Source organism: Canis lupus, chromosome 5 (genome assembly GCF_011100685.1).
Source record: "Canis lupus familiaris isolate Mischka breed German Shepherd chromosome 5, alternate assembly UU_Cfam_GSD_1.0, whole genome shotgun sequence".
NCBI classification, from domain to species: domain Eukaryota; kingdom Metazoa; phylum Chordata; class Mammalia; order Carnivora; family Canidae; genus Canis; species Canis lupus.
In genome coordinates, this window is record NC_049226.1 from 31463226 (window position 1) to 31705243 (window position 242018).

General features: G+C 48.9%; 9 protein-coding genes across 28 annotated transcripts; 6 read left to right on the top strand and 3 right to left on the bottom strand.

Annotated features, from left to right (window-relative positions):
* Window positions 1–4587: 4587 nt before the first annotated feature.
* NLRP1 (NLR family pyrin domain containing 1) lies at window positions 4588–44748 on the top strand. Of its 8 annotated transcripts, XR_005359433.1 has the most exons (18): window positions 4612–6011; window positions 6317–6643; window positions 7229–7393; window positions 9643–9852; window positions 19447–21079; window positions 22089–22259; window positions 28559–28729; window positions 29267–29437; window positions 30833–30922; window positions 32215–32303; window positions 32861–33023; window positions 34304–34527; window positions 37563–37825; window positions 37938–38063; window positions 39627–39768; window positions 40758–40802; window positions 41209–41690; window positions 44309–44748. XR_005359433.1 is itself a non-coding variant. In XM_038536459.1 (17 exons), exons 2-17 carry the CDS (start codon window positions 6361–6363, stop codon window positions 41559–41561), a joined length of 4296 nt encoding a protein of 1431 aa, XP_038392387.1. In that variant the 5' UTR covers window positions 4611–6011; window positions 6317–6360; the 3' UTR covers window positions 41562–44742. The 8 variants fall into 8 exon arrangements, 7 of the variants coding, with proteins under 7 accessions (XP_038392391.1, XP_038392392.1, XP_038392390.1 ...); XM_038536459.1 differs by having other exon boundaries at window positions 4611–6011; window positions 19450–21079; window positions 41209–44742; XM_038536460.1 differs by having other exon boundaries at window positions 4611–6011; window positions 9646–9852; window positions 41209–44742.
* A 5291-nt stretch (window positions 44749–50039) lies between these two features.
* Window positions 50040–51436, top strand: LOC100688504 (atherin). The gene is made up of 2 exons (XM_038535521.1): window positions 50040–50893; window positions 50977–51436. The coding sequence occupies exon 1, from the start codon at window positions 50040–50042 to the stop codon at window positions 50397–50399; it is 360 nt and encodes a 119-aa protein (XP_038391449.1). The 3' UTR covers window positions 50400–50893; window positions 50977–51436.
* A 5098-nt stretch (window positions 51437–56534) lies between these two features.
* Window positions 56535–61791, bottom strand: MIS12 (MIS12 kinetochore complex component). Of its 2 annotated transcripts, none has more exons than XM_038536470.1 (2): window positions 61635–61791; window positions 56535–58233 (listed from the first exon to the last, which is right to left on the bottom strand). In XM_038536470.1, the coding sequence occupies exon 2, from the start codon at window positions 58191–58193 to the stop codon at window positions 57573–57575; it is 621 nt and encodes a 206-aa protein (XP_038392398.1). In that variant the 5' UTR covers window positions 58194–58233; window positions 61635–61791; the 3' UTR covers window positions 56535–57572. The 2 variants fall into 2 exon arrangements, with proteins under 2 accessions (XP_038392398.1, XP_038392397.1); XM_038536469.1 differs by lacking the exon at window positions 61635–61791 and adding an exon at window positions 61355–61512.
* Window positions 61792–62058: 267 nt separating this feature from the next.
* Window positions 62059–73263, top strand: DERL2 (derlin 2). 4 transcript variants are annotated; one of them, XM_038536465.1, is made up of 8 exons: window positions 62059–62215; window positions 62889–62954; window positions 65102–65175; window positions 66284–66377; window positions 67512–67707; window positions 67969–68059; window positions 69790–69954; window positions 72748–73263. In XM_038536465.1, exons 1-8 carry the CDS (start codon window positions 62123–62125, stop codon window positions 72851–72853), a joined length of 885 nt encoding a protein of 294 aa, XP_038392393.1. In that variant the 5' UTR covers window positions 62059–62122; the 3' UTR covers window positions 72854–73263. The 4 variants fall into 4 exon arrangements, with proteins under 4 accessions (XP_038392393.1, XP_038392394.1, XP_038392395.1 ...); XM_038536466.1 differs by having other exon boundaries at window positions 62892–62954; XM_038536467.1 differs by lacking the exon at window positions 69790–69954.
* A 5480-nt stretch (window positions 73264–78743) lies between these two features.
* On the top strand, window positions 78744–93761 carry DHX33 (DEAH-box helicase 33). Its single transcript, XM_038536471.1, has 12 exons — window positions 78744–79034; window positions 80954–81114; window positions 81689–81916; window positions 82078–82248; window positions 84870–85055; window positions 85678–85789; window positions 86610–86769; window positions 86862–86950; window positions 87768–87895; window positions 88193–88396; window positions 90128–90214; window positions 90965–93761. Exons 1-12 carry the CDS (start codon window positions 78782–78784, stop codon window positions 91271–91273), a joined length of 2088 nt encoding a protein of 695 aa, XP_038392399.1. The 5' UTR covers window positions 78744–78781; the 3' UTR covers window positions 91274–93761.
* Window positions 93762–96983: 3222 nt separating this feature from the next.
* Window positions 96984–101993, top strand: C1QBP (complement C1q binding protein). Its single transcript, XM_038536482.1, has 6 exons — window positions 96984–97278; window positions 97839–97989; window positions 99981–100074; window positions 101179–101274; window positions 101397–101519; window positions 101604–101993. Exons 1-6 carry the CDS (start codon window positions 97068–97070, stop codon window positions 101751–101753), a joined length of 825 nt encoding a protein of 274 aa, XP_038392410.1. The 5' UTR covers window positions 96984–97067; the 3' UTR covers window positions 101754–101993.
* A 62-nt stretch (window positions 101994–102055) lies between these two features.
* Window positions 102056–108426, bottom strand: RPAIN (RPA interacting protein). 6 transcript variants are annotated; one of them, XR_005359437.1, is made up of 8 exons: window positions 108029–108425; window positions 107345–107515; window positions 106124–106184; window positions 104881–104992; window positions 104663–104726; window positions 103690–103830; window positions 102839–102982; window positions 102056–102173 (listed from the first exon to the last, which is right to left on the bottom strand). XR_005359437.1 is itself a non-coding variant. In XM_038536481.1 (7 exons), exons 1-7 carry the CDS (start codon window positions 108290–108292, stop codon window positions 102144–102146), a joined length of 843 nt encoding a protein of 280 aa, XP_038392409.1. In that variant the 5' UTR covers window positions 108293–108422; the 3' UTR covers window positions 102056–102143. The 6 variants fall into 6 exon arrangements, 4 of the variants coding, with proteins under 4 accessions (XP_038392409.1, XP_038392406.1, XP_038392408.1 ...); XR_005359436.1 differs by having other exon boundaries at window positions 102839–103830; window positions 108029–108426; XM_038536481.1 differs by lacking the exon at window positions 102839–102982 and having other exon boundaries at window positions 108029–108422.
* Window positions 108427–108538: 112 nt separating this feature from the next.
* On the top strand, window positions 108539–132049 carry NUP88 (nucleoporin 88). 2 transcript variants are annotated; one of them, XM_038536475.1, is made up of 18 exons: window positions 108539–108855; window positions 111997–112166; window positions 113093–113218; window positions 116573–116659; window positions 118579–118755; window positions 121467–121653; window positions 121848–121995; window positions 124165–124263; window positions 125976–126056; window positions 128795–128885; window positions 130010–130111; window positions 130435–130593; window positions 130723–130848; window positions 130929–130994; window positions 131081–131161; window positions 131245–131371; window positions 131490–131608; window positions 131861–132049. In XM_038536475.1, the coding sequence occupies exons 1-18, from the start codon at window positions 108565–108567 to the stop codon at window positions 131922–131924; spliced, it is 2301 nt and encodes a 766-aa protein (XP_038392403.1). In that variant the 5' UTR covers window positions 108539–108564; the 3' UTR covers window positions 131925–132049. The 2 variants fall into 2 exon arrangements, with proteins under 2 accessions (XP_038392403.1, XP_038392404.1); XM_038536476.1 differs by lacking the exon at window positions 125976–126056 and having other exon boundaries at window positions 108540–108855.
* Window positions 132050–133157: 1108 nt separating this feature from the next.
* On the bottom strand, window positions 133158–234739 carry RABEP1 (rabaptin, RAB GTPase binding effector protein 1). 3 transcript variants are annotated; one of them, XM_038536474.1, is made up of 18 exons: window positions 234514–234739; window positions 196375–196503; window positions 176469–176672; window positions 174297–174457; window positions 169991–170110; window positions 164997–165132; window positions 161373–161551; window positions 158751–158882; window positions 153500–153967; window positions 152046–152150; window positions 150518–150634; window positions 144246–144344; window positions 140753–140893; window positions 137764–137953; window positions 137180–137235; window positions 135463–135561; window positions 134605–134721; window positions 133158–134061 (listed from the first exon to the last, which is right to left on the bottom strand). In XM_038536474.1, the coding sequence occupies exons 1-18, from the start codon at window positions 234545–234547 to the stop codon at window positions 133960–133962; spliced, it is 2589 nt and encodes an 862-aa protein (XP_038392402.1). In that variant the 5' UTR covers window positions 234548–234739; the 3' UTR covers window positions 133158–133959. The 3 variants fall into 3 exon arrangements, with proteins under 3 accessions (XP_038392402.1, XP_038392400.1, XP_038392401.1); XM_038536472.1 differs by lacking the exon at window positions 234514–234739 and adding an exon at window positions 233857–233917; XM_038536473.1 differs by lacking the exon at window positions 196375–196503 and having other exon boundaries at window positions 234514–234562.
* Between the last annotated feature and the right edge of the window lie 7279 nt (window positions 234740–242018).

The following is a 242018-nucleotide window of genomic DNA, read 5'->3' on the forward strand; positions in this document are numbered from 1 at the left end:
TCCCCTGGGGGCATTTGGGATGAAGGTGGGAGGGAAAGGGACTTTCACTCTATCTATTTCTACACTTCCATTTGTGATCCTAATAAAGGAAACAGTGAAATAGTTTAAAAGTCACGTGTCATTGGATGATAGGATTGATTGTTTCAACGTTAAATGTTCCGAATTTTATCATTGTCCCCCAGTCATGTAAGAAAATGTCCTCGCTCTCAGCAGACATTCACCTAAGTCCTCAGAGGTAAAAGGGCATAACATCCACAGTTCATTCTCGAACAGTCAACAGAAAATTGAAATAAGAAATAGGGCAGCCCGGGTGGCTCAGAGGTTCAGCGCCGCCTTCAGCTCAGGGCATGATCCTGGAGACCCAGGATCAAGTCCCACGTCAGGCTCCCTGCATGGGGCCTGCTTCTCCCTCTGCCTGTGTCTCTGCCTCTCTCTCTCTCTCTAATTAATTAATTAATTTTAAAAAAAGAAAAGAAGAGTAATGCCTGGGTGGCTCCAGAGTTGAGTGTCTGCCTTCGGCTCAGGGCATGATCCCGGGGTCCTGGGAGATTTTGTGAGATTTTATTTATTTATTCATGACAGACATGAGAGAGAGAGAGAGGCAGAGACACAGGCAGAGGGAGAAGTGATGAATCCACTTGTTCCCCGAAGGGTATTTTTGGCTCTTGGAAGGCTGTGGTGGGCATCTCTCTGCCAAGTTCACAGGGATTAAAGCAGACAGTGGAAGGATGCGCGTGTCCCCAACGCCCCCTCCGGTCACACGGGGGAGGACGGGAAGGGGGAGGCAGGTGGCTGGACAGACAAGGTTTTGTAGACTTTATATTTTATTTTTTCCTTCGGGGCTGGAACCTCCAACCTGAGCCCTCAGGTACCCCTGGACGAGATCACGTTCTTCATGAGAGATTTCAGCTCTGGGTCTTTGGTGCACAGTGTCCCCCAGCCTGGAACACTCGAACTCGGGGGGAGGGGAGGGAGAACCTTTCGGGCACATGGCTGGGATCCCTTGCTGGGTCCACTGGATGGACCACACTGACCACCCAGGGAGGAGGTGGATGCCAGGTGGAGCTGGGGCTGGGGGGACCTGGGGGAAGCCTGCTGTCTTCCTGGGTGGGAGCAGAAGCCACACTGCACCCCCCAGAGATGAGGGGACTGGGGGGACCTGGGGGCGGGGGGAAGCTGCATCAGAAGGACACAAGCCAGAGCCCCCGCCGGCCAGCTGGGAGGGGAGCGCCCAGGGGACCCTGACCCCTGAGCTCAGAGAGCAACGCAATAGCCGCGGGGACCCTCTGCCCGGGTCATTACTGTCCCGTGTCCCCAATCCTTCAGGGGAGCCCAGCCCCTTGTACGGATGGACAGACAGACGACACAGACAGATGGAGTCCAAGGCCAGGAAAGCAACAGGCAGTAGTGGGATGAGGTCAGAGGGAAAACTGAGGGACAGATGTCTCCACCCCCAGGAGGCCGCACCTGACAGCTCTCAGATGGAGCGGCAAGAGAGCAATTTTTTAAAAAATATTTTACTTATTTATCCGAGAGAGAAAAAGAGAGAGAGACTACGAGCAGGGGGAGGGGCAGACAGAGATGCAGAGGAAGATGCAGGCTCCCTATGGGGAGCCAGATGTGGGACTCGACCCCAGGACCCCGGGGTCATAACCTAAGCCCAAGGCAGACGATTCACCACGGAGCCCCCTCAGGGCCCCCAGGAGGGCAACCTTAAGAAGGCCTGATTTCCAGAAGTTACCGCGGTGCAGATTCAAGTCAGACTAATTTGAACATAAAAAGCCCTGGACCCTGGTGGGACAGCCTGGGGATTATCCGCCCACGTTGGCCTTTCATAGGAACTAGCATTATTTGAATAAAATAAAAATAAATAAAATGAAATTGAAAGTGTCTAATGTGCTCCTAAGAGGCCCTGATGCCAGGAGCAAAGACAGCACCAGAAATGGAACTAAATGCCGAGATTCAATCGGAGAAGGACAAACATTATATGGTCTCATTCATTTGGGGAATATAAATAATAGTGAAAGGCAATAGAAGGGAAGGGAGAAGAAATGGGTAGGAAATATCAGAAAGGGAGACAGAACATGAGAGACTCCTAACTCTGGGAAACGATCTAGGGGTGGTGGAAAGGGAGGAGGGCGGGGGGGTGGGGGTGAGTGGGTGACGGGCACTGAGGGGAGCACTTGACGGGATGAGCACTGGGTGTTATTCTGTATGTTGGCAAATTGAACACCAATAAAAAATAAATTTATTATTAAAAATAAAGAAAAAAATAAGTGCCGAGATTCAGAGGCGTGCCTTGGGGTCCTCCGGGCGGGAAGTGGGATGCGGGATGGGCTCGGATTTGAGGCATGGACAGTGCTTGGGTGCCATCTGGTGGCCATAGGACAGATGGATGAGGAGCAAGGTGGGCGCTGATCTGTGAGCATCAGCCCACTGGCCCCAGGAAGTGGGGGTGTCAGGAAGCCAACAAGCACACCTTTGGGGCCAGGTGGGGACACATACAGCAGCTCAGGGGTCTGGGGGAGTGAGGGGTGCAGCCCCATAGGATGGGAGAAAACAGGGGCAGCCCGGGTGGCTCAGTGGTTTAATGCCGCCTTCAGCCCAGGGTGTGATCCTGGAGTCCCGGGATCGAGTCCCACATCAGGCTCCCTGCATGGAGCCTGCTTCTCCCTCTGCCTGTGTCTATGCCTCTTCCTCTCTCTGTGTCTCTCATGAATAAATAAATAAAATCTTTAAAAAAAAAAAAGATGGGAGAAAACAAGCCTCTGCCATGGGGAAGGGGGGGATGGAAATCATCCCAAGAGGATAAGAGAGCCGGTGCAAAGGCCTTGGGATAAGAGCATTGTCCGTGTGTTCAAGGAACAGAGAGGAGGCCATAGGGGACAGAGTTAAGAGAGGAAGTCCGAGAGGCATCAGGGACAAGATCATACGGGGCCCCATGAGCCACTGGAGGGACTTGGGCTTTCACTCCAAGAGAAATGGGAAGTGTCGCAAGGGTTTGAGCAGAGATGTGACGTGGCCTAGTTTGTGTTTTAAGTGGGTAATAGTGCCTGCCAGACGGACAGGAAACAGGTGAGGGACAATGTCAGAGTTTGGGGGCATATAGGAGGACGCCACACTGTGACAGCACGGGGAAGCGAGCACAGCTGGCAGAGTGGGGAGCTTGGGAGCCACCCTAGGGCTGGGCCGGGCATCCAGGGCAGCCAGTCCCCCACCCCCCACCTCCCAGCAGCCATCAGAGAATCCAGGTTCCCACAGGGAGGCTCCCTCCCCTTGGGGGGGGCGGGTGATGGGTAGAAGGAAGCGCACCTGCTCCAGGTGAGTCGTGCTCCCTCGGGGTCTGGACGGGATCAGGGCCAATTTGATGGCTTTTATTCAGTATAAAGCTGCGTCACCTCTGGGGCCACCTCTGGGCCTCTATCCCAGGAGACAGGAGCCATACCCCAGGGTGCTGGCTGCAGGGTCCTTCAAGGACGATATAGTGACAAAGATGAGCATGGTGTGCAACAAACACATTGTGTACAGCTCACGTAGTCACATGTGCAGGGCTGTGTCTGTCTGTCTGTGTCTGTCACAGAGCGTCCTGGGGAATGTGGTGGGCTCTGTAGTGACCAAAGTCATCCTGGTGAAACCAAACTCCTACAACACTGGTGCCATTAAAACTAAAGCCACATGGGTATGCCTGGGTGGCTCCATGGTTGAGTGTCTGCTTTGGGCTCAGGGCTTGACCCTGGGGTCCTGGGATCAAGTCCCACATCAGGCTCCCCACAGGTAGCCTGCTTCTCCCTCTGCCTGTGTCTCTGCCTCTCTCTGTCTCTGTGTCTCTCATGAATAAATAAATAAAATCTTTAAAAAAAAAAGTCAAAGCAGGAGAGGTTTCATGGAAGAGGTGCCACTCCGGTATTGGCCCTCAAGAAATGAGTAGGATTTCGGCAGGTGCAATCTTACAAACGGGGACGGGGGTGGAGAGGTCCACAGACCGTAAGCACCTGCAAAATCTCCAAGAGCTCCGCGTGCCGCATCCCTGTGCACACCCATCCTCGCTCAGTCTCATATCCTACAAGTTGATGTTACTACACCTGTCGTACAGATGCTGACACCTGAAGGCCAGCAAGGTAAGTGACTCAGCCAAGATGACAGAACCTCAAAGGGCAGAGCCAACCTGGTTGCGAAGCCCGTGCTTCCCCATCTGACCTCTGACCTGGAAGTTACTGCCCTAGAGGAAGGAAGGGCCTGGACCGGGGTGTCCGGACAGCTGGCCCCCTGCCCTGGCCAAGCCACTGCCGCACCGGGTGATATAAGCAGGTCCCCTTGCTTCTCTGGGCCTCTGCGTGCCCCCTACTTCCCATGTCCCATCCCAGCCACCGACAGGCCTGACGTTAAAGGATTAGTCCAGGACGCGCACACCCCAAGTCTGAGAGCCTCAGGGCACCAACACTGACACGCGGGCTCGCACCCCAACCCAGACACCCAGGAGAAGAAGGGGCAAGGCAGCAGGCAGCCACAGAGGTCTCTGGGCTTGCGTGCACTTGGGGGGCATACATCTCTGCTCCTGTCCTACTCTATCAGCTTCTCTCTCCCTCTCTCCCTCTCTCCCTCTCTCCCTCTCTCTCTCTGCATGGCCTTCGCCTGCAAGAACCGAGGTCTCCCTTATCACCCAGGATCCGAGCAGCTCCCCTTGTGATTAATCAAAAAGTAAACATTTGGGGTTTGCCCTAAAATGTGAATATCTAGGGACCCAGCTCCTAAAGCCCTCAGGATCCCAGTCTGTGTGCTAACAACATGGCAGGTGGCAGCCCCGCCACCCAGACCCCAGAGCTGCAGGGTTGGGGGTGCTGCTCACCCAAACACAAAGGCAGGATCTCCAGGCAGAGGGACCCAGGGAAAGCAGAACCCCAAGGCCAACATCTGAATCAATCGCACATATGAAATAGAAGAAGAGCCACAAAACCCCTAAATACTGGGGGTTCTGAGTTTCCGTTTTGGTGGGCATGTGGGGTGGTCTCGGGGGGGGCTGAGCTGCGCCAACCCTGAGCAGTTCGTGTCAGAAGTGAATGGAGTGGCAGGACGCCGTGCTGGGGACGGGATCCGGAGAGTCTGTCATGGGTGTCCCTCTGCACACCTTCCCTTCCACTGTCCAGCACCTCAGGGTCCCCCACCCAGGGGCTCAATCCCGCCAATCTAGCAGCCAAGTGAGGCTCAGAGGAGGGAAGGGGCTGCCGGAGGACACGCTGTGCAGGGAGCCTCCTGCAATCAAGGCATCTCCAGAAACGGTTATGCAACAGGTGATGGGCGGGTGAATGTCGCTGCCCCAGCACCCCCTGACTCCTGCCAGTTGGACAAAAGAGGAAGACAGCCTGTGCCCGAGTCCCCTGAGGACTGGCTCCGGGGCGATGGGGAAGCGAGGGAACCCTTCCGCTCTCGGGCAGGAAGCCAAGGGCCCGGACAGCAGGCAGCCCCCCAACCTCCCGGGCAGGGAAAGCACACCCAGGCGCCTCCAGGAGAGGGCAGGGGCTGGGAATGCACACCTGGCTGCTCCTGGGACAGGGCAGGGGCCGGGAGGGCTTGGGTACAGCCTTTCAGTCAGGAGTTGCCCTGGTGACATGGTGGCTCACGGGGCCCCACCCATCCTAAATGCCCCCCACGCCACCCCCAGGCTGACATCCACCTGCCCCAGAGCCCACGCCCTGGGGCAAGTAGCCACCAGCTCCAGCTGGTGGTACCAGCTCCATGCCACCAGCTCCAGCTCCGGTGACAGGCTCGTGGGGGGCGCTGGGTGTCCCGTGGGCCTAAGCCCCCACTGCGGAGGTGGCCCCGCCCCTGGCCCGGCACACCCAGCCCAGTTTCCTCTGGGTGACTCAGCGTGTGATGCTCGCTGCGCCAAGGCAGATCTGTCGGTGTCCCACCACCCAGAGGGGCCCCAAGAGGCCAAGTCGTGCTCGGCCCGGAGCTCAGTCCACTCCTCAGTACTACCGGGGCTCAGGCGAGGACCCCAGGAGCACAGAAGGGTGAGTGTCGGGCACATCCCGGTCCCCCACCTGTGCTCCCCTCTGCTCTCCTGGCCGCCGCCCTGCGCACCCTGCCGTACCTCTTCTGTGTCTCCTGGGCCCTCTGGGCTCCTCCTTCTGGGGGCCTCTCCTCCCACACTCCTTGGCTCCCCGCACCTGCACAACGGGGCTCTGAGCACTGAACAGGAGTTCACCAGGCACAGAGGAATGATCCCAGGGAGAGCCTTGGACTAGTCAGGGGATGGGCAGAGGGGGAAGACATGCTGGCCTCTGCCCGCCTGACACCCCTCTGCACCTGCCACCAGCCTCACCTCCGTGGACGTCGTGGAGGGCCCCCAGCAGGGTGGAGATGGCCTGCAGAGTCCAGTGGCAGCTGGCCTGGTACCTGGAGATGATGGGGAAAGAGGAGCTAAAGGAGTTCCAGCTTCGGCTGCTGGAACAGCAGTTCTGGGGGGACCCTCCCCACGCCCTGCGGGCCCAGCTGGGGAAGGCACGCGGCTTGGAGGTGGCCTCGCGCCTGGTGGCCCAGTATGGGGAGCAGCAGGCCTGGGTGCTGGCCCTCCGCACTTGGGAGGAAATGGGCCTGAGCCGGCTCTGCGCCCAGTCCCGGGCAGAGGCAGGCTTGATGTCAGGTGAGTACAAACACCCCCCTGTCCACTGGCCATCTCCCGGCCCCCTACCTCCTAGGGACCCCCACCCCTGAACCCCCTGTTAAGCCTTCCTCTGGGCAGAGACTCGGGACCCCTCTCCTAGCCAGGTATGTTTCCAGGCTGCTGTGTGGTCCCTATGGCACCTGGAGAGAAAGGGCTGGTGTCCAGAAGGGCGGGGGTGGGATAAGCCCCCAGCTCCCCGGGGAGCACCTGCCCCACCTGGGACATAAGCTCCTGGCTCTCAGGGCACCTTCCTGGCCTGGGTTGTAAGCCCCCAGCTCCCAGGTACACCTGCCCCACCTGCATTGTAAGCGCAGACTCAGGATTCAGGGGCAGCAGGCACCAGCCCAGCACTTCCCCATCGGACAAGCCCCTCAGGCCTCTCTGCCTCTGTTTCTGCATCCGTGAAACGGGAGTGTGAGAGCCGTCTCTGTGGACTGTGAGAGCGCTAATGAGATAATGCGCATGAGACCCTTAGCACAGAGCCCGATGCCTCATGAGTCTCCATAAACACAGTCCCGGCCCCTCCCGGTGACAAACCCTGCCACCCGCATCTGCCTCCCGCAGCCGCACACCCCCTATCCCCCGGCTCCCCGATGGCACCCAGCATGCAGTCCCCAAACTCACCTATCTCCACTGAGGTGCTGAGGTTCATCCAGGACCCAAGGACAAGGAATTCGGGACAGCCACTGCCACCACTGCTGCCGAACACATCTGGACACATGTGGAATGGTAAGCCTGGCTGTGCCAACCCGGGCACCCCTACGGGTCCCTCCCCCAAGTAAGCGTGTGGCTGCATGGGGCTCTCAGTGGACGACAGAGGAAGGAAAAGGATGGGGGAGCCAGGCTGGGACAGTGGAAGCAGAAGGCCTACAAATGATCTTCTGAGAGGTTCCAGTGTTGAGTGACATCCCATCCCAAGTGAGAGATGGGGACCCACGACCCAGGCAAGGTGAGCAGCTAGTCTTACCCCGCCGGGTGTCACATGGGACATGGCCCTTGCTCAGGCAGAGCTAAGCTGGATATCCTGGTGGACTCCCAGGATCCCTGGGGTCAGAGTGGTCTAGAAAGTTCCAAGGTGGACTCTGCTCCCCAGATGCACCCCGTGGGGAGGGCAGGCGCATTCCTCAGCCCCACGTAGTTCCCTCTCCCAACTTCTCTTATTTCAGCTTCCACCATCCTGAGTCACCCAGGCCAAAGCACTCTTATTTTTTTTTTTAAGATTTATTTTGAGAGAGGGGGTGGGGTGGCAGGGAGGAGCAGAAGAAGAGAATCCCAAGCAGATACCCTCTTCCCGCCCCCGTCCCCCGGCCTGAGCACAGAGGCCGTCAAGGGCTTCGATCTAACAACCCTGAGCTGAAATCAAGAGCCTGACACTCAACCCCTGGCACCACCACCCCAGGCACTCCCACCCAGGCCTAGATCTTAACCACACCCTGCCTCTTCCTCTTCTCTTCCCAGTCCCAAGTGGCTGCCTCGGGCTGGTGCACGCTCACCCATGCAGATGAGGCTGGAACCTAGAACCAGCCGTTCCTGCCACCACCCTGGGGAAGTCCCCACTGCTAATCTCGTAGCTCTTCTGCTCTCCCCCCTTTGCCTCTACACCCCCAAGCTCCAGCTCCACTGCCCTCATTCCCCCTGACCTCATCTGCTTGGTGTGTGATGAAGCAAGTCGCTTCTTCCCCCTCCCCAGCCTATGTCTCACCTTCCCGCCCAAGCCCTTGAGCATGCAGCGCAGCCCTGCTGATGTGCTATTGCAAAGAGGGTCCAACTGGTCCCATCTCACCGAACAAAGGCCCCATGGTGTCCCCGCCAGCACCCCATCCCCTGCGATCCCACACAGTGCCATGTCCCCCTGGCTCAATCCTGTGATGACCGCAACTCAGGGCAGTTCTGCTCGGCGGCCCCAACTAGCTGGTGCCAGGCTTAGATGCCACCTGGTAAGCACCTATCCATCCTGGGAAGGAGGCGCTGACCCCACCGGGAGGCTTATCAGAATCTCTCTGCCCAGGGCAGGCTGGGTGGCTCAGTGGTTTAGCGCCACCTTCAGCCCAGGATGTGATCCTGGGCCTGGGATTGAGTCCAGCATCGGGCTCCCTGCATGGAGCCTGCTTCTCTCTCTGCCTGTGTGTCTGCCTCTCTTTCGCTCTGTGTCTCTCATGAATAAATAAATAAAAAAAAAAAAAGAATCTCTCTGCCTAATAATAGATGTTCTCACCCGAAGGACGTTTCAGAGCAGCGAGTAAGACAATAAAATTGTCTGTATCTTTAGGACTCTTTTTGGCAATAGTATTATCTAGATAGAATTCACTCATTTAAAGGGTACAACCCAGTGGTGTATCGTATAGACAGAGTTGTGCTACCCTTGGCAGCATCAATGTTAGAACGTTGTCACCGTCCTCTAAAGAAACAACACCTGGGGCACCTGGGTCGCTCAGCGGTTGAGCATCTGCCTTCAGCTCAGGTTGTGACCCTGGATCCTGGGATCGAGTCCCATATCAGGCTCCCCGCATGGAGCCTGCTTCTCCCTCTGCCTGTGTCTCTGCCCCTCTGTCTCTCAGTCTCTCATGAATAAATACATAAAATCTTAAAAAAAAAAAAAGAAAAAACAGCACCTTACAGTATTTTAAATCCAGGATTCCTGGGCAGCCCCGGTGGCTCAGCGGTTTAGCGCCGCCTTCAGCCCAGGGTGTGATCCTGGAAACCTGGAATCGAGTCCCACGTCGGGCTCCCTGCATGGAGCCTGCTTCTCCCTCTGTCTGTGTCTCTGCCTCTGTGTGTGTGTGTGTGTGTGTGTGTGTGTGTGTGTCATGAAGAAATAATTTTTTAAAAAAATTTTTAAATTTTAATTTTATTTTTTAAAAAATCTAAAAAAATAAATAAATCCGGGATTCCCAACACCCATCCCAAAGGTTTGCAGTGAGAGTTCAGAGCAGATGGATGCTTGGCATACAGCACTGTCCTTCCCATCCTTCCCCCAGAAGACCCTTCCTCGTGCAAGTACCAAGAAGGCCTTCCAGACTCCCCAGAGTTTCAAGGTTCACCACACCAGGAGTCACCCAGTGCCCCCATGCCCACGGCAGTGCTAGGGGGCTGGGAGGCCCCACCTCAGCCCAGCCCAGTGCCCGGGAAGCAGGAGGCGCCCAAGGCTGGGTGGCCCGTGGCTGGAACATCTGGAAACCACAACCCAGGTGAGGCCTTGTGGAGCTCCTGGAGAGGGGTGAACGGTGCCGAGGTGCGGGCCGGGTGGGTGGGCTGAGGATGGCGGTCATGAGTCCATCCAAAATGTGCTCCTGGCTTCCCTCCATCGGGCTGAGCTGCTGCTTCTCAGTGGCCCCTGGAAATTACGGTGCAGGTGTTACCTCATACAGGATACAAATCAGGCTCTGTACCCAGTGCTCCCCTTACACACTCGCTCAGATGTCACAGACCTCACTGCTGGGGAGAAATGTCTCCACCCCCTCATTGCACAGGTGAAAGAAACAGATCTCAAACAGGTAAGACGGCACAGTTTCTGGAGGCAGGGAACTCTCTGATGCCGCAGTCCTCACCTTTAACCTCCACATCACATGCCCTCTGCTGTCTGGGTGAGGAGGACAGTCCTGAGTCCTCACAGGCTCACTGATGCCACCCAGGATCTTAGCCACCGCCAACCTGTCCCATTAGAGCTGACCCCAATGTCAAGGGATGTGCACCCTTGACACCTGAGGCATGGTAGGTTGAAAGGGTACTTTCCGAATCCGGGTAGAAGTAAACTTGTGGGGCTTGGTCCTGAAATGTGTCTGGCCAAAGCTCAAAGCGATGGACTGAATTAAGTCGTTACACCACATCTGTCCAGAAAAGGAAGGAAGGGAGGGAGGGAGGAAGGGAAGGAGGAGGGAGGAAGCAAGGAAGGGAGGGAGGAGAGAGGGAGAAAGCGGGGAAAGAAGAAAGGAAGGAAGGACGGGCTTTTTACATAGAACATTTTACAGAAACGTACATGTGTAATAACCTTAAAATGAAGCAAGTATGAAAGCCACAAAGACTAATTATCTGCAAACCATTAACTATTCATTGATTTTGGGCTCCCGAGCCACCAGGGCAGAAAGGGAAATGTAATAGGGTCACATAATACTTGTTGCTCAAAAAAAAAAAAAAAAAATCAAGAGAAACAGAAGTTTCCCCCTGATTCTAAAGTCCCGATGTTTCCCAGCTTCCTTAGGGTGTGATCGGCTAATAGACTGGGATTCAAAGTGTCCCCAGTGATGATTCGACAGACTTGCACGTTGTGAAATGATCAGCACAGTCCAGGTCACTAGCACATCCATCAGTTCACATACCCATGTGCGTGCATATGCATGTGCGGCCCACGGTGAGAACCCATAAGGCCTGCTCTCTCCACAAACCTCCAACGTGCAGCACACTGGGAGTAACTGTATGGTCACCAAGCTGTACACTAGGCCCTCAGGACTTAGTCACCTCCTAACTGAAGGTTTGTCCCCGTTCCCCGTACCCCTAGCCCCTGGCCTCCAGCATTCCACTCTCCTCCGCTTCTATATGTTAGACTTCTGGGTTTCTTTCTTTTTCTTTTTCTTTTTCTTTTTCTTTTTCTTTTTCTTTTCCTTTTTTTTTCTTTTTCTTTTTTTAACATCCCACACTGAAATGATCCTATATACTTCTCTTTCTCTGTCTGCCCTATGTTACTTAGCATCATACCCACCCACCCCCCAAGCTCATCCATGTTATCACAAATGGCAGAATTTCCTTCTTTTCCATGACTGAGTTCCCTGTACATATATGTGCCCCATTTCCTCTGTCCATGTAGCCGCCGGAGGACACACCAAGGCTGTTCCCATGTCTTGCCTATTGTGACGAATGCTGCAGTGAGTGTGCGGGTGCAAGACATCTTCAGGACAATCGATTCTTTGTTTCTTTGTAAATACCCAGAGGTGGAATTCCTGGGTCCTATGGTAGTTCTTTTTTTTTTTTTTTGAGGAAATTCTACACTGTGGTCCTCCTTCCCACCAACAGCACGCGACGGTTCCCTTTTCTCCACCTCCTCGCTGACATTTGTTATCTCTTGTGTTTGGTTTTTGTTTTTTTATTTTTATTTTTTTTTAAACTTTTTTTTTTTTAATTTTTATTTATTTATGATAGTCACAGAGAGAGAGAGAGAGAGGCGCAGAGACACAGGCAGAGGGAGAAGCAGGCTCCATGCACCGGGAGCCTGATGTGGGATTCGATCCCGGGTCTCCAGGATCGCGCCCTGGGCCAAAGGCAGGCGCCAAACCGCTGCGCCACCTAGGGATCCCGGTTTTTGTTTTTTTAAACCACTTGTGCTTTTGACGACAGCCTCCCAGACAGGAGTGAGGTGCTATTTCATACACATTTCCCTGGCGATGAGTGATGTTGAGAACCTCTTCGTGTACCCTTTGGCCATTTGCACATCCCCTTTGGGAAAAAATGTCTATTCGTCTCCTTTGCTCATTTTTAATCAGACTATTTAGGTTGTTTTGTGGTTAGGTTTGCAATTTTGTTGTTGGGTTGTATGCGTTCTTCATATATGTCTTATATCAATCCCTTACCTGATATGTGGTTTACAAATATTTTCCTCCATTCTATAGGTTGCCTTTTCATTTTATTGATCATTTCCTTTGCAGTCCAGAAGCATTCGGATTCGATGTGCTCCCACTTTTGTATTTTTGCTTCTGTTTCTTGTACTTTTGGTGTTATATCCCAAAAAAATTATTATCAAGGACCTTTTCCTCTATATTTTCTTCTAGGAGTTTTATGGCTTCAGAACTTACATTTAGGTTCTGAATCCATTTTGTGCTAATTTCTGTGAGTGCTGTAAGGTAGGAGTTCAGTTTCACTCTTTTGCACATAGATATGCAGTTTTCCAACATCATGTATTGAAGAGATGATCTTCTCCTCGTTGAATATCTCGGCTCCCTTGTCAAATATCATTAACCATATATGTGTGGGTTTATTTCTGGGCCTTCAGTTCTGTTGCATTGATCTATGTGTCTCTTTTTTTTAAGATTTTTTATTTATTTATTCATGAGAGACACACGGGGGAGGGGGCGGGGGCACACATACAATCAGAGAGAGAAGCAGGCTCCATGCAGGGAGCCTGACACGGGACTCGATCCCCGGTCTCCAGGATCAAGCTCTGAGCTGAAGGCAGTGCTAAACCCCTGAGCCACCTGGGCTACCTTTATGCCAGTACCATACCTTTTTAATGACTGCAGCTTTGTAATAGTGTTTGAAATCAGGAAGTGTGATGGCTCCCAGCTTTGTTCTTTTTTCTCAAGATTGCTTTGGCTGTGAGGTTTCTGTGATTTTGTAAGAATTTTAGGACTGCATTTTTTTCATGTGTATGAAAAATGCCATTGGAATTTTGATGGGGATACCACTGAATCTGTAGATTGCTTTGGGTCATATGGACTTTTTAACAATATTAATTCCTCCAATCCAGGAATGCAGAATATCCTTCCACTTATTTGTGTCTTTAACACAAATAAGGATTGGCTTTAATTCTTTAAATATTTTGTAGAATTCATCAGGGGAGACATCCAGTCCTGGGTGCTCTTTGTCGGAGGATGCTTATTTACTGATTCAATCCCCTTACTGGTTACAGGTCTGTTCCATTTTCGTAATTCTTCGTGATTCAGTCTTGGAGGTTGTATGTTTCTAGGGATTTATCCTTTTTTTTTCTAGTTTTCCACTTTGTTGGCATATGATGACTCACAGCAACCTCGTGACCCTTTGTCTCCTCACTTTCAACTGTAATGACTCCCCTTTCTGGTTGTGTTTGAGTCTTTTCTCCTTTTTACGTTCTTAGTCTAGCTAAATGTTTGTCTATATTGTTTATCTTTTTAAAAAAAAATTACTTCTTAAGGGCAGCCCGGGTGGCTCAGCAGTTTAGCGCCACCTTCAGCCCAGGGCCTGATCCTGAGAACGGGATTGAGTCCCATGTCAGAATCCCTGCATGGGGCCTGCTTCTCCCTCTGCCTGTGTCTCTGCCTCTCTCTCTCTCTCTTTCTCTGTGTCTCTCATGAATAAATAAATAAAATCTTTTTTAAAAATTACTTCTTAGTTTGGTTTGTCTTTTGTTTCTCTAGCCTCTCTCATTTATTTCTGCTCTGATCTTTGTTATTTCCCTCCTTCTGCTAATTTTGGGCCTAGTTTACTTTCTCTAGTTCCTTGCAGTGTAAAGTTAGACTGTTTATTCGAAGTCTTTCATTCTTCTTAACGTAGGCATACATCACTATAAACTTTCCTCATAGACTTCCGTTTGCTGCAGACCTCTTGACCTCTAATTCTGCCCCTGAGGATATGTTTTGGTATGCTGTATTTGGACTTTCATTTTTCTCAAGATACTTTTTTATTTCCCCTTTAATTTGTTTTTTTAACCCATTGATCATTTGAGAAGGTTGTTTAGTTTCTGCTTATTTGTATATTTTCCCAGTTTCCTCCTTTTAGTGATTCCTAATTTCATATCACTCTGGTTGGAAAAAATACTTGATATAATTTCAGTTTCTCAAATGTGTTGAGACTTGTTTTATGATCTGTCCTGGAGAATGACCTATGTGCATTTGAGAAAAACATGCATTCTGCTGCTATTGGCTGGAGGGTCCTTTAGGTCTAATACACATGTTCTATTTGGTCTAATGTATGGTTCAAGTCCAGTATTTCCTTAATGATGTTCTGTCTGGATCACCTCTCCTTGTTGAAAGTGGGGTATTAGAAGTCCCCTGCTATTATTGTGCTGCTATCTATTCCTGCCTACGGATCTTTTAATATTTGCTTTGATAAATTTAGGTGTTATAACAACTTGATGAATTATTATATAATGATATTCTTTTCCTCTTATTGCACTTTTTTAAAAAAAGATTTTATTTATTTATTCGAGAAAGAGAGAGGCAGAGACACAAGAAGAGAGAGAGAAGCAGGCAGAGGGAGAAGCCAGTTCCATGCAGGAAGCCTGATGTGGGACTCAATCCCGGGTCTCCAGGATCACACCCTGGGCTGAAGGTGGCACTAAACCTCTGAGCCACCCTGGCTGCCCTCTTATTGCACTTTCTGATGTAAAGTCTATTCTGTCTAATATAAGTATAGCTACTCCTGCTCTATTTTAGTTTCCATTTGCTTGGAATATCTTTTTCCATCCCTTCACTGTAGCCTAAGTGTGTCCTGAAAGCTGAAATGAGTCTCTTTTAGACAGTATGTAGTTGGGTCTTGTTTTGGTTTTTGTCAGGTTTGTTTGTTTTGTTTTGTTTTGTTTTTTTGTATTTTAATCTATTCAGACACTCTATGTCTCTTGATTGGAGAATTTAATCCATATATATTTAAAGTAATTATTGATAGGTAAGGATTCACTGTTACCATCCTGTTTATTGTTTTCTGGCTATTTTTGCCATTCTTTTATTCTATTCTTATTCTCTTGCTGTCTTCCTTTGTGATCTGATGGTTTTCCATAGAGGTATGCTTTGATTCCTTTCTCTTCATCCTTTGTGTATCTACAATAGGTTTTTGCTTTGTGGCTACCATGAGGCTTACATAAAACATCCTATAGATTTAGCAATCTATTTTAAGATGATAACAACATAATTATGATCACATACAAAATTCTACCATTTAACTTCCATACATGCACACACACATTTTATATTCTTGATGTCATAATTTGCATCTTTTTATATTGTGTACCCATTAACAAATTATTTTAACTAGTTATTTTTAATACTTTTGTCTTTTAGCTTTATACTGGATTTCAGTGATTTACACATCACCATTACAGTATTAAGAGCATTCTGAATCTCACTCTACACTTGCCTTCACCAGTGAGTTATAGTTTCATGTATCTTCATGTTCACTAGTGGTTATGAGTTTTTGTTTGTCTAGGAAAATACCTCACTTTCATTTCTGAAGAACTGCTTTGCCAGGTCAAGTACTTTTGGTTGGCAGTCTTCTCTCAGGGCTTTGAATGATACATCAGCCCACTCTGTCCTGGCCTGCAAAGTTTTTGCTGAGACATCTGCTGACAGCATTATGGTAGTTCCTGGTATAGAGGAGTCTGTTTTCTTGCTGCTTTCAAAATTCTATCTCTGGGCTTTTTGTTGTTACTTTGTTTTTTGTTTTGAGGTTGTTTTTTTTTGTTTGTTTTTTGGTTTTTTGCAGTTTTATTATATGTATAAGTGAAATCCTCTTTGGGTTGAATATGTATGGGGACCTATGAGCCTCATGGACCTGGATGTACCTGGATGTCCATATCTTTCCCCAGCCATGGGAAATTTTTAGTCACTATTTCTTTGATAAGCTTTCTGTCCCTTTCCCTTTCTCTTCTCCTTCTGGGACTCCCATTATGCAAATATTACTTTACTCGGTAGTGTTCCATAATTCACATAGGCTTTCTTCACTCTTTTTTATGCTTTATTCTTCATCCTTTTCTGATGGGATGGTCACAAATGACCTGCCTCCAAGTTTACAGGGTCTTCTCTGCCTCCTTAGGCTTGATCACATGTATTATTGATGCTCTCCATTGCATGTTTATTTTTTCATTTCATTCATTGTATTCTTCAGCTCCAGAATTTCTACTTGTTTCTTTTTTATGATTTCTATCTCTCTGTTGAACATCTTTTGTTCACATGTCATTTTCCTAGTTTCACTGAATTGTCTCCCTGTGTTTCAACATAGCTTTCTGAGCTTCCTTGAAATAATTATTTTGAATTCTTTGTCTGACAATTCACAGATCTCCATTGGTGGAGGGTGGTGATTGCTGGAAAAGTATTGTGTTCCTCTGGGATGTCATGTTTCCTTATCATCTCATGTTTCTTGCAGCTTGGTGTTGATATCTGTGCATTTGATGAAGCTTTCACCTCATCCAGACTTTATGGACTGATTTTGGTGGGGAAAGGCCTCATCTGTGGGTGGAAGTGAAGGCACAGACTGGGTAGAGGTCACAGTTCTGGTTCCAGAAAGGCTCTAGTGATTTCCATATAGTTTCATCATGTGAGGTCAGTGTCAGTGAAGATGGAAGTGGTCCTTGACAGCCAAGGCTGCTGGGGACCTCCTGACATCTTATTCTTCCCCTGTGGATACCATGGGCAAGAGGATCCCATTTGGCACTGGTTCCAGCTTGGAGGCACCCTCATGGTGGCGTTCTGATGCACAGTCACGTACAAAGTAACAACAGAGCTGGAGTTCAAAGCATGAATGCACACAGAGCATTCACAGCTCTGGGGTCCCAGCCTTGTATAGACTTGGGGAGGCTAGCCCCCTCGGTTCCAGAACAACGTACCAATAGCACTTTCGGGAAGGGGGGCTCAGCATTATCTCTCTCCTACCCCTCATCCCTGCCCAGAGGAGTCCATTGTGGCAATGGCTGTTAGGTTACCTCCATGGCAGAAGCCTCTGGCATCCAATATATAGCAGGCCACTGAAGTCCACACCTACAAACACTATGGGGTCCTCTTGCAGAGAGTCCACAGTAAGATCACTGAGGTCTTCAGCTGCAAAGGCTGCTGGTTCCTCCCTAGAGCAGACCCCTAGGCACCACAATGGCACCTGTTGTATGGCTGATATTTGTCATCCTCACCCTTCTTCATTGTCCCTACCCTTCCCCAGATGTCTATGCGAGGCTGATCGCCCCAGTAATCCTTTTATTTTGTGGTTATCCTTTTTCTGCACTGTGTTGCTGTAGGTTCTTAACTGAGTTATTGGGCCCACCTGAAGCTATTTGCATTCACGAATAGGTAGCTATCTAATTGTTTTGTGTGTGGTGGGATACAAATACTCCTACTCCCCATCCTGCTAATGTCAGTTCCCCCCAATTCTAAATTATAAATGACTGCCTTAGCTGGGAAACATGAATAAAATAATATCCCAACAACAGTCCAATAGCAAGTGCAAAACCTACACGGTGTTCCTTTTGAATACAAAGAGTAAAAGTAGGCAAGGTTTTTTGTGTACAAGAGAAAACAGTAATATTTTAGGCTTTTGGGGACACACAGGTCCTACGGCAACTCTTTCACTCTCCATCGTAGCCTCAAAGAAGACATAAACAATATCTAATCCAGTAGGCATGGCTGTGATGCCATGAAACTATATGGACACTAAATTCTGAATTTTATTAAATTTTCACATGCAGTGAGAAGTTCTTTTTATTTTTTTCACCTGTTTAAAAATGTTAGCAACCATTCTTAGGTTGTAGGTTTTACAGCAGGTGTCCAGCTGGATTTGGCTGGTGTTTGCTAACCCCCATCCAAGTGTATTGTTAGAGGTACTGGTGGTAGAGGGAGGATTTTTAGCATATAACTGAATAAAGAGGGTTTAGGTCTGTGACACGCTAACAGATCCACGGGATGTTCTGGAAAACATGGCACCAAGAAAAAACTAAGCCCTCTCTAGGGAACTCAGGCAGATGCAGGGCCCTGAGTGGGGCAACCCATAGCCAGGACCCAGAGTGGCCACACTGATGCTCCTAGAAGATTGTCAAATTTCCAGAAATGTTCTCACAAGTGACAATAAAAACAGGTCTATAGGTTATGACTTCAGGGATGGGAGTGACCCTTACCTCTGAAGTCAATCTATGCCTTTAACACCCAATGCAAATGCATTGGGTACAAATGCCTTGCGTGTTAAAGGCCTGGATTGGCCACATGTCCTACTGTCCCCCCAGATTCTTCTCAGAACACTGACAAAGGTAGGAAAAATGCCCTCAACTCTGGAAGCCCTGCAGGTTTCCCAAAATGAGCTGAGCCTCAGGACCCAAAGGAGTCACTTGTATCATCTCTAAAAGTTGCCAAAGGAGAGAAGTGAGAAGCGCCTGGTATATTCTGAGGGGAAGAAGGACATGGGGGTTTAACAATTATTCCAGGTAGAATCTAAGAGAGGATCCTGAGGCCCCTTCCTGGGGGACATGTCAGCCCCTCACAGCTCACAAAACACCTTCCCGTCTGTCTCAGGCCAGTTCCCTAAGAGGTGGACCCTGAGTGGGGGTGTGAGTACAAGTGGTTAACTGGGAAAGATACTCCCCAAAAGCAATAGTAGGAGAGAGAAGAAGTGAAACAGAGAAGGAAAGAAGCCAAAGCAACCTGCTGTTTGGGGAATGTGACCCTGGGAGGAACTGAGATTTGATGTTGCTGGGAACTATGCAGGACCGTGTAGAACACACCTCAGAGTTCTCTCTCCTGGGGGCAGGGTACCGCCACCTGCTGTTGGTCCAGGGCTCCTCCTGGAGCACTGACCCCTCCAGCATTCCTAGCCTGCCCCAACCAAGGGCTGGGAGACAGCCACAGGTGCAGCCAGAAGGACATCCTTGGCCTGGGCCTCGGGGGTAGGAGCTGAAGGTACTGTCAGCAGCCAACGTTATCTCCTTCTGTCCTCTGTGACCTCCTGCAAGGACATGTCACGACCCCCAGTTTACAGGTAAGGAAACTGAGGCCCAATGGGGCAAATGGCTTAGCCCACAGGCTTCAGGAGAACAGAGTTGTGTGTGTTTCATTCCTTCTTTACTCTCAGCCTCCGGAGCAGCACCTGGCACAGAGTAAGCCTTTGATGAATATTTACGGTGTGAAGGAAAGTCACCAGGGGATGTGATTTGGTCAGGTCAGGGCAAGCTAGGGTTTCCTTCCTGTAGCCCATGTTCCAACCACTATATAGGTGAGAACATGCCAGCATCGGCAGCCAGCACAGCACAGTGGCTTGGAGGGGATGCCCAGAGCAGATGCTGAGTGGATTAATGAGTGAGCTCAGGGGCAGATCTGTTCCATATCTTTATGTCCCATCTTTCCCTCCCTTAGCAGGAATCACAGAAAGGTATCAGCACCAGAGGAGAAAGAAGCCGTACCCCACATGGTCGTGGGAAGACAAGGACCTGCACCAGATATTCATACAGCTGCTGCTTCTGCATCAGCCTTACCCTAGAGGCCACGAGTCCTTAACCAAGGGAAGATGGCACCATGGGGCAGAGAAGCAAGGACATTTGATTGAGGTCGAAGACCTATTTGGCCCAGGCCTAGGTGCCCAGGAAGAGCCCCAAACAGTCATACTGCACGGGGTTGCAGGCATCGGGAAGTCAACACTGGCCAGGCAGATAAGGACGGCGTGGAAGGAAGGCCAGCTCTACAAGGACCGCTTCCGACATGTCTTCTACTTCAACTGCAGAGAGCTGGCCCGGTCCGAGACCATGAGCCTCACTGAGCTCATCACCAAGGCCCAGGCCGGCCCTGTACTTCCCGCTGAACAGATCCTGTCTCAGCCAGGGCGGCTGCTCTTCATCCTCGATGATTTGGATGAGCCAAGATGGGTCTTAGGGGAGCAGGAGTCAGAGCTGCATTCGTCCTGGAGCAAGCAGCGGCCGGTGCACGCACTGCTGGGCAGCTTGCTGGGCAAAACTGTGCTTCCCGAGGTGTCCCTGCTGGTTACAGTGCGGACCACAGCTCTGCGGAGGCTTGTTCCCTCTGTGGGGCAGCTATGTTGGGTGGAGGTCCTGGGGTTCTCCGAGTCCGGCAGGAGGGAGTACTTCTACAAGTATTTCAAGAACAAAAGCCAAGCCACCCAAGCCTTCAGCTTGGTTGAGTTAAACCCAACGCTGTTAACCATGTGCCTCGTGCCCTTGGTGTCCTGGCTGCTGTGCACCTGCCTGAAGAAGCAGATGCAGCGAGGAGAGGAGCTCTCACTGGGTTCATCCCAGACCACCACGGCCCTCTGGCTATACTACCTCTCCCAGGCTCTCCCAGCCCAACTCCTTGGGGCGCAGCTGAGGGGCTTCTGCTCCCTGGCCGCTGAGGGCTTCTGGCAGGGAACGAACCTGCTCAGCAGGAGGGACCTCAGGAAGCACGGGTTCAATGAGGCCACCATCTCCACTTTCTTAAAGACAGGCATCCTCCGAAAGCATCCCTCCCCTCTGAACTACCACCTGGCTCACCGCTGTCTCCAGGAGTTCTTTGCAGCCGTGTCCTGCGTGCTGGGGGGTGAGGATGGCGGAAGCCCTCACCCCGACAGCATCAGAGGGGCAGAGAAACTGCTAGAGGTGTATGAGGGACATGACCTGTTTGGGGCCCCAACCACGCATTTCCTCTTTGGCCTTCTGAGTGAGCAAGGGGAGCGAGAGATGGAGGCGGTGTTCCAGTGCAAGCTGCCCCGGGAGAGGAAGCGGGACCTGCTGCGCTGGGCTGAGGCGGGGCTCTGGCCTCGGCTCTCCGCACCTCAGCCATGCTCTCTGCACTTGCTCCACTGCCTGTACGAGATTCAGGACGAGGACTTGCTGACACGGGCCATGGCCCATTTCCATGGAAGGAGCATGTGTGTCCAAACTGGCGTGGAGTTCCTGGTGTGCACTTTCTGCTTTAAATTCTGCTCCCACGTGAAAAGGCTTCAACTGAATGAGAGCCGGTGGGATGGACAAGCATGGAGGCCCTCCAGTGTGGCTCTGTGAGTCCCCCACACCACTCCGCCAGACCCATGGCGAGGTCCCCCTCACCCCCATGTGGGGCGCTGCAGCCGCTCCCACTCAGCCTGGCGCCAGGGACCAAAGAACCCAAGTCGCCAGTGGCTTCACCAAATCTGAGCCCCGTTCCCTGTCCACCTGAGAACCTCTGCAGCTTCTTGCCTGTCTCTTTGACAACTGCCATCTTCTCACCTGAGCACCTTCCTTCCCACCCCCCATGCTGGTCTGAGGTCCCCTCCACCCAGCCAGCTTGTCTCTGTTTCTCTCTCTCATGGAGAATCTACTCGCTCAGCTGCTTCAGGCAACCCTTTGGTGGCTGTTGACAAAGGCATTGGCCCTGAGACGTCCCCCTACCCCCGTCCCCTGAGAATGTGTATGCCTGAAAGAGAGTCTCTATCTTCCCCCCTGAAAAACTGGCTTGCTTCTTTTTGCCAATGATGCACTATCACTCAGCCTGAGTCCCACCCTGTTTGAGATGATGGAGCAGATACTTTTTTTAAAAAAAGATTTTATTTATTTATTCATGAGAGACACACAGAGAGAGGCAGAGACACAGGCAGAGGGAGATGCAGGCAGGGAGCCCAATGCAGGACTCGATCTCAGGACCCTGGGATCACGCCCTGAGCCAAAGGCAGAAGCTTCATCAACAGAGATCCCGGGTGCCCCCAGTTTTTCGGCTGTGTTTGATTCTTTGGCAGAGCTGAACTATACTGTATATTTTATTTTTTATATTTTATTTTTTAAGTAATCTCTACCCCTGACATGGGGCTCAAACCCATGTCCCCCAGATCGAGTCACACGCTCCACCTACTGAGTCAACCAGGTGCCCAAGTTGTTATATCAATGCTGTCTTCCTGTGTGATGAGGAAGCCCAGCACAACCTCATTCTGAATGACCACATGGTCGATACTCCATGGGGAAGGCGCCGTGACTGCTTTAACCATTTCTCTATTCCCAGGCATTAGATTGTTTTTCCCTCTCCCCCTCCCCCAGGTTCAGCTGGGTCCCAGTCACAGATGCCTGCTGGCAGGCTCTCTTTTCCACTCTCCGGGCCTCTGGAAGCCTGAAGGAGCTGGACCTGAGTGGAAATCACCTGAGCCACCCCGCAGTTCAGAGTCTTTGTAAAGTCCTGAAATTCCCTTGCTGCCACTTGGAGACTGTGCGGTGAGTCTGTCCTGGGGTCTGCTCTGAAGCAGGGATGGGCAGGAGGAGACCTGAGGTGGAAGCTGACCGCACTTTTGGCACTTCTATTCCACATTGTACCAGAGGGTCCATCCAGGACAAAGAGAAAGGGAAAGGGAAAAGGAAAGGGAAAGGGAAGGAAAGGAATAAGAAAAGGAAAAATGAAAGGAAGAACGAGAAAAGAAAAAAAAGAAAAGGAAAGGTAAGGTAAGGAAAAAAAAGAAAAGAAAAGGGAAAAAGGAAAAGAAAAAGAAATAAAAGATTCCCCGACTAGAAAGGAAGAGATAAAACTAGTTATTTGAAGATAGCATAATCTTATGTATAGAAAATTGTAAGGAATCCACAGAAATAGCTATGAGAACTAATGAACAAATTCACCAAGATTTTAGGATAAAAGTCAATTGTGCTTCTGCACACTAGCAATGAGCAATCAAAAAAAAAAGAAATGAAGAAAACAACTCTTCTTTACAATAGCATCAAAAAGAATAAAAACATTTAGAAATAAATTTAACAAAAGAAGGGCAAGGCTTACATACCAAAAACTGTAAAACATGATGAAAAGAAATTAAATGAAAGCTTCACTAATGGGAGGAAATCCCATGTTCATGAATGGGAAAAAAAATGAATATCCTTATGTGGCGACACTCACCCAACCGCTGTACAGATTCAACTCGACCCAGATCAAAATCATACCTGCCTTTCTTGTGGAAGGGGTCGAGCTGATCCTAAAATTCATATGCAAGGATAAGCTTGCACATTGAGCATTGGGAGATCCCCCCAACGTGTAATGCTCAGGAAAAGAAAAGCCAACAGAGAAGACTGAGAAGAAGCGGCCAGGGAGGTGAGAAGAACACCAGGAGGGCGTGCTCCGTGGTGGTGCCTAAGAGGACAGAGGGCTCCAAGGACAGTGTGGCCAGCAGGGATCGCTGCTGCAGGGAAGCCAAGTAAAACAAGGGGTGAAAACTGTCCACCGTTGGATTCTGGACTTGAGATAGGGAAGTCATGATGGATGATCTTAGCAGGAGCAGCTTTTGCGATGTGAGGGGAGCCAGCGTCCAGAGTGAGCCATTCCAGTCTAAGCAGAAGCAGAGGCAGAAAATGAGACTCAATATCAAGACTTGGGTGATAAAGAGGAGGGAAGAGTTAAAGCAGAGGGAAACGTGGGACCAGCTGACAATGCATGTGTGTGACCACTGGCCTGCATTTAAGAAGGGAAAGACCTGAATGTGAAATTCGACCATGAAAGGTACAGAAGGAGAATAGTAAGTGATGGCGTCAGGGAAGTAGAGGGATCACTGGCCTTAGAGGGGAAGGAGTGCTTCCTCTACCATAGGAGGGAGGGAGGCAGGGTCGGGACAGAGGGAGGGAGGCATGCAGGTTGGACAATGGGATGCTGCAGGGTCCCCATCTGATAGCCCCGTCTTTCTCTGTGACATAGGCATGGAGTTGGGTGCTGAGCATGTGGAGGTTCAGGGAAGGTAGCGTTCTGAAGTGGACCTTGTGAAGTGGGGGGTTCCGCCCACCAGGCATCGATGAGGCCCGTGATAGTGCGATTCCTAGCGGCCGCCACCTGCCCTGTCCCTCAGGCAGGGACTGGGTGTTAGGTTCAGGGTTGGGGGCTGGGGGGAGGCAGAAAAATGGTGGAGCTTGGGGTTAGCCAGAAGGATGCGGTGGAAGGTCGTGTTTAGGATGTTGATGATGACGGCCATGGAATCCAAACTAGATCCCCAGGGGAGCAAAGAAAAGGCAGCAGTAAGAGACGGAGCAGAAGTGGAGCCAACAGATTAAGAAGGCAAATCCAGCTTCGTATGACCTCCTTGTGACCTCCTGTGTCCCCTCCCAAAACCACTGCGACAAGAGCTGCCCAGGTCTGGCAGGAAAGACTTTTGAAAGAGATTCAGGAATCCTGGCCTCTACCTCTGACCTCTTGCCCTGGTGGAAAGATAGCTGTCCTCATCAGACAGCCTCATGAGGGTGTAGGCCTTCATCACCTCCATGTCCTATGGGCCTTCAGGAAAGAACCTATGAGCATGGCACAGCAGGAACAAGCATTTCTGTTTCCCCGGTGACCAGAGCTGAAGACAAGTCCTGAGAAAGGGATCCACACAGTGCAGCTCGAATGGCGGGTCTTTGGAGACAGGTGAAGCCACAGGAGAGACACGTTTGTTGATGCCGAGATGGGTCGCCAAAGCAGAGATGCAACTGGCGGAAATGGGTGTGCCCACGAGTGGGAGTTGGGACACGCCAGGCGAGGAAATGTCAGTCTAGGAGGGTGTGGCTGGTGGGAGGTGGCCGTCTGCAAAGGCGACCTTCAGGTATGAGATGCAATGGGCGTAACATGTGGGGACCTGTGCCAGCTGGACCCCTGGCTTTCTCGGACCACGGTCTGTATGGTTTGGGGTTGGGAGCAGACGGGGAAGGCAGAGATTGCCCAGGAAGATGTAACTAAGGGCCAAGGGCACACACAAAGCTGCCAGGTAGTGAGACATGTCCCTGATGCAGGGGACCTCAGACTCCAGGCCAGGCAAGGAAGTCCAGGGAAAAACTAGGAGGGGAAATCAGATCCTGTGGACATCAAGAGAGATGGGGATTTTAGCCTGGGGAGGGGGCACCACCTTGAGCCTCCTCCCTCCTCGTCAGAGCCTTCCCATCGGGGGGGAGGAGCAAGATGGCGGAGGAGTAGGGTCTCCAAATCACCTGTCTCCACCAAACTACCTAGAAAACCTTCAAATTATCCTGAAAATCTATGAATTCGGCCTGAGATTCAAAGAGAGACCAGCTGGAATGCTACAGTGAGAAGAGTTCGCGCTTCTATCAAGGTAGGAAGACGGGGAAAAAGAAGTAAAGAAACAAAGGCCTCCAAGGGGGAGGGGCCCCGCGAGGAGCCGGGCTGAGGCCGGGGCGAGTGTCCCCAGGACAGGAGAGCCCCGTCCCGGAGACGCAGGAGCTGCACCGACCTTCCCGGGGGAAAGGGGCTCGCGGGGAGTTGGAGCAGGACCCAGGAGGGCGAGGATGCCCTCGGGCTCCCGGGGACAGTAACAGCAACTGCGCGCCCAGGAGAGTGCGCCGAGCTCCCTAAGGGCTGCAGCGCGCACGGCGGGACCCGGCGGGACCCGGAGCAGCTGAAGGGGCTCGGGCGGCGGCTCCGCGGAGGGGGCTGCGCGGCCCCGGGAGCAGCTCGGAGGGGCTCGGGCAGAGGAAGAGGCTCCGTGCGGAGGGGGCTGCGCGGTTCCAGGAGCAGCTCGGAGGGGCTCGGGCAGAAGAAGAGGCTCCGTGCGGTGGGGGCTGCGCGGTTCCAGGAGCAGCTCGGAGGGGCTCGGGCGGCAGCTCCGCGGAGGGGGTTGCGCGGCCCGGGAGCGCGAATCCAACAGCGCAGGCTCCGGAGCACAGGGCGCCGGGACACAGCCCAGGATCCCGCCTCCCCCGGGACAGGCAGAGGCCGGGAGGGCCCAGGACAGCAAGGACGCTCCTGCCCCAGCTGAGCAGATCAGCGGCCCCGCCCCGGAGCCTCCAGGCCCTGCAGACGGAGTTCCTGCCGGAGCTGAATCCAGGTTTCCAGAGCTGCCCCGCCACTGGGGCTGTTCCTCCTGCGGCCTCACGGGGTAAACAACCCCCACTGAGCCCTGCACCAGGCAGGGGCGGAGCAGCTCCCCCAACTGCTCACACCTGAAAATCAGCACAACAGGCCCCTCCCCCAGAACACCAGCTAGACTGACTGACAACTTCCAGGAGAAGCCAAGGGACTTAAAGTACACAGAATCAGAAGATACTCCCCGGTGGTTCTTTTTTTGTTTGTTTGTTTTTGTTTTTGTTTTTGTTTTTGTTTTTGTTTTGTTTTGCTTTTTGATTTGTTTCCTTCCCCCACCCCCTTTTTTTCTCCTTTCTTTTTCTTTCTCTTTTTCTTCTTTTTTTTTTTTTTTTTTTTTTTTTTTTTTTTTTTTTCTTTTTTTTTTTTTTTTTTCTTCCCTTTTTTTTTTCTCTTTCTCTTTTCTTTCCTTCTTTCTCTCCTCTCTTTTTCTCTTTTTCCCAATACAACTTGCTTTTGGCCACTCTGCACTGAGCAAAATGACTAGAAGGAAAACCTCACCTCAAAAGAAAGAATCAGAAACAGTCCTCTCTCCCACAGAGTTACAAAATCTGGATTACAATTCAATGTCAGAAAGCCAATTCAGAAGCACTATTATACAGCTACTGGTGGCTCTAGAAAAAAGTATAAAGGACTCAAGAGACTTCATGACTGCAGAATTTAGAGCTAATCAGGCAGAAATTAAAAACCAATTGAATGAGATGCAATCCAAACTAGAAGTCCTAACGACGAGGGTTAACGAGGTGGAAGAACGAGTGAGTGACCTAGAAGACAAGTTGACAGCAAAGAGGGAAACTGAGGAAAAAAGAGACAAACAATTAAAAGACCATGAAGATAGATTAAGGGAAATAAACGACAGCCTGAGGAAGAAAAACCTACGTTTAATTGGGGTTCCCGAGGGCGCCGAAAGGGACAGAGGGCCAGAATATGTATTTGAACAAATTCTAGCTGAAAACTTTCCTAATCTGGGAAGGGAAACAGGCATTCAGATCCAGGAAATAGAGAGATCCCCCCCTAAAATCAATAAAAACCGTTCAACACCTCGACATTTAATTGTGAAGCTTGCAAATTCCAAAGATAAGGAGAAGATCCTTAAAGCAGCAAGAGACAAGAAATCCCTGACTTTTATGGGGAGGAGTATTAGGGTAACAGCAGACCTCTCCACAGAGACCTGGCAGGCCAGAAAGGGCTGGCAGGATATATTCAGGGTCCTAAATGAAAAGAACATGCAACCAAGAATACTTTATCCAGCAAGGCTCTCATTCAAAATGGAAGGAGAGATAAAGAGCTTCCAAGACAGGCAGCAACTAAAAGAATATGTGACCTCCAAACCAGCTCTGCAAGAAATTTTAAGGGGGCCTCTTAAAATTCCCCTTTAAGAAGAAGTTCAGTGGAACAGTCCACAAAAACAAAGACTGAATAGATATCATGATGACACTAAACTCATATCTCTCAATAGTAACTCTGAATGTGAACGGGCTTAATGACCCCATCAAAAGGCGCAGGGTTTCAGACTGGATAAAAAAGCAGGACCCATCTATTTGCTGTCTACAGAGCCTTCCCATCACATCCCATGCCCCCTCCCTGCAGGCACCTGTCATGTGTACAGCCCTAGCTCTATACCCCACCCTGACACTCTCCTCTGGGGAATCCCAGAGGCTCCTCAAGCTCAGCCCTTTCCAAAATCAACTCTCTTCCCTAAGCAGAGAAAACCTGCCCCACCTGCTCAGGACCAGCTAATCAGTTTGCAGGATCCAATACAAAATGAAAACGCAGTGTCCCCAGCTCCAACATCAGGGGGGGGAAAGTGCCATTAAAGGTACTTGGATATAAAGCCTGTTTTCCTCTTCCACAAGCCCCACTCTCATGGTGTTTCCCATGTACTGTGTGATGCCAGAGTCCTTCCCACACACAGAGGTACAAGCAGGTGCGTGCACACCATCCCGCAGGCCAGCGTGCCCGCACAGCCCACCAGATGCCAGGTTTCTCCTCCCACCAGCTGCCAGACTCGTGCCCCAAAGGCGGTAGAAAGATAAAGGCAGACATCACCCCTGCCTGGTGATGGGAGACCCTTCCCCTCCGCCCAGCCGAGGACCACCACCCTGACTTGAAGCAGATGAGAGGACCCACCCCCACCCCTGCAAGGGCATTGCCAGGATGCACTAGGTATCCGGAGCAGTCCCCACTAGATCACCCAGCATGCCGCGAGGCCCCCAGCCCGGGGCATGGATGGCTGTCACCATGACTTCTTCCAAGGTGTCCAACCTGGATCCTCAGCATGTCCGATCCAGGCGCCACGGGGACAAGGGTCCATGAGCAGAGAGAAGAAGGCTAGGTGGGACCGCATGGCTTCAGGGGCAGAGAAGTGGGTGGCTGAGGGCTGAGCGCCTACTGTGTGCCAGACACCATCCTGGGCACTCAGGACAATGGCCAGGAACAGAAATGGGCACAGGTCCTTGCTCAGGGAGCTTACACTCTGGAAGCGGGGGGGGGGGGGGGGGGGGGGGGGGGGGGGGGGGGCCAGGAAGCCGGCTACTGGCCTGGGAGGGCCGTGCAGGTTAGTAGAGACGGTGCTCACGCGAGACCTCACCGAGGTGAGACGCAAGGCAGGTGGGAGACGAGCCTCCGGCCGTCAGCCGAGACAAGAGGCCGGTCCCAGGCGTGTGTGGCATGGGCGGGTGTGTGTCTCCCACAGGTTGGCCGGCTGCGGCCTGACGGCGGACAGCTGCAGCGACCTGGCCTCTGCGCTGAGTGCCAGCCCGGCCCTGGCGGAGCTGGAGCTGAGTTTCAACTTGCTCCTGGACGCTGGAGCCCAGCATCTGAGCAGGGGGCTGAGGCAGCCGGCCTGCAGGCTCCGCCGGCTGCTGTGATTGTCCTCACTGACAGTTTGTGGGGGGAGGGGAGTGGAAGGGAGGCGGGCGGGGTTGCCGCCCCAGGACGCAGGGCTGACAGAAGCCAGGGGCCCGGGTACAGACCAGGACAGACCCTCCATTCCCACGGAAGCCGCCTCTCTCCCCTGCACTTCCTTGTGTTGGAGGTTCACGTCTGTCCTCCTGCCTTGGAGGCACCCTCAAGGCTGCACCCCCAGAGCTCCCAGGTCAGCTGGCTCTGGGCACCCCTCAAGCACCGTGCGGTCGGCGGGGAGACCCAGGTGGACAAGGGGGCCGGAGGGACCCCAGGGGACAAAGGGAGGCTGCCTCTCCCTCCTGCATGGCTCCACGGCTGCAGGCGGAATTTTAAAATCTCTCAGGTTCCTGCAAGGCAGGAGAGCCCTTAGGCCCCTCGGCTGTCACCCCAGAACCTCCAAAGGGCTCCAGGGGCTAGAAAGGGAAACCAGCCCGCAGTCACCCCGATGGGAGGCTGCTGGGGCTGCTGACGGGGGCCTGGGGCGCCTTTCCTGCAGGCTGGCTGGCTGCAGCCTCACCTCCCGCTGCTGCGGGGCCCTGGCCTCCGCGCTCAGCACCAGCCCCCTCCTCACGGAACTAGACCTGCAGCAGAACGAGCTGGGCGACGTCGGCGTGCGGCTGCTGTGCGGAGGCCTTGGGCACCCCACCTGCCAGCTCACGCTGCTGTGGTAAGGCTCATGGGACCTGGCGGTAGAGGCGGGGGGACAGAGCCCCGCAGGGTGGCCATGACGATGGAGCCGGGAGGTGGACAGGGGCAGGCAAAGGGCCCCAAGAATGTAGGTCACCTGGGCTCCTCGCCAGCCCCACCATCCACTCAGGCCATGGGCCTGGGTGCAAGTGTTCAGCGGAGACTCAGGTGTCTCCACATGTGTAATGGGCCCTGGCGTCCACCCTGCCAGCTGCACGGAGCACAACGCAGGTCAGAACTCAGACATATGGGGACACAGTCGGACAGGATGACGTGATGACCCAGAGTGTGGCGGGCACGCGCAGGGGGACCTGCAGGCCACTTCTCTGTCAGCCAGGGGAGCCCCCAGCGGGCCCAGCCGGGAGGGCAGGGGACAGAGCAAGAAGACACGGGCCCTGCCCTCCTGACTCACACTCCGCTGGGAACGAGGGGGATGCTCGTCATGCAGACACACAAATATACATTTCTTTTTTTTTTAAGATTGTATTTATTTATTCATGAGAGATACAGAGAGAGAGGCAGAGATAACAGGCAGAGGGAGAAGCAGGCTCCCTGTGGGGAGCCCAATGTGGGACTCAATCCCAGGACCAGGATCACTCCCTGAGCCCAAGGCAGACACTCAACTGCTGAGCCACCAGGCGTCCCAACAAATACACATTTCTGAGCTCCCCCGGGGGCTGGGGGCCAGGAAGGGAAAGCCAAGGTCCTCTGAGTATGTAGGATGGGGGGGGGGGGGCAGGCAGGGGTGGTGTAGCCTCGGGGGCCCGGCCCAGGCAGGACAGACACAGAGCAGACGGGGTATGCAGGGTAGAGGCAGTGGGCCACCCTCCCTCCCGCCCTGACGCCTGCACAATTGTCCTGGAGCAGCCGTTCCAAGGCTGCTCTCTCCTGCCTCTTTGCTCCATGGCCTGAAAACACATCCATGGCTCTTTCTGTCTACACCCCTCCCTGTGGCCCTGGCTGGGCTCAGGGGACCAGGGGCTCCAGGACCCACATGCCCTGACCCCAGTCAGCTCCAGCCGGCCCTCGGAGGCATCTATGCAGCCTGGGATCTCAGACCTAGGGAGAGTAGGCCAGACACAGGGGGCTGGACGCTGGGGCGCTAGACAGTGTGCAAGGGGCCGTCCCCAAGCTGACACTGACCCTTCATGACCCGGGGGCTGTTGCCTCCACCCCTGGCCCCCTCCCCACGTAGGGGTCTCCTGCACGTGGGAGGGCTTCCCGGGCTCGGTCTCTGCCAGGGGGAGGGACTCGTGTCCCTGCTCTGCAGCTACTTGTCACATCTTGGCCCTCGAGAGCATTGCAGGATCCTGTGCACCACCACCACCACCACCACCGCCACCCCAGGAGAACCAGGCTTCCTCTGTGTTTGTAGGCTGGACCAGACCCAGTTAAGTGAGGAGATGACACAGATGCTGAGGGCCCTGCAGGAGGAGAAGCCTCAGCTGTTCGTCTGCAGCAAATGGTAAGAAGGACCGGGAGTGGGGGACACAGAGCCTCGTCAGGCTGACCCAAGCCCAAGAAGGCATGTTTGAGGCCCCCCCAGAGCCAATAAACAGGGAAAGAGCCGGGGTAGAGGCAGACAGACCCAGGAAGATGCCAGGAAGGCTCAACCCTTCTGGCGGATGACCAGGGGGACGAACACAGCAGAGGCACCGGGAAAGTGGTGGGACTGGGAATGAGGAACAGTGACCACAAGGGAGAGGCAAAGACAAGGAGCAAGAGGCTTCGGACCAGACCAGCCCTGGGCGGGCGGATGTGCAAGCAGACAGGCAGGTGGACAGGCAGGCCCAGTCAGAGTCCATCCTCCCCGCAGGGAACCCACCATGTTGCCCCCTACCCAGGTGTGGGGCCCGTGGGGCCTGACTGTGCATCAGTGGGTTCTTGGCTGCCGCACTCACCCACAGTGGACAGAAAAGGGCGTGAGGCCAGGCAGACGCTCCCGCAGACCCACCATGTGTGAGGCACATCACAGAGAGCCGCAGGGAGCTGCAGGGAGCTGGCCCCAAGTGCACCAAAAGCTTGCCCCAAGTCACCCGCCAGCCCGGGAAGCTGTACCTAGGGCCAGAGTGAGCATGTTCCAGAGCTGGCTGGACCCTGTCCAAAGGAGCACAGCTGAGCCCTGAGAAATGGGGGGTTGGGTGGGGGCATGCTGCGCTGAGAAGGGGCAGATTCCAGGCAGAGGTAGAGGCTCGGAGCTTAGCTCCTCTGAGGAACAGCCGAGGCCAGGTGTTGGGACCAGCCCCAGCATCACCTGGAACCTCGTTAGAAATGCAGATTCTCAGGTCCCCTCCGGACCTGCTGAATCAGAATCTCTGGGCCAGGAAGGGGGTGGGGGTGTCCAGGAATGTGTGTCTGACAAGCAAGCTCCAGGTAAATTTTACCCGAGAGGGTGAGTGAGCAAGAGGTGGGCACAGTGAAGCCTTTACCCCAGAAACGATGGATGACATTGAGCGGGGACTCGAGTGGCTGCTATGCCAGGACAGGGGGGAAAGGATACAAAGAAGGTGGTTTTTGGAGGGAATGACAAGTGACCAGTCGGCTCCTGTTGGGGGTCTGGGGGGAGTCAGGATGACACCCCAGCTCTGGCTTGGATGGCTAAGCCGGTGGGTCATTCCCAGGGCAGGGACCTACTGCAGAACCTGGACTCGGGCCACGGATTCAAACCGGGACAAGGGAAGTTTAAGCAAGGGTGACACAGAGACAGCCCCAGCTTCCTATGAAATCTCAAGGAGAGTGAATGCTTCTGTGTCTTAGGAAGCCAAGGGCGACCGTCCCCACCGAGGGCCTGAGTCGGGGAGAGACAAGTGGCACGTCCTCACTCAAGCAGCAGAGACAAGGATCAGGTACTGTGAAGGGTCCAGGCCAGGAGTATCACAAAGGGGAAGGGTCCCAGGGAAGCTCCATCCCCCTGGCTCTGGGGTGGAACAGGGCGGGCTCCCCCCAGAGAACCTTCCACTCTGAGAATTTAACAAGATTTCTATCTCCCTCTGTCCCAGCCTGGGGTCTGGGCTGCTTCTCTGCAAACATGCATAGCATGGCTCAGACTCGGAACCAGGGCCCAGCCCCCCAAGGCCCACACCAGGCTTCAGAGGCCTGAGAGTCACCCCTCCATCCCTGCCCATCCATCTTTTGAGTCATGTTCTGCCCACAAGCTGCCTACCTGCAGCATGTTGGGGAAAGCAGGACTTCTGGATGAGTGGGCAGGGGCAGGGACTGGAGAGAGGCAGGGTCAGGAGCACGGCGGGGGGAGGGCAGGGGCAGGGGCAGGACGGAAGTCCAACGCTGTGGCCCAGGCCAGGCAGCCCAGCCTTGGGAGGTCCCTGCCATGGTGTATCCACAGGGGACCAGAAACTCCCAGATAGGGAATCTGGAGCTGACTCCTGTTCTGCCCCATTTCCAGAGAGAAGCTGCCCTCAGGTAGGCCAGGTGCAGCTGGGTCGCCCACCCTCTCCTGCTGCCCCGTGGGACCTGAACACAGAGCCTCTGAGGATCGGGGATGGCTTCTGGGGCCCCCTGGGGCCTGTGGCTCCCGAGTGGCTGGCCGAGGATGGAAGCCTCTACAGGTGAGGAATGGGGGTGCCCTGCTGTCCCCAGCGGCTCTCCCAGGTCCCCATCCTCACATCTGTTCCCCACCCCCGCTCCCCACACCCGGACAGCGCCACACCCAGCACTCTGGGCTCCATCCCTGTCCAAGCCGGCAGGTGCAGCCACGGCCTAGATGCTGAGCCAGCGCTCGTATTACAGACAAGGAGGTCTTACCATGAGAACTTCCAGCCACGAGCTAACACGGTGTCCAAGCAAGTTCCGGGTACTCCTCACCCAGCTTCCACAGCCATTTTGCTAGATTTATTCTGTTTTCCCATCTTCTGTTGTTAGAGCATTTTCTTTATTTTTTTAAAAGATTTTATTTATTCATTCATGAAACACACAGAGAGAGGCAGAGACACAGGCCGAGGGAGAAGCAGGCTCCCTGCGGGGAGCATGATGCAGACCTCAATCCCAGGACCCCGGGGTCACGCCTTTTGTTCGATGAGCACAGTAACCATCAGCAGGTGTGATGTTTATCACAGTCTCTCAGATCAGCTCACACCCAGCGTGTGTTCAGATGCACTCGCCGGTCCGAGAAACGTCCGTACAGGTGATGTGTCCCAGTCGTACAATCTGTCGTCGCTCAGATCCCACTCCCGTCCCGCCATCTGCACACCCCGTGCAGCCCGGGCACCTGTGGTCAAGCCCACCATTGCCTCCACAGCATATGGCCCTTCACCCAACACCAGCACACACCTCACCTCAGCTGAGACACCGGTCCTACCCTGCCTCTGTGGACGCTGACTGCTCGCAACCCCAGGACTCTCCGTGTGGGGACCTTTAGGAAAGTCGCTCAAGACCCCTGCAGAACTGTTTTTGTCCCCAAGGCTGTGTCATTCATCTTATTGGTAGATTGTCACCAGTTACTGGCAAATGGGCCGTTACAAAAAAGAGCACCTGCCGGGTTCATGGCCGTCACTGTGGTGGTCGCATCACCACCACCACCACCACCACCACCACCACCACCACCCCTGGTGTGTGGGAAGTCCGCGCAGGTCCCTCAGCGCTCACACTGCTGACATGGGTGTGATGCTCATCCGGGTTTACAGAGCAGAACGCTGTGATTGGGGCAGCTCAGGGACGTGCCCGGGGAGCCACAGGCTGAGGGCCGAGGAGGCAGGGCTCAAACCCAGGTCCTTCTGACCCTGACAGCTGGGCTGTGGCCACTCGACCCAACCCACCACCCTACACAGGTTCTGGCATCCTGAAGGTGCTCGGTGAGTTTGCATAGGGTAATATCCTGTCCACCCCACAGGGTTCACCTGCCTGTGGCCGGCTCCTACCACTGGCCCGACACAGGCCTCCGTTTTGAGGTGAGAGGACCAGCAACCATTGACATTGAATTCTGCGTCTGGGACCAGCACCTGCCCAGGGCCGGCCTATGGCACAGCTGGATGGTGGCGGGGCCTCTGTTTGACATCAAGGCTGAGCCAGGGGCCGTGGCTACTGTGTGCCTCCCTCACTTCGTGGACCTGCAAGGTGAGTAGGAGGGAGGGCCGGGGCCAGGGAGGGTGGTGATGATGGGCCTGGATGGGGCTTGCATGGCCCCCTCCTGGGGGAGAAGCACGTGGCTTCCTCAGAAAGGTTGAGACGGTTGCAGTAGGCAAGCACCGTGCTCTGGGCGCTTCTTTTGTGAAGCATTTTTGTCTCCCAGCCTCATAATTCTTTGTGCCTGAGTTCCTTGAGTGTTCCCCCAAGTAGAAAGCGTTGTCCTCAATGACAGTAATAATTGGCATCTATTAAGGGCTCTTCCCCCAGATTGGGTCACTCATGGTCCCATGCAAGAAATAGGCCCTACGCTCAGGGGAGGTTTTTGAAGAGACCACCAAGACAGAGCTACCTACAAAGTGAGGTCAAATGAACCAACAGGGACATTGGAGTTCCCAAGGACCAGCACCAGGCAGGGGGGCAGGACCGTCCCTATGGGCAGGATGAGGGCTTCCCTGTAGGAAACGTCATAAAGGGTAGCATACCTTTCCTGCCCCATCTCACCTCTGAAGACTTCCAACCCATAAAGCCCCAGGAACTCCGAGCTCACAGTCAGACATGTCCCACGTGTCCAGGTGACGCCACAGATGAAAAGCAATGGAAACCACCGGGAACCCGAATCAGCTCCATGAAGACTTCAGATGTCGATATCTCTAGACACAGAACCATCAAATAAGCATGTTTTCTACACTCAAAGAAGGAGTCCTTAAATGAGCAGGAAGCGAGATGCCATGGAAAAAGGATAAATCGATTAAAAACAAACAAAAGCTTGGAAAACATTTAAAAATGTGGGAAAGTAAAAGAAGATTCAGTGACATGGAAGAGGCTGTGAGAAGGCCGGACTCTCATCTGACCAGAATCCAGAAGAAGAGGGAGGACAGGACGGAGAAGGTGCAGTGTTCCAAGACAGAATTGCCGAGAAATTTCTACAGAGTCACTGAAAGGTGTGACTTTGCTCTCAGGATGAAAAAAATCCCAAGAATCCAAAGCAGGAGAGAGAGGAAAAAGTAAATAAATAAATCTGGACTCATGATAGTGACATTGCAGGAAACAGAACCCTACGAGAAGGAAGGCCGTGGCAGCCGCCAGAAGGACAAACAGCCAACAAGGCAGGGCCATTAGGCTGACCTCTGATTTCTGAACGGCAGCCCTGAGAGGCAGAGGCAGTGGGCAGGGTTGCCAACCTTCCCACGTAACAACTGCAACACAGAAAAATCATTTTTTTAAAGATTTTATTTATTTATTCATGAGAGACACAGAGAGAAGCAGAGACACAGGCAGAGGGAGAAGCAGGCTTCCTGTGGGGCGCCCGACGCAGGACCCGATCCCAGGACCCTGGGGTCACGCCCTGAGCCAAAGGCAGATGCTCAACTGCTGAGCCACGCAGGCATCCTGTGTCTGCTGATTTAATGAGCAAGTCAGAAGAACCTGATACCGTTCCCCATGTCAGATCTTGACTCATTTCATCAAGATCGATGATTTGATGAACAGTGTGTGTTGCAGCTTATACGAGGGAAACACTCTCAGGATACATATGGAGTAGTTAGATCATGAAGGAGGACATGTTTTTCATGTTCCATTCATATATTGGTTGATAGATTCATTTACAGCACTGTCGCAATAGTTAAATAGGTAAATGTGTCAATATACTTTAGACTTTAAGTATGCACATTAAAGCATTAGGATCATCGATCAAACAACATATATGTAAGAAGAATCATTTATAAACTAGGAGCAAGAAAAAGATGGAAAGAAAAATGGAATCAGGTGCCTGGATCGCTCCATCAGTGGAGCATCTGTCTTTGGCTCAGGTCATGATCTCAGAGTCCTGGGGTGGAGCCCCACGTCAGGCTCCCTGCTCAATGGGGCGTCTGCTTCTCCCTCTCCTTCTACCCCTGCTTCTGAGTGTGCTCTCTCTGTCAAATGAGTAAATAAAATCTTTAAAGAATAATAATAAAGAGTGGAGTCCCTGAGCCCTGATCGTGTTTCTGAAACGCCCCTACCCTCGACAGCTGGCTCTGAACGTCTCCCATGAGGCTAGGCACAGGAAGCTCCTCCGCCCAGGATCTTCTCTGCAGCTCCCTTTCTCTCCTTCAGCACAAGGGCACCATCCATCTGTGGGAAAGGAACGTAAAGGATAGTTGTCGAGCAGCTGATAGGTTCAATAAAAGATTAAGCAATATGTCTAGAAGAAGAAGAAGAGGAGGAGGAGGAGGAGAGGAAGGAGGAGGAGAGGAAGAAGGAGGAGGAGAGGAAGGAGGAGGAGAAGAAGAAGGAGATGGAGGAAGAGGGGAAAAGAAAAAGAGGAGGAGACGAAGAAAAGGAGGAGAAGGATAGGAAGGAGAAGAAGAAAAGGGAGGGGAAGGAGATGGAGGAGGAGCAGCAACAGCAGGAGGAAAAGGAGGAGCAGGAAACAGTGAGCAAAGGATGCTGGTGAGCCAGCCCCCAGGATGGCACCCAGAAGGACACAGAAGGGTGTTTGCTGCACATGCAGCCCCGCAGGGTCCTCCTGCCACCGCGGCCACCTGCTCTGGGGACCCCCCCGCTCCCGCAGCTGGACAGTCCCTGTGCCTTCATCTGCCGCCACCAGGTCAAGGTCCAGGTGGACGAGTCTGGGGAGCGGGGCTGTGTTGGGGCTGCAGAGTTGGGCAGCTTCCAGAGTCGTCCTGAGAGGGAGGCCCCACTTGCCACCACCAAGGCCCCCACAATGGTGGAGGAGGAGGCACCCCCAGAAAGGAGGGTGCACAGCACAGCGGGTCACCCCGGCTCCCCGCTGCTTGTTCTCCCACCAGCCTGCCAGCTGGTGAAGGGCAGTGGGGAGGAGGGGCCTCGGCCTGCTGCGGGCTCCGCTCAGGTTGGGGGTGGCTACGGATCACCCAGCCTTCAAAGGCCCCAGGCCCCGGGCAGGACCCCCATCTCCACCACCAGGCAGGCCACTGGGCTTCTTTCCTGGACACCCGCAGCCCCAGCCTGACCCCAACCCCACGAGGACACTAAATCACTGTCTCGGATCCGCCCCTTGACAGGTAGCAGCGTGGACACCTCCCTGTTCTACGCGGCCCACTTAAAAGATGAGGGGATGCTGGTGGAGACGCCAGCCAGGGTGGAGGCAGACCACGTAGTCCTGGAGAACCCCAGCTTCTCCCCCATAGGAGTCCTGCTGAGGACCATCCACGCCGCCCTGCGCTTCCTCCCCGTCACCTCTGTTGTGCTGCTGTACCATCACCTGAGGCCCGGGGAAGTCGCCTTCCACCTATACCTCATCCCCAGTGACTACTCCATCCGCAAGGTGGCCCGGGCCAGGGTGGGCTGTGGGCAAACGTGAGGTCAGCCGGGGACAGGGTGGGCCTCAGGAGCAGGAGCCGAGGCAGGTGGGTAATCTGTGGCTTCGTGCCCCGCAGGCCATAGATAATGAAGAGAAAAAGTTCCAGTTTGTGCAGATACACAAGCCGCCCCCACTGGCCTCGCTCTACATGGGCTCCCGCTACACTGTGTCTGGCTCAGAGAAGCTAGAGATAATCCCCAAGGTGAGCAGGGTCAGAGGTCCCACCCGGGAACACCCATATGGCATGTCCAGGAGCTCTTGGTGGTGCAGGGTGTGCTGGGGCCAGGCAGACAGCCAGCAGGAGTTGGGGTGAGCGTGGAGCAGGTGAGTTGGGCGAAGGGGCAGGTGTGGGATGGGGGCGATGCTGGCATGTGACCTGGGGCACCAAAGGGTGTCCAAGCGTCAGGTCCAAACTGCCTGCATCTGGACAGCCCGGGTGTGGTCCTGGTAACTGCGAGAAGACATGTGCCACTGGGAACCATGGGGCCCCTCAAGAGGAGGGTTACACAGAACAAGTGCTGGGATTTGGACGTTGACTCGATATTTCGGGGGGAGGGAGGCCAAAGGAAATAGCAGTGCTCTCCAGAGGTGGGGGTCGCTCTAGCCGGAAGTCAGCAAACCCATGTTGGGGTGGCACCACCCCATGTGCAGCAAGGACAGAGCCAGAATAAGGAGGGCAGGAGACGGGTGATGTCAGGGCCTGGATGGTCATCCGCGGTACCCAGATTTTCCACTGCCCAGATTTTGCCACTTGGGCCACAGTGTCTGCTGAATGGCAGCTGGTGTATAGCCGGACCAGGACCAGTCTTTCCTCCTCCCGTGGCCGGACGAGTCTTTGAAGCCTCCGTGTGACAGTGACAGGGGGGAACAGGTGTCCAGTCTGAGGTGGGGGAGTGATATGTACATTGAGTTAAGAGACAGGAGTCTGAGGATGGATTTTCCCGCCGGGTTGGGTGTAAACAGGGTGAGAGATGGACCCGGTCACCTGAGTGGCCGGTCATCGGCCCCGTTGGCCCCTGTGCAGTTTGGTGCAGTGACAAGCTCTTAGCGGGTCTCACACATGGCCATTCAAGATTGGATTTACTCTCAGAGGGACTGTCCTGGCTGCTGGGCAGGAGTGGACAGTGGGTGGACAAGAGTGGAAACAGCGGAAGGCTAGGCAGGAGCTCACAGCAGCCCGACTTGGGAGGCAGCAGTTGCAGCAGGACAGCTGTCTACAGATTTGGGATTCGCTTCAGAGATGGAGCCAGTAGGACCCAGCGTGTGGTGGAGAGAGGATGGGGTTGAGGATGATGCCTACATCTGGAAATCGTGGGGCCTGAGCGCCATTTACTGAGCTTGGGAAACGTAGGGCACGGCCAGTGTGCACTGGACTGGTTCGAGTGGGCCTGAGAGCGGGTCACGGTTGGGACCCCAGACTTACTGCTGGCGGGGTGAGGGTCAGAGGTCCAAGTGGGGGCGATGGAGAGAGGGGGTCCAATTTAGGATGTGCACATAGTACATCTTGGAGTGAGTCCTGACTCATCCAGGGGTGCCCGGCATCCAGACTTGCAGGGAAATTAGGAAAACAGCAGCGGCTGGAGGTGGCAATTAATCTCAGGGCAGGCAATGGTGGGAGTGTCCCCGTGGGGCTGAGTGGGGGCCAGGAAGGCATCGGAAGGTTGGGGGAGAGACCACAGGACGAGCTTTCTCTCTCTCTCTCTCTCTCTCTCTCTCTCTTTCTCTCTCTCTCTCTCTCTCTCTCTCTCTCTCTCTCTCTCTCCAGGAGCTGGAGCTCTGCTACCGCAGCCCCAAGGAACCCCAGCTCTTCTCTGAGTTCTACGTCAGCCACTTGGGGTCGGGGATCAGGCTGCAAGTGAGAGACAAAAAGGATGACACAGTGGTGTGGGAAGCCCTGGTGAAACCAGGTAAAGCCAAGTCCGGGGGGACTCAGAGGGAGGACGGGGAGATTCAGAGACGTGTGCACGTGGGTCTGTGTCATCATAAATGATGGGAGGAGATGGGCCAGGCCTTTTCTAGTCGTGCAACAGCCAGTGAAGGAGCAGGATTTGAACCTGAGTTAATCAGACCGCCAGCTGCACACACCACAGGGGCTCCATGCTGTCCTTGAATTGGGTGTTGACAGGCATGGACCTTCCGCAGAGTTTCTCAAGAATTACAACAAACTAAGGGCCCCCTGGGGGCTCCATCAGTCAGTGCCGCATCTGCCTCAGGCTCAGGTCATGACCTCGGGGTCTTGGAATCGAGCCCACATCAAGCTCCCTGCTCAGTGTCCCCATCTGCTCCTCCGTCCCCCTTTGCCACTCCCCATACCCGTGCTCGCTCTGCCTCAGATAAATTAATAAAATATTTTTTAAAAGGAAGAAGGTGGGGATCCCTCAGTGGCTCAGCGTTTTGGCGCCTGCCTTTGGCCCAGGGCGTGATCCTGGAGTCCCAGGATGGAGTCTCACGTTGGGCTCCCTGCATGGAGCCTGCTTCTCCCTCTGCCTGTGTCTCTGCTTCTCTTTCTCTCTCTCTGTCTCTCATGAATAAATAAATAAAATCTTTTTTAAAAAAATAAAAATAAAAAGAGGAAGGAAAAGGTCAAGGCAACTGTCTCCGATAGTTGAAGTTCTCTCGTTGGGGAGGTGGTTAGTCGCAGCCTGGACTACATAAACCACACGTTCTGGGGTCTGAATGTCTCCATCTCTATGATTACAGCCTCAGTTTCCCCACATGCACGAGGAAGGGACTCCCCCAGGCAATGTCTAGGGGCCCCTGCAGTCCTTGTTCCAGCTCATGGACAGACCCCATCCACAGCTTGTCTTGAGGACGAAAGCATCTCAGAAGTAGGTGAGGTTCCAACAAGCAACAGCCCGCACTGTCACTGACGCTCCTCTGTCTCTGCCATCCCCAGGGGATCTCCGGCCTGTGGCTTCTCTGGCTCCTCCAGCCCCCGCAGGTCAGTGATGGGCAGGCCTCAGGCGCCGGGGCAGTCCTGGGTGCCCCGTGCATCCTGGAGGGGGCTGGGGAGAGAGAGGAAGGGACCTGAGCCTTCATCCCCCACCGGGATCAGGCCTCAGGGGGATGCAGTGTGCCCCAGGGCATAGACCCTCCTCTTTCCCTTACTCTTGCCCAGGGGGGGATCCTCCTGCACAGATGTAGAGGCCAAGAGACAGCCTCGGAGGCCACCGTCTTGGGCCCCACCCAGCCCCAGCCCCAGCCTGGTGCTTGGCCTGATGCTGGCAGGAGGGATGCAGAGGAGGGAGTGAAGAGAGCTGGCGGGGGGTGGGGGGGTGGCAGTCAGAGGCAGGGGCCACTGTGGGGGCCCTTCTGGGTCCACGGCCAGCCTCGCCCTTTCCCCACAGATGCCCCGGCCTGGCTGCACTTCGTGGACCGGCATCGGGAGCAACTGGTGGCTCGGGTGACGTCGGTGGATCCTGTGCTGGACATGCTGCATGGGCAGGTGTTGAGCGAGGAGCAGTACGAGAGGGTGCGGGCCGAGGCCACGACCCCCAGCCAGATGCGGAAGCTGTTCAGTTTCAGCAGGTCGTGGGACCGGGCCTGCAAGGACCAGGTGTACCAGGCTCTGAAGGAGGCCCACCCTCACCTCATCATGGAACTCTGGGAGAAGTGGGGCGGCAACAGTGGCAAGCAGGCGCCTCCTGGCCAGCCCAGCAGCTGCATCTCCAGCACCTGCCATGAGGCCTGGCTCTGCTGACCACTCGTAGGGGCCTCGGCATCTCCATCTGGACACAAGCACATGTCCGAGCACCCTCCGGCTCCGAAGTCTTGGGGCTCCAGCGATGCCCCCGCCCAGGGGGCACCACACAAGGCTCAGCTTTCCCAGGTGGGCTGTCGAGGCGCCACACTACATCTCAGGGAATATCCATCTGCAGCTGGCAGGACTTCTGCGGACCTTGCAGGAGCCTGAGCTGAGAGCCCGGGGTGGCAGGTGCCGCAGCCCAGCCTGGAGCTGTCCCGGGGCCGCTCGGATGCAAGGAGGGGCAAGGGGGCCCTGCGGCTGGTGAGGGTGGGCTCCCGGGGGGAATCGGGGCCAGAAAGAGATTCATTTTTCACTTGAGCCTGTGGGGCTGGGTTTTTGCGTGAACCCAAACTGTGCTCCGTAGTTTCTGAAGGCAAGATGGGCTGCTGGAGCTGGGAGGGGGCAGAGAAGGATGCCACAGGGGAAACGGGGTCTGGACCCCACTTAGACGTCTCCTCCAGCACAAATGGACTCCCTCACCTTTTGCCCGCACTGAGCACCCCTGCCTTGCACTCCCGTGGCACCTGGTGCCCCTCATTCCCCTCAGAGCACTCAGCACGTGGCTTCATACATCCTGCTCCATTGCTGGCCTCCCCGCACCAGACAGGAAACTCTCCAAGAGCGGGAGCCACGTGTGAACTCATCAGTTGACTTCAGAGCCTCGCACAGTGCCTGGCACGCAGGCGAGCATGAAGTGAAGCTTTGTTAGTAGGCACTTGGTAAAGGAACCCTCCCCGGGCACATCCCTCAGCTCCCATCCTGGCCAGTGCACATCCATAGGAACACAGGGCCGCCCTCGGGATGGTCCCCAAGTCGACAAGCCACCCCCACAGTCCCAGGGTGCCAGCAATCTTAGAACAGAACCTGCTGGTGTTAACAGATTTACACCAACATCCTTCTCATCGCAGGGGAGCCAGCTCTGCCCAAGATCAGGAAGCATGAGCTGATTGTAACCCCCACGATGGTCATCCTGCTCCCTCGGAGTCACTTCTCCCCCCCACTCACTCCGGCCCACTCCCCTTGACATCACCCTCTGCCTCGCAGCCCCAGGGATACTCTTCTTGGGCATTCCTGACTCTGAGGTTAAGACAAGATCACCAATGCACAGGCTCCAGCCGGTGCCCTGCATGTGCTAAGACAGGAACATTACGCCTTCCCTTCCTGGGGCCCCATAAACGCTCCCCCTTGCCCACTAACACAGCTCACCCAGCTCCTTGCTGCAGTGACGTGGCTCTCTGACCCCTGCTCGGCTGGGGCCTAAATTCGCACTGTCAGAACACCCCCAAACCTATTATTTGGGACCGCGGGCATTTGCATGTCATGAAACTACATCGTTCCACATGGGGACCACAGGCAGCGAGCTGGGTAGATGGGGTGTCTCAGACTGAGAAGTACATGGGGGGCGTTGGGACTGTAAACTGAATTAGGGGACAGCTCACAGGGGCCACACAGGGCACTGCTGGGGTCTCACAGGAAGACAAGGAAAAGCTACTGGGGAGGCAGGAGGAAGCTAGATCTTGGGAAAAAAAGATGGGGGAGGGAGCACAAAAGGAAGGTCCTCGGGTATTACTAGGTCAGTGGAAGGTGGAGAAAAGCCAGCTGCAACGACTCTTGACTCTCGACTCTCGGATCAGAGCCTCAAAGTGAATAGCCAGTGCCCTCTGTGCCCTAGAGTTTCCCAGTAGCCTTTGCTCCCAGGGGCCCATCTCTCCATTGAGAACAAGCTGTAGTCTGACCAGGGCAGGGAGCCTCTGTCTTTGCTCAAAGGCTGTCAGCCCTCCCTACCTGGGAGCTTCACTCTCAGGACTGCGAAAAGACACCAAGAACCATTAATGTGCCAAGAAAAGAAGCTTTACTGTCCCTGGTCCACCGGGATGACCTCCGTCCAGCCCACTCGATGCCAAGTGTATACAAACCTAGTAACACCCACAAAGCCTCTGGCATCCATTCACAGTCCCCCAGCACAGTGAATTCATACCATCCCACCCCATCCCCAGAGGCAAAACCCATGACTGTATTCCCACTACTTCCTCTGGCGGCCACCAAGACCTATACCCCCAAGGTCTAGCAGAACGCAAGTGCCAGACATTAGATGGACATTTGCTGAATTCACACAAGGAATGAATTCTCAAGGAAGGATGCCTTTTTTTTTCTTTTTAAGATTTTACTTATTCATGGGACAGGTAGAGACACAGGCATGCGTGTGGGACTTTGGGGACTTAGGAGCCCCTCAGTGGCTTTTCTTAAGGAATCACTACCTCAGGACTTCTGGAAGGCAGGCAATACTCGTCCCGATGATGAGAGCAATACAGACTCCCTTGCTCTGGTCCAGGCCCTAATCCTGGAACCAGGGAAGGAAGGGGTCCCAGGGAGAACCCGTGGTCCCCTGTACTGTGGTGAGCCCCAGCCAGGAGGGCGGTTTGGAGAAGGAGCCAGGGAGCAGGGAAATGCCCGGATGGGAGCATGACAGGAGGGCACTTGATGGGAAGAGATGGCATTAGGCAGGCGTCCTTGGCTCTGTCCCTGGTTTCCTAGCAACAGCCGTGGAGCAGGTGGTTGCTAGGCAACTTGGGGCCACCCAGACAGCTGGTGGAGATCCTCCGTCTGCGTGGGCATGGATCAGAACAGCACAGGGCAGCATCAGTGCCAAGAGTGGCCCCTTGGCCCATTACTTGTATTCTCTTGTGTGTTGATTGCTTTAGTTGCACAGAGAACAAGTAACATGAAGTCTGGAAAAACAAGGGGGAGACCATCGCTGTCCCAACGATGCAGGAATGATCACCTTTACCTCTCCAGTTCTGGCCCATCTCTGCAGGAATACATTCCACCCCGTGGCCGTCCCTGCACACGTGGTTTTGAATCCTGCCTTTCTGGCTCGGAATCAGATCAGCTCGAGGACTTGTCAAGAGTCTTCAGGGGACTTCTGTGTGGAGACCATGCACGGTCCCATGGGAGGGGCTGGGGCAGATCCATCATTTAATTCATCAGGTCCTCCTCTTGTTCCCAAGCTGACCTGGCTTCCCACAATTTTCTGCCGTGGTGAGCACTACTGCAGTGCGCACCCTGTTATAGAGAACCTTCCTTTACTCTTAGATCCTTGTCTCTAAATCAGTAATAAAGGGGCGAGATGATCCTATCAGGACATGAATGTCCGCATGACTTTCTCCATCTTGCTGGGCTGCTTCCCTCAGGGGCAGTACCAGCATTCTCAGCACCAAACGGACTGATCTCACCTCACCTGCTACCCATCTATTAAGTCCTTTGCTTGTAAATGGGGAGACACCTTGAAGAGAAAGAGTTGTGCCCAAAGTCGCATGGCCAGCAGCAAGGCTAGTGCTAGGTCGGGGGCCTCACCCCAGCCCAGAGCATGACGGAGGTCTGGAACATCCTGTGCTCCTAAGTTGCCACCAGCTACTTCTGAAGCCATCCACTGGCCATAGAGTGGTGCTTGTGTCTCCCAAACACTCGGAGAGTGTGTTTGCGTTGACAATCTACCATGACAGGAAAGATAGGATGCGGGGGGGTGGGGCGGGCACCTGGGGAGCTCCGTTGGTAAAGCACCTGCCTCGGGCTCAGGTCCTGATCTCAAGGTCTTGGGGTCGAGCCCCACATCAGGCTCCCGGCTCCACAAGGGAGCCTGCTTCTCCCTCTCCCTCTCCCCCTGCTCATGCTCTGTCTTTCTCAAATAAATAAATAGAATATTTTTAAAAAGAGAAAGAGAAAGGAAAGTACTTAAAAAGTCCCAGTCTGAAGGAGAGGATGGGGATCCCTGGGTGGCGCAGCAGTTTAGCGCCTGCCTTTGGATCAGGGCGTGATCCTGGAGACCTGGGATCGAATCCCACGTCGGGCTCCCGGTGCATGGAGCCTGCTTCTCCCTCTGCCTGTGTCTCTGCCTCTCTCTCTCTCTCTCTGTGACTATCATAAATAAATTTTTAAAAAAATTAAAAAAAGAAAAAAGAAGGAGAGGATGATATTCAGGGGTCCTGGTCTTTGCCCCCAGGAAATCCCTTGCCCGGGCTCTGGAGCTGTCATTGGCCAGTCTGAGAAATATTCAAAATAACCCATTGCACAGTGGACGTGTCTTTGGGGTGGGGCTTTGGATCCAGGGCCTCACATCTCACGTGGTTGTTGGGTGCTCATGGTCACCCACAGGCAATGAAAGGGACGGATGAGGGTTAAGTGCTGTGGCCAGGAAGCCCACCAACTCCATCCTCACTCCCCAGCCAGGCCCAAGCAGAGGCATGGGGGGCTCTGTCCCCTTCACGTCGGCCCTTCCCGCTGGCTATGTGGTCCACGCAGTAAGGCCCCGCTGAGCAGTGGGGAGCACAAGGCTCAGGAAGAGACCTGGCAGAGAATCTTGGTCACTGAGTACCCCTCCCCGGGCCATGGACAGGGCATGTGCAGGGCCAGCGTCATGGGCAAGTGACCAGAGCACTTGCATGTGCCCCCCACCTCCCCTTGAGGCTTTGTGCCTGGTGATCACCATCTTGAAATCCTTAGTCATTTTATCCCTGACTTTGTGTTTGTGAGTGAAGCCCAAGGGTCAGCAGAGCACGTGAGCAATCGGGGGTAGGGAACAGGGAGGCCTCGAGCCTCAGCTCGCATAGGGTCCTGCAGCCCTAGACGGGTTCTTGGCCGCCAAACACAGCCTGGGCTTCTCGGCCCCTGCTTAGCAACCCCACTACCCCCCGCCATCCGTAGGAGCCGGGGTTGGGCACAGCCCCTGGGTCACCTTAGGGCAGGCCACAGCGGTCCCCGCCATACTCAGGTGAAAGCACCCAGGAACATTCAGCAGGTGACAGCCTCTCCCCCACTCCTGATCCCAGGACCCTCCCTCCCACCTTGCAGTGTCCACAATACAGCATGAGATGTCAGGTGGGAGCCCATGAGAGGAGGAGATGTCTGGTTTGATTTCTGGGTCCCCAGCCAGGGCCCCGAGCTGCGGTCACAGTCCGCAAGAGGGAGAATCCCGGCTTAGACGCAGGTGCACTTAGCACCCGCCATTTCCAGGACCACAAACATCTGTGGCCCAATTTCTGGGGTTCCTGGAAGGCCCCCTCCTCATCCCACCCTGTCCCCCACATCCCACTCTTCACATCCTAGGTTCCCCCTCAACCTCCCCTCCCCACTACCCCATACTCCTCACCACCCTACACAACCCTACATTCCCCATCCACAGGCCCTCACCCCGCGCTTTGTCCACCCCAGGCTCCCCTGCTCCCTGTGCACCCTCCACTCAGAGCATTCCTCCACCCTGACCACCCCTCACCCCACCGTCTCGGGCTCCCCTCCTACCCTGCATTCCCCTCTGCCCTATATTCCCCCAACCCTATAGTCTCCCCACCCAGTGCTCTCTCCACCCAGCACACCCCCCACCCCTTGCACCCTCCATGCGCCACATCCCCCCAGCTTGGAGGGCAGGCCCGGGAGTGGGAGGTGGGCCCCTGGGAGTGGGAAGAGTGGGTACAGGTACAGCCTGAGTGTGGGAGGCAGCTGTCAGGCAGGTGTGCAAGAAGTGCAAGCTCCTAGCAGGAACCCATAGGCAGACCCTGGACAAGCTCCTTGACCTCCTCAAGACTCAGTTTCCCCATTTGCACCCTGGAGAAAATACCAGTGATTAAGCCCCAGGGTGGCAGAAGCTAAGCACCCCATCTCTGTGGAAAGGTCCCAGCTCCTGGCAGGGTCAGTGCGGGCACCAGTACGAGTATCCGCACCCACATCCTGGGACTCCCCACGGGGTGGAAGCCGTCACCAACACGGGCATGTGACTGTGGGTGGGACAGACACAGACTCCTGATTCCTGAGTCCATTTTCTGCAGGTGGGTTCCCCGAAGTGGACGGAGGACACCGACCCTCTCAGCCCCAGGGCGGAGACTCCTGGAAGAGATGTGCTCTCCCCGCTGCAAGAGGGGTAGGTGCTCCAGGCCTGTCCCACAGGCAGCCTTTGGTCCACTCAGGGCCTTCGGCCAGTCATGGCTCTGGGCCCAGGGCTCTGGAGGGTTTTCCTGGAACACTCTGGCTCAAAGCAGAGAGTGAGGCTGCAGCTTGGAACCTTCTGGTACGTGCCTCTCAGGGCTCCCTGGCCCGGGACAGACTTCGTTATCTCATCTCATCTTGAGACCAGCTGGAAAGACGCCAGACTGACTGAGGCACAGAAGTGGCATCACCATTTCTACCATCACCCAATTTCTGTGCTTGGAACCTTGAGACCACCAAGTGGCCCACTGGAGAACTAAGTCACCTGACCCACGGCTTGCCCACCTCCAGACTGGGCATGAGGTCATCCCAGATCACCCAGCCTCTAGCCAACCTGCCAGCCAGACAAATGACAAAAGCCTGTAGAGATCAGCTGAATCAACTCAATCTGGAAGAAGCTCCCAACCGACCCACAGAATTGTGAATAAACTCTGTGGGTTTTGTTTTGTTTTGTTTTGCCCATCTGGTATCTGAGAAATGATAACACAGTATAGTTTTGTTTTATTTTTGTTTTTAAACAATGGCCTTACTAAGGTGTAATACGCATATCATGACAGTCATCCACAGTGAGTGGACACATTGATGAATTTTAGAAAATTAGAGAGCTGTGCAACTCTCACCACCATCAGGGTTTAGAACATCTCCATCACTCTAAAAAGTTGCCCCTGTCTGCAGTTTCTCATCTCCCCACCTCCCTCTCCAGCCTGGGCAACCATCCATCTGCTTACTGTCTCTGTAAATAAATGTGTCTCTTCTGGACATTTCCTGTAAGTGGGATCATACAGCCTGTGGTCTTGTGCACCTGGCTTTTCTCCACTTGGGGTAAGGTTTTTGAGGTTCATCCACGATGCTGCATTTATCAGTAGCTCACTTCCTTTCATTGCATAATATAATCTGATTGCACGAATAAGCCACATGTTGATTATTCTTTTACTAGGTAATGAACATTTGCATAGTTTCCAGTTTGGGGCTATTCCCAATAACGCTGCTATGAGCATTCACCAATGAGTCTCTATCTTCCTGTGAAAGCCTTTCATTTCTCATAGGTAGATGCCTGGGAGAGGAATTCCTGATATGGCAGGTGTATGTTTTTATGAACCCGCCAACCCATGTTTCCAAAGACACTGCACCTCTTTACATTCCCAGCGACAGCACTGGAGGATGGCAGGTTCTCCACCTCTAGCAGACTAGAAGCTTCATGAGCTGCAGTCTCTGGCTGTGAGATAGAAGTCTGTTGGAGCAGCCATTCAACCCTTGCATTCCTCATTCAACAAATACTATCTGAGCACCTGCCACTGTGTAGTAGGCTCTGGCCCTGCAAGAAATCCCTGGCACCTCCAGGAGATGGAGAGAGAGAGAGAGAGCACCCTGAGGACATTGCTTCTGCACCCTTGTCCTGGACTCCCCTGGGTCTTTTCCTTAGAGGAGGCCATGAGTACCTTGATGACAGTCTGAGTTGGGTCTTTGGCAACCGGCAACTGGCAGGCCTGCCAGCATACCTCTCCAACTCCTTGGGACCCAGAAAGTCTCAGTGGCTGTTCTCACATTGCACAGGGCAACACCAGCCTGTCTTGGAACCTCCTGGAACCTCAGCGCGCAGCTACCAGGGGAAGCCAGAGAAGGGCCCGGGGAATGATGCCCAGAGAGGCCTGGGTAGGGGCTGCGGAGAAAGTACCTGTTGCTAATCAAACGTGATTAGCTGGGATTCGGCACTTGGGTTGAGGAGGGCGAGGGAAAGCCCAGCCCGGGATGGGCAGATACAGTAATCGCAGGAGGGAAAGATGGTGAGGAAGAAGAAAATGCACCATCTACCTCTGGGCCTTGGGATAGTGGGAGCCTTGGTTTCGTGCCTATTCTTGCCTACGGGGCTTCTAACTTTCAAGTTTTCTCAAAGATTATGGATTCGGTTTTTTACGTATTATATTTTATTTTATTTTTAAAGATTTTATTTATTTATTCATGAGAGACACACAGAGAGGCAGAGACATAGGCAGAGCGAGAAGCAGGCTCCATGCAGGAAGCCCGATGTGGGACTTGATCCTGGAATCCAGGGATCATGCCCTGAGCCAAAGGCAGATGCTCAACTGATGAGCCACCCAGGCGTCCCTACGTATTATATTTTAGACTGAAAAATAAAAGCAAAAACCAGAAAGACCTGTAATAAATATATCTTTTAAAAGGACATATCAATCCCCGGGGAAGCTCCGCACGCCTCTGCGCTCCCGGTGGTCCCCGCCTCAGCTCCCACCTCTGCGCGGACTCCCCTCCTGGTCCCGCCCCCGCCGGTTGCCATGGGAACAGGCCGCGGGCCGCGGCGCGGGTCTCCGGCGCGGGCGGGGGCGGGGAGGAGCCGGGGGAGGCGCGCGCCGAGCGGTCCCCGCCCCTCCCGGGCAGAGCCGCCGCGCAGTCCGGCCGCCGCCCACCGCGCTCCGCAGGCGACCCCCGCGCTCCGCGCCCATGGCCGCCCCGCTCTTCCCGCGCCAGCCCTGGGCCCCCGCGCCGACCCGCCCGGACCCCGCCGTCGACCCCGGGGGCCTGTTCGACGAGCCCCCCCCGGAGGAGCCCCTCGCGGCCCGCGCGCCCAGGGCGGCGGCGGGCAGGAGGGCGGGTCGGCGCGCCGGCGGGAGGGCGCAGGGGGCCCGCACGGGGCAACCCCCCAAGGCCGCGGCGCGCCCCCCGCCCCAGGAGGAGGCGCCCCCCCGGGACGAGGGCTGCTACCTCGACCATTTCCCGCACCTCTCCATCTTTATCTACGCGGCCATCGCCTTCTCGATCACCTCCTGCATCTTCACCTACATCCACCTGCAGCTGGCCTGAGGGCCCGGGGGCCCGGGGCTGGGGCGGGGGGCGAGGAGGGAGCCCGCGGGCTCGGCCTGGGTGTGCGGAGCGCGCTGCACACCCTCCATCTAGCTTCTGCTGCTTGCTTCTTTTGTCCTGTGCTTGTCACTACCTTTGTGTCACTGCGCATCTGGAGGCGCGTCCGAGGCAGCTGCCAGGAATGAAATAAGAGTGTTTGCGCCTGAGATTCGGGGAGGGGGCCGTCACCCCTGACGTCTAGAGGAGCGGGGTGCGGCTGACGACTGATCGTGTCCGTGGACCCTACACTTCAGGAGGTGGGAGCGCGCGCAGAGAGCCCAACCTTCGGTTTCTTAAGGGCCGAGCTGGCGGAAGGGCCCCCGCGGGAGGGTCGGCGCCCTGGTCTGCGCCCTGTGATGCTACATCGCCCCCGGAGCACTGGCCGGGTCCCACGCCCTCCCCCCGGGACTGGCAGACCTGAGGGCGCCGCGGACGCCGCCGGAGCACAGGACACAGTGAGTGGCATCGTCGGGGTGGCTCGTCCTCGCCCGTCCCCGGGGCTGGAGCTGAGCCCGACTCTGCGTTTCTCCTGCTTTAGGCTGTGCTGCGGCTGCGGAGCAGGGAGGAGAGCCACAGCGGGAGGGGCCGTCCTGGCAGGAGGCCACATTGTCGTCGGGTCCTGGACGGCGTGGGACCTGCGACTGCAGGCCTCCTCCGGACACGGGGCCATCTCTGGGCGCTGCGCGGGATGAGACTCTGGGGCCCTGGCTGGGGTGCGCGGGAGGGTGTTCCTTCTGCATCTTTGGCGGCTTCTGGGGCAATGGGACCCAGGACGAAGGGCGTGGGGTATCTGTTATTGGCAAGAATTCCTGCTGGAGAACTACCCGACCCATAGGAGTGGTCATCTCAGACCCAAGAGGCCTAACACCGAAACCCCCTCACCTGGCGTCTCCTTTTACTCCTGAATGTTAAATGTCATCAATCCAGTGCGCTACCACCTTACCTGGAAATGTTTGTCTTACCTCTAATGAAATAAATCCCTTTTGCAGCCTCCTGTATACGGAGTTCTCACTTAATTTAGAGCCCTGCAGGGGCTTGCCAAGCTTCCTGGTCTGCTGGGTTTCACCCCATAATTCTCACAGCATCCCTACCCTCCCTCCTAAACACTTGTCCCATGATCAGCCTCAGGTGCAGCCTCCCCCTCCACTAACTGAGTATGCAGGCCTCTAGGGCACCCTTCTCCATATCTGATTCCCAGGATGCATCAAAGTCCGGTTCTGTCCCCTCACATCAGGTCTGAGAGGTCCCTTGTGGCTTTATCTGCTGCTCCTCAGATTTCTTCCCCCATTGCTTCCATTATCAAGACACGTCTTGATACAGTACAGTACAGTCCCCCCACTAAGCTCTAGGATTTGCCCCTATTCACCCAGATTCTGTCTTTATAAGCTCGGTAAATTCCAGCATCAGAGACTTGTCACTCCCCAGTTCTGTGATTCCATGATCCCACATCACCGCAGCCCCACTATCTTGCTTGCCCTTCTGCACTTCGTTGCAGTACTACAAACCCGATGCCCTTGTTCCCCAATGTCAGCCTGTGCTTTACACCCATAGTTTACTACAATGATGCCCCCAACAACTAGTGGCTCTATTCCCCAAAATTAAGTCTCCAAGGTACCTGCAATATGTACCTTCCCACGTTTCAGTCTTGGATATAGGATCTCTCCTACCTACTTCTAATATTTGACTAATAATCACTGAGTCCCCATACATAGCTCTGTGTTCTCCAAACGGTTCCATTGTTTCCCATTCACACATCCCCCAGAATACCCATTATACGGTCCTTCAGTGACTACTCAGGATATGACCCCCCAGTAATCTCCCCTCCACTAATCCCCTGAGAGTAGATTCTCCCTGCCATTCCTAAAGCCAGAGTCCCCTGTTCCTCAACATATGCCCCCACTCCCTACCCCAAATTCCAATATCTGGTTCCCATGACTATTGTTAACTAGATTATCTTGCCTCTATAATCTGAACATAGGCTCCAATATTCTCCCTAAAAGTCCAGTCTCATTTGATCCCCTTATTTCAGGATTCCTTGTGTGTTCCCCCCAAACTCTGAAGATCACTGCCTGATAGGGGGCTCCAGTCTTCCCTAACGTTCACCCCATCATGGTTGACCTCAGTATTAAGCTCCTCCCACCCCCAGAATGAATTGCTTTCTTCCCATACGCCCATGTTCTCCCGTTAGCCTTAATTTTCTCCATACCCTAAAATTCTTGAAACATCTGAAATCTCCCAGATCTCCTTGAAATTCCTGATTCCACTGGGCTCCAGGACTTGGCCCTTATTTTCTAACCAATATTAAAATTCTTGTACTGTTACACCATCCATGTGTACCTTCAGCATCTTTTCCTCTTACATAGTTTAAATATCCCGTGATAGAGGTTCCTGGGTGGCTCAGATGGTCAGGCATCTGTCTTTGGCTCAAGTCATGATATCAGGGTCCTGGGATTGAGTCCCACACTGGGCTCCCTGCTCAGTGGGGAGTCTGCTTCTCCCCCTCCCTTTGTTCATTCTCTCAAATAAATAAATATCTAAATATCTAAATATACATACAGCCTCTCCACTCAAGTGCTAATGGACATCTTTTCAGGGTTCAACCATAAAAACAAATAGGCCCATTTTGGGGGTCAATTTGCCATGTTGCTCAAAAATCAAATCCTAAAGAGGGTCTTACTGACCTGGCTAGGATCATGTGCCCACCTTTGGCTGGAAGGCGGAAGGGATAACTTAAGATACGATGCAATAGGAAAGAAAGTTTTCCAAAGGAAAGCTGGAGTCACCAAAACCATGGAGGGTGGGCAGGCAAAAATAACTAGGCATCCTGTAAAGTGACTCTTAGCAGATCACAAATGATGGCGGGAAAGACAACTTTTGGGGGAAACTTTTCCCATTATGTATTGAGCTGTCAGGGGTCAGCAGGTATATGGGGGCAGTGAACAGTGGTTTCTGGATACCATGGCATAGTTCGGAAGTCTACGTTGGGGGACACAGTTGGAATCTAGCCGTGTGGAACAGTGGAATCTCAAACTGGAAGAATGAATGGATCCATTTTTTAAAAGATTTTATTTATTTGAGAGAGAGAGAAAGAGCGCACAAGCATGGGGAGGGATGAACAGTGGGGAGGAGCAGAGGGAGAGGAAGAAGCAGCTCTGCACTGAGCAGGGAGCCCGACACGGGGCTCCATCCCAGGACCCCCAGATCACGACCCAAGCCGAAGGCAGATAGATGCTCCACTGACTGAGCCAGCCAGGCGCCCCTAGAGCACATACTCATTATTTTTACCAACATTGCTGAGATATAATTCACATAACACAGAACTCATTCATTTACTATATCCACAGAGTTGCACAGCCATCACCATCATCAATATTGGGATATTTCATTACCCTGAAAAGAAACCCTTCACCCCTTACCCATCTCCTTCCAACTCCAGCCCCGCTCCCATCCCTGGGCTGCCACTAATCCACTTCCTGTCTCTGGATTTGTCCCATCTGCACGTTTCCCATACGTGGAATCATACAGTACATGAGTGCGTGGCCCTTTGTGACCAGCTCCTTTCACTTACTACATTTCCGAGGTTCACCTGTCACAGCATGTAGTAGCTTCAGTTGTACTGCTGAAGTGTCCCATTGCATGGATATACCACATTTCATGTATCCATCCATTTGTTTGGTTCATTTGGGTTTTTTCTGCTCTATGGCTACTATGAATAATGCTGCCGTGAACATTCACATACAATCTTGTGTGCACGGACTGAGTGCAGAAGAATCTCTTACACAGTAGTCCCCTAGAATCCTGTTTGTTTCTAGAAGGTTGGTAGTCACAGGAGTGCTGATGATACTGACTCTATACGGGCCCTCTGTCTCGTTCACGTTCATGCCATGACCTGTCTTGGGGCTATATGTTTCAGGTCCCTTGGAGATTAACACACCTGCACTAGAAATGCCCACCCAGGCCAGGATGGGGGCAGGTGGGTTTCAACCTCCCTTGAATCTGTTAGCAATAAGAGTCCTTCCCTTGCCGATGCAGCAACGGTGCCACGAGATCCAGTTCAAGGCTAGCTGTCAACGGGGTGGATGCCAGTCCTCTGAGTTGCATGTGAACCTCTGATGTCATACCACTGCCCTCTGCGCATCCCCTCGCTCTGTAAACATCTATGGACCGGGGACCGGACTTGGTGGAGTGTAACTGCTGGGTGGCCGACCTCTCTCATCCTGTGGCAGGAAGTTGCCCTAAACTGCGTTAACTGTGTGGCTGTTTCCTGGTCTCAAAGTGCCTTCTCAGACTGGGGAACACTCTAGTCCCTTCCCCACCTTCTAACTACATTGATATTGGCTCTTTACTTTTTGGAAACGCCATGCCCAGCAGTCTGCCTACCAGTGGCCTGCACTACAGCAGCAGGATGGGGGCACAGGGAGGGGAATATACACGCCTGAGTCTGGGGAATCCAAGGTTGGTATTACAAAGTCAAAGGCTCTGACCCCGAGGTGAGGAGAAAACTGGTGAGGCCGATGCTGGAGGGAATGGCACCTTGAGGCAGCGTGGATAACCAAGAGATTATTATCCAGACTTCTCATTTTTTGTGGGAGGAATTTAATTATTAGAGGATGACAGGGTCAAGTAGATTAATCTGTTCCTGTGGAGACACCCCCATGACAAACAGTATCAATATCCACCAGTTACCAAGCACTCACTCAACATGAGATGAACTCCTGAGTTTTTGTTTTGTTTTTTTTTTTTTAAGCTGGGTGTGGAGCCTGATGCAGGGCTCAAACTCACGACCCTGAGATCAAGACATAAGCTGGAATCCGGAGTCGAACGCATAACCACCTGAGCCCCCAGGCATCCCTGAACTCCTTGAGCTCTAGACGCTGTGGACTTTATCCTCCTGTCCAGATCACGTCCGTATTTTAAGTGCTCTCAGACAAATCGTATTATTATTATTGCATCTGTGAGGCCAAGCAGGTGTCAGCTGTTTCCTAGGCAAGCGGCCCACCTCCTCGTGTGTATGAATACTCTAATATCTGGGTTTAATCAGGTCTATGAGTAAACATGTCACAAACCTAGGCACTCAAAAGAACAGAAATGCATTCTCCCCTGCTCTGGAGGCCAGAAATCCAAAACAAGGGTGTCACACACCCCCACCCCACAAGTGCCTTGCAGGAAAGGTCTTTGCTTCTTCCAGCTGGTGGTGGCTGCTGGCGCCCCCAGGCGCATGACCCCGTCACTCCCACCGGCCTCTAGGATTATACTAGGTCCTCCTCTTCCATCTCAGATCTCTTGCTTTTTTCTAGTGAAAACACTGGTCACTGGATTTAGGGCCCACCCAGATAGTTCACAAGACTCCCCTTATCTCTACATCCTGAACATAATTATTCTTTTCCCAGATAAGGAACAATGACAGGTTCCAGGAATCAGGACATGGATGTATCTTTGGGGGAATCACCATTTAACGCTCTATACTAGATTTATTTTTTAAGATTTATTTATTTTATGGAGAGTATGCATGCACACACGTGTGAGCAGGGAGGGGGCAGAGGGAGAGAGAATCTCCAAGGAGACTCTCCATCGAGTGCGGATCCTGACTCAGGGCTCGATCCCACAACCCTGAGATCATGACCTGAGCTGAAACCAAGAGCTCAACACTCAACTGACTGAGCCACCCAGAGGCCCCTCTATACTAGGAAATGTTAAATAAGCTACAAACATGGCGCCTGGCTGGCTCAGTTGATGGAGTATGTGATATTTTTAAGATTTTCTTTATTTTATTTATTTATTCATGAGAGACACACAGAGAAAGGCAGAGACACAGGCAGAGGGAGAAGTAGGCTCCCTCCAGGAGCCCAATGCGGGACTAGATCCCAGGACCCCAGGATCACGCCCTGAGCCGAAGGCAGATGCTCAACCACTGAGCCACCCAGGCATCCTGGAATATACAACTCTTGATCTCAGGGTCATGAGTTCAAGCCCCACCTTGGGCGTAGAGATTACTTAAAATAATAACAGCAGATTGAAAACGAAAGCCTTTACAATATATATATCTCACGTACAGGATTGGAAAAAAAGACTCTTTGATAATAAACAGATTCCAGGTGAATACAGGCATCTTAAATCTATGAATATTTAATTCCAAGTATTAATGCCCTGAGCTACTCTTCTACATAAAGGAGAAACTCGAAATCCTGTTCTTTTGGAAGACATGGAAAGTAAGCAACACTGTAGGAGCAGCTACTGCTATTCTGCTCTTTTTATGGGTGATATAACACTTCACATGGATTAATTTCAGAAGAAAATATTAGATTCCACTAAATCCAAGCACGAGGCAGCTAAAATTTCCCACTGTGGGCACTAAATATTTGATGCGTAGGAGTATGAATAAGTAAGTTAAAAATATTAGGGACAAGGCAAAACTAAAGTATGGGAGGAAAATGACATAAATACCTAGTGGTCAGTTCAGATACTTTGCTCCCGGCTGTTCTAGGCTTGTCCCTCCACTCCAGCTACACTTGCCTCTTCTGTGTCCATGGTCTTCCCCAACCAGGCTCCCACAGAGCAAACAGCTCCACATCTCCAACACCATGATCACAGAAAGCATTTATTTTAGGAACGAAAACAACTTCTCTCTTTACTAAGGATCACACAGGTGGTGTTTCTCTATTTGCTTCTTCCCATCGGCTAATTTGCTGTGTAAGGCAATTCGTGGACGAGAGCAGGCCACAGGTGCCAGCACCCATCCAGCCATGCAGTGGCTGGTTCCTAATGAAGCTGCCCACTTAACCTTTTTCTCATTTGTTCGCATCCAAAGAATAAGTCAGAAGGATCAAGGTTACAAGGAGCCCCTGATCAAGGAACTGCTTTTACAGATCTCTCTGCAGTCCTGGTGCCCGGTGACATGCTGCTGGACCAGGAACCCCTTCCCACCTGTGAGAGGTCTCTAGGGAACATGGGCTCCAAGGATTAGTTCAAGGTAGTGTAGATGCCCTAGCAGAGTGGGGCCAGACAGAGGGAAGTGCGGAGTACAAGAAAGAGCCAATAAATGAAATCCCATAAGACATTCAGTTCACCAGAATATCATTCACATCAATCCCTTCCTATTCTACTTTCTGACAGGTTCCTGTCACTACTTAGAAATTACAGTATTTTCATTCTCTTGCCTTCCCGTTCCACAGTGTCCCTAATAGTCTGTAGTTTTCTGGAGTTCTGGACCATGAACACCAGGCTTTCCCTAAAATCACTAGTCCCGTGATCTCGGCCAGCATTTTCGAGTTCATCAAACAAAACAAGTGTCTGCTTAAGTTGGGCCTGCATAATTTTTTGTTCCTCTAATTCTGCGAGAAGGGCCTGCTTAGTGCCTAATTCAGTCTTATACTTCTCCTGTAACTGTTCAATTTCCTCCTGGAGGAGCCGGAACTCTTCCTCACTACAAGGATGCAGCTCCTGGGGTTTGTCTTCCGGAAGCAAAATGTTTGGGGGAATGCGCAGAATCAACTGTAAAAACAGCTGCTCCATTTTGCCAAAAAGGTTATCGAAACGTCCCTTCATGAAGCCGAGGAATTTCTCTGTGCATTTACGAACCTGGACGGGGCTGATCTCACAGCCTGGGAGGTCACCTAGCTTTTTCAGAATGACCTGTTCGACGGCCTGCATCACTTCAAACAGGTAGTCTTGAAATGCAATGTAGATTCTCAGCATGCAGGTTTGCGGTGTGAAGCCGAAGAACTGGGCCTCGTAGGTCATCGGATCCACAGACATCTTGGCTTATTTTGTTTGGTTAATTCTGACTATGAAAAATCTGCAAACGTAAAGAAAGAAAAAAATTCATTTGGATAAGAAATCAGCTGATGAAAGCGACAATTCCTATATTGCAAAGAGCCAGGAAGCCAGCAAACAAAACCCAAGGCACATGTGTTCCCCAATGCCTGACACTCCCTGCAGCCCTGCTCGTCCCATAGGCAACAAACCCCTGGCTCTCTGGCGCTTTCCCTCACCTCTCATCAGACAGGGCTCTGGCCCAGGGCTCAGACTCCTGAACTGCTACAGTCCCAGATGACTTTCATGGCATTTGGACTCAAGCAACACCCAAGAGACTAGGTTTCTGGAGTTTCAGCGGCCTTTGTCTCCACTCTTCTGGCCACCGTGGCTACTGCTAGTTGCAACCTCTCCCCAGGTGCTCCTACTTTTTGACCACAACCTCATATGCTCTTCTTCCACCTTAGCCGTCAGGACTCTCAGCCCTGGGATCCTCTTCCTTATAGTCCCTCCCGCTTCACTTCCTTCCCTTCCCACCAGGCTCCCTGATCCCACACTCCAACCACACTAACACCAACGTCCTGTGCTCCTTATCCTTCCCACCTCACCGCCTGAAAAAGCCCCAATGGCAGGCTGAGTAAGTTTCCTGTCAGCTTTACAACCATGACCTGTTTTTTCAAGCATCATCATCTAGAAAGATGGCACTCTGATCCCTCCTTGACACTGCAGGACCTTAACCAAGGCACCCTTTTCTGAGCTGTACCAATACGCTTATCCTAGAAATAAGAGATGGTCCATTATTCCTTCAGATAAAGACAATTAGCTAAAAACAAATGGCTATCTCAGTCACCAGGTGAATTTAGGATAATCTTTATGAAAGAACTTAAAGTAAATGGTTCAGTCAAATCTTACGGGATGGCAGAATTTGTACGTATGTGATAGCTAACAACTAGGTGTAACTGCTTGGCTATGAAAATAGGGTCGAATTCCTTCCTGTCCTTTTCATCTCATCCACAGGTGACCTCCGATGCCCTGCCATCTGGACATGCATACTCAGTAATAAAACTGCTTTCTTTTCCATGTCTTAGAAAAGGATTCTGTGGTTGGCAGGATCTTCATTCCCTCCCACTCCCTTGTGCCTACCTTCAGGATCAAGCTCAAACTCTGTCAACATGGCTTACAAGTGCCTTCATCATCTGACCTTTACCAACCAGTCTCCCTGTTCAAGGACCGCAGGTGGGCGTCACTGAGTTGATACTTCCCATTTCACGGCACTATTTTAGGTACCTTTCTTATTCTCCCATCTTTTATCTCCCATACAAACCCACTCTGGCATTTTAATAGGTATCTTTTCAATCCAAATTTAATTCATTCCAGATATGTTGTAGACATTCTTAAAAACAGCTTTGTATGTAGCTGTTTATACTTGTATGTTTGTAATCCCTACACTGCTCCTGACATACTCCCTCAACTTTATCATACACACACACACACACACACACACACACACGCCACACTCGGCATGTCTTCTTGTGACGGACACCTAGTTTGCTCTTAGCACTTCCTACCAGAAATAGCGTCACGAACACTCTCCCATGTCTCCTCAGAGACATACATGCATGTTATTTACAGAGGCAAGTAACTGCTGGGCCGTGCAGCTGATTCATAACGTGATTTTACCAAATACTGTGAAATGTTCTCTAGAACACCTGGGGGGAGGAGGCAGGTTAGGCTGACACTCCCCCTGGCAGCATATGAAAATTTCTTATGTCTTCACTAATACTGGACATTCAATATTCTAATTTTTGCTAATCTGATAGGTGTAAATTTGTTTTAGGGTGTTGCTTTTTGAAAACCAAAACTGGGGCGCCTGGGTGGCTCCATCCGTTAGGCGTCCAACTCTTCACTTTGGCTCAGTCATGATCTCAGGGTTGTGAGACTGAGCTCCGAGTTAGGCTCCATACCCAGTGGATTTTCTCTCTTCCTCTGTCCCTCCCTGTAAACCCTCTGTGCATTCATGCTCTCTCTTAAAAATAAAATTAAGTTATGAGAACTTATTTATAAAAAAATAAAGAAAACCACAGCCAACTAGCCCACACACAGGCTGGACACAGAGGGCTGAAACCACACTCTCCTGTCCCACCTAACATACTGTGGACATCGGCCTGACTTTATCACTCTGGGAGACCAGAGTACTTTCATTGTCCAAAGGGATCAACTCTTCCACGGAAAGCATGGATGATGTGCATGGACCCTGAGATTCAGAAACCCCTGCCTCAATTGTTTCTACCAATCCTGGACTGTGAGTGCAGGACTCCCACCCAGCCCTTATGGAGCCCTATATGGAGAGCTCCACTTCAATCCACACTTGCAATTCTCAACCTCCCCTCTTGCCCTTGTCCCTTGGAGAGCCTGCCAAAGCTCCTGGAGGTGTCCTCTACTGGGACAAGGAATACATTCAGAACGGATTTACCAATGGGTTGTGCAGGTGATATTTGGGGAGTGGGAAGAACTTTTTCTAAATTTACTTTTTAAGTAAACTCTACACCCAGCATGGGATTCTAACACCCCCCCCGCCCCCCAGGCAAAGCTATTTCAACATGGATCTCTCTGATTACAGGGAAGGTCCAGCACCTCTCCCTCCAGCCAAGTATCTGCTCTCCCCAGCCCTCTGCTTGCATCTTTCCTAGTCCACCACCCTACCTGATGGTCACTCCCTGTTCCAAAGATCCTCAGTGCGTCCTAATAACCGAGCGAACGAAGCCTGACACTCTCCACCTTGCCTGCGGGGACGAGCTACCTTCCTTCCGGGTGACGGTTCTTGCTCCCTCAAGGACAGACGCTGTGAGGAGCACCCGCACCTGCACCTCCGAGGGCCCCTGGCAGCCCAGCCGCTCTCGACTCCCCCCAGCGCAACCCCCCGCCCTCCGAGCAGGACCTCCCCCTCGAAGGGCCTTCCCCTCGCCAGCAGGCCTCCGCCAGCGCCCCCGCACCTGGGCCTACCTTCCCTGCCAGGCCTCCCCACCATCGTTCCTCCGCCAGCGACTCTCCCCCAGGACCCCCACATACCGAGGCCTCCCCGCCAGCGCCCCCTGACCCGGGCCTTCTTCCCCAGGAGGGCCACCCCTGCCTGCGCCCCCGACCTGCCCCCCCACTCCCCATACCTAGGATTCCCCATCAGGGCCCCCCTCCAGGACAGGTACGCCATCTCCCCGCGACGCCGACCGGGTTCTTCTTCGGGACCCCCACCTCAGCCACGCCTCGCGGAGGCCACTTCCGGCGCGGCGCCAGCTCCCGTCGGGCCCCGCGGCCCCGCGCCAGCCAGGAGCTCGGCGAAGGCGGCGCGCGGCCCGCACGGCGGGCGCCCGGCGACGGTGCCGAGCGCGGCCGCTTCTGTCGCCTCCCCCCTGCCCCGAGAAGGAGATGCGGCTCCGCGGCCCTTACCCGAGCGGGCGCGAGGGCGACGACACCAACCGCGCACCGGCTTCCCGCCACCGCCTTTAAACCAGCGCCTGCAGCTGCGGAGAGGCGGGGCCGCTGGCTTCCCGGATGCCGACCGAATCCGGCCCCAGCGAACGAGGGCCCGGGCGGGACGGCATCGTGCTCCTGATTGGCCGGTCGCGCGCGGCCGCCTCGCTGGGCGACGCCGAAGGGGCCGGGCGGGAAAGCCAGCTGTGGCCGGCGGGGATTGGCCAAGGGCGGGGGACTGACACGCCTCTCCCTGACGTTGTGGGCTGGTGGGTGGGGCGGCCGGGCGGGGCCCCGCGGAGGCGCAACTCGTGATTGGTCGGCGCGCTTTGCCGAGGGCTCCGGCGATTGGCGGCTGGCCGTCTGCGCGGCGCTGATTGGGCGACAGCCCGCTCTGGTCCCGCCCCGCCGCCGGGGCTGACTGGCGGAAGGGGAAGTGGGGGGGGCCGGCGGCGGTGGGGAAGATGGCGTACCAGAGCCTCCGGCTGGAGTACCTGCAGATCCCGCCGGTCAGCCGCGCCTACACCACCGCCTGCGTCCTCACCACCGCCGCTGTGGTGAGCAGCTGCAGCGCCAGCTTCTGTCTGTCCGCGCTACAGACCTCGGGAGGCGGGGGTTGGAGCCTCGGAGGAGCTCCCGAGGGGTTGGTCCCAGGAGTGGGTGGAGGCGTCCGGGGCTGGCTCTGGAGGGGTTCCGGGTGGCCTGTCCAGCGAGCCGGCGAGGGAGTGTTGCCCCAGGACGAGGTGCAGGGTCAGGGCTGCAGGCGGGTGTCCGAGAGAGAAGGGTGGACCTGGAGCAGGTCGGAGCTGCGGGCGAGGGGCAAGTGGTCCTGGGGGGCGGGGGGGGGGGGCTTAGGGAGGCTGGAAGCTGCCGGGAGGGCAGAGCCTGGGGGGACGCCGTGGGGGAGCTCCCGGTGAGCTGTGTGGCTTGGCCCAGCCGCTCCAGGCGGCGCCTAGGTGATGGGCAGCTGCCCCCGGGTCCAGGGCAGCCCCACCAGCCCGCCCTGCCCTCAGGTCAACCCCAGCTATCGCCACAGGAGACAGTTTGATTTCTTTGTTAGGTAGCGGGGTGCAGGGAGTGGTCGCGTTTGTACAGGACTCTGTACCGATCCCCTCCTCCCGCCTAAGAGGAAAGCCTCAGAGGGCTTGGCAGGAGTGAGACGGGGACGTGGTGGGACTTGTTTCTTGCTGTACTCGCTTTAAGCAGCTTTTTTTTTTTTTTTTTTTCCAGCAGTTGGAATTGATCACCCCTTTCCAATTGTACTTCAATCCTGAGTTAATCTTTAAACACTTCCAAGTAAGTGGTCGTCACAGCCACGTTTCACGTGCCAGTGGTTAAACTTGGTTGGTTTGAGGGTTGTTTTTTTTTATACTTGTTGATAGCAGATCCTCCGCCTTCTTGTCAAAACAAGAATCCAGTGGGAATATTTGATTGTGAGTCTTGATGTGGGGCTGGGAGGGTGGTAATAAAGCCGTGGTTCTCCATCCTGATTGGGTTTCAGAGTCACCTAGGGACTGTTTAAGACATTCTCAGGTTCCTCATGTACCCAAATTGCAATCACCAAAGGTGATTTTTATTTGTAAAGTGCATGGTTTTGATTTGATGTGTCCAGTTCCTATATTTAGAAATTACTGCTTCAGGAATGCCTGGGAGGCTCAGGAACTTGAGCATCTGCCTTCAGCTCAGGTCATGATCCCAGGGTTTAGGATCAAGCCCCGCATCAGGCTCTACACTCAGTGGGGAGTCTGGTTCTCCCTCTCCCTCTGCTGCTCCCTCTGCTTGTGCTCTGTCTCTCAAATAAATAAATAAAATCTTAAATAAAAAAAAAGAAACAGTAAATTACAGATTCAGAGTTAATATTGCAGTTTGAGAGGAGACTGACCAGCCCAGGGAGAGTCTGAGGGTCCCTGTGTTGCCCACTCACCACCTCGGTGTTATCTCCACGGCCCACTACAGAAACTCAACTCAGTGCTTTTATTTTTTTTTAAGATGTATTTATTGATTTTATGATAGATTGAGAGAGAGGCAGAGACACAGGAGGAGGGAGAAGCAGGCTCCATGCCGGGAGCCCGACGTGGGTCTTGATCCCAGGACTCCAGGATCACACCCTGGGCCAAAGGCAGGCGCCAAACCACTGAGCCACCCAGGGATCCCCTGCTAGTGCTTTTAAATTGATCCACCTTCCAGGGATCAGATGATAATAACAAAAGACCCAAAGACTGACTTCAACAATATGCCGGTTTGTGAGAACCCAGTAGGAGACTGTCCTCTCCTGTAGTTAGAACGCTAAAGGAGAAATGTCTTATGATCAGGTGGCCTGTAGCTGGCGTGGGACAAGGACCCAAGAGTCTGTCCTTTTCCTCTACACTTCCCTCTGCCTCAAGTGTGTGTCATTCACTTCACACCCTCTGAGCTCCAACTTTTGTGTAGCTTCACAGAGTCCCCCTCCTTGTGTCCCTCAGGGTATCTGCAAACACTGCTTTAGAGTATCTCTCGCTGTGTGCTTGCACTCATTTATACACTTGTCTCCGTGCTATGCTGGTAACTCTAATCCTGGCCTCAGTTAGTGCATAGAACTGAATTATTTCAATCTTGTTCCCAATTCTGAAGAATTGAGTGATGCACAGAGAAGTCCTGCAGACTCTCGTCACTGCCTTTCTCCTTCACTACTCACCTGGCCTTGGCTAGGCGCTGTGGCTCTTCCAGGCCTTGCTTCCTGTTAACTTACTTGGTTCCATTTTGCCTGAGGTTAAACTCAGTGACACCAAGCATTCGCATTTGGAGCTGGGAGTTCCAGGTCTGGGTTCAGAGTCTCCTAGTTCAAGTTCCCCAGGGCAAGCCATTTGCAAGCTCTCCAAGTGTCTTGGGTTCTTCCTGTGGGACATGAGGATGGAAGTACCAGCCTGGGTCTCACAGGGTTATTAAGGTCACTCCAGAGCATAGACCATGGTGAAACATTGTAAAATGTGGAGCTCTGTCCCCTTGTGAGTAGTTGTTTTATCGTGGGTGTGGATGTGTTGGGTAGGGAAACCTATACCGGGGTTTCCAACGTGACAAAAGGAGTCCTTGTATCTGCCAGTTAGACTAATTATTAGAGCATTAGATCTTTACTTGCAGGGAGTCGGCTCTTTATTTAGACTAGAACTTGGTTTTTTTGTTTTTTGTTTTTTTAAAGACAACGACAGTTTCAAAGTGTCTGTCCCATTATCCTTATTAGAAATTTTAGGAGCTGAGTGCTATCTTTCAGACTTCCAACTAGAAGTAGCACAAAAATCCAGGGTCAGATCGAGTGTGCCCTGCTTTTTGGTTCAGATTATACAATCACTTATTCATGGCCTTACAACCATTGCGACCCTAGGATATGTCCTCTGTCTTCCTGTGGCAATGTATCCTGGTGTATTTTACCTAATCTCTCTTTCTCTTGATTTTTTGTCTTTTAACAGATATGGAGGCTAATCACCAATTTCTTATTTTTTGGTCCAGTTGGATTCAATTTTTTATTTAACATGATTTTTCTGTATCCTTTATTAAGTGGGGGTTAGCATCAAAACTTGAGGTTTACGTAGGGAATACAATATAAGGTAAAGCTATCGATGCTGCTGTGTTTGTTACTCTCTTAACTGTGACTTCTGGGTACAGGCTCTGTGGGACACAGAGGAGTTGGTCAGAAAGTAGTATTTTAAAGGCATTCTGTTGGTCCCTACTTGTTCTAATGGGAGCTATCCAACCACAGAGTGATTACCTTTCTGCCCATAAGTCACTTACAAATTAGATCAAGGGAGAGGAAAAGTGGGTTAGTTGAGGCCTATTTACAAAATAACATCAGCAGGTGCCTGAATACGGTGATAAGCCCCAGAGCCTGGGTACAGGCATGAGGAGGGGGTTCACAAGGAACGGAGAACACGAGATATCCTTAGATCTTGGTTGCCAGTTCTGCTGGCTGGAAAGATGGTGCCCGACAGGCCACATGCCAGTTGTTGAAAGAGGGAATGAGATATACTCTGGTCAGGGGATGATTGGGGCCTCCAAACAGGACATTTGTCCTCCACCTGACCCTCTGGAGTGATAGAGGAGTTACGGCTCAGCTTGAGGGGGTGGGGGGGGCTTTGTTGGGGTTGCAGGACCCCTGCCCTAGGATGGAGTCCATGGGTCCCATGTGATACGTCATCCTGGTAAGTTTCTCAGAGTGAAGTATTTTCATCATGCTGCATCCTTGTTGGCCAAGGTACAGAAGTGCCAAGTCACACGAGGCTTCTTGCCGGGCGTGTCTTCCAAGTCAGGTTGTGAAAAAGCATGGGTGGTACAGGTCACGTGGGGCTGAGCGTGGGAAAGACGACCCATGTTTGGAAAGGTTTCCTGAGTAGCTGCAAGCTTGTGTGTGCAGCGTCAGGCTCCTTCCCCAGCCAGGAGTGCTTTGTGCCATGGGCGGAGCCAGTCAGAGCTAGTCTTTGCCTTGCCCAAGGTGCCTGGTGGAAGGGAAGTAACTATACTCCCCGTGAACATGCCGAGGACGTGAAGGCTTGGCCTGGTCCAGCTGACACAGAGTCCAGGTGCAGCTCAGCAACACGTTAACTTTACTGTCTTCCTGATTGTGTGCTTAATGTTTTCTTAACTCGGCACTTAAGGTACCGCTACTGTCGAATGCTAGAAGAAGGCTCTTTCCGAGGTCGGACAGCAGACTTTGTATTTATGTTCCTTTTTGGTGGATTCTTAATGACTGTATCCTTCAACAAGTAGAGTGAATACAGGAAAACTTGCCAAATGCCCTGTGTCCTCCTACAGCTCTCCACCTGCCTTCCACGGCCCACTAGATAAGCTGAGCAGATACAGGTGGATTCCACACCATAGCTGCAGGCACTGTGGCTCTTTTACTTTCTGGGATGGCGTTCTGAGCCTCAAGCTGGGCCTCGCTGGGCCAGGAGCCTTTGTACCGAGAGCAAGTCAGAAGCAGTGTTAGCCCACGGGGGTCACCGTTTTACTACTTTAGGTTTATGACTGTCGATGTGCGTACGTTCTTTTTTTTATTTTTTTTTAAGATTTTTTTATTTATTTATCTATAGAGACACAGAGAGAGAAAGAGAGAGGCAGAGACACAGGCAGAGGGAGAAGCAAGCTCCATGCAGAGAGCCTGACATGGGACTCGATCCTGGGTCTCCAGGATCACGCCCTGGGCTGCAGGTGGCGCTAAACTGCTGCGCCACAGGGGCTGCCCACGTTCTTTTTTTTTTAGAGAGAGAGTTTGTCATGGGGGGAGGAGAGAGAATCTCAAGCAGGCTGCACGCCCAACACAGAGCCCAACGTGGGGCTGGATCCCACAACCGAGATCATGGCCTGAGTCAAAACTGAGTCGGACGCTTAACACACTGCGCCACCCAGGCGTGCCCCTCCCAATGTGTGCTTTCGAACAAAGTTGGCAAGACATTTATTCAGTCATTATCAAAACTGATAAATTAGTATTTTTAACTATTGTCATGGGTGTAACAGCCTTGAACACAGTCCGTTCTGGGACAGTTTCTCCAGCTATCTTCACTCACCTCTTAAAGGTGCTAATGGTGAGTGAAACTTAACATAATTATTGACTGAGGAATTCCAATATTTCCCAAATAGTCAAGAACTTTGTGGAAATGGTATTAACTGGAAGCAGCTATGGTCCAGATGTGCTGGCCCACACAGATTTTTGCCTGGTTGCTCTGGGTAATTATTTTCAGGCTTTCCCCCCCCCCCCTCTCAGATTAACTAGCTCGGGACTGCCCTACCTCAGACCTATGTTAGAGCCCAGCCCCCCCCCCCATCTTGCTCCGCCTTCCCTCTCACACTACTGAGGTTGATACTTTCCTTAATGCCATCTGCTAGCTTTTTGGTTTGTTTGTGAGCTTAGTTTTCCTGGGACAGGCCTTTACAATAATGCTTGTCTACGTATGGAGCCGAAGGAACCCGTATGTCCGCATGAACTTTTTTGGCCTTCTCAATTTCCAGGCGCCCTTTCTGCCCTGGGTGCTCATGGGCTTTTCCTTGTTGCTGGGGAACTCCATCATCGTGGACCTCTTGGGTAAGAACCTCATCGTGACTTTTTCTATTTGTTTTTACGTGTGAACTAGTCACCGCCGTTTTTCATGTCTGGCACTCACATACAGCTGTTCTGGGATTGTTTGATGGTTGCATGCTCAAAGATTACAATACCAGTTTTTAAATTGATTTTTAATAACCATAGTGACATTTCTTCCTAAATACACAGAATTTATGTTGGTAGATCCACTAGTAATCAAAATTTTCATCCTGCCCCTCATTCTTTATTTTTGGGCAACTCTAGGCATCGCAGTTGGACACATATATTTTTTCTTGGAAGATGTATTTCCCAATCAGCCTGGTGGAATAAGAATCCTGAAAACACCATCTATTTTGTGAGTATTGGACGCCAGGCTGCATTTTCCTTGCAGATAGCATGGGACAGGGTCTGTGTCTGCGTCTCCGTGGGGCTGCCGTAGGTCCTGGCACATGTGGTTCAGCTCTGTCAGTATTTGCAGATTGAACCATGGGCTGCAGTTGAGGAGCATTTGGGTTGGGTCAGAGCAGATGGTGCCAGGGTTGTGCAGGAGTGAGCTTAGGGTGTCCTGGGGATGACGTGGCATGCTGCCCGATGACCACCAGCCCCTCCTGCCCCAGGGAGGAGTCTGCTGGTTTCCACGTGAGCCACTGCCCAAGCTTACAGCACAACTGACACCAAGGAAGTTTCCAGTGGTGGGATTTCTGGCCTTCCAGGGAGTAGGAGAAGCAGGGCTCAGCAGTGAGGCGGACTAGAACCAGGTGTAGGGTACCCACTGACCAGCTGTGTGACTTTGAGAAAGTCTGTCTTCATCACGCACTGCGCATTCCGCATTCCTGAGAGTGAAGCTTTGACTTCTTTCTACCCCAGGACACTGTGTCCTTGAGACAGGGTCCATGGGAGGAGTCAAGCATGAGTTTTTATTATACAGGGTTGGGTGTGGAAGAGTCCAGCAAAACAAAGACCACTGAGCAGGAACACTGCCTCTCATTGTTGACCTTTTGATGCATATTCTTTCGTCTTACTGTATGTGTGCTTTTAAAAAATGTTCTTTTGTAACCATCTTTTCAATATGTCATAATCATTTTTCCATCCTAGAAGTAGGATTGCTGTTTTGGTTATTGACGAATCTCCATCGGAATGGATGCTTAGGTTTATGGTTCGACTGGCCACATAGAGTGGCTGTTTCCCCGCAGCCTTGTCAGACATGGGAGGGATTATTTACTTTTTCCTGGTTGACAGCTGTGAGGTGCTGTCTGGTTTTTATGACTTTTTTTTTTTTTTAATAGTTTCAGACTTACAGAAAATTACAAACCATTCAAAGGACTTTTTCCTCATAAGTGTTTGAAAGTAAGTTGTCGATCTAATTTCACCACCACCACCACCACCACCACCACCACCACCACCCCCCCGTTGTGTATTTTCCCTGAAGAAGGACATTTCCCTACGTAGTCAAAATCAGGAAAAACAGGACTCCTCAGACCGAAGCCTCTCCTGGCACTTGTCCCAGTCGGTGTCTCACGGGACAAGAGTCCAGCTCAGACTCAGGTGTCGCATTTCTTTGTCACACCTCTTTGGGCCCTGCCAGTTTGGAGCAGCTCCTAAGTCTTTCCTGGACTCTGACAGTGACGTGTTTGACGGTTGTCATCCCCTCCCATAGAAGGGCCCGAAGATCTGGGTTTGTCTAGTGCTCCCTCACATTTAGGTCTCACGTGTTCGACAGGAGCATCAGAGAGGTGACCCGTGTCCTCCCTGCAGTGCTGACGGGTCTGTGGGTCTGCGTGTGCTGGATCCGTCAGACTGGCTGTCATGGCTCTGACGACTGGATTAAGGTCCATCATAAAGCTCCTTTTGTTCCTTTTGTGATGCTCTGTGGGAAGGCACCTTGAGATGGTCAGTAGCCTTTCTTGATCGCATTCCCGTCCTTTATGTCTACATGAGCGGCAATCCCTTGTCATTGTTGCTTTGATGCTCCTGCCCCAGGTTTGGCCAATGAGAACCCCTTCAAACTGGCTTCTAATTACTTTTCAACGTGTCCCCATCATTCTGTCTCTTCTTTAAGTAATTGATTATTTTCTGGCCAGACAGGATCTCCCAGGCTCCTCCTCTCCCTGATGCTGTTTCTGCAAGGTACTCTGGTTCCTTCCTAGTGGGGAGTGGTGCCTGGAAGTCAAGATGCGGGCACTGGGTGTGCTCATTGCTTGCGGAGTTACCGGACCGTGAACAGAGCGAGGGAAGTCTGCGTGCCTGTGGGTGTGTTTACATCTGCATTTGCATATCTGTGTTTTTTAAAAGCATGAGGTTCCTGACATCCCCAGCTCTAGGATGAGTCTATATGAATCTAGGTGTTTTTTCTTACTGTATTTTTTTCTCCAGTGTTTTATTATTGAAAATATCCAAACTCACAGAAAGTGGAAAAAATTATACAGTGATATCATTTACCCACCACAGATTCTGTGGTTATATTTTACTATTCTTGCCTTTTATACATCTCTCCATGCCTCTGTCCATCTTTCCATTCCAGTATCCTTAATTCTTTAAGTACTTGAGTGTGTATGTCACTGACTACACACTTTTTCTTTTTTTCCATACAAGAGAGTACACCTCTTAAGTGTGTTAACTAACGGGTTTTCATAAATGCACAAGCCTGTGTGACCCAAACTCCTATCAGGATGGAGTGTTGCATTACCCAGAAGGTTCTCTCCGTCAGTCTGTCAGTCCTTGCCCCATCCCCCAAGAAGCAATCACCAGGCTGATCTTGTAGCTCTGCTAGCTTCACGCGTGGAGTCCTCCAGGATGTGTGGGTAAACCCCTAGGTGTAAGGCCTCTTCCATTCACCGTCAGGGGATCAAGATTCATCCACATCGTGGCTCACAGCAGGGATCTGTTCCCCTTTCTACAGAGTAGCGTTTCACCAGGTGAATACTCCACCTCCTTTTCTACAGTTCCTTAATTCTCACTGGCAGGGAGGAACCTGATCTCCGTTGTCATTACTATCTTCACCTATTTAGTGAACCCCGAACATAGCCCGTCTTATTACTGCGCCCCCATCCCCCATGCGGATGCCTTCTTGTCCTGCTCTGCCTCACACCCACCAGGGTTGGCTGCCCTCTGATGGGGAGTGCCTGCTTGAGCCTACTCAGGCTTTGACACGCGGCACCAGGCCCCTCCACATGTGTGCGCCCTACACTGGGATGCCCCCCCCCAGCCCCATCCTGCCCTGGAGCCACCATGGCTCACTTCCTTGCACACCCACCCACTTTATTTTGTCCTGTTTGAGTTTGGAAAGTAGAAGCAATCTGGGTTTTGAACATGCTTTCTTTTAATTATTACTAAAGCAAACGTTTTCATGTTTTATTGGCCTTTTGGATTTCCTTTTTGAATTGCCTTTTCAGCCCTGTATTTTTCTACTGGGGTATGTTTGCTTTCATTGTTAGTTTTGTGAGAATTAAGGGAGCTCATGTTGAAGTATAGGTGCTGTTTCAGACCCCATGATAAAGTAGAAGTTTTCAGCTAATTTTGTCAGCTTCAGGCAAGTGTAATTAGAAATACGAATGCCCAGAGTGGATGCTGTTTTAATGGTCAATTCTCTTTTTTTTTTTTAAGATTTTATTTATTCATGAGAGACACAGAGAGGCAGAGACACAGGCAGAGGAAGAAGCAGGCTCCCAGCAGGGAGCCTGATGCGGGACTCGATCCCAGGACCCTAGGGTTACGACCTGAGCCGAAGGCAGATGCTCAACTGCTAAGTCACCCAGGTGTCTCTAATAATCAGTTCTCTAAGGAGAACTTGAATGGCCCTATAAAGGGATTTTTTTTTTTTTTTTCATGAGAGGCACACAGAGAGAGGCAGAGACAACAGGGAGAGGGAGAAGCAGGCTCCATGCAGGGAGCCCAACGTGGGAATCGATCCCAGGTCCTATAAGGGGATTTTAAAAGTCTTTTGGACACTATCTTTTTCTATGATCTGTGTAATTTTTCTTGGAATGACTTGTGAACTTTTTAAAATTTCACTTGTGATAAAATATACATAACGTGCGCAGCCCGGGTGGCTCAGTGGTTTAGCACCACCTTCAGCCCAGGGCCTGCCTGATCCTGGAGACCCAGGATTGAGTCCCACGTCAGGCTCCCTACGTGGAGCCTGCTTCTCCCTCTGCCTGTGTCTCAGCCTGTTTCTCTCTCTGTGTCTCTCATGAATAAATAAATAAAATCTTTAAAAAAAGAAATACATAACGTAAACGAGCAGTTCCGTGGCAGTAAGTACTCTCAGTGTGTGCTTGTGCCACCGCCATCCATCTTTATAATGCTTGATGCAGCAGAAGTGAAACTGAGCTGAGTAACACCCCATCCCCAGCCCTTGGCAGGGGCAGTGCTTCTCTCTCTCTCTCTCTCTCTCTCTCTCTCTCTCTCTCTCTCTCTCTCTGTCTCTGTCTCGGTTCCTCATACACGAGGAATCACATTCTATTTGTCCTCCTAGGTCTGGCTTGTTTCACTCAACACAGCGTCCTCAGGGCTCATCCACATCCGAGCAGGTGTCAGAACCTCCTTCCTTTGTGAGGCTGACTACTATCCTATTGTGTGGATGGACCATCTCGGTGATCCGTCTGTCAGTGGGTACTGGGTGGTACCTTGGTTATGGGGAGACATTTGTGATATTTAGTGTGAATCAGGTTACAGAACAAATGTGTTATCTAACTTTCATAAAATTACATATATAAAAGTTCTGGAAGAATGATGACAGCATTAACAGGGATTATTCCTGAAGATTTAGGATGTTTGTATGTATTTTCTGTTTTCTCTGCAACTAATATGTGTTGCTTTCATAATAAAAAGAAAAAAAAAACAAGAGATAAGAGTTAATATAAACATGAAATTATTTTTTTTTTAATATGAAATTATTATGACTTATCTGCACAGCGTGATGACTGTTTCCTTGGTGGGCAGCTATAGTGTCTGTCGTCAGAGGCCTGAGGGAAGTCTCTGGCCTTGCAGCACAGGACCCGGGGTGATTCTGGGCCTAAGTGATCTCTGTTCCCTGTCTTTCAGGAAGGCTATTTTTGATACACCAGACGAGGATCCAAATTACAATCCACTACCTGAAGAGCGGCCAGGAGGCTTTGCCTGGGGTGAGGGCCAGCGCCTCGGTGGTTAAAGCAACAGTGCCAATAATGAGACCCAGCTGGGAAGGACTCAGTGACATGCCCTTTGGGATTCTTTTATCCTTTGTGTTGCAAAAGTGCGGACACTTTTGACGGCTTGGCAGGTTTTAACTCCAGAAGCACTTTATGGAATGGTACACTAATGGATCCAGAAGACACTTGGAGCAGCCGGCCAGTGGCTCCTCACTACCCTGGCAGTGAAGGTATAATCTCTCCAAGCCAAACCACTGGAGAAACAAGTACCCTGCTGCCTCTGGCGAACAAGTACAGGAGTGCTTGAGTTCTGGGGTGTAAGGCAGAGCTTTCTCTTCCTCTTCTTCTTTGATAGACGAGGCCATGGTGTAAATGGAAGTTTCAGAGAGGACAAAATAAAACTGAATTCCATCTCTCTCTTCTCACTGAATCAAAGCTTTTGTGTGTGATCTTTTAAATGACAACAGTGTGTTCTAGTTAGCTGCCGTGTAGGCCTGGGCCAGCCTGCTCTTCCCGGGGCCACCTCAGCTTTCGACGGGATCGTGTTTCAAGACTGGAAGTATGTGGCTGCTGCGCCGTGGCTGTGCACACGTCTTACCCATGCAGCAAGCCAGCTCCAGTAGGAGGAAGATCAGTTGGTGCTGTCCAGATACTTTGTTCTCCGTCTGGGTTTGGCAAAACGTCCAGTTGTTGGATGACTGGGAAACGGGGGTATAGGGTGGTACTTGCGGCAGCAGGAGTTGCAGCTACCGGAGGGCTGGCTCCGGGCTCATGTGGCATCTTCCCGATTCTGCCTGTATTCCTCCATTAAGAAATATCCAGGAAAAAACATGCCATGGCCAGCCACCCTTTGGGAAAATGGCAGATAGATCTCTTTTAGATCTGGGATGTTGACTCTGGAGCCAGATGAACAGGTACCAGTTAGGAATACCCGGGCCTTGGGCTGGTTGACTTTGGTCATTTTGCTGAATGAAAAGCCAAGCAGCTTTTCAGAGCCAAGCACCTGGTTTACCTTCACAACCAGGTAAAAATTAGGGTCCAGAGGAGTAGACACTTAATGCCTGTGATTCGATAAAGACCCATCCAGAATTATTAATTTCTCTGGGCCTCTGCAGGTTTGCACTCACACTAAGTAGTTCAGAGAACCCACGGGATGAAGATGTCCACCCATAGGGAAGAGATGGTTGCAGATGGTTCTAGCAAATAGGACGTAGACATGGACCATTTCCCCAGGAGTGGCAGCCTGGGTAAGTGGTAGCTAGCACTCTTCCATAATGAGCTTTCCCTCAGCAAGATGAACTTGAGAAAAAAAAAAAAAGATGAACTTGAGGTTTAGGGTAAATGTAATTGACACCCTAAGTGGGGATTTTTCAGGTGGTGTAGTGAGGGGGAAAGTATTTTAATGTCTTCTCATGGCACATGCATTAGTGATGAAAGGTAGTACGGACAGTGGACATGCTGCTGGTCGGTAACCGAACATGGCTATTACAATTTTACAGAATGTGGTTTAATGGGACGGCTTTTTTCCTAAGCAATGAAAAAAAAAAAAAAAAACTTTTAACATGCCAATCTGAGGATGTACGATCCTTACAGGATTCTTTTATTTTGTCACGTCCTGGCTCTGTTCAAGAAAGCTTGAGTTGAATTAAAAGTGTCTTGAAAATTACTTAGGGTTTAGAGGGATCCCTGGGTGGCGCAGCGGTTTGGCGCCTGCCTTTGGCCCAGGGCGCGATCCTGGAGACCCGGGATCGAATCCCACGTCGGGCTCCCGGTGCATGGAGCCTGCTTCTCCCTCTGCCTGTGTCTCTGCCTCCCTCTCTCTCTCTCTCTCTCTCTCTCTCTCTGACTATCATAAATAAAAAAAAAAAAATTACTTAGGGTCTAGAAATAGGTTTCTCTGTTGTTTTTGTTTGTTTTTAATATTTATTCATGAGAGACACAGAAAGAGAGAGAGGCAGAGACACAGGTAGAGGGAGAAGCAGGCTCCATACAGGGAGCCCGACGTGGGACTCGATCCCGGGTCTCCAGGATCAGGCCCTGGTGCTTCAGGTGGCGCCATACCGCTGAGCCACCTGGGCTGCCCTCTATGTTTTTGTTCTTTTTTTCTTATAAATTTATTTTTTATTGGTGTTCAATTTGCCAACATATAGAATAACACCCAGTGCTCATCCCGTCAAGTGCCCACCTCAGTGCCCGTCACCCAGTCACCCCAACCCCCCGCCCACCTCCCCTTCCACCACCCCTAGTTTGTTTCCCAGAGTTAGGAGTCTTTCATGTTCTGTCTCCCTTTCTGATATTTCCCACTCATTTTTCTCCTTTCCCCTTTATTCCCTTTCACTATTTTTTAAAGTAGGGAACAGGGGCAGCCCCGGTGGCTCAGTCGTTCAGCTGATGCGCGCTCTGAGGATGTGGGTCCCGGTGCTGCGCTGCATCGGGGTGGAGTTGTTGTAGAAATGCAGTGTGCACTCCTGAGGGAAAGACGGACGTGCCCCTCACATCTCCCCAAGAGACAGATTTTCTGCACATTATCGTGTGTTTCTTCTGTTCACTTCTCCCTTCCACCTGCTTTTCTTCTGTCACTCCCTGTGTCCCGTTGCCTTTCATGTGCCGGGTGTGGTCTGTCCAAGAGCAGAGCGCCCATGCCCTTGGCAGCGACGCCCTCGCTCTGTCTGGGGCCCCCCAAGTTGTTGGGTGAGGGGCTCCCTGGGGTTGTCATGTCTCCCAGACAGACAGCCAACTTGCACAGGTAAGTGCCGTCTGTATTCTCGGTGCTGTAGGACATCCCCTAAGCTACTCACGTATTTTAGGAGTTTGCATTAACGTAGTGGAACTTGCCCCAAACTAGCCCCTTCTCTGCTCAGACATCTGCACTGACTTCGCAGCCCCCAGGGCACACTGTCTCCCTCTGAACCTTGCCCCCACATCTAGCAGGGACGGGAGTCTCTTCGAGGCCTGGCTCCTCAAGAAGTCTTGACTCCTAGGCCTACATCATGGTCTTTCTTTAGATCCCGGTAAAGCTTCCAGTCTGTACGATGTACTCTTACAGCAAATCATAAATCGTTGGTACCGCCCCTCGCTGGTCCATGTGTTAGTCTCGCCTCCCTCATGAGAATGTAAGCCCCAGAAGGGCAGGGTCCACGTCTTTCAGTCTTGTGTCCACCACCAAGCCTGGCACACTGCTTGGCACCTGGGTGCTGAATAAATATGTTGTTTATTGGGATCCCTGGGTGGCTCAGCGGTTTGGCGCCTGCCTTCGGCTCAGGGCGTGATCCTGGAGTCCCTGGATCGAGTCCCACATCGGGCTCCCTGCATGGAGCCTGCTCCTCCCTCTGCCTGGGTCTCTGCTTCTCTCTCTCTCTCTCTCTCTCTCTCTCTCTCTCTCTCATGAATGAATAAATAAAATCTTTAAAAAAAAATGTTGTTTATTGACCAGACTATTCCCTGGTATTTTCAATTATACAGGGATTAACGTATGTGCATGCCAACCTGTACCTAGTGGGTGAGGCCTGGCATTGTCTGGAAGTGGCATGGAACAAAAGTGAGCCTGATAAAGGGTAGCGGTGTGGTGGGCCAGCCAGACAGCTGGCCAGCAACACCAGCAGCTGGTGTGGGCATCATAAGAACAGACGGTCCCTGGAGCAGTTAAAAAAAAAAAAAAAAACGAAATGTGTCTGACAAGTTGCCTCTTGGAAGAAGAGCCTTGACATTCTTTGGATGGTTATGTTATGATCGGCTGTGTGTGGAAGCCACTTAACCACAAGGGACTTCCTTTGGAGGGACAGCAGACTTCAGACTCCTGTGGGGGGTGGGTGATGTGCATGACACTGGCTAGCTTGGGCCTTCCCTGCAACTCCTCTTTCCACCTAGCTGTGAGGCTGCACCTACTGGGGAGGAGCCGGGGCCTTGGGCCAAAGACTGTGGATGAGTTCCCTACACATGTGATTTATTTTGCCTGCACCATTTACAAAATTTGAGCCAATACTGAAGGTTGACAGATATCACATGAAAATCGTTTGAGGCTTTTCTTGAAGAAAAAAAAAGGCAAGATCTGGCAATGCCAGGCCTGCAGGGCAGCTATTCCTAGAGGTGACTGGCCAGTGGCTGTTTCTAGAGATGGGGCACGTGCTCCGTCAAGGCGGGCCTTCACTCACTCACGTTCCCTGCCTGGACTCTCGCAATCACTAGGCGCATGGGTTACCTCTGTGACGTTCTACCTCCGTGACGTCCGTCTGGAAGGGACGCTAGGAGAAAGGACGGTTGTCCCTCTGTTACATACTCAAGGTCCAGAATTCGAGAGTTAACGTTTAGTTTTCGCTGTGATGTGAATGTTTACGCCTCCCCCAAACTCCTGTGTCGATCCTAAGGCTGATGTGATGGTATTAGGAAGTGGGGGCCTGCGGGAGCGGCCCAGCTGGTGGGATTAACGCCTTACCAAGCTGCTCCAGAGAAACCCCTAGTCTCTGCCTTCCTGTGAAGACACAGCAGCAGGCAGCAGCAAGGGAAGGGGGTCCTCACCCTGGGGCAGCTGTGCTGGTGTTGCCCAGCCCCGGGATTGTGAGCAGTGGACGTCCGATGTGTGCAAGCCACTCAGCCTGGGGTATCTTCTGTTACAGCAGCCTGAACACTGAAACAGTGACTTTGCTTTCAGTTTTGGGGTTAGCCTTTTTGGTGTGTGTATGTGTGTGTGGGGGTGCCTTCCTAAAGTAACATTTCGCGGTAGTTAGTGTAATTTTGCCAATTCTGAACATACATGCACACCTGTGCTATTAATACAGCATGCACGTTCCCAGCCCCCTTGACCCCTCCACTGTCAGCAGCTCCACTGTCAGCAGCTCCAGGAACATCATCTCTTCCCTGGAGGAAATGGGAAGAAGGATTTTTAACAGGCTTACAGACAGGATGAGTTTCCTGGAGATGTACTTAAGAGGATGCCTCCGGTCCTTCAAGGGCCTTGAAGCATCTGATGAATTCTCTGGAAATCACACTTCCTGCCACTGTTTCCACCCTGAGCCAGCAGCTGAGAGCTCTGGATGCAGAAGGGAGAGGATCTGCTGGTTTCATCCTATCTTCCCTGCTGGAGTCTTGAATCTTTTCATTATGCGTGATGGGGTCCAGCAGCCCAGCTGCACTGAAGAGTTCTGTCTGGGAGAAGGGAAGGAAAGAAACTGGGGAAGGAACGGAGGATCGAGAGGAGGAGGGAGCTGGGAGTGGGCGCTGGGGAGGAAGCTGGAGGAGGAGCCACGGGGGGAGCTGGCGGAGAAGCTGGGGAGGGAGCTGGGGGAAGAACACAGGAGGGGCCTGGGGAGAGTGCTGGGGGGGGAGCTGAGGGGGAGCTGGAGGGGCTGTGGAGGGTCCGAAGGGATGAGCTGGGGGAGGAGGGCGAACGACAGTCACCCCCACCCCGCCCCCTGCCGGTGGGACCCGCGCTGCGCCGGCCGCCCGCCCGCACGGCAGCTGCTCGCCACTACCCTCGCCCCGCTGGCCTCCACGAGTGTCCGAGGCTGGTTCTCCAGGCTCCGTCAGCACCTACCCTGGAGAGGGTTAAGTGATGCACTGTGTGCGCGTCGCCCACCGATTCTACAAGAGTGCTGTCCTTGCAGAGCAGGAATTACTCTGGGCGAGAAGGGGACACGCGTGCTTACAGTGAGGACACCGTGTTATGAGGACAGAAAACCGGTCAGGAAGGTCGTCATTAGCGCCGTGGGGGTCGTGCGGAACCCTCCACCCCGCCCCTCACCGTCGTCGCTCCGAGCCTCTTCTCGGTAGTACCTTGGGCCCCGCTCTTCCGGTCCCCACACGGGCATGCTGGGAGTCGTAGTCCTCTGCTGAGGCAGCCGCGGCCGTCGTGATGTCATGGGCGGGCGCCGCGGCGCGCGGCAGGAAGCGGCAAACACGCGCCGGCCGTCGGCTGCCGGGGCGCTGGCCTCCTGTGGCGGCGGCCGCCCGACATGCCCGAGGAGGCTGGCTTCCCGCCGGCCAAGAGGTTCCGGCCCGGCTGCGGGCCCCCGGGGGGGCGCGTGCTGATGTTGCTGACCGCGGGCGGCGGCAGCGGGGGCCGGAGGCAGCAGCCGGCCCTGGCCCAGCCCGCCGCCAGCCCGTACCCCGAGGCGGTGGAGCGGCAGCGCCGGAGCCTGCCCATCTTCCCGGCGCGGGGGCAGCTGCTGGCCCAGCTCCGCAACCTGGACAGCGCCGTCCTCATCGGTGAGTGGGCGCGCCGCGTCCTCTGCCCGGACCGCCACCTCAGCCCGCCGCCCCCAGCCCCGCAGCCGCGGTACCGGGGGGACAAAGGGCTCGGGAGGGAGGGGAGCCGCCCGGAGGTGTGAACCCGGCGGGTCCCACGCGAATCAAGAGGCAGGCTTAGGGGTCGGGGGCTCGATCTGCATCCAGCCGGGGGTTGGGTGGGACGAACTCGGGAAGGGGTCAGGTGCGGGAGGGACGGGCTGGCGGGGGCGGGGGAGGGGTTCAGAGAAGAAGGAGACCCAGGAGGGCGCAGATAGTGGAGTAGAGTCGCAGGGAGAAGGAAGAGTGAACAGGTGCAGTAGTGAGGCCCCATCCAGAAACTTAAGTAGTGTGTGTGTCGTCCCCGCCCCCCCCCCCCCCCCCGTGGGTGTGAGGCCCTGGGTGTTGGTGCCTAGGTCCTCCTTGTGGAGCCCACTGAGCGCCTCCACAGAGCTTGGGGGAAGTAGGAGGTGAGGGAAGGAAGGTGGTGAGAGCAGGCTCCTGCAGGGGGGAAACGGAAGGAGGTTGAGGAGTTTGCAGGTGCTCCCTGGTTGAGGAGGAAGAGCTCAGGAGAGACCGAGGCTGGAATACAGCACAGATTGGGGGACACTTGGAAACGGGGTAGATGGGAGCTGGCCTGAAGGAGGAGGGACATCCTGGAGGCTAGGGCTGGCCAAAGGAGGTGAGCGTGGGTGTGGCTAGGGAGAAGTTTGTAGGGGAGGGAGAGGGAGAGGGCATTTGAGGACTTCACATCTGTGGAATAGGTGCAGGACATCTGAGAATGGGAGTCACAGGGCCTCAGGCCCTTGGGGGAGGATGGGACAGGGCCAGGCTGCAGAACCTGCAGACCACAGGATGGGTGGTTGTGCTGGCGTCCAGGTGCACTGACTGCGCCACAGACTCACTCTTCATCTGCATGATGGGCTATGCTGCTTTAGCAATGCCCAGTAGTCTGGTGTAGGAGCAGGAGATGGACAGGAAGACATGGATCCACACGTGGGGCTTTCTCAGGTGGACTCAGCAGGACTGCAGCAGAATCATCACATTCTCAGTCTGTGATTCTTGGCTGGGTCAGGGAGGATGAGCAGAGAGAGAAATGCAAGAATAATGAGATTTAGGACTCTAAGGTCAGAGAAGCTTAGTGGTAGCCCAAGGGGAAGGATATCCAGGTTTGCTGAGTTCTTTGTTCTACTTAGGGACAGGTAGAGGAAGCCAGCAGGTGGGAAACCATACTGGGTGCTAACTGTATGCAGGATGTTCAAGTTCACAGAAGGGATGGACCTTCCCTGCCCCACCCTGGGGTGGAGGTGGGGGGCTGTGGTCATGCAGACAGTTTAAGGTGGATGGACGAGGGACCAGGAACGCTCCAGGGAGAGAGCTGGAGTCTGACATCCTGTAGGGTGTGCTGGACAGACCCGGCAATGGTAGATGTGTCCCAAAACGTGGGCCAGGGGAGGTCGGAAGGGAAGAGCAGCATCTGGGGCCATGTGAGTAGGCGCCTTCCCATCTCATTTATTCTCTGGAGAAGTAACCATTTTATGTAACAGTTGTATTTCCTTGGTTACCTATTATTGAACATTTATTTTGTTTCCAGTTGTTTGCTTCCTAGAACAAAGTGGAGAAACAGTCTCTGAAGCTACATCTCTAATTATTTCCTCAGAACCAATTCCTGTACCTGGAATTGTGGGTGGAGGGTATAAACATTTTAAAGATGTTTCTGATACGATTTGGCCTCCTGAGAAGCAACTCCAGTGATACTTCCCCAGGACACTTCTCCAGCTGTACCTGAGTCCCGTTTTCCTGGGATTTTATCAACTTGGAGTATTTTCTTCTACTTTTCCTCCTGATTTTGGTGAATTGGTATTAATTTGCACGTAAGTGAGACATGTTTCCTTTATCAGGAGAAACGGGCTCCGGGAAGACGACGCAGCTCCCACAGTACCTCTATGAAGGGGGGATTGGCCGCCAGGGCGTCATAGCCGTGACCCAGCCTCGCCGAGTGGCTGCCATCTCTCTGGCCACTCGAGTCTCTGATGAGAAGAGAACAGAGCTCGGGAAGCTGGTACCTCACCGCCCCCTGTGCTGACAGTCCACCCTCTCATCTGCATGGTGCTTTCTAGAGCAGCGCTCCCCAACGGAGGGAGGCTGTCTCACCCCGGTCACTTAGGCCCATCTGAGTCTTACCCGTTTCCTCAGATATCAGATGTCTGTGCCATTTGCTTTGCTTTCAGTCTGTTGGAAAGTTGGACAAATTAGGTGTTTCCCTCAAGCATCCTTAAGGCTCCAGTAACCTGTGTTCAGTCAGATCCATAAATCCATCTAGGAAATCACAGACACATCTCTAGCATACGCAGCTCTGTGTGTTCATGTGTTTCATGTTGAAACATCTCAGACATCCTATGTGCTCGTAGCTTCACTTTAACTTACTAAGTAGCTGAGGCAGGAGCCTAGGTCTTAATTCTCCACAAGGCTTACAATCGTTGCAGTTCCCAGGCCATGTCCACTGCCTGTGTGCACCCAAGGGAGCAGGGCTGGGCGGTGCTGGCTCATACCCGAGAGGGCACAAGTGCTCACACAGCGCTGGTTTCCTGGTGGGGCTTGCCCGGTGCTGACTGAACAAGGGGTTCCTCACACAGGTGGGCTACACGGTGCGCTTCGATGACGTCAGCTCAGAAGACACCAGGATCAAGTTCCTGACGGACGGCATGCTGCTGCGAGAGGCAATCTCCGACTCGTTGCTGCGGAAGTACAGCTGCATCATTCTGGATGAAGCCCACGAACGGACTGTGCACACCGACGTGCTCTTTGGAGTGGTGAAAGCTGCCCAGAGGAGGAGAAAGGAGCTGCGGAAACTGCCCCTCAAGGTAGCTATGGCCTGTGTCCCTTCCCCTGCCTGGTGTGGTGCCCACTCTGCCTCCGGACAGGCCATGCCTGGGCCTCACCATCTGCCCTGGGGGCTGGGGAGGGACCTGGAAACGCAGGCCCCATCTGGCTCTCCCACCATCTTCCTCTGGCCCGTCCGCAGGTGATTGTAATGTCCGCTACGATGGATGTGGACCTGTTCTCTCAGTATTTCAACGGAGCGTCCGTCCTCTATCTGGAGGGTCGACAGCATCCCATCCAGGTGTTTTACACCAAACAGCCTCAGCAGGATTACTTGCATGCCGCTCTCGTCTCCGTCTTCCAGATCCACCAGGTACGAGCTGGGCGCCGGTGGCCGCAGAGGCCTGGCTGACCTCGCGGTGGGTGGCGCGTTCAGCCTTGAGAAGACAAGCTGCTGACCCAAGTGCCCGGTGAGCTGTGCCATGGATATGAGGTGGTGGGTCTGGCTTTTTATTTTTTATGGCATCTCTCAGTATCTCTAAGAAGAAAAGTAATTTAGCTCTGAGCAGTGTCATGTCTCAGCTGAGCCAGGAGACCTTACGTCAGCACAGACAGCGTCTGGTCGTAAATCCCGGCAGGAACCCACATGGTGCCGCCCCCGAGCAAGCCTTGTGAGGTGCTGTGTCCTCTGCGCTTTGCTCCCGTTTAAGAAAGTTGGCCTTGACCCAATACCGAGTATCGTTTAGAGTTTTTGGCTTTTTAAGAAAAACTGAATTAGGGAAACATTTCAAAATCTTTTCTCATTGTACTAAATGTTTACTTAAAAGTTTGACTGATTAAATCCCATTTTTTTTGACCTTATAAAATGGACTATGTGTACCTTCTGGTTAACTTTCTGAAGAAATTCAGAGGCAAGTTTTTAAGATGTCATTTGTATTTTAATCTAAGTGGTAAGTGCATAAAGTTTAAAAAAGCAAGTAGTTGGTTCTATAAGGATGATAAAAACCAGTGATTGGGGCACCTGGGCAACTGAGTCAGTTAAGCATCCGACTCTTGATTTCAGCTCAGGCTCAAGACATCGAGCCCCACGGGCTGCCTGCTCAGCGGGGAGCCTGCTTCTCCCTGTCCCTCTGCCCCCCAGCCCCTGCTTGCTCTCACACGTTCTCTGTCTCTGTCTCTGTCTCTCTCTCAAATAAATAAATACATCTTTAAAACCCCAACAGCCGCTTTTACTTCCATGTTCCCGATCCCGTTGTTTACGGTGACGTTGTTCACTGTCCTAGCTGCTTTCTCTGGACTCTAGTGTTTCCAGCGTCACCTCCCAGCACTGCTGGTCTTGGGCAGTGTCTGTTCCTGCTGCGGCAGGTGGGGGTTGACACTTACCTCCCTCTGGCCTCTCAACATAGACGTATATCATGGTTCCGAGGCCCAGATCAGTACTGCAGCCTTAAAACCCAACGTTGCCAGCACAGTCCATCCCAGTGCCTCGTGCCTTGTACGACATGGCTGCACGAGTTTCCTGCGTGCCCGTTGCTAGCTTTCTCCCAAGTGCCAACACCTACCATCTGCCAATCATGAATATTTTTCATGTGTTTAATCACACTCCCCTTTTCCCTGGAGCAACTCATGCTGCCTTCTGCTCAAGGCAGGTGGCCTCTAGGCCTCTGTGCCCTGTCTGGACTCTTCCTGTTGGCCTTGCTTCTAGGTAGAATCTCATTCCGCCTCCCATGTCCTCCCAGCCTCCCACCGGTGGGGTGGAGGACGGCAGCGGGGGTTGGCCACGCCACCCTTGGGTTCCCCCTCCCCTGACCCACCCATGCCTCACTAGAGTCGTCTCCGACGGGCCTGTGTCTTGTTTCCTTAGGCCCTCCAGACCACGCCCAGGCTGGAGTACCCTCTGCCTGGTCCTTCACTCCTCACCTCTCCTCTCTCAAAACGGGTCCAAACTTCCAATCCCTTTTCTCATCTGCTGCCTCTGTTGCTCTGGGCTTAGCACTCCACTGCCATTTAGATGGAGGCAAGTGCTCGCTCTCGCGGCACGTAATGCCAAATGCAGGAAGGGCTTCACCTGCCAGAAGCAGACGAGGTCAGGATGGTTCCTGAGTGATGGCTCTGAGGAGTGTGACTGACGAGGTTCTGACTGTTGTAGATTTTTCCAGCTATGTGTGCTCGTGAACGCATGTGCATGCGTATTTACACATAGACACATGCACGTGTGTGTTTATTAACATTAAACGTCATTTGTAGTTGTCTTGTCACTCAACCCCTTGGCCAATGAAGATAATGTGAACAGACCACAAGGAAGGGTAGGTGTGCAAGTATGTCGTTAATGCTGGGGTGTTCCTCAGCTTGCAAACAGCAAGAGCCCAGTTAGTTTCAGGGTCTAAGCACTGGGGTCAACGCAGCAGGTTTTTTTTTTAATTTACTTATTTGAGAGAGAGAGCATGCAGGGGAAGGGGCAGGGGGCAGGAGAGTCTCCAGCCGATATGGGGCTTAATCCCATGGCCTTGAGACTGTGACCTGAGCCAAAATCAAGAGTCAGCTGCCTACCAACTGAGCCCCCCCAGGGCATGATTTTGGGGTATGTGCCAGTGCTTTAATGGATCGTTTCATGAGGCCTCTTCTTCCATTGTGACCACTCCTTCCTATTCCCACGGGCCACGGTCTCCCCAGCTGGCTTCTGTCCCACTGGTTCCATCTTTCCAGATGTCTAAAGAGGGAGAAGGGAGCTTTGTGCAGATTTTATTTGCTTGGTTTGCTTTCATGGTATTATTCTCGTTGCAAAAGCAGTCTGGTGGTCTTCCTTCAATGTTTCCTTAATTTGCTTTTAAACTGGCTGGCTAACTCCCTCAAGTGCCAGCCCTGAGCACCGTCAGCGAGGGCTTTCTCCCCGGGGGAGACACCTCTTTTAGGCCCATTTACCTCTCTGCCGTTAAGAAAATAACTTCAGGAGGCTTCAACAGTGACTAGTAATGCCATGCTTCCCTTCTCTAGGAGGCCCCGTCTTCTCAGGACATCCTGGTGTTCCTCACTGGGCAGGAGGAGATCGAAGCCGTGAGCAAGACCTGCCGGGATATTGCTAAGCACCTCCCAGATGGCTGCCCCTCCATGCTGGTCCTTCCCCTGTATGCCTCTCTGCCCTATGCCCAGCAGCTCCGCGTCTTCCAGGGGGCCCCCAAGGTGAGCATGCCCCTGTCCCCGGGCACCTGTGGGCGGGATGCTCAAGTACCAGGTGCAGTAGCCGAAAAACTGTAGGAATAGAAGACACAGTCCCAGACAGAGCTCCCTGCCTTGGTGAGAACAGGGTGGGGGAATGGTTGGGGGTGGGGTCGGGTGGGCAGAAGCAGTAGGTGGAAGGTGTCTGGCACCGACCCACCATGTTCGCCCCCCACACCATGTCTCATGTGCGTGGGCCATCCAGGCACCGTGTATACACCGTGGGCTCATCGCCTTGCCCTCTAGAGAACCAGCAAGGTGGGTGACGGTCCCATCTTCCCATCTTGTAAACACAAAGGCCCTGAGAGGAGAAACAACAGTGCTCAGGGAGTGCCCGGCAGGGCTGGGGGTCCTGCCCACACCTGTCTGTTTCCTGCTTCTCATCACTTCAGCATAAGCCTTCAAGACGGTAACCTCCCCCCGCCAGCCACCCGATGTTAATTACCCCCGTCAGTATTAGGAGCTCTAATAATGAGGTCATCGTTTCTTGATCGCAAGTGGGTTGTGGAAATGCACTGTGAGGAATATGTTCTGAGGTTTCTGAATCGCATGTGTCCTATGGTTTTTGGCTTCTCTCTCTTACCAGGGCTGTCGGAAAGTGATCATTGCGACCAACATTGCTGAGACCTCCATAACCATTACGGGAATAAAATACGTAGTTGACACAGGCATGGTCAAAGCAAAGAAGTATAACCCTGGTGAGAATCTAGCCACGAGTGTTTCTTCTCCGGGCGGCGAGCCCCAAAGCCTCTCCCAGTGAGCTCTTCCTTCTCTGACTGGCGGAGACTGACCAGGGGCTGGGGTGGAGTATGGGCAGTGGGAGCAAGGCTGAGGCAGCATGGGACGGGGCCCATTCACCATCCTAAGAACAGGGGCCGGGCCTGGCCGGAGGCCTAAGGGCCCATCAACAGCCAGGAGAGGGGCTGCGTAGCCAGGGACACCTGGCTCTCACCACAGTGAGAGCTTTCTAGATGTGGAGGTGCAGGTGTCCAGGAAACTTCCCTGGGCTGGGGCAAGGCCCGCTGATCCCTGAGGTAGCGTGTGGAAGGCCCTGTTCACCTGCACCTGGCCCAGAGCGCACCTTCACCCAGGACACCCCTGGGAGCAGTGCCGTCATACCATCTCCCTCCTGGAGCAGAGCCAGGGGTGCAGTGTAGGCACTGGGGCCAGGACCTTGAGGGGCAGCCAGCCTGGCTTCCTGAACACCAGGTGTTGGCACTGAAGAGCCCCATGGCCTGGGCAGCCCTTGGCCCTGGGCAGAGCGGTGTGGCTGTGGCCCTGCAGTCTCTGTGGGACCTGCGGCTGTTCTCCTGGCCCCAGCTGTCAGCAAGCAGGCTTCCTGGCATCCCAGCAACACCACTCACTCTGTCTCAGCCCTGGCCACTGGTTTTGTGCCTTCCAATTCAGCCCCGAGGTTTCTGGGCTCCTGGGTTGCAGGAAGGATCACTGCATTGTCCACGCCGTGGAAACCGCTAGTTCATAGTGCTGAAGTGCTCACACAGTCCCTTCTCCCTGCAGACAGCGGCCTGGAGGTGCTGGCCGTACAGCGTGTGTCCAAGACACAGGCATGGCAGCGTGCAGGCCGGGCTGGCCGGGAGGACAGTGGCATCTGTTACCGGCTCTACACAGAGAACGAGTTTGAGAAGTTTGAGAAGATGACGGTGCCAGAGATCCAGAGGTAGGCCTGTGGTGCCCTGAGATGCTCTCGCTCCCCGTGCCTGGGCTGGAGGATGAGAAGCAGGTGCACAGCCACGTCTCTGCTCCTCTCAGGTGTAACCTGGCCAGTGTGCTGCTGCAGCTCCTTGCGATGAAAGTCCCCAACGTGCTCACCTTCGACTTCATGTCCAAGCCCTCTCCAGGTAGGCAGCATCTCCAGTGGAGCAGTGGGGGCCTGGGTGGATAAGGACCAACAAAGGGTTGGGCTCCCCAGAAAGCATTTGGGGATCTCCTGTCTGGTTCCCTGGTGTGTGACCTCAGCTGGCGGAGGGGCGCCTGAGAGCCCCGAGGGTGGATTCTGTGGCCAGAGCTGCTGGTGTCCCTCCCAGTCAGCCGGGCGGCCCCTCCTGGACTGGTTGCCAGTCCCCAATCCTCTGCAGCAGCCCAAGTGCAGGGCACGTGCAGTCTGGTTTGTGGGCCAGTGATTCTTCCAGGACCTTCCTTCTGTTCAGCCCATTTCGTACGGTTCATATGTGTTGATGCCCGTCCTTACCCAATGCTGTTCCCATCTGAATAAACCAAGCTCAGACGTCCCTTTGCCGACGGAGACCGTGCACCTTGCTCTTTCCCCCCGATGTATCTTGCACATTGTTTTCTCTCATCATGTATCTATTCTGTCCTCAGAAATACTGCTTTATTCTTTAGTGGGTGATGCATGGATGTGGTCGAGAGTGAGAAAGTGAAGGAGCGAAACAGGAAACGTTTCTCAGCAGGGGCTTCCGAGGGCCAGATTCCAGGTCCCCGCAGGGCCACAAGCGCGTCTGTGCATGGGTTTCTCACGTGTGATGTAGGCTGGTCATAGGCCATTGCCCTAGCTGGTGACAGCCCTGGCAGCTCTGCTCTGGGGACCGTGGTTTGACGCAGAGCCACCTGCTCCCTGAAGCTCAGGACCAGTTGTGACTCCCCCCCCCCCCCCCCTCCGCCTCGGGTTTTTTGCTCCTCACAACTCTGTTTCTGTAGATCACATGCAGGCAGCTGTGGCCCAGCTAGACCTGTTAGGTGCTCTTGAACGGAAGGACAACCAGCTCACTCTGACTCCCATTGGAAGGAAGATGGCAGCTTTCCCTTTAGAGCCCAAATTTGCCAAAGTAAGTCATCCGTCCCCTTGGTGTCCCCTCTGTCCCTGCATGGCCCACTGTCCCTAGGGCCTCCGCTCCACTGGAGGAACCGGCGCCCCTACCATGTGTCCGATACAGACTCAGGCTCTTGCTAAGTGTGAACCCTCCCCATGGGGAATGCAGGAGCGCGGGCGCTGTCGGGTCCTAGAGAACAGGATGCGAACACGACCCGAGTGGCCATCCAAGACCACACAAGCAGGACAGGCAGGGGCTGTGCTTAGAAGCCAGGAGAGAGGCTGGCGCCCACATTTGCATTCCCATCTGCAGACCATCCTCCTGTCCCCGAAGTTCCACTGCACTGAGGAGATCCTGACCATCGTCTCCCTACTATCTGTGGACAGCGTGCTGTACAACCCTCCCTCCCGGAGGGACGAAGTGCAGGCCATGCGGAAGAAGTTCCTGTCCAGTGAGGGGGACCACATCACGCTGCTCAACATCTACCGCACCTTCAAGAGCCTTGGTGGGGATAAGGTACTTTGCTCTCCTTCCCTCTCTGTGGCGCCTCCTCCCCACCTGAGCACAGGTCTGAGCACTTGTCTCCCTTGTGGTAGACAAGAGGGTGCAGAGGCATCAGTGGACAGCAGCCACTTGTGTTCCACTTGTCCTCAGTGGGGCAGAGGCCCTCGAGTTGGTGGCCGAGCTTCTCAGCTACAAGATGAGCTTTTTCCACCTGCCCTGGCCTTTCTTCATAGTCATGTTTGCTTAAGTGATGATTCCGTTCCCCAGACCCGGATGGAAAGGGCATCTAGGATGCCCTGCTGTCTGATAGCAGAGCTTCTGGGAAACCCCAAACCCCTCGTCCACCAAAGCAGCATGAAGTGAACAAGCAGTTCTCATTAGTTCATGGGGAAATTTTTTTTTTGCGTTCCCAGACCCCAAACATAACTTCTCTTAGGTTTTTCTGATACCTTAGGTCACGTGTTCCTAAGAATTCCACAAAATAGATGCAGTTGCAGCCTAGCTGCTCCCCCGTGGTGGCTTGATGCGGGAAGGTCGAGAGTGGCTCCGAGGTCTGGGCAGCTCCAGGGAAGAGGCCTGGCCACCTTTTGTGGGGATCACAGCAGAACACACAATGAATGCTGCTTGTGCTTTTTCTCCTTTACCATAAAAGCAAAAATCTCGCTGTGCTCATTGCCATGAGCAAAATAACGTAAGTCCTATCTCCAAATGAGGTGGCCTGACACACGTGTACGTTTCTTTGGTTCATCCATAAACCCACACGTGGGCCTGTGTGCGCTTCAGTGGCATATTGTGATACAGTCCGTTCTCAAAAAAAGCCACTACAGTCTCATGGTTGTAAACGTTCTGCTTTATTTGCCTGAATTTATTTTTAAGGAAACAGAATGCTGTTGTACATACAGCAAAAACCCTGACCTGCCGGTTCTTGGGCCTCCCCTTGCGTGTGGCCTTTGTCCTGAGGTTGGCCTGCGGGCACCTGACGACCGTTGTGGCACCATTACCATGACCCGAGAGCGCGGTGTTTTCCGGAACATGTGCTCGGAGGGGAGCGTTGGTTGGTGTGGGGCCAGTACCCGCCACTCGCCACCCGCCACCGGCAGCCCTGCCATTTCCCATCCCCCACCCCAGCGGTGGAGAAGCCGTCCCACTCCAGTGGTCCCGCCCGCCCCACTGGCCCCTGGACAACCATGTGCCACGTTGCTGGAGATGAAACCCTCTGGCGTCTGTTACCCTCAACTGCTTTGCCATGAGCCCCCAGGCCGAGCACCCTTGCAGACCTTTGTGGGACATTCATGCTGCGCCATGTCGGTCATGTGCTCACGGCCTTGTCCGTTTTCCTGCCAAGTTGTCAGACGCGTAGGAGGGATCCATGTACCCTGGGGGCAGTTGTACCCCCATGTACCCGCATCTGTAGCTTTTCCCTGGTGACTTCACATAAGGGAATTTGTTCTACAGTTTCATATTTAAGCACCGGTCCTGCCCAGCAGGGGGCTAGACCTCAACCCTGACCCCCAGGGTTGCGCTCCCCCAGTGAGCCAGCACCCTCCCTGCATGAGGGAATGTTCCTCTTGGAAGAGGGTATTTCCGGTTTCCCCTTATAGTGCATGCTTTCTGGGAGAAAGCGGTTTTCCTGTATTTATTTCTGGCCACTGAAGTTCCCTCTCGGGATTCAGCTGCTGTCACGGTGACGTCACTCATCTGCAGAAGTGATGGCATGGTGAGAGCGGATTTTCTCCTGCACAGGACTGGTGCAGAGAGAATTTCGTCAACAGCAGGAACATGATGCTGGCGGCTGAAGTCAGGGCGCAGCTAAGGGACATCTGCCTGAAGGTACCTGCCCCCTGGAGTCTCCGCACCACCTCGCAGGCCTCGCCCCAGGTCCCCCTCTCTCCCTAGGGCTCTGGGCTATTTCCACTTCATAGACATGAAGTTCAGACAAATTACCAGGAACTCAGGTAGTTTGAACCGCAGCCAGAGGGCAAGGAGCTGGCGGCCTGCAAGGAGAGGCCCCCAGTGAGCTGCAGGCCTTGCTGGCTCCCCAGAGGTGGTGAGAGCAGAGCAGAGGGTCCCCATCAGGCGGGGACTAGCACGTTACCAAGAAAAAACCCCAGGAGCCATCTTAAAGGGAAAAGTGAGGGTAGAGATGTTTCTTGGGGAGACTGAGGACCCGACAGGAGCCAGGGCCTCTCCGGCCGCTCTCTGCAGGCCCTTCTTGCTCCCACCTCCTCTTGGAGGGATTGCTTCCCCCCATTCTCTCCCCTGGGGGAGCCGCAGAAAGTGGTCAGTTTCCTGAGTTCCACTCCAGCTCCCCGAGGAGGGGTCAAGCAGGCGCCCAACGTCTCCTCGGGGCTTGAGGAGGCTGACTCAGACCTGGGCTGAGGGGCCTTGAGTGGGATAGGGCTGGGTTGGGGCTCAAGGAGGACTGGGGACTGGCACCCCAGAATCAAAAGGTGAATTTGGCTGTGGTGGGAGAGAGCGGAAAGGCCCCACCCCCTGGGCCAGGCTGGCCATCCCCCTCCTCTTGCCCCCCCCCCCCCGCTGGGCCACTTGCTTCTTCTGACAGAGCTTCTTCCTGTGCAGATGTCCATGCCCATGGTGTCCTGCCGTGGGGATGTGGAGAGCATCCGCCGCTGCTTGGCGCACAGCCTGTTCATGAGCGCGGCCGAGCTGCAGCCCGATGGCACATACACCACCACGGACAGCCGCCAGCCCGTGGCCATCCACCCCTCGTCCGCGCTCTTCCACTGCAGGCCGGCCTGCGTCGTGTACACCGAGCTGCTCCACACCAGCAAGTGCTACATGCGGGACCTCTGCGTGGTGGCTGCCGAGTGGCTGTACGAGGCCGCCCCCGACTACTTTCGGAGGAAGCTGAGGGCCACCCGGGACTGAGTGGCCTGACTGTGGGCCTGGAAGTGTCTTTGCTTCCCACCCTTAGGGTTAGTGGGTGGAATCTGCTTTGCGGGGCAACTCTGGGGATGCTCCTGTTCACCCCCTCCCCTTCCCCAGCAGCCCCTCTCCTGCCCAGGGCGTAGCAGTAGCAGTACCTGCTGGGGCATGGACACACCCGGAGTCCAGGGTGCCATGCGGCCACACCGGCTGTGCCCTGATTCTCCGTGAGACCCCGAGGCCTTGGGATGGGGGTATTTCCTGGGAGGGGCCCTAGGCGGTTGCGAGGCTCAGGTGTCATCCTTGGATTTGCCCTCACGTCTGTGCAAGTGCTGTGGTCTCTTCCCTCTTGAACTTCACACCCTGGGGGGCCGACCTCCTTACCATGTTCGTCTCCAACGTGGGGGGGACAGTGGAGGAGCGCCTCTGTGGCCCACCCCCAACTGGGCTTTCGGGGCATGTGCGTGTTTCCGGGAATGTTGACTTATAGCTCCCAGATCAGGTCCAGTATAGATGTGGGAAACTGACCTTGTGGCCGTGGCCACTGGCTGCTTTTCTCTCCAGCCGGGCACTAGAGGCCCTGGCAGTAGAACTGGGCACGAGGGGCACGAGGTGGACCCCGCCTCTCCTGGCTATTGGGGCTGCTAGAGGGGGGAGAGGTGAAGGGCCTGTGACCCAGCCTCACCTGGGGCCCCACTCACCTCACCTGGCAGTTCCACCTGCCCCATCTCTTGGGGCTGTGCTCTTGTGTCTCATTTGTTGTCTCTACTCTCCTCCCAGAGGCCAGGGAGGGAAGGGGGACTGGGCGGCAGCTCTGCTCCTTCCTGCCTGTGCTCACCCCCACCCCTGCCCCAGTTCCCACCTGTCAGGCAGTCCCACAGTCACTTCCTGGCGTCGTGTTCGGAGGAGGAAAGACACAGCAAAGTTTCCTCTTCACTATTTAATCACCAAAAGCAAGTTCTCTTTTCCCAAGATTGCTTTGCCCTCAAAGAAGCTGGTTTTTCATTGGGCTTCACGAGTCTGAAGGCAGATATGCAGTATTTCCATCATTTCTTGCAAAGTGCACCATGTGGTTTCTGAGCCAGGGCCACACTACCTGACACACTCCGCCAAGCCCGCTGGCCTCACCTAGGCACGAGCCTCACCTGGACGCAGGCCCATGTCGGAGGTGTCCAGCTGGCGCTCCAACCTCCAGCATCCAGCCAGGGCAAGGGCAGGCTGGGCACGGGACACCCCATTGTACCGACTTCTCCGACCTCGCTGGCCCTTAGACCACCTGTTCCTTACAGTTGCTGACTCTGACGAGTTTTTCAGAAAATTTTATAAGTGTATTTTTCTCATTTCTTAATAGAGGCCTAGGATGTTCAGCCTGACGGGGAGTGGGGGGAACTATTGTATTTTAATGTGATTCATGCTGGTTAATGGGAGAGGACTGTTCGCTTGTTCCTGGAGGGAGTGCCAAGCAGGTGGGCGCCGTTCAGACTGCGCTTATCCTGCTTCAGGACCTGTTCCAGCAGGGCTTCAGGCTGAATCATTTCCAGAGAGTTTTAATGTTTCTCTACAGAAATATGTTGGTTGCTGGAACATTCTGGCAGAGTTTTGATACAGTAGTTTTTTTATTGGGTTTTTAAACAAGGTAATTTTTAACCTAGCTGCTCAGGGATTGAATCAGATTGGAAAACCCATTCTGACTACATATTACTACAAAGAAATACCCGGCGGTTTGGAGCTGCGGGGGACACATTTCCTAACAACGATGACGATGCAGCGCCACCCACAAGCTCGTGTCATTAGCTGGGCCAGACCTCTGAGGTGAGACACAACCACCTCCTTTCCAGCCTGTTGCATCTCTGGATGAATCACCAGCTCCCCGAGCAGCTCCTGGAGGTGGATGCCCTCCCGGCAACAGGGTCACTGCAAGGCATGGCTCACTGGCACCCTGGCCCTGATCAAGACCTTACGTGATGCGGCATCTCTGCTGCATGTGGAGTGGTCCCTTTCTGCTCTGACATGCAGTACTGGGCCAGTCTGTCCGTGTCACACTGCCATCCAGAGGGGTGGACCGGCCGGGCGTGCTGTGGGGTCCTCTAGCCTACCAGGATATGCTGCACCTGTGGGGAAGCAAGGGTTTTACTGCAGTTTGGTTAGAGTATTATAACTCGCAGGAGAAAACCCCATCTTTGTTCAGGTTGACTTTTTTTTTTTTTTTTTTTTAAGATTTTATTTATTCATGAGAGACAGAGACCCAGGCAGAGGGAGAAGCAGGCTCCCTGTAGGGAGCCCGATGCGGGACTCGATACCAGGACCCCAGGATCATGCCCTAATCCAAAGGCAGACGCTCAACCACTGAGCCCCCACAGGTGCCTCAGGTTGATGTTTTATTCTGAGAGTCTGTTCTTGATCAGACAGCTCTACAGTGACAGCAGCTCTTGTATATAATCCTCCAGTTTGCACATGACTGTCATCCATTAAAAGTGAATCTTGTTCATGACGTGTGTGACTCTTGGGTCTCTTTTGTCTGCTGTTTAGAATATACTTCAGAATTAGTCTTTGCCACCCATTCGGGAACATATTTTTTTTCCTTTTTAAACTTTTATTTTTTTATTTAAATTGAATTTGCCAAGATACAACACTCAGAGCTCATCCCATCAAGTGCCCTCCTTAGTGCCTGTCACCTAGTTACCTATCCCCCCACTCACCACCCCTCCAGCAACCCTTTGGGTTTTTTTCCCAGAGTTAGGAGTCTCTCATGATTTGTGTCTCTAATTTTTCCCACTCAGTTACTCTCCTTTCCCTTAGAGTCCCTTTCACTATGTCGTATATTCCACATATAAGTGAAACCATATGATAATCATCTTTCTTCCACTGACTTACTTCATTCAGCATGGTACCCACCAGTTCCATCCATGTCGAAGTAAATGGTAGGTATTCGTCCTTTCTGATGGCTGATTCATATTACATTGTGTGTATATATATCTTCTTTATCCATCATCTGTCGAAGGACAATGTGGCTCCTGCCAGTCTGGCTATTATGGACATTGCTGCTGTGAACACGGGTCCAGGTGCCCCTTCAGATCACTACACCAGTATCTTTGGGATAAATGCCCAGTAGTGCAATGGCTAGATCATAGGGTAGCTGTATTTTTAACTTGAGGACGCTCCACACTGTTCTCCAGAGCGGCTGCACCAGCTTGCAGCCACCACCAGCTTCCCACCCACAGGACAGGAGGGCCCCATGTCTCTGCAACCTCACCAACATCTGATGTTTCCTGTCTTGTTCATTTTTAGCCATTCTGACAGGTGTGAGGGAGAGATCTCATCATGGTTTTGATCTGTATTTCCCTGGTGATGAGTGAGGAACATTATTTCACATGCTTTTTCACCATGTGTAGGGGGAAGACCTACTTTACTGATACGGAGTATGGGGCCCTTGGGCTCTCTGAGCAGCAGAACCTGACCAGGTGGGCGGGAGTGCAGGCCAGGCCTTACTGGGGCTGATGCACCAGCCCACAGGAGGGAGGACAGAGTCCTCGGGTTGACTCCCAGGGGAGAGGTCAGGGTGGGAAAGGGTGCCTGTTAACAGGGAGGCGGGAGGTCTTAGCGCCTGTGCACTTACAGGTCACTCCTCTTCAGGTGTTGCAAGTCTACTTAGCACCTTAGATGTCTGCTCCCCCCTCCTCGCGGGGGGGTGATTTCCAGTGTTAGAATAAGGGAGAAAGTAATTGAAAGGCCCACACTGGGGTCCATCTGGCGCAGACCCGTTTGGCCTTGGCACATCTTGGTAGCCAGGATTCTCCCTCCACCTTCCTGCAAATATGCCAGAGGCATCGAGTTTTAGCTTTGTGGTTTCCTTCTCTTTTCTTACTTTTTTTTTTTTTTTTTTTAAGATTCTATTTATTTGACAGCACAAGCAGAGGGAGAGGCAGACTCCCTGCTGAGCAGGGAGCCCGACTAGGGACTTGATCCCAGGACCCCGGGATAACGACCTGAGCCAAAGGCAGACGGTTAGCCCACCGAATCCCCCAGGCGCCCCTGTGTTTTCTCTCCCACAGAGGAAGAATGCCTCATGGGGGCAGCCAGGGGATGCTGGGTTCCACAGGTGGGTTTGGGGGATCAAGTGCAGTCCCTGCTCGGGCTCCATACCTTCCATATCCTATAGGTTTTGAACCTAAATCTGACACAAGCCACGGCTCTGTCACTGAAGTAACATGAGCTGCTCTGGGTGGGTCACAGGTGGAGACTGATGGGGGAAATGGGCAGAAGGCAGTGTAGATACCATTACATGTCCTCATAACCTGCAGCCCTCGGACAGGTACTGGGGGAGGCAGAGGGTGAGTTTCCTCTGGGAAGCCCTCGACTCTGAGTTTGACAACAGCCAGGCCTCAGGTTTCCAGAGTCTTCTTCAGTGTATGAAAATCCTCTTAAAAAAAATTTTTTTTAAAAGATTTTATTTATTCATGAGAGACAGAGACACAGAGGGAGAAGCAGACTCCCTGCGGGGAGCCCTATGTAAGACTCAATCCAAGGACCCCAGGATCACACCCTGAGCCACAGGCAGACACTCAACCACTGAGCCACCCAGGTGCCCCTATCCTCTTAAATCTTCCCTAACCCTTACTTCCCCAAGCCCTGGAGTGGCTGCATGCCTTCTGCCCCAGGCTCCTGGCCCTGGGCTAAATGAAACCACCACTTAGCTCCAAGATGCCCAGGACCCAACCAAACCACACGGAGACATTCCAAATAACTCCACCAGAGACGACCCCAGGGGCAGCCCCACACAGGAAACTAAAGGATTTGCAGCAAAGGAGGAGGAAGGAAATAACTTCCAAAGCCGTGACTGTCAAGCAGAGGCGAGCAGGTTATTAAGGGTGAGGGATGAATATCCAGGGAGAGCAGCTGTGTTCCCTGCGCAGGGGCGTCCATCAGGTTGCTCAGGTACAAGGTTGAAAACACCTTTACCTGCGCCCTGTCAGGGCAATGAGGCCCCTGCTCCCCCCGGGGGAGACCTTAACCTTGTGAGGGTGGGGCCAGGGGAAGGGGCGATTAGCGCCTCCCCCCCCCCTCCCCCGGGCCACGGGCTGGGGTCTTGGGCTCATCTCCGATGGGAACACCCGCCTTGCTCTTGGACCAGCCCTGGGACTTGTACCGCGAGGTTGAAGTCTGGGATGCGGTTCGGCCGCCCACGTAGTTCTGCATTCCCTTTTATTCCTTAAAATCCGTAACGACTAAGGCTTTTGCATCTGCGATTCTGACACCGCCTTAGGAGGTTCTTCGAGGAGCTGCTAGGAGTAGGGTGTGGGTGCCAAGAACAGCTGGAGGCCCCAAGTGACCTCTCCGGGGCCTTAAGAGCTCTCTTTTTCTGGGCCCCTCCCTCCTCCTCCCAGCTTCCTGGTCCCAGAACAATGCAAAGTCTTGGGAACTGGGTGCACGCTGGTGGGGGGGAGGGGCACACGCTGGGGGCCGTGTGTGTGCGCGTGCCGGGGCTGTGCATGCTGGGGAGGTGCACACAGGTGGTGTGCACGCCGGGGTGGTGTCCACGCTTGGTAAGGGTGGCGGGAATTCAGAGGGCCGGCCCCGGAGCGGAGCTACCCTCGGGGCTCGGGGTCCCGCGGGGAGACCCGGCGCCGGCGGCCCCGCTGACCTCGGCGGCCCCAGCAGAGGGCGCTGCCAGCCCGACGCCCCGGGCCGGCACTGCACAGGCGCGGAAGCGCTCCCGGGGAGGAGCGGGACTTCCGGCGGCGCGCGAGCCGGGATCCGGGCCTGGTTCGTCCTTCGCGCCCGCACGTGCGTTGCCGCGATGCTACCGCTGCTGCGCCGAGTGCCCCGCGCCCTGGGCTCGGCGGTCGCCGGGCTCCGCGCCGCCCCCGCCCTGCCGCCTCCGACCCTGCTGCGGCCCGCGCCCCGGCCGTGCGTGCGGCCCTTCGGGCTCCTCCCTGTGCGCGCGGGCCTCCTGCGCTCCCGCGGGCCCTGCGGCTGCGGCTGCGGCTGCGGCGGGCTGCACACCCAGGGTGAGGCTGGGGCGCGGCGGGGGCGGTGGTCCGGGGAGCCGCGGCCAGGGGGGCGGGGGCCCAAGGCCCCAAACTCACGACCCCCTGCAGTGGACGACTCCAGGTTAATCCCACGTGGCTTGAGGTTTCCTGCCTTAATCCCGAGAGTGGTGGCTCCCTGGCTGGCGGTGATGCTTCTAAACCCCGGCAGCCGGCTCTATCCTGAGCCTCGGAGGTGGATTCGGGGAGGCGGCTGGTCAGAGTTAAAAGCAGGGGAGGTCGTGTGTGGTCTGGGGCGGGTAACGGGAATCGCCTGGCTTCGCTGTGAAATGCGGTGATGGGCTCGTTGCTGGAAGTCATTTTTCCAGAATTGAGCTCAGCCTCCTGCCACGGGTGTCCAGCCCGTTTCCAGGTTGGGAACCGAGGCCCCGTGGGTCTGACTCCGTGCCCAGAGCCTCCGTAACAGCACAAGCATCAGAATCGGTCGAGGCCAGGTTTCCCACAGCAATCACCCCAAGTCGTTTGTTGGTTTAAGACTGACTGGTTTTTCTTTTTCTGTATCTTATGGGTTTTCATTGCAGGGGACAAAGCTTTCGTCGAGTTCCTGAATGATGAGATTAAGGAGGAAAAGAAAATACAGAAGCACAAGTCCCTCCCCAAAATGTCTGGGGGCTGGGAGCTAGACATGAATGGGACGGAGGCCAAGTTAGTGCGGAAAGTAGCTGGAGAAAAGTAAGTGTGGGCTGCAGGGGGTCCCTCTGACCCGGCGCAGCCTCCCCGATCTTCCAGGGATGCCTTAGAGCAGGTCCCCGGACACATGATTTCCAGGTGCCTCATTCACTGCACGCAGATTGGCTGAGCGTGGATTTATTAAGGAAGGAAGGATGTCCTGGTAAGGAAGGCCCTGCCTGACCCAGGCACGCATATCAGAAAGTCTTCTTAAGATTTCATTTACTATTATTATAATTTTTTAAGATTTTATTTATGCATGAGAGACATAGAGAGAGGCAGAGACACAGGCAGAGGGAGAAGCAGCCTCCATGCAGGGAGCCCAACATGGGACTTGATCCCAGGTCCCCAGGATCCCCTCCGGCTGAAGGTGGCGCTAAACTGCTGAGCCACCAGGGCTGCCCTATTTTTGAGAGAGAGAGCACGCACATGGGCAGAGGGAGAAGCAGGCTCTCCTCCTGAGCAGGGTGCCCTATGGGAGCTGGAGCTCGACCCCAGGACCCTGGGATCACCACCAGAGCCAACCCCAGACCCTTCACCAACCAAGCCACAGAGGTGCCCCCGACTGAGATTTGTGCAGTTCTGACGGATTGGGTGCCGCCTCTGCAGTGCAGGGTTCTGGCCGAGGGAAACCCGGCCCTCCCCCTGACATTTGACGTTTACAGTGGGGAGAACCAGCCTGTGGCCCCCATGTGCGTGGATGAAGCCACATGTGCTTAGTGTCCCCGTTAGAAAGGTACAGAACTTTCCATTTGCTTCACCTCTTCACCATCCCTTTTTTGAGTAAAGTTCTGAGATGTTGTGAACTGGGATCTGATTCTTTCTTTGCCTTTATTTGCCATGTTTTTTTTTCCTGCATAACTTCCCCTAAACCATTTTCTGAGGGTAACGTGTAGCCAGTGGAGTAAATATAATGTTCTAGTGAATAGAGCGGCACCTCTGTGCCCAGGTGCTCAGTGTGGTCAGCACCGCGGCACATTAGATAGGTTTTGTAGCTGAATGTGACACCAGCATCCCTGTACGGGAGCAACTCCAAGCACACCGGCAGGGGGGTCCCGAGTACACCCACGGAGTGGGGGAGCTGGCACCTACCTGCGCTGGGCACTCAGACTCGGAGCACAATTTGTCAGGGGAGGGTTCTGTAGCGGAAGACTGTCATGAGGTGGGTGTTTCCAGGCTGCTTCCTCACGATATGGAACTTCCCACAAGTATTTTAAAGAATGGATTTAGGGGGGGCGGGGGCTCAGTGGTTGAGCATCTGTCTTTGGCTCAGGTCGTGATCTCAGGGTCCTGGGATCGAGTTCCAGGTCGGGCTTTCTACTCAGCAGGGTATCTGCTTCTCCCTCTGCCCCTCCCACTGTTCGTGCTCTCTCAAATAAATATATTTTTAAAAACAGCTCTGGCAGCTGTGTTGACGGGGAGCCCCCTCCCCGGGGCCTATCCTGGCCCTCTCATAGCAGCACCCTTGTGTGCCTCTCTTCCCCTGTCCCTCTGGGCAGATCTCATGGAGTAAAGTTCTTACGAGAGGCTACCTGCTGTCCCAGCACCCTCTGCTGCTCACTGCCACCGAATGGCTGGTGGCCAGGAGCCCTGGGTTGGCAGGGTGGGGGGGCAGTTAGTAACCCACTGCGTCTGCACGTGGCGGAGACAAGGAGATAAAGTGGGGCCTGTGGGTTTATTTTTTATTTTTTTTTTAAGATTTTATTTATTTATTCATGAGAATACACAGAGAGGAGAGAGAGAAGCAGAGACACAGGCAGAGGGAGAAGCAGGCTCCATGCAGGGAGCCCAATGTGGGACTCGATCCCAGGTCTCCAGGATCACACCCAGGGCTGCAGACAGCACCAAACCACTGAACCACCAGGGCTGCCCGGCCTGTGGGTTTAAATCTGGCAGCCCTGGAAACATGGTTTCCGCCCCATGTGTAAGTGCAACTGTAGCAGCGCCGCCTCTGCTGGACAGAGCCACAGCCCTGACCTCTCTTCCACTGGCAGGATCACCGTCACTTTCAACATCAACAACAGCATCCCGCCGACGTTTGAGGGGGAGGAGGAGCCGGCCCAGGGGCAGAAGGCGGATGAGCAGGAGGTGAGTAGGCACTGGCCCAGGCCTTAGAGAAGCTGCAGTGTCCTCATGCCTCTGCCATCAGAGGGTGTGGACAGCCAGGGACCACCGTCCTTGGCCCTACTTACCGAGCGCTGTTTCCGCCGGCTTTGGCACCAGAACCTTGGCCCCCGAGGCTTGGGCCTTACACCTGGGCCTGCGTTCGCAGTGGAGGGAACCGAGCCCGTCTTAGGCCTTTCTGTGACTGGGAGAGGTTTGGTTTCAGGAGTCTCACCTGAAGTGTTTCCACATGTCCCACGTGGGCAGGGGGCCACAGCGGGGGCTTCAGAGACTAACGTCCGAGTCCTTGGCAGGGTTGGGCTGCTGGCCATCCTGGCTGCACATGTGTCAGGAGGCCGTGTGCCCGGTGCTGAGTCCAGGTTGAGGCCGAGCTCGGAGAGGTCAGCTCAGTGTTGGAGGGAGGGCTGCTCTGATCCTTTAGCCTGTAGGATGGCCAGGTAGGAGGTGCACTGGCCTGGGTCCCAGGCTGTGACAGGAAGAGCCCGAAATGGCCAGTGGGAGACAGGTTGGAGGTCAGGGCCGGCTTTGCAGTGTGGACAGGAAAATGGGCCCCAGGGGAGAGGAAGTCCTTTAGCCTGGCTGGGTCCAGAGTTCACGTTTCCTCACTGTAAACCTAGCACGTTCTGTGAACAAGTAGGGGCCAGGAGAAGTGAAACCCTGGGGTGTGTGGTCTCCGCTGTCAGACCTAGTTCAGGACCTGGGAAGGGCTAGCTGGAAGTGAGCCCAGTCTCCCCGACGTGTGGGTATGTGCTGTTAACGCTGGGGAAGATTCTAGACTCCTGGTGGAGGAGCATTATCATCTAAGAGTTTATTTATTTTTAAAGGTTTTATTTATTTATTCATGAGAGAACAGAGAGAGGCAGAGACACAGGCAGAGGGAGAAGCAGGCTCCATGCAGGGTCTCCAGGATCACGCCCTGGGCTGAAGTCAGTGCTAAACCGCTGAGCCACCCGGGCTGCCCTCATCTAAGAGTTTAGAAGTGGTAATGACCATCCTGGCGGTGGTGTTGTTGGGCCCCTGAACCGTGAGCCCGCTGGCGGGTCCTGATGCGTCCTTGCTTTTCCCCAGCCTGAACTGACATCCACTCCCAACTTCGTGGTGGAAGTCATCAAGGATGGTGGCAAGAGGGCTCTGGTACTGGACTGTCACTACCCGGAAGACGAGGTACGTGGGAAGGGCGGCGCCCCTGGGGACAAGGAGGCCAGTGGGGCTGACATCTGCATGTCAAGCTGTAGGACCTGTCTTGTCTTCGGCAATGCCTCACTCCCCGCAAATCCTCTCCTTAGGTGGGGCAAGAGGAGGAGGATGAGAGTGACATCTTCTCCATCAGGGAGGTGAGCTTCCAGGCCGTGGGCGAGTCGGAGTGGAAGGACACGAATTACACGCTCAACACCGACTCCCTGGACTGGGTGAGTGGCGGGGAGGAGAAGGAGGGCGGGCTCCTGCCTGGCAGGGACACCCCAGGACCAGGAGGACGTGCTTTCTGTCCCCAGGCCCTGTATGACCACCTGATGGACTTCCTGGCCGACCGGGGGGTGGATAACACCTTTGCGGATGAGCTGGTGGAGCTCAGCACAGCCCTGGAGCACCAAGAATACATCACTTTCCTTGAGGATCTCAAAGGTTTTGTCAAGAGCCAGTAGAGCAGCCTGACGCTGAGCGGGGACAGATGGCGGGCCCTGGCCAGGGAAGGAGCCCGCAGTGAAGCAGGACGTGTCCCTGGAGATGGCTTTCTTCCTGATATCATGCAGAATAATTCAGATTTAAATTATTTCCTTTGCCCTCTTAACTACTCTTCATTTACTGCTTCTGTACGACTCTCCCACTCCTAGATTTTTGTATAACACAATAACGGACAATAAAACTGGTTTATCTTCTCCCAAGTGCTTGGACTTCCCTGTTCCTTCTGTTTCCACCTGACAACAGCACACTCAGAGCACAGAAAGACGTTTGACACATTTTAATACAAAATAAGTTACAAATGAGAGGCTGGTATTTACAAGGCAGTCACCCCAGCACTGCAGAGTCTGGCTCTAGTGGATTACCGCCCACGTGTCACAAGCCTGGATGGAAACAGAAGAGTTCAGGCTGCACACATCATCTCCAAGGTTCGAGTATGCAGTCCGCAGTGACCTGTATGTCGCGTTCAGGCATCATCACTGCCAACCTCCCTCCCGCAGCCCCAGACAGCGGCCTGGGCCCAGCAGCTGCGTGTGCGCCTCGGGCAAAGATGGGAGGGGCGGGATCCTGACAAGGGACTCCTTGGGCCCAGGGCGGGCAGCCAGGAGGATGCAAGCTTATGATGGCTGATGGCTCTCTTGGCCCCGCATGGACGTGAGGCTCCTTCAGCTGAGACCAGGATGTGGCCTGTGCCCCAGGGGCGTCCACACCACTCCTGCCCCTGCAGCAGACTCAGAACTCATGGCCCCTCCCAGCACGCCTAGGATGACAACCTTGGTCTTCCCAAGCTCCTGCCTCAGCTCTGCTGCTGCCCCCTCCCACAGCGGTCTCCCGGATCCCCTGGAGCCAGCGCTGCCAATCACAGTGCCTCCACAGGGCTTCCCTCTGCTAGGCCCAGGGGCCCAGACCCCAGAAACCCCATGGGCTTCCACTCCCTGCGGCAGCCAGCTTGTCCCTCAACCATGAGGCAGAGGCCATAGCTGCCTGTCCTGGGCTCTTCAACAGCCCGACCTCCACTCACATCTCCAACCTCCAATACACGACGGACCTGCTCATGTGCCAGGGCCAGGAGGACGAAGCTGTGAGCTTGCCCTTGAGGACAAAAGGCACGGCAGGTCACTTGGCGGTGTCACAGGGACGGCATCAGGCACGGCAGGGGCCCAAGCAGGCGTGAGGAGTCAGGCTTCAGCGTCTAGGGCACAACTGCACTCAAGCATTTGTGCAAACTGACCCCGAGCCATGTGGATGGAGCCGAAGGCTCAAGCGGCCCAGAATGGAGGTGGCGTAGACACCTGCCCACAGAGGGTCCACTGGGGGTACCGGGTGGTGGGAGCACAGGAGCACCAGCCTGTCACGTAACCTTCACCCACCACCTCCTTGCACCCTGGGGGAAGGCAGGGTCCTCCACTGAGGCACATGGTCCAGCAGCAGATGGCAGAGGGCACCACCCCTGCCCCACGGGAGTGGGCTGTGTCCCCAGCAGTGGGGCCCACATCCTGAGCCACCTCAGGCCGCCACCTGGGAGCCCGCGGCACTCGGGTGACCCTGCTGCCTCCCGCCCCACCACCCACCCTTGGGGAGCTGTGGGCCCGGCGTCCTCAGTGACCTGATGCTGTCCTGCATCCTCCTGCCAAACTGGCTCCAGGACGGCCCATCTGGGTCTCGGGGGTGTGACACCCGAGTCGGAGCACAGCCCTGCCCCCAGGGGTCCCCATGTCCTGCCCTCCAGGTGACGGCCACCTCTGAGCTCAAGCACATTACCTCCACATCCCTAAGCAAAACTCCTTAGAGAATAAACTGCATTTTTAAATCTCTGCCTGTTTCTGAGCATGATTTCCGCCAACGTGGGAATGAAGCCACGACTGAGTGGCCCCTACACTGGATCCCAGGGGGACTCACCACGCAGCTCATGAGGAGACTGGAATTTTCTTCTGTCCCATCTGTGACCAAAAACTCAGGCGTGTGGGGACAGTGTGTGCTGTGCTCATTCACGCTGCGCTCCAAGCAGCCACGAAGCGTCTGCTCAGTCAGTTCTGGAGACTGCAAGAGAAGCATGAGACGGCCACCTGATCCCAGTCGCCTCCCAGGTACAGCCTGAGAACCCCGATTCCCCACACCCCTGTGGGGGACCAGGAGGGCACGGGGCCACCGGGCTTGCTGACGCCCTGGCACCTCTGCCTCTGGGAGCTGGCAACCTGGGCCATTCCATATATGTTCTGGGCCCCAATCAAGGAAGAGGGAAAAAAAACAGTGTTTTTGTTTTTTTGTTTTTTTTTAAACAATAGGAAATGGAATGTTTAGGAAACACTCAAAAAGAGAAACTGTATAAAAAAAAAAGCTGTTGAGTTACATGAAAGATAGAGAGGGCAAAATCCTGGATGTGCACTTAGCTTCCGGGCACACTTTCCAGAAACAGCCCTGGGAACACAGGCCAGGCCTTCTCAGAGGAGCTGGTGGGAAGGACTCCGTGCTCCTGGGGCCTGGCAGACATCGGCACGTCTGAGCCCTGCTGTGAGCGGTTCCTTTTCCCCACTTTCCACCTGAAGCCAGCCAGCAAACCTCCAGCCCCATCATGGCGGTGAAGAGGCACCTTCCGTATTTCACGGCCCCTGAAGCCTACTCTCTGAACACGGTTGTGTCCTCAGGTGCACAGAACGCTTGCAAAAGGCCCGGTACCATGTTCCTGGGGCTCACGGGCCCCGGCACACCCATCAGTGGGGGGCCAAGGGCCAGGCCAGCGGGGATGTGGGCACCACAGCCGGTTCCAGCTCCCCGGGGGCCTGACTGTGCTGCCAGGAGGAGCACCATTGGCTCCAGCAGGGTGGCAAGGGTTCAGGAAAGCAGATTCGTGCGGAAGGAGGGGAACACTCACCTGGGAAGAGAGGTAGAGGCCACACGGACACATGGCCACGCCACCTGATACCCTCAGATTGTACCTGGAAGCAGAGTGGGGATCACAGAGCACTGGGGCCAGCATACCAGACCCCAAACCTTTCCAAATGACCCATTTTCCGGGGGAGGTGCCACTCACCTTGGAGTGTGTGTGTGTGTGTGGGGGGTCCCAGAATGCCCAAGGGTTTAAGAACTCACTTTGTACACACGGGACACACGAGAGCGTTTGCCTCCCACTCGGCCAGCATGACACGCAGACACTCTTCATCGAACTGCAGGCTCTGCTCGTACTCAGTGAGGATGGACCGTTCTGTGGGGAAAGTGCAGCTGTGGCACTCATGGCACTCTCCCCGGCCACCCGCCTCCCCGCCAAGCCTCACCTACACCCGACAACGCTTCGGATCATGCCACCCACCGCACACTATTTACCATGCAGCCAGCCTCCCTCCCCCTGCCTGTCCTGCGTGTGAGCACAAGCTGCAGGTGCAGCGCTGGGGGACAAGGTAACAAGGCCCAGGAGCATCCCCAGAGGCTGCAGGAGCAGAGCCGTAGGTAAGAGAGCAGATGCTGGCTGGGCACTAACTTCCAGCCTCCAACGTCCACATTCTCAGTCTGCACTGTTCACAATCTGTGTTCGTCCACACGGCAAACACACCACAACGCCAAGTATGCAGCAGGAAGGAGCCCAATGAGCTCACAGTCCATACATCCCAACAGAGTGAGCCAGGCACAGGCTGCAGCCCACACTAGTCCTCCTTCGGTCTTTCAAATAAAGTCCTATTGGGACCCAGCTATGCTTATCAGGTCCATGGCTGTTTTCACAGCATCCAAGGACTGAATCATTGCTGCAGGGACCGCGTGGACCACAAGGCCTCAGATATTTACTCTCTGGAGCATCACAGAAAGTCTGCCGGTCCCTGCTCTAGAGTGTTCCTAATGACCGCCGAGTACGTACATCATCACCACTGCACACTTGTTAGCTAAAGGCTCCGCAGAAGAACCTAGAGTCCTAAATTCCGCTGCAAGATTGGAATTACAGGGAACAGGTAGGGGAGATCAAAAAACAAACAAACAAAAAAACCCACAAAACCATGTTGGAGAGAAGGCACTTGAATGACGTGACATGAGCGCTCCGGTCACGACTGCGTCTTGTAAGGCGACAGGACAAGTATTCATCTATCGGTAGAGACTAACGGGAGGACCGAACACACACAGGACCTGGCCTCGCCACACCCAGCCCCCACCACTAGCTGCACAGTGGAACGAGGAGTCTGGGCACCAGGCCAGAAGCCAGCCAGCCACGGTGTCAGAGTAAAAGCAGACTTCTGACAGCAGCCTGATGTCACAAGTGGAGGCAGGGCTGTGGAGAACTAATTCTGCTCTGAAAGCGGTCAGCACTCAGGTAGCTAGACACAGGTAGAAGGACTCTCCCAGAGGTCACCTTGGTCAGCCAGCTCCTGCTGGATCTCCTCGAGCACAGCCAGGTCCATCAGCTCCTCCAGCTGCAAGAGAAAGCGGGCTGATCCGAGGTTTCCAGTCATGACCAGGCAGCAAGCCCCATGATGACTCATGCCTGGGAGGCTGGCTTGAGGAATTGGGATTCAATCCAGACAATCAGTCCACCCTTCAGTAGGATATGCTGACCATGTGGTAACGGGATCCTGCTGAGAAGCCATCAACAAACCACCAAGGAACAAAAGGCCCAAATTCGGGGGAGCTATGGCTCTGCTGGGCAGTGTTCCTGGCCCCCAGGAACCTCACTTTGGCCTCTGCAAAGTGGGAGGAAAGCTGGATGGGCTCCTGTGAGCACTGTGATCATGTGACTCAGACGTGTGGCACATCCGAGGACACCTGGGGACACCTGATAACACATACTCATGAGACACTCCGATGTTTTCAGGGCAGTTTGCTGATGTTTTCTTAGACTGTCCTCACAACGCTGACAACGTTCTCTTCACTGCCTTACAGACATGAAAGCAAAGCTCAGAGGCTCAGGACAGTTAAAGAGTCCAGAGCGAAACCAGGGTCAGAATTCCACAACTACGGACTTCCAAGCTGGTGCTTTTCCTGGCGCATGGTAAACGGTTTCCTATCCACACCCAGCCCCCGACGCTGGCTGAGGTTAGAATCAGAAAGCTGCTGGGCTCCCTCAAGAGACTGTTAGCCCATGCCTGTGGAATCAAAACTTTCAGAGTGGGGAGCCTAGGAGTGGGCAAAACGTCTTTATTTTTGGTTTCATGAGACATGGTGATGCAGCAGGTTGGTAGTCTGGTGTGGACGAACCCTGAATCTAGAAGAGTGTAACTTTATTTTTTTTAATTTTTAAAAATTTATTTATTCATGAGTGACAGAGAGAGAGAGGCAGAGACACAGGCAGAGGGAGAAGCAGGCCCCATGCAGGGAGCTTGACGTGGGACTCGATCCTGGGTCTCCAGGATCACACCCTGGGCTGAAGGCAGGCGCTAAACTGCTGAGCCACCCGGGCTGCCCCTAGAAGAGTGTAACTTTAAAGGTTGAAGAGCCTGCATCAAAGGTGGTTGGAATCCTGACTGGACGCTGGAGGGTGGGTGGGTTCGGAGGACTTGAGGAGAGAGGTACAGAGAGGACCCTGGGCACTGCTGGTGCTGTAGCACCCTCCCTGAAACACGGATCCCAGCCTGACCTGACTCAAGGCTTCTGGGCAGCGCTCCATGGACTGCAGAGCATGCCACTCTTCTTCCATCACTTCTTGCACCAGAAGGGTGCTCTGAGCTCTCCTCGGCACACTGCCTCCAGCCTGGCGGTATCTGTTCAGCAGCCTGTCCCGACTGTTTCTCATTCTCTCCAGGCATCCCTGGGAAGGAGAAAGACGGAAGTGAGTTGGCTAAAAAATAATAATAATAATAATAAAAATTCTTAGAGTGCCTGGGTGGCTCTGTCGGTGAAGCATCTGCCTTCGGCTCAGGTCATGATCTGGTACTGGGACGCTGGGGGGGCAGGGGGCAGAAAGAGACAGCATTTCCTCTGTGGAAGCCCAGCGTCGTCCCCCCAGCACCGCCCCCCGTACACTCCCCCCAACGCCCCGCCCTGCGCCCCTCCCTCAACCCCGCCCCCCAGGAGGTGGCGCGGGGGGCGCGCAGGTGCACTCGCGGCGTGTGGGGCCCCGCACGCAGAGCCCAGAGGTTCCGGGGCGCCCGGCCCGGTGCAGGTCCAGCCTAGCTCATCCCGGTCCCCGCCCGGTCCCGCTCCCGGTCCACTGGGCCCGGCGCTCCGGCACCTGCCTCTCCGGCCCGCGGCACGGCGGTTGCCCGGGCGGATCAGGGCAGTGACGGCAGCCCAGCCAAGGCTCCCCGGAGCCCACGCCCACCTGCCGGAAGGCGTCCTTCCACCGCGGCGAGCCCACCGCCTTGTACAGCGAGCGGCGCCCGGAGCCCGGCGCCTCGGCCATCTCTCTGCAAGCGTCGCCGCCAGGAAGCCGCGCCCCCCGAGGGCGCGCAGGACCCTGGGAATTGTAGTTTGCGGGCTCTCCTCGCGCGCGCCCGCGGGGCGTTCTGGGAACGGCCGTCCCATCTGCCAGCCCCGCACGGAGACGGACTGGGGCGACCCCGAGGATGCGTGGCCGCGGTGGCATTTGTGAGGTCAACCCAACCTGGACTAAGGGAGGTGCGTCTAGGCTTAGACTAGTGTCCGAGCGGCAATCAGAGACGCAGGTCTCCGGCTGCGCTCCGAGGGCTGGCCTTCCCGCAGCGCCGCCCCCGCCTGATTGGCGGCCCTCCCCTCCGCGGGCCGCGTGCGTCCGGGCGTTCCGCTCGCTGATTGGCCGGAGCGCGGCCCGCCGGCCGCCGATTGGCTGTGCCCCGCGGCGCGCGTTGTCACTGGGGGGACGCGCGCAGTGGGGCCAAGATGGCAGCCGCCGAAGGGCCCACGGGTGATGGGGAGCCGTGGCAGTCCTGGCTTCCCAACCACGTCGTGTTCCTGCGGCTCCGCGAGGGGCTGAAGACCCACGGCCCGGCCGAGGCTGAGAAGCCGGCGTCTTCGCCGTCGCCCTCGTCGCCGCCGCCGCTGACGAGGAACCTTGTCTTGGGCCTGGGCGGCGATCTCTTCCTGTGGGACGGCGACGGCAGCGCTTTCCTGGTGGTCCGCCTGCGAGGCCTGGGCGGCGCGGGCGACGAGCCCTCCTTGTCCCAGTACCAGGTAGGGCCTCACCGGGGGCCGGCAGCGGAGGGCGCGGGTGTGCCCAGCACGGGTGCCCCGCAGGTGTGCGACGCCGGTGTCAGCGCTCGTCCTCTGGGGCGGCCGGTTCGGGCGGAAGTTGCCTCTTGTCCTCTTGCTTCCGTCCTCCTCATGGCCACTTTGGCAGCCTCTCCCGGGTTTCGTTCCTTCGTCAGAGGTTTGCCGCCTCCCGCACGCTCTCGGGGTGCTGCGGTTCTTGGGGGGCCCGGGGGAGGGGAGGGACCGTGGGAAAGCCAGCAGTGCGGGTACTTGGAAGGAAAACAGGTGAGCGGAGACAGACCGTAGGAGGTGGGTTCTGAGAAACCCGCGGATCGCAGGGACAGTCCTGACTCTCCTGGGGTTGGTGTGAGCAGCAGTCAGGTGGGAGATCTGAAAGCGACCAGTCTCCAGTTTTGTGCCTGACGTGGACCAGGAATCCCTGGTAATTCTTTCTTTTCCTTTCTGGAAAATGAGCCCATTCCCAAAATTGGGAGACAATCTTTGTTTTTCTTTTTAAAGAATTTATTTATTTACTTACTTACTTATTTACTTATTTACTTATTTATTTATTTATTTATGAGAGAGAGAGAGAGAGAGAGAGAGAGAGATGGAGAAGCAGGCTCCCTGCGGGGAGCTAGATGTGGGGCTCAATCCCAGGACCTCGGGTCACGTCCTGAACCCGAGGCAGATGCTCAACCACTGAGCCACCCGGGTGCCCCCAGGTTTGTTTTTGTTTTTTAAAGATTTTATTTATTTACTTATTTATTTATTCATTCATTCATTCATTCATGAGAGACAGGGGGAGAGAGAGAAAGAGAGAGAGAGACAGAGAAATAGGCCCCATGCAGGGAGCCCAATGTGGGACTCGATCCCGGGACTCTGGGATCATGCTCTGAGCTGAAGGCAGTGTTTTGTGTGTGTCTGTGTGTGTGTGTAGGTTTTATTTATCAGGTGCCCCCAGTTTTGCTTGTTTTTGATTAGCTGCTAGCATCTGAAAGCGGTGTAGACAGAAAGCATTCCAGACTTGCTGCAGCGGAACGTTGTTCTAAGGAAATGTGTACTTGTAAGGAAATGTGTACTTGTAATAAATGGATTCTGGCCTTTTAAAGGACTAAAAGATAAAAAGGTGCCCCCACCCCCCATCCTAATGCAGGGCGTCTGTTGTGAGCCACTTGCCGAATCTTGTAAATGAGAAATGATCGGCTTTTGCTAGCTGTGTTTCTGCAGTTTTGAAAACAGGTCACAAGTCAACAATCTACTTTCTGTCAAATTGTGGCTTAGGAGAGTAATTCTCATGTTCAGCACACCCTGTTAGCAGCATTTGGAGCAGGCAAGACTAAATTGATTCATACTTGTCTTCTTTTCTACCCTGTAACCATGGCGGGGGGCAGGGGCTGTCTTTCTTTGTTATTTTTGTATTCCCCCTCCTTCACTGGGTGCTCTCAGGAAATCCTAAAGGACTGTCAGGTGGGAAAGTGCTTAGCAGGAGTTGCAATTTTAAATAATAACAAAAGAATAGTGACTTTAGAAACAAAACCACCTAAGCCCTGTAATTACCACACTTGATCTCAGCTGTTTGGGTTGTAAATAAAGCAGGAGAGGATGGGGATTGAGAAGCCAGGGGAAAAAAAGAACCTCTTATGGGAGAACAACCTTTTGGTTGGAATGGGTGAAGGGACAGTCACCTGAGTGGCTCAACAGTTGAGCATCTGTCTTTGGCTCAGGTTGTGATCCCGCGGTCCTGGGATCGAGTCCCAGATTGGGCTCCCTGCATGGAGCCTGCTTCTCCCTCTGCCTGTGTCTCTGCCTCTCTCTCTCTGTCTCTCATGAATAAATAAACTCTTAAAAAAACAAAAAAAAGGAACAGGTGAAGGGTAGGCTTACAGAGCTCGGTGACAAGCAGCAGAGATCTCAGGGTGTTCAGAATGGTCTTATCTAAAAAGATCCTGGCTGAGGGTGAGGATGAGATACGTTGGCTGTCTTGTGGTGTGTTGGGGAAAGTGGAAAAGACAGAAGATGGTGATGTGGTGGTCAGGAGAGAAGCAGGACAAGCCTGTGAGAAGTACGTTGTTCCGAGGGCTGGTAACGCTGAGAAAGCGGCTTATCAGAACCCCTGAAAACGCCACCACTCCATGGAGCAGCTACGTGGGTACAGCAGCGTTTCACTGGCCGCAGAAGCTCTTGAGGCTGTTCCCTGTCCTGCTGGGCTGTTTCTTTTTTCCTTTTTTTTTTTTTCCAAGATTTTATTTATTTACTCATGAGAGACACAGGCAGAGACACAGGCAGAGGGAGAAGCAGGTTCCATGCAGGGAGCCCGATGCGGAACTCAATCCTGGGACTCCAGGATCACACTCTGGGCCGAAGGCAGGTGCCAAACTGCTGAGCCACCCAGGGATCCCCAACTGAGCTGTTTCTAATGTAGCATCTCAGCTGCCATTTATGAACACTTCTGAGTTCTTCACTACTCGCTTCACTAAAACTTATTGAGAGTCAGCAGGATGCTACATACTATGCTGAGGGTGAGAGAGGAAGACGCATCACAGTTGTGCAGGATGGTCAACTGAAGGGATGACCAGAATGCAAGGTGGTAAGAACCATGATAGAATGATCCAGAGTGTACAGAAGATGCACGCACACCTGGCTGGAAGATCTGGGTGATTGCTTAGGCCGTCTCCCGGACCATGACAGCCAGCCACAAAAGGAGAAGGAAGAGCTGTCGAGAGACACAGGCTCACAGAGTGTGATGGCTTTGTGGAGACACAGCTGGCCTGGTGGTGTGTGGAGGCTGTCGGGGGCGGACTGGAGTTCAGTCATGGAAAGGGAAATTATGCGTACTATTTATTTTTAAGGTAGGGAAATCTAAAAAGGGGGGGGGATCTGATGTGTTTTCTGTTACATTTCAGTCAGTGGTTAAAAATGCCCCATCGGTGAATAGCCACAGCGTTAGCACATAATTACCCAAAAGGCTTCATTGCTTTGCAGTTACGGGCACAGATGGGCAAGTAAAGCCGGGCCTGCTTCAGTTACTGTACAAACTGCACTGTAATGCTAGGGCCTTCAAGTGCCTGCCACATATATTTACATTGAAATGAACCATCTTGACCAGTTTGCTTTCATTTCCAGAGATTGCTCTGCATAAATCCGCCCCTGTTTGAAATCTATCAAGTCCTGTTAAGTCCGACACAGCATCATGTAGCACTTATAGGAATAAAAGGCCTCATGGTGTTAGAACTACCTAAAAGATGGGGGAAGAATTCAGAATTTGAAGGTGGAAAATTAGCAGTGAACTGTAGGTAAGTTGTGTTTCCACTGAGTGTTGGTCTAGTTTGTGATACATATGGAAGTTGTTCCAGACCCATGGTTCTCATGCTGCATTTTCTGTGCTGCTGCTCCAATACCACGGGTCCCCAACTGGTCTACACGTGGGCTTTTGGCTGTCCCGTGTATAGACCCATGTGATTCTGCCCATTGCTGTCTCACCGCAGTTTCAGCTCGTCCACGTGGGCAGAGATATGATAACTTTTGAAAAGTGGTTACCCTGTGAGGCAGATGATCTGTTTAACTAAGTTAGATTTTTTTTATCTTTTTCAACAAATCCCGAAAAGTGAGAGTCTGAAAGATCTGTTGGAAAGAGTATAAGGTTGAAACCACCTTTAGCTCCACAACGTTCCCTTTCCCATATCTGTTTCCTCATTTGCACAATCAGAGGGGTAATATTTACCCTGTCATTCTTTTACCAGGTCACTAAAGGGATCAAGTCAGTTAGGAAATCTGAGTCACTTGTAAAGTATAATACACTCTGTGACTTAGAAAATGTTTTTATTTTGATCCTCACTGATATCGATGCAACAGATGCTCTGAGTGCTCTTCTCTTTTTTTTTTTTTAATTTTTATTTATTTATGATAGTCACACAGAGAGAGAGAGTGAGAGAGGCAGAGACACAGGCAGAGGGAGAAGCAGGCTCCATGCACCGGGAGCCCGACGTGGGATTCGATCCCGGGTCTCCAGGATCGCGCCCTGGGCCAAAGGCAGGCGCCAAACCGCTGCGCCACCCAGGGATCCCCTGCGCCACCCAGGGATCCCCCTGAGTGCTCTTCTCAGCAAGATTTGAGAGAAAGAAATTTGAAGAGCAAAGAATGTTAAAATAGATTTTCCCTTAGAAGGTTTTTCATCCACATTCTACAAAATGTTTTGGAAAAACTGTTATTTTTATTTTAGTACCACTCCCATCGCTGAGAGATTTTTCACCAGTTCTACTTCTCTGACTCTGAAGCATGCGGCCTGGTACCCAAGTGAGCTGCTGGATCCCCACGTTGTGCTCTTAACATCAGACAATGTAATAAGGTAAAGCAGTTTTTAACTCTTGTAGCTTTGTGCAGGGAAGTCTGTGGTCCTGTTTGCTGGCTGCCAGCCCAGGGCACCCCTGGACGGGTCACCAGGTGTCAGCTTACTGTGTCTCAGGGCTGTTGTAACCACTGAGGCAGAGCTGCCCATATGACTGGCCTCAGATGCCTTCGTTACTGCTCATCCCCTCAGCCAGGCCTCCTACCCCTCCTTCCCTGACCTTCCTGAGAGAGCCCCTCTCATCCTGTTGCTCTTCTGGAGGCGATGCACCATAAGAAGGTGAAAGTATAACTGGGAGTTCAGGTGAGAATTCTTGTCCCAGTGCCCCTTCTGTCCTGGGGATCTTAAACTTTAGGGGGCCTCAGTTTCCAATTTTGTAAAATGAGCCAGTTTAATCTGACAGGTTTTGGACTCTATGATTAAGTGTCCTCAATCTGCAGAGATTTCTGTAATATAATTAGTTATCGTCCTGGATCTGCCATACATTTATTGGGGAGACTCGGCAGAGGTAAAGATCATTTTATTTTTCCTAATCACTGCTTTTAACTGTGCTCTACTAGATTCTCCTCCTCTGCTGAGCACTTTGCCCTTCCTGGCCTTTTACATAATCTCATAGCTGTCTGCTGACTTGTAGTTATTAAAATTTGGTGTGTCCAGTTTAAAACGCTGATGTCCAGTCCGTCCCAGCTCTGAGTCCCGGCTGGTCACACAGACCGGACGCTGATGGGCGTGATGCAAGTGGAGAGGGCACGATCTGCTCTGGCTCTTGTTTCTGTACGGCACCTTGAGAGCCCTGGGCCCTTGTCGGGATGGAGTATCCTCGCACTTGCGATGCAGCCATTGTGGTCTTTCCTGTGGAGTCGTGATGATTCCAGCGTCCTCTCCTCTGCCCTCTGAGGGTCACGGGGACCTGGGTATCTGTTCCATGGTCCTTTCTTTCTTTTTTTTTTTTTAATTATTTATTTATTTATGAGAGACACAGAGAGGCAGAGGGAGAAGCAGGCTCCCTGCAGGGAGCCCGATGTGGGACTCAATCCCAGGTCTCCAGGATCACACCCCAGGCTGTAGGCGGTGCTAAACCGCTGCACCACCGGGGCTGCCCTCCATGGTCCTTTCTTACACCATTCCAGCCCACCTCCATTAGAAGTTTCCTATGAGGGATGCCTGGGTGGCTCAGTGGTTTAGCGCCTGCCTTCAGCCCAGGGCATGATCCTGGAGACCCGGGATCAAGTCCCGTGTCGGGCTCCCTGCATGGAGCCTGTTTCTCCCTCTTCCTGTGTCTCTGCCTCTCTCTCTGTGTGTCTCTCATGAATAAATAAATAAAATCTTAAAAATAAATAAAAAGAAGTTTCCTATGAGAAGCAGATACAGTGTAGCATATTCACATGCTCCCAACCCTTGGGTGTGGCTCATCAGGTTCACTCAAGAGCTCCCTTCCCTTGGGTGCCTCTGGTTTCCTGCACTATGGCTGGCATTCGCCAGGACGCCTCTAAATCTCCTTGAGTGTCTCCCCACCCATTTGGCTTTGGACTTGGGGCCAAAGAAGGAAAGGGATGCTCTCCCGCCACAGAGGCTATGCTGTACATGGAAGAACTCCTGATGCCTGCCCCTCCTGGTCTTAGGTTTTTGGGTTTAAGATTATATTTATTTGAGAGAGAATGTGTGCTCAGAAGGAGCGGAGGGAGAGGGAGAAGCAGACTCCCCACTGAGCAGGAAGCCTGATGCAGGACTCGATCCCGGGATCTGGACCTGAGGTGAAGGTAGATGCTTCACTAAGTCCCCCAGGCGCCCCTCCCACAGGCTGAGATCTTACACCTGAAAAGAGGTATCTGGTCTCAAGTGTTGAAGGTTCTTTTTTAAAAATGGGGTATTTGGGACCCCTGGGTGGCTCAGTTGGTTAAGCCCCCGACTCTTAATTTCAGATCAGGTTGTGATCTCAGTGTTGTGGGATCAAGCCCCGTGGTCTGGATGCTGGGTGTGGAGTCTGCTCAAAATTCTCTCCCTCTGCCCTGCCCCCCCTGCCCCGCCTCCACCCCCTGTTCTCTAAAAAAAAAACGTAAAAAATAAATATAGGGTATTTGTCACTTCTCTTCTCCGAAGCTCTGGACCCTGTTGACAATTACAATGCATCCTGTCCGGTTCTTACATGAGGTTTAAAGTCAGTAGTGCTTGCAGGCAGCCAGGAAGACCACAGTGTGTGTGTATATGTGTTCAGTTGGATCATGTTTTCTTTCTTTCTTTTTTTTTTTAAAGATTTATTTATTTATTTATGATAGAGAGAAAGAGGGGCAGAGACACAGGCCAAGGGAGAAGCAGGCTCCATGCTGGGAGCCCGATGCGGGACTCGATCCCGGGACTCCAGGATCGCGCCCTGGGCCAAAGGCAGGCCCCAAACCACTGAGCCACCCAGGGATCCCCTGGATCACGTTTTCATTAAAAACATGTATTAAATGGCATTTTACTGGTAATGGAACAAAGTTTAAAACTGAGGGTAGTCAAAGTAAGTGATTAATGATTGATGAGGACTTTATAACTGTTATATAACTATATAACTTTATAACTGATGTTGGATTGCTAATATTATTGGCCTTTTGAAAACTGTTTAACTGTAGGCACATGTACTGTGAAATTTTATTTTTATTTTTTTTAATTTTATTTATTTGTTTTTTTTTTTTGTTTTGTTTTTTTATTTATGATAGTCACAGAAAGAGAGAGAGAGAGAGAGAGAGAGGCAGAGACATAGGCAGAGGGACAAGCAGGCTCCGTGCACTGGGAGCCTGATGTGGGATTCGATCCCGGGTCTCCAGGATCGTGCCCTGGGCCAAAGGCAGGCGCCAAACCACTGCGCCACCCAGGGATCCCCGTGAAATTTTATTTTAAATGATTTTGGTAAAAACAAAAAACTGCAGTTTGGGAAAGTAGGGGTGACATGATGTTGTGTCTTTGTGTAACAGCAGCATGTGTAGACTAGAGGCTGAATGATCTACTCTCTGTGGCCAGTGGATGTATAAAGCGTTGAGATGTGCTCCTCTCTGATGAGGTTCAGTGGGCAGGGGCAGAGACAGGCAGTTGGGTGGCGCCTGGATGGCACATGGGTGCCCAGGGGCCTAGGAAGGGAGAGACGGGGGCACAATGTGCAGCAGGCCAGTGAGGACGTTGGAAACGATAGAGAGTGTTTCTGGATGTCACACAGACACCCTGCTTGGTTGTTGTGAGAGAACAGATGTAGTGGGCTACTCAGCAAACAAATGGATGTGAAACCCGTAGGCAGTGGCTCAAGCCATGATTACACAGAGAGAAGGGCAGTTGCAAAATGAAGGAAACCTAAGTGCGGTCTCTCCTCTTGCTTGCTAGGATTTACTCTCTGCGTGAGCCTCAGACACCCACCAGGGTCATCGTGCTTTCAGAAGCGGAAGAGGAAAGCCTGATACTCAATAAAGGGTAAGTTGTTATTTGTGTCCTGAAGAGTTTTTCTCATTAGTTTATTCATCGCCGACCAGCAAGCTCTCCATGGTGTGAGCAGTGAGCGAAAGCAGGCGATGTGCTGAAGTCACTGTAATGAGTAGCATGAAACAGACACCCTGTGGGACTGTGGATAAGGGACTAAGTTAGGACATTTCAGAGGTTCAGGGTGAGCGTTGGGCAGACCGTGCACATCCCAGGCTGTCCATCTGCAGAGCCCGCCACGGCACAGAGACAGCCCTGCTGCTCCTCCCGGGCCCAGCTCCCTTTATGGTTTCTTACCCTCCTCAGTGAGGCCCTGGCTCCTCTTACCACTGACAGAATCACCCTTGGAACTCTCCAGCCCCGTCCTCAGGCCTCCTGATGGGCCTCGTCCAGCCTGTGTCTGGATGTCAATGTCCTAGCACCCCACATGGGGAGTGGCCACTGCTAGAGCTGCCCAGGAGCCGAGCCGTGTGTCTGGAGTCAGGGCCCCTCCCCTGCGGTATGTTTGCGAAGCTCCTGGTCCCCACGACAGACATGGGGTATGGGTGGGCCGCAGTGGAGCAGGCGGCTTGTTCAGCCGGATCTGGCCTCTGCTCCGGTGTGGCAGCCGTGTCTGGGCAGCAGAGCCTCGTTTCCATGACTGCGCCTTTCGAGAATACGAAATAGGGCCCAGGAGCGTGTATGTAGGGGGCTCCTAGGTCACTGAAGTCTGACCTCTGCCTGTTGACCCACCCAGGCAGTCCTTTGATTCTGATTCACCTTCCCACATGATCAATAAGCTGAGCTGTGTTCCTGACACAGTGGGACTTGCTGACTCTCAGCAGCTGTAGAACATTGTATCTTAGCCGTGTTTATTGTTAGCCTTATATTGAACTGGAATCTTTTTGGATAACTAGTTATACTAAACTGCAAAATACAAAGACGGATTGTTGTATCAGTTGATTTTCTTGATTAAAAGATAGTATGTATTTATTACAGAAAATTAGGAATATCTGCAGAAAAACATTGAGGAGAAAATGAGATCTTTTGTGATCTCTAGTCTCTCCTCCCACTTTGGGTGTAAAGCAGGTCGTTCTGTATCCCTGCTGCCCCAACCCCACTGATTGTTGGGAGTCTCTACCACCCCCCAGAACGCCCCACCCGGGACTGCCCTGCCCGCCCCTAGGCGGCCCCTCCTGCCACCGTCTGTGCCCTGGCTTCGAGCTCGGCCACCTCGGCCTCCTCATTCTTCAACTTATGACAGCACCCACCTGGGTGCACACGCAGAGACTTTGCACGTTGGCTTTCCTGCGTGAGCACGGGCACACTCTCGTCTTCCTGGGATCTGTGCTCAGACCTCACCGTGGCAGTGTCCTTTCCAGGCTACCCGGTTGGCATGCGTGCCTTGACATGCTCCCAAACATGCTTTATTTGTCTTCCCCACATCCTTCACTCACGTGGTCAGGCCCACGTGGACCTCACCATGTTCACAGGTCCTGTGGCAGTGCCCAGCAAGGGCAGGTGCTCAGTGACTGCTTGTGCGAGGACCATGTCCTCCACTCAACAGGGTTTCGTGTTTCCTTCCCCCCTTTTTTTGGCAAAGATGTTATTTATTTTTTCATGAGAGACACAGGGAGAGAGGCAGAGATACAGGCAGAGGGAGAAGCAGGCTCCCTGTGGGGAACCCAATGCAGGACTTGATCCCAGGACCCTGGGGTCACACCCTGAGCTGAAGGCAGATGCTCAACCACTGAGCCTCCCAGGTGCCCCTCCTTCCCTTTTGTTTTCTTGCATCTCTGTGTTACTACTGTGTGTGTGAATTTAAGCTGCTCAAGGTTGAAGCCGCGCTGTGTGGTTCCATCCCCACTCCCTGTTATTGGACCTTTTGTTTTCATTCTTGTTTTCAACCAGCTGATTTTTAAATGTCTTTCCAGAAGGGCGTATACTGCATCGCTGGGGGAGACAGCAGTTGCGTTTGACTTTGGGCCACTGTCAGCAGTCTCGAAGAGCATGTTTGGGCAGAAAGGCAAAGGGGATGTCGTGGCGCACCCATTGTACATCTTGTATGAGAACGGGGAGACCTTCCTCACGTACCTTAGTCTGGCACACAGGTGAGTGGAGGGGCGGCCCGCCGCACACCATCACGGGTCCGGATCTGGGGTCCGTGGTTGCGGTGTACGGATATGTGGCCACCTGGCAGTGCTCGGTGTGTGTATTTTGGAGAAAGCCTGGCACCGATCATTTGACCTATGATTTCCTCGTAGAAGCACAGAACTGTCGTGCATCTGACGTGAATGGGGCACAAGGGTACAGTCACACCCGGTAGTCTGGTGTTGTAAGTCCCAGTTGTGTAGAAAAGACGTGTGTACACGTGAAGGGACACATTTAGTGGCACAGAGATCATAGGAGCTCCGAGGAAGGAGAGCTAGATCCCCATAAAAAAGGCAGGGCGTTTTTGGAGAGACAGACTTGTGTCTCACACAGGATTGCAGGGTTGAGGGCCAGGGAGGGGCAAGCACACCAGCCCCAGGGCGTGTCCTGGGGTGTCGGCTCAGTGAGGAGACTCCCAGGGCAGGAACAGCAGCCTCAGGTACTGCGTCAGACGATGAAGGTGGAAGGCGCTTCTGGGGAAGATCTGGTGGCGTTAAACCCACAGTTGCAGGCAGGAGGACACGGTGATGGCTTCTGATGGGTGGGGGTTGCGTTAGGGCGGGGCTGGGGGAATGATGAAAGCTGCTCCTGCCCGCATGGGGCCGTTGGCAGCAGAGGTGCTGCCCGCAGGGTGGGGTCCGAACCCCGGCACAGACCCAGGGTGGTTGCGGGGGGTCAGTGTGGGGCAGGAGGGGGCATGCGGGCCCGGGGTGGAGGTGGACGGTGAAGTGAGGACCAGGAAGCTCACCTGTTGCGGTGAGAGGCGGGAGGGTAAGAATCAGGGCAGGTTTGACCAGACCAAGGCTGAACACTGCCGTTCACTCCCGAGCCATGTGGATGGGTGGTAACTTGGGCCGGCCTGTGGCTCCTGTCCCCCTCCGCAGTCTTGCAGTGGGTGGGGGCAGCAGGGGGGCGAGGGCAGCAGGGTGGGAGGGACGGGCGGGGGGGAGCGGGTGGCGGAACGCTGGCCTGGCTGGGAACATGGAAGCTTGGACCCAAGGACCCGCGGCTGCATCCAGGGAGGAAGTGGCTCCAGAGGGACTGGAGGGTGTGCAGGGTCGTGAGGACCTCTCCTGTTGGACTCTCCTTGGCCCAGGTGTTCTCACTGTCCACACATGACCCCCCTGGGGGCGGTGTGTGTCCATGCTGACACTGTCAGCCTCTCCTTGCCCTGTCGCCTTAGCCCAGAACCTGAAACTCATCATCTGCATTCTCTTACATCCAGCCCTATCCCAGATTTATGGGTCTTAGCCTGAAAATTCCTTGAATGCAAGCCCCCTCATTCCCCGGCCCCTTATCCTTGCTTCACACCCTTGTCATCTTCTGCCTAGACCCTGCCTCTCTCCACCAGCGGCCCTGGCCCCCTGTCGTCCCCCCCCCTTGGCTGCCCTTGCTCTGTCACACTCATCCTGATGACACGATCACCCAGCGGGGGGGTGGGGGGGAGTCTGAGCACCTGACTGTGGCTCTTGAGATGGCCGCTCCCACTGCCAGTCCTGGACTCCTGGACTGTGTGCATTGCCTCCCATTGACAGAGCTGGGTTTCCTTCCTGTTGGTCCCTATCTTCATGCTTCCAGAACTTTTTTTAGAGCTTGCAGCATTGAGAACCTCCTCCCAGAATGTACCCTTTCCCATTGATCTTACTTATTTTTGGTACCTTTCTTAGCTCACTTTCTTTTAAGATTTATTTGTTTATTTTAGAGAGGGCACATGAGCAGGAGGGGGAGAGGGAAAGTCTCTGACTGTGCTGAGCATGGAGCCCGATGTGGGGCTCAATCTCACAACCCTCAGATCATGACCTGAACTGAAACCAAGAGTCGGACCCTGAGCTGACTGTGCCCCAGGCGCCCCCTTGCCTCACTTTGTGCCTGTGAGTTTTCCTTTGTGTGTTGTAAAGCCCTGCGTTATCGTGTTCAGCACACACCTGCTTTCCCAGCTGAATCTCTGTCCCTTGGGGGTCACCCAGCACTCAGTGTTTGCCCACTAAACATTGGGTCTGAAGCCCCAAACAAATGCTACGTTTCCCAAGAAAACACAGAGTCTGGGCAGTGGTTGAAGCGGGCCTAGTCCAGCGTGTTCTATCCGCATGCAGTGGTGGGGGGGATGGGGCCTGCGACAGGATCCTGGGGCGCACCGGACTCCTGAGACAGAAGGCAAGAGAGGTGTGCTCGGGGAGCCAGAGCCGCGGGGGTTGCGGGGTGGGAAGAGTTGCCACTACCCCAAGGGACAGGCAGCGGCAGGGCCGCTACGCGGCTGTGGGTGTAGCTGCATGGGGCCCGCTGGGACCTAGTTGGCAGATAGCTTTGGCAGTGATGACGGACAAACTGGTATCTCAGCCTCCAGGCTAGTGAGGTTTTGAGCTGAGGAGTCCGGGTTGGGGGCTGTGCTGTGGGGAGAGTTCAGGCCCTGCGCACTAGTGAGCACTAGTAAGCATCCTCCCATCACCATCACAACAACCAAGAATGTTGTTAGATGTTGTCCGTGTCCCTTCGAGGTTACGTGCAATTGAGAAGCACTGGAGGGGAGAGCTGAGCGGGAAGGTGCGCAGACGTCAGGGCATCAGGCTTTGGGATCACGGTCGAGGCGGGTCACCCACAGAACGCGCGCAGGCTGGGGCGATGGCCTGCTCTCCTCCAGCTGTGCCCACCACAGTGTCCCTGTCTCCCTCAGCCCAGGGACAGTCGGAAAGCTGCTGGGCCCGTTGCCTATGCACCCTGCAGCTGAGGACAACTATGGCTATGACGCGTGCGCCATCCTCTGCCTGCCTTGCGTCCCCAACATCTTGGTGATCGCCACTGAGTCGGGAATGCTGTATCACTGCGTCGTGCTGGAGGGGGAGGAAGAGGACGACCAAGTGGTGAGCCTGGCTCCTAGCCGTGAAGCCCCCAGGGATCCTGGGGACACAGAGGGGCCCTGCAGTCATGGAGTTGGCTCTGGTGAGCCACTGACGTGCCAGGAGGAAGGGAGGCCTCGCCCCTCCTCCAGGAACACCAAGAATGGGTAGGCTGGGCTGGGGGTGTGAGGGCTGAGGTGGCCGTGCTCCTTCCACAGTCAGAGAAGTCCTGGGACTCCAGGGCTGACATCATCCCTTCCCTGTACGTGTTCGAGTGCGTGGAGCTGGAGCTCGCCCTGACTCTGGCGGCCGGAGACGACGAGCCCTGTGACTCTGACTTCTCTTGTCCAATCAAACTTCACAGAGGTAACGTTCCTGCGCTGACGTGGTCACATGCCCTTCCCGGCACTTTGCCCTGCGGTTCCAGGCTCTGTGGCCAGATCCGCCCCCATGGAGAACAGGGAATGTTCCCGGTCCAGTCCTGAGCCAATTTCATGACCCAAGTACCTAAATGTACACGAACTGTAACAAACTTTAAAAGGAACTTTGAAAATCAAATGATAATACGCTTCAAGATAATCACTTTAAAGCCTTTTTCTTCACTTTAGAAACATCATAGTCTCTTATTACTCCCAGACTGGGTTTGAATGCTGTCATTTTAATCTTTTTTTTCTTTTAACTTACTTGGGTTGGAACTGGGTCTTTCCAGCACCTTCTGTGTTCATCTGGGGAGCTTTTGGGTAGAATGCCGAGCCCCTGGTAGCCTGTGCCATTGGGACACCGAGGGGCTCAGTGCAGGGGGTCTACCGCCCCCTGAACTGGGGGTATGGTTCTGACATCAGTCAGTGTGGGGTCAACCTGTGGAAATGGCCGGGATGACATGAGATGATCTCTGCAGTCCCTCTGACATAGAGCCCCTCGATCCCACTGCCCTTGCACCGCTTCTTGCCGTTTCCTCTCGGTTTCCTGGGCCCGGTGCCAAGACAGGCACTCAGTCTGTGGCTGCCTGGCCTCTGCTCGCCGCACCTGGGCCAGCCTGCAGGAGGAGGATCTGGCTCAGCTCTGCAGAGCGTGCATCTTAGGAGGAGGGCTCTTATGCAGGGAGCATGACAGCGGTGCTCGCGGGGCACGTCTGGAGTCGAGAGGGAGTCGGAGTGTAAGTGTCAGAACTTTACAGCCTAGGATACTGAGACCAGAGGGTAAGGTCTCCTGAGAAAGAGAACAGGTCTTTGGGAAATCTTTTTTTTTTTCCCCAAGATTTTATTTCTTCATGAGAGAGGCAGAGACACAGGCAGAGGGAGAAGCTGACTCCCTGCGGGGAGCCTGATGCAGGACTCGATCCTAGGACCCCAGGGTCACAACCTGGGCCACCTGGCTCAACCGTGGAGCCACCCAAGTGCCTCCCAAAAATTTTTTTAAGATTTTATTTTGAAGTCATCTCTGCACCCAACAGGGGGCTCGAACTCACAACCCCAGTATGCTGCTCCCTTGGAGTCAGCTGGGCTCCCTGAGGGTTGCATCTTAAGTCAGCTTTAGCATGTAAATTGTTTCTGTATCTGTTTAGTTGTGTGGTGTATTGAAACTACTGAATCATAGCAGTGAATATTCAGTCCCAGGGAGTCTTACTGGTGCTAGATCTCGGAAGAAGTTTTCACTGAAATTATTTAATGGTTCCTCATATTTCTGAGTATAAAGATAGAGGATCCTCTGGATGCTGGGGTGGCTCAGTCAATTGAACATCTGACTCTTGGTTTCAGCTCAGGTCATGATCTCTGGGTCCTGGGATTGAGCCCTGCGTCAGGCTCCCTGCTTGGCAGGGGGTCAGCTTGGGATTCTCTCCCTCCTCCCACCCCCTAACTTTCCCTTGCACGTGTGCACCTGTGCTCTCTAAAATAGATAAGTAAACATAAAGGATTGTCAAACAAGAATTGTATTTAAAAACCCACCAACATTTACTTGGGGCGCCCGGCTGGCTCATTTGAAGGACATACGACTCAACCTCAGGGTTGTGAGGTCAGGCCCCATGCTGGGAGTAAAGCTTACTTAAGAGGAAAAAAAATAATTCAAATCTAAAACTAAAGGTAAAGTTCCACCTGTGCCCAGATGCAGCGACGGGACTGTCCGCTCAGTGCTTGTCCTCAGGACCTTTGACTTACTTGAGCAGGCTCTCAGGAGGGATGTGTGTGCATCTATGTGTCTCCAGACCTGGAACCTTTCTTAGGCACTGTTTTATTTTGAAGAACTGTAAATAAATGCACCGAGATGGACAGAAAGGCACAAGTATTTCTGTCTTGGTGAACTCTTCTCTTACCGTTGGGAAGTAACGTTTGAGTTGTGTTTATTACTTTTAAAAATAGTTACAATAGATTTGAAAATCAAATTCAGATTTTAAAGTTTCAAAACCCCCGACACAGGCCCACAGCACGAAGGTCCCATAGACCTTCTATTGCTTCTGTCGCAGATGTTTGTGGGCTGCTGGGGCAGATGTCCGTCTTCTGACTGTGACCTGGGTATTGTGCGTGATTCCGTTTGCAGATCCCAAGTGTCCCTCAAGATACCACTGTACTCATGAAGCTGGTGTACACAGTGTCGGGCTTACTTGGATTCATAAACTTCACAAGTTCCTTGGGTCAGGTGAGTTGAGCTTTTCCATATGTTTCACCGATTCTCCCAAAATGTAGTTTGGAATTGGGGAACCAGGCTGGCTCAGTCCGTTAAGCGTCAGATTCTTATTTCAGCCCAGGTTGTGATCTCAGGGTCGTGGGATTGAGCCCTGGATCAGGCTCTGTGCTGGGTGTGGGTTCTGCTCAAGATTCTTTCTCTGCCCCACCCTGTCCCCCCAGCACATGCACACATAGTCTCTCTTTCTCCCTCTCAAATAAAAGTTTGGAACAAAAATAATAGAGAAAAACCAATGAAATCAAAAGATGGTTCTTTGAAAAAATTGAGAAAATTGAAAGACCTTAGGCCAGACTGACCAAGAACTGAAAGAGACGACTCAGCCACCTCCTGTTGAGGCTGGCAGAGGAAGCACCGCCGCCGCCCTCCCCGGAGTGGGACTCAGGACCGAGGTGTCCGTGACCACCTGGCACCAGGATGATGGGGACAGACTCCTAGAGACGCAAATTCCCTATGCTGATTGAGGAGGAAGCTGTGTCGGACTAGCCCTATAACCAGTGGAGAGATCGAAATAGTGATGATGGGCAGCCCGGGTGGCTTAGCGATTTAGTGCCACCTTCGGCCCAGGGCCTGATCCTGGAGACCTGGGATCAAGTCCCGTGTTGGGCTCCCTGCATGGAGCCTGCTTCTTCCTCTGCCTGTGTCTCTGCCTCTCTTTCATGAATAAATAAAGTCTTTAAAAAAAAAAAAAAAACACATCGAAATAGTGATGATAAATGACCCGAAAAGAAAAGCTCAGGATGAGGTAGTTGTGCAATTAACGAATACCAGTTCTTCACAAGCTCTTCCAAAAAACAGAAGGAGAAAGCACTTCCCAGCTCCTCCGGGAGGTGGTTGTGACCCTGGCGCCAGGACTAGGTGAGGACATGTGCCTCCTATGAGCACAGATGCACGGAGTCCTCGGCAGAAACCAGTGACCCCATCCAGCCACTAGGAACGGGGGGAGCGCTTGGCCAGGAGGGATGTACCCAGGAATGCGAGGCCGCTGCATAGGCGCACACGCCTGGAAGGAAGGCTTCTGGCCGTGGGGTCACCTCAGTAGACACGGAGGAGGCATCTAAGAAAATGCGACCTTGCCTGCTAAAAATATTCAAACTGATAATAAAAACTAATTTCCTCATCCTGAAGAAAGGCATCTTTGGGGAGCCATACTCAGGGAGACCCGGTGTCTCCGTAGCTCCCCGCTGCTGCAGCAAATCCTGGAATGCTGCCCACCTCGGGCACAGTGGGCCCTTTCCGGAGACTTCAGCTCCCCCGCCTGCCCTGTTATAGCCCTGCCCCTGGCAAAGCCAGCGGCTGGGGGCAAGCGGGGCCCTCACCTGGCATCACCAGCTGCTCCTCTCCTCCAGGCTGGAGAAAGGTGGTTGGAGCCTCAGGCCCCCAGACAGCGCAGACTACCCATGTCGGCCCTGTGAGGAGCAGCTCTGATTCTGTGTCCCCTTTCCTGTCTTGGAGCTTTGCATAAGCATGGATTCTGGCACCGCGGCCTCCAAAGACTTGCCTCTGACCCATGGGCCGGAGCATCGTCGCAGCAGCAGGGAGTCAGGCCCTCACCTCCATGTCATCCTAAATCCTCCACGTTAGAGAGGGCAAGGCTGAGCAGAGTCCACGCAGGGCAGCCTCCTCTCTGGACTCATGAAACCAGGAAACACACTCCCTGTTCCCAGAACGCAGCGCTGAGGACTGGCATGGGGATCTCATAGACTTCAGTCAAAAGGAGAAAAAGTGGACAAAACCACAGGTCCTAGGTGAGTTCATAGGTCAGACTCTGCTGGGTCTCGAGGCTTGGGGATGATCATCTGGGCTGTGCCACCTCCTGAATAAATGTTTGTGTTTTCCAGGAAGGTAGCAGGTGTGTGCAGCTCCGTGATTTTACCACCCACTTTTCTACCTGTTGGATTTGGGGGCAGAACAGCTTTTTCTTATTCCTCTGACCCTTTCAGCCCAAGGCTGTGGTGTCTGGGGCAATAGGCTTCTCCGGAACCATTTGGATCTCCCGTGTATTCCAAGCAGGTTCACCCACAGATCCTTCCTGGGCGTCCCCTCCCTGTTTGAGGTTCTGCTCAGGTGACGGGGGACCCAGTTCACACTCTCATCTCTTTAGAGAGCCTTTGTGTGACTGTGTCTTCGGACCTTCCTGAGGTGTTACCAACAGGCTAAACGGCCACACTGGTGGCTTCTTCCTCTAAAATCTGATTTTCCTGACAGCGAATATCTTCATTTTAAGCATCTTTTGCCATCCAGATGGGTTGACAATTTCCAAAATCATCCTTACGATTTTTGTAAAAATCCAGTTACATTTTTTTTCCTCATTTTTGGCTGTAATCAGGGAGAGGACACCCAGCCACAGAACCATTGCTTTGCCTGGAAGTCTCAGCAGGATGTCCAGTTCATTCACAGGTTCTGCCTTCCACACCTTCCCCTGAAGATCTGAGCACAGGGACATCTGCTCTTGCCTCCTGTGTTCAGCATTGTCATGGAGGACACAGGGGAGGAGCCCAGAAAATGAGATAAAAGGCATCAAGATTAGAAAAGAACTAAAACTCTCTTTCCTGACAGGATGATGTTTAGGTAGTAAATCCTAGGGGACCCGTTACAGGAGTGTTTTTGCTAATGAATGTAGCGACATCGCTGGACATGAGAGCAGTGTACAGGATCAGTTCTGCTCTCTCACTAGTAACGAGTAATCCAAAAGGAAAAAAGAAAACAATCCCACTTATAGTAGTTTCAGACCAACTGCTTAAGAATAAGTTTGACAAAAGTGTAAAATGTACACTTGAAACTGTAAAATGTTACTGAAAGAAATGAGGCCTAAATAAATAAAACACGTGCCACAGTCTGGATCCGGTAACTTAATATTGTTAAACGGCAGCACTCGCCGAGTTGACGTGCAGGTCCCGTGCCACCCTTGTGAGAATCTGCAGAAATTGGCACACTGATTCTCAAATTCATTTGGAATTCTAAGGCCCGGGGGCACCCGGAACAGCCTTGAGGAACAAAAACAATGTGGGACGGCCCCACTTGCTGATTTCCCAACTTCTTAGGAAAGGTCCATCACCCAGACAGTGCGATGCGGACGCAGGAGATCCGTGCAGGTCAATGGAGTGGGGTCGAGGGTCGGTGGTTTGCCCAAGGCGCCAGCACAGGGGAGCGGGGGAAGCACAGTGGTTAGAGCCTGCGAGGCTGGGACATGCTTGCCAGCTGGTGAACTTGAACTCTGTCCTCACACATAACATGAGGACGATGCAGAACAAGTCAGAGACCCCACGGACGTCTCTGAGGAGGACGGTGCTGGGAAAGTGAAAGGAATCCACAGGATGGCAATCGACATCTGTAAATCTCGTACCTGACAGTGGACTTAGAGCTAGAGCACGGAGGGCACCTGCAGAACTCAGATATGTGAACACAGAACCCCGTTTAAAAACTGGACAAAGATTTGAGTAGACATTGTTTCTTTGAGGAGGTTCAAACAGCTAGTAAGCACATGCCAGCATGTTCCGTGTCATCAGTCACGGAAGGGAGACATCACAGAACTGCCCAATACGTGCCTGTTTACGTGGAAGAAACGAGAACCGACAGGACGGTGTCATCAGGACAGGGCTCGCAGACATGGAAAGCAGCGCCATGCTGAGGGCCGGCCCTCAGGTGACCCACGTCGGGTTACGAGACCCATGAGCAGGTGCCAAGCAGCCGGGCTCCGTCCCCCGTAATCAGGCAGTCATCCATCTGACCGTGTCACCTCCAGCAGTGGAAAGGGACAATGTGGGGCTCAGGCTGCAGCACGGGAGGCTCACCCCACAGCTCCCTGTCACCACTCCCTGTCCCCACTCCCTGTCGGGTGACTGCAGACCTGAGCTGCCCAGGAGGGAGCTGGGGGGTTGGGGATGGGCCAGGGGCCAGGGCCGGGCCACTGGTGGAGCTCAGGTGATTGCTCATGGGCGTGGGGCTTTCCTGTGGGTAATGGAAAGACTTTGTTTTAAAGATTTTTAATGTAATTGAGAGAGTGAACAGAGCGAGCCAGAGAGAGGACGAGGGGCAGAGTGGCTGAAGGAGAGGGAGAAGCAGACCCCTATGGAGCAGGGAGCCCAACTGCGGGTAGAGCCCCCAGGATCATGACCTGAGCCGAAGGCAGACACTCAACCCCTGAGCCCCTGGGCGCCCCAAATAAAAAGCCTGAGGTTTCTGTGGTGGCGGTGCCATCAAGTCCCGTGATCCAGTAAGCGCCTTGCACCACACACCCTGAGGCTGGGTTGTGTGTACCCAGAGTCACATTTCAGGAGCTGGCCCAACACCGCCAGGTGTGTGCGGGCATGAGGCTGGCCAGGAGCCGGGCTGGGACTGTATCCTGCATGGGGGAGCCCCGTTATTGGATGCTGAGCGGGGCAGGGAGGCCGGAGTGTCACACGCCTGGCCAGGCCAGCTGCAGGGGACTGGACGGGGACTGTCGTCTGCGCACTCACCTGCGCCCCTGCCCCTTTCCCTACAGACGAGGAAGATAAGGACAGTCTGCAGGAGCTCGCTGCCGAGCAGAAGTGCTTCGTGGAGCACATCCTCTGTACCAAGCCGCTGCCCTGCAGGTGAGGTCTCAGGTCCTGCACCCCTGCCTCACCGTCACCCTGCCAGCTCCCGGTCTTTTTGGTGACTCTGAGTTTGCGCTAGGGCTCCCCCAAGTCCCGTCTGATGGAAGGCTCTCCTGCTCTGGGTCACATGGGGTTCCTGGGTTGTCCATGTTTCTGATGGAGACTAACAGTTGGTGCACATTCAGTGACTAAAGGGAAACATCTAGAATGACTGCCAGCTTTGTAGGCGGGGTGACTGCCTGACTGTGACACCCTTCGGACAAATGGGCCCAGGGGCAAGGGCAGACTCCGGCCTGTGGGTGTGGGTGTGGGAGTGGGAGCCAGGACTACAGGGAGCGCATGTGGGGAGGGCGCAGGATGGGGACAGGTGGGGTCTGGAGCAGCCCTTTGGGGAGCAGTGCAGGACAGGGAGCACGACCCCTGGGGGCGGGTGTTTCAGAGGCTGGACCGGCCTCAGAGCCCGAAGAGTCAGGGTAGAGTCTGGTTCCGGGGCGGGGAGGAATGGGAATAGTAGGTAACAAATCCTATTTGGATACGTTTCTCAAACAGGTAAAGTTACATGTGTCTCCTAGGAGTGAGGGCACGGATCGCCACCCAAGGACTGCAGCTGCCCCAGGGTTGGGGTGGGGGTGGGAGTAGGGGTGGGGAGCGGGTGAGCAGGGAGGTCACCCTGGAGGAGCCTGGTGGGTCATGGAGTGTGTGCCCCTCCGTGTGCAGATTTCATGCTGAGAACAGGAGGTTTTCCTGCCCCCAGGCTCCCCTCGCCGCAGCTCCCCCCCAGGAGTGTGGTGGCAGCTGGAAGGGTGGGGGAGAGGAGCAGGAAGAAGGGGGGATCTAGGGGGGCCGTGGGGCAGCGGCAAGCTGTCGGTGCGCGGTCCCCTCGTGGGGCGGAACCAATACCTCAGCAAAGCCCGGGGACCCTCGGGTGTGGTGTGCATTCCTGAGCCCTGGTGGCCGCCTGGACCTGACGTGGAGCAGCTGCTGGTTCCCGGGAGACAGGGCTGTGCCCTTTGTGGCTCCCACCTTGATGCCGCTGGGAGACCTGGACACCCAGTGCGACCCCTGCGCTCCTGCAGGGAGCGTCCCCAGGCAGCATCAGCCCTGCGGTCGTGTCGTTGCAGGCAGCCGGCGCCCATCCGCGGCTTCTGGATTGTGCCTGACATCCTGGGGCCCACGATGGTGTGCATCACCAGCACCTACGAGTGCCTCATCAGGCCCTTACTGTGAGTCCCCTCCTGGCCCCCACGCTCCTGACCCTTCCGCTGCCGCCGCGAGCTCCTGGGAGACGTGGGGGCTTGTGCTGCAAATGGCTGCGCTGCCTTTGTCGATTCGGGTTCTTTTTGGAAAAGACCACGTCCAAGATGTGTCGACAAACAGCAGCATCAGTAGAACAGGGGTGGCTTTCCCGCGGAAGAGTGCGTGTGGTCTTGTCCTGCGCGGGGCACACCTGATGCTTCCATGTGTTTTCATGGCTCTGCGTGGACGGGGCATCGCAGCGCGCTCGGCCTGACCCCCTAACGGGGTTTGAGTCACGTCTGTTTTGCAGAAGCACAGTCCACCCGGTGTCCCCGCCCCTGCTCTGTACCCGGGAAGACGCGGCAGCGGCGGAGTCTCCCCTCCGCATTCTAGCCGAAACCGCAGATTCCTTCGAAAAGCACATCAGGAGCATTTTACAACGCAGCGTCGCGAACCCAGCCTTCCTGAAGTACGAGGTTGGGGGCATCCGGGTTTTAACGGGTTCCCTCCGTTTCCATAAACCCCGCCCCGGGGGAGAGGGGCCGCAGGATGGTGTGATGGCGGGGAGGAGTACTGGGACTTGACACCGTCCTTGCAGATCCGCGGACAGAGACATGGCCCCGCCCCCCGAGGAGTGCCTGCAACTCATCAGCAGAGCCACGCAGGTGTTCCGGGAGCAGTATATCCTCAAGCAGGACCTGGCCAAGGAGGAGATCCAGCGCAGGTAGGACGGCGGCGGTGGGGACAGTGGCGGCGATGCACACTGGCAGGGCTGGCGGCGGCTGAATGCTCTCTGTTCCCAAGGGTCAAGTTACTCTGTGACCAGAAGAAGAAACAACTGGAAGACCTCAGTTACTGCCGAGAGGAGAGGTGAGAGCTGGGGCGAGGGGGGAACGGGGGTCGCCTGGGCCTCGCTGTCGGGTGGACCCCGAGAGCCCCTTGCTTTTTACCACCAGGAAAAGTCTCCGGGAAATGGCGGAGCGCTTGGCTGACAAATACGAGGAAGCCAAGGAAAAACAGGAGGATCTCATGAACAGGTAGGAGCGGGGCGGTGAGGCACACAGGCCTCGGTGGGGCTGCCCCACGGACCCTGGGCTGAGACGCCCCCTTCCCGCCACAGGATGAAGGCCGTGCTGCACCGCTTCCACACGCAGCTCCCGGTTCTTTCTGACAGTGAGCGGGACATGAAGAAGGAGCTGCAGCTGATCCCCGAGCAGCTGCGCCACCTGGGTAATGCCATCAAGCAGGTAGGCCAGGTGCCGGGGTGGAGCATGCGGTGCCTCAGGGTGTGGGGCATGCGGTGTCCGGGGGTGCAGGGCTCTGCGCAGCACACTGCAGCCCTGCGCGTGTGTTCTGACACCCGAGGTCACCATGAAGAAGGATTACCAGCAGCGCAAGATGCAGAAGGTGCTGAGCCCTCAGAAACCCGCCATCACCCTGAGCGCCTACCAGCGCAAGTGCATCCAGTCCGTCCTGAAGGAGGAGTAAGGGTCACCGTCCACGGGTCCCAGAGCCCTGGGGTGGGGCCACCTCAAGCAGGGATCAGGGCAGAGAACAGCGGGAGGAGCCGACGCGGGACAGGGTGGCGGGGTGGAGGGGTTCCTGGGCAGCACGTGCACAGCTTCCAGCAGGGGCGCCACCTTGGAGCGTTTGAGACACGTGGAGGTCCTTGGGCGTCAGTGAAAGGGCTCATCCGTGGTCTGCGTTCCCGAGTGAGGGACTCTGTGGCCTTACAGGGGCGAGCACATAAGAGAGATGGTGAAGCAGATTAATGACATCCGAAACCACATCAACTTCTGATCTGCGGGGAGCTGGTGCCCGTGGAGTGGACGCAGGGAGGGGCCGACGGGCGCCATCGATGAACTTGGCCCTGGTGATCTCTCCTACTTGTCTTACAAGGATTGAATAAATGTTTTTACTCATAAGTTGGAACATGCTTGTAATCAAGCTGAGGGCAGGGCTGCGTGCACAAGGCCCCAGGACCTGGTAAAACTCCTGAGCCTTCAGCCGCGCACCGCCTGTCCCTGCCCATCCGTGCCGCGTCTCCATGCTCCAGCAACAGCGACCACTGCATTTCCCAGGGGCAGCGCCAGGCGTGGGGCTGCAGCAGACCGACCCTAGGAGTGAAAGGTGGCCCCGCAGCAAGGGAGGCGGCAACCGCTTAACACATGCTTAGTGTCACGTCTGTTTTCCGTCACCGTCTTCCAGCCCCGGCACCGTCGCAGGGAGAGGATGGGGTGTGGGGTGTTGTGTGGGTATAGCATCCCCGGGAGCTCCACCCAGAATGCGAGCACTCACCCTGGATGTGCTGGCACTATGGTGGCCTGAAGCGCCTGGGGCTAGTCGTCCCGAAAGGTATCATTTGTTGGAATACAAATCCCAGTGACATGGTGACCGGATCCTCTCCCTAAACCAAGTAACACTTTATCTGGTTTAAAACCCCTCTGTGTGCTTCTCGCACGGTGGGCCTAGAGCACCGGTTCTGTGGTTAGCATCTGCTCTTCGTGCTCCTGTATGAAAACTACGACAGGCCCCACGGAGTGACTCACAGCCGTGCTCATGTCCCGGGGCAGCTGGCGGGGGTGTCTGCAGGCCAGCCCCTCCCATGGGGCCGCGAGGCCTGGACTGAGGTGCCAAGGCTGAGCCAGAGGCTACTTCCTGCATGTGGCTCCTCCTCGCAGCCCGCAGTGCGGCCCTGGGGCCACCTGCGCAAGGAGCTCCCGTATCCGCTCTGCGGACAACCCTGTGAGGTGGCGGGTGAGCACCAGCCATGTCCCTGGGCTTCCCAACACAGGGGAGCTTGCAGCCGGCATCCCTGCTCAGGTCGTGGGAACAGGGAGGGGCCTGAGCTCACAGCTCCGCAGCCTGGTGCCAACCCTGACAGGGTTGCCCCAGGGCCCGCACAGGGCAGTACCCACCCCACGCCCAGGTCCCAGCCTCCCAGGCCTCATCCTCCCCGTTACTGCCCTGGACCCTTCGGAAACAAGGCACCCAGGCCCACAGACCAGAGGTGGAAATGAGCAGGTCTGTGAGTTTATTCTAGATGTCAGACATAGCTTGTTTTATTAATACTATCTTTTCCACTGATCCAATAACTAAACTGAAACAGTTTTCAAAAGAGTAGACGTGCCCGTTCAGCTTCACCCTGGTACGTGTGGGCCACAGAACACCTCTGGGGGTGGGGGAGGGGGCAGAAAAAGTGCTTCCATGCAGTCTCTTGTGCTTGTCCTGTAACCTCTGCTTCCACCAAAGCCCCCCCCACCCCACCCCCGTCTCACAATTCATTCAGCTCCTGGACAGGTGAGTCTAGGCGTAAGGAAGGGCCTCCAACCCGACGGAAAACGGTAAGACAGATGCACTGAGCCGAGCACCAGGGTCCCTAGCCAGCTGCCTGCTCTCAGACTTCATATTTTAATATAAAATACTCGTACAGCACACGACACCTTCTGCTGGCCCAACACGGTCACCGCTGACTCCAGACAACAGAAAGGGAAAGGCTCTCTCCCAACATCTAGGAACAGAAACTGTCATTCCAAACACGATTGGGCTGTTGCTCGAAAGGCAGGAAAACATTGGATAAAGCAGCACTTTGTCCGTTACCCGGCAGACCCCACCTCAGCGGAGTCCAGCATGGGCCATCAGTGTCCCCGTGGGAAAGTCCTTCCGCGCACGTCCCCCTGGCTGGGCTGCCCCGCACTACACGTGCTTCTCCCACCAGAAGCAAGCATCGCTCCAGGCTTCCTCTGTGACGTCTTCAGTTAAGAGTTAAATAATAATTAATGTTGCTCTAAGAGGAGTTAAAAACCCAGAGTGCAGGCCAGCGTCCTGCACGGGGTCATGTCTCAGGGAGCTGGTTGATGTCCGTCAGCTTGGTGTCATTCAGGATGGCCCGCACCCGCTCCAGGGAGCCCGCCTGCCGGATCCGCTCCAGCTGCACCTAGGGAGCAACACCGAGTCATGGCCTGTGCCCCCGACCTGGGGTCCCCGACTTGACTCTGGTTTCACGGGGATGGGGCCCGTGAGCCACCCCCCACCCCCACCCCAGACCAGGCACCTCCCAGGGCTGCTGTGCTGCAGGCCCAGGGTCAGGGCTGGGACCCTGGGTGGATGACCCCTGACCCCCAACCCCACAGCTAAGTCAGGAAACCACCCCAAGCATCAGAGTTCAGCGCCTCATCCTGACCCCATTGACGTCCATCGAGTGCACCCAGGTGGCAGGCCCAGGAGCACCACAGCCAGACTCAGGGACCCAGGGGAGGCTCCATGGGGAGGACAGCCTGGATGGCAGGGGTGAGGTGTGAGGAGCAGGGACACAGAGGGAATGGGGTTCCAGGACACAGAGGAACCCCTGTAAGTGTTGCCTGGCCAGCCAGGGCCTCACATCGACAGCCGGGACTTGCCTTCCCTCATCGATGGCCTGGGGGGGCGGGGTAGACGGGCCGGCCATGAGGCTGCAGCAGGCCCAGGTGCCCGGTCTCACCTGAAGGGTCTGAGAGAGCTTGACAAAGTCTCTCTGGACTTGCTCGCTGACGTCCAGCTCTGTCTGCAGCCTCTGCGCTTTGTTCTTCTCTTCAAACATCAGCTGTTCCACACTCACCTACGATACAAGTTTTGAAAGAGGATCAATACCAAGGAGCCGTACATCTGTATCACTTTGGGGATCGGGGAACCTGAGGTCTGCCTCTCCAGGAGGAGAGCCGCAGGGAACCCAGCAGCCCCCGGGGCTGACTGCGCAGTCTGAGGTCCTCCTAAAATGGCCGAAGTGCCAAAGCTGCCCCAGTGTCCTCCTCCCCCCAGTAGCCTAGGGACCACTGTTAGCAAAAGGCAGCTGCTGGGATCAGAGGTTGCACAGTAATAGGGACGCACACTTTGGGAACCAGCACCATCTAGCATCTGTGGGGAAAGGGGCACACATGCATGCCCCAGGTGACCCCCATGACCTCCAGTCTGCCCTGCAGATAAGCATGTCAATGGGACCACGCGGGAGCCTTAAGAGACAGTACGCAGTGTTTCCATCTTTCGGGGTCGGAGCCTCAACCTAGGACCCCCACCCCACAGTTGGCCTCGCGCACTTGGAGCCTAGCTGGACTGATCTCCGGCAGTGTGTCCCTGGGAGATGGTCACATGGACGGGCCTGGGAGGATGGTGCCAAGTGTGCCCATAAGCCTGGAGGGCCAGGCCCCGGAGCCAGCGACCCGAATCACAAGGTCCTTTTCCCTCTGCAAGCGGCCAGCCCAGTCAGCCCTCAGGGCACAGCTCCAAGCTGCCACCGTCAACAAGCAACAGGTGACCCCAGGTTTGTGGCACTACATCATGAAATCACCAACACAAACACCACCTTAGCAGCAGCCTCCTTCTTTAACTGTTCTTCCAAAGTGATTCTCATCTCCTGGAGGCCCTCGAGCTGCTGAGACTTCTCTCGGAGTGTGGTCTCCAGCTGTGGAAGGGAAGCCAAGCTGAGCCGGTGCCTGTGGCCTGGAGAAGAAGTAGCCCCGCCCTTGGGCAGCCCAGGCCCTGGCCATGCTCTCCCCACCCTTTCACCAAGCCTGCTGTTTACGCTTCAAGACCTCCTCTTCCTTCCATCAGACATCAGGTCCTCTAGGTCCTAAGGCCTGACGGGGAAGGCAGAACATAAACGTGTGCATAACTGACAGCATGTGAATGTGGAGAAGCAGCATTTAATTCTTCCAGAAAAGCTGCCATGACATTGATCCTGAACAGAAACATTTTCCAGGGGAAGGAGGAGGGTGATAAGGGGAGAGGGTGGGAAGAACCCTCAGGAGGGGAGCGGGGGGAGGGGGTGGGAAAACGTACTCAGAACCGGGGTGAATCCCACTGCGCCAGGCCCTGCAGGACCAGGCAGGAGAGCCCTGAGCGGGCTGGGAACACAGGCTCCACCCTGGAAGCAGTGGGGACCGTGGGGGGTGAGGAGGATGTGGGGGACCAGCAGACAGCAACACAGTCACATTGGCAGCCCTATAATGCTGAGAGAACCAGGCATGCTTCAGAGGCAGAGAAAGACGTTAGGCTGGGGCAGGGAGTGGGGTGAGCACTGAGGTCTGAGCCCACACAGCATCGTGTGCACAAGATGGGACACGCTCCAAAGCTGATTTCTGCCCATGCAGCCCCAACAGCACAGGAGCCAGACCGCACTGGGCTGCAGAGGGCCCACACAGTTCCCAGAGCCCCTGCCGGGAAGGGAGGATGTGCTGTCCAACGGGGGACAACAAGTGTGTTTGCAGAAAAGAGATCAGGAGGTAAGGGTTCCAGGCCCGAGACTGTGAGGGAAAAACCAAGGATGCCTGGAGAAGATGGAGGGATCGGCGACGGAAGACCCTTCTGTGAAGAAGCATGAGTGGGCCAGGAGCGAAGGTGAGAGGGCCATTGAGGGGCCGGGACACTGAAGGTGGTAGGGCAGATGGTGGGCACAAGGCTGTCACAGCGGAGGGCAAGGGGCAGGTGGAAGGGAGAGCAGGTGGACAGCACCCGAGGCCATCGGGCACACAGAGGGACACACAGTGCTGCTCAGCCAGGCCTGTTGGCAGCCTGGGACAGGCTGAGACAGGCAGGGAGTGGGGGCTGCAGCTGTCGGTGGAGACCATGGACACTGAGAAAGGCAGGTGTGAACGAGGCGCTCGGGCGGCTAAGCCTATGGGACAAGGTCTGGGAGGATGGTGGGCTGTGGGCAGGTGCGGGCTGAGGTGTGGCCACGAGCCTGGGAAGGAAGGGAGCGTGGGGGGCGGGGGGTGTCACGGGCTCGGTGAATTGAATGGGGTCTGCTACCAGAGGTGTGCGTGTGAAGACGACCGGCAGCTACAAATGCCCCCTCCCATTGGTCAGGGACTGTGCTCTGCTCTGGTCGTGTGAGCACCTACATGCCGTGACCCTGCTTGCCTGTCCCGTGGCCTCAGTGTCCCCCAGCATGGGCTTCCCTGTGCATGGAGCAGGCCCAGCAAACGCGCTGCCCTGGTACTGGGCAGAAGCTCTCGAAGGGCGGGACACTCACCTGCACCCATCACCACGGATGCAATGAATGTGAACGTCGTAGGACTCACCTGTCCTTTTTCTACTTTTATTCTCTCTAGTTCCGCTTTTAGACTAGAAATGGAAGCTAGAAGGAAAAGAGAAGTGTCAGCACTTACTGATTATTTTGCACCTGTTTTGTTTATGCCCCTTTCTACCACAAGCCCCACCTCAAACTGTGAAAGCACTGAGCTCAGTGAGGCACAGCGGGACATGCACCTCCTCAGGAACCCCTCCCCTTACCCCTAGGGCACGGTGCCCCAGGGAAGTGTCTGCACCCTCTCTGACCCTGGGGTGGGGAACCAGCAAGGCTCTGGTGACACTGCAGGGCTCTGCCAGGAAGGCTGCTCTCCCTGAAATAGGGGATTTTTGTGGTTTTTGAGTCTCAATTAAATCAATTTACTCTGGATGTATCAGAACACCTGAACACCCCTCACTGTTTTCTGTACCTCCTCTACCCATTTTCTGTCTTCCACATTCTCAGCCCTGGCAGCACTGTTTCCCATCCGAGCCTGCCCACCTTCTGGCCCCGCATACCCCCACGTACCCCTGTCCCCCGCACCCACCCCCCGCCTGGCTCCCCACCACCGCCCCCCAGCAGGGCCCGTGTCCTCACCCAGCTCCTCCTTGCAGTTCTCTATCTCCAGCTGCAGGGTCTCTTCAAGGTTCTCTTTTAAGCACTGTTCTGCCTGGATCTGCTCTTTGAGGAACAGTATCTCTGCCTTCAGCTTCTCCTCCGTGTGCTCCGCCGCCGTCCGCACATGCACGATGCTCTCTCGGTACTTGAGGACCAGCTCCCGCAGTGCCTGCAGCCGAGGAACAAGTGCTCGCTCAGTGTGTGATGGGGAGAGACCATGGAAGCCCCCAGATTCGCACCTGTTGTTTTACACGGTTCAGAAACCAACACGGTGCCAACTCCCTTGGGGGTCCCTGCCCTAGTGTTCAGCACGGTGTAGAAATAAGACATCTGAGGCCAAAAATGTGCACTGTGGACAGCAGGTCTCTCCGCCAAAACTGGCTCATAAGCAGAAAAATAAAAACGTTAAGTAACTTGCAGGGAGGGAATCACCATGGATGGCTTCCAGGCCCCAGGATTAGCTGGGTACATCTGGGGGGAACTAGGGGTAAGGACCCAGAAGACTGGAAGGCAGAAGAAGGTGTGGAACGTGAGGACCAAGTGCATTTGCTCACTCATGGACTCAAACACACGCACTTGCTGAACGTCAGCCACAACCTGCTAGAGGCAGTGAGGCAAAGAACTTTCCACCATGACCACCTGTTTTTCTAGAATAAATTCAGTTTAAGCCTTATTTTATTATTTCCCTAAATTTTAGCTATATTCTTTAAAACAATCCAATTATATCCTAAAGCAATTCTAAGGTAAACGCTGGGATTCTTAGATAACTACCAGATGTATGTAAAATCAGGAATAGCAGAAAAGAGAATAATGAAAAAACTGTGGTAAGAAAAGCCTAAGATGTACTCCTAGAGTGGGTCTAAGAGCCAGGCCTCACAGGCTAGACGGGTGACATTCCTCAAGCATTCCACAAAGTGTGGAAAAGTCTAGAGAGCATGGAAAAGAATCCTCCGCCCAAAAAGAACCACTCATCAGAGGGGGATGGTACTGGGAGTGCAAGGAGACAGGGCCCCAAACTCTGCCAAGATCAGCCAGAGAAAGTGCCAGCAACCTCCATGGACACAGAGGGTTAGGGCAGGGATAGGGTGCTGTGGCTAGGTTGGCAAGGTGGCCCCATGAGTACATCAAAACAAAACCAATAGCAATGTTGATACATATACAGGAAAAAAAAAAAAAATGAGTTCCAAATTGTAAAGGTTGAATCTGCAGAGTAGGATCAAGGAAACACTGTACTGTTTCATAAAACAATTTCTATAATGTCAATTTTAAAATATTATTTCTTTTTAAAAAAACCCTGAAACTAAAGATTTCACCAGTAACATCTTTCTATTTTGTTTTGAAAACTGCCCTAAGAAGCATCTTCCTTGCCTATACTGTTAACAGTTTACTTGGCTTTAGCCTAAGATACGGTTTGCTGATGAAGGACTTGACAATGGAGCAGCCTGAGTGTCGGGAGGGTCAAGGAGAGATGTGTACAGCCCGTCTGAACTCAGGCCCAGTTAGTACCTGGATGGAGATGGTTGTGAACGTCTCAGGGAAGCGTGTGGTTTCACAGCCCAGACTCACCCAACAAGAAAGGAACAGAAGTAACCCAAAGTGTCATAAAAGTTAAGGGACTGCCATTTACCCTTTCAAGCGTGACCCAGAAAAACAAGTATCGCAAGCAATCAGCCTGGCAACTCCTTCACACATTTCACTTCCAGCATGTTCTCAGTCTGCTCCTGCAAGAGTAATTTATAGACCGATCCACCAAAGGATTCTCGGGACACTGAACACATGAGCTACAGGAGGAAAAACAAACTGGACTCTCAAAGCTCAGAGCTTTTGTGCTTCCAAAGGCACCACCAAGGAAATGAACAAGATAATCCATGGAATGGAGCAAAGGATCTGCAAAATGTCTGCTGAGGGACTTAGATCTAGACTATATACAGAGCCACAGAATTCCACAATAAAAAATAATCCAATTTAGAGCTGAACAAAAGATGTGACTAGACACCTCTCGAGGAACACAGATAGATGGGCAATAAACACATGGGAAGACGCTCAGTATCATCAGCTGAGTGCCCAGCAGAGTGCGAATGAGAACCACGAGATGTTGCTTCACACCCACTAGGACGTCTGGAATAGAACAGTAGGGACAGGAGAAATCCTCCCATAATCACCATGGCATTCTCACAGGACCCCACGATCCACTCCGAGGTTATTCCTCTAGAGAAATAAACCAAAAAGCGTACAGGAATGTTTGCAGCACATTATTCACAGCAGGCCACACATGGAGACAGCCCGAATGCCTAACAACAGACAAATGGATACACAAAACGTCCATGCCGTGAAGTGTAGGTGGTCACAAGAAGGAACGGGTGCCCTGATGCCTGCTTGACAGCACAGATGAACCCTGACAACAGTATGCCGTGTGGAAGAAGCCAGACACAAAAAACCACAAATTGTGGATTCTAGTCCCACAGAAGTCCATAGTATGGAAAGTCCATCTATGGAAAAAAATAGGTTAAGCAGCTGCTTAGGGCTGGGGGTAGTGGGGAGAATGACAGGGAAGGGGCTTCCTGCTGAGGTGATAAACAGTGTCCTGAAATTGACTGTGGTCACATCAGAGAATATCTAAAAAACACTGAATTGTACACTTTAAAAGGGCGAATTAGAGCGGCCTGGGTGGCTCAGCGGTTTAGTGCTGCCTTCGGCCCAGGGCCTGATCCTGGAGACCCAGGATCGAGTCCCACATCGGGCTCCCTTCATGGAGTCTGCTTCTCCGTCTGCCTGTGTCTCTGCCACACTCTCTCTCTCATGAATAAATAAATAAAATCTTTAAAAATAAATAAAAAATAAATAAAAGAGTGAATTATTTGGTATGTGAATTATATCTCAATAAAGCCTGTTTCAAAAAAGAACTGGTTGGCAGCCATTTCAGAAAACATATTTGTTTGCATTTTCGATCATGTGGAAGCCCAGTTACCTCCACAGTGTCTGGGAGGATGAAGTCTTCTGCTTGCTGTAATGACACGTGCAAGCTGTGCTTTCCCTGCAGACTGTCATTATCTTTCTGTAACCTTGCCAGCTCTTCTGAAACCTGCTCCCGGGACTGCATCAGCACTGCCTGAAATAGAAACAGATATACTCATCACAGCCAGAAAGGTAAATCCTATCTGCTGAGAAAAATAAGGTCAAACCAAATGAGGGCTGAGGATGGAGGATATGTCATAAAGCTCTGTAAGACCTACAAGAAGCTGCCAGAGATATTCCTATTTGCAGTCTTCTACTCGAACAGACAGGCAAGCAGCAGCCTTGGAGCCCATCTTCCATGGTTTCCACCAACGATATCCCTGCACTAGCAATGGACCAGTATCTCCAGTGGCTACACAGCCAGGACTTAAATCAAATGGAGCACATGTTACCTCCTCATAGCATGCATTCAACAGAAGCAGGGAGAACAAAAGAGCATGGTCTTCCTCCTTCATTACACAAATGTGTGTGTATGTGGACTATGTATATACAACCAGCTGAAGATCACTGAATGGCCTGTGGACCCCAAATACTGGAAGTCATCAGGAGGACCTATGCTTAGGAAGTACAGGACACTTGAGCAGCTCACTCTGAAGATGGGACAGGCTCCTACCGCTGCAGGCTGATGTGCAATGTAATTTTAGGTATTTAATGAGAATTTTAATCAATATAAAAGTTATTCTGGCTAATCTGAGTATAATGATAAAATTCTACGAAAGTATTTGATTTCTGCTAATTTCTAACACTCATTTAACTTAAATGTATATGTAAGTGTAGATTATTCACTCCTCCAATGTTTATTTAACAGCTGCTACTCTATAGGAGGCATTTTGCTGCATACGAGGATACAGAGATATAGGACTGAGATCTGCCCTTGAGACGCTCACAGTGCAGAGGAGGGAGAGCTCAGTAAACCCATAACTGCCCAGCGGAAGTGCAGGTGCTAGGACAGAGAATGGGTACAGCAGGGTAAAAGGACAGAGGCTCCGAGGGGAGAGGCTCAAGGACATTTCCTAGAGAAGGTGATCACTGCATTCTTTTTTTTTTTTTTTTTTAATTTATGATAGTCACAGAGAGAGAGAGAGAGGCAGAGACATAGGCAGAGGGAGAAGCAGGCTCCATGCACCGGGAGCCCAACGTGGGATTCGATCCCAGGTCTCCAGGGTGATCACTGCATTCTAAAGGACAAATAGGCTACTGGCAGGCACACAAGGTCACATGTAAAGTTTGGCCAATTTTGTTGGCTCTTACTTATCTTCTGGCCAGAATCAATTGTTTTATGCTCACTTTTAACCCATTTACAACAAAAGATCAGCATCCCACTTCTCTAAGACATGAAAAAGGGGAAAAATAAAATGTATATAGTTACTTACTTTTGCAACGAGAAAAACAGAAGGATAAATCAAAAATAAAACCACCATATACAGGAGGGGCTAGGAAGAGGGTGAAACGTATAGGGAATGGAAGAAATCTGAACATTTACACATTTTTACAGTTTTGACTTATGAACCATGTTGCATGTTCAAAAAAAAAAAAAAAAGTAAATCAAAGAAGAAAAAGGAAAACCCGAAAATGTAATACAAACAGAACAAATGGAGCAAACAGATAACATAACCACAAAGGAAACAGTTAATTGAAGTAACTTTTGAACACTGTGCAGACTGTGAATCTTTAGCTGGGATACATTCTAAGAGCAAAAAGAGCTACAAAGAAACGCTGAACCTCACTTAACAGTTTTGCCATTGGTAGCAATACTAACATGGTCACTCTGTAACTCTTGTTCCCACCTTGACCAAGGGACCATACTGAAGACCACCAACAGTGGACCCACCCCTCACAACATGCCCCTACTGTCCTAAACTCCCACTGACTCATCATCTCCATGATGTTCTTGGCCCATTCATCTAACCTGAATCTAATCACATTCATCTAACCTGAATCTAATCAGACAAGATTCTATGAGGCAGTTGGTCGGGGCTCTTCAAAAATGCTAATGTCACAGAAGACAAAAAAAAAAGGGGGGGGGGGCAACTGTTCTAGATTAAAAGAAACTAAGTGACTAGACAGAAAAAACAATGTGTGACCTTTCATGGGTTCCTCCATCAAAAAATCAGAATAAAAACCTGAAACCACCTATAAAAATAATCATGGGCTTTGGGAACCATGGTCACATTTTAGGGATGTGGTAACTGCACTGTGGTAGGGTATAGAACCACCTCTGTTCTCAGCAGACACATGCTGAAATATTTAGGAGCATCACAATGTCTGCAACGTATTTCTAAATGGCTAGGAAAACACACACACACACACACACACACACACACACACACACACACACACACACAAAGGCACAGAGATGGAGAAACCACAGCAGCCATGTGTGAAAATGTGGCAAAGTACTGACAACTAGTAAATCTAGAAGATTTAGGAAGATTTTAGGAATGCTTACTCTATAACCTCTCAAAATCAAAATTTTCCAAATAAAATATTAGAAGGATACTAAGACCCCAGGCACTGTCACAGCTGCTCTTGTCTGAGGGGCAAAGAAGAATCTCTCTTCCTCAGTATGAGAACCTCTGAAGGTCATGTCAAGAAGGACCCCAACAGGACCCCAACATTACTCTGAATACTTCTACGTCACTCACAATACACAGGTTTTAAGGGGAGTCCACTTGGAACGTGTTTGTACAGGCAGGTGGGGCTGAGAAAACAAGCAGGGAAGAGATAAGAGAGGACAGTGGAGTGAAGGCAGCTAAATACTGGTTCTGTCAACATTTAGCAGTGATTTTTACACTGATGGTTACCATTTTGTATTCTCTGTCAATAGGTATGGAAAAGGTATGGAACTCTCTAGTCAATGATTAGAATGAGATGCTCCTCGAGAGACCATGACTATTATTTAGGATCAGCTCAAAAGGCACTCAGATACTGACCTGATGCATATCAAAACCCACCATTCCTTTTCCCACACATCCACCCCTGGCAGAGCTGGACCAGGGGCGGCTTGTAGGATCATCCCAGCAGGACCATCATCTACAAAGATCATCAGTGCCTGGGAGCATGTGTCACCCTAATTCCTGTGACATTGATTAGGCTACTCTCAATAATTAACTGCTCAGGAAAGTACAAGGATAGTTCAAACACTCCATCTGCTGGAGCTCTGAGAGATTTCAATAGTCACCTTGTATTTGGGACCAACAATTAGTGCAAAGTTTATTCTGTTCAAGTTTCTCAAATTGGAAAAGTAAAGGTAAAGGTGAGAGTGTTTTTTTGTTCAGGAGGCAGGCTTAAAAAGCCTGTCCTTTACAAATGTTGCTTCGGCCCCAGAGAGCAGAACAGTGTGACCACTGGGCCAGGGAGACATGGTCATAGCAAAGAGGGTGAGACCCAACAGAACAAAGGGGACTCTATCAACCCAGTCAATGCTGATTTAAATGTTAACTTACCATCTGCTCCTGAACATCCCTTTTCGCCTGGGAAAACCCCTGTTGTAACTCTTCAAGTAAGATCTCAGATGCCTGGGCTCTGAGGACGAGTGCAGAGATCTTAAAAGAAAAAAAAAAAGGACACACAGACAATATAGTTAGGAAGCTGGTGATTCTTATGCGAACCCTTCCACCCCTGCTTATGTGATGTCCAGACCTAACCAGCTCATCACTCATTCAACGGATATGCATGCATCTACGGGGTCTTGGCCCCTTGTGTCACACAGGGCAGCACCAAACATCCCTGGGGCTGCGCACTGCTATACATGAACAGATAGCACTTTGTGGATCTCAAGACAGAGATGTTAACCCACGAGGCCTACTTATATTATCCTTAAAGAAGCTTTTAAAAAAAAAAAAAAAAGAAAGAAGCTTAAAAAAAATCAATAAAAATTTTGAAACTCTTGTCCACAAAACAAAAGCACACAGTGTAAAGCATAAATGGACCTTCTGTGAACTAATGTCAGTCTTCCAAGATGATTTACTCAAAAGCAAGCAGTGCACGACTAACACCATTGAACTGTAAACTCCCTTAGTTTGAATGTTTCTTTTTTTTTTTTTAAGATTTTATTTATTTATTCATGACAGACAGACAGAGAGAGAGAGAGAGAGGCAGAGACAAAGGGAGAGGGAGAAGCAGGCTCCATGCCGATAGCCTGATGCGGAACTCGATCCCGGGACTCCAGGATCACGCCCTGGGCTGAAAGCAGGCGCAAAACCACTGAGCCACCCAGGGATCCCCAGTTTGAATGTTTCTGAGAGAGGTCCTGTGAAAGTTGGGGATTCGTACATAACAATTATAATATAAATCAAAATATATTTGTTCAGACATTAAAAAAATTATTGCCAGCATTCTGCTTCCAGTAGTGGCAGATTAGGTCATGTGACTCAAACTTCCTATTGAGAATTAAGAAAACCAGACAAAAATATGAAAGATATCTACTTGAAGGCACCGGAGAACAGGGCAAAAAAAGATTTACAGAGCCAAGGGTCAGAAGGAGGACATGCCAGCTCCAAGAGAAACCTATGTGACACCATGAAGCCCAGCATCCAGGACAGGGTGGCAGAGATGAGAGTCCAGAAGCCATGATGCAAAGGCACCCTGTGAAACTCGCTGCATGGTGTGGATTGGGTCCCCACAGGGTGACAGCCTAGGGTAAGGGAAGGCTTTAAAGTAACCCGAACTTCACAACTTTATATAATCTCAATGCCTGTGAGGGACTGTCACTAGCATTTCAACATTTTAATATACAATGTCCAGCACTCACATAAAAATGCACAAAAGAAAGAACAGGATAAAACCAAAAGGAAATAATAAAAACAAAACAATACAAACAGATCTAAAGTGAATCCAGATTTGTGAATTATTAGAGACAGACTTTAAAATTAACTATATTTGACCTGTCCAGAGATCTATTTAAAAGAGAATTGAGAGATGCCTGGGTGGCTCAGCGGTTTAGCACCCTCTAGGGCATGATCCTGGAGTCCAAGGATTGAGTCCCACATCGGGCTCCCTGCATGGAGCCTGCTTCTCCCTCTGCCTGTATCTCTGCCTCTCTCTCTCTCTCTCTCTCTGTCTCTCATGAATAAATAAATAAAATCTCTAAAATATATATATATAATTTTTTTTTAAAATAATACAAGGGAATTGAGACCTACCAGAGAACTGGAAACAATGGAAAGTAACCAAATGGAAATGATAAATAGAAAAAATAAATTAGGGCAGCCCCAGTGGTGCAGCGGTTTAGCGCCGCCTATAGCCTGGGGTGTGATCCTGGAGACCTGGGATCGAGTCCCACGTCGGGCTCCCTGCATGGAGTCTGCTTCTCCCTCGGCCTGTGTCTCTGCCTCTCTCTCTCTCTCTATGTCTCTATGAATAAATAAATAAAAAATCTTAAAAAAAATAAATTATCTAAATTAAAAATTTCAATGGATAAGTCTTAACAGATTAGACCTATTTGAAGAGAAAGTGAGTATAAAACAGATCTGAAGGAAACATACAATTCGGGAAATACAGAAGAGGCTTAAAAAAATGTGTAAATACAACATGGTGTAATATATACAAATATCTGAAGCAATGTGCCCAATGGAAACCGAGCTAGCAGAGCTAAAAATAAGCCTATGCAGAAACCCTGTCATCTCATTCCTAGGGATGCTCCAGAGAAATGAGACCATATGTCCACCAAAGACACATACAAGGGTGTTTTTAGAAAACGTATTGGTTAAAAAAAAAAAAAAAAGAAAAGAAAACGTATTGGTTCACAAAAGCCAAAAACTAGAAACAACCCAAATATCTTTCAACTGCAGAATGGATAAATTACACCACATCCGTGTACCAGAATATATACAGCATTCACATCTAACCACGGAAGCAGGAACAATGTGCAGGAGCCTCAGACGTAATAAGCAAACAGACTGGCTGTGCATGGCTCTGAACAATAGGATTCCATTTGCATGAAGTTCAAGAATGAGCAATACTAAACAGTGTTCAAGTCAGAACCCTGCCTACCCTCTGTGCAGGCAGCTCTGGTGTTTAGTTAGTATGAAGGAGCACAAGTATATTAGAAAGCTTTGTATCTTGATCCAGATGATGATCACCTAGTAAACTTTCCATGTGTTAAAATTCACCAAGCTCTACACTTGAGATTTATGCACTTGGCTATATGTAATATCTCAATAAAAGCAAGTTTTTACAAGATACACATAACAGCTGAGATTATGCCAATTATGATGTAATTCATCAATTCAGAAATCCAAGAAACCCTGTGAGAACCTCAAACAGGAAAAATATGAATAAAAAATACACCTAGGTACAGCACAGTAAAACTGCTGAAAACAAAAGCAAAAAAAAAAAAAAAATTCCTTAAAATAACCAGGGAAAAAATAATATTTTACCTTCAAAGGAGCAACAGTAGGACCTACAGCTAACTTCTTACTAGTAGAAATACAGACCCAACAGTAACTTCCAAGCCTGGGGGAAAACAGCATAAGTGTTCAGGACACCACAGCTGGTCAAGAATCCTTTTTGGATGAAGGTGGAAATAAAAAGATCTGTCTAAAAAAAATATGAGAGAGTAGAGACTTCCAAGAAGGATGAGGCCCATAATGGCCTTTCTCTACCCTGATTACAACTAACAACTACCCAAGGACTTTGAAAAACAAGCAAAAGCAGACAGTTGAAAGAAGGAAGTCAAAATGGGAGAAGCAACTCATCCAGGAGTGAATTCACTGCTCACGTGGGGTTTTTCTCACTTCTGTGGCAGCGTTCTTCTGAGATGACCAGCGGCAGAACCATAATAGCTGCAGGGGGGAGGGGGGTACAAGGGACCAGACTCTGTGTGATCCCAGTGCAAGGGCAAGGTCCCTGGAAGAAGAGCAGAGGGGTGTCCTTGGGGAGGGGACTGAGGGAGGGAGGGCTTAATTCTGTGTATCAACCAACACAAGTCCCACACCCACCACAAGTGAACACATCCAAAAGCTCTTCAAAAGCTTTAAAAAGGGAACTGATGGGATGCCTGGGTGGCTCAGTGGTTTAGCGCCTGCCTTCGGCTCAGGGTGTGATCCTGGAGTCCTGGGCTCAAGTCCCGCATCGAGCTCCCCGCAGGGAGCCTGCTTCTTCCTCTGCCTGTGTCTCTGCCTCCCTCTCTGTGTCTCTCATGAATAAATAAATAAAATCTTAAAAAAAAAATAAAAAAGGAACTGACATCAGAAGCATCTCCACACAAGGCAAGATGAGGCCTGCTAACAGAACCTAATCAGATAAACAAAGTGCTGAGTCTCACAGTAACATATTCATAGTTCCCAGGGTACAACCTAAAAGTACTCGACATGGGAAAAATCAGGAAAATGTAACTGATTTCTCAGGGGGGAAAGAAACTCACACCTGCCAACCCCATGAAGACCCAGGAGAATTATCAAAGACTCTAAAGTAAGTATTAAAACTATGCACGAAAAAAAGGTGAATACTTTTGGAATGAGGGAAAACACAGACCTCAGCAGAGAACTAAAAACTATTTTTTAAAAAATCAAATGAAAATTTTACTATGAATTACAGCAGAGAATTTTGCACAGAAATAGACAAACAGACCAACTGAAGAGAACAGTCTTGAAAATGACTCCCCTCCTACCACCATACATAATCACTTGATGAATGACACAGATGACCTTGTAGAGCAGAAGAAAAAAGGGGATCTTTTCACTAAATGGTCCGAACAGCTATCCAAATGGAAGAAATAAAACTACCCTCATCTATACAGCATACACATCAAAATTAATTCTAGATGGATTTTTAGATATAAATGTGACTATAAACAATAAAGCTTCCACAAAAATATATGAAAATACCTTTATAACACATATTCTTTTTTATTTTAATTTTTTAAGATTTTATTTATTTATTCATGAGACACACAGAGAGAGAGGCAGAAATACAGGCAGAGGGAGAAGCAGGCTCCATGCAGGAAGCCTGACACGGGATTCGATCCCGGGTCTCCAGGATCAGGCCCTGGGCTGAAGGTGATGCTAAACCACTGAGCCATCCGGGCTGCCCAATATTCTTTTTTTTTTTTTTTTTTTTAATTTATTCATGAGAGACACACAGAGAGAGAGGCAGAGACATAGACAGAGGGAGAAGCAGGCTCCACACAGGGAGCCCGACATGGGATTCGATCCCGGGTCTCCAGAATCACGCCCTGGGCTGAAGGCAGGCGCTAAACCGCTGAGCCACCCGAGCTGCCCCCAATATTCTTTTTAAAAAGGGATTCTTATTATTTATTTGAGAGAGAGAGCACCTGAGCAGTGGGAAGAACAGAGGGGGAGGAAGAGGGAAGGGGAAAGAATCTTGAGCAGACTCCTCACTGAACAAAGCCCAACATAGGCTCGATCCCACGACCCTGAGATCATGACCTGCGCTGAGATCAAGAGTCATATGTTCAAATGACTGAGCCACCCAGGCACCCCCAAAAAATATTCTTTTAAAAAACAAAAAAATAAAAAAAATAAAAAATAAAAATAAAAAAAAATCACAAATCATTAAAAAAATTCAATCAGCTTGACTACATGAAAATTATGAACTTTTCATCAAAAGACACCATTAAAATAATGAAAACGTCAAGTACTGATGAGCAGAAATGCACCACACAAGTCACCAAAAGGCTCTAGTATGATTGTATAAAGAGCTTCTAACAAATCAGAAAAATAACAAAAACAGATAAACAGAACTAGACAACAATAGACAATTAGCATAAGACTTGAGGGGAATCTCACACACACACACACACACACACACACACACCCCAGTGGCCACTATGTAGGACACATGCTACATAACCTGGGTGGTCATCAGAGAAATGCAGACTAAGCCACCGTGGAACCCCATAATCAGCTACCGCAATGATGGGCCCACAGGGATGCCCTCTGCATTGCTGCTCGGAGTATAAATGTGTGCGACCACTGTAGAAGATTGTTTGGCTTTGTTATCCGCTGAAGTTGAGTGCATTCTGACCATCTGACCAGGGCCCGGCACTCCTAGTGGATTCCCAGCAGAAGCATGCACAACAAGCCCCGTATGGAAATTTCAGAGTAGAAGTACTCCTAACAGCCCAGAACTGGAAACCACCCAAACACTAGTCCCAAAGGAGACACTTACAGATCCGCACACAGTACAAGTGTGCGACGACCACAAGGAAGCTGCCACTGCTCCAGTGTCGGGTAAGAGCCTCACAATGCCACACAGGGGAAGACGAGATGATGCACACCATCTACCTCATTTGTTCCAACAGAGAGACAACACCCTCTGCTAGTGTCACAAGTCAGGGAAGGAGCGGGCTTCTGTTCTGTTATTCTGTCCCAACCAGGGGAATATAGAACTGAGTTCTGGCATGTGGGTCTATCTGTGCATGTTTGAGTTTTTTCTATTTGTTATACATTTAAAAAGTCAAAAGGAATTTAATTAGTATTATTCCTGTCAGAAAGTTTATGTGCAGCAGAAAAACCTACTACTAAAAAATAAAACTGAGCATCTGCTGATAGTTAACCAGTTATTTCCACAGTTATCCTTCAAAGGTCTGTAAGACCTACAGCAGAAAGAGATCAGGAAGAGATCTTTATTCTCTGAGGGAAAACAGAATGGCCCCAGGCCAAGAAAGAAACAGGGCTGTTTCCAAGCCACAGCAGGCAACCAGGCAGCGTCCCAGTGGGTGGTGGTGGCACGATAGGTCGTCAGGCCCTGGTACCTGGTGGCCAGTGTCCTGGGTGCTGCGCTGCAGGGCGTCCTCCAGCTCCTGCCTCTCCCTGGCCGTCCTCTCCAACTGCTCGTTCGCCTGCCTCAGCATGGCCTGCAGTTTCTTCACCTGTGCAATTTGAAATGCACATCAGGACAAAGTTCCCAAGGATTCTTTTATTAATTAAAAAAAAAAAAAAAGCCCTAACTCCAGAAATTTAAAAAGCCTCATCTTCTGTCTTCCTGAGACACAGCACAGATCTGTCAATTCAGAATGACTGACCTCATCTGACGTCACTGTCAGGCTTCCACAAATCCTTTCTCACATTCGGTATCTCCTTCGCAAAGGTCTGCTCTCCCTCCACACCTGAGTCCTGCAGGCCGTGGCAGCACCCCTTTACTCTGGTCTACCCTCCGCCTGCCTCCAATCTGCAACCCACACTAACACTATGAATGTTTCCTAAAACAAAAGTCTAATCATATCATTTCCCTACTTAGAATTTCTACATGCGCCTCTCCCTCAATGACCTCATGGTGGTCTTCCTTTCGGAGGAGCGGAGCGTCCTCTCCCTTCCTGCACCCCCCACAGCCCATGAGCTGTTCGTGCTTCCTAGAACACAGCCTTCCCCTTCCTGAGAGTTCCTTCACACACCTTTCCTGTCCTAGATTTGTATTCCAGCTCAAAAACAAACTTAGCTCAAGGGTTCCTTTCCCTGAGCGCACAGTGAGGCCACATGCCCCTGTGCGCCTCTAGAAATTGAGGTCTCCATCATCCAGGAAAATTGGTACACATGGGAGGAAACTAATGCAAATGGCATTTGAAAATATTAAACCATCATTCTAATCACTTCAACTTATTGTGAAGACTAAGAGAACAACCTTTACAATAAAAAAATAACAATCTGGAAATAGAAGAAAAATCATCTTTTCCTTCTCTATACTTTCACAACCCCACTCTCCTGAAATTCTACATTTCCTAAATGTTCTCAAGGAATCAATCTATTAGACAATGTATCTGGAAAAGTACTTGTCAATCTCTGCATACGAAATCTACCAAATCTTAATTTCTGTGCTCCTGTAAACTAACTGTAATCAGTTTAACAAATTTATGAAAGAAGGTAATAAGCTTTGATGAAGATTCTAAATAAGGCTTAAGATAATATTCAGCTAAGCTTTATTCAGTGAGTAGCACAGTAACCGCCCCCTCAAGCCCTGTATGGAGAAGCACCATGCCCAGCGCACATTCCTGGCAGCACGGCCGCCCTCGGGGCAGGAGGAAAAGGCGATGAGAGGAGATGTGCCCCTGCCCCTGCAAGAGCTGAGCTGGCCCGCGTGTTGCTGGGCCAGCTGAGTCGCAGACAAAAGCGAAGGCTCCAGAGTGCCCCACTGGGAACGTAGCTGACGCTGCAAGAACCAGGTTATTTCGTATTTCACGTGGATATATTTCACAAAGCAAGTGGGAGGGGAAACACCAGTGAGGAGGACAGCAGTGCAGTGAGGAGGACAGCATTAGCAATTTGGCATACCAAAAAGAAACTCACCTGGTCTCTGGTCTCAGCCTCCTGAATCTGAATCCCTTGTAACTGTTTTTCATAATTGGAGCACATATCGCAACGTCTACCAAGTTTATTTCCCGCATTATGTACCTGAAGGGCATCAAAGTTACCTCTTATCAGCAGAACAAAATGTATGTCGCACATCTGAATACATGCACAGTCTTATCTATGCTCCTCAGAGAACACGTGGTAGACAATTTCTTCAGAGTTATGGCCCTATAGGGTTGGGTTCTTTTTTTTATTTTTTAAAGATACCACTAATGTTATTCTTTTTTTTTTTTTTAAGATTTTATTTGTTTATTCATGAGAGACACAGAGAAAGAGAGAGGCAGAGACGCAGGCAGAGGGAGAAGCAGGCTCCATGCAGGGAGCCTAACATGGGACTTAACGCCAGGTCTCCAGGATCATGCCCCGGGCTGAAGGCGGTGCTAAACCGCTGAGCCACCCAGGCTGCCCTAGGGTTGGATTCTAAGATGCTGTAAGCACCAATACACGAAGGACAGGCAAACAAGGGCCCCAGCTATGTAACCAGGAGGCTAAGGGCCACAAAACACCACCTTTGAGGAAAACATGAAGCAAAAGTATGAGGCCAAGACCCACACAATGCAGATGAGCATGCCACCTGGAGCAGGGGCAGGACGGAACCAGTGCCCATTGGCTGCTCCCCCAGCTCAGGCCACAAACAGCCCGAGAGCTGCTAAGGAGCGTCTCCTCACACATGTCCTACGTGAGATTGGGGGGGGGGGGTGGCTGCCATCAGGCTTCACGGCTCAACCAGTCCTTTAAGAGACAGGGGCCCTGTGAAAGAAAGCACTAAAAGTCAGAAACCTGGCCTCTGACCACATTGTCCTGCTCAGTTACCGGGAAAAGTGGCATGAGTCCTGTGGCCTGAGATGAGGCCCCGCCTATAACCTGGGGACCATCTGATTATTACCCTGAAGCTGGAACCCAGGGCCACACAATCCTGTGAGGCACTGTGCAAAGGCCTGAAGTTGTAACTCTTACTTCTGAGTTTGCAAATACTCTTAGGAGGAAAATGAACCTCCTTCTGCGCTACCTTCTCTTCTCTCTCTCCCATGGTTCCTACCCCTCCTTACATACACTCGAGTGCCTGCTGACAAGCATCTGCGTTCGGATCTCAAGGAGAGGGGACAGAAGGAATCTGGGAGTACACCAAGACTGGAAAGGGTGCGGGGCAAACCAAATTCAGGCTACTCCAACATAAGGGTGCCTAAGCTCCGATTAGGTGAGACTCCGGGGGTGGAGAGTGGGGGAGCTCACACCCAGTTCCCTTCCAGCCACAGCCACCTGGAATGGCAGTCACTGGACCGTGTGGCGATGTGTGCACGTAGGGATTCCAGGGGCATCCTGTAAATGTACAATACATCCCAGAGCCACCCAACGTGAGCAACAGAGAGAAAGTCAGGAAGACAGCTCACCTCCTTCTGCAGCAGATTCCACTCTGTCTCACTGACCAAGCGGTAACCACTGGGGGACACATAAGCACTTTCCATACCCTGGGTGACACTGGAGAGGAGAGACGCCGTCTCTTCTTGCTCTGGCGTCATGGCCTTGATCGCTCTCTCCTGATCTTTGGTTAACATAAACCCACTTGGCATTTGTAGTGACCCAAGGGAGGCAGTATCAAAGTTCTCAGACACTGAATCTGCTCCTACCAACGGTCCAAAATCCGATTCATCCAAGTTTCCAGCAGATTTTGCTTTGTAGTTATAGCCTAAAGCTTTGGATTGCAGTGAGCCTGAGGTTCCCAAGCTGTCTGTAGACTGTGCTCTCCTGAGTCCATCTTTAAACATGTCAGTGTCTGATTTACTGAACGAGTCTCCAGACGGCAAGAGTAAGTCTGCATCCAGGGAGTGGACTGAGCCGTGGGTGCTATCTAAGTGCTCCTGAAATGTGAAAACACACATTGCCAAGTTAGACGATTCTCTATACTTGAGACAAAAACTACCGGATGGTCAGAGTGTTTCGCCACACGTTCCACATGATGATCCTTAGCACACTACCTTCACATAGTCACTGAACAAAATTTACTGAGTGTCTTCTATTGGATCTAAACCAGGTACTCAGGACACAGCGGTAAGCAAACCATGACCTTATGATGTTTGCAGTTTCGTGAAAACAATAAGCAAGCAAGCAGTCTGTTAGAACGCTGTATGTGATAAAATGAGCAGCACTGTACTGAGTGCCCGGGGTGCTCAAGGTGGGGCTTTTAGCTCAGACACGGGGGTCAGGGAAGGTCTCCTAAAGCTCAGCGCCAGGTACACTGAATGTGAGGTGCTACTCGTATGTCCACATGGGCATACTCACCTGACAGAGGGACATACAAGTCTTTAGACAGAGAGGCCAGAGGGTAAACACTACATAATGATCATTCAAGTCACAGCAGCAAATGAGAACATCTACAGTGGTTCTGTAGGATGAAAAGGCTGAGGGCAGAACCCTGAGAAACACCAACTGTGTCTGTTTGGGGATGGACAAAGGAAGGAGCAGCCTAAGTGGAAGGGAGATGGGAACAGTATTGCATGCCTGAAGGTGTAGTCAGCATGAGATATGGGGTACATAAGTGAAAGAAGCAAGACACAGAAGGTAACACACTCTGAGTTCATCCACAAGAAACGTCCAGAACAGGTAAATCCATGAAGACGGAAGACAAATCAGTGGTTGCCAAAGGCTGAGGGGAAAGGAAACTGGGGAGTGACTCCTTGGAGGACGTGGGGTCTCCTGGGATGAAGCTGGGGGGACCACAGAGATGTGATGGCTGCACACTGTGTGCACTAAATGCCTCTGAGTCAGGGTGCCCGACTCAGCTGGTGAAGTGTCTGCCTTTGGCTCAGGTCATGATTCCAGGGTCCTGGGATTGAGCCCTGTCGGACTCCCTGCTCAGCTGAGGAGTCTGCTTCTCCCTCTGCCTCTGCCTCTGCTCATGCATATGCTCTGTCAAATGAGTAAATAAAATCTTTAAATGCCTCTGAGTCGCATACTTTAAGTGGTTAATTCTATGATGTGTGCATTTCATCTCAGAGTAACATGTGGTGCGACACATTCTCAAAGTGACAGCAGCACAGCAGTGCCACTCCACGAGGCTGCACACGGTGACCGGAAAACCAGAAAAGAAAAGGGTAGCAAGTGTTTCTTGAAATTCAACATATTCGATTTAAAAGACTAGCCTTTTATTTCAAGATAATACTGTCTGCTTTTTGTTGTCAAAAGCCCTTTCATTCATAAACTGGAAAAGCCTGTGAAAAACACAACTTTTAAATGTTTCTTTTTTTTAAGATTTTATTTATTCATTCATGAAAGACACAGAGAGAGAGAGAGAGAGGCAAAGACAAAGGCAGAGCGAGAAGCAGGCTCCTTGCGGGGAGCCTGACGTGGGACTCGATTCCGGGTCTCCAGGATCACGCCCTGGGCAGAAGGTGGCGCTAAACCGCTGAGTCACCCGGACACGCAAAACTTTTAAATGTTTTAAAAATATTCTTACTTGGTAAAAACTGGACAACTTTTATGTTAATTCCTCCATTTTGTTCTGGTTTTTTTTTTTAAGATTCTTTTTTTTTTAAGATTTTTATTTATTTATTCATGAGAGACAGAGAGAGAGAGAGAGAGAGAGAGAGAGAGAGAGAGAGGCAGAGACACAGGCAGAGGGAGAAGCAGGCTCCATGCAGGGAGCCCGACATGGGACTCGATCCCAGGACTCCAGGATCACGCCTTGGGCCGAAGGCAGCACTAAGCCGCTGAGCCACCCAGGCTGCCCCCATTTTGTTCTGTTGAACACATATCTAAGTTGAGTTAATGTAGCTGTGGTGGAGGTCGTGAGCGAGTACCCAGTACAAAGCTGATACACACCGGGATGAGAATCCCTTCTGGGAGTTACACAGAAGCCACCCTCGGTCCCATGCAGTGCTGCTGAGACACAAAGGACAGGAGGGGACAGCGGCAGGAAATGGGCCGGAATGCAGGGCTGGTGACAGAGAGTGCATACACCCAGGGGAAAGCGTGAACCAAATGGCGTTTCTGGAAGATGACTCAACAATATTTCCCGATGCCCTAAACATGTCTACACCCTTAATGGGCAGTTGTTCCCAGCAGCCCATGCTATGGGAGTGAGCAGAACCCAGGGAGGAAGTGCACCAACAGCACTACGGTTCCTCATAGTGGTGAAAACTCCTACGTTGGTAAAGATGGAACCAACTTGACTATTGCTTTGCTAGTACTGTTTCTTATTTTCTATGTTTTACGATGTTTTCCCCATTCTGAGGACCCTGCCAGCCAGGGAAAGACCACCACTCCAAGCCACCGGATTCCTCCGATTAATACACAAGTCGCCTATGAAGAGGCCTCTCACATATACCCAACCCATCCTTCCTGTGGCCCCCAACCACCTCCTTGACCGCCCTCATGACCCCATGCCAGTACCCCACCTCGCCCTAAATCAGCCCACGGCTAGGCACCAGGAAACTGAGAACAGACTCTCTACACCAAAGCCTACTGGGATTACTGAAAGCAGCCAGCCTTGTGCTGTTTGACCCGTGCTGCCTCCCTGCTCCTGCTTCTGCCTCGTGACCCAACTCTGCTGCATCTGCACATGGCTCTACATGGTGCACGGGACTTGCTTCTGGACAGACTGTGAGGAACATTCCACTTTTCTTCCAATGGCACGGACCTACAGACCTGGGCACAAATCCATCAGGATGGAATTCTTGGGCGTTTGCATGCCGAAATGCTGTCAGCTATTAAATTCCACTTGTGCGAAAACATTTACTGATAAGCCAAAACCTCTAAGATAGGCTCAAGTGAAAAAAAATTTACATAAAAGATTATGTAGAATTACAATATGGGCTAGGTTTAAAAGCAAAAATAGAAATATACACATGTTAACTCGGGAAATGGAGAAAAGAAACAGAAAGGAGAGACGTGCTCTAGAAAGCAGCGGCAGTCATCTCCGGGCAGGAGACTCAGGTACCAGCTCTCCTGTTCCCTAGGACCTCTTTGTACTCTCCACATTTCCCACAATGAACACACTTGATTTTTGTACCAAGAAAAGGACACTGCACCAGGCTAAAGAAAGTATCAGGTCCTACACATTTTCATTGTCTTTAGCCATAAAGTCTGAGTCTCTGAAGTGGCCACTATTAACTTTACAACAACAGGCAAAAGTAAATCATCATGACTCTCAATATAAAACATTCAAACTGTAAAAGATCAAATCTAAAATATATTTAGAATGTCAGAAAATAATGTTATGCACAATATATACTACAGACCAACAAAGATAGAATCAAAAAATTTTAAAAACACTTCACTGTAAATTCAACAAAGCTCCATTTCCTGTTTTCCTGCTAAAATATTTTTTGAAGTCTGAAACTTTTTCAAACATTCCTGCACACAGAAACCACATAATAATCGGCAGTACCCAAAAACTGAGACTCTCTTGGGAGTCTGACTATTAAAAAAATGCACAGCAGAATCAGGGCAAGTGGTTCTCAGTGTACGACCCAAAACAAAGAATGTAGAAAAACACTTACATCATCCCCTTCAGTGTTCACTAGGATATTTTTAAAGCTTTAATGTCAAACAATCCACAAACATGGAAACATAAGCCACCAGGAAGTAGACCACACGGGACTGAGCAGAAACCTACCCACTACACAGACACATGGATGAAGACCCCAATCCCATCTATCCAGGACTAGTTCCTAAAGCCAGGGGACGAGGCGGGGCAGGGCACAGGATGCAAGAGGCATGTGAGCTGGGCCAGCATGGGGACAGGCCTGGCTGTGAAGATGTGGGGAACGTGGAAGCCACAGAGGGTCACTCAGCGGTGAGGCCCTTCTGTGCCATGTTGAGGGCCTTCATCTTTATCCTCGAGGCAGTAACAGAAGCACTTCCTTCCTGTAGAGGGGATCAGCCTGAGTCCTGAAGATGCCTAGAGGGTCTCAACACTCAGCAAGGCAGGGAAGATAGCCCTCCAGGAGAAGGAACCATGTGCCAGCACAACAGGGTGGCAAATGTGCTGGAATGGTGTGAGCAGAACTGGAACGTCATCGTGCACGTCATGGGAGCCTGTGTGGATGCCGAGGAGAGGAGTGGCCTGGCTGCAACTCCCCTCACCACAAGGGAATGCTCAGTAATGCCCAGGGTGCAGCTGCCAACAGGGTGGAGACAGGGTGGAGACGAGAACCCCCCTGAGGCGGCCCCTGAAGCCATGGGGAGGGAGGCAAGAGGCCCCCAGGCCAGGGGAGCACCACTCTCTACCTCCAGGGCTGCCCCCTCCACCTGACTCTCCCCACCACCCCTACTCCCATCCCCCACCAACCTCACCCCCATCCTCACAGCCTGTTAATGAGCAAACATGTGCTATAGGGAGTTCAGTTCTTCAACACTTCAACTAACCTTCTAAAGAAAAAGCTAAAGTATTGGCAACACTTATTATTCATTCCAAAAAAGATTTAAGTTCTCCTCTACAGCTTTAATATCGGAAGCCCTGGGGAAGCACTTTAGGGGCAGTGAGAGGCCCACACATGTCCTGGAGATCATAAATATAGGAGACACACAGACCATCACTGTGTCAGCGGCTCCGCATGTCCTGCGTGAACCACGGGGGACAAAGGACAAGCTGCATATGAAAACATCATGTACACAGGGACTTGAATGACAGATTCGCCCTACCTCTTCATTTGACAACTGGGCGCAAGCTTCCTCATGCGTGAGAGCGCAGGCCGCCGAGGCTTTCGCCTCCTCCTCGACATCTGTTCTGTTGTGCTCCTTCTTCTTATGAAACCTCTGTTGCTCATCTTCCTCCTGCAGGTGAAAGGAAATACAGACACACATCACTCAGGTGATCCATACTTCACGTTCAGTCAGTTTTTTAACCACTCAAAACAAATGAAAGAGAACAATGCTTTACAAGAAAACTGGACACTGAGGTTTATTTGCTTTGTAATTATGTCAGGATGTCTGATCCTAACAAATGTCTCAACACCACAAGCACCAAGGATGAAGCCATCACAAAGGAGAAATCAGGAAGCAGCTTCCCAGATGAGTAAATTGGGAGAAAGATGACATAAAACACACCCCGTCCTCTTCCTGGGACCCGAGGGAGAATTCACATGGACATCCCTGCAGGTGACCACAGAAAAGGGCAGGTAGGGCACGGCCACCAGACATAGTACAAACTCATGTGAGACACAACAAGACTGGTTCAAGTGATGTCAGAGTCCCTCGGGGCTCCCAGAGCAGCCCCACGGGGGACACAGCCATGGCAGCACACAGGTGTGCACAAGCTTCTGCAGGGGGCAGCGAGGAAAGGGATCACAGGAGCAGCATCAAGGGGAGTCCACCACCTGGGGCACAGGAGGGGTAGGCAGATGCACAGGGGAAGCCCCAATAACCCACCATGCCTGAGAGGAGGGCGGGCACATGGGCTTCGAACCAGCAGACCCCCTCACCTGGGGAGTCCTAGTGCATGTCTGTCCTGATGACTACAGGAACAGAGCTTTATATGTGAGCCGCAGCACAATTCAGACATGCAGAGAAACCTCAGGGAATGTGAATAAAAAGCCCTAACTGACCAATCAGAGCATTCAGACCATTTTGATGGACAGCAGTACTTTATTTATTTTTTTTAAGATTTTATTTATTTATTCATAGAGATGCAGAGAGAGAGGCAGAGACACAGGCAGAGGGAGAAGCAGGCTCCACGCAGAGAGCCCGACGTGGGACTGGTCCAGGGCCTCCAAGATCATGCCCTGGGCTGCAGGCGGCGCTAAACCGCTGCACCACCGAGGCTGCCCAGACAGCAGTACTTTAGAATCTAAATCCTTAAACTGGCTTTGTCTATACAGAAGAAGAATGAGTCACAATTAAAACAAATTTTAGGGATCCCTGCGTGGCGCAGCGGTTTAGCACCTGCCTTTGGCCCAGGGCGTGATCCTGGAGATCCGGGATCGAATCCCACGTCAGGCTCCCGGTGCATGAAGCCTGCTTCTCCCTCTGTCTGTCTCTGCCTCTCTCTCTCTCTCTCTCTCTCTCTCTCTCTCTCTGTGACTATCATAAATAAATAAAAATTTAAAAATTTTATAAAGGATGAAACTTTTGAAAGCCAAAATCTAACCTAAGTCATACAAGGAAATTGAAACCATTTTTACAGTACCTAGAACAGCTTCTATGCAGCTATGCTAGGGAAATAGCTGCGCCGATGCACAAGAAGGGGCAGGAGATTAGCCACGCCACTGTCTGAAATGAAGCAAACAGAACAGTCTAGGTGCCACTACAGGGACAGGGATGGGGCCCATTATGGTGTGTCTACCACAGCAGTGAGCAGAGTGGCAGCTCTCTGGTGCGGACACTCACTGCAGACAACACTGGGGAGAGTAAGTTATGGACTATGCATCCTGACCCAACTGTATGAAACAAATCAACCTAAAGATGCACTTATGAACACAAAGAAGCACCCTGGAGGGGCTGTCCTCTATACGAAGACTTCTGACGACAAAAGTGGCTGCTCCTGAAAGGGAGGTGACCGAGGAGATCCTCCCTTCATCATTTTGTCCTTCATCACTTTGTATTTACAACAAAGTATTCTTATTTATTTATTTAATTTTTAATTATTTAATTTATTTATTCATGAGAGACACACAGAGAGAGAGGCAGAGACAAAGGCAGAGGGAGAAACAGGCTCCCTGCAGGGAGCCCAATGCAGGCCTCAATCCCAGATCCTGGGATCACACTCTGAGCCACAGGCAGACGCTCTACTGCTGAGCCACCCAGGCATCCCATTCAGCAAAGCATTTTTAACCTGAGATTATTTGTATATTATTTGTGTAATTTAGAGCATTTTTTAAAAGGCAAAGAGAAAACAAGATCTCGGGTGAGCAGCTCTGTGGACTCCTGCCCTTCCGGATCACTCAGCCTCACCCTCCCCATGCCGTCACTTCCAATGAGGCTTCCAGAGCAATGTCACCAATGACTCAACCTGGGCAAACACAATCCACGAGATTCTCTGTCGGAGAACTGGACAGAGGGTGGACAAGGGCTGTCTCAGAAATATACACTGTTGCATCCTACACAGTGTCTACACAGGAGCGCTGTTAAATCAGCTCTTTCTCTCAGACAAGGCCATTTCTAAAGCAAAGCCCTCCAACGCAGCTCTCGTGTATTCTGAAAGGGCGTGGATGTCCCCTGGCTCCGGCCTTTGGTCAAATCCCACAAAACATAAGCCCTGCGATGGCCTGTGTGGGGACAAGCAGGGCGTGGTGCCAGCGCTGCGAGTCCCCCAGAACTATCGCTCACCTGATCTCTCTTCTTCAGCTCTTCCACCTGCCGGAGCTGTTCCGACGTGAGCACGATCTCCATGCGCTGCATGTCCCTCATGAGCAAACGCTGAGACTCCAGAAACTGGTCATTGGCCTTCTGCCACGTGTGTTTCAACTGGTTGTGTTGTTGTCGCTCTTGCTCCAAGAGATGGCAAACTGTTTAGGCACCCCCCCCCCCAATGAAAAACACTGAATTTTTTTTTTAAAGATTTATTTATTTATTTATTCAGAGAGAGCGAGAGAGAGGCAGAGACACAGGCAGAGGGAGAAGCAGGCTCCATGCAGGAAGCCCAACGTGGGACTTGATCCCGGATCTCCAGGATCACACCCCGGGCTTCAGGTGGCGCCAAACCGCTGCGCCACCGGGGCTGCCCAAAACACTGAATTTTAATGGTAGGCAATTCCTTTAACATAGGACCATTAGACTAGGTCTGGCCAATGGTCCATCCTGTGTGGGACTTGCCTCGGACAAGAACCAAGGGGCAGCCTGCTGTAGGACACATGGCACCTGTCCTCACATCTCTCCTCATGCACAGTCTCCCAGAGCCTGCTCCCGGTAACAGTGACAAGTGAAAAGAGGATTTCTGTGCTAATTGAGGGTTAGAAAACCCAGCTAAATGAAATTTTATAGGTTCCTTCACTGCAGGACTTTGAGCTCAAGATCTTAAGTATACCTATGTTCTCTTGGAGGAGGATAGAGAACACAGTATGTCCCCACTTCCTTTGATCAAAACATCCTTCCCACAGTGCCACTCACTGAACAAGTGTTCTAGGGAATACAATTTGGGAAATGCTGCTCTACGTGTGGAAGGCATGGCAACCACTACTCACTGTCTTTATATACTTTCTGACAAATGTGCTACCCAGAAACGCTTCCTGAGCTCATGCAGTTCTGACTTTTCAGGAAGTCAATGGTTCTCCTAAATGGCAGGTACTGCTGACACTCGCCAGCTCAGCCGTCCTGTACTAAAAAATGAGTGGGTGGCATCACCCAGCCACTCCAGCCAGAAACCAGAGACACAACCTTACTGCTGTCTTGCCTCCCCCCACTACTGCTCCCTCCTGGGCTGTGTGACATGGCCACTTTCAGCCACCTGCCTCAGATCCGCTCTCACAACCCCAACAACTGGTATGCTTCCTACCATTGGTCTTGCCTCGCTGGCTTACTATCCACACTACTGCTAACTGAACTGAACTTCCTAAAATGCAAAATTTACATGATCACTCTTGAGTTTAAAGCTCTTCAGAAAAGTCAAACCCAAGGCCACATACTGTATAATGCCATTTATACAGAAAACCAGTAGAGGCCAATCTGAACAGACGGGAAGGAGACCAGGGCTGCCCAGGGCTGGGAGGAAGGCGGAAAAGGAAGTGACCAGTGATGAGCACAGAATTTTTCTTGGTAGTTAAACTGTTGGGGAATTAGTCAGTGATAACAATGCACAGCTTTCTGAGTAGGAGATTTTGAAGGAGTGAACTTCATGCCATGTGAATTATGTTTCCATAAAGCTGTTATTTAAGAAAAACATTTTAAAAGCCCTTCAGAAGCTCCTTCCTGCCTATATGATAAAATCCAAATCTGGGCTTCAGCATAAGGTGTCCACAATCTGGCTCACATTTTGCCCCTGTCTCCCACATCCTAACTTTGCTGAACCTATTTCTTCCATTCCTTTATCTGTTGCACCATGTGCCAATGGCTTTGAACATCAGTCACCTCTGGCCACCTGACAAAATAATCTCCCTGTCCTTCAAAGCCCCACTTAGCTTCTCCCAAGAAGCTCGTATGTGGCTCTGCTGCCTCCCTGGTGCACTTGCAAGTGGCCCCTGCAAGAGGCAGGAGCACTATCGTGGCTGCACGGCTAAGTCTCCCAGCGCAGGTGGTAAGTTACAATGCTGTTCAACTTTCACCTTTTTCTCTTTCTGGTATGGAAATTATCCCCTTACTCATTCTAACGAAACTTCTCAGATACTTTTCCAGACATGTTAGGAAGGCTTGGAGGTCAAAAACAAACAAACAAAGGAAAGGAAAGGAAAGCTTGAAGGTCTTAACACTTTCTGGAAGGGTTGGAGTACATTGTTTAAACAGAAATTCCTACTTCTTTTGGACACTTTCTGAGTTGTGTGTCTTTTTGACAGCAGCACATCTGAAAAGTGTTTCCAGAAAGCCAAAGACTTGCTCAAACTTTGAGGTGATTTTCATAACATTTTATGAAATAATTCTGTAGGCTTATTAATTTCAGCTTTCCATTATTTGAGAAAATAAATATGAAAGCCTAAATTATTGATGGAAGAGCTGTACTTCCCACAGTACTTGATATACTACCTGGAAGTATTCACTGTATAGGACTCTATCACCACAGCCCTAACTTGCATGTGAAAATATGTTATTAGTATAACCTACAACACGTACAAGATTTCAAGGTATCCATGCATCTAGATTATGAAAAAAGTCAGATCTGCACTTTTACTAACCTCTAACTGAAATTTACCATTTCCTTTAGTTACCCACAATCTGGGCAACCCAGCACAGTTAAGGAAGACACCGCCCATGACTTCATCGCCAACAGAAGCTGTAGCCATTGCTGTGTCTTGGCACAGTGGCACTGCTTCAGGACTACAGTCCTTACCAGACCTGCTACCAAACCTCTGTAATTAATGCATCCATAAAATAACACATTTCTTTCTGTATAATAAGTTTGCAGTTATTTATATTTTGTATCGTAAGTGATTTCTTTTGTATTTTATATTGTAGGGATTGATTGATTTTTAATACTGTAGGGATTAAAAACAGCATCCTAGGATCCCTGGGTGGCGCGGCGGTTTAGCGCCTGCCTTTGGCCCAGGGCGCGATCCTGGAGACCCGGGATCGAATCCTACATCGGGCTCCCGGTGCATGGAGCCTACTTCTCCCTCTGCCTATGTCTCTGCTTCTCTCTCTCTCTCTGTGACTATCATAAATAAATTTTAAAAAATTAAAAATAAAAACTGAGCTGCTTAAAAAAAAAAAAAAAAAACAGCATCCTAAGAGTTTTCACAAGATTGCCAAGAGTCCACGAAACAAAAAGGTTAAGAACCCCAGATAATTAAGACTCACTAGCAGAACTGAAGACAAAAGTCTATCTTTATGTTAATGGGGAAAAGATAAGCCTTCTCCCCCAGGCCAGGGAAAATGAAATCAATTTCTGTACAAATCTGCTACCAGCCTAGTGAAATCAAAACAGACCCTTATAAACAGGGATGCTACTTGAGGCCACCAGAATATACTATCTGTCCTCTGTCCTATTTTCACTCTTGCTAATCTACCTCCATTAAAAGGATTCTGGGGGCAAACACAGTTTCCCCAGCACTTCCCAGCCCTCTGGTCTTTCTGCCCACCTCTCATGCCTTGTCAAGTTACTCCTGGGGTCCCTGAGGAGAGAGGAACTGTCTACAACCCATATCTCTTCAGGAGATCTCATAGCTCCAGCCTTTCACTAGAACACCTGAACCCACTGCAAAGCTTCACAGTGAATCATTAACAAGTTAGAGTCTAAGACTTGTTACTGTTTTTAATCAGTATCAATTGAGACTGAGACTAAAAATACACAGAATATATATTTACCTTCATGCAATTCCTTCCGAAGTTTCTCAGCATCCTCCTGTAAAACAGATTTCTGAGTATTCAGAACAGCTACGTACATCTCCAGGTCAGTTCTGCAAGACTTCTCAGCTTCCAGGTAATGGTTCAGTTCTTTAACCTGAAACAAAATGCAATTCTGTGAAACTGAAACTTACAACAGTTTCAGCTTTAGGCATACTGGTCAGTTCTGGATGTGCCTTGAAAATAATTTACATTCATATTTACATTTTACATAAAATTTTAAAAGTTAACACAGTTTTTAATTATAGAACACATACTTGCTATAGAAAATAAGGAAAATAACATGACTAATAGTAGGAATCATCCATAATAATATCTCCAGAATAAACACACAACGGAGATCACATGTAACCTTGCCCTCAAAAAGCTAGCTCTAATTTGTATTCCCAGAAGAACATGTACTTGGGCTTATTTTATCACATTCTCAGTAACCCTGAGTTGTTGTGGGGGTTTTCTAAAAGTAATTAATTTCTAAAGATAAAAGTAGTGCCATACCCTTGTAAATTTGCTTTTCTTTTATTTCTGGTAACTGTAAATGCCTTAAGTTTATAAAAAGGACCCATTTTCACAGATACATATATATATTCAAAGGAAAAAAGAGGAAGTCACAATGGGAAAAATAACTAGCCTCATACTGTAATAAACACAAACTGGAAGGCAAGTGTGGAATGTTTTTTAAAAACATTTTGTAAATGCCTTATTTCTGTTTAACATTAATAATAGTCAAATATTAACAAGATAGTCTAATATCTGAAAGAGTTATAACCAAAATAAAATGCAATCTTGCCCCAGAGAGTGAATATATAATCACTTGCTTTACCTTGTCTTATACATTATCTGTCCTAAATCTTGGCCATTTATTTCATTTATTTATTTATTTTTAGATTTTATTTATTCATGAGAGACAAGAGAGAGTCAGAGACACAGGCAGAGGGAGAAACAGGCTCCCTGTAGGGAGCCCCATGAGGGACTCCATCCTGCTTTGGATGGAAGGATCATGCTCTGGACAGAAGGCGGGTGCTAAACCGCTGAGCCACCCAGGCATCTCCATTTTGGCCATTTATTAACGTCAACTTTTTCAAATGGTTATGTTTAACTTCACTTTCAAAGTTAATTTCATGACTTTTAACTTCCTACTTCTTCAAATTTGCAAATGAGGGCTAATCTGTTTTCAGTGGTCTTTATTTCCTAGACCATTAACACAAGACGTTAGTACTGGGCACAGGCTACAATGACCATGGAAGCGCCATGTGATGCCGCAATGGAGGTTGTGAGCCAACCAAAGAGACTAACCAAGTGTGACATGGTGCTGGCCGCTGTGACGCATGTTCCCTGCCGCTGGGAATTCAGCTGATGACAACCAGAGTCCATACAGCAGACATAAAATGGTGGTACACAACCACTAACTCCATCCACTACCACTTCTTAGCATAAATATCTGACTCAAAAATCAGTGAGTTTCTTACATTCAAAAGCTATTGAGCAGAACTCTGGGAAAATAGTAGCAGTGGTGGCACAGTCTGTGAATTTCCTTGAATTCCATTTACATTAACAACAAAGCTACTAAAATAATAAAACTAAAGAAACAAAGTGATAGTTGGGAGTGTGGGGCCAAACTCTGAAAGCAGCCTCCATGGACATCCGTGGTATCAGCATCAACACAGGACAAAGTAAAGGGAGGGAAAGATGACCCTAAGAATCCCCAAATTGTCAACTGAGTCTCCAACCTGACAACAGCAGCTGAAAGTGGAAGAGTTTCAGGGTACATTGCTTCTCTGTATGAATCTTGAGATCTACTTACCAAGTTCCTTATTAAACCCTATTGGATTTGAGTGGAATTCTAAATTTATAGATTAATCATAGATTAATTTGGGGATATACATTATAATACATTATCTTTTTTTTTTAAGATTTTATTTATTTATTTGAGAGACATACAAAGTGAGGCCGAGACACAACACAGGCAGACGGAGAAGCAGGCTCCATGCAAGGAGTCTGATGTGGGATTTGATCCTGGGTCCCCAGGATCAGGCCCTAGGCTGAAGGCAGCACTAAACCACTGAGCCACCCGGGCTGTCTAATACATTATCTTCTCATTCAGGAACACACAAGCTCAGACCTTCATCATAATGTATTCCATAATGATCTTACCCATTTTTGTTTAGATACATTTTCAGGTAACACAGAGTTGATTTTAGGTTTTTTGTGGGATTTTTTTGATTTTGCTACTATAAATGGGATTTTCCCCCATTATATTCTTTACTTGGATAGATTACTGGAGAATGTTATTTTTGTATGTTGATCTTGTCAGAACAACTTTCTTGAATTGTTGCTCAGTCTAACAAGATGTTGGTACATTCTCTGGCTTTTCTACATGAACGATCATCAGTTTCCCTGTTTCCATTCAGTGCTTACACTCCGTCTCTGCATCTCATCTTGCTGCATTGTCCAGGACCACAACCACCCCCTGCACAAAATCACAGAGTACAGGTCTCCTCAGTGCTCCTGTCACTAGTAGTAAGGCTGCTAAACACTCATTGATTATGATGTTTGCTACTGATAAATAGCTCTTAAGTTACTGTTTAAATTCATTGAATGCCTTTCTAAATCCAAGCTGAATAGATTACTCCTTTATCATCTTCTCCTGTGGTACTATACTACATTTTCTGGTGACATGCCCTTGACATGCCCTCCTTAAATTCCTGTGAACATAGCCTATTTGGTTATGATGTCTTTTTTTTTAACTACACTGTTGAAAATTTTTATTTCTGTATTCCTAAATGAGACAGATCTAGAATTCCTTTCCTTCTACCACGTGTGTGTGTGTGTGTGTGTGTGTGTGTGGTTTTTTTCAAGATTTTATTTATTTATTCATGAGAGACACAGAGAGATAGGCAGAGACACAGGCAGAGGGAGAAGCAAGCTTCCTGTGGGGAGCCTGATGCAGAACTCGATCCCAGGACCCCAGGATCATGCCCTGAGCCGAAGGCAGACGCTCAACCACTGAACCACCCAAGTGCTCAACTCTCTGTGTTTGTAATGAAATTATGCAAATCTCATAATTTCCCTCTTTTCTGTTCTTTTTTTTTTTTTTTTTTAAGATTTTATTTATTCATTAGAGACACAAAGAAAGAGAGACACAGGTGGAGAAAGAAGCAGGCTCCATGCAGGGAGCCCACTGTGTGACTCCATCTCGGGACTCCAGGATCACGCCCTGGGCTGAAGGCAGGCGCTAAACCACTGAGCCACCCAGGGATCCCCTCTTTTCTGTTCTCTAACAGAGTTTGTAGAGTGTAAGGAGTATCTCTTTCCAGGTTTGGAAAACTTTACCTGCAAAACCAGTGGAGTCTAATGTCTTTTGGAGGAGAGGAAACAGGAGAAAGGAAGATTGGATATAAATTTACTTTCTCTAGCAGTTCCTACTTTCACTCCTAGTTTTGAGACAATTCTCGCTAATTATCTTTCATCAGAAATGTTTTCACTTCATCAAATTTATTTCATTTCAAATTTATTAGTGTGACACTGTTCACAGTATGTATTACTTATAAGTCTCTCTGGATTTGTAGTCATGTCCCCTTCTCATTTCTAATGGTTTGAGTCTTCCTGATTATTTTTTAAAGATTTTATCTATTTATTTTAGAGAGAAAGAGCAGGGGAAGGAGCAGAGGGAGAAGGAGAGAGAATCTCAAGAGGACTCCATGACCAGGGCAGGGCCCAACCTACAGCTCCATCTCATGACCTAGGCTGAAACCAGGGGCCAGATGCTCAACCAACAGAGCCCTCCTGATTAGTTTTAATGTAGGTTTGTCTATCTTACTAGGCTTCCCATTTTTTCGCATTATATTGGCATTCTCAATTTTTCTTTTGCTTTTCTATTTTACTAATTTCTTCTCTTAGGCATATTATTTCCTTGTATTCATATTGTCTGTACTATTGTTTGCTTTTTAGATTTGAGTAAAATATTCAAAATACTAAATATTTTTTAATTCCTTTTTCATGAGTTTTTCTTTCATTCCAAGCATTTTATTTTAGCTACCATTTTACTATAAATAATTTAATAACCTGTGGTCAGAGATTTGAGTCTGCATAACAATTCTTCAAATTTTTTTGGCACTTCCTTTGTGACACTATGAAAAGCATAATGTACCTAAAACTAACAATTATTTTATCCCATTCACTATCCTAAGTGCTTTAAACGTGTGGACTTATATAATCCTATTAATAGCCTTATGAGGAAGGTACTATTATCCTCATTTTACAGTTAAGAAAACCAAAGCACAGTAAGATTAAGTCATTTGTTCAAGGTCTCCAGCTAATAAATGCTGAGGTCTGAAATTCTATGCCCTACTATGTAAGATGCAGTCTCTCTTTCTCAGGTTCAGGTTTCTGTAGGTCTATTATATCTAAATTATTAATCAGATTGCTCAAAACCCCTACATTCCTGCTAATATTTTTCTCTGCTTACACTATCACTTGCTAAAGATCAATCTCCTACTGTAACTGTGAACATGAATTTCCCCTTGTGACCGTCCCTTTTAGTTCACATATTTCAAAGTATATATGATACATTCAATCACGACTGTCACATCCTATTGATGGATTATTAGATAAGGACCCTCCATTGGTATTCTTTTTTCCCTACATCCTAAATGCTTCATATCACAATTACTATATCAACTTTCTTTGTGTTAGAGTTTAGATAGCATATCTTTAAACATTCTTTATTTTCAACTTTATATTATAGTTTTATTTCAGGTGTATCTATTATAAGCAATATAAATTTAGATTTTTTTTTTTAAAATCCCATCTATTTTAGTAGGTAATTATCAGTTTACATTTATTAGGATCATGGACATATTTCCCCGTTCTACATTCCTATGCCCTCAGTGACTCTAACTTTTCTCATAGGGTTAGGTCAGGGCCCTGGGGTGAAGGAACAGGCTACATCTCCCGACCTTTGAGGCTTCCAGCTCTTTCACTTTGTCTTCAGTCTCTGTCAGCTTGTCTTTCAGAGCTGCAATTTCCTTCTCCATGGGCATCACAACAGACCGAAGCTTTTCAGCATCCTCTTGGGCCTACGGTTAAAAAGAATGAAATGCTACAACTTACTGGATCATTGTTTTTCTAAGAAACATTGGCTTGTACATGTTAGACTTGGCACAAGTAAGCCTACTGGGTGCTGTATTACCTGAACCACGTCGGATTCTCAAATGTTGCAAGACTCTAAATTTTAGTCAAGTCTTCATCACAATTTTCTCAAATATTACACTTAAAAATTGGGAGTAAGTAGGAAAATGGATTCACGGGGATCCCTGGGTGGCTCAGCGGTTTAGCGCCTGCCTTTGGCCCAGGGCACGATCCTGGAATCCGGGGATCGAGTCCCACGTCGGGCTCCCAGCATGGAGCCTGCTTCTCCCTCCTCCTGTGTCTCTGCCTCGCTCTCTCTATCATAAATAAATAAATCTTTTAAAAAAAATGGATTCACTGTGCCAAATTTGATTTTTTATATCAATTAATTAAATTGGAAAAGACCATATATATAAAAGGAAACACACATACTTTAATTTTCATAATTCTGGTCACTAAATTCATGAAACCATAATTTCTTATGAAATGGCTGGATGAAAGGACTGGTTAGTTTTTGTTTTTGTTTTTTTTTTTTTACAAACTTTTTTAAATTTTTATTTATTTATGATAGTCAGAGAGAGAGAGAGAGAGAGAGGCAGAGACACAGGCAGAGGGAGAAGCAGGCTCCATGCACCGGGAGCCCGACATGGGACTCGATCCCGGGTCTCCAGGATCGCGCCCTGGGCCAAAGGCAGGCGCCAAACCGCTGCGCCACCCAGGGATCCCCAGGACTGGTTAGTTTTTAAACATAAATAGAACAGTGTATTTTCTAAAATTTTAGAAAACTATATTGCTATAAAAAAGCTTCCATCTCAGTTATTTTCAAGAGTAATTTACATATTATTTTACTTTTGATATCTAATTGAAACAACACCAAAGAATGACCCCTAAAACTATTATATTGCTTTCTATCTTTCATTCTCAAAAACACGGATTAAAAGTAATATCCATAAATGAGTAAACTCATGATACTAGATTTTCATTATTTATACTGTATATACAATACATACATATATGTACACATGTATGTGCAATGTGTATATAATGTATATACGTATGTGTATATATTAGTATATATACATGTGTGTAAATGTGTGTATATAACATATATATGTGCATACATATATGTATGTATATACTATATACATACTACATAGTGTGTACTATATACACACACACAGAAACAAAGGTAGACTCACAAAATTAGCTCTTTCCCTGCTAGTTAAAATGAAAATCAAGCTTATTCACTGAATTTAAAAGAGTTCAAGTTCATCCTTAGTGTTCATGGTGGGGAAAATATCATATATGTCCAACTATGAGTGGAGTGGAGATTTCCCCAAAAACCATCTCTCTCACCTTTCTGAGGGAGAAAAGAGGACTCACTTTGTTTTCCAGTTCTTAAAGAATCATTTTGTCATTTATTTTATTTTTAACTAAGTCCTGTTTGGAAAAGACCTCGGAGCTTAAAATACCCTCAGTTCAGGCTAATTTGGGATACTTACAGAGGCCTGCTGATAAAAATCAGGAGGAAAATAAAAGGAGGGAAGCAAAGAATTTAACACAGATGGAGCTACTTACTGATGCAAAGATGACTCCACAAGTGTTGCACATCATTATAAACAAAACTTGTAAAGATGATTTTTTTAAATGTCAGAAAGGTCAATAAAGACAAGGAAAACTTACTAAGGAGTCATTTGTGGTGATGAGCATAGGGTGGTGCCTGGAAGTGCTGAATTACTATACTGTTCACCTGAAATTAACACAACACTGTGAACTATGCTGGAATTAAAAGTCTAAAAAATTTAGAAAAAAAAAATACAAAAACAAAAAAGAAAGTATAATCCACATATAATGATTTTATGGATTAAAAGTTGATCCTTAGGACTTTTTCTTTCTTTCCTACTACTTTATTGCCAAGCCTATACCTTCAGTGTAATACTGAACAGAAGACATAAAAGCTGGCATCCTCTGTGCTTCATCTTCCAGGGAAACAGCTTTCAAGAATTCCGTATCAGTTACAATATTTATTGTAGGTTCGTTTCTGATAAACAAAGAGGAAATGGCCTTCCTTTATGAATTTTCTCAGAATTGTTTTCATGCCTGGGTGTTGCATTTTATTAATCACCTTCTTAGATTTTTTTTTTTTTAAACAACAACAATAAGGAATATTTAAAAACCTGCCAGGGTCGAGAGGAACCTAAAGATACATGCGGCATCATGCAATGTAGTATGGTGCCAGAGATCTCAGAACAGTAAAAAAGGACATTAGGTAAAAACTAATGAAGTCAGAATAAAAAGCATAGACTTTAGTTAATAATAATGAGTCAACACTGGTTTAATAGTTGTGACGAATGTACCACTAACAACAGATACTACCAATAGGGAAAATTGAGTGTGGCATATATGGGAACTCTGTATGATCTTCACAGTGGTTCTATAAATCAAAAAACATCCAAAAAAACAAAATTTATTTTAAAAATAAATTTTGAGGGGGATCCCTGGGTGGCTCAGAAGTTTGGCACCTGCCTTCGGCCCAGGGCATAATAATCCTGGGGTCCTTGGGTCGGGTCCCGCATCGGGCTCCCTGCATGGAGCCTGCTTCTCCCTCTGCCTGTGTCTCTGCCCCCCCCCCCGTCTCTCATGAATGAATAAATAAAATCTTTTTTAAAAAATTAAAAATAAAATAAAAATAAATTTTGAGAATGACAAAAAGTTTCAGGTTGAGAAAATCATGGATACAAATGTATCAGAAAAATGAAGAAAACAGGGGGATCCCTGGTGGCCCAGCGGTTTGGCGCCTGCCTTTGGCCCAGGGCGCGATCCTGGAGACCCGGGATCGAATCCCACGTCGGGCTCCTGGCGCATGGAGCCTGCTTCTCCCTCTGCCTGTGTCTCTGCCTCTCTCTCTCTCTCTCTCTCTCTCTCTGTGTGTGACTATCATAAATGGAAGAAAGAAAAAAAGAAAGAAAAGAAAAGAAAAGAAAAAAGAAAAAAGAAAAGAAAAGAAAAGAAAAGAAAGAAAGCAATCTCCTGTTAAGATTCAGGATAAAATTCCCAGTGGCAGCATCAACCATGAGCCATGTCCAACACCTGGAGGGGGTGATGGCGGCTTGCTATGGACCACACCGTCAGATGACTAAGTAACTCTATGGTCAAGAAGACACTGTAAGGTTCTCATGGACATGCTCAGTTAGTCTTGTCCTGGAACAGGGTAAAACAAAAAAAACAATTTGTGTTTAAAGCTTCTATTTGGAGTACTGGGTTCTCAAATGATTTTTGTGTTATTATAAACATTAATCTTCTAAATACACAAAAGTAGTTCTTGTATGGACCAAGAGTTAGGAGCCAAAGAAAATAATCCAAATGAAATTTAAAAATCAAATTCCACTTATTAATTTTATAGAATATGTAACTTAAAGTATATGAATGTACCTACATTAGTAAAGGAAAAGTTCATATAATCACACTGACGGGAAAGCTTTTTAAATTTTCTCAATGATAAAATACTGCACCTTCTATTCAGCCGCTCTGTTCAGGCATCTACGGTAATGTGTTCAAGCACAGCATGCGGTACATTTATCCCACAGGAACCACAATATACTGAGACAGACAGAAAATCATCTGTTTTAAAGCTGTGGTTTAGACACATTCACCTGGCAACAACACTCATTCGATAAACATGCAGCACCACTGTGCTAGACACTATTGTAGGTAGGTATACGATACTCCAATAAACAAGACTCCTGCCCTTGGGGGGCTCCCGTTCCAGCGAGCAAACAACAAATATAACAAACAAGGGAACACTGTGTGTGCTCTAAGGAAATCTGTGCTACAGAAAAAGAGAAATGACAACAGGATAAGGTGATCAGAGCTATGGCAAGTGTGGGGGGAAGTGGTCAGGACAGGCCTCATGCAGCCAAGACATTCGGTCAGAGACATGAAGATGAGGAGGGAGTCAGCCACGTGGATGTGAGGGGTCAGTGAGTCAGGCCACGTAGCACTGCATTTAGGGGTGCGTCCACAGAATCCATCCAACAGGAAACAAGAACGTCGGCCTACTGCCACAGTAACATCAGAAGAGGCATCCTGCATCCGGGTGTCAATACTCCTACAGACAAGTGTATTCCTTCATACCTTTTTCATCTCATTTTCTAAATTCTCCTCCTCTTGGCCTTCGGACAGCCTCCTCCTCAGATCGGCTATCTCCCTCTCTGCGGACTCCCGGTACTGCGCCCACTGGCTCCGCTCCTGCTCCAGCCGCAGGTGGAACTGGTGTTCGTAGTCACGGACTGTTTCTACAAAACATCACCACAGATGGCAAGTCTGAGCGCTCTAAGGAAGAATGTTCCGGCGCAATGAAATTTTAAAAGGAGTTACATAAGGAGATCATGCCTAGTTTCTGGAAATCTTCTAATTTATGTGAAACAACTTAAAGTTAAGATTTCTGGTACTTGGGATGCCTGGGTGGCTCAGTGGTTGAGCATCTGCCTTCGTCGTGACCCTGGGGTCCTGGGATTGAGTTCTGCATCATGCTCCCCGCAGGGAGCCTGCTTCTCCCTCGGCCTCTGTCTCTGCCTCATTCTCTCTATCTCTCATGAATAAGTAAATAAAATCTTAAAAAAAAAAAAAAAAGAATTGTGGTTCTTATTCTGTGCAGTTTTGCTAAGGGCTTTAAACCATCTCTAATCTTCATGGCAGGCAGGTGCCATGTGTCTCTCACAGATGGGGAAAGCTCAGGGGAGGTGAGACACTCTAGCCAGAGAATGTTTCACAAGTAGGGAGCAGCAGAGCTGGAATTCAGAGCTGGGACCAACCTCCCGACACTACACTTCAGCTCCTGAGACAAATGGACTGTCACTCCAATCCAACTATCTGAAGGAGGGAGAAAAGGGATATGCTTCTGGAATAGTTTACTATAACTGAGGATTCTAAACTGAGACAAATTCTATACAGTCGCTAGTAAATGGCTTTATCTTTAATCTTAAGGCATTATGGGATAAACACTGCTGACTGCCCCTAACTACCTCCCCCCTCAACAAAATCCCACTTTTGTTTTGGAAGCCAGTGGCCCAACTTAAAAACTAGATTTTCCAGCTGCCTTTGTAGTTATGGGTAACCACACACCTGACTAAATGAGAGGGGGTGTATGTGCTGGAGATTTCTACAAAATGTTTGCTGCTTCTCTGAGGGTAACTGGAGGAGGAGTAGCCACTTTCCAGCCATAAGGAGAATGGAGTTGAAACCATACAATAAGGGATGGAAGAAGTGAAGAAACCTGGGACGTTGGTGATGTCGTGGAAGCACTGTAACCAGCCTACAGTCCCTCCCTCCAGACTGCTGCTTCTGTGGGAAAAATGGACTCCTGTGTGGGTAAGCCATGGTTATCGGGTACCATGAAGCTTACAGCCACCCCAAGGTGATGGCCACCAACCTGGAAATACAGGCTCTTCTTTCAGAAAGCACAAAAAGCAAAAATGACACCTAAGTGCCTAGATGGGGAGAAAGCCACCACTATTTCACATTTTTAATATTAATTAAACGAAGGACGCCCAGGTGGCTCTACTGTTGAGCATCTGCCTTCGGCTCAGGGCACATTCCCAGAGTCCTGGGATCAAGTCCCACATTGGGCTCCCTGCAGGGAGCCTGCTTCTCCCTCTGCCTGTGTCTTTGCCTCTGTGTCTCTCTCATGAATAAATAAAACCTTAATATATTCCAGGAACCCAAAGCTTAGTGGCAACATCTTTCATTTCATTGGCGTCTGGTCAGAAACACAGGCAGTGACTGGGGCCCCAGTGCCAACAGCAGACAGGCTCAACTGCTACTCTTCCTCCAGTCCCAGGTCACAGGCCTGCAGCCGAGACAGCCTGTCTATTCTAGCCCATGCCTTTCTACCACGGAAAAGAGTCTTCCCTGCAATTCTCTGACATCATGGCCACACAGGACTGGGGGGTGGTCAGGAAGCATGAGTGGGGACAGGACTCAGCCCGGTGCCCCTGCCCACCCCCTGCACCCAAGCGCCCAGCCGGGCCCCCAAAGCAGGGGAACGCAGCCATGGCTCAGCGCTGCAGCCCCATCCACACTCCTAGTAGGCCTCCTCTACTCGGCTCGGGGCAGAGGCAAACGGCAGCCCCACCAATGCCACTGACTTCTCCTGTCTCAGAGAGCACAGTGCACCCTGACGACACTCCTGCATACAGCCACACGTCAACTCAGGCCACAGCTGAAGACCCTCTGAAAACGCTGTCCACCATTAGCAGCAGCGATCTTGGGAAATCGCAGCACAAATCGAACGTTCTTCGTCTTTACCTTTCATCACAGCCTGGAGCGAGGCCACCTCTTCTCTCCACTGTCTTTTCACTTCATCGATTGCTTCCTGCTTGGTGTTCTCAGAGACCGTGGCGATGGCCTTAATGTTCTCCACCTCCGCCTGGGCTTCCCACAGCTGCGTGCGCAGGTGCCCCAGGTCGTCCTGCGCCGCCTGCAACACTGCATTTTGCCTCTTCAGGTCCTCTGGGGAGAAAGTAAGAGGCTTTCCATTAACCAAGGGTTTGCCTGTACCAGGCTGACCTTCCAAAGAAGAGGTAAAGCATTACATTTATGATGTTAACATCCTAAAGAAGAAATTAAGCATTAAATTTTAACATGCTATCTTAGAAAACGAAATTTTTAAAAAATTTATTTTAGAGAGAGAGCATGCAGGTGGGAGGAGGGGCAGAGGGCAAGGGAGCCTGCCTCAGGGCTTGATCCCAAGACTGCTAGATCATGACCCGAGCCAAAACCAAGAGCCGGACACTCAACTGACTGAGTCATCCATGCGCCCCCCAAAATGAAATTATTTTAATAAAGATAAAATTTAAGGTATGCACTGTATCACAAATCCATTGCTTATTAATTATCCAACCAGACAGCAATTAAGTACATAGCTTTACAGTTAAAATGAGGCTCTTTCACTCACTGGCTAATGAACTTATTTGACCTCTTTTGCTGCCTCGGTTTCCACATCTATGAGATGGGCCTTAAGAACAGCCACCTCAGAAGGTTGCTTTAATGCTAAAACAACTTGCTGAAAATGCTTATTAGTAGTAGTACGATACTGGCACAAAGTAAACATTCAAGAAATGGTTAGCAGAGGAGAAAAGCAAGCCAGAGTCCACAGCAGCTACCAGGTCAAGGATTCTTTAATGTCAGGTTAATTTTCTCCGTGCCCCTTTACCACCTCTTAAAGTTTCTCAGACATGCCAGCTGCAGGATTTAAGCCTGGGCAGGACATGTGTTTAGCCAGATGGACTCTCATACAAGGTGAATCTACCGACAGTATGTGGCAGAGTGCCTGTTCCCCACCACACTCACTATTCTCCACTTTTCAAAACCCTTGCCAATGTCATGGGGAGAAGCTGGTGACACCTGTCATCCGTATTTCCCAATCAGTAGTGAGGCTAATGCCCATGTTTCTTCTTTGGTGATAGTCTTTACCTGTGTTTCCAATGAACCCGTCTTTTCCTCTGGTTTGGAAGAGTATTTTACATACACTGAATACTGACTCTTTTCTTAGAAAACTTGCCCAGTCTGCTACTGTTTGTGTCTCAACTTTTCCATATCTTTCACCATCTAAAAGTTATGAGACATTCATGCAGAAGAATCATCCATCTTTATATAAAGTCATCAATTCCCTTCACAGAACGCAGTAACTAAGCTAGCTGGCCAGGAGAACAGCCTGACTTAGGGCCTAATTCTGTCGCTGGCTGGCTGCAGGACCTGAAGGAGCCACAAAGCCCTCAAGCCAGGATAGTGGCAATGCCTCTCTACGAGAACTTCTAAGCACTTGAAAAAAAATCAAATAGATAATATTAAAGAACTTTTAAAAGTTGTGAAGACAGGGACACCTGGGTGGCTCAGTGGTTGACCATCTGCCTTCAGCTCAGGGTGTGATCCCGGGGTCCTGGGATCAAGTCTCACATTGGGCTCCCTGCAGGGAGCCTGCTTCTCCCTCTGCCTGTGTCTCTGCCTCTCTGTGTGCATCTCTCATGAATAAATAACAAAATCTTAAAAAAAAAAAAAAAAGTTGTGAAGACACTGATCATTATCACATACACACAAAGAGGAATCCAGTTTGGCAGTCTGAGTAACAGGGGAAACGTCAGTCATGCTAATTGTAAGTAAAGGTGTTCAAGAGAGCTTGACTCTCTCAACATGTTTCACATTGCCTCGTCACCACTATTAAAACACCACTATTAAAACCCAGGGGCACCTGAGTGGCTCCATCAGTTAAGCATCCGACTCTTGGTTTCGGCTCGGGTCATGATCTCACAGTTGTGGGATCAAACACCCACAGGCTCTATGCTCAGTGGGGTGTCTGCTGGAGATTTTCTCCCCTCCCTCTACCTTCACCCCTGTTCAGTAACCTCCCTCTCTTTCTCAAATAAATAAATATTCTGAAACACAAGTCAGAGAAAGTGATAAGAATGTTAACTGCAGGAAGCAATTATCTATCTGGAAATAAAGACAGACATCTAGGAAACGGTGGCAGGTATGTGGGAGTGACCCCGACACTAAACACGTGAGGCCACAGAAGGAAAACTGTGTGTGTCAGCTTCATGTTCTGCGTGTAAAAGTGTTTTTGTAAAACGTGAACTAAAAGAAAAAAGCATTATCTTTGGGATACTTTGTTATTTCTGAGAACTACAATTTTGTCAAGACTCAAGTCTATACACACACACCTGCTCATGCTCCTTTTTACTGGAAATTACCCCGAGCTATAGCTATCATGTTGTCACTAGGAAAGAAAAACTGCACATACCAAACCTAAATACTAATTTGTGGCCTGTTTCCACAGAGTTAAGAGAGCAGTACAGAGTGCCCCAAAGAAGACTAGGTCAAATTTTGTTTATGACTTACTTGGTGTGTAATATCTACTTTATGTGCTACATATTAAATATATTTAAATGAGACAAATAGTTAAAAGTTAGAAAAACCTAAACTTTCTGTACTGAAACAGTTCAAATCTGTTTGCCCATGGTACAGGTTATTATTAAGGAATAGTTATGTTACTATTTTGGTTTTGTATACATAATGATAAAGATTTTCAAACATGCTCTAAAACTGAGAATCTATGAAAAAAAAAACTGAGAATCTAGTACAACAATCTTTGATACACCTATCACCAAGATTTGGCCACATTTATTTCAAGCATCCTTTTTCTATGAAATATTTTAAAAATAAGCCCCAGAAACAATATTACATTTTCTAACATATGACACATGCACCTCTAAAAACATGAACATTTTCTTATGCAAACACGGTGCCATTGTCACACTTAACATGTTTGATATAATCTAATAGCCAAACTGTAGTAAAATTTCTCCAATTACCACAAAAATGTCTTTTGGAAGACCTGTTTGAATTAGGATTGAATGAAGACACTTCATTTGGTTATACTAACACTTCATAGAATACTTCAGAGACAAATATACAGAATTCTGTAATGGAAACTTATTACCTATTATGTAGTTTCATCTTCTTCTTTTTTTTTTTTTTTTTAAGGATTTTATTTTTAAGTAATCTCTACACCAAACGTGGGGCTTGAACTTGCAACCATGAGATCAAGAGCCACACGTGCCACTGAATGAGCCAGCCGGGTGCCCGAGCTTCATCAATTTTTAATATTACTGTTATATCCGCCTCAATTTCTTTTTAAGAAATAAAACATTACAAAAGCTCTACCTCCCTCAGAAGTAACAACTCTCAGGAATTTGAAGGTTTCCATCAACAGGCATATTTTTACACCTTTACTCTGACACAGGCTCTTTTTTTTTTTTTTTTTTTCTGACACAGGCTCTTAAACCTTAATGCTCTCAACAGCGCGGTGTTCTTCTGCAATTATCTCTAACCCTCAACACTGCTTGTGAGATGGTTAATACACGTAAACTACTTCGTTTGGTAACTGCAGTGCCACAGTGCCAAAGCATGAGCTATCACGCTCATGGGCACACAGATATGGAGCAGGAATCTACCTTTTCTATACAGATGTTCCCAATTTTCTACACCACTCTCCCAGGTTTTTTCTATTTTTGTAAAACCATCTATGCCATATGTCACATTTCTCTTTATGTGAGAACCCGATTATGGAACTCCTACCCTATAAAAATGCTCTATTCTCATGCTAGTACTACCCTACCAAAATACAGCAGTATTTTTACTATTTTGTCTATTCTTGCTTGTACACATTTAAAGTTTTGATAGTTTAATAAAAGCACCATAGTAGTTCTGGATGAAATAGGAAGACTTTACCTACCAGATTCAAAAGTTATTATTATAAGCTTTATGTACCCACTACCCAACTCCAGCAATCAAAACCTATGGGCAGCCTTGCCCCATCCACCCATGTGCACTCCACAACATACTATTAGGAGGTAAGTCCCAGACATTTTTTTTTAAGCTAATAAACTTTATTTTCTTAGAGCAATGTCAGGCTCACAGCAAAACCGAGCAGGAAGTAGAGTTCCCATCGCTCTGGCCCTACGCCCACACAAGCTCCCCTACTGTCCACACCCCTCACCACAGCAGTACATTTGTTATCATCACTAAGCCTACAATGACACATTATCAAAGTCCACAGTCTACACTAGGACAATGTGTAATAACGTGTATCTGCCATTGTGTATCATACAGAATAATGCCTAAAAAATCCTCTCTGCACTGCCTATTCATTCCCTTTTCCCTCCTAACCCATGGCAACCAATCATCATTTTACTGCCTCAGCAGTTTTCCCCTTTTCCAGGACGTTCTATCATTAGAATCCTACAGTATGTAGTCTTTTCAGATTCGCTTCTTCCACTTGATGACTTTCTTTTTATGCTGAATATTCTACTGTCTGGATGTACCAGTTTATCTGTTTATCTACTAAAGGACATCTTGATTGCTTCCAAGTTTTGGCAATTATTAATAAAGTTGCTATACACATCCACGTGGTTTTTGCATGGACAGGAATTTTCAATTCATTCAGGTATGCAGTAAGGAGGAAAACTTTTAAATGATATTAGCTAAGAGTATGCTTAGTTTTGTAAGAAACTGCACAACTACCTCCCAAAGTGACTGACTGTATTATCTTGTATTCCCATCAGCAATGCATGAAAGTTCCAACTGCTCCACATCATCAGCAGCACTTGGTACGGTGTTTTAGATTTGGGGCATTACAATATGTGTAGTTATTTCTCATTTTTCAACATATTCACAGATTTATGCAGCCATTACCACAATCAATTTTGGAACATTCTAATCTCCCCAGAAAGAAACCCAGTGCTCTTTATGACCTCCCAACTCTCTAGCCCTTTCCCACCCTCCCCACCCCCCAGTATCAAGCAACCACTAATCTACTTTCTATCCCTATTGACCATCTATCTACCTATTCTGGATATTTCAAAGAAATGTAATCCTACAATACATGATCCTCTGTGACTCACTTGTCACTTAGCATAATGCTTTCAAAGTTCATCCCTGCTGTAGTGAGTGCCAGCACTTCATTCCTTTTTATGCAGGAATAATAAAAATCTATCCATTCATCAGGTGACATTTGGGTTGCCCCTCACATTTTGGCTATTATGAATATTGCTGCTACAGCTGTTTATGTGCAGGTTTATATATGGACACATTTTCTTTTGTGTCAGGAGTGAAATTCTGGATCAAATGTTAACTCCGTTTAACCATTTTAAGAGCTGAAAGGCTATTTTCCAAACCTATGGACCATTTAACCGTCCTGCTAGTAGTGTGTGAGGGTACTTACTTCTCTCCATCTTGCCATACCTGTTATTAACTGACATCTTGATACAGGCATCCTAGTGGGTGTGAAGTGGAATCTCACTATAACTCTGATTTGTGATTCTGATAGTGACATTGACATCTTATGTGTTTACTGGCCACTTGTGTATCTTCTTTGAAGCAATGTCTATTCAGTCTGTTGACCATTTTTAACTGAGCTGTCTTTGTATTAGTTATAAGTTTCTGATATATATAGATAAAAGTCCCTTATCTGATATAATATTTGCGGAAATTTGTCCCATTCAGTGGGCTGTCTTTTCACTACCTTGACAGTGTCCCTGGAAACACAAAAACATTTAATTTTGATGAAGTCTACTCTGTCTACTTCTTCACTGGTTGCTTCTGCTTATAATGTCCTATCTAAGACATCACTGCCTAATTCCGAGGTTGCAAAGATTTCTCCCAAGGTTTTCTTCTAAGAGTTTTATAGTCTATCTTTTAAACCTAGGTCTTTGAGACATTCCAAGTGAATCTGTATAAATGCTGGGGATCCAAGTAATTCTTGTGCATGTGGATATCCAGATGTCTCAGCACAATGTGTTGAAAAGGTGTTTTTTTTCCCAGCTGAATTGTTTTGACATCTTGTAGAAAATCAATTGATCATATATACAAGGTTTACTCCTGGATTCTAAACTCTATTTCATGGAACTACTACCTATACTTATGCTAGCACTACACTGTCTTGATTACTGTTGCTTTGTAGTAAGTTTTAAAGTCAGGAGATATGAGTCCTCTGACTTGGTTCTTGTTTTCCAAAAATGTTTTGGGCCTGCATCCCTAACGTGTTGTATAAATTTTAGGATCAGCCTCTCCACTTCTACAAAAAAGGCAACTAAGACAATGAAAGACACTGCACTAAATATGTAAACCAGGGGGTATTGTCAAGTATTAAGTCTTCTGATATATGAACATAGAATTTTTTCCAATTATTTAGATTATTTTAAGTTTTTTAACACCATTTTAAAGTTTTCAATGTACAAGTTTTACACTTAATTTTCTTAATTTTATTGTTTCTTCCTAAATACATCATTAATTTTGATGCTACTGTAAACAGAATTGTTTCCTTAGTTCCATTTTCAGACTATTCATTGCAAGTATATAGAAGTACAAATGGTTTGAACCCATAGGTCAATTAATATCTGACAAAGCAGGAAAGAACACCCAATGGGAAAAGAATCTCTCTTCAAAAAATAGTGTTAGGAAAACTGGACAGCAACATGCAGAAGAATGAAACTGGACCACTTTCTTACACCATAACAAAATACAGACCTAAATGTGAGATATGAAATCATAAAAATCATAGAGAACATAAGCAGCAGATTCTTTGACATTGACTATAGCAAATTCTAGATAGGTCTCCTACGGCATAGGGAAACAAAAGCAAAAATAAACTATTGGGATTTCAAAAAATAAATAGCTTCTGCACAGCAAAGGAAACAATCAACAATCTTAACAACCTTAAGAAACAATCAACAAGCCTACTGAATGGGAGAAGATATTTGCCAATGACATACCTGATAAAAGGCTAGTACCCGAAATCCATAAAGAATTGATTGGGGGCAGCCTGGGTGGTTCAGCGGTTTAGTGCTGCCTTCAGCCCAGGGCCTGATCTTGGGGACCTGGGATCGAGTCCCGCGTCGGGCTCCCTGCATGGAGCCTGCTTCTCCCTCTGCCTGTGTCTCTGCCCCTTTCTCTCTCTCTCTCTCTATATATATATATATATATATAGTGTGTCTCTCATGAATGAATAAATAAAATCTTTAAAAATAAAAAAATAAAAATAAAAAAAGAATTGATTGGGACGCCTGGGTGGCCCAGTGGTTGGGTGTGGCATAAAAAAATAAAAATAAAAATAAAAAAAGAATTGATTGGGACGCCTGGGTGGCCCAGTGGTTGGGTGTGGCTTCGGCTCAGGACATGAAGCATGTAGCATGGAGTCCCGGGATCGAGTCCTGCATTGGGCTCCCTGCATGGAACCTACCTCTCTGTGTCTCCCTCATGAATAAATAAATAAAATCTTTAAAAAAAGAAATACAGGGATCCCTGGGTGGCGCAGCGGTTTGGCGCCTGCCTTTGACCCAGGGCGCGATCCTGGAGATCCGGGATCAAATCCCACATCGGGCTCCCGGTGCATGGAGCCTGCTTCTCTCTCTGACTGTGTCTCTGCCTCTCTCTCTCTCTCTCTCTCTCTCTCTGTGTGACTATCATAAGTAAATAAAAATTAAAAAAAAAAAAGAAATACAGAAATGTTACTCTTCTTTAGCTCTTTTCTTTTCCCATGTCTATGCTGTTATTATTATAGACATTATGATCTATATATGCTAAAAACCCAATGATACATTGCTATAACTATTGCTTCGTGTAGTTTTCTCTTAAAGAAACTGAGAGGAGAAAGGAGACCAAGTATATCTTTATAGCATGTGTTATACTAACCTTATTTACCATTTCTGGCTTTCTTCAATTGATCCTTTGGATTGGAATTACCATCTGGTGTCAGTTCCTTACTCTAATATAGCTTTCCTCCCACACAACTCCTTTGTGCTGACATTGGCAAATATATTACATTTCCATATGTTACAGGGCCAATAAAACAGAAATATACATATTGCCTTATATCATTGCCTTTTAAAAAGATTTTGAGAAAGAAAAAGTGTGGGAGAGGGATCCCTGGGTGGCGCAGCGGTTTGGCGCCTGCCTTTGGCCCAGGGCGTGATCCTGGAGACCCGGGATCGAATCCCACGTCGGGCTCCCGGTGCATGGAGCCCGCTTCTCCCTCTGCCTGTGTCTCTGCCTCTCTCTCTCTCTCTCTCTCTGTGACTATCATGAATAAATAAATAAAATCTTTAAAAAAAAAAAAAAAAAAAAAAAAAAAAAAAGAAAAAGTGTGGGAGAGAGAGCACAAGAGGGTGGGGGGCAAAGGGAGAGGGAGAAGCAGGATCCTCACAGCAGGAAGCCTGATGTAGGGCTCAACCCCAGGACCCAGGGATCATGACCTGAGCTGAGGGGAAACACTTAACTTACTGAGCCATCCAGGCACCCTTTATATCAACGCTTTCTGAAATCCATTAAGAAATAATTATACTGTTATAATTGCACAATTATCTTACCAAGGACTTTTTTTTCATGTAAGTTCAAATTACTGTCTGTATTTATTTGTTTTCAGTTGAAGAATTTCCTTCAGTATATCTTGAAAAGCAATTTTCTAGGAAAAAATTTTCTCAGTTTTTGTCTGAGATAATGTCTTTCATCTTTTTTGAAAGACGCTTTTGCTGGAAAAAGGATTCTTGGGGTTCCCCCCTCTTTTGGGCATTTAAAATGCATCCTACTGCCTCCTGGCCACCATCGTTTATAATGAGAAGTCATCAGTTAATCTCATTGAAGTTCCTTATAGGTGACAAGTTGTCTTTCTCTGGCTCCTTTCTAAGGTTTTCTGTGTCTCTGGGTTTCAACATTTTTACTATGATGTGTCTGTGTGTGGATATCTTTGCATATCTTTAGCCTACTTTGACTTCAATGAGCTTCTTAGATATCTTAGATACTTTTAATCAAATGTGGGAAATTTTCAGCCATTCTCTCTCTTCAAATATTTTTTTCTTTCTCTCTCACCTCTCCTTCTGAACGTCCCATTATACCTATGTTGGCAAATTTAATAATGCCCCACATTTCTATTAGGCTCTGTTCGTGCTTCTATTTTCTTTCAGTTCTTCAAACTAGACAATCTTAAGCGATCTATCTTCAAGTCCACTAATTCTTTCTTCTGCCAATTCAAACCTACTGCTGAGCCCCTACACTGAATTTTTCATTTTAGTTGTACTTTTCAACTTCAGAATTTCCACTGGGTTGTTATAATTTCTTTACTGATAGTTCTCCATTTGATGAAACACTGTCACACTTTACTTCATTAAGTACGTTATTCTCTGGTTCTTTTAACATGTATGGCCACTTTGAAGTGTCCATTAAATCTGTTATCTGGTCAGTCTCACAGGCATTGCACGTTTTCCTTGGTATGGATCAGAGTTTCCTAAGTTTTCTGTTGTTATTGTTGAAAGTGACTTTTTTTTTTTAAATAATATATTGCAGCAATTCTGGTACTGATCCACCCAATCCTCTTCCCAGCTTCTTGTCATCTATTTGTCTAGTAGTTAGCTGGATTTAAATATAAGTTCATTTCTTCTCCTCTACCCCTGCAGTGTGAAGCTGCTGCTGTTGCTCCTGAAAAAGTATGCCTTGGGCATGTGCAGAGTCACTGTGGAATGAAAGCTTTTGCAGGGCTACCTTTTGAGTGTCTCTTTCCCTGACCATATCCATCAAACTCCACACTTTACTGCTGGTACTCTTCTAAGTAATATATCTGCTTTAGGAAAGGGTACTGAGTTGGGGAGATGGAAGTGGTAGCCTCTGGTCTTCTTCGCTTGTTTCTCCCATCATGGAGCCTCCATCCAGTACACCATACCCAAGGTACAGCTTCTACCTTGACTGGGGTTTGGCAGAAGAAAGGAGCTCAACTTCTCAGCCACATTCAACTGCAACTTCACCTCTATAACAGGTAGCTAGGTGGGGGTGGAGAGGAAGGTTCCATAGTCCTCAACTGTGAGCTGGGGAGAGCGCAGATCCTGTGTTCTTGACGTCATCCACCTGGAGTTGAGTTTCTGTAATACCAGGCTGGGAGGGGAGGGAAAGGTAGCAGTTCATGGATCAAATGCCAGAGACTCTATTTTTGCCAAGATTTAGTAGATTTTCTTGAACTAATGTTTCATTTGCTAAAGGACCACTTCTAGAGACTTAAGTTTTTTAAAGAATAATTTTCATCAGTTTTGCTGGGGAATGTGTCTGCAGTTCATGTTACAAGAAATGGGACTCCCAAACTTATCATTTACCCATAAATACTTCAGCATGTATCTCTAGGAGATAATGACCATTTTTTAAAATACACATAAAACTTAGCATCTTAACCACTTTTAAAGGTACAATTCAATGGTGTTAAAAGTATTCACTTTGTGCAATCAATCTCTACAACCTTTTTTTTTTTTTTTTTTTTTTAATCTCTACAACTTTTCATCTTAAAAAACTGACTTGGGACACTTGGGTTCCTCAGTGGTTGAGGTCTGCCTTTAGCTCAGGTTATGATCCTGGGGTCCTGGGATCTACTTCCGTATCAGGCTCCCCGCAGGAAACTTGCTTCTCCCTCTGCCTATGTCTCTGACTCTCTGTGTTTCTCATGAATAAATAAAAATCTTTAAAAAAAAAAAAACTGAACTACACCCATTAAACATTAAACAACAACTCTTTCACCTTCAAGCCCCTGGCAACCACATTCTACATTGTTTCTGTAAGTTTAATTATTCAAGATATCTCACATAACTGGACTCATACATTATTTGTCTTTTTTCTGGCTAATTTCACTTTATAAGGATATTTTCATAGTTGAAAATATTTGACAATGTCTGAATACCATCAAACTTCCAGTCAGTATTGAAAAGTCCAGTTGTCTTAATATTTTTAAATAGTTCAGCCCTTTGAGTCAAAATTCAAATAAGGTCCATACATTAGTCAATATGTACTTTAAGTTTCTTTTAATCTATAAGTTTCTCCTTTGCCTCTTTTTCCTTGAACTTTATAGAGTAAACTACAGGTTGTGCTAGGTGCCTCTAGCAGTCTGGATTTTGCTAACTGCATACAGGTAACACAGCTGAACTTGTTCTTTCATTCATGGGATTTCCTATAATACAGTGGTTCAATATAGTACGCCAGCATCTTCTTGATCCTATTCTTCCTTATAAAACCAAAGATAGTCTGAAGATCCATGAAGGAAAAAACTGAGACTTTAATTGGAATTTCTCTGGATTTACAGACTGAGAAGAGAATTAGCTTCTTTATGACATAGTCTTTCCACCTATGAACACGGCATCACATTCCATTTATTTGGGGTTTCTTTCAGGTACATCAGCACTGTTTTATAACTCTCCTTTATAAAGGTTTTACACAACCATGGTTAGACTTATTCCCAAGTGACTAAAAATTATGATTTTTTTTCTATTTGTCTTTTTTTTTTTTTTCAGAATTTATTTTTCTTCTATTACTTCTCTAATTAGTTACTGGTACAGAGAATCATTACTGATTTAGTTAACACTACTGATTATAGATAAGATCTATATTGATCTTCATTCCAACAGTGTTGGTAACTCTCTTTAGTTCTAATTGTGTAGATCTCTTGGTTACTGTATGTTGATAATCATATGGACTCTATATAGAGATAAAACTATCCTTAACTTTCCAAATTTTATGACTCATTTCTTTTTATTTTATTGTATTGGCTAGGAGGACCTCCGGTATAAAAATAAAGTACTGATAATAGGCTTTCTTATCTCATTTCACTATTAAATATGATACAGGCTATTGGTTTCTTTCTATTAAAAATATTTTCAAAAAAAATATATTTTCACAGGCTAAGCCAGGCCCTCCTGCATACTAATTCGCTAAGAACTAGTACGAACTCATTACTAGAGGGTGTTAAATTTTATTCAATGTCTTTTCTGGTTTATCCTAATTTGTTAATGTAGTTAGTTACATCAACAGATGTTCTAATGTTAAACTATCCTTGCATTCCTAGTATGCATAGTCATAGTGTAATATTTTTGAACATTCTATTGAAGTCGGTTTTATTTAGGATTTTAAACTCTAGTCATAAATGAGATTAATTTATTTGTATGCTAGTATTAGTGCTGCTTGTTTAGGTATCAAGGTTAGACTAATTCCACAAAATGAAATGGATGGCTCTCTTTTTGTTTCTGACATAGCATATAAAAGAAACATATTTTCCTTGTAGATTTAACAAAATTTGCCTATGCCTGTGGCATCTTTCATAGTAAGAATTCTGTTTATTGACTTAGTTTTCTTTATGGTTATGGTTTATTCAGGTTTTCTACTGGAGGTAATTTTGGTAATTCATACTTCCTGGGATACTATTCAACTGAATACCCAAGATTTTTGGCACAGACATACACAGTATCCATAGTTCTACCGTATCAGTAGTTGTTTTGTTTTACCCCAAAGACGTGCTTTTTATTGAGTGTAACTGTTAACTTTGCTTTCCATTTCATTAATTTCTATTTTTTCTTCTACATTCTTTGTTTTCACCCCTTTTATAGCTTCTGGAGCTGAACACTTAGATCATTTATTTTTCAATCTCTCATCTTTTAATAATTTAATTTTAATAAATGCTTTTAAAAGCTTATTCTCCAAGTACTGTTTTAGCTGCTTCTCCTAAGTATCTTCACCGTATTCTCAGATTTTGCGACCTCCACTGATTTGCTCTTTAACTCAAGAGCAACAGGACTGCACTCTTAGTTTTTAAACTTTTATTATTTATTTTTTAAAGCTTTTGTTTGTTTGTTTGTTTATTCATGAGAGACAGAGAAAGAGAGAGAGAGAGAGAGAGAGAGAGGCAGAGACAGGCAGAGGGAGAAGCAGGCTCCATGCAAAGAGCCTGATGCAGGACCCAATCCTGGGACTCCAGAATCACACCCTGGGATGAAGGCAGGTGCTAAACCACTGAGACACCCCGGGATCCCCAGTTTTTAAACTTTTAAAAAACATTGTTGTTTAAAATCTTTAACATTAGGTAAGAAAACGTAAGTACCTTGATTTATTTTAATTATGTTGAGTCTTTGAGATATATGTACATAGACAATTTGTTAAGTTTTTTTATGAATATAAAAGGAATAAACGTTTTTGGTTCCTTGGGTATAAAATTGGTTCCTTGGGTATAAAAATGAAACTTTTTAAAATTCTGTTGCTCACAGGTATTATATTCTTACCTACTGCTTAATCTAGAACTTGACACAATATTAAACATCTCCTTTGTGTGCATCTGTTCATTTCTTCTTTCAATTCTTTCACCTTTTGTTCTATACGGCACATCATGGTGATTTCCTTAGGTATATACAAGTTCATGATTCTCATATTTTCTTGGTAGATTGTTTCTTTCCTTATAAGATAGCTTTCTATATTCCTTCAATGCTTTTTGCCTTAAGCCCTAATCTTGTTATCATTGCATTTGTTTTACTTTCTTCTTCAACCTAACATAAGCTATGAAGTTTTGGTTTTGTTCTTTATCCTCAAACTTATCAGTTTCTATGACTGGTATTGTTTCTTCCATTCTATGTATTCCCTCTGTTTACTCTTCTTGCAAATGTCATCTTTACTAGTTCTTCTGGTGATTTATGTGGGTGATTAATGCTCCTAGTTTTTATATGCCTGGAGTACTTATTTTGCTCTCATTGTTAAATAATGTAACTACATATAAAATTTTAGGTTGACAATTACTTTTCTCTGCCCTTTGAAGATCTTTCATTTTCTCCTGTCATCGATTTTGCTTATATGGCATCTCCCAACAACAATTGTTTCTTGCAGCTTTCAATGTTTTCTTTTCATTCTTGGTGTTCTATAGCTTAAGATACGTCAAAATAAGAATTTACTATTACTTACCTACTTGGTGCTTGGTATTTATGTTAAGGACTTTTTTTTTTTAAGATTTTTTTTAATTTTTTTAAAGATTTATTTATTTACTAGAGAGAGAGAAAGAGAGAGAGAACACAAGCTGGCGGAGGGGCAGATGAAGAGAGAGAAGCAGAATGCCCACTGAGCAAGAAGCCCAACATGGGGCTAGATCCCAGGACCCCAAGATCATGACCTGAGCTGAAAGCAGATGCTTAATCAACTGAGCCATCAAGGTGCCCCAAGGACTCACTTTTTTCTTAATCTCTGAAAAACTTCAGTTACTATCTCCTCAAATATTTTACCCTCCACTCTCTTCTGCAAGTTTTTTTTTAGGAATGTGTTAGAGACTCACCGCAGCCTCTATGTCAACTGCTCTTTAATGCTTCTCTCACTGGGAGGAAGAACTCCCAAATACCATTTTCTAATTTACTAAAATCTCTATGCTTTATCTATAGTTTAAAATATCTATTTATCTTATTTCAATTTATTTGTTGTTTCTAAGATATTTAATGGCTTTTAATTTTGTTTAATATACCCTAGTTTTATTTCCATATCTAAGTGCAAGGTTATGGCAACTGAACCACAAATATCTTCCTTAACCTAGATTTTAAACTACTGAAACTATTGAAACGCTGGGGACTCCTGGATGGCTCAGTGGTTGAGTGTCTGCCTTTGACTCAGGGTCGTAGTCCCAGGTCCTGGGATCAGGTCCCTCACTGGGCTCCTGGCAGGGAGCCTGCTTCTCTCTCTGCCTATGTCTCTGCCTCTCTCTGTGTGTGTCTCTCATGAATAAATTAAAAAATCTTAAAGAAACAAACAAACAAATTCTGGCTAGTTAGCATCCAAACTTTATATAAATTATGACCACACACAAAATCCTTTGAACACCGCTAGAAAATTTCATGGTCTTCTGGTGTGCTATATTTCATGGTCTTAACGTGTGCTATATTTCTATTATTTTCCTTCAAGTTCAGAACTCTATGGTCTTTTATTTGCTGCTTCATGTAACAGGCTTTCTCTTATTGACTAAGACTGAGGATTTCCAAAACACAAGCCCTATTGTCGTGCCAAGCTTTGTACTGAAGTCGGCTAAAAAAAAACCCAATCAAATACTTTTTTAAAAAGCTAAATACTTTTTCTTCAAGTTCAGTGGAAAAGCAACATAGCTTTCAGAAATACTTGTAACATTCCCAGTTGAAGCTGACAGAGAAAAGTGTGGGTACTAAGGCAGGAAGAGGCAGTTAAGAGGAGTCCAAAGGTAATAATCTCTTTTATTAGCATTCCTCCTTACTGTTTGCACTTGTACTTCAGCTGTTCTCTAAATACGAGAGCACAGCTATTATAACACCAAAGCAAAAGCTGATCCTACTGGGAAAAATATGGATGTTTGGACTCTCAGAGTTACCTTGACCTGGTTTGCTGAAAGATAAAACAAAGACTGGTGCACGTGTCAAAACCATGACTTACACTGCTACCATCTGTGACAACCATAAAAGACTCGGTTTATACTTCCTAGCAGATGCCATAATATAAGCTGCTGCTTTAGAGGACATCTGTAAATTTTATTTTCATTATAATGTAGACAAACAGCCAAGACAGAAACTGAATCAACATTTTTTATATACTATGCATTTTCTTTAGAAAAACTCTCAAAAAGGATCACATTTTTCCTTTTGAAATTTTGTAAAAAGTTATCTCAACTCAATGACCAGCTGAAGTTCACCAAAAACTCCAGATAGTAAACATACATATAGATTATTTAACAGATCTAGAAGTCCTTTAAGCAATTTTAATATACAAACTATGTTCTCTGAACAAATCCACACCACACGCTGTCTGGATCAGAAATAGAAAACTGCAACTGGTCATGTATTTCAGAAATGAGAAGTGCTTGGTCATTTTCATTTCTTCAGAATCTTACAGTAAAGTCCATTTTATAATTTAAAGGAAGAAAATTAGAAAATAAAGGAAACCCTAACGGCTTTATTTCGGAACAGAGGAAAATAGAAAACAAAATGAACAAACTCGGGGCAAGATTAGCTTGAGTTTATTGAATAAGCCAAGACTGAAAGAAAAAGCTATAAAAAGGATGGTCAGCCTACAGGACCGCTGGTGTGAGAGGAGGGAAAATAGGATGTCCCCAGCCAGTAAGGCAGTGAGCTCTAAGTGGTCATCAGAGGCAGGCCTCCATGACATTATGCATATACACTAAAGGTATCACTGGTCGTCTTGACAAGGACACACCATTGCACAAAGTCGGAAAATAGTGCCCCAACACTTAATTGTCAAAATAAGTTTTATATGGGGAAATTAACAAAGTCACATAAACACACTAATGAAATGGACAGAACTCCTTTCTCATGACATTCAACATATATTCAAATGATGATACTGTGCAAAATGTATTATCTACTCCAGAAGACTTTACTTTTTTGAAGATAAAAACTGTATCTCGGTCATCCCAACCTCCCCAGTAACTTGCAGAGTGCTACCATGCCTAGATAGGAACGCCAGCTTTCCCATCTCCAGGGCAGCCTACAGAGGAACCACATGAAACAGGGAAATAGCCACAAGAGCGTGGAGCCCCATCCCATACGACAGGCAGCAAGCCTTTCAAGTCTGGGCTGCCTTTGGTGAGGCCTATGAATGCTGCATCCTATGGAATACTGGCTTTCAAACTTCTCTGACCAGAGAATGAATTCACAGCAAAACACGTATTTTTGTGCCACAACTCTACACATACATACATATAAACATGTCGCTGACACAAAACAGTCTGTGTGACTCAACTGAACCTTACCAAGTATATTGTGCTGTTATTTTCCATTTTATTTCCCTTTTTAAAAACTGCTGGTCACAACCCATGTAATTTTTTTTAATCCATCAAAGGGTTACAACTTGTAGTCTAAAGAACACCACTGCAGGGCAGTGATCTTCAAAGGGGGTAATATCCCCTGGGGTTCACAAAGATGTTTCAAGGATTCATAGACCATATTGTTTTAATGGAATCAACTTAATCCTCAATGTTCATAAACATTCTTTCCCAAAACAGAGCAGGATTTGAATGCAGATTCTCCATACCCATCTAACTTTCCTCAACAGCCTTTCTCCCACTTAACAGGAGACAGGCCCTCTGCCCATCCTGAACTGGACTATGGGTCACTCCCCTATTGTGTAAAAATTCATCTTCTGTATCAAGCCAGAGGGACAATTTAAAATACCAGTGTCAGAGATCCCAGGGTGGCTCAGCGGTTTAGTGCCTGCCTTCAGCCCAAGGTGTGATCCTGGAGTCCCAGGATCAAGTCCCACACTGGGCTCCCTGCATGGAGCCTGCTTCTCCCTCTGTGTCTCTGCCTCTGTGTGTCTGTGAGTGTGTGTGAGTGTGTGTGTGTGTGTGTGTGTGTGTGTGTGTGTGTCTCATGAATAAATAAAATTTTTTTTAATAAAATCTTTTTAAAAATTAAAAAATAAAATAAAATACCAGTGTCGGGGCACCTGGGTGGCTCAGTTAAACATCTGCTTTCAGCTCAGGTCATGATCCGGGATTGAGCCTTATGTTGGGCTCCCTGCTCAGTGGAGAGCCTGCTTCTCCCTCCCTCTCTGCTCGCTCCCCCTGCTTACACTCTTATGGTCAAATAAATAAAATCTTTAAAATAAAATATCAAGGTAATAAAAAAGTGAACAACTAATAACTGGGTAACAAATTTCTGGCAGGTCAGGTGATTACAAAGTCTGTTTTTAACAAAACTGAAAGAAGCCTAATTGAATTGCCAGTCAATAGAATAGAAATATTTTTTGAAGCTGCAGACTACGTGAGTTAACATATAATTCAGAGAGAGTTTAAGAGAACGAAATAATCATCACAATAAAATAAACCTTCTATTTCCATCTACTTACTTATAAGACTAAAAGTTCTCAGCACTTCTATTAAACAAAACAAAACAAAAAACAACTGGGGGTGCCTGAGTGGCTCAGTTAGGCATCTGCCTTAGGCTCAGGTTATGATCCCAGGGTCCTGGGATCGAGCCCCGTGTCAAGCTCCAAACTCAGCAGGGAGTCTGCTTCTCCCTCTACCTCTACCCCCTTCCCACAACTCATGCTCTATCTCTCTCTTCCAAATAACTAAATAAAATCTTTAAAAAACAAAAACCCTGAAACTTATCCTTTTTTATAAGTAAATGTTATTCACGCAGAGGTTATAACTTGAGAGGAAACCCAATTATATCTCATAAGACCTGTGTTCCAATAATTTTTACTCTTTATTATTTTTTATATGTGTAAAATATTTATAGTGTGATCAACCATGCACTTATTAACAATCGTAGTGGTAACTCAGTACAGAAGATATGTGCAAGTATATTTCTGCCGCAGAGAAGTCTGACCAAATTTTCTTTAAAAAAGGCTTTTGAGCATCAGCAACATCTGCTAACTTACTAGAAGCAGACTTCACAGACCTAGTGAGTCAGAAACTCTGGGGGCGGAAACCCACAATCCCTGCTCTCACAAACCCTACAAGTAAAATTCTGATGCACACTCAAGCTTGTGTTCCTAAAAAAAGAAAAAAGAAACAACTTTTTAGAATAAAATTCTGAGGGAGATGTAAAACTGAAAACCCAATACATGGTGGGAAAAAAATATAAAATTTCTGCTAAAGAGCTTATTCATGTATTTTTTTAAATGAATGGTGATAGATGATTCTGCTGTATATGTTTAAGAGCGTGAAGTTTTAATTTAAATTCTTAGTGTTAACAATAGGATAGTTTACATCTTTTGCGCCTTTTTAAAATTTAAAATAAAAATTTTTAAACATCAACTTCAAAAGGGTGTGAGAGGTATATATAATTACTTTATTTAATGCATAAACTTAAAAATTGGATGATCACCAGTCTAGAGCAGCAGTTCTCTAAACTGTGGTCCTTGGATGAGCAGGACTGCAAGTTCCTATAAGCTCATCAGAAACGCACATTCTCAGGCCCCACCCCAACATACCATGTCCTATAGAGCTCTCTGGGTGATTTTTATCCACGTCAAAGTTTGGAAGCCACTGGTCTAAACTACAGCAGTGGTTTTCAAAATTTGTCGTGTATCTGAATCACCTGAAGAGCTTCTCAAAACACCAGCTGCTGGACCTTCACCCCAGAGTTGCTGACTCAGTCAAGTCTGAGACAGGACCCAAAACTGTACACTTCTGACAAGTTTCCCAGGTGACAGTGATGCTGAAGCTACTGTTCTGCAACCAGACTCTGGGAACCACTGGTCAGGAGGGCTGTGAAGCCACCGCCGTATTTCCCTCGGTCAATGGCCAACAGGTAATCCTGTCCCAGTATCTTCAGGGCCGGACCCTCTCAACATGTTCCCATGTTATCTGCCTTGTATACCTTCCTTCCTTCCTCACTCAAGTTCAAGTTCTAGGAGTTAAAGATCCATCTGATCCTTGCTCCTTGTTCATACCCAGCACCCAGGCACAATGTTTGCCTCACAGTGGGTACTAGGTCTTTACTGATAAACTGAGCAACTGCTGGATCTACCCCATGAAGTATCAGTGTTGGACAGCCTGACGTGGCTGAGGCTCTCACTAGAACAGCCTCAACCTCTTCACCTGGGCTCTCTCTCAAGTATGAAGAGCACTGAGAGCTCTGTGTCCCTGGGTGATGTAGCCTACCTACATATGTTACATATTACCATGAAGCTCAAAGACAAGGAAAATCCTAAATACTATATGTTTCAATGGGTTCTAACAGCTTCATTCTTAACCCTAGCCTCTAAATAGGCTTTTAAAGTGTAAATACAAATAAATTCAAGGTTTGTTCAATGATAAAATTAACATTGTACTACCAAGAAACTCAACATTTTAAGGCAGTCTTAGTATGGGGGGTTAGAGAGAGACTTAGGAACTTACCCTCTTTAGCCAAATATAACTCTTTAAATTTTGCTCTCTTTTGATTAAATTCTTGCTCAAGCTGCTGCTGTGCACGTAAAAATTCTGCATTAATTTTTTCCAATTCTGCTACCCGTTGCTGAAGAGAAACTGGAAAAAAAAATACTAGTTAACAAGTAATAACTTTTATTTATAAGTTACAAGAATAAATTAGTTTTCCAGCTACACATTTCTATAATGAAACAAGTACTCAAGCTTCTTCCAAAGATCTAATATATTCTAGAAAATTCTAATTTTCACTTCTATTAAACTTAATACACACAATGCATCAATCATATAAAGTGCAACAGCATATATATAGAGAAACACATAAGGCAAATTTCCCAAAAGAGAGCTTTTAAAGTTCCTTTATATAACTGACAGAATATCAATCTACTTCTGAAGTTATTAAATATTTGAGCATTTGGGCTATTTATCCCACAAATAAACCCACTGCCAATCTTGGTAGCTCTGCTTTATCTTAAGCATTATGAGCAAAATTTAACAGGTTCTCTGGTTAGGAAAGCCATACTAGCCTAAACTATTCTCCCAATTTCAAGATGACTCATTACCATTACACTGAAATCAAAATCAAAAACCTTTTCATATAGAAATGATACATAACTGTACATTACATATGAACTCTCAGTTACTGGGAAATTATCCATTTTGTAGATTCATGGTAACTGGGATGTGGCAGGGACTAGGACACATTTTGACTTGAGAGGCTACAATTTGGCCACAGCAGATTAAATAAATGCCTATTTTGTACAAACCCAGAGGTTCTTCTGGTTCAAGCAAGAGGTGGGAGATCCAGAAGTCCAAACTGCACCTCCTCCTCTGACTCAACAGCAACCCAGCCACAAAGCAATGACCCTAATTCCTCTGGAGGATACCTACTGGTACTAATGCCACCAGTGTCTAAACACTGAGGCCAGCGGAGGTCCCAGGTGTCTACTACAAACCAATCCAGATAATGATGATTTGCTTAAAATTTTAACATTTAAAATTTACAAATAAATTTGTTTATTGCTTGCAATAAAATTTAAAATAACGAAATTAACAATGTTAATTTTAACATTTAAACTTAATGATCTGAAATTATCTCTGACGGTCCTACCGTCCCTTAACCCAGTCTGCAATTACAGTACACAGAAAAAGACTGGAAACAATGCACCAACAATTTATCTATGAGTAATGGATTTAGGCTCATTAATTTCTTCTGTGGTTTTCAAAGTTCTCTATAACTCCTCTGATAAAACTAACGAACTAAAATCAGGATCTAAAACCATGTTCAGGGACGCCTACATGGCTCAGGGATTGAGTGTCTGCCTTTGGCTCAGATCACAATCCCAGGGTTCTGGGATCAAGTCCCACATCGAGCCTGTTTCTCTTTCTGCCTATGCCTCTGCCTTTCTCTGTCTCTCATGAATAAATGAATGAAGGAAGGAAGGGAAGGAAGGGGAGGAAGGGGAGGAAGGGGAGGAAAGGGAGGAAGGGAGGAAGGGGAGGAGGTGGTCATGAGGAAGTGGGAAGGAGAGTTAAAGAAGCGAGAGACTCGATAGTCTCATCCGCCCGCCCTCCCTCCCGCAGCCTCCCACCGCACGCCCTCCTCCATCCCTCCCGCCAGCCCTCCCGCCACCTAACGCACCTCCCTCCATCCCCAGCACTCCAGCCCGCCCTCCACCTCCCTCCCTCACAGAAACCAAAAGGGGAGGGACTGCTCCTTTGAGCTTCACTATGTGCTATTAAAGGTAAGGGGTCAAAAAAAAAAAAAAAAAAAAGGTAAGGGGTCATTTTGAGGACAAAGTAACCAGGATCTTTAGGTCAAAGCAAAGAATGACTTCCGGTCATGTAAACATTTGATAACTTTTGGAAAAAAAGAAGCATGGAGAATCCACTGGGGGAATCTGTTGTTATCTCATACTTACTATCTGAAATCACAAAGGAAACTTGTTTATCTGTGCTATTTATTTGTCTTGGTGTTTTTATCGTCCAAATCCCAACTGTTAAATAAACAAGCTTTTCACTTAACATTTTAACACTGCTGGTATTACTGCATGAGGTCAGAAAGGACTCTGGTGAATCAAGAAAAAAGAAAAAGCAAGATCTCTCTGTCCTTCCTTTTTCCCTAACAAATATAATCCCAACTCCACTCCTACCATCCATCAAAACATGCACAAAAATGGCCATACCTTTCAACGTTATATTTAGGAACTGAAGCTAATGAATCAATAAAAACTAAAATGCAGCCAAGGGATGCCTGGCTGGCTCAGTCGGTTAAGTGTCTGACTTTTGATTTCGGCTCAGGTCATGATCTCAGCGTCCTGGGATTGAGCCCACATCTAGCTCTCTGCTCAGTGGGGAGTCTGCTAGTCTCCTTCTCCCTTTGCCTTTCCCCCTGCCCTCATGCACTCTCTTAAATAAATCAATCTTAAAAACAAAACAAAACTGCAGCCAAAATTAAGTGTGCTCTCACCACTCCCAACAGCCGTCCTGGCCAGAGCCAGCCTGTCCAGATACAGTCCACACCCACATGTCTTGCTGTCAGAGTCTCTAGCTTTGCGACAGCTTTCAATTCCAGAAATCATGATCCCCTTGAGGATATACCAACTCCCTTATTCTCATTTGTTTTTTTTTAATTAAAAAAATTTAAATCCATCGCAAGTACTTCTAACATAGTGCAATTCTACAACAAAGAAAAAGGCTAAATGACTTAAAAAAAAAAAAAAAGAATGCCTCTACTGCTATTTCTGGAAAAATCAATTCACCTTGCATAAGACAGCAGGAAGTTTACAAATGGGCATATCCTAACACACTAGCATCCAACCACAAATTAAACCAAAAACAGCTCTCATCACACTAAATATTTTACTATTTTTCTAACATGGTCACCAAGTTCACAATTAGCTCATGTTGGAAGTTCTTAGCCTGTCATTTAGAAAAAAAAAAAAAAAAACTGATAAATGTTAGCTGTCATTATTAAATTAGTGGTGTTTATTTAACAAATAAAGGGAAAAGGCAGAGTGATCAGGTGACTTTGTATGTAGCCACAGAAGACCAGAAGTCACTCTAGCCTCATGATCCTGACTCAGTTCCCATGCTTAGACTTCCAGCTCAGACTCTTCCCTATCTTCACAGCACCATGAACAAAAAAAATTCAGTGCTAATGCCGGCCTTCAACAATATTAAGCCTTCTGTCAACTCAGCAGTTGAGAGCTATCAGTATCTCAGCCTTCCTTAACCACTGCACACATTCTGCACATTGTTACTTTCATCTGGATATTAAGAAAACGTGGGCACCTAACTAGCTTGATCGAAACTATGTGAGACTTGATCTCAGGGCTGTGAGTTCAAGTCCCACATTGGATTTAGAGGTTACTAAAAATAAAATCTTGGGGCATCCAGGTGGCTCAGTCAGTTGAGCATCTAACTCTTGATTTCAGCTCAGGTTGTGATCTCAGGGGTTGTGAGACTGAGTCCTGCATTGGGCTACATGCTCAGCCAGAGCCTGCTTGAGATTCCCTCTCTGCCTCTGCATACTCCTGTCCACACATTCATACTCTCTCTTTAAAAACATTAAAAAAACAAAACAAAAAGAAAGGGGAAAATCTTATGCAATGGCTACTTTTAATGCTTGATACCCAAAGGGAAAAATTATTACATTAATTACTCAAAATATATGAAATAAGCAACTACATAGAAAGGAAAAAGAAAAAAAAGGAAAAAGAAAAAGTAATACAGTAAATAAATGAAGGAAAGACTCAGTAATTCTTAGATATATCTCCTTCCCTAATCCTGATATGAATGAGAATGTGTAATAACTTAACATTTTTAAGTCCCTTGGGACCCCTGGGTGGCACAGCAGTTTGGCGCCTGCCTTTGGCCCAGGGCGCGATCCTGGAGACCCAGGATCGAATCCCACATCAGGCTCCCGGTGCATGGAGCCTGCTTCTCCCTCTACCTGTGTCTCTGCCTCTCTCTCTCTCTCTATCATAAATAAAAAAATAAAAATAAAAAAAAATAAAAAAGTCCCAAGCCGTGACCCACTATTACATTCCTCTAACACTGTATTAAGCTTGATGCAACAGAGGAACAACAGAGGAACATACCCAACAGAGGAAAAATAGTCTAAGTCAAATACTACTATAATCAGAATCTTTTGTTTAAAGTTGTTCAAGATCCAAGAAAACACCAAAAAAAAAAAAAAAAAAAAGACACAACTTCAGTAGAACAAAAGAATCTGAACACTTTCTGTAACACAAAAGTCTTAATTCCTATATCATTGGGTAAAATGAACCCATTAAATATGGTAGGAATATCCATCCAATGGAATAATATCAAGCCAAAAAAAATTATATCAAATAAAAAAGAACAAGATACAAAATTACACAACACAATCTGAGCTATGCAAAGACACATAAAAAAAGACTGGAAAGAATATGCCAAATTACATTTAGAGTGGTTGTCTCTCTGAACCAAAGGGTAATTACAATAATAAACTACATTGATTACACGGATTTACATTTTAAAAGTAATGAAGTGCTTCATCTTTTTAATCATTATAACTGTATCTTATACTGTATGTCTCAATCTCTCTGTTCATGAAAAGTGCACATAATTTTTCTTCAGTGGTCTCAAAATGTTTTAAACACATTAAATCATCGTTTTTTTAATAAGCTACAATTAATTTTCCCAGGACAAACAATTTGCTAAAATTCATAAATTTCCTTAAAAAAAAAAAAAAAAAAAAAAAAACCTCTTAGGGCAGCCCCGGTGGCGCAGCGGTTTAGCGCCGCCTGCAGCCCAGGGCGTGATCCTGAAGACCCTGGATCAAGTCCCACATTGGGCTCCCTGCATGGAGCCTGCTTCTCCCTCTGCCTGTGTCTTTGCCTCTCTCTGTCTCTATGAATAAATAAATAAAATCTTTAAAAAATAAAAAATAAAAAAATAATAAAAAAAAACCTCAACTTCTGTTTCAGAAGTGGCCTTCCAGGGATGCCTGAGAAGCTCAGTGCTTGAGCATCTGCCTTTGGCTCAGGGCATGATCCTGAAGTTACAGGATTGAGTCCCGCATTGGGCTCCTTGCATGGAGCCTGCTTCTCCTCTGTCTGCCTATGTCTCTGCCTCTCTGTCTCTCATGAATAAATAAATAAAATCTTAAAAAAAAAAAAAAAGTGGCCTACCAGCTAGCAAATTGCCTTCTCTTGGTGCTTTAAAAACTCATGCACAACTTTTAGGAATTACTAAAAGTGAGTATTATCATACTCAATGTCTCCACTAAGCTGTGCTTCATTTAAGCTAATACTTAAGTAAATCAACAAGTACTTAGAGCAAGCCTCGCAGAGAGAGGGGAGAAGAATAGCAGAGCAGGTGGGGCTAGCCAGGATGACCCATCCCAGACAAGCAATTCACAAGCAGGTACCTGGGTACCGGTTACCAATGGTTTCACAGCATTAGAGAAAACAGATGTGGCAACTGGGAATCACTCTGTCCATATGACTGAAGAATCATAATTCTTTAGTACAACAGAAAGCGGTCATTTCACTTCACATAATCTCATTTCACTTTATATGATCTCCCAAACCTCTGACTTCAGCAACTTTAAAAAATGGCATCCTTAAACCTTGCCTGGATAAACCAGTTATGAAACAGAATAACATCTGGTTAATAAGTCTACACAGAAAAAAAAAAGTCTACACAGAACAGCTTCTTAGCCCTTCCTTATGTGAATCAAAGTGAAAAACCTGACTTTGTCTTACCTTTTTTTTCTTTTTTTCCAACTCTTAAAGCAATTAGGTATCAAAATACTTCAAATAAAAGAACACTTTTAAGATCAAGAGTTTCAAATAAGAAAGCCAACTGTTTCCTACATAAAGGTTAGTGGGTATTTGTGTAAACCACTTGCAGACGTTTTTAAGAATCCGAGGAAGATACTATGTGAGAGGGAAAACAAGATAATGAAACAGTATTAAGGAAGAGATTCTTCAAAAAAATAGAAATGAATTAAAGAAAAGAAACTAGAGAAAACCTGATTTGGGGGTGAGGAGTAGAGGTAAGAGGAATCAAGACATAAGAATATGTTCTCATTTTCATCCTCCCTAAAGATACTGATGATCAAAATTAATTAACAGCCACCAGGCACCTGCAGTGTGGATAGAATCTTGTGGGGTCTAATGTTTAATTCTAGGTTACTGAGTAGAACAATCACAGGATCATAGTTTTGCAAAGATTTTAGATTATTCTAGTCCAGTGTATTTTGGACTGAGCCTCAATCCACTAATGAGCTGTTAAATTTAGTGATTAGCAACCAGCTTTTTAAAACTAGTGAAAGAGGGATCCCTGGGTGGCTCAGCGGTTTGGCACCTGCCTTTGGCCCAGGGTGCGATCCTGGAGTCCTGGGATCGAGTCCCACATCGGGCTCCCGGCATGGAGCCTGCTTCTCCCTCCTCCTGTGTGTCTGCCCCCCCCCCCCTCTCGCTCTCTATGTCTATCATAAATAAATCTTTATTTTTTTTAATTTTTATTTATTTATGATGGTCACACAGAGAGAGAGAGAAAGGCAGAGACATAGGCAGAGGGAGAAGCAGGCTCCATGCACCGGGAGCCCGACGTGGGATTCGATCCCGGGTCTCCAGGATCGCGCCCTGGGCCAAAGACAGGCGCTAAACCGCTGCGCCACCCAGGGATCCCATAAATCTTTAAAATAAATAAATAAAACTAGTGAAATATAATAAAAAATATCAGCAACATACTTAATTTGGGTATATGTTATTTCATGAAATCTTTATTTCAGATGTTCACACATTTATACTGGATTATAACAGGAAATCTGTTTCTTACTATAAACGGGTCAAGATAGTCTGAGACTCCTCTCCTATTCCTAACTCATACAGGACTCCACTCCTACAACACATGTGACAAGTGGTCACATGGCTTCCACATGAACCTAAAGCTAGTAACACATTCCATTGCTGCCAGCAGCCAGTTCCACTGTTGACAGATACTAGATTATCCTCCCTCCTACTTTGGATAACTGGTTATCTGTGAGAAACACCTCTTTTTTAGGAATATACACCCAAATTAGCTTCCTTAGAGATCTTAGTTCTGCCCTACAATTAGGAACGTGTCTAATATCTGCTATCTCACACCTGTCCTCTCCTTTTCCTCCAGGTGAAATACCTCTGGACCCTTTAATAATGTCTAAATTCTTCACTATCTCAGTTGCTCTCCCTGTATACTACAGTCAGTCAGAATTCCACATAAACTAGGACACTCTGACCCTAACACATTACCAACACAGAGTTTAGCAGAAACACTGTATCTGGAGGCAATTCCCTTAAGAACATACTACAAACTGGCCCTAGTGTTAATTTGGCCACAACCCAAACTTTCATTCTTAACCCACAAGATTAACATAATCTAACACTGTCTTTAAACCCTTTTTGGTTGAACTTCAATTAAGCCAACTCTCCCTCCAACCAAGTTTTTAAGTTAGAATGAGAGAGAGAGAGCAGTTGAACATCTCACTTGAGATCTGGGTAGAGGTTGATGCCGATTTATCAGATTGCTCTATTAGCTACATATTCATTCCAACTATCATTAGTAATCACATTTTTTCATCTTATCCATGACTTGGTAACAGTGTAGTCAAATACTTCATTAAAAGTCAAAGATAAACTATCTACAATTTTGGAGTCAGAGAACTGTGCTTCAACCCAAAGCCGAGCTTTCATTTTATGAAGTGGGGCAAAAGTTCAACCATTCCAAGATGTCATTAAAATAAAGATGACACCAACCACTTCAAAGAGTATCACATGCTCTGAGGATTAGAAATGCCATTGTACAAAAGCAACTCACATATAACAAGCACTCAAATGACAGTTACTGTTAACTTCAGAATTTAATAGTTGTAAGTTCAAAATTCTGCTAAAAACAAAATAGAGGAGATACCTGGGTGGTTCAGTCAGTTAAGTATCTGACTTAAATTCAGCTCAGGACGTGATCTCAGGGTTGTGAGATTCAGCCCAGCACTGGGCTCCCCGCTCAGCAGAGTCGGCTGGAGACTCTCTTTCCCTCTTCTTCTGTCCCTCCCCCACACCCTCTCTCTAATAAATAAATAAATAAATCTTTTTTTTTTAAATAGATATGTTCATTTGGCTCAACTTGTTCTAGAGATTCTTCCTAGTGATAACCACAAAATCACTTTATTTCCTAAAATTCTCATAAACCACTTGTTAAATAATGTATTCTTTTTTAAATGTTACAGAAATTATATTTAAGCAAAATTTTCAATTGAGACAAATATGTAAACAAAGCTTTCACAAAAAGTAAAAAGTACAGAAGTAACTATGAACACAAAACAATGGGGATTTCAGTGAATATTCAGAAGGGAAACAATGAAGTATAAACCATATTCCAGGCTCTATTCCTACATTACTCTAAGCCCATAAAGTTATGTTCCACCATGTGTTCCCATTTGACATTATACAATCTATACCATGAAAAAAGTCTCAAAAAGTTGTCAAACAAGGATAACTTCAGAAATAAGCCAATCATATGGGTGAAATAAACTCTAAACATTTCTGAATACTAGTCAAGATATATGATACAGTTCAGACACCATTATGTAAGTTTTACCAGGTAATCTTTAAATCACCTTAATCTCCAATTACATTTAGTCCAATTAGTGTAACCGTCAAATGCTGATGTTCAACAGTGGATTTAAGTATGCATGGATAAAGATGGACTCAGGCTGTACTGTTTCCCAACTGTTGCACACATCACAGAATGCCAAGCCAGGTGAAAAAGCACAACTACCACTAGACTGATTAGCAGATATATTTCCTAACTCTGCATATTTAAATATTTTAGCTACTACTTACAAGACAAAAGTCACTCAAAACTTAGTATCAGGCTTACTTAACAAAATGGCAAAAAGAATTCAGCTTTCTGCCTATAAACTCTAGTGGCATTCATAAGTAGAGCTGTATCACGTCACTTCACAACTTGGATTGGGACTCTAAAAATTCACTGTCAGTGAAGTTAAATCCAATCCTTATTTTGGGTTTGAATTTACCAAGTGTTGGTAAGGCTGCTGGTGGGAGTGCAGAACAGTACACATCACTTTGGAAAAGCTTGGCTGTGTCTCATAAATGCACACTTACCATATGATCCAGCAATCCTACAAATAAAAACACATTTCCACACAAAGATTTGGATACAAATGCTCTTGGCAGCTTTACTCACAAAAGCCAAAAACTTGGAAATAATCCAAACACCCACTATAAATGGACAAATAATGATGTTTCCACACAATGAAAGGCAACTACAGGAATGCCTACTCACACACTGAACAGGCATGAATCTCAAGCGCGTCATGCCAAGTGAAAGACACCAAACACAAAAAGTATGATCCCCCTTACATGAAATTCTAGATAGTGACAGCAGACCAGTGCTTCCCCAGAAGCAGAGGTAGCAGCTAAACTGCAAAGGGCATCAACATAATTTTGGCAGGTAAAATGTTCTAGAACATGATTATGGTGATGGTTACAGAACTGCCTATGTTTGTGAAAACTCATGGATCTACACAAAGTGACTAAATTTCAGTGTATGCAAACTATTTTAAAATCAACTTTAGGGATCCCTGGGTGGCGCAGCGGTTTGGCGCCTGCCTTTGGCCCAGGGCGCGATCCTGGAGACCCGGGATCGAATCCCACGTCGGGCTCCCAGTGCATGGAGCCTGCTTCTCCCTCTGCCTGTGTCTCTGCCTCTCTCTCTCTCTGTGACTATCATGAATAAATAAATAAAATCTTTAAAAAAAAAAAAAAAAAAAAAATCAACTTTACTGGGATCCCTGGGTGGCGCAGCGGTTTGGCGCCTGCCTTTGGCCCAGGGCGCGATCCTGGAGACGCGGGATCGAATCCCACGTCAGGCTCCCGGTGCATGGAGCCTGCTTCTCCCTCTGCCTGTGTCTCTGCCTCTCTCTCTCTCTCTCTCTGTGACTATCATAAATAAATAAAATCTTTAAAAAAAAAAATCAACTTTACTGAGGCAGGATTTAAAAATCACAAGAATAAATTAGTGCTTGGCAACACATGTGATCTCGTCAGGCCAATTTTATTATCCTCATAGCACTTATCACTCACTATCTGAAGTTATTTCTCTGGATATTTAAATATTGTTCCTTACCAGAAACAGTGAAACATACTTTTTATATCGTGCTCACTGCTACCTTTCCAACACCTAGAACTGCAGCTGGCACACAGAAGGAGTCCACCTAAGCACTTACTAGATAGAAACATGTATGAAGAAGTAGGCTGCTATGGCTAAAATCCACCCATGCAGGACATTAGCCACGACTGGGAAAGACAGCAAGGACTTGGAGAAGCAAAGGAGAAAAGAGCATTCCCCTGGGAATAATCCAAGACAGAGGGAGCAAGGCCCTAAGCATTTGTATGTAGGAGGGAATGAACAAACATCTCTGATTTGCAGAAAACAGTCACTTCCTCCACACAGCACAGGAGTCCCCTTGGGCTCCTTCTTGGGTTGTGCTTTCCACTTCAAAGTCCACTAGCCCCACAAGGCTACTGAAAACCCGAGAAGTGACTGGGTTAGGTATGTTAGATTATGAAATAAATATGGAATTTTGAAATCTTTGAAAAATATGCCTCAATTCTTATAGGGATCACATGTAAAAATAACATCTCAAATATGCTGCAGTAAATAAAATACATTATTAAAATTAATGTCCATGGAAAGTTGTACATGAATGTTCATAGCATTAATCATATAGCCAAAAAAGGAAACCCAATGTTGATCAACTAACGTCTAGACCAACAAACTGTGATATTCGTGCAATAGAATATTATTTATCCATAAAAAGGCACAAAGGACAGGGCGCTGGCTGGCTCAGTCAGAAGAGCATGCAACTCTTGATTTCAGGATTGTGAGTTCGAGCCCCATGATGGGTGCAGAGATAACTTAGAAAAGTAAATAAGCAGGACACCTGGGTGGCTCAGCGGTTAAGCACCTGCCTTTGGCTCAGGGCGTGATACTGGAGTCCCGGGATCAAGTCCTACATCGAGCTCCCTGAATGGAGCCTGCTTCTCCTCCCTCTGCCTATGTCTCTGCCTCTCTCTCTCTGTCTCTTGTGAATAAAATAAAATCTTTAAAAAAAAGGGGTAGGGGATCCCTGGATGGCTCAGCGGTTTGGTGCCTGCCTTTGGCCCAGAGCGTGGTCCTGGAGTCCTGGGGTCAAGTTCCGTGTCGGGCTCCCTGTGTGGAGCCTGCTTCTCCTTCTCTTTGTCTCTGCCCCCCGCCCCCATGTCTGTTTGTCATGAGTAAATAAAATTTTTTTTAAAAAAAGGAAAAAATGAAAAAAAAAAAGTAAATAAGCCTAAAATAAAAAGAACAAAGTACTGATACACACTGTAAGAGAGAGGACCCCTGAAAACAGTGTACTGAGAGATACCAGACACCCACAGCTACACAAAGTAGGATTCTGTTTATAAGCAATGCCTGAAAACAAGGAGATCCAGAGAGACTAAGGCTAGGAAAGCAGGTGCCAGGGGCTGCAGGAAGTGTGGGGATTCTTTCTGGGATGGGAAATTGTTCTAGAGTTAGTGGTAATGGGTGCATGGCTTTGTGGAAATTTTAAAAACTGGCAAACTGCATACTTTAAATGGGTGAACTTGATGGCATGTGAAGAGAATCTCAATAAAACTATTGTTTTAAGAAGTTAATGTCACCTGCTCTTCCGTTTGGAGGTTTTGTTCAGTTTTCTACTCTCTGAACGTGGCTACTAGAAACAGCTGTCACAGTCTTTGGCTCATGTTACGTCTCAGTGGGCCGGCATTGCTCCAGAGGGTTTGCTGGCACCCTGCATATTCCAAGCGTGCGTCTTGACCACCAATTCTCCTACCCTCTTCAGTTCTCCCAACCTGCCAGCCTGCTTCTAATATCCCCATCCTCTGCAGCTGACTTGGACCCTCAGGTCAGTTATCCTAAAACCCTAGATTCCCTTCTTCTGTGCTCTTACAGGAGCTCGGTGCTACTGAGTGGCACACAGACTGCTGCTGCTCTAGTGAGGTTCAAAGTCTGTGCCAGAATATAAGACTGGCTAAAGCCACGGAGCACACTGCTCAAGCCAGCAGGCACTGTTTGATGATGGACGCCATGCATGAACCTATGTTGTGGTATAAGCTCTTGATCTCCTCGCAGACACCGCTGTAGTAGACAACTGCCACATCCATGGCTGCCCATCATCTTTTCCATGGTCTTTCGACATTTAAAGACCATTCCGTTTTATGAGTTGCAGCTCCCCCAAACAGAAATCAAACACAAATGCCCAATCTCCCTTGAAACAATGCTGGCATGTCACCTAAGCTCCTCCAACCAGACACACATGAACACTCAGAACCGAGCAGTGGAAAGAGAGGTTTCATTCTCGCTCCTGAGAGGCTCTCAGCAGCTTCCCAGGGTGACAGGTTCAGTTCCTGGAGCAGAAACAGCATCAGTGTGAACAGCAATAGCACCTGTATGAAAGTGGGGCTCCAGATGCTCAGCAGCAACAGAGAAAAAAACTTTTATCAGGCCACTTTTGTGGCAGCTTCTGGCTGTTCCTTCAAACTTAGTCAAGAGCAATGATTCTCAAAGTGTGGTTCTAAGACCAGAGTCACTCTCACCTGGGAAATTGTTAGAAGTGCAAATTCTCAGATCCCACCCCAGGCCCTCTTGAATCAGAAATTCTGGGTGTGGGGCCCAGAAATGTGTTTTAACAAGCCCTTCAGATTCATGCTGATGTCTGAGAAACAATGGCCTAGAATTTATTTCTCCCTGCCCTCACAATGACCTTGCAAACTACCCTCTTATCTTCTCAAAAAGCTCCTTGTATCCTTTTTCTTTTTTATTTATTTATTTATTTATTTATTTATTTATTTATTTATTTATTTGACAGAGAGAGAGAGAGAGAGAGCCTACAAGTGGGGAGAAGGGCAGAGAGAAGTGGACTCCCCACCGGGCAGGGAGCCCCACATGGGACTCCATCCCACGACCCCGAGATCATGGTCTGAGCTGAAGGCAGATGCCTAAACAACTGAGCCACCCAGGGGCCCTTAGTTCCTTGTATCCTTAAAACAAACTGGTTTGCAACAAAGAACACTGAGTGAAACACACTACACTCACTCCCACCATCATGCTTCTAGAGACGGCTCATAGGGTGCTAGGTACTGATTTTTTTTAATCCACAAGGAATTAACATTGGTTAGAAAACCGGAAACACTCCGGAAAAATCTGTATATAATCAACCACACTATGTAGAGGGCACATAAGGACTTCCTTCCAAAGAGTACAATCTGGAAAGGCACCACAAAGAGATGAAGAGGAAGACAGAGAAGGTGGAAGAGGGGAGGCAGGGAGAGAAACTTCAGTTTCTTGAAACTAATAAACATGACCCTCAGCAGGGTAGTCAAGGCTAGCATGAGCAGCACTAACACCAACAGATCCCAGTGAGAGTGTGCCCCTGTGATACAGCGCGAAGGACATGGCACTTTACCTGTGTGGTGGCCTCCCCAAAACCCACAATGGTCGTGTAATCATGAGAAAAATGAAGGTTCCAATGGAGGGTCATTCTATAAAATACCTGACAGTACTCAACACTGGCAAGCTCATAAAAAAGAAAAACAGTCAGTCTAGAGGAGCCTGGAATCCAAGGAGACACAGTGACTAATTGACGTGGTCACCAGACAGGACGGAGGCACTCTAAAAGGACACTGAGAAAATACTAAGGCACTCTGAATAAACTATGGACTTCAGTTAGGAAGAATGTATCACTATTAAGTTCATTACTTCTGATAAATGGACCATACTAAAACACCTTAGTAACAAAGAAAATTGGACATGCACCATGAACTGCTCTGTACTGTCCAACTCTTTAAGTCCAAAACTATCCTGAAATAGACTTTATTTTTTTTAAATGCTATTGATTAACTTTGGTTTTCTTTTTTTTTTTTTTTTAATTTTTATTTATTTATGATAGTCACACAGAGAGAGAGAGAGAGAGGCAGAGACACAAGCAGAGGGAGAAGCAGGCTCCATGCACCGGGAGCCCGATGTGGGATTCGATCCCGGGTCTCCAGGATCGTGCCCTGGGCCAAAGGCAGGCGCCAAACCGCTGCGCCACCCAGGGATCCCTTAACTTTGGTTTTCAAATTCAAAAACATGAACTCCTTTAGTAGAGCTGTAGAGGCCTGGCCACGCTGACCACCCAGCAAAGAGCAAACACCCCTCTACACACCATCACCACCATGCCCTCCACCGCAAGTCTTCAGGTTCCATAGGAACGAAAACTCATGCATTTCAATGCTTCGCTCAGAAGTAGGCTCCTCTCTCCATCCAACTCAATACAAGACTCTGCAAGATCCGATTTTATCTCCCAATAACCCTTCGTTTACTTGGAGTCAGACAGAGAACACAGGATATGGGAAAAGCAGCATTCAGGCAGGAATGCAGAGTACAGCCGTGTAGGTGAGAAATAGATACACTGACAGGGAGGAGGACAGAGAACAGTAACTAGAACTGAAATTTTGTACCATTTAGTAGAAAAAAAACAAATCCTACATTAAAATTCAGCAGCACTGAAAAAGTCACCAGGTTACAGCTCAGCCTTAAAATTGATGTTCAAAAAAAAAAAAATTATGTTCATAATAATAAATCACTGATGAAAGATTTAATGATAGGAGTGCCTGGGGAGCTCATAACCTGAGCCAAAGGCAGACACTTAACCCACCTAGATGCGCTGAGATGGTCTTCAAATATCAAAACAAAACCACCACACACACACCAAAAACCACAGAACCAAAAAAAAACCCTCAATCTCAGTATAACTTTAGACCAAACTTCCAATTTAGAGGAAACACAGAAGACAGAAGAACATGAAGAACGCCAAAATATGGATGTAATGAGGAAGTTACAGGGGTGAGTGTGCCACAGGAGGGACTTTTTCAACAAAGAAACTATAAGGGGGAAAAAAGAGACAAGACAGATCAAATTTAATGGCTCTTATTTTGGATCTTGATTTGAACAAACTCAATTTCATAAATTGAGACAACTGAGGAACTGTCCACCCTGACTGGGTATTTTGTGATAAAGAATGACTTGGAAAAAAAAAAAAGAAAAAAGAAAAAAAAAAAAAAGAATGACTTGGGACAGCCCCGGTGGCCCAGTGGTTTAGTGCCGCCTTCAGTCCAGGGCGTGATCCTGGAGACCTGGGATCGAATCCCACATCAGGCTCCCTGCATGGGGCCTGCTTCTCCCTCTGCCTGTGTCTCTACCTCTCTCTCTCTGAGTCTCTCATGAATAAATAAAATCTTAAAAAAAAAAAAAAAAGAAAAAAAAGAATGTTAACTGTTCTTAAAGTGAGATAATAGTATTGTGGCTATGTTTACATAGATACTGAAATGTTTCCAAATGAAACCAGAGATGTCTGAGATTTGCTATTTAAAAATCCAGGAAAGGAGGGATCCCTGGGTGGCGCAGCGGTTTGGCGCCTGCCTTTGGCTCAGGCCGCGATCCTGGAGACCCGGGATCGAATCCCACGTCGGGCTCCCGGTGCATGGAGCCTGCTTCTCTCTCTGCCTGTGTCTCTGCCTCTCTCTCTCTCTCTGAGTGTGACTATCGTAAATAAATAAATTAAAAAAAAAATGTTAAAAAAAAAATCCAGGAAAGGAGAATAGAGAGGGGATTATAGATGAAACAAGACTGGCTACACATTGACAGCCATGACACATGGAGGGCAGTAGGTCTACCTATTAATCTTTTTACTTTTTAAGTGTTTAAAATGTTCCACATAAAGGACTCTACGGTTAATTTATTATTATTTTTTTAAGTCTCGCCTCTTCTGTGTTTGAAGGCTTACCACCTCTAAGTTAGCTGAAAAATAATATGCCCATAAAACATCATTCCAGGGAGCGTGGGTGCCTCAGTTGGTTGAGCATCCAACTCTTGATTTCAGCTCAAGTCATGATCTCAGGGTTGTAAGACTGAGCCCTGCTTCGGGCTCTGTGCTGAGTGGGGAATCAGCTTGAGATTCTCTCTCTCCCTCTCCCTCTGCCACTCCCTCCTCTTGCACTCCTCTCTCTCTTAAAAAATCATCCCTCCACCATTCCAGATAATGGGACATTATACATATTCACACATGTAATTCACAATGGAGAACTATTTAATAAAAAATTTGTTTCTGATTACCAATTCCTTTAGTATAAAATGGTCATTGGTTTAGAATATATGTATTTTTTTAATTTGACAGAAAGTGAGCAAACATAAGCAGGGGGAGGGGCAGGGAGGGAGAAGGGGGAGGGAAAGGAGAAGCAGACTCCTCACCAAGCAGGGAGCCCAATGTGGGACTCGATCCCAGGACCCTGGGGTCATGACCTGAACCAATGGCAGCCACTTAACCAACTGAGCCACCCTGGCATCCTGGTTTACAATATTCTTAAGATTTATCATTGATAGGGGAAAAGTCAAACCTGTCTTAGAATCATGTTTTATTATACTGTACATTCAAATTCCCTATGTACACATTGTCCTTCATTATAAGACAGAAAATCTAAAATGTAGATGTCATTTCCTATCTTCCTATACTTCTGTTGTAAAAAGGCTACATATAGCTACAAAATTGACGTCAGAGTTATTTATTAGAAAAAAGTTCTCCATAAATATATAATAAAAACACAAGGGTTTATAGTTTATTTATAAGGAAAGTTGAATGCATTATTTATGAGCTTTTCAGAAACATCAAGGTCATACATAAGAGGGATCAAATTTTTGATAAATAGCTATCCTTGCCTACAAGTAGATAAAGAAAATTAATGATATGTCCCAAAAAGGGAACATGAAAAACCTACAGGTTAAACATTTCAAGGAGAAAGCAATGATGTTAAAATTAGCAGGGGTAGGGGAAGTCCAAATACCCTCCAAGGCCTAGAGAGATCTCCCTGTCACTATAGGTAATTAACAGGGGAGATTAACATAGGAGACTCATGCATCACATAAGTGGGAATTACAAACAGGTGTAATTGTAACCTCTTGGGGTGTTCTCTCACTTAGTCACACTGTTTATTTACGTGTTGAAATTCATTACTTAATTATAAATTATTTTCCTTTACACTAAGGGCCTTACACTGCTAGGTTTTTTTAATCATGTGTATAATTTTATGGCAGAATGGTAAAGAGGCATTCTAGAGCATTTTTTTTTATAAACCTGTGGTTCTCAACTGGAGATGACTCTGACTCCCCAAAGAACACGTGGCAATGTGGGAAACGTTTCTGGTTGTCACAACCTGAGGGGAGGGGTACTGATATCTACTAGGTAGAGGCCAGAGATGCTGCTCCACATCCTACAATATCAGGATGGCCCTCCACAACAAAGCACTTTCCAGCCCAAGAGGTCAACAGTGACAAAGGTGAGAGAACTTCTATAAACTCACAGGACTGAGACCTTCAGACCCAGAATGATGGTCAAGACAAGTGAAGAGTCCCTCCCATCCTAAAGTTCTGAGGTTCATCCAGCCCAAATCTACAATGAGTCCCTAAAGTTCTGCCAATTTCCTCCCATGCTCACTTAGCATTTGCACAGGTGCTTCTGAACACTCTCAATCTCACAAGAAAATGAAGTAAGGGGCGCCTGGATGGCTCAGTCAGTGAAGCATCTGCTTTCAGCTCAGATCATGATCTCAGGGTCCTGGGATGGTGCAACAGGCTCCTTGCTCAGCAGGGAATCTCCTTCTCCCTCTCCCTCTGCTATTCCCCCTGCTTGTGTGTGCACACATGCTTTCTCTCTCTCTGTCAAATAAATAAAATCTTAAAAAAAAAAAAAAGAAAGAAAGAAAATGAAGTTTGATTTAAATACTGGAGAAATCCAGGAAAGACACAACAATCCTATCAAAACTATGCAAACACTGCATATAAAATATTCACGGGTGTTTTTCAGAGTTTAAAGAACTTTTTTTTTTTTTAAGCAGGAAGACAGTGCAAAAAGAAGTAATTAGATTTCTTGTTCCAAATTCAACAAGATCACTCAGTAACAGTCAAACAAAAAGGTTTTCACATTCATATCACTAAACAAGAAATACTCTGGTGATAGGAATAAGAAGGCTTCATCCATTAAAACTCTTCTTTTTTTTTTTTTTTTTTTTTAATTTTTATTTATTCATGATAGGCACACAGTGAGAGAGAGAGAGGCAGAGACACAGGCAGAGGGAGAAGCAGGCTCCATGCACCGGGAGCCTGACACGGGATTCAATCCCGGATCTCCAGGATCGCGCCCTGGGCCAAAGGCAGGCGCCAAACTGCTGCGCCACCCAGGGATCCCCATTAAAACTCTTCTTAAAAAAAAAAAAGGCGGCTGCATCCAAGAGTGTCTTCTGTACAACTTTTAGGATCTTGAAAGAGTAAACATGGTCTACAGGTATGTGATGTTTCTTTCCATCAACATCACAGTCCAATCAGGTACCAGCACCACCCACCCCAATTCCATCATTCGTTCTTCTTTGCTCACTTTGTGAAACTAATTCAAATTTATGGCAACAAAGTTTCATGCACACACACAAAAAATATCTAGACTTGTTAGATAAGCTGAGCTGAGACCAAGAGCGGACACTTAACCAACTGAGCTACTACCCAGGTGTCCCTGTGGATTTTTTTTTTTTTTTTTTTTAATGAAAGAAACCACCACCTAGTGTTGGCATGCTCCTGTACTGCTGGTGGAAACACAAAGAACTACAACATTAAAGGATGCTAATTAATGTTTATTTTCCATACATTATAATGCTTTGACATCATGGGGCCCTGCTGGCCAGGAAAAGTCTGCCGCTCCCAGGGTTAGCCAGTCCCTAGAGATAATAAACAACTCACCTATGAACATGCCTATCACATGCAAACCAACTAAACCCAAGTCCACACTACAACCACCTCATTTATCTAACTCTTAACATACCAAGCCAGTACTTCCCCTGCCCTAAAATCACCCCATGGCCAGGATCAGAAAACCAGAGCCCACTACATTATTCAAACTATGCAAGCCTAACCTTATTCAATCTCGGGTCCTCTGCCCCACCTATTCCGTACCAGGGGAACCACTATAGAGGCTCTAGGCCATGCCTTCCCCGGGCTCCTTCTGCCCTCTAACCAACCCTGCTAGTCTCCCATGTGACCCTGTGTGGCATGGCATGTCCACCCACACTGAAAACTGTAAGTAATAAACTCTTCTTTCAAAGGCATTTGTCTATGTATCTGTCACCTTACCATACCTGATTAAAACAAATCTAGGGTATATTTCAAGACAGGTGGACTATGTGGCAGTCAACAGCAAAAGTCTTAAAAGTTTGTATATTCTTTAACCAGGCAATGTCACTGCCAAGACTTTATCCTAAAGAAGGAATCATACATACGGGTAGACTTAATTATAAGGATGCTGACTATACATACCATCAATTAAAATTCCAAAACATCAAAAATAAGTCAATATCTAACAATAGAAAAATGACAAAAAATTATGAAAGAGCTTTACAAGTTTCAAGATGAAACTTCAAAGAGAACATAAATTCTATCAGATCTACAGGAAATAAACATTTCCTACACTATTTAAACTTCCCCAGTATAGTAAAAGAATGTTTCCCAATTTATTTTACCAGACTAGTATAATCAAGATAGCAAAACCCAAGGTAGTTCCAAAATGGAAATACAGGCCAACTGCACCTATGAATAGAATTGCAAAAAAATTAAACCAAATCTAGCTACATACTAGAAAAACAGTCCATCACAACCAATTGGGTTTATCCCAAATATACAAAAATCCGTCCAACATTAGGAAATACATTAATCAATTTTGTTAAAGAAACCAAAAAGACCTACAGTCTCAGTGAATACAACAAAAAGAAAAAAAGTAAAGCAACTGAAGAATAAATAACTATGGGAAACAGAGAATGCCCAATATAAGGATGATCCACGTGCCTAAGGTAGAGAATACAACAAATGGAACAAAGAAAATACTGAAAGACTTAAAGGAATAAATATTCCCAAAAGGTAATCAAAACTGCATCGGCAAGAAAGAAAATAATTACGATGTGAGCAAACCGGCTCAGGTAGGAGGAAAGTGGAGAAGAAAAGAAATTGGGCCCTTGGCCATCCCTGGGCAGTGGAACCAGCCCTGGACTGCTTTACTTCTGACCTGGTTATGCAAAAACAATGAATCCTGTACTTGCTTAAGCCACTAGGGACTGGATTTCCAACTGCTCTAAGAAATATTCAGAATGCATAAGAATACATCAAAATGTAAATGTATCAGTTATACCAAACTTGAAATATACAAAACTTTTGAAACAACAGAGATTTACTGAGGGAAGTATCTGCATAAATCTCTAGAGATCTATGTGTCAGGATGTTTACTACAGTGCTATCTGTAATAGGAAAAAATTTTAAACTTAAATATTCACTGAGATAATTAAATATATTATGAAATCCATACAATACTATGCAATCATTAAAAATAACACTATTTAGGGGATCCCTGGGTGGCGCAGCGGTTTAGCACCTGCCTTTGGCCCCAGGTGCGGCCCTGGAGACCTGGGATCAAATCCCACATTGGGCTCCCGGTGCATGGAGCCTGCTTCTCCCTCTGCCTGTCTCTGCCTCTCTCTCTCTCTCTTTCTGTGTGACGATCATAAAAAAATAAAATAATAAAATAAAATTTAAAAAAAAACACTATTTAATAGTACATCATGAACATCTCTTCATGTAAATGGGAAGAGCAGCCTATAAAAGTACAGTTTTTTATTAAATTGTAAAGAGTTGGGACGCCTGGGTGGCTCAGCAGTTTAGCACCTGCCTTCAGCCCAGGGCGTGATCCTGGGGTCCCGGGATTAAGTCCTGCATTGGGCTCCCTGCATGGAGCCTGTCTCTCCCTCTGCCTGTGTCTCTGCCTCTCTCTCTCTCTCTCTCTCTCTCTCTGTCTCTCTCATGAATAAATAAAATCTTTAAGAAAAAAATTTTTAAGAGTTTTTTCATATGTTTTACTATGCCTATGAAAATTCTGGAAAGATTATACACCAAAATGTTAATGGAAATTATCTTAAGCAATCATTATTTTATTCTTAATGCTTTTCTGCATTTTCTGAATTGTTTGCAATAAGCAGCATAAATTTTGTCTAAAATTATAAAATAATTATTTGCAAAAAGCAAATTAATGACTTAAATACAAGATATAAAAGACCTAACTTGACAAACAGCTCATATAAGAAAGAACTTAGGAATTCAAATGACATTGGAAAAAAAACTGGCCAACTATTTAGGCAGAAAACACAAAGTATAAGTGGATATCTAACTGACATAGAGTAGGTCTTTGAAATTATCAAAGCATTATCAAGTTTGTTCAAACGTAATCTTAAGACTGCTCTATATCATAAATTACCAAAAAGTTAAAATAAGACTAAGGTTTGCCTATGCAATTGGTAAGAAAATTTTAAGTCTATACTTAATGCTAGCCAGGGTGAGATGACACTTATGGTAGAAACGTGAACTAGAACTAGATTTCTGGAAAGTAGTTTGGTATGTATATGTCAAAATCTCATGCTTCTTGATCCAGAATTCTCCAGGAAATAACCAAAGGTTACCATCCAAAGATGCCTCCTGTAGAATTCCTTATTAATAGCAAGATCTTACATATAATCAAATAAGAGCAACAGAAAAATAATTAAGTTATGATACATTCATATTGTAAATTACTTTTAAAACCAGTATGTTTTTGAAAAATAACTTAGAACACAAGGCAATTCCACATTATAAAATAAAAATAGAATAAAAAACTACACATGTGATACAATCAACAGTTTAAACATTTCTTTATATGAAGAAACTTCTTTTAAAAGATTTTATTTATTTACTTGAAAGAGAGAGTGAAGAGAGTACGCAAGTAGGGACTGGCAAAGGGAGGAGGAGAGAATCCCTTCTGGGGCTCAATCCCAGGACCGATGATATGACCTGGGCCAAAATCAAGAGTCAAATGCCCACTGACCAAGCCACCTGGGCGCCTCAACTGTTTAAACATTTTTTATTTGTAGACATAAAACATGACCAGAAATAGACTAGAATGAAATACTCTGAAGGATATAATTATGGGTAAGCCCACCTTTCTTGTGCTTTATGATCAAAAAAGAAACTCGGGATTCTGTTATAATTTTGCCCCCCCTTTTTTTATAATGTCCTAAGAGTTTACTTAACTAAAACTGACCTGACAGAGAGTGGGTAGAATGAAAATAGCCATGGGAACTTGAATCCTGGGCAAGTTACTCAAGTTTTATTTCCTCAATTGTGAAATACAGATAATACTACCCTTTAAGAATCTGAAGAAATAAATAATATAGTTAATGCATTTAAAGTGTCATAAGGCACTGTAATTATAAAGATTTTTGGTTAAAAGATACATGTTCTCCTAAGCTTATGAAATCAGTCAATGAGGTTCTCTCTAAAGGCCTTTGGGAGGTGGGTGGAGAGGGGAGGATGGTGAGCAGACTTAATGTGATCATTCTAAATTTTACCTGAATTAATAAATACCAAATAATGATTGGGGGAAAACTTGAGAAAATGAATAATGAGTGGTTCCGGGCTCTCAAAATATGAAAACATTAGAAAGTATCAGTACAGGAACGCCTGGCTGGCTCAGCAGTTGAGCCCTGTCTTTGGCTCACGGTGTGATCCCTGAGTCCTGGGATCAAGTCCCACATCGGGCTTCCTGCATGGAGCCTGCTTCTCTCTATGCCTCTGTCTCTCATGAATAAATAAATAAAATCTTAAAAAAAAAAAAAAAAGTATCAGTATAGCAATTGTTATTACATGGTATTACACCAGAATAGGTAAATTAATAGAACAAAACACAATCTGGAAATGGACTCAAGTATCCCTGCATAGTTAGCATATAATAAATAGTGGTATTTCAAAATCAATGGAGAGAAATGTATAAATGACTATGTGGTATAAGAACGTCTGGCTAGGGATCCCTGGGTGGCGCAGCGGTTTGGCGCCTGCCTTTGCCCCAGGGCGTGATCCTGGAGACCCGGGATCGAATCCCACATCGGGCTCCCGGTGCATGGAGCCTGCTTCTCCCTCTGCCTGTGTCTCTGCCTCTCTCTCTCTCTGTATCTGTCATAAATAAATAAAATATTTAAAAAAAAAAAAAAAAAAAAAAAGAACGTCTGGCTAGCCATTTGAAAATAAATTTTAAGAGCTGGACTCCCATCTCGGTCCTTGCATCAAAATAAATCCCAATGTGGGATGCCTGGGTAGCTCAGTGGTTGGATGTCTGCCTTCGGCTCAGGGCGTGATCACAGAGTCCTGGGATCGAGTCCCACACCAGGCTTTTTGCATGATGCCTGCTTCTCCCTCTGCCTGTGTCTCTGTCTCTGTCTCTCTCTCTCTCTGTCATGAATAAATAAATAAAATATTTAAATAAATAAATAATTAAAAATAAATTCCAATGTTATCAAATATTTAAAAGTACATACTAGAAGATAACACGAGGAGGCAGAAGTAAATCCAGAAGCCATAAAGGAAAAAAAACTATTAAGTCACATAAAATTTAAAATATTTCCATATGCTAAAACATTTCAAAGTCAAAAAACAAACTGGGGGCAATTTCTGCTACACCTGCCACACAGGGTAAAGAAGTTAATTTCCCCATATGCAAAAAAATGAATCTGTTAAGGACCATAAATTCTCTCATATTCTGATGGTAAGCCTGTAAACTATTAAACCTTTCTGAAATAGAATTTGGCATTTGCCATTAATTTTTTAAACCTGCACCTTTGACTCAGTAATTCCAGTTCAAGGAATTCATACCACAAAAAACATTCACAAGAGTGTGCAAAGACAGGTACAAGGAGGGGATCCCTGGGTGGCTCAGCGGTTTGGCACCTGCCTTTGGCCCAGTGTGTGATTCTAGAGTCTCAGGATCGAGTCCCGCTCAGTCTCCCTACATGGAGCCTGCTCCTCCCTTTCCTGTGTCTGCCTCTCTTTCTCTGTGTGTCTCATGAATAAAAAAAATAAAAAAAAAAAATAGGTACAAAGATAGTTACTGCTGCACTATTGCAATGGCATAAATATTCATCAATGGGGACTTTTAAAAATTATAGTGTGTTTATAATTGCACAAAAATGAATGACCTACTTCAAAATTGGTGATAAAATCTATCAAAACAAAGTTAAGAAAAGGACGCTTGAGAATAGCATAAGCAGCTGTTCCACTTTTAAATCATCAGGATACATACATTTTTAAGAACTGGAAAAATGAGCAGCCCGGGTGGCTCAGCGGTATAGCGCTATCTTCGACCCAGGGCCTGATCCTGGAGACCCGGGATCGAGTCCCACATCGGGCTCCCTGCATGGAACCTGCTTCTCCCTCTGCCTGTGTCTTTGCCTCCCTCCCTCTCCCTCTCTCTCTCGAATAAACAAAATCTTTAAAAAATTTTTTTGATTAAATAAAAAATAAATAAAAACCAGAAAAAACATATACCAGGCCTGAATGATGAGCTTACGGACTTTTTCTCTCTTTTTAGAGATTTACAAACTCTTTTACCATAAGCATTTATTATTTTAGATGCAAAAATTCTTAATTAAGAAATGTAATATCACGTAGCATGAAAGAGTAAACAAACACATGAATGGAACAGAGCAGAGCACCCAGAAACAGAATCACAGAGTCAACTGAAGTGTGACAAGGAAGGAAAGGATGATCTTTTCAACAAACGATGGTGCTGGAACAGCTGGATTGCACATGAAAAAAGAAGAATCTAGTTGCACACCTTAGACCCTTCACAAAAATTAACTCAGAATGACTCACAGACCTAAATGTAAAATGCAAAACCATAAAACTCCTAGAGCAAAACACAGGAGAAAATCTAGATAACCTTGGGTATGGCAATGACTTTTTTAGATACAACACCAAAGGCACAACCCATGAAAGAAATAACTGATAAGCTGGACTTCATTAAAAACTTCTGGAGTGGGCAGCCCCGGTGGCTTAGCGGTTTAGCGCTGCCTTCGGCCCAGGACGTGATCCTGGAGACCTGGGATCGAGTCCCACATCAGGCTCCCTGCATGGAGCCTGCTTCTCCTTCTGCCTGTGTCTCTGTCTCTGCCTCTCTCTCTCTCTCTGTCTCTAATAAATAAATAAAATCTTTAAAAAAAAAAAAACCTTCTGGAGTACCTAGGTGGTTTAGTCAGCTCAGGTCTGCCTTCGGCTCAGGTCACGATCCCAGGGTCCTGGGATCAAGCCTCACTTCGGCTCCCTGCTCAGCATGGTGTCTGCTTCTCCCTCTCCCTCAGCCCCTCCCCACCGCTTGTGCTCTGTCTCAAATAAATAAAATCCTTAAAAAAAAAAAAAAAAACGCTCTGCAAGAGACACTGTCAGGAGAATGAGAAGACAAGCCACAGGCTCAGAGAAAATATGTGCAAAAGATCTGTCTGATAAATGACAGTTGCCCAAAATATACAAAGAACCCTTAAAACACAACAGTGAAGAAAATGAACCACCTGATTAAAAGATGGGCCAAATTCTGAACAGATGTCCCACAACGGAAGATATACAGATAGCAAACAAGCATATGAAAAGCTGTTCCACATCATCTGTCATTAGGGAACTGCAAATTAAGACGACAAGGTAACACTGCACACCTACCAGAATGGAGAAAACCCCAGATACAGACAACAAACATCACATGCTGGTGAGGAAATGGAGCAGTAGGAATTCTCATTCCCTGCTGGTAGGAATGCAAAACAGTGTAGCCACTTTTACTCTTACCATATGATCCAGCAATCACACTCCTTGGTCTTACCCACCAACACAGAAATCTGCATGATAGCAGCTTTACTCATGATCACCAAACCTTGGAAGCAATTATGATGTCCTTCAGTAGGCGAAGGGAAAATTGGACATCCATGCAATGAAATATAATCAGTGCTGAAAATCCACAAAGACATGGAGGAAACTTAAATGCATATTGCTAAGTGAAAAAAGCCAATCTGTGGGATTCCAATTATATGACATTCTGGAAAAGGCAAAACTATGGAAACAGTGAAAGAACCAGTGGTTGCCAAAACTTTAGGGAAGGAAGAGTGATGAACAGGTGGGATACAGAGCACTCTTAAGGCAGCGAAACTTCTGTCTGATACTATAATAGTCAATGAATACACGTCATTGTACCTTCGTCCAAACTCACAGATTTTACAACACCAAGAGTGAACCCTAATGCAAGTGATGGACTTGGATAATGGTGTGATGATGAGGGTGATGATGAGGTACAGCGTGCTGGTTCACCAACTGTAACAAATGTACCTACCACACTGATGTGGAATGTGATGGTGGGGAAGGAGGCATAAGGAAACTGTACTTTCTGTTCAATTTTCCTGTGAATCTGTAACTTCCCTAAAGGGGCACCTGGCTGGCTCAGTCAACAGAGCATGCGACTCTTGATCTTGAGTCTTGATCTCGGGTTGTAGGTTCAAGCTCCATGTTGGTGTAAAGATTACTTGAAAATGAAATCTTTAAAAAAAAGTATTTAAAAAAAATCAAAAGATAAAACTTCTCTAAAAGTTATCTTAAAAAGTCTGTTTCTTTAACTGTAACTGTATCCCCAGTGCCTAGTATACAGTAAATATTCAAATAAAACACTGCACAGGGCAAGTCATGTAGCTTCTCAATAAATCACAGTTGTGATTTTATATGAACTAATATGATACAGTAAATAAAAACATAAACTGAGGGAATGTTAGCATACATTTAAAAGAGAGTTGAGGGCAGCCCCGGTGGCACAGGGTTTAGCGCCGCCTGCAGCCTAGGGCGTGATCCTGGAGACCTGGGATCGAGTCCCACGTCAGGCTCCCTGCATGGAGCCTGCTTCTCCCTCTGCCTGTGTCTCTGCCTCTCTCTCTCTCTCTCTCTCTCTCTCTCTCTCTGTGTCTCTATGAATAAATAAATAAATAATCTTAAAAAAATAAAATAAAAGAGAGTTGAAGGTCACAATCAAAAAGAACGTTTCTGATGTACTAACCCAAAGTCACATAGCCTCTATGTCTGGAGTATCTTCGCCAACTTCAGGTGTGCATTTTAAGAAAAGCACTGACAAACTACATGGCATTACAACATGTGGTACCCTAGCAGAGGAAGCCATAAGAAGAGTGAGGGTAAGAGACGTTATATGAGGAACCACCAAGATGGAAGCAGCTCTCTAAATATCTCAAGGCCTTCTGTGTGGAAGAGAAAATAGCCTAATTCTGACTTGCCTGAAAGGCCAAAACCAAGGTGCATAGGCTGTAGGGAACTTATTTGGACCCAATAAAATTAAAATTTTCCTAATTTAGTTACCAGAGAAAATGGAAGTGTTCTAGAAAGACTAAATTTCCACCTGTTAGGAATAAATGCATAACAAATTTTTGCAGTACAGATGGCTGTAAATTGTTAATGTCCCTCCCATAACTGTCTATAGAAGCTCACAAGGTTCACAATAAAATGAAAGAAAGTAATTTTAAACCCTGTTCTGGAGTAGGTAAGAAAGTCAGGGACATAAGATCTAGATGGGATGAAAGGCCACAGCAATCAGTTATTTATAGACAATAAATGTAGCAGGAACTTAGAAAAAGTAGATGTCAATTGGGGATTAAGTGGTAAATAATCGTATCTGTCGTATCTGATTTGGTAAAAACCATATCTGATTTTTAATAATAGCCTTAACCAAAGGAATGTTACCCCACATCAGGGTTTGCTTCCCGCACCCCATCAGATTTTCCACAATAAGGACCCAATCATATCCTGTACTTATTACTCAACCTAAGTTTCATTACAGAATAAAGCACCAGTGCCCAAGGTCTCCACAGCGTATAATGAATCAACTTCTCTCCTATGCATCTAGAATGGTACTGGCTATACTGTCTTTAGGGCAACTGGGAAAATCACCAAACTATTTTGTGTTCTGTGGTTAACACGAGGAACCCAAGGGACTCCAAATGAGATAATCTACTTGGCTGCAACAAGGTCTCAAAACTACACCCTCCTCGAGGGCAGGTCCCTTTTTATCTTGTTCACAAGTGACAGCCAGATCATGTGTGCTGAATAAATGAGGAAAAGAATGGAGGCTACATGTACATTTAGTCCATTTCTCCTCTAGCTCAGAGTCTTCTCTACTGTTCTTTTCCCTTCTGTTTTGTAGGATGAGAGCCATCTCACCTCATGACACTCCAGTTCCCAATCCATCTAATCTGCTCTCAATTCCTCAGAGACTTAGTCCTACTTATTTTCTCCTGATATTCTCAGGCTCCCCCTGTCTACTTGCAGTTCCAACAGCACTTACAATTAATCTCCATTTTTTTTAAAGGTTTCTTTATTTATCTGAGAAAGAGAGAGCACACACATGACCAGGGGGAGGGGTAGAGGAAGAGGGAGAAGCAGACTCCTCGCAGACCAGGACTTGATCCCAAGACCCTGAGATCATGACTTGACCCAAAGACAGATGCCTAACCAACGAAGGCTCCCAAGCACCCCCTTAATTTCTATTTTTAAAACATACACATTATATCACACCTCTATGACCCTTTTCAAGTGACTACCCTGACTGTATGTGTTATCACCACAATCTTATCTGTTGGTCTATCCATGCTGCCTCTACTACTTCTTTGCTGAAACTCTTCCCTCAGAGGTCCTGAGGGTCAGTGCTGATTTTGATGACCACTCAGGTTCTCACCTGACTTCTCTACAGCGTTTACTACTGGTGACCACTGCCATCCAATACTGACTCTTAATGATACTAATCTTCCCCTAACTCTCCTTTTATACAATTCCTTATTGGCTTCATCATCTCCATCTAACCCGCCAGTTTCATCTGTGCCCCTGCGCACAGCCTGTCCCCAACACAGGACCTATCCTGCAACAAGCACAAGCAAATGAGCAGTGCTTACTCTGAGAGACTTCCAAGCATCTGACTACCAAAAATTCATGCACACCCTGCTCTCTTCCTGAAGCTCCAGGCTACCATCCTGCTATCTACTGGGTACTTCCAGCCGGCTGTCCCACTACCTCTCCACGCCAACATACTAAAAACCAAATCCGGGGGTGCCTGGGGAGCTCAGTGACTGAGCTTCTGCCTTTAGCTCAGGGCATGATCTTGGGGTCCTGGGATCGAGTCCTACATTGGGCTCCCCACAGGGAGCTGCTTCTCTCTCTGCCTGTGTCTCTGCCTCTCTGTCTCTCATGAATAAAATCTTAAAAAAAAATCTGTACTTTCTCCTTTTAAACCCACCCTCCCGCTGGTCACCCAGATTGGTAATCAGCAGCTACATTCTCAGAATCCTCCTTCATTTCTCTCCTGCCTGCACCCCAGACCAAGTGTTCAGCAAGCGCTGCTTGCCCACCACAGTATTTCTAGCATCTATTGATTATTTCCTTTTCTCCCCTCTCAACAATATAAGATATAACCCCCTCATCTCTCTTGGACCACAGTAACAGCCTAACCAATCTCCTTAACCAACTCCCTGCCAATCTACCCCCTGTATAATTTCCAGAGCAAGCTTCCTACAGCACAGGTTGGGTCACACTATGACTCTATCAAAACACACAGGCCTACCCACATCACCTAGAAAAACCCAAACTCCTCAAGTGGAAGCAAAGCTTCCCACCATTCAGGCTCAATCTCCTTTCTCAAGTCTGTCTCTAAACAAGACTCAGGCTCCCACAACACCAGATTATTCACTCACCTCACCCTCACACGCTCCAACTGTACCCTGCAAGGACTCTCCCTCTCCTCTAACATCTTTCTCTAAGATGCCATTTGCATCTGTCAGAAATTCTACACAATTCTCAAGGCTCTATTCAAATGCCACTTTCTCCCATAACTTGGGGCGCAGGGAGGGTCCAATGGAGGGAAAGAACTATATTAACTAAACTTTCTGGATGATTTAAGATGCTCCATACTATGTGTTGTCAAAATACTGTAAATAATAAAAAGTTACCACATTATTCTAACAGCACAATGATCCTCTGACTTTGTTTCAACAAATACCTATAGCTCATATGTACCCTATGACAAACATGGTGCTGGGGACATTACTGCCAGCCAGACAAAATGCCCTTTCCTCATGAAGTCTATCTGTATTCACCACTAAACTTTAAATTCCATAATGAAAGGAATATTTGTATTTTGTTGTAATATCTACAACACCATGCCCACCATGCATTAGGCATAAGCAGTAAAGATTTAAAAATTAAAGTATTAAAGAATAAAGAATGATATTCAACAAGTTTTGTGCATTTAGACTATAATCGAGTTACATCAATTCTATGATTCTGTTCAGGCAACATCATAATGAGGCATCTAGACAAAGTTCATTCCACATAAACAGAAGCAGTAACCAGAAGAGAAATGACAGCCCCACTCTCCTCCTAAATTCTAGTATTGTCTTTGCTATAATACAAGTCACTTCCAGTTCTTTAGTCCTTAATTTCTGATCTGTAAAATCAAGGGAGATAACTACTCTTTAGGACTCCTTTCAGTAACATGTCTCTATACTACTACTCTTTATAGGTAAAACACACCTAGAGATCATCGGGTACCAACAGACATCATTAACAACTGACATCTGGCTCAGTGATCATCAAATGAATGTTAAGTACTACAAGTGCACCAAAAAGAATAAAATACCTAGGAATAAATTTAATGAAAGAGATGAAAGACCACTATAAACTATAAAACTATAAAACACTGATGAAAGAAATTGAAGATGACACAAATGGAAAGATATTCCATGCTCATGGATTAGAAGAGTTAATAGTTAAAATGTCTATCCTACCCAATACAATCTACAAACTGAATGCTATCCTTATCAAAATGCCAAGAGATTTTTTCAAAGAACTAGAATACTACTAAAATTTGTATGGAATCATAAAAGACCCCGAATAGCCAAAGCAATCTTGAGAAAGAACAAAGCTGGAGATATCACAATTCCAAATTTCACACTATACTGGAAAGTTGTAGTCATCAAAACAACATGGTACTGGGGGATCCCTGGGTGGCGCAGCAGTTTGGCGCCTGCCTTTGGCCCAGGGCACGATCCTGGAGACCCGGGATCGAATCCCACGTCGGGCTCCCGGTGCATGGAGCCTGCTTCTCCCTCTGCCTGTGTCTCTGCTCTGCCTCTCTCTCTCTCTCTCTGTGACTATCATAAATTAAAAAAAAAAAAAAAAACAACAACAACATGGTACTGCCTCAAAAGCAGACACAACAGAACAGAATGGAGAGCCCAAAAATAAACCCACAATTAATCTATGATAAAGGAGGCAAAATTATCGAATGGGAAAAAGACAGTCTATAAATGATAATAAATGATGTTGGAAAAACTGGATAGCTCATGAAGAATGAAACTGGACCACTTTCTCACACCATACAAACATAAACTCAAAATGGATTCAAGGTCTCAAGAGAGGCTTGAAACAATGAAAATCCTAAGAGAATACAAGCAGTTAAGTCTCTGACAGCAGCCACAGCAACATCTTTCTAGATGTCTCCTAAGGCAAGGGAAGCAAAAGCAAAAACTACCGGGACTACGTCAAAATAAAAAGCTTTTGCAAAACAAAGGAAACATCAACAAAACAAAAAGGCAACTCAGTGAAAGGGAGGAGCGTTGCAAATGACAGATCCAATAAGAGATTACTATCTAAAAAAACATGAAGAACTTCTACAACTCAACACCAAAAGAAGAATTCAATTTAAAAATGGGCAGAAGAGCTGAACAGTCATTTCTCCAAAGATGACATCCAGATGGCCAACAGACACTTGAAACGATGTTCAACATCACTCATCATCAGGGAAATGCAAATCAGAACCACAAAATTTTTTTCAGGCTCACATAGAGAAGATGCCTTGGATTTCCTCTGGGTGGGTCCAGGGCAGAGAACTAAAACCAGCCGGTAGACGTACGTCGAGGCAAGCTTCCGCTTAATTAAAGCGCACACAAAACACTGTAACTGGCCAAAAACAGGAGGTAGTGAGTTCCCTCGCTCTCCAGAGGCATCCAAACAGAAATCAGTCTAAACTGAATCTCAGAAGAGATTCAGGCTATCTAATGAGAAAAATGAACAAAGATACCCTCCTTCATGGCTCTTCCTGTTCTCTGACTGGCAGTAGCAGCTTCCTCTGGGATCCGCCAGAGGGAAGCAACACTGGATCACCTCCACAGTTCCCGGTCAGTGTACCCGGGGCCCATTCCTTCACTGGGCCCATTCCTTCACTGGATGCAGATTACTGAAAGGAGAACCGCATCTCTCTCATTCTACATCCTGCCCGCCTCCCCGCCCCGCAACCCGCTCCCCCGCCCTTGCCACAACTGTATCACACAAAAATGTTTACTAAATACTCCTCTGAAGACTAAACTCAATTTAGTGATTATACAAGAAAAGCACATCCAATTTCACCGCATAGTCACGAGATTTCAGAAACCAGAGCCCTTCAGATTCAAAGGCAGTTCTATGCCCAGGGACCCAGCCAGGTGAGGCATACAAATTCAAGAATATCACACGATCCTGGGCAACTCTGGAGTACTTAAGACTCCAGTAGTAAGACTGCAGGGCAAACTCAGGGCTTTTTCGTTTTGGATCAACTGTCTCTGCAAAGTTTAGGAGTAGGGAGATTTATCAAGTTATTATAAAGGAACCAAATATATGAATTACTGAATAATGGTGTTAAAACAATTGGCTATCCATTTGGAAGAAAAATAAAATCAGATCCCTATGTCATGTCAAAAATAAATTCCAGATGCAGGTGGCTTCTCCCAGCAAGCCAGAAAGTGGCCTCCCCAGGGCCCACAGAGTCTGGATCTTAGTACTGGGAGTGGCCTCTTAAAGATTTAGTTCTTCCCTCAGCACTCTGCCTCAGCCCTAGAGGCAGTGGCTGCCCCCATACCTGCTATTCCTGTATTCTTTAGCATTTTCATTTTTTCTGAGGTAATCTCCTGTTCAGTTAATAATGCTTTATACTGAACATTCTTTGTTAAGATTAGAAAATAAGGGAACCCTGGGTGGCGCAGCGGTTTGGCGCCTGCCTTTGGCCCAGGGCGCGGTCCTGGATATCCGGGATCGAATCCCACGTCGGGCTCCCGGTGCATGGAGCCTGCTTCTCCCTCTGCCTGTGCCTCTGCCTCTCTCTCTCTCTCTCTCACTGTGTGCCTATCATGAATAAATAAAAGTTTAAAAAAAAAAAAAAGATTAGAAAATAAATTCTACATGGTTTAATGTACTAAATATAAAAAACAAAACCATGAAAGTGTTGAAAATGAAGGTGTTCGGTTTTTCCTAAATAAACATGGGAGCTGGGGAGGTCTTCCTAAGCAAGAGTGGTAACCATAAATTTTAAAAATGGCCAGATCTTAATAAAAATTAAAGCTCTCTGCACAACAAAAGAAAACCCAAGTATATATAATCATTATCTGGGAAGTACAAACTTAAAAGCCATGGTGTCACCTACTTACTTAAACCCCTTCAGTGGCTTCACCTTCAGCTCAGAGGCCGAAAGCCCACTCAGGCCAGCCCACACTGGCCTTTCTCCAGTTCTCTCACCACCCTGCTTCTTCCAAAACAGGGACTCCTTCAGATCTCACCTCCAGCACTCAGAAACCTTTCCTGGACTCCCCAAATGGGTCAAATTCTTCAATTATAGGCACTCATAGCACTGCATACCTCTCAGCTGCTCAAGCCAAAAACTTCTGAGTGATCCTTCTTCACTCCTCCCTCTCCTTCCATATCTAATCCAAATCCTATTGGCCATATCTTCAAAATATAACCTCCATCAATACACCTAGTCCAAGCCTCACCATCTTCTTCCTAGATTAATTTATGCTATTGTCAATCTAACAGCCGGAGTGATTTTTTAAAACATAGGTCATGGCGATGCCTGGATGGCTCAGTCAGTTAGGCGGCTGCCTTGGGCTCAGGTCATCTCAAGGTCCTGGGTCAGAGTCAGGCTCCCTGCTCAGCAGGGAATCTGCTTCGGCCTCTCTCTCTAATAAATAAATAAAATATTAAAAAAAAAAAACACTTTTTCTAATCCAGTAAAACATAAGTCATATCACATCACTCTTCTCAAAACTTTTTCAGTGGTTCTCACTGTGAAAGCCAATCGGCTGTACAACATTTGCCCCTACACCATGACCTGTTTTTTTGTTTGTTTTTAAGATTTTATTTATTTATTCTTGAGAGACACAGAGAGAGAGAGAGGCAGAGACACAGGCAGAGGGAGAAGCAGGCTCCATGCAGGGAGCTCGACGTGGGGTTCGACGTGGGACTCGATCCCGGGTCTCCATGATCACGCCCTGGGCTGAAGGCAGCACTAAACTGCTGAGCCACCAGGGCTGCCCCAAGCCATGACCTCTCACCTCTTATCCTACTGCTCTTCTCTCCCTCCCCTATCCCACCTCTCCCACCACACCCCTCCTCCCCCCCCCCCCCCCCCCCCCCCCCCCCGCTCCCTTCCCCCCACAACTTCATTCTGGCCATACTGACTGCCATGCCCTTCCCCAAACATGCCAGACACACCTTTCTTTAAAGCATTTGCAAAAACTGACCCAACCCCTGTCTGGAATACTCCTCCTTCAGAGAGCCTCATAGCTGAAACCTCTACCTCCTTCATGTCATCTTCTCAAGAAGGCTCTGACCACCCTGTTTACAACCAGCCCATCCCCCTTCCTTTTACCCTGCTATATTTTTTTTTCCCACAGCATCTGTCACCTGACAATCTATACTATTTGCTTATATTTGTTGCTTAGTATCTGTTTCTCCCACACAAGAGAAGGACTATTCATCATCTGTGTTACCACTGATGTATCCCAAATACCTACAGCTATGCCAGACAAGTAGTTCATCATGGATTTCCTAGAACCTAGCATAGGGCTTGGCAAAGACTAGGTACACAAACATTTGCTAGCTGAAGAATATCATTTTATCATTTCAATCTATCAGAAGATATAAATTCAAAACAGCTGACACTATTCAGGCTGGTAAGAGTGCAAAGGAAACCCACCCTCTCACATACTGTTGGCAGGTATGTAAATCGATACCTTTTCTGAGAGTAAGCTAACAATCGCTATTAAAATTTAAACCACTCAGAGCTCATGTCCTTTTAGAGTCAGTAGTCTTAAAAAAGTAACAGCAAAACTAACTGAAAAATAGATACAAGGATATCTAGGGCAGCACTGCTTAGACAATAATGAAAAACTTGTCCAATAATAAAAACAGCTGTCCACCAATGGGGAAACAGGCAAATAAATCATGCGCAGTACATGCATGTGAGGCAATGAAGTAGATCTCTAACACTGACCTGGAAAGTCATCTGTAATCTGGTAAACAGACCAGAGTGCCCTGACAGGAGGTGGGCTGGATGTGAACCTGGGCTGCCCCCCCCCCCACCTCCTCTAGGCGGAACTCGACAGACACGTCTACCTTGTCTGCACTTCAGTTTCCTCATCAGTGAAACGGTAGCACCCACCCGAGGATCCCGAGCCAAGGCGTGCAGCGCTGACAGCACATGACATGGCCACAGGACCACTCACAGGCGCAGTAATTACAGCCAACGTGTACTAAATGGAATAGACAAGTCATAGACCTATCTACAGAAACCATAGTCAGCACGTCTATGTAACTACAAGAAAAAAGTCAAGAAGGACAGAAAAGGTACTAGTGGTGACCTCCAAGAGAAGAGGGAAGATACATTTCTTACTACATGCATTTTTAATGGAGGAACTTTACAAGGCAGTGTTTTTAAATAAAAAAATCACAGCAAATGTTTCTACTATACAGTTTCACTAGGATTTTAAAATATTAAAATTTTAAAATCGTTCTATAGGGATCCCTGGGTGGCGCAGCGGTTTAGCGCCTGCCTTTGGCCCAGGGCGCGATCCTGGAGACCCTGGATCGAATCCCATATCGGGCTCCCGGTGCGTGGAGCCTGCTTCTCCCTCTGCCTGTGTCTCTGCCTCTCTCTCTCTCTGTGTGTGACTATCATAATAAAATAAAATAAAATAAATAAAAAAATAAAATCGTTCTATATACTCTTCGAATTCTCAAGGTGAAATGGAATAATTAGATGAAATTTCTATGGCTATTAAAATTACCCTGATTCTAAATGAATAAGATGCACTAGCAAAACAAAACAAAACAAACAAAAAAAGTCCAACACTAAAATAAATTCACAAAAGCAGAAATTAAAAAGAACAAAAAGAAAATTACATTTCATTCTATCAATTTACACACAAATCAATTCTTAATCTACCATATTTCCACAGAAAACAAAGATATGTCAAGAAAGGAAAACAATTATCAACACAAATGACAAGCTGCTTCTAAAATGAGAAAAGCAGGATGCAGGATTAAAGTGAAAAACTGTCAGTACGACTCAAGAGTTCTGCACGTATGTTTAAGGCTCTGCGGATAAGGACATGGGAGCTGCCTGAGGCTAAGGTGTTAAGAAGCGGCCTATATTAAGTTCGGCCAGTGCGCAGAATTAAATTCCCCGCAGCAAACTTCTAAGAAGGCGCCGACACAAAGCAGTCGGATTTACCGCACTCTCCTCGTGTACACGGTAGCTGCGGCTGCTCATTTACTACGATAATTGAAAATAAATACTGCAAGCTAGGCAAACTGAATCCCACCATCCCAGAGTCACAGGATTTGGAAAACAGGGAACAAACGTGTACTAAGAATAGCAAAAGAACACAAGATTTCCTAAAGTTCATTTTTCCCATCCTCTTTCAAGTGCTTAGTCATTTCTGGCTATCTCCAAGGAGGACTATTTCGCATCTCACAGGGGGAGAGAGCTCTCGTTCCAGACTGCCGGGTCACCTGAGCCGCCCCAGACGTGTGTGCACGCAGCCAGCTGAGCACACCTCCCACTCAGGCTCGGGGCCGGCAGCCCCTGGGGCTCTCAGAGCTCTGCCTCTGTCAGCAGCAACAAAGAGGGGTTTGTGCCAAGGCAGTGTTGTTCCCCGACACCCAGTGCGAAAGGTGCGGACGGCAGGCAGCCGGACTCCCGGAGCCCACCCGGACGCACACGTCCAGGGACGGCTACTCCCCCATCTGTCCGCGGCCAACCCGCGAAACCGAAAACTGGTCGCCCGCTGGCTCTGGAGCCTGCTTCCAGGAGAGCCGCTAGCTCTAGAATCTGATAACATTGTTTCAGGCTCCCAGAAGGCCAGGACACAGGCGACGTTTTTCATGAAAGGCTATTTTAAGGCCCAAGCATAGGAAGCACCTACTGTGTGCCCAACTCGGGCCTAGAGTGGCCGGGGGCACCTGCAAGAATTTTGTCACCCAGACACCCTGCAGGCAGCCGGCGCACTAGCACACTGTGCCCCCCCCCCCCACGCCAAGTCCAGCCGGTAAAACCTGGAACCAGGTGGTCCACCTCTGGAGTGTGCAGCTCAGCCCGCATCCCAGAAGGTCACCAAGGACTCCGACACTCCACTTGGAGGACTTGGGATGCGGCTGTCTTTCCTTCCACCCAGGCAAGTGCGACACAAGACACGTTTCCTCGACTTCCACATCACACAGCATTGTCCTTCTTCCCCCGGGGCCCCCGCGCCCCCCCCCCCACGGCGACAGACCGCGCCTGACCACACGCAGGGGGCCGTGTTCACCCACAAAGTACAAAGGCTTGCAGGGGCCCGTCTCTGCGAGCGTGCCGGAGGGGCTGCCCACCGCCCGTCCGCGGGGGGGCCGCGGCCTCCAGGCCCCCCCACCCGCGCCGCCCCCGCCCGGGCCGCCCGCGAGCGCGACCCGGTCCTGCTGCCCCGCGGGGTGCCCCGCGCTCGCGGCGGGCAGGGCCCGGGCAGGGCCCCCGAGGGCCGCAGCCTCCCCGCCGCACGGCCCACGTGCCCGGCCCTCCCTCCCTCCCCGCCGCCCCCCCGACCGCCCGGCCGCGCCCCACGGAGGCCCCGGTCCTCGCCCCCGCCGCCCGCCGCCCGCCGCCGTGCCCCCCGCCCCTCCCCGCCGCCCGGGGCAGGCAGGCCGCGCCCGCCGCGCCGGCCTTGGTGGGCGCCTCACCGTCGGGCTGAGGAGCCGGGCCCGGCTGCGCCATGGCCGGGCGGCGGCCTCGCGGAGCGGAGCGGGGCGGGCGGCCGGCGTCCCGGGCTCCCGCGGACTCAGCTGGCGGAGGAGGCGTCGACCGAGCCGCCGCGGCCGCCGCCCAGGGAAGAACCGCTATGGCTGGAGCCGCCGGCGCCGCCACAGCCGCGGGCAGAGACGGACCCGAGCGCCGACCTCCGCCTCCTCATCCTGACAGCGGGAAATAAGCAGCGCGCAGGCGCGGGGCGACGGGCGGCACGTGACGGCGCCCGAGGGGGGCGGGGCCTCGCGCGGCCGAGCGAGCGGCGCTGGAGGAGGGGACGCGGGGGGCGGTGGAGGGCCGGCTGCGGGGGCGCGGGGGCGCGGGGGCGCGGGGGCTGCCGGGGCCCCGGGGGGCCGCTCCGAGTCCTCTGCCCCAGTACCCACGAAAAGAAGAACCCGGTAAAACCCGAGGGCGGGGCGGGCGAGGAGGCCGGGGGTGAAGGGGGCGCAGGTGCAGCCGCCACCCCCTCTGGCCGTGTGACCTTGCGCCAGTCACTTCACCTCCTGGAACCTCACACAGGTTCCTCCGCATGGAGGCTGAGAAAGTACAAGCGGAGCCGCTTCTGGCGGTCTGGATACGGAGCACCCGTATGCCCTGTGTGACTTCCAGGTGCCAGGGGCTGCGATAGATGCTGGGGATACAGCCCAACACGGTCCCCGCGGCACTCCTCGTGGGAGGTGTGGAGGGATGACAGGTGCACAGTGCTGCCCCTCTACCTGGGCGAGAGAGCCTGCCCTAGGCCCCTACCTTCTATAGCGGCTCCTGTCTAGCCCCATCTGGCCACAGAGTGCAGGGAACATGCCCACCTGGAACCTGTGCCCCTCCTTCAAGACCAAGCTCTGGGAAACTGTGACCCCAGAATCTCACACACACAGATTCATGCACGTGCACACACCATGGCTGGAGGCCCTGCCTCTTCCCCAGATCATCCTCTGCAGGGCACCATCGGGCCATCCCTTAAAAGTGGCTAAGACGCAACTGTGTTTGTGGGAGGTGGCACATCACTTGGACCTTTGAGTTGCCGTGTGCACAGAAACCAGCCATTAGGCCACCAGCCAACAGTCCAGCCTGGCCAGGGCTCCCCTTACCTCCCCTTACCACTCAGTCAAGTGCATACATCTCAGGAGTTCAGGAATTCTGAATCTGAGCCTGGTCTTCTGCATCATCAAAGATGTGCATTGGTCAAGATAGAATGGAACATATGAAGGTCAACTGTTAGATGAAATGATTTATAATCTTCAATAATTTAGGTAGATGTATGGCATCCATTTGTACTTTTGCCCTAAATCCTGCTAACATTAGGGCTTGACTGTTTTAGGCAGTTAATATCCTCAGATGTCTGGTGTACCTTTGAGAAAGCAAGCAGGGTCATTTTTCCTACTTGCCCCCTCCCACAAATGTCTCTTGTCCAGGATAGGGCAGCCAGTGCATCTTCTATCTTGTGATGACTAACATGAGGCAGGAGCCATAAAGATAGCAGATACTGATGCCCTCTATAGAAGGGACTCTTCCAATGAGTAAGAAGCATGTTTATTGCTATTGATAATTTGGGGCTTTAGGCAGGTCCTCAAGATCAAGGTCGCTCAGAAATGGTCAGACTGCTGGCTTGCACATCCGGCCCCCATGCTAGACACGTGTTTTAAAAAAGCAATTTCTAAATCAAATAAGGAGCATGCAAGCGTTGTGTACATTTTCCTAGTTTTATGTAAATCCTAAGACTCAGCAATTCTACCCCAAAGTATATATTCTAGAGAAAACTAGTGTGCACTCAAAGCCTTTATGAGATGTAAAAGCCAGGATTCCTTCATTCTGAAAGAAATTGAGAGACAAGGGGCGCCAGGGAGGCTCAGTGGCTGACCTTTGGCTCAGGGCATGACCCCGGGGTCCTGGGATCAAGTCCCGCATTGGGCTCCCTGCAAGGAGCCTGCTTCTCCCTCTGCCTGTGTCTCCGCCTCTCTCTCTCTGTGTCTCTCAGGAATAAATAAAATCTTTTTTAAAAAACTGAGAGACAAGATTTAAATGCATAAAATAACCACTTATCAATTATATTGCACATGTCTCCCAGAGACACATACAAGAATATCTGAGATGGCACAGTTTATACAATAAACAAATAACCTGAATGTTCACCAACAGTAGAATAAATCAATTGTAATGTATTCATTCATACAATGGAATACTCTATAGTAATAATATGAAAAACTACTCCTGCATATTCAACGTAGATGGATCTCACAAACATAGTTTCGGGGAAAAGAAGCAAATTGTAAAGTAATACATATGGCATGATTCCATTTATAGAAAGTTCCCAAACAGGCAAAACTAAACCTGATGGACAGGAATCTAAAGACGGGAAGAGAATGAGTATCAGAGAGGTCATGACAGTAATCCCTGAACCAGGGAGGGAGGGTCATAAAATTAAGAAGAGCATTTTGAGGGGCCATTTAAACTGATTATAAATATGGGACGTGGATATAGTTTAGGTAAGAAAGAGTGCAGGATATTTGCTTAAAATGCAAGCTTAACAAGAACAAATGTGATGCCACTGCCGGAAAGCACTTGTTTTTGTGCAGCATTAATAGTCACAGGGTATATATTATAGGAGGTGATGCCTGTGTCGCACTTTGCTCTGCTCGGGTCACGTTGGCAGTGTTGGCTGTGTTTGCTCTGAGCACCATTATTTGCAGGGGGATAGTGACCAGCTGGAGTGGGTGGAGCTCTGGGGAATGAAGAATCTGCAAAGTATTCTGTGCAAAGTACACAAAGATATTGAAGAAAGGTACTCTGGCGGGGGGTGGTGCACAGCAGGCAAAGATGACCTGAGACCTGACTTTGTCCTTAAATCCAGGAGGACAGTGGGTACAAATGTGCCATCTGCCCAGGGAGTACGGCGAGACAGACCTCAACTCAAGCCAAGGAAATTTTTCTCAGTGAGAGCTAACTGGGGCTACTTTTGGAGGAGTGAGCTCCTTGTCGCTCCAAGGGCGCAGGCGGAGCTGGTTGGCAGTTGGTCAGAGGTGCTGGCCAAGGCCTCCCGCCGCATCTGGGGTATTAGATGAGACCATCTCTGCAATCCTCTTTGGCCTCAAGATGCTACAGTAACAAGGACAATAACACACCTGCCGCCTTTTGAACTTTACTAGGTGCTGTCCCGCATGTTACATCATTCTACGCCTCTCAACTCAAAAGGTAGACAACAGGCACAGAGGAGATCAACCACATCTTCCCGGATGCATTCCATTTCAAAATTATATCCTATGCAGATGGCTATCAAACCGGGTTCCCAACCTGGGATTCAGCTAACAGCACTCAGTAGTGTTCTCTCCCTCTCACTCTCTCTCTCTGCGACCCAGATTCTCAAGGACAGAAAGGGATCAGGGAGTAAGGTCAAGGCACCATTCTTCTCTAGCCTTGGTCAAGGTTATGAAGGAGGGACGGGAATCAAGGGGACTCTCCCCCAGGAGCAATGTCTGTATCCAGGCATCTGGAGACTTGGAAGGTCCCCACCTGGGCGTTGCCTTCCTAAGAGTTCCCAGGAAGAGCCAACCAGGGACAGATACCTTTATGTCTTCAGCCATAATCCCCCAGCCTGGTCTCTCTCTCTCTCTCTCTCTCTCTCTCTCTCTCTCTGATTATCCCTCAAGCAGCTACCATCCCTTTCTGGGACCTGGAGTTGGAAGGTGGTGATCTGTAATCCTTGTTCCAATCCATTCTTGCCCCATCCCTCTCCCAAGTGAGAAGTATACGGACAGCGCCACAACACAGGGATGACTTCCCTCACATCTCCTGTGAGATGCAGGTTGCTGTCCAGAGAAGAACTCCGGGCTTGGAACCAGAAGACCTGGAGTCCTGGCACCGATGAGCACTCTTTGACCTCTCTGAACCCCTGTTTATTTAGCTAAAATGGGGATAATAGGCCAGCCTCAACACGCACTGGGACAGCTTAGGAGATAACGCACCTAACACATGGTAGTTTGTCTATAAATGTCTGCTTCCATTTCTCCTTCTTTCCTTTCATTTCCTTCCTTTTCCCTGGATTATTAGTTTCCATCTTGGTGATGAGGGATCCCCGGACCTTAGAAGAAGTCAGTCTGTGAAGATATTCCTAGAAATCCAGGGCAGAAATTTCCAATATTTTCAAAGCTAAACAGAACCATCCCATTTACCCTAAGTAAGGTTCCCAAGGCTAAAATGTCACGTTTCTTTGCTCTGGACAGAAATTATACCACATTGCTTACTTAATTCATGCTGATTAGAAGTTCTTATGCCAGTTTTCGGGATCCCTGGGTGGCGCAGCGGTTTGGCGCCTGCCTTTGGCCCAGGGCGCGATCCTGGAGACCCGGGATCGAATCCCACGTCGGGCTCCCGGTGCGTGGAGCCTGCTTCTCTCTCTGCCTGTGTCTCTGCCTCTCTCTCTCTCTGTAACTATCATAAATAAATAAAAAAAAATTAAAAAAAAAAAGAAGTTCTTATGCCAGTTTTATGTTAGCTGTTGATTAACAACATAGAGGGATCCATTATTACTTAATATATGTGGTTTGCCAGATAGACATGTGTCTTTATATCTGATGGGTGCTCCTTTCTCTCCGAATTCCCCTTTTATGACATCAACCAGACAGAAGCATAACCGCCTGGAGATAAAAGTGGCCAGCATCCACTAGGGCATACCATGTGCCAAGCACTGGGCAAAGCACTTTACCCTTGTAGTTACACATTTAATCTTTTTTTTTTAAGATTTTATTTATTTATTCATGAGAGACACAGAGAAAGAGGCAGAGACACAGGCAGAAGAAGCGGGCTCCCTGTGGGGAGCCTGATGCGGGACCCGATCCCAGGACCCCAGGGTCATGCCCTGAGCCAAAAGCAGACACTCAACCACTGAGACACCCAGGCACCCTGCATCTAATCTACTTAAGAACCTTATGGTGGGGAGTGGAGGTGGGAAATGTTGACAACTCATTTTATAGATGACTAAACCAAAGAGGTTAAATAACCAATCCAAGGTCAACTGAGCGATAGATCTGGAAAAGAGAACCAGGTTGTCTAGGTCCAATGTCCATGTGGGTAACTCCCATGTCACGTTGGCAACTGGCCATATGTCTCTTTCTCCCATGGGGCAGGTTTGTTTGTTGTTGTTGTTGCATTAAGTAGCCTCCACACCCAGCATGGAGCCCAATGCAGGGCTTGAGATCAAGATCTGAGCTGAGATCAAGAGTTGGACACTGAACCACTGAGCCCCCGGGGTGCCTGGGGACACAAACATGTTAACTTTATATGTCTAGGCCCCAGTGTAAGAAGCGCCTAGTAAATACTTATTAAATGAGTCAATGAATGAATTAATAAACAAATGAATAACACTAGGAGTATATGGAGCAAATCATAAAGAATCTCTGGTGGTGAGAAGATGTACAACCTGCAAATTAAACCCATGGGATTTGGGATCCCTGGGTGGCGCAGCAGTTTGGTGCCTGCCTTTGGCCCAGGGCGCGATCCTGGAGACCTGGGATCGAGTCCCACGTTGGGCTCCTGGTGCATGGAGCCTGCTTCTCCCTCTGCCTGTGTCTCTGCCTCTCTCTCTCTCTCTGACTATCATAAATAAATTAAAAAAAAAATAAACCCATGGGATTTGATTCGGTTTGGTCGCCATTCATTTGCTTCTAACTTCTTACTGGGTTACAAACTATCATTTTAATCATTGCTACTAATAATACCCACCCCTTAGCTGAGCACCTACTATGTACTAAAGATTTTTTTTTTTTTTTACCTAGAGATATGTTATCTCTTCAATCCTCCTAAAAGCCCTCTGCTGTAGATTCCATTTGCTATCCCAGAGCTCAGAGAAGTTAAGTGATTTGCCCAAATCACACAGTGACTGGGAGAACCAGTATTCAAATCTGGAGTCTGTGACTACAAAGCGTATGCCTTTTTGCTGTATGCCTTTTTGGCGATGGCTAACTATGTCTGTCAGGTATCAGCAAATACCCCACACCGCTATGCCATTATCAACTACATTCATTTCTAGAATTGTTAGCAATACCTCCAAAAGTTACTTTACCTTTCATTTCTTGTCTTTTTTTTCCAAATTACTCCAGTAAAATTCTAATTATACATTTTTAAAAATACAGATAAAGCAAAAGCACCCCCTCAATCTCTACTCCCTGCATCATGGGCACAATCCCACACTCCTCCCTGAGGCAAACTACTATTATGAGCTTTCTATGAATCCTTTTGGACATTTTTCTGCGCATTTATGGACATGCAGAAACATGCCTCTGTTTCATGTTATTCCCATAGATGAGATCACATTGTACATATGATTCTGAACTTGCGTCTCTCCTTATTCTTTTTAACTCTCACATAATTTTCCAGTTTGGTTAATCAGAATTTTTTCATTATGTACAAACATTGCTGCAAGGCACATGTGTGCCTATTTAGGCATTTATGTGAGTGATTTTCCTCACTCACATAAGGAGACTTACCTACCTATCTACCTACCTGGAATTACCAGATCAAAAGTCATGATGAACCCTTTTCGTCATAACAGATACTGACAAATTACCCTCAAAGTATCATGCCATTGTACTTTCCTACCGAGAGTGTGTGAACGTTGTCATTTCTGCATATCCTTGCCAATGCTGGCTTCCGTAAATCTTCATTATCTGCCAATCTTATGGGCAAAAGATTATATAATAATGTTGTTATAAGAAGCCATTTCCCTGAATGTCAGTGAGGTTAGGGATCTTTTCATATTCTTGTTGACTGTTTGTATTCATCTACTGTGAATTTTATATATCCTTTGCCCATTTGTCATTGGCTATTCACCTTTTTTTACTGATTTGGAGGAATTCTGAACATATTCTGGATATTTTTTTCATATTCTGGATATTAATCTTTTGTGTGTTAGATACAGTGTCTTTTCTCCCAGTTTATTATTTTTCTTTTAATTTGAATAATAAATTACTATTTATTCACAGGTGTTTTAAGTTTTAATCATCTGTCTTTTTACAGCTTCTGCATTTTTTTATCTTCTCCAAGAAAGGCCTTTGTCATCCCCAAATTCACTAATGTATTCTTAACAGTTTTTCCAAAATTCTCCCAATATTTTTACATTTTTGATTTCTCATGGTTCGCTTGTTAATCTAGTAGAAGTCACTTTTTGTATGGTATGAGGGAGGGATTTGAATTTATTTTTTTTCAGATAGATAGGTAATTGTTCCCAAATCATGATTCCTCCATTTTTATGGTTGATAATTTTTATAAATATACCATTTTATGGATGATAAATTCCTATATACATTACCTAGAATTATTTTTGTTGCAAAATAATTTTTTAAAAAAAGACCCTCAAATGTTTTTTTTTTAAAGATTTTTATTTATTTATCATTCATGAGAGACACACACAGAGAGAGAGGCAGAGGCACAGGCAGAGGGAGAAGCAGGC

Excerpts from the sequence above, each read along its gene's own strand:
- NLRP1 (XM_038536458.1), top strand. The coding sequence starts at position 6,361 with ATGGCCTGCAGAGTCCAGTGGCAGCTGGCCTGGTACCTGGAGATGATG. Across the intron at positions 22,260-28,558 it reads TGCCACTTGGAGACTGTGCG|GTTGGCCGGCTGCGGCCTGA; the intron begins GTGAGTCTGTCC and ends TGTCTCCCACAG. Across the intron at positions 30,923-32,214 it reads CTGTTCGTCTGCAGCAAATG|GAAGCCAAGGGCGACCGTCC; the intron begins GTAAGAAGGACC and ends TCTGTGTCTTAG.
- LOC100688504 (XM_038535521.1), top strand. The coding sequence starts at position 50,040 with ATGGCCGCCCCGCTCTTCCCGCGCCAGCCCTGGGCCCCCGCGCCGACC.
- MIS12 (XM_038536470.1), bottom strand. The coding sequence starts at position 58,193 with ATGTCTGTGGATCCGATGACCTACGAGGCCCAGTTCTTCGGCTTCACA.
- DERL2 (XM_038536465.1), top strand. The coding sequence starts at position 62,123 with ATGGCGTACCAGAGCCTCCGGCTGGAGTACCTGCAGATCCCGCCGGTC. Across the intron at positions 65,176-66,283 it reads TTATTTAACATGATTTTTCT|GTACCGCTACTGTCGAATGC; the intron begins GTATCCTTTATT and ends TCGGCACTTAAG. Across the intron at positions 66,378-67,511 it reads TTGGTGGATTCTTAATGACT|CTTTTTGGTTTGTTTGTGAG; the intron begins GTATCCTTCAAC and ends GCCATCTGCTAG.
- DHX33 (XM_038536471.1), top strand. The coding sequence starts at position 78,782 with ATGCCCGAGGAGGCTGGCTTCCCGCCGGCCAAGAGGTTCCGGCCCGGC. Across the intron at positions 82,249-84,869 it reads CCGTCTTCCAGATCCACCAG|GAGGCCCCGTCTTCTCAGGA; the intron begins GTACGAGCTGGG and ends TCCCTTCTCTAG. Across the intron at positions 87,896-88,192 it reads TAGAGCCCAAATTTGCCAAA|ACCATCCTCCTGTCCCCGAA; the intron begins GTAAGTCATCCG and ends TCCCATCTGCAG.
- C1QBP (XM_038536482.1), top strand. The coding sequence starts at position 97,068 with ATGCTACCGCTGCTGCGCCGAGTGCCCCGCGCCCTGGGCTCGGCGGTC. Across the intron at positions 97,279-97,838 it reads CGGCGGGCTGCACACCCAGG|GGGACAAAGCTTTCGTCGAG; the intron begins GTGAGGCTGGGG and ends TTTTCATTGCAG. Across the intron at positions 100,075-101,178 it reads AGAAGGCGGATGAGCAGGAG|CCTGAACTGACATCCACTCC; the intron begins GTGAGTAGGCAC and ends GCTTTTCCCCAG.
- RPAIN (XM_038536477.1), bottom strand. The coding sequence starts at position 108,292 with ATGCCACCGCGGCCACGCATCCTCGGGGTCGCCCCAGTCCGTCTCCGT. Across the intron at positions 107,516-108,028 it reads GGAAGGACGCCTTCCGGCAG|GGATGCCTGGAGAGAATGAG; the intron begins GTGGGCGTGGGC and ends TCTCCTTCCCAG. Across the intron at positions 104,727-104,880 it reads GTGTGTCCCGTGTGTACAAA|GTACAATCTGAGGGTATCAG; the intron begins GTGAGTTCTTAA and ends CTCTGCTTCCAG.
- NUP88 (XM_038536475.1), top strand. The coding sequence starts at position 108,565 with ATGGCAGCCGCCGAAGGGCCCACGGGTGATGGGGAGCCGTGGCAGTCC. Across the intron at positions 112,167-113,092 it reads AAATTAGCAGTGAACTGTAG|TACCACTCCCATCGCTGAGA; the intron begins GTAAGTTGTGTT and ends TTTTTATTTTAG. Across the intron at positions 113,219-116,572 it reads ACATCAGACAATGTAATAAG|GATTTACTCTCTGCGTGAGC; the intron begins GTAAAGCAGTTT and ends CTTGCTTGCTAG.
- RABEP1 (XM_038536472.1), bottom strand. The coding sequence starts at position 233,902 with ATGCGGGCTGAGCTGCACACTCCAGAGGTGGACCACCTGGTTCCAG. Across the intron at positions 158,883-161,372 it reads AGCTGAAGAAGAGAGATCAG|GAGGAAGATGAGCAACAGAG; the intron begins GTGAGCGATAGT and ends TTTCACCTGCAG. Across the intron at positions 152,151-153,499 it reads GGAATCTGCTGCAGAAGGAG|GTACATAATGCGGGAAATAA; the intron begins GTGAGCTGTCTT and ends GATGCCCTTCAG.